The sequence below is a fragment of the Pan paniscus genome, chromosome 21 (genome assembly GCF_029289425.2).
Source record: "Pan paniscus chromosome 21, NHGRI_mPanPan1-v2.0_pri, whole genome shotgun sequence".
NCBI lineage: Eukaryota > Metazoa > Chordata > Mammalia > Primates > Hominidae > Pan > Pan paniscus.
In genome coordinates this window covers 13,892,748-14,102,485 of record NC_073270.2, presented here as the reverse complement: position 1 = coordinate 14,102,485, position 209,738 = coordinate 13,892,748, and the positions used below count along the sequence as shown (strand labels likewise).

The 209,738-nt window shown below is 39.4% G+C and overlaps 1 protein-coding gene across 2 annotated transcripts; it reads right to left on the bottom strand.

Moving 5' to 3' along the window:
- Positions 1-48,870: 48,870 nt before the first annotated feature.
- On the bottom strand, positions 48,871-208,108 carry SPTLC3 (serine palmitoyltransferase long chain base subunit 3). 2 transcript variants are annotated; one of them, XM_034947071.3, is made up of 13 exons: positions 207,969-208,108; positions 207,657-207,840; positions 167,770-167,955; positions 143,353-143,507; positions 141,270-141,418; positions 124,568-124,692; positions 122,199-122,292; positions 105,612-105,717; positions 98,108-98,327; positions 88,957-89,083; positions 61,515-61,650; positions 55,523-55,652; positions 48,871-50,903 (listed from the first exon to the last, which is right to left on the bottom strand). In XM_034947071.3, the coding sequence occupies exons 2-13, from the start codon at positions 207,771-207,773 to the stop codon at positions 50,790-50,792; spliced, it is 1,659 nt and encodes a 552-aa protein (XP_034802962.1). In that variant the 5' UTR covers positions 207,774-207,840; positions 207,969-208,108; the 3' UTR covers positions 48,871-50,789. The 2 variants fall into 2 exon arrangements, with proteins under 2 accessions (XP_034802962.1, XP_003810624.1); XM_003810576.6 differs by having other exon boundaries at positions 207,657-208,108.
- Positions 208,109-209,738: the final 1,630 nt, after the last annotated feature.

The window sequence follows — 209,738 nt, the reverse complement described above, 5'->3', positions numbered from 1 at the left end:
GGTCACCTGGATCGCCAGCAACGTTCCACTTCCCTATGCTCCAACACACACAAAACCTATGAAGACTGGGGTTCACCTGTAGCTCTTTTCACTTCATGCTAAAAGCCCCTAGCTGTACAGAGAATGCAAGAGACCACCAAATACGTGAGTTTCTGAGGAGGTCAAGAAACTATTCCAGAGGGAGTGCTATTCTTCCCCAGAACAAGGCTGGAGCGGTGGTGAAATAGGACCGGCTTCTTGGAAGCATTCCTGATGATTCTCCCTGACATGCCAGACTCCTTTACTGCATTTCTGTGTGATATTAAAACATAATGACCTGCTCCTCCAGTGACCTCTTCTGCAAATAGCCAACCCTTATAGTTCCTATCTGCATTGAAAAGAGACCCCTTTATTGCATTTGCCTTGTTGTTATTATTTCCGTGCAAATTCTGGAAAGCAAAATAGAATCTCAGGCACATGTTATAACTGGGGGAGAAAAGTGCATCATAATTACAAGGTTATGTAATTTCCAGGCAAAAAAGAGAACAAACTATTTGGTCAGAATTAAATCTTGGAGTCTACATGTTGGGAAGGGCCCACAGAGTTCATTTAGCTTCCTTTACAGATGAGGCAACAGGCCCAGAGAATTAAATAGACATTCTCAGTATTGCACAGGGACTTGGTAGCAGCATCAGGACAAGAGCCCAGGTTTCCTAACTTCCAAGACCAACGTGCTTTGTATTTCTCAAAGTAAACTTTCAAAAATTAAAGTATGCTGTACATATAGAAAACAGCATGTATCCTGGGTGCATATCCAAATGGAATTTTTGCTACTCAGATCAAGAAACAGAATGTTACCAGTACCCCAGAAGCCAATTACCTGAAAGTTACCAATATTCTGACTTCTCTCACCATACATTTGATTTGCCTTTGAAAATTAATATAATTGAACTTTACAGTATATACTCTTTTGTGTCTGGCTCCTTGTGCCATCCTCTATTACTTTTTGCTTTAAAATAAATGGAAAGCTATAGAAAAGTTGAAAGCATAATTGAATGAACATCTGTAGTTCCTTGTGGTAGACTGTTTAAAATGACCACAGTTTTCTCCCCATTGTCTCCAGGCTTTTCACAAGCTGGCTTTGTACCTGTGGAATCCTTGTGATTTACTTTCACTAGCAAAACGCAGCAGAGGTGATGTTGTACCAGTTCTGTGGTTAGGTTTCAATAAGCTTTACATGCCTCCTTTCTCTCTTAGTCTCTCTCTCTCTCTCTCTGTGTGTGTGTGTGTGTGCGTGTGTGTGTGTGTGTGCCTCTGTATTGGAACTTTCCCACTGCTATGTTGATAATCCAGGACTAGCCTGCTGGAGTGATCCTAGTCACCACTGTTGCCCCAGCTGACACCTGCCTATTCTCAGAAGCAGAGCCACCTAGTAGACCTACAGTTCATCGCAGACACATAAGAGAACTTAAGAGAACACAGCTGAAACCAGAGAAAGCAACCAGGTAAGCTGAGCCTAAATAGAATAAGGGGTGAAATAAATGGTTGCTCTTGTGAATAAGGTAGTTCATCACACAGGGAAACCTGCTAAATACAACCTTTCACCTCAAATACTACAGTAGGTATTTCTTAAGAGTAAGGAGATTCTCCTACATCATCACAGCATAGTTCTCAGGACGTTTAACATCAACACAATAATATGATCTAACTTATAAACCACATTCAAATGGTTCAAATTGTCCTTACAATATTCTTTACAGCGACTCTTTTCTGTCCAGGATTCAGGTGAGAATCACTCTGCATTTTATTGTCATTGTCATGTCTGTTTATCACCTTCGGTCTCCAACAGTCCACATCTCCCAGTCCTCCTTTTTCTTTTGGTCTTTTGTGCCATTAACATTCTTTGAAAGCCTAGCCCAGCTGATTTTGCAGAATGCCCTTCAGTTTGTATTTGTATGATTGTTTCTCTAGGATTAATTTCGGATTATGTGTTTGGGCTAGGGATACTGCCTGGATAATGTTATGTTCTTCTCAGTGCATCTCATCAGGGAGTCCCTGATGAGATTTTTCCCAATTGTGGGTAAATCTATTTCAAGATACGGAGATGCTAAGTCATTTTTGTGAGGTTAAATGGGAAAAATTCTTGATTGAGAATATGTTGGTGTGTTGGCTATCTTTTTCTTATGTGTGGAGAAAGGGGAAACATGAGTTCATCTAATTTCCTGGGAATTTACTTCACTGTGTTCCAAGTTGTTTGTCAACATCATCCAACTCCCTCAGGGCAGTGGGCTGTGACCATATTAGAGGAGGGCTGTCCTCAGGGTGAACTCTATGAATCAGTAATTTTGTCTGCTGCAATCAAAAGTCATTATCAATCCATTCTTGCTTAGCCTTAAATTCCTTTTTTTGTTCACTTTGTTTTGGGGAGCAAGTCAGGCTTGGTGTAAGGGAGAAATAAATTTGTTGTTAATGAAAATTGTTTTTAGTGATTTAAAAATAATAAATACCTTAGCTTTATGATGCATTTTTTAAAAAGCACAAGGAATATAATTATACCCTAGGGAAGTCAAAAGAGCTCAGTGAAATAAAGAAAAAATCCAATAGGCTAGAAGTTTTAACTCTTTTTTTTTAATAACTAAAGAGTAGTTGAAATAATCTTTCAACAACTTCAGATTATATCTGAAAGAAAGCTAAAACTGATTAATTTGCATTTAGAAGTGGAATTTAATCCAGCCATTCCTCAGCAGAGAAAGATCAAACTGACACCTCTAAGATGCCACATCAGAGATGTCTCCACTTAAAATAGCTTTGCGACTGGCTGGTTCTAACGTCTTTACTAATAAACACAAGATCTCATCATCAATGCTTGTGGCGAGGATTTCACAATGACTCAGGGTGTAGTGCCTCATTTGTGAGCCAGATGTGTCTAAACTGAAATCTGAAGATTCTCACTTGTAAACTCTAAACAGGATGATGAAAGTTAAATGAGAAATAGCTTTGTAGAGGAATAAGCATGAAAGAGCTGTTTACACGTTTTTGGAATGCAAATTTAGCGTGGTTGTTATTTTATAAAGGTTGAGATTTTCCTTTATTTACCTGGGGTCTAACTTGATTCTGAAATTGTAGTTTAGTAAATAACCATCAACTTTTATCCATAATAAGTGATAAACAAAAAGTAGTGTTTTGGAATAAAGCTTTTATTTGTCGGGGCCATGAAAGCCAAATAATGAAAACTTTAAAGGGATGTTTTGGTTACTCACAAAGATTGAAAGATATACTGTTCTCACACTTGTGTGTGTGTGTGTGTTTCTGTGAGTTAACAACGTGATGGTAATATCAGGCATGGTAATATTGAAAAACCAGTTATACTTGTAGTAGTCAGGGAAAGTAACATTGGTTGCTATAACAAACAATCCCTCCAAAGCCCAATGGCTTAGCATAATAAAAGTTTGCTTTTTGTTTATGCTGCAATACTCTTCATACTTTGGTATCCAAAGGGCAGTCTTCCTTTGATGAGGGGACCCAGGCTCCTAATTAGTGGCTGTACATTTTGTAGAACATTCATATAGCACACAAGTGAAGAGAGAAAAAGTATATGGAGGCTCAGCATGCTTTAAGGGCCAGATCACTTGCCATTGACCAAAACTTAGTTACACCGTCCCCACCCAACTGCAAGAACAGTTGGGAAATAAAGAATTCCTATAATGCTTAGGAGGCAAAGGAGATGGGTATGTTGAATGCACAATGCTGTTTCCACATAGAATTATCTCTGCCAAAAACCCCACTCCATTTCATTAGTATGAATGAAGATCATAGTGTCATAGGGGGACTAGAGTGAGGGTCAGCAATTTCTTTCCTATTAAGCACTGGATAGTAACCATTTTCAACTTCGTGCCACAAGAAGAAAAAATCAAGGGCGTTACTTATGTACTTATATAACCATTTAAAATGTGACCATATAAAAATGTAAAAACGATTCTTTGCTCGTGGACCTTACAAAAAGAAACTGTGGGTAGGATTTGGCCTGTTTACTTGACATACTATTTTATTTAACCTGAGCAATATATAAAATCCTGTCTCTTACCATAGTGCCAATGAGTCAGGATTGGTATGGTCAGGCCAAGCCAACAACCTCCTATGTGGCTCTCTCATTATGATTATTATCTAATCGTACAATATCTAGGAAAAGTAACTATTCTAAAACAGAGAGAGAAAGAAGAGTAGGGATAACGGTAACATCTGAGTGCTTAACTGAGATAACAGAAGTACTGAGTGAATTGAATAATGGTATAATTTCAATTTTGCCTATTTTACTAATCCCTAGACTAGAGAAATCCTAGAAGGAAATGTTTAGTGCTGCAGGATTGCCTTGTTCTCAGACTCCTTCCTAAAATGATTTTGATTTTGGTTGAGACTTTCAGATGACCATTTATGGCAAATTAAATTTGAAAATAGAGACTTAATTGAGGTTATGATGATTATGCAGAATAAAACAAGTTATAGTCTCAGAAGATTGCATTTAAAATAAAAATGTTTACTGTAAACTGAAAATAAACAGCAAAAACTAGGTTATGTTTCAAAATGCGATAAACCTATACGTCATTATAGCAGGGTTCATTCCTGCAATATAATACACTGTTAGACCATGCTATTTAATATTTTCTAGGCATCTCATTTGTGATGGCTCTAATTACTGAGATTCGTTCAGTGCTTCTGTTATCTCAATTAAGCACTCAGGTGTTGCCTTTCTCCTTGCTCCTCTTTCTCTCCTTGTTTTACATATTGTATAATTAGATAATAATCTTAATGAGAAACTGGAATTATTAAATGGTCCAGGCAGAGCCACATAGGAGAATGTCAGCTTGGCCTAACTATACCAATCCTGACTCATTGGCTCTGTGGTAAGAGGAGTAGGATTTGATCTATTACTTAGGTTAAATTAAATAGTAAATAAAAGAAAGCATTACAAAAATGTGGTTTGTCATGTAAGATTTTACTGATGAATAGAAGATTTCGGTTACTTTTAATTTTTAAAGTATTTTTATTATTATAAACAATATTTTTCCTCTTGAAAATATGGGGAATTATTTAAAATGAAATTGAATTTATACATATTTATATTACCTAAAGATGATTATTGTTTACCTCTGGTATAGTTCTTTTCTGTTTACACACACACACACACACGTGTGCACATGTAAACACACAACAACCCATTTATCTGCACATGCAAATATACATAGACTGCACTATGTATATAGACATTTGTACATAATTTGGGGATATAACTGAAACCATACGGCCATTAAAAAATCTTCCAAAAGAACACTTTTAATGGCTGCAGCATATGTTCCTGTATGAATATATAATAATTAGCCTAAGCTCTATTTTTGGACATTTGCATTATACAAAATTTCCTTCATTAAAATACCATTAAGAAGTATACAGACAGCCAAATGAGTGCTTATATCAACAAAAAGACATGTACAAATATTCATAGAACCTTAGTCCTAATAGTTCACAGCTGGAAACAATCCAAACATGTATCAATTTTAGAATGGATAAACAAATTTTACTGTATCTATACAAGGGAACACTAATCACCAATGGAAAAGAATTAATGGTTGGCGGCTACATGTAACAATGTGAATGATTCTCAGAGACATAATATTTAATGGAAAAAAATAACTAGATGCAAAACAATACATTCCGTATCATTTCATTTATATGAAATTCAAGAACAGGCACAACTAATCTAAGGTGATGAGAGTTCGGCATATTGCTTATGGGAAGGGTATAGACAGGGATGGGTTGCAAGGAAACTTTCCTTCAGAGTACTGCAAGTGTTCTCCATCTTGATCTGGATGCTTGTGCATGTATGTAAAAGTTAATTGAGCTGTATATTTCAGACTTGTGCACTCTATGTAAACTGTACTTCAATAAACAGAAATAAGCATAATAGTCTGTGATACATCTTTGAATATAGGGTTTGACTATATTTGTTATAAGTGCCTTAGCATAATCTCATACATTCTAAAAAATGCTATTTTGAATCTTCAAAACATCTATGATCTCTTTTCTGTTATAGAACTTTCATAAGCTAGATAAATGGCAGATTTTTTTTAGATAATGTTAGTAATATTTAGATTTGTCGAAGGAGAATAAATCCATGGGGATGTCATGACTAGGACTCTTGCCTTCTTCTTTGGGCTTCAGATAAATTTCAATTTAATCTAGCACTGAATATATTGAATCTGGAATAAGAAGTCAATATAATGGAAGGTCTTTCTCCATTAACTGGGGTTTACAGAAAGAATTCATAAAAGAATTCTTTAATTTGTAAAATTTCCCAGTACAATTCAATTATGATATAATCAATAAACAATTGCATTATGTTTTCAAGGATGCTGCTAGTTTATGAAGCAAGGAAATATGCAACCTACAGTACATTAACTTTACATGTGAAGACTGTATATATTAGCTTGGTTTTTGCTGTGATAATGCTACTTAACAAAAACACCAAAATCTCAGTGGATTATAACAAAAAACATTTTAATTCACACTTACAAATCTGCAGGTCAGCTGTGGTTTGATCGATCTTGGGTGGTCTAGGATGGAGTACAGGTTTCAGGTCAATTTCAAGTTTTCATGTTTGCATTTCAGAGCTCAAGCTGAAAGAACAACAACTTCATGGGGCTTCATAGACAGTGGACACTCCAAGAGGCCTAGCCCACCCACACAAGCACATATAAGGTTTACGTTCACATTGCAGCCTTTTACATGCCATTGGCCAAAGCACCATGGCCATACCCAACATCATTGGTGAGGTAGAAGACTGGGCTGAGTACACTCCATGTGTGTCAGTAACTACCGATGCATAACAACCCCAAAACTTAGTGTCTTAAAAGAGCAAAAAACAATTTATTATTTCTCACAAGTCTATGAGTTCGTTGGGTGGTTTTGCCAATCTGGGCTAATCCCAGTTGTGCATCTGTGTGAGGTGGCCTGTGGCCCAGGACCTGGTTCATCAAGGATAATCTCAGCTGGGACAAAACAGCTCTGTTCCATGTGGTGTCTCATTTACCAGCAGACTAGCTTGGACTTGTTCTCATAATGATGACAAGGTCCAAGAGAGAATGGAAGTTTGTGAGATGCGAGCCTATACTCAGATGTTGTAGGAGGTCACTTATGCTGAATTCTATTGTCTAAAGCAAGTCACAAAACTGGCCTAGACTTAAAGTGTGAGCTAATTCCACCTTCTGATAGGAAGACTTATACAGGTGCATTGCAGAGGGTATAGATAAAGGGAAGAGTAGGGAAGTGTGGCTGGTTTTGTAATCTACCATACTGACTGCAGTATAGTTTGGTAAGCGTGGTGGGAAAGCAACATCTAGATTCTAAAAAGCAGTAAACAAATTTCAACTTAGTTAATTCAATTTCAGCTTAGTTTTCCTATAACAGGGATGCTACTAAAGGAAAAAAGAAAAACTGGGTTGTTTATCTTATATTAGGATCCTACTGTGTGTTTTCTAAAATCATTAAGTCATCACCAGATGATGCTGTTTTGCCTGCTTAATACATTAGTCAGTTTCATCCTGAGACCATAAGGAAGTTGTTTACTAGTGTCGTCTTATGGCATAGGAAGTTGACGCATAATACTTTGTCTAACTTGTCTCTATAATTTTAGTATGCATCATTCAGTTAATTGTAGTGAGAGACTGCATGATCAAAGAAAAATGATACTATAGTCTAAAGTTTTGGTAATGAATAAAACTATATAAATAGGGTATAAGTTTTATTCTCATTTTCCCTGATTTTTTTTTTCCCTTCAAGATTTCTCACTTCTGCCTTGGATATCTTCCAGGAATCCTGTGGTAAATTGGATTGTTTTCCCCAGTGGAGTGTTTCTCTGCCCAACTGATATATCGATATTAGGCTTAGTGATATGTGATGATTGATTTTATGTGTCAACGTGACTGAGATATGGGGTGCCCAGATTAAACATTCATTCTGAATGTGTCTGTGAGGGTGTTTCTCTATGAGATTAGCATTTGAATTGGTGGACTGAGTAAAACAGATTCTTCCCCAATGTAGGTAGGCATCAGCCAATCCCTTGGGGGCCAGAATAGAGCAAAAAACCGAAGGAAGAATTTGCTCTCTCTGCCTGATTGATTGACTTGGGATATCAGTCTTCTCCTACCCTTAACTGGGATGTACACCATCAGCTCTCCAGTTCTCAGAACTGCACCACCAACTTTCCTGGTCTCTGGCTTGCACATGGCAGATTGCAGGACTTCCCAGCCTGCATAATTGCATAAGCCAATTCCTTATAATAAGTTTCACATCTATGTCTGTGTCTGTGACTGTGTCTGTCTATGTCTATCTATCTATACCTATGTCTTATTGGTTCTGTTTCACTGGAGGACCCGATTAATACACCGTGTGACTTACTTTGGCTAGTGGCTTGTGGGTAAAAGCAACAGTATGTCAGTTTTGAGGGAAGGCCTTAAGAGACTTTGTATATTTCTTGTGCTTCTGCCCTGGGGCAGCCACTGTTCTAAGAAAAATGAGAGACATGTGGAGCAGACCTTGACCTGACTTGAAGCCTAAAGCCAAGGCCAGCTGTGCCCAGCTTAGGTCACCAACCCCACCTGCTCTGCAGATATGCCACTAAGTTATAGAGTGATTGTTATGCAGCATTATTGTGTAACTAGTTTACTGATTCCTAAAGTTTCCAGAAAAATGAGCTGAATTGTCTCTCCATGATGCAGGTTCCTATTTACTGACACAAAGCTTGGATAAACAAATTCTATATAAAATCTTGCAGTTGGGAGACCACTCATCTCCTACCTTCACAATTTGCCACATCTATATAACCCCTTCATTATTATTAACCTAATATTTTTCTAATTTCAAATTTGAAAATTCTATGTGTGCATTCACCAACCCCATTTGTTCTTACCCTGGGCACACAGAAGAATTACATTTTCCACCCCGGTGGGGTCATATGGCCGAATTCTGGCTGAGAAATGGTACTGATTCACTCATTTCTAGAACTGATTCCTGAAATCTGCACTATTCTTTCTCTCTTTCCCTTTCTTTCTCTCTCCCCTTGTCTACTGTCTGGATGCAAAGAATATAGTTAAGGACTCCAGAGTTCTAGAAAATGGCAGCCTCAATAGAGGGAAGGAATCTTGGGTTTTGAATGACCTTGTGCATCACAGGCCTTCCTCCCTCCTGTCTCACCAACCTGCACTGGACTCTCCATGAGCAAGAAATTAATGTTATTTTAAAAATTTATCTATTATTTTATTATTTTTAAGATATCAATGTTTATTATGTTAAGCCACTGAGAACTTGGGGGTATTTGTGTCAGCATTTAGTTACCCTGTGTAATAAAAAGCGTAATCCTTAAAATTAAAATATATCCATCCACTTATTACCTGAACTTACCTTTTGTACCACCTGTGATCCATATGCCACACTTAGAAAAAACACTACTGTGATCCAGATCCCTGATATACAGTCAGGGAAACTGAGCATCAGAGAGGGAAGATGCCACCAAGTGTGTGTAGTGAGTTAAAGCAGGAGCTGGCAATACCTCCAGGAATGCTGTCCATGCATCCAGTCCACCAAGAACCACAGGGCCAGCTCCCCTCAGGATTCTGAAGTAGCTTGTTGCAGACACTGCCAATGTCCCGTATCACCTGGGCAATATGGATAGATGCCAAGGACTCCCTGCTCTGATGACTTGTAACTCTGCCTGAGGGTGTGCTCTGACCACAGGAGTGCGTCTCTGTCTGACCTGCACCCGGTGATGGAGGTCCTGAGAGCAGTCCTCAAACAATGACAGACAGGAGGAGAGGGTAAATACTCTGATTTCCTTCCCATGTGGGTGTAACTCGGGGGACTGCTCTATGCAGATCCAGAGGGTCCTCAGAGAGGATGAGCTCCAGTTGCCTGCAGAGCTGACCTGCTCATTGGCACTCTCAGTCCTGGCTCCTTCCCTCTCACTCTCACTTCCCCTACTTGATGACATGGCAGAGAGTGTGTTATGGACTGTCCTTCCAAATTCATGCATTGAAGCCCTAATCCCCAATGTGATGGCGTTCGGAGGTGGGGCTGTTGGGAAGTAGTTGGGTCATGAGGGTGAAGCCCTCATGAATGGGATTAGTGCTCTTACAGGAAGAGGCATGACAGCACTTGCCTCCTCTCTCTGCTGTCCACCACGTGAGGATAGACAAGGAGATGACTGTTCGCAAGTTTGTAAACCACGAAGTGGGCCCACATCAGACACTAAATCAGCTAGGGTCTTGATCTTGAACTCTTCGGTTTTCAGAACTGTAAGAAATAAATGTCAGTAGTTGAAGCCACCCAGTTTGTGGTATTCCTTTATAGAAGCTCAAGTAGAACATGACAGAGTCTGAGGGAGGCCATCTCTGGGGAGGCGACATTTGAACAGACACTTGATTTTGAGAAGGGACACACTAGAAGAGATTTCCGGGCAAAAGATCCACCACTTAAAACAGTCCTGGAGGTGGGAAAGGGCTTGGCATCTCCAAGGCATAGAAATGGGGCTTGTATGGCTACAGTGAGAGGGGAGTGGAGGAAGAAGTGCTTGGAGAGGTGGGCATGGGTCGGATCCCTATGGAGAGACATGGATTTATTCTAAGAATTACGGAAAAACAGCAAAAGGTCCCAAGCAGAGGAGCAATTTGACCTGATTTATGGTTCCAGAGCTCAGTAGCAGACCTTTCCAGAAAATGCAGAAGCCAAGGCAGCCCCTTTTGGTAGGAGGCAACATAGGTACCCCACAAGGTCCTAGGTATCCTCCAAGAGGTCTCTCTTGGAGGGGAGTCTGTGCCTGAGGGGACTCAGTGCTTTCATGCATTGTGCAGAGCCACCAGCCCTCTGCAGACAATTTCCACCATGGTCTGTTGTGTTCCTCCTTCCAGTCAGAAGGGGCTGGTGCACGTGGCCCTAGCTGGATAAAGATACTCTCACTACTTACAAAATATATCTTGGCCCCAATTCTGTCTTAAGACCTTTAAAATTGGCAGTTACTTCATACCAAATCCAAAGTGGGTTCAAATGGGAAGAAAATATAAATCCACTGGTGGCGTGCACCTGTAATCCCATCTACTTGGGAGGCTGAGTCATGAGAGTTGCTTGAACCCAGAAGGCAGATGTTGCAGTGAGCCCAGATCGCGCCACTGCACTCCAGCCTGGGCAACAGGGTGAGACTCCGTCTCAAAAAATATACATATCTATATATATATATGAATATATAAATCCAGGATTAAAAAGATATTTTTCCCACACATCGCCCACATGAAATAAATGTCTTTTTGCACAACACCTTGTTGAAATTATTAAAGGAGGCCTCAGTAATATTTCCATGCCCAGGAGAAGAATTCTATTACAAAGGTGGACACAACTCCAACAAGGGATCCCGGAAATGGCAGAGGAAAATTGTGAGCTCTAGATGTAAAATAATTGAATAAAAGTGGCTCAGACAGGCAGAACAACTCAGCCCTCTGAGGATTCTCAGTCACTGGCTTCCCATCAAAGGTAGGGAATTCTGTTGCAAAAGCAATTAAGTTGTTTCAGCCTTGGAACTAAGACGTCTCAAAATTAAAATAAAAGTATGGAAATCCAAAACCAATCAGTACTCAAAAGACTGATTAAGTCTGTCTTTAAACATATAGATGCTTGAGTAATATTATTGAAGTTATATTCATAGGATTCTGAGAAGTCTTATGACATTACTACGTTTTATGCGAGGTGATTTTAAAGCTGTTTTCGGTGTGAACCAATGTGACAAGCATTTGGACAAACACTTTTGTCCCTCAGAGTCACAAGTTTATTGTAGTTTGAAAACAGATTTAAAGAGTTGGGTCAGACATTATTTTAAAGGGTGAGTTTATCCTTACAGGTTTTGCATTTCTTACTCTGAATCACCCAGCCCCTAATCCCTCCTCCTAAGTTTAAAAAGATGATTTGACAGTACAAATTACCTTCTTTGTTTTCCATTTAGCAGAGCTTGTGGTTTTTATAGGCATATAAACTAGTTTTATAACTTAATTCTCTGCAAGTTGTGGCATGAAGAGAAATAGGCAGTGGCTATAAAAAATGTATGCTAAATCACTGCTAATTAAAAATGCAGCTATTGACCATGTTAACCAAACTAATTAATTGCTTTTCCGAATTGTCATTTAATTAATTAATTTATCCATTACTTTATTTATCCATAAAGGCACATTTTATTAAAATAGACCATAATTTCAAGTGCACTGTGACTGTTGAAACTATAAAATCTTTCAGTAGTTTAAAATCTGAACAAGATCCTAAAGTTTGATCCATGAACTAAATTGAGTGTTTGCATGTGAAATAGATACCTATGTACATGTCTCTTTATGAGACTGCTGAAAGCAGAGATTTTACTTCATTTTAATTTATTTATCCTGACATTAGAGAGTTCAAGTAGTGGCATTATCGAGCTTATAATCTTCTCTGTGCTGCAATTTCCCTCATAACATGGGAATAATAATACTAGCTCCTTATAAAGCTGTTGCATGCATTAATTCACTTATTAAAGAATCTAGAATAGTGACTGGCACACAGTAACATTTAATACATGTTACTTATTTTCCCCAACCCCTAGCACTCAGCTTTTGTGCATGTAGTTAATGCTTAGTAACTGCTTATTAATTATTTTGGTTAAAAAAAACCCTTCTAGAATTTGAATGATAAAACAGATGTTTTCATCAGTTTAGGGAGTCCAGTGAAGCTCATTCCACAAACATTCATTGTGTAAAATTAAGTTTAGCCTAAAGCTGCCTCCTTACATATGTTAAGTTCTGCTTGCAGGCTTCTGTGTACATAGTGAACTATAGCTTAACTGGATGTAGAAGCCGACTATAATCTTCTCATAACAAATAGTTCATTCTCAGCCAATCACAGCAGCCATAATTCAACCACTCACAGGTGGCCAACTGTCCGAACTCTGTTCAAATAAGGCAAATGCCCAGCTGTAACCAACTCAGCTGTTTCCGTACCTCACTTCCGTTTTCTGTACGTCACTTTCCTCTTTCTATCCATAAATCCTCTTTGACTACACGGCAGAGCCAGCCTTGCTCTCAACCTATTCTGGTTTGGGAGGCTACCCTAATGGTGAATTGTTCTTTGTTCAATTAGACTCTGTTAAATTTAATTTGTTTAGAGTTTTTCTTTTAACAATTGGTATCTAGCATGTCTTACAGTGAATCATGAATGGTGTGCTAAAGATGGACATAGTGACTTGTGAGAGCTGAATGTTAAAATTTCAGAAACGTTGTGAACTGCTTTTAATCATGGCCATTATTCAGAATTAAATTACATAAATGTACAATTAAAGATATGATGTTACAAGCAAAAGTAATACTCAAAACTTATTTCCTCTTTACATTTTACAATGACCTTGAATTTACTCACATTTGCTGCATCTGTGTGGTGGATGCACTGTATAACCATGTGCTTCTGTACGTTGCTTTCCAACTCCATTGAATGACATCATGTTGGTAGCTTGAACTCAGCCATGGAGGGAATATTTGTGCCATTGAAATCAGCAAATGTTACCAATCAGGGCTCCCCTAACTTGATTCCTTTCTCCCTGCAAAGCTGGTTGCTAAATATTTATCATCACCCCACTGACTGTGCTAGGCCTGGAGATGGGTAGTGCGTATGGAGGGGTGGATACCTTCAAAAAGTTTACCATCTGCCAGGCGCGGTGGCTCATGCCTGTAATCCCAGCACTGTGGAAGGCCGACACAGGCAGATCATGAGGTCAGGAGTTCGAGACCAGCCTGGCTAGCATGGTGAAACCCCATCTCTACTACAAATATAAAAAATTAGCCGGGCATGGTGGCGCAGGCCTGTAATACCAGCTACTAGGGAGGCTGAGGCAAGAGAATCACTTGAACCCAGGAGGCGGAGGTTGCAGTGAGCCGAGATGGCACCACTGCACTCCAGCCTGGGCAACAGAGCAAGATTCCGTCTCAAAAAAAAAAAAAAAAAAGTTTACCATCTCAGAGCCCACAATTTTTTACTGCTTCATCCCAAATTTTTCTTCATTTTTAAATTTTCACAGGCCATTACATCAGGGAAAACTAAACCTATATTTATGATAGTTCTGATCACCCAGAGTAAAAATCTGGATGTATTTCCTCTTCTTATTGCCTTTTTTTTTTTGCACATTAATATTTAAATAGAAATTCCTATGATACTTAAGTGCTATTTTTCTTTCTTTTTTAGTTGATTGACAATGTATAAAGATTTGTGATAATACAGATAGTTATGATAGGCATAATGCAAAATGGCAGCCAATTAAGTACCATCATCCACCCAGTTATTCAAATTTCTCCCCTCCCTTCCCCTCCACAGCCTATCCAACAGCAAGCCCTGCTGATTTTCTACCACCAAAGCGCATCTGAAATCCACCCACTTCTCATCCTCAGGGCTGGCCCTCTCAGCCAGGTCTCTATCCTCTCTTTTCCAGGGCTCCTTCAACACTCCTGACCTTCTTAATTTTACTCTTGCCTTTCTCCAATCCCATTCTCCCCGCAGTTGTGTGAATGGTCTTTTAAACATGCAAATCAGGCCACATCACTCCCACTTTGAAACCCATTTAGGATTGTGCCGTTTCCTTACTAATCCCACTTTGCAGTATCCCTCCTTCCCTTTGTCCCTTGCAGTCCTCTGTGCCTGTGACTGGCATTGGAGACTGTCATTCAGACTCAGTTTTGTTCACAACTATGCTGCCAGCTGGCTAAATGAGCCTAGTGAAGCCACTTAGCTTCTGAGCACTTCTGTTTACTTTTCTTTACAAAAGACATAATGGTGCTGGGCTACCCAGAGCTTAAATTAATTAATGTTTATAGAGCACTTCAAGCCTCGGCATAATAGCCTCTTTGAAAATGCATGTAATTATCATTATGGCTAATGAAGCTTGGTCTTAACTCCTCCCCCTCACTGGGAAGGCAGGAAGCTGCCTTTGGTAACATAATCCAGATTAGGTGGAAATTTACCTCCAATGTTAGTTTTCTTCTTTGGCCACTCCGTTGGTGTTTTCAATTTTGTTTTATTTCTCTTCATCTTATTTTATTTTGTTTTATTTCATTTTTAAAATTACAAATGGGATTTAGATAAATTAAGTCAAGTGGATTTATGAGAAAATAAACCATATTTTAAAGGCAGTGCTTTTTCCAACCACAGATATCACATTCCCATTGTTTCCTTTGTTGGGAACTGGTATTCAGCCTCAGAGAGAGAGAGAGAAACTTCACTAGAAGGTGAGTTGGAGGTTTATAGTGATGGTTTTAATGCTGTTGAGGTTTATTATGTAGGTTTGGGGTTGACCAGCTTCCAGGATCACAGTCTGAGCTACCTGCAATAGAGATGACACCCTTTGCAGGTTCTCTGCTCTAGCATAATTGCAATTCAAAGGGACAGATCCCTCTCCAAATGGTGAGCACTCAACACCTGATGGTGCTCAAAGGGAGACCCATTCATTTGATGCAGGTGATGGTACAACTGACACTTGGCATTGACAATTTCACATCACTATTTATTAATTACTATGGGTTATGTCTCGGATTGTTGCTAACCTGATTTCTGAGATGATGAAGGAATCAGATGTGGAAAGTCAATGCAGTAGCCATAGTACCTTTGTGAATTTAAAGTGTTCTATTTTTTTGTTTTGGAAAATCAAGTTATATTTATGTGTATTAGGAGAAACTTGTGACTTTATCTATTTGGAATAATTTTAAACAGAGAAACTTTCATTTGAAATGATTTTCCAAGGATAAATCCATGTTTGTTAACTGCTAGATAAAGCTACGTAAGTGGAAAAGTTATTGAGTCAGGCCTTGGCACTAGTGCAAAAGGTGTGAAGTCAACACGGCTGGTTGAAGGAGTGACTCTACAGAATAACTGAAATAAAGTGCAAGCCATGACTTGACCTATAAATCCCTAGATTTGGGCACCATCCTGGCCGCTTCTTGAACACAGGCTTCACCCTCTTCATTTCCTTTGTATCCCCCCAGAAGGGTTTAAGATTCAACTGTTCACGGAAAATCTTAAGAGTCCTAGAAGCAAATACACAGTCAGTTTTGAACATAAATAGAAATAAAGATACAGGGCATTGGTCATGTTAAGAGGCATTCCTGGGAATCTCCCTTGTACCGCAGGATGAAAAGTGGTCCTTTCCTTCAAGGGGCTTGCAAATTAAATGTAAAAACAAGATAAACAGGTTTATGTATGTCTTTTCCACTAGAGGAGCTTTATGAGGGCCGGAGGCGGGTCTCATGTTTCACTCACTGTTGGGTAGTAGAAGCACAGAGTGTATTTTTTGAATGCATGGAGGGAGGGAAGGAGGACGGAAAGAGGGAGAAAGGAAGGAGGGAGAAAGGAAGGGAGGAAGACAGGCAATGAAATAAATGATGCATTTATTATTCAAATATAAGCCAGTTATAAATAATAAGAACAAGGAGAATAATGAGCATGTGGCTTTGGGAAATTAGGTAAAAATTAATGGCAAAACAAAACAAAAAAAAGGAAAACAAGAGGGCCAAATGTGGTGGCTTATGCCTATAATCCCAGAACTTTGGGAGACCGAGGTGGGAGAATGGTTTGAACCCAGAAATTCTAGACCAGCCTGGGCAACGGAGCAAGACCCCAACTGCAAAAAAAAAAAATTTAGCCAGGTATGGTGGCACATGCCTGTGGTCCTAGCTACTTGGGAGGCTGAGAGGGGAGGATTGTTTGAGCCCAGGAGTTGGAGGCTGCAGTGAGCTGTGATCTCGCTACTGCAGTGCAGCCTGGGTGACAGAGCAAGATCTTGTCTCAAAATAAAAAAAGGAAGGAAGGAAGGAGGGAAGGAAGGAAGGAAGGAAGGAAAGAAGGAAAGAAAGAAAAAAAGAAAGAAAGAAAGACAAAGAAAGAAAGAAAAAGAAAAGAAAAAAAGCCCAGAAAAAACAATGAACAGAGCAGTGAGGCCAGTTACAGGCATTTAGACATGAGGCAGAAAAACAAAGTTACCCTTTATCAGATCATGTCCACATAATTAAAAACTGAAAAACATAGTTAATAATCCAGATATTGCCTTGCCTATAGTAACAATATTGTATTGTTCACTTCAAGATTTGTTAAGAGGGTAGATCTCATGTTAAATATTTGCAGTGGACTGAATGTTTGTGTCCCTTCAAAATTTATGCTGAAATCCTAACCCTCAATGTGATGGTATTAGGAGGTGGGGACTTTGCAGGTAATTAGGTCATGAAGATGGAGCCTTCAAGATGAGATTAGTGCCCTCATAAAAGGGACCCTAGAGAACTCCATTGCTCTTTTCCCTACCATGTTGGGATACAACGAGAAGTCAGCCATCTGCAGCCGGGAACTGGGCTCTCATCAGAACCCGACCACATTGGCACCTCAATCTCAGACTTCCAGTCTCCAGAACAGTGAAAAATAAATTCCTAATATTTAGAAGATGAAAAATAATTCCCATTATTTATTTATATGGTACTTTGTGATTATAGCCTAAATTAAGACACATTTCTTATCACAATAAAAAAAATCTAGATATTCCAAAACATTTGTTATATATGAAGAGTAATATTAAAATATTAGGCTAAAATTTTACAGGCTTTTGACAAAGACTGGCGGAAACTTTAGAGAGGTTTCTCTGTTTATATTCAAGATAGATGGTAAGTTTTAAATGTATTCTTACAAGTAATTTCTGTCTTAGGAAAGGCATAATTATTATAGTATATACATAAAAATGACACTCTTCTTTTTTATTCATTTTAACAAAGTATTTTGCAGTGAGGATATCCAAAATCAGGAAACATAAACAGATAAAGGTTAAACCATTATTTAAAGCCTTTTTATAAATCACTAGCCAGGGTAGAATTTGAACTCTAGGCAATCTGGATGTGAGTTCAAAATTCTACACCTTCTCTGTTCCTTGAATATAAAAAATCTAAGATAAGAAAGGAGAAAATGGCAATTTCTCTCATAACTTATAGAGCACTACAGTTGCCCAACCCCTGGCTGCTGGCTTTCTGTACAGGACAGAGTCAATTCAGGGCAAAGTATAAGTAGGTTTTGATTCAGTCTGGACAAAGTCTTTGAGTATTCAGACAGGCAAATCTAAAAGTAATTGTTGTGAGTGAAGAGTGAACTTCCCTATTCATCTTAATGGGGTTGTTAGCTATGAAGCTTAATTATATCACTTATATAACACTGCTAGCCATTTAATGGCAGTTATGGGATTCAGAGGCCAGCAATTAGAGGTGACTTCTAGCCCAGCACAGTCCCTCTAGTTTCTTGATTGCTGTAATGACTCTTGCCTAAGCAGAAGGTCAGCTAGAATCTTTTTGGTCCCAGTCAATCACCTTAGTTACTGAGTCATTAGTTTCCTAATAACCAGCAAATCCTCTCGTGAGCTAGGTCTGTGTTAGGTGGGTTGGTCACTCTTACCAGATGAAACAAATAGTCTTACCTTTCTGATGGTACTATCATAAAGAGAACCACAAAACGTAATTCAGTAATGGCCAGTGTACAAGTTCTGTTTCTTTTGTGTGTTGCACCCCTGCCTCCAGGGGGATGTAGTCTAGCTCATTAACCTGGTGACACTCAAATGAGGTGGAGTTACTATAGACAGGGGAGCTCTCAGGAAAACAGACCTTATAGTCCCTCATTCCTTTATTCCTTCATCTATTTATTTCATCAAGTATGTTTTCAATCTACTATATGCCAGAGTAAACTTGGCTGAAAAGATCCCTGGAACTTACAGTATACAAGTAAACAATTGGTAATTTACTTGTACAATTGCAGTGGTGACAAAGTGCTTTGATGACAAACAGTGCTATGAAGTTGATATGGGGATTATATTAGGTCTACACTGAATAATGGAGATATGATGTGGGCTATAAACATGGGCCATGTATGTATTTTAAAATTTTCTGTGAGTATATTGAGAAAAGTAAAAAGAAATAAGTAAAATTACTTTTAATAATACATGTTTTAACTCAAAGTATACAAAAGATCACTTCAACTTATAATCAATATTAAAATGATTAATAAAATATATTTTTTCATATTAAGCCTTCAAAATCCAGCCTATATTTCACATAGTTGGCACATATGAAGTGCTGAACATCCTTATGTGGCTGGCGGCTACTATGCTGGACAGTGCAGTTTTACATAAAGTTCTTTCTACTACCCAAATAATGAGAAAGAGCCAGCCATGCAGAGATATGCACTCCAGATAGAGGGACCAGCTGGTACAAAGGCCCTGAGGCAGGGTTGTTATTAACCAAATTTGAATTTTATTATAAAATAAGAAAACAAATATAGCTAACAGTTCACTTTTTTAATATTTGTATGCAACACTACTAGATGGTTTAAAACTAAATTATTCTTTCAAAATACTCGCATAATAGGCCATCATTTCTTCTGGGCCTAGATGAAATGGCCAGTTCAGTTTGATGGTTAGTTTAATAGCTTGGTCAGTTTAATAGCTTGAAATGGTCAGTTTAATAGCTTGGTTGCAATAGAAATGAACTCAGTACACAACAAAACTTAGGAAAAAAGATAATGGCTAAGTGAATGCATCTTGAATGTGTTTCTTTTCTTTTGCTTTCAAACCCACAAATTTATCATGGCCTAGTGTGTATTTTACTGATAAATATACTAATTGTAGGTTCTATATTCTAATAGCATAATATATCCTCAGGGCAGGACTTTGTGAAAAATACACTTGGGTATCATTGCGTGTGTTTTATCTTTTCTGGAGGCAGGCCATGCTTGACCCCTCAGTTAGCCTGGCAGCATGATAAATTAACTAGAAACAAAGGTATACTATGCATAGAAAATGAAAACACACAGAAAGAACTTAAAAAGAATCACTGTGTGTGTTTTAAAATAAAATGTCTGAAATATACTTTTCATGTCAAATTAGCATTCTCATAGTCACGTGATTCTAGTTTGTTCTATGTCTTCATTTGGGCTCCTCCAGAAGCTGATCCTGAGACAAGGATATGAGCGCAAGAACTTTATCTGGGAGGTGGTCCCAGTAAACAGGGGTGGGACTAAGACTGGGAGGGAAGGAAGCCAACATAAGATGTGATAGCAAGCCAGTTACCGTAGTGGGCACCCAGAGTTTAATCATGCTGTGCCACTCTGTGATCTGTGAAAAACACGCCAGAATGATCCCATCTCGGAAGCAAGGAATGATTCCTTGATTCTGTCACTCACAGGCTAGCCTGATTGAGGGCTATGGAAAAGGATGCTAATTCCCTCGCCCTTGTGACTTGACTTCCACACGGGCAGAGAGGGCCGGTGCCTAGAGAAAACACTCAGGGCAAAGGGACATAGATGCCTGCCACTGGAAGTTGTATGGTGCAAACAGGAATGGGAAGGCCAAGTAAATCTAGGTAGGTTATGCAGCAGCTGCCCAGTGTGTATAACGGAAATTCATCCAGAAGCTTAAATTTCATTGCCAAAAATTTTAGTTTACAAAGTATCTTTATTTATATTGTTAAGTTGGTGCAAAAGTAATTGTGGTTTTTGCCATTAAAAGTAATAGTAACCTAATATTTAATCCTTTTAAGGGCGCCAAGGCATGGATTGAGTAGGTTTTACCATTCATATGTTATAGAAGAAGAATCCAAGTTTCATGGGGTCCTGTCCTCACAAATGGTAGAGAAGCAATGAAGGAATCTTGATCTAGTAGAAATTGTGGTTGCTGTCAAGGTACCCCAGGCCACCCCCTCTCTCTATGTAGCTATGCATTTTACATTTTAGATGAAATTCATCCCATCACTGGTTACACGGATGAGCCTTAGTTGGTAGAAGCCAGTCAGATCATTGTGCTCTTATTGCCACAGTGATTGATTCCAGGGTAAGCATGTGATCGATCAATGAGGATTCAGTCAGAACAGGGTGAAACATGGTAGCAAACTAAATGGCTGAGATAAGAACAAGATATCTCTTTATCTCTTTGTCAAATTTTAAATGTATACGAGAAAAAGATTAGCTTTGTAATTGTTGGCAGCCATCATGTGAGCATGAGGCACTCTCCAACCTTAGGGTGAAATTGATATAGATGGCAGAAAAGACACATGGAAACACACACACACACACACACACACACATTTCTTGGTGACGTTATTGACTCACTGGATCAACCTCTGCTCAAACTGAGAAACTCCTTTTGTTGCTTAAGGAAGCCATCTGGAGTTGGATATTCAACCATTTGCAATTGAGAATGTTCTACTGGACTCCTGGCTTGGTACTCTACACCAAATGCCCTAAGTCATCCTAGAATGATATAACTTAAACCTCTTGTATGCAAAACCTAGAGGGATTTTGCATGTCTTTTACGTATTCACCTAAATTATGTTTTTTCCCTTGAGCCATATTGTCCTAATCCATGGAAACATATACTCCAGATATAGCTCAGAGAAGGAAAAAAGTAGATCAAGTTTTAAGTGAATTTATGGCTTACCTAGATAATCTTCAATAGAAACATTTTTTGCTGTTTTTTGAGAAATCAAAAACTTAGACAACAAAAGAAGAAAAAACAAAACTAATGATAGCTGGACAATTACATTTTTCTGTTTTCATTTGGATATACAATGGTAGCCACTAAAAGGAAGTTGGTCTACCTTTTTCTGTATCACCTACATAAATTATATAGATTGAAAAAGCAAAATACAAATTTTCCTAGCCTACCTTGCATCTACAAGTGGTTATGTAATATAGTTCTGGCCAATAAGATGTAAACAGAAGTCTTCTGAGGGAATTGCAGGGAAAGCATCTACTTTCCTCTTAAGGTGGGACATATACTATTAGCATGCCGCTTTCCTATTTTCTTGTCTTGAATAAGGACATGAAGTCCAAAACGATGGTGGCCACTTTGGGATAATGAGGCAACAGACATAAGGACAAATGCCAAAGGAAATGGAATGAAAAGAAAGAGGTAGTCTGGCTCCTTGATGACACTGTTGAGCAGCTGAACCCATACAAGAAACTGCCTGTCTCTGGCCTTTCTCTTAGGTGAGAAATCTAAACCCTTATTTGTTTAAACCAGTGTTTATACAGTATTTTCTTACTTGCAACCGAATGCATTTCTAACTAGTATATGCAACTACCTTAACAACTCTTTGAATATCTAGAGCTATTTCATATTTTTGCTCTATGTGTTTTTGTATGTTTTGATGGACGTAGCTTGACTCAGGTCAGTGACTTAGTCCTTTTTTTTCTGTAAAAGAAATGCCCAGTCATTCTATTGTGCCTTTATTGTATATCGAGACCATCTGGAAACCATATCTGGGTGTTTCCACTTACCACATCTTTGATTTTTTTCACCCACACTGATAATCTTTGCTTTTTAGTTGGTGTATTTAGACTATTCTGATTTAAGTGATTATTGATATAATAGTCACATTAACAGCTGTCATGTTTGTAATTGTTTTCTTCTCAGTGTATTTTTCTTTGCTTCTTTGCCTTCTTGCACTTTTGCTTTTTTTGGTTTTAATTAAGCATTTTCTATGATTCCATTTTATCTCCCCACTTAGCATATTAATTATACTGAAAAAATTTTATTAGTGGTTTCCCTAGAGTGTACAATATACATTTTCTGGAAAGCTAATCCCAGTCTGTGTTTAAATAACATTATAATACACTTCATATGAAGTACAGGTGTCATTGAACAGAATATTTCTAATTTTTCTCTCCTGTACCTTGTGACATTGCTGTCATTTATCTTACTTAACCATATGCTATAATCACTCCAATACATTGTTACTTTTGTTACTTCTGAAAAGTTATTATTTAGGCCCTGTGTAGTGGCTCACACCTTTAATTCTAGCAGTTCGGGAGGCTGAGGTGGGAGGACGGCTTGAACCCAGAAGTTTGTGACCAACATAGTGAGACCCTTTCTCTACAAAACAAAAACAAAAACAAAACTTTAAATAAAGTCGTCAAATGAATCAAGCGTGGTGGTGCGTGCCTGTAGTCTTGGCTATGTGGGAGGGTGAGGTGAGTGAATCCCTTGAGCCTAGCAGGTCCAGGCTGCAGTGAGCTGTGATTGCACCACTGAACTCCCAGCATTGTGTGTCATGTGTGCCTGTGTGTGTGTGTTTGTGTGTTTTGAGATAGGGTCTTGCTCTGTTGCCCAACGTAGAGTGCATTGATCAGAGCTCACTGCAGCCTTGATCACTTGGGTTCAAGTGATCCTGCCACCTCAGCCTCCTGAGTAGCTGGGACCACAGGCACCTGCCACCGTACTGGGCTAATGTTTTCTAAAAACACTTTTGACATGGGGTCTTACCACATTGCCCCAGCTGGTCTTGAACTCCTGGGCTCAAGCTATCCACCCTCTCTGGCCTCCCAAATTGCTGGGATTACAGGAATGAGCTGCCATTCCCGGCCCTGTTCTTTATGTACCTCCAAATTTCAGATCCATGTTATTTTCCTTCTGCCTCGAAAACTTTTAACATTTCTTACAGGGCAGATCTGCTGCCAGTGAATTCCCTCAGCTTTTGTCTGCCTGAGAAAGATTTTTCTTTCACTTATGAAATAATTTCTTTGGATACAGAATTCTAGGTTGTTGATTTTTTTCTTTCAACACTTCAGACATTTTACTTCTGTCTTCATGCTGCTATAACAGAATACCACAGACTGGGTAATTGACAAAGAACAGAAACTTATTTCTCACAATTCTGGAGGCTGAGAAATCCAAGACAAAGGTGCCAGTATTTGGTCTTATTAGGCTTCTTTTTAGAAATATAATTAACAATTTTAATTGATACATAATAATTGTACATATTTATGAGGCACAGGTGATATTTCAATACACATATGCAACCTGTGGTGATCAAATCAAGGCAATTCAAATATCCATCACCCCAAACATTTATCATTTCTTTGTATTTGGAACATTCAAATTTCTTTCTTCTGGCTGTTTTGAAATATACAATAAATTGTTGTTAACTGTAGTCACCTAATTGTGCTATAGAACCCCAGAACTTATTCCTCTCATCTAACTGTAATTTTGTACCCATTAACCAAGCTCTGCCTATCTCCTCTCCTCTAGTCCTTATCAGCCTCTGGAAACCAGTATTCTGCTCTCTACTTCTATGTAACCAACTTGTTTAGCTTCCACATATGAATGAGAACATGCAGTATTTGTCTTTCTGTGCTTGATTTATTTCACTTAACATGATATCCTCCGCACTCATGTATGTTACTGCAAAATGCAGAAATTATAATTTTTAATAGATGAATACTATTCTATTGCGTATATATACTACATTTTCCTCATCCATTCATGTGTTAATGGACGCTTAGTTTGTTTCATAGTTTTGCTATTGTGAATAGTGCTGCAATAAACATGGGAATGCAGATACCTCGTCCGAGAGCTGATTTCCTTTCCTTTGGATCTATACTCAGTAATGGTATTGCTGGATCAAATGGTATTTCTATTTTTAGTTTTTTGAGAAAGTTTTATACTGTTTTGTTTTAATGGCTGTACTAACTTATATTCCCGCTAACAGTATATAAGAGTTTGCCTTTCTCCATATCCTTGCAAGCATTTGTTATTTTTTGTAATTTTCATAACTTAACAGGGGCAAAATAATATTTCACTGTGGTTTTAATTTGCTTTTCCTTGATGAACATTTTTCATCCACCTTTTGGCCATTTGTATGTATTTTTTCTTTTTTTTGAGATAAGTCTGTTTGGATCATTTGCTCATTTTAAAATTTGATTATTTGTATTTTTTCTTTTTTAGCTGTTATTTGAGTTCCTTATATATTCTGAATATTAATCCCTTGCAGAAGAGATATATTGCAAGTATTTTCTCCTATTCTGTAGGTTGTAGCTTCACTCTGTTGGTTGGTTCCTTTGCCATGTGGAAGTTTTTTAGTTTGATATAATTCCATTTGTCTATTTTTGCTTTTGTTGCCTATGCTTTTGAGTTCTTACCCAAAACATCTTTCCCCAGACCAGTGTCCTAAAGTGTTTACCCAATGTTTTCTTCTAGTAGTTTTATCATTTTCAGGTCTTACATTTAAGTCTTCAATCCATTTTGAGTTGATTTTTGAATATGGTGAAGATAGCGGTCTAATTTCATTCTTGTGTATATGAAACATTCAGTTTTCCCAGCACCACTCACTGAGGAGACTGTCCCTTCCCTAATGTTTGTTTTTGGTACCTTTGTTGGAAATTGGTTGGCTGTTAATACATGGTTTTATTTATGGGTTATTGATTTGGTTCCATTGGTCTATGTGTCTGTTTTTATGCCAGTACCATGGTATTTTGGTTACTATAGCTTTACAGTATATTTTGAAGTCAGGTGGTCTGTTGCCTTCACCTTTGTTCTTTTCTTTTAGATGCAAGGGATACACATGCAGGTTTATTACATGGATATATTGTGTGATGCTGATTTCTATTAAACCCATCACCCAAATAGTAACCATAGGACCCAATAAGTAGTTTCTCAACCCTTGCTCCCTACCCTCTTTTGGAGTCCCCACTGTGTATCGTTCCTATCTTTATGTCCATGTGCACCTAATGTTTAGCTCCCACTGGTAAGTGAGAATGTGCAGTATTTGGTTTTCTATTTCTGTGTTAATTCATGTAGAATAATGGCCTCCAGCTGCATCCATGTTGTTGCAAAGCACATAATTTTATTCTTATTTATGGCTGCATAGTATTGCATGGTGTATATGTAACACATTTTCTTTATACATTCCACCACTGATGGGCACCTATGTTGATTTTATGTCTTCGCTATTATGAATAGTGCTGTGATAAACATGTGAGTGCAGGTATCTTTTTGGTACAATGATTTATTTTCCTTTGGGTTCCTATCTAATAATGGGATTGCTGGGTTGAATGGTAACTCTATTTTTGGTTCTTTGAGAAATGTCCAAACTTTTCCACAGGGGCTGAACTAATTTACAATCCCATTGACAGTGTATAAGCATTCCCTTTTCTCTACAACCTTGCCAACATCTGCTATTTTTTAATTTAGTAATAGCCATTCTGATTGGTATGAAATGGTATCTCATTGTGGTTTTGTTTAAAGCATTTCTCTGATGATTAGTGATGTTGAGCGTTTTTTCATATGTTTGTTGGCTACTTTGAGATGTCTTCTTTTGAGAAGTGTCTATTTATGTCCTTCGCCCACTTTTTAATGGTGGTGTTTTTCTCTTGTAAATTTGGTTAAGTTCCTTATAGATGCTGGATATTAGCTCTTTGTCAGATGCACAGTTTGCAAATATTTTCTCCTATTCTGTAGGTTGTCTGTTTACTCTGTTGACAGTTTCTTCTGCTATGCAGAAGGTCTTTAGTTTAATTAGGTCCCAATTGTCAATTTTTGTTTTTGTTGCATTTGCTTTTGAGGACTTAGTCATAAATTCTTTGCCTAGATCAATGTTCAGAAGAGTATTTTCTGGATTTTCTTTTAGGATTCTTATAGTTGATAAAAGAAAAACTTCAGCCAAATTAAATTTAAAGGAGTTTGATTGAGCAATGAGCGATTCGCAAATCTGGCAGTCCCCAGAATCCCAGCAGATTTACAGAGACTCCAGGGGTGCCTTGTGGTCAGAACAAATTTATAGACAAAAAACGTAAAGTGACATACAGGAATCAGAAGTGAGGTACAGAAACAGTGAGATTGGTTACAGCCTGGAATTTGCCTTATTTGAATGCAGTGACCATTTAGCAGTCTATGAGTGGTTGAAGTATGGTCGCTGGGATTGGCCAATGCTCAGCTATTGTTACAGGTGCATACTATTAAGTTAGGTTTTCAATTTTTCTGACTGTTAAGCTAGGTTACAGTTCATCCACGAGGACTCAAATGCAGAAGTATGGAGTCTTTCTCAGCCATATTTAGTTTGCTTTAACATAGTTAGCTTTGTTCTTTTTGCTCAGGCTTGCTTTGGGTATTCAGGGTCTTTTGTGGTTCTGTATGAATATTAGGATTATTCTTTCTATTTCTGTGGAGAATGTTACTGGTGGTTATTTGATGGGGATTACATTGAATCTGTAGATTGCTTTGGATAGTATGGTTATTTTAACAACAATAGTCTTTCAATCTATGAACATGAGATATCTTTCCATTTGTTTATGTCCTCTTTGATTTCTTTCATCTGTGTTTTATAGTTTTTATTGTAGAGATATTTCACCTCTTTGGTTAAATTTATTGATAGTATATTTTTGTAGCTATTATAAATGGAATTGCTTTCTTGATTTCTTTTTCAGATTGTTTGCTATTGGGATATAGAAATGCTACTGATTTTTGTATGTTGATTTTGTATCCTGCAACTTTACTCAATTTATTTATTAGTTTAGGAATTTTTTAGTGGACTGTGTTTTTCTAAATATAAGATCATGCCATCAGCAAGCAGGAACAGTTTGACTTCTTCCTTTCAAATTTGGGTGCTTTTAATTTTTCTTACTAATGCTCTGGCTAGGACTTCCAGTGCTGTGTTGAGTAAAGTGGTAAAAGTGGGCATCCTTATCTTCTTCTTAATCTTAGAGGAAAGGCTTTCAATTTTTCCTCCTTTGATATGAAGAGCTTCTTGCTACGTCTTCACATGGCAAAAGGAAATAGGGCAAGCTAGCTGAACCTGAGGGAAGCCTCTTTTAAAAGGACCTTAATCCTATTAACAAGGGAGCAGCCCTCAGTGGCCTAATTACTCTTAATGCCCTCATATATATATATACACACACACATATCTCACACTGGCAACGTATAAATTTTGGAGAGGACATACTCAAATCATAGAAATTTCATTCTCTTTTTGCTTTTATGGTTCTGATGAGAAGTCCACTGTAATCCTTATCCTTGTTCTTCTTTAGGTAAGGTGCTTTTTCTTTTGGTTTCTTTCAAGATTTTCCTTGTCTTTTTTTTTTTTTTTTTTTGAGACGGAGTCTCACTCTGTCGCCAGGCTGGAGTGCAGTGGTCTGCAACCTCCGCCTCCCAGGTTCAAGCGATTCTCCTGCCTCAGCATTCAGAGTAGCTGGGACTACAGGTGTGCGCTACCACGCCCAGCTAATTTTTGTATTTTTAGTAGAGACAGGGTTTTATCATATTGGCCAGGATGGTCTTGATCTCTTGACCTTGTGATCCACCCACCTCGGCCTCCCAAAGTGCTGGGATTATGGGAGTGAGCCACTGCGCCCGGCCTTCTTTGTCTTTTTATACAGTTAGAATGTGATTGGCCTCAGGTTTTTTTTTTAATTGTTGTTGTTTGTATTTATCTTTATAGTGTTCTCTGAGCTTCCTAGATCTATGGTTTAGTGTCTGTAATTAGTTTTGGTAAGTTCTCAGCCATTACTACTTAAAATATTTCTTCTGCTTCATTTCTTTTCTTTTCCTTCTGGTATTCCATTACTCATATGTTCTACCTTTTGAAATTTTTCTTAAGTACTTCTATGTTCTTTTCTGCATTTTTCACTTATTTTTCTGTTTGCATTTCAGTTTGGGAAGTTTCTGTTAACTTATCTCCAAGCTCGCTGATTCTCTTCTCAATCACATCAAATCTCCTGATGAGCCCCATCAAAGGCATTCTTTATTTCTGTTACAGTGTTTTTTATTTCTAAAGTTTCCACTTGATTCTCTTAGAGTTTTATCTCTCTGCTTACATTACCCGTCTCTTCTTGCATGTTACTTTTTACATTTGAGGCTTTAACACATTTATCAGAGTTATTTTAATTTCCTGTCTGATAATTCAAATATCTGTATCACATCTAAGTCTAGTTATGAAGATTGGTTTATTTTTCAGATTGTTTCTTCTTTTGGCATGACTTGTACCTTTTTGTTGAAAGTTGAACACATTGTATTGGGTGAAAATAGGTCTTTAGTGTGAGGATTTTTATTAGTCTGGCTAGAAATATGACTTTGTTTAAGCCTTAGCTATAAGTGCAAGAAGTTTCAAATTCTCCTAGTATCCTTGTTTTTATCTTGATTTTGGGCTTCCCTGCAGATTCCTCTTTAGAAAGACTCTGTCAGCTATAATAGATTGTCATTATAATGGAGCTCTCTTGGTATAAGGTGTTGGGGAAGGGGAGTGTTTTGTAATCTTTCAATTAAATCTCAGTGTTCTATTTAGCCTATGTCTTTGGGCTGTGACCTTCACAACTGTTCTACTGGTAATGTAGCTATTTTTCCCTCTTCCACCTACATTCTTCCCTGGTTTCAGCATTCCCAGTCTATTTCCTTAGAGTCATGTCCACTGTTGACTATGTTTTCTTCCCCTGCAGCCTCTTTAGGTAAAATAAGAAGACTAGAAACTAACGTGAGAGAAATATCCCTTTCCCAGAAAGAATAAGGCTCTGGCAACATTTTTTCCCTCGGGAAAGTAGGTCTTTGTTATGGAAAGTGTTATGTACATATTTAACAGGGATTACTTTTCCTATACCCAGCCAGAACCAGGAGGGAATCTTTCTTGGATCTTCATTGTGAGACCTTGTGGCATTCCTGGAGGTAAGCCTTATGAAAATCTGGCCCCCTTCTAAGACTGGGGATCCCAGGAGTTTCTCACTATCATGCTAGTGTACACTGAGCCTCCACAAATTCACCAAAATTACTATTTGAGAGTTCTTACTACTTAGACTTCAACAGCTTTTGCTCCAGGTAAGAAGATCTTAACTGTGACTTCCTGGATGCCCCTGGATGCCCAGATTTTGGAGTCACAGTTTGCCCTGCCATGTCAGTTTTCTGATGAGCCCAAGAAAAGTGATGGATTTTCAGTTTGTTCAGACATTTCTTGCTATAAGGATGGGAGTGATGACTTCCAAGCTCATTACATGTGAGAGCTGAGATTGGAAGTGTCCTTAACCTCCTCTTTGAGACTTTATTTTTCTATAAAAATGAGTATGTTTATAGTTACTTTGCTATGTTGTTGCCATGACTTTTATGAGACAATAATCTATGAGAAAGTAATGTAAGGCCCTTAGCAGGTCACCAATAAAATGGGATTCTGTACTGAAATTTTAGAGAGAATTCCATTGTCATAAAGTCAATGGAGTCACATGGAATCAAGTACAGGTGTGCAACAAAAATTAAGGATACAGAAAATAAACAATTTCAATAATAGGGACAATTCTGCCATTATTCCATGTAGTGACCATATCTCCTAGGGTAGACATGATATAGTAAAATTATATGCTGTCAACTAGGAGAAAGAGGCAGTGGTGAGCTGGGAAGTGAGGGTGAGAAGGAGGAAGAAGGAATATCTTCAGGAATAATGTATGAGAGGTACCTGAGGAAGGTGGAACCTAAGAACATTTCAGAAAGATGGCAGTGGAGCTGGATTTGGGGAAGGGGTGGGAGATGACATTGGAGTGGGGCTTAGTGATCATTGTGAAGTGCTTGGACTCTGTCTTAAGAGCAGTGGCCTAGTTTCCCCAAAACACAACTTATATTATTCGTATTTTTAATAAGTAGAGCATTGGAAATGGTGCTTTATTATGGATTTACTCTGCATTTTTTATTGCTGTTCAAATTTAACATTTTTCTTTATGTATTTATTATATGAAATTATTGTCTTCTCATGTCTTTTGCTCATTTATTTATTGGTTCTTTTTGATAGTATTGATTTTTAAATAAAGTCATTATATGTTTTTTTTTATCTTCCATATTTGAGGGAAAAAAATCTTCCCTAATATTTTCTTTTAGTTTTTAAGCATTCAGTTATTTAAAATGTATAGATCTTCCTATGTGTTGGTATGATAACTCAGTAGCTTATAACAGTAAGCATTTATTTCTCACTTGTGTCTGTGGGTCAGCTTAGGTTCAACTGACCTAGACTGGGCTTAGTTGGGCTTGATTCCAGCTGTGGATTGTTTACCCCATATGTCTCTTATCCTCCTCAGACCAAAAACTTCTTAAATATGTATTTTTCATGGCAAAAAGCAGAAGTGTGGGAAGACATGGCCAATCATACAAGCAGAATTTAAAGCTCTGCTCCTATTGGCCAAAGCATGTCACATACCCAAGCCCAAAGTCAAAGGAAGGGAAAGAATACTATGCCCATAAGTCCATGACAACAACGTGGATTATCATAATACCACAGTGGCAGAAATAATTAAGACTAACAATTAAGTCTACTACTTGTGCTTGTGATTGTGAAAGATTAAAGGTTTTAATCAGGTCTTGTAAAAACCTGAAGTACAATGTATTAATTCATTCAACCTGAAGGGCTTAGAATAGTATTATTTATAGCTTATGGACAACTGAAGAATGAATATATTATACTACTGATAAGCAATATTAAAAATTAAATTTCTTAAAGTACTTATGTACTATTACAATACAATTAAATCACTTTTCACATCTTCATTGTTTTGGATAGTTCATCATCATGTAAGATTTCATAGCTACCTGGGCTTATTTGTACTCTTCTCTTTTGTTCTATAATCTATTGTTTGATTTATAACCTTTATGAGGTTACTGTCACTTGATCTGTCTTATTTATTGCTGTATCCTAATAGCTAGAACAGTGCTTGGCACCTAGTGAATACTTAATAAATATTTCTTGAATAAATGTTGAATACAAATTTATACAGTACCACACTACCACAATATTTTACTTTCTTTCTTTTTTTTTTTTTGAGACAGAGTCTCACTCTGTCGCCTAGGCTGGAGTGCAGTGGCGCGATCTCGACTCACTGCAAGCTCTGCCTCCCGGGTTCACACCATTCTCCCGCCTCAGCCTCCTGAGTAGCTGCGATTACAGGCATGTGCCACCACGCCCGGCTAATTTTTTGTATTTTTAGTAGAGACAGCGTTTCACCATGTTAGCCAGGCTGGTCTCAATCTCCTGACCTCGTGATCCTCCCACCTCAGCCTCCCAAAGTGCTGGGATTACAGGCGTGAGCCACCACACCCGGTCCACTATTTTACTTTCTTATAAAAGAAAACTCCTTGTGCTATTGCTTGATAATCTGCCATTGTTCATTTTTATTTTTCAAAATAGTTTTGTTTTTATTAAGTTTATAATTTAGAGAGAATTATTTATAAAATTCTCATTTCCTATCTAAGAATATTTTACTCTCAACCTATTACATTTTTTGGTAAAAATTCTTAATATTATATGTTTTTAGTAGATAATCCATGTGTGTTTCTCTTTAATTTCCAAGAAATTTACTTTTTATGTTGCTTTGTAAATGCAAATTTTGACTAGAGACTTATTAAAATATACTTGTATCAGTTAGCTTTTGCTACCTAACAAATCACCCCAAACATTAATAGCTTAAAGCAACAAGCATTTATTCCTTCTTACAATTCTGTAAGTTGGCTGCAGATCTTCTGGTCTTAATATCTCAGCTGAGGATGGATGGTCTAGGATGGATTCACCCACACGTCTGGCAGGCAGTTGGCAGGCTGATTGATCTAGGAAGCCTTAGATGAGTCAGTCCACTTCTGTTTTGTGTGGTCTCTCATTATCCAGACTTCTGGCTTGGATGACTTCACGTGGTGGTCTCAGGGTTGCTAATAGCAAGAGGGCAAACCCTATTGTATAAACATTTTTTAAGCCTCAGCTTGCATCATGTTTGCTATTGTCCTATGGACTGAAGCAAGGGACGTGGCCCAACCCAGATTCAAAGGATGGAGAAATAAACTCCACATCTTGTTAGGAACAGTGGCAAAGTTACAGTCCATATGAACTTGGATACAGGGATCGTGGAGATTTTTAGCTATTTTGCTATGTTCCTCAGATGAAATATTTTGAAAGAAGAATCAAATTCCTTAAATGAACTGTTGTCAATCGATGTCTACTTTATTGTCATGTAAATCACTGATATGAAACACTGAGTGCTAAATGCCTAAGAAAGATAATTCGCTACTTGTTTGAATTATTTATTTGTTCCTTCACTCATTCATTTATTAATTTCTGCTGTGGGTTAGGGACTGTTCTTGGTGCTGTGAATAAAAGGGGAAGAGAATAAGGTCTTTGCCTTTAAGAAGCTCATGGAAGATGTGGAGAGAATCAGGAAGAAATTTTACATGTTTAACAATTGATTGGCATTGGATTTCACCAATCATAATATACAGCGGCTTGGGCAGGAGGAGGATCCTAAGGCTTCTGGATCATGAGGAGGTTGAGGGTATTCCAGGATAGAAATTGGGATGACAGAAGAGTAAAAACAGAGGATGTAGGACAGTGGCTGATTACCCCTCATGGAAATAATCAGGTCAGCTGCAACTGTGCATCTAACACTATATCAGAAAGCAGATAATGAAATATGTGACAGCAGATAACTAAATACAATGATAATAAAATATATGAGAGCAGATAATGAAATGCAATGCATTAATTACTACATGCCAGGTAGGAGCCTGGAGAATGGTGAAATTACTCTTGTAAAGAAAAGTGGAAGCATATCTATATATTTGATTACATGGAAGTGGGGATTTTTAAGATGAATAGGAGTTTGACAGACAATGAAGGAAAGACGGAATATTTTAAGAAGAAGAAACAGCATGTGAAAAGGCAGGGCTTAGTCTGGTTTCCTAACAGAAGTCACAAAGAGGGAAGCCCACAGGTGAGATCTGGCTCATGGGGTATTTTGTTTGGTTGATGTGGGCTTTAAACGTGAACTCTAATGCTTTTGGAAAGAGCTTGAATTCACCTCTTTGCCACAATTTCCACTACAGCCTAATGTAGCACTCAGCTGGCTTCTCTTTTATCCTTACTACTTAGTTTTTTGTGTTTGCAATCTCTGAATTCTATACTACTTCACATTATTGAGCACATACACTATGCCTGGTAATGTGCTTGATATTTTACATTTCTTAACACATTAAGTCATTATAAGGTAAAATTTAAGATCTGATTTTACAGATGAAGGAACTGCATCTCAGAGATATTGAGTAACTCCTCTGAGGCAACTCATCTAAAAAGAGGTGGAGCTGGGGTTTTAATCTAGGTCTACTTGACCTCTGATCTTGCATTTTACCACCACATCAGAGCAAGTGGGTAATATGTCTCATCGTCATCATGTTTAAAAGACACCGGACACTTTCCATATAGTCAGTAGTTTCTTTGTCAAGACATTCCAGTGGAAAGGTCAATATTTGGTTCCTTAGAGAAGGTTATAACTTTATCATAGTTACTGAGCAAGCTCTCGTGACTCCTATAAGACCATAGACCTCAAGATTAGATGTTTGTGGGTGAAAAGAAAAGAGCTGTCTTCTTGCTTGGGCTCACCTAAAATCAGACCCAGGGACAAGGATTTGGGTGCCAGGAGTTTACGTGGGAGGAGATTCCAGAAGCATGATGAGAGAGTGGAAAAGGGGGCCAGGGAAGGAAAGACTGCCGAAAAGCGTTCATTGATGAGCCTGTTGCCCCTGTGGGCAGCTGGAGCACTATCTTGCTAAGGACATTCTGAGATGCTGTGCAGAACATACTTTCAGATTATCACCCCTGGTGGCAAAGAGGCCAAGGTGCTTATCTGCCAGTTCCAATGGCTCATGGGAGAGAGTTGCTCCGGAGACATCCACTCCTGCCTATGTGAACCAGGGACTCCTGAGTCAAGAGAGAATCTTTAACCAGAGGGATGCAGGTGCTTGGGATAGGGAGCTGTCAGAGTGTTTGCTCACTAACCTACAGGTAACCTCCAGGGTGGGCTGAGAGAATATGAGCATCTGCTCTAAGAAGACACCAGCATGCAGAGAATAAAGTAAGCCCAAGGATGTCATGACTCTTTTTATTAAATCTTGCTGTGAACTCAGCTGGCCTTCCATAAACACTTGATCTTTTAACCAGATCATTGGGTTCATTTGCCAGAACATGATCATCTCACAGGTAGGGACAGAAGTGGCTTTTATCTTCCTTCCCTATTATCTCCTGACACATTTGTTACTCATTAAGTATTTGTGTAGGGAGGCAGTTTAGGAGAGTAGGGAGAGCTGAGTCCTTGGGATAGGACAGACTGAACAGTTTCTCATGGCCTGGCGATTTATGCCTTTGTATTCCAATGTTACTTTTCCCTCTTAGTCTACTTCCTCATCTTTAACATTGAAGAGCTATGCCAGACTCAAAAATGATGGTAAGAAGCAAACAAATTAACAAATGTTCAGTGGCTGCTCTAGACTTTCTATATTGGGAGAACTTAGAGGAGACAGCAGTCTGAAGGGAAGGGAAAGCAGAAGCTGGGCAGTATTTTGCCCTTAATTTTTGCCCAGAAGATTAAGAAAATATTAATTTTGCAAGCGCTGGTGGACATGATGGGGAAGCTAAAGAAGACCTCAGAACATGGCTTTTGTGCCGCAACTGTGTTGCTTAGGTATCTAGAATAGGGCTTGGTAGGTTACAGGCATTTAATCAAAGCTAAGTGTTATTGTCTGGCTGGGGTGTATGAAATTACTCCAGTTTCGAAATGTGGTGTTAATAGCATATTGACAGTGTTTGTATCTCATGATATGTAATTGCTTTTGCAATAGAGTGTCATGATTCCTGAAGCAGGAAGCTTACAGTCCAAGGCAGAATTTATTCTTGAAATCATTACTAGATTTTTCTCTTATGAGTGTCCAGGTCCTCATGAATGACTGTTGACCCCTAGAATCAGGATTCAGAATGAGGTGGGGAGGCCAACCTACAGTCTGGATGAGTGATGACTTCAGAGAAGGGCAGGCTGTTTATCCTGAATACAGAATGGCCAACGCTGTGTCCATAGACTACAAACTCTCCAGTATGGGAGGGGCTTGGTGAGTGGGTGGTATTGGGGGAAATCAACAGATTCATCCTACAGAATGACATGGGGTCTAGCTCTCTCATTATCCTCACGGAAGCTGGGTGTCCTAAAAACCGTATCTGGAGACTCTCCAGAGTGGACAGCTCTCTGAGTGGAGCAGACTCTCCAGGGTAAACAGCTGTGGAGGATAAGGCCAGGTGTTTCTGTAAAATCCAGATATTGACCCTGTGTGACGGGCACTCCATATGTGAGATCCAGGTTCACTCTGCATGGGTCAGGAGGACTCTCAAGAGGCCTCTCACACTTTTGTCTTGGAATACAAAGCCACAAACCTCTAAGCAGTCTTGACCATTATCTTCAGGGTCCAGTACCCAGCAGTGGGGACTTCAAATAAAGGCATTAAACAAGAATGAATTATTAATCCAAGAGTGATGTTCTGAGTTATTCCAGTATGTTGGTATTTTTTCTCCAAATTGTTTATTTTCTAATTCTGGAAGATTATACATACACACACGCACACACACACACACACACACAATTCTACTTATCCAAAGAAAATCTAGTATAGTTTTTTTTAACATATTTTCCTATGCATTTATACAAATATGTGTTTTAAATATTTAGGCTTACAAATTTATACTCTCAATGTCAATAGATACATTTTTACAGGTATTTACCTTGAGTTAATTAAACTTGTCAAATAAAAATTATAAAAATACTAAAGTTAAACAAAAATTCTATTTGTAAGTGGTTACATTATTTCCAACATTTAGATTTCAGAAACAATGTTGTTATCCCTGTTGCTCAATCTTTGTAGTATCCTCAATTCATTCTTAAACTCCTTCACAGTTTCCTTGTTTTTAATTTTATTTTTTTAGTTGACAAAAATAATTGTACATATTCATGGGGTACATAGTGATGTTTGGATACATATAATGTATAGTAATCAAATTAGGGTAACTAGCATATTCATCATCTTAAATACATACCATTTCTTTGTGTTGGGGACATTCAGAATCCTCCTTCTAGCTGTTTGAAATGATGTATTATTATTAACTATAGTCATCCTACAGTGGTATAGAACACTAGAACCTATTTCTCCTATCTAGCTATAATTTTGTATCTAGCTGTAATTTTGTATCCTTCAATAAGTCTCTCCCCATTCCTCCCTTTCCCCTACCTTTACAAGCCTCTGGTATCTTTTGTTTTAGTTTTTACTTCTATAAGATCAACTTTTTTTTTTTTTTTTTTTTTTTTTTTTTAGCTTCCATATATGAGTGAGAACATGTGGTGTTTAACTTTCTGTTCCTGGCTTATTTCACTTAACATAATGTCCTTGAGTTCCCTCTATGTTGCCCCAAATGACAGGATTTCATTCTTTTTGATGGTTGAGTAATATTCCATTGTGTATATATACCACATTTTCTTCATTCATCTGTTGTTGGATACCTAGGTAGATCACCTATTTTGGCTATTGCGAATAGTGCTGAAATAAACATGGGAGTGCATATGTCTCTTCCATATAATGATTTACCTTCTTTTGGATATATACCTAGTAGTGGGATTCCTTTTATGTTAGTTCTATTTGAGGTTTTTTGGGGAACCTTCACACTGTTGTTCATAGTGGCTGTACCAGTTTACATTCCCACGAACAGTCTGTAAGAGTTCCCTTTTCTTTATATCCTTGCCAGCATTTGTTATTTTCTGTTTTTTTGATAACAGTCATCTTAACTGGGGTGAGATATTACCTCACTGTGGTTTTTATTTGCATTTCCCTGATGATAAGTGATGCTGAGCATTTTTTTCATATATTTGTTGACCCTTTGTATGTATGTCTTTTGAGAAATGTCTGCTCAGATCATTTGCCCATTTTTACATTGTTTTTGTTGTTGTTGTTGTTGAAATGTTTGAGTTCCTTGTATATTCTGGATATTAATTCTCTGTCAGGTAAGTAGTTTGCAAATATATTCTCCCATTCTATAGGTTGTCCTCTCACTCTGTTGATTGTTTTCTTTGTTGTGTGGAAGCTTTTTAGTTTGATTCAGTCCTATGTTTTCTTTTGTTGCCTGTGCTTTTGAGGACTTATACATAAAATCTTTCCCCAGACCAATGTCCTGAAGCATTTCTGCTATGTTTTCTTCTAGCAGTTTTGTTGTTTCAGGTTTACATTTAGGTATTTCATTAATTCTGAATTGTTTTTTTATACAATGAGAGGTGGGGGTCTAATTTTATTCTTCTGCATATGGATATCCAGTTTTCCCAGCACCATTTATTGAAGAGACAGTCCTTTCCCTAAATAGTGTTCTTGGCATCTTCATCAAAAATCAGTTGGCTGTAGATATATGGATTAATATCTGGGTTCTCCTTTCTATTTCATTGGTGTATGTGTCTGTTTTTATGCCAGCACCATGATGTTTTGGTTACTACAGCTTTGTAGTATATTTTGATGTCTGGCAGTGTGATACTTCTAGCTTTGTTCTTTTTGCTCAGGATTGTTTTCACTATTTGGGATCTTCTATGGTTCCATACAGATTTTAGAATTTTTTTTCTGTTTCTTTGAAAAATGTCTAGTGTTTTGATAGAGATTGCATTGACTCTGTAGATTCCTTTGAGTAGTATGTTCATTTTAACAATATTAATTCTTCCAATCCATGAGCATGGGATGTCTATTTGTATCCCCTTCAATTTCTTTCCTTTTTTTTTTCTTTTTGAGACAGGGTCTCACGCTGTCACCCAGGCTGGAGTGCAGTGGCATGATCTCAGCTCACTTCAATCTCTGCCTCCTGGGTTCAAGCGATTCTCCTGCCTCAGCCTCCCCAGTAGCTGGGATTACAGGTGTGTGCCACCATGCATGGCTAACTTTTTCTATTTTTAGCAGAGATGGGGTTTCACCATGTTGGCCAGCCTGGTCTCAAATTCCTGACCTCAAGTGATTCACCTGCCTCAGCCTCCCAAAGTGCTGGGATTACAGGCATGAGCCATTGTGCCCAGCCCAATTTCTCTCATCATTGTTTTGTAGTTTTCCTTATAGAGGTCCTTTACCTCCTTGGTTAAATTTATTTCTTGGTATTCTATTATTTTTGGTAGCGATTGTACATGGGATAAACTTATTAATTTCTTTTCAGCTAGTTTGTTGTTCATATACAGAAACACTACTGATTTTTGTATATTAATTTTGTATCCTGCAATTTTATTGAATTTGTTTATCAGTTCTAAGAGTTTTCTGGTAGAGCCTAGATTTTTCTATAAAACCCTGATACCAAAATCAGACAAGGACACAACAAAAAAGCTACAGGACAATATCTCTGAACATAGATGCAAAAATCCTTAACATAATACTAGCTAACTGAATCCAACAACAGATCAAAAAAAAATACACCATTATCAAGTGAAATGTATCCCAGGAATGCAAAGATGGTTCAGCATATGCAATTCAATAAACATTGTACATCACATAAATAGACTGAAGGACAAAATCATATGATCACCTTGATAGATGCAGAAAAAGCTTTTGATAAAATTCAACAATCCTTCATGATATACACTCTTAATAAATTAGGTATGGAAACCTCAACATAATAAAGGCCACATATGACAAATCCAGCTAACATCTTACTGAATGGAACTGGAAGAAGACAAAGATGCCCACTCTCACCACTCTTATTCAACACAGTTCTGGAAGTCTTAACCACAGTAATGAGGCCAGAGAAAGAAATAAAGGGCATCCAAATGGGAAAGGAGGAAGTCAAATTTTCCTGTTTGCAGATGACCTGATCTTATGTACAGTTAAACTCTTCTATATATTTCCTATCTCCTTATTTCTTTAGACTGCATTCTCAATAATTTTCTTTTATATGGTTCACTAATTTTCTCTTAAGGTGAGTATAAGTTCCTGTTTAACCCATCTATTGATTTTTACTATTAATTATTATATTTTGACATTTCTAAAAGTTCTGTTTTCCAAACCAGTCTCATCTTTTCCTATATTTTCAGTTCGTTCTTTATATCTTTAATCATTAACACATGATGTTTTCTCATGTCTATCAGAGGATATCTATTGTTATGGTTTCTGGGATCTACTTCTACTACTGTTTCTCATAGTGCATTTGTTCCCCATGCATTTTATAATTTTGGATCTAAGCTCATCTTCTGTAGAATCTCAGTGGGGAACCCAGCGGAAGAATATGACCTTTCAGAGATATTTTCTAATGGCTTCTGCCAGGTACACAATCGATATTACCAGCACAGAACATGTTTAAGTTAATCTCTTCACATGAAAATTCTAGTGTAAATCTAAGTGCCAAACTCGTGAGGTCAGGCCTGTGGTTATGATTTCTCAGAGTACTTCAATTTTTTTTTCATCTAGAGCCTAGACAGAAAAGCTTCTTTGTCATTGCTCTATGCCTTTGGGTGGATTTTTGTAGTCTAACTTCCCACCTCTCACTGGCCTAAGTCTTTATCTTTGTTGCCTAAGTCTTCATCTTTTTTCCCTGTGTGGGAAGGAAACTGGAACAAAGAGGGAAAAACCTCTGTTACTAAGACCAGAAAATACCCATAAGACCTCCAGAATTTCAGCTTAGCTATGACAGCTTATGATTTCAGGTTCCTCTTCATATTTTATCCCTGGGGATTTTCCTTTCTTGTGGGCTCAGTCCTACATTTAAAGAATCTTACATTTTATCCAGTATTTCCACTTGGCAATGAGAGGATTTCTGGTGAGATCATCATGTTGCCAGAAACTAAAGTTCTTAAGTATTTCTCTAGTGTAAATTCTCAGAGGCAGAATTGCAAGTTTAGGAGTGTATTAGTCTGTTCTCACACTTCTAATAAAGACATACCTGAGACTGGGTAATTTATAAAGGAAAGAGTATAATTGACTCACAGTTCCACATGACTGGGGAGGCCTTATAATCATGGCAGAAAGCGAATGAAGAGCAAAGTCACATATTACATGGCGGCAGGCAAGACAGCTTATGCAGGGGAATTTGCATTTATAAAACCATTAGATCTCGTGAGACTTATTCACTACTATGAGAACCATATGGGGGTACTGCCCCCATGATTCAATTATCTCCACCTGACCCTGCCCATGACATGTGGGGATTATTACAGTTTAAGGTGATATTTGGGTAGGGACACAGCCAAACCATATCAAAGAGACATGTACATTTTTAATGCATCTTGTAGATGAAAATTTGAGACGTAATGAAAGAAGTTCATCTTCTATGGAATATCTCTTTTTTTTTTCTTTCGTGACAAGGTTTCACTCTGTCACCCAGGCTGGAGTACAGTGGCTCCATTACGGCTCACTGCAGCTTCGACTTCCCAGGCTCAAGTGATTCTACTGCCTCAGTCTTCTGAGGAACTGAAACTAGAGGCGCATGCCACTATGCCTGGCTAATTTTTTAAATTTTTTGTAGATACGGGGTTTTACCATGTTGCCCAGGCTGGTCTTGAACTCCTGGGCTCAAGCGATCTATCCACCTCAGCCTCCCAAAGTGCTGGAATTACAGGCATGCGCCACCACACCCTGCCTGGAATATCTTAAGAGTATAATTCAAGATCATTATAATGAACCTAAGACAATTTTCAAATTTTTTTAAAGCTTTGGTTAACTAAATGTATGTTCAAGTTGCCTCTCTCTCATTTTGAACTTTTCTTCTTTAATGTATAACATCTATTTAATCATGAACTTCAGAAGTATAAATTTAAAAGACCTGAACATGCCCATGGGATGTGATGAACAATAATTTTCTAAAATCAGACCTGTAAATTCGTACTTCTACAAGGTGAGAACCTACCATATGTAAATTTCATTTTCACATCATTCACATATATACACATTGAAGGCTGGATGTGGAAATGAAGAACGGCACTGGGGATGGGGCAGGAATGAATTGTTGTGCACACTGTTATTTTTAGTGGCTCTCTCTTCTAGTCCTTAAACTGTCACAGAAGAATAGCTTTGAACAAGCTACAAAATTCTGAAAGGTCACAACCCAGGAAGGCATAGACTCCAGGAACATGCATCAGGGAAGATGCAGATGGATAAACAAGCCATAAAGTGCACCATATTTTTTCTTTTCCAGCATTTCACCAAAGAGTTGACTCCAGGCTATTACCCTGTGAAAGTGAAATTTTAAAAGAGGCAATTCCAAACAAACCTACACCAATCCCCAGTTGGCTCACTTTCACCATCACTAATGAAACCCAGGAGGGTCTTGAAGTGAGGTGTGACAATGTGAGAGGCAGAGCAAAGATCACAGAGGTGAGAAACCTATCACCTCTGTTTTCATATCCTGAGGAGCATATGGGCCAGACTTAGCATGCCCATGGTTCTTGTGGCCAGGACAGCAGATGGACAACCACTGCTGTAACGCCCCCTCCTCCAGCCTAGCCCATCCATTTCAAAGGTGCCTTTGCTGAGAGCATTCACATCTTACAGCCACCTTGTACACTGTGAACAGAAGTAAGCATATCTTTCCTGAGGAACTAGGTGAGTGCATCCATACTTGATAAGAATGAGACATGACGCAAGAAGTAACTGGTCTAACCTGCTGACCAACTGGCTGTGTGGTCATGACTCTGGGTTCTGTAGCTGGAGAATGGATGAAGCTTAAAAGATTTCATCTGTCTGATGTGAGTAAATGAAGTTGGTGTTGGAGCAGCTTTGGGATAGGAGGGTTACATCCCTAGGAACTAAGATATTAGGGCATTCTCTGCAGCAATTCTGCTTTTTATAGATCTCTGGATGCTCCCCTGAGATCTTGGAAATAGGGCTTGCCAGCACTCTCAATGTGTCTAAAGAGTCAGAGTTAAGTCAATCATCATACAGGGTAAAGGGAGCCCTCTTCCATGATCACTTTTTCTTTTCCCCAGGCTGAAACCTGGAGCCATAACCACACATGCAATGGCAAAGTCCTAGGGGTTGGTGGAGCCACAGGCTGGAAATAGCCTGGGTCCCTGAAACACCATGTGGAGGAGATTGCTTGGCAACCAGGGACACCCAGTGGGACTTGAGCAAAAAATTACCCATCACCTTTTGATTTAATCTACCTTAATTATCATTCCAAAATTTCTTTTCATTATACTATTATATTAATTTCACTCTTTCCTGGATACTATGTCTTTCTTTTACTTGGAAGTGTTTATTGAAGTATTCATCAAGTAATTTTTTAAAGGAAGGGTATTGAAGTAAACTTTCTGAATCTTTCATTTAAAAAAATCCCCGTTTTACTCTCCCTTTATTAGACAGACTTTTCTGGACATAGGATTTTAGATTCAAAAGTATTTTCCCTATGAATTCTGAAGGCATTGCTTTGTTGTCTTCTAGTATCTGGTATTGCTGATGAGGTATTTACAATAGAAATAGTAGCAGGGGATTCAAACAAATGTGCAAAAGACAAATACAAGCAGCCAATATGTATATGAAAAGAAATCACTATAAATGGACATCATTTATGAAAGAGAACCCCTTTTTATCCTATAAGATTGACAAATGTTATAAAAATAATAATAGTATTGGTGCAGATTGGAGAAATGGATAACTTAAACACTGTTAACAGATGTGAAAATTGGTATGAACTTTCCATGTTTATAATATTCAGTAGTAAAAGCAATTACTTTTACCTTTTTAGGTGAAATTTTTTTTTCTAGCTGAAAACAATTTTAAGTTCTTCCCTTTATCCTTGGGATAGTAAAAATTTTATGAAGGTGTATTTAGATAAAAATCTTTTTATATTCATCCGCTTAGCACTTGCTAGTCCATTTTCATCTTCCATTTTGTTTCAGCCTCAGGGATTATAATGCTTTCTCAAGTTTTTATTAGATGGATATTGTTCCTCCTGTATGTATCCTCTTTGTCGTTTTACATTTTTTCTCATGTTTTCTATTTTTTTTCTGGCCTTTGCTTTATATTCTGAGATTCAAAGATTTTTTTCTTCTTTGCTTTCTATTGATTTTTACCACTTTAATATTACATATTTTTAATTTTTATAAACTCTGGGTTCCTTTACATATCAGCCTATTCTTGTTTTGTGGATGTAATTTCTTTATACAATCAGGTTGACCTACAAAGATCATAATTAGAACTTTTAAAAAGTTAACTTTTCCAGGAATTGTCTGTTTCAGTCAGTAAGATATTTCTCATTTTTTTCTCCTTGGCTATCCACTTTGGTATTGCTGGTTTTCATCAAATAACTGGTAATCTCTGGCTTTCTATTTCTATTCACAATCGAGAGCCATGTTGACTGATGTCAATACCAGTCATCTTCCTCTCTAATTCGCTATTATAAACAATAGATGCTCAAATAATCAGTGTAATTTTTGAAAATGTTAGTTTTCATCTTACTAGAAATGGACCCACTTTAATAAAATATTTTCATTTTTCTATATTATGTACCTGCTACATTGACTGTATATAGCAGTTATAGCCTCATCTATATAGGAAATCTTTAACTTTGATTGGTCCCACTTAGAATTGTCTCATTAATACATTGCTTAAAAATCTATATTTTGAAGTTTTATTTGATAATTTTTTTAGAGTTAAAAACTCTTCATGGATATTTTGTTGAAAATATTTTAGAGGAAACTGAATTACATTTTAAAATATTAACACATTTTTATATATGAAAGAAACCTATTTTGTTACAGGTGCTTATAATTTGTGGCTATGATTAATTGAAGCTTTACATGTATAACGTTTTTTTAAAAGACTGGTATAAATTATATAAAATTGAGATAGACACTATAAAAATAGTTGTATGACAACCACAATTATTTACAAAACAGACACATTAAGGGGAAATCATGTATTGTTGGCAGAGATTATTTTGCCCTTTTAAAAAACTGATAGACTGATTGGCTGCATCAGCCTGTTGAAAAGTTTTTATTCAAATGATGCCAGGAGCATTTTCCATGACCCCACATTGCTACCCATTCACTTTTCACACACTGAGCCTTATTCATGCTGGGGTCATAGTTAAGTTGTAGGGTAGATTGATTTCATCACAGCGAAGCCATTACATGTCCTTTGGTCTTCCTTATGCCTTTAGTCCATGCATGCTTCAGATCTGGGAAAAAACCCCACACATTTGGGCTGGAGAAACAAAGCAGCAGCCATTTCCTTGCCTTAGTTCTTGGCCCATAATGAAGTAAGAGCACGATGTGATGATTGGAGCCAGACCTATCCCTGGCCATGGGCACTGCAGCCAACCCAAACCTAATTAAGAAAGATCTTGAATAAACTTGGGTGAGGGCCAAAACCACTAGCCCCTTCAATCAATATTTTTGATATAAAAATTAGCAGCTGGGCTGAATAAAAGGGAGCGCTGTTATATGCCACAGCAAAACAAAGTCTCCTTTTGCTCCTATTCTGAACTTCTGTTGTTGGATATTTTATTGGTTTGTATCTGTGATAACTTCTCAGAGCAGTTGACTTGCAAATGTCAGAATTCAGCCTCCCATTTGGACCACAGGATGCAATGAAAATTAGAATAACCAGTCCCTACATTAAACCCAAATTGGCATGGGAATCAACCTTTTCCAAATGAAACTGGTTTCACTTGTTCCCTTATTCTTGATTGAATTACTCCTGCTAATATATAACGTTTAGCTAAAATAACTTTTTAAGAAAATTGATTTGATAAGGAAGAGGATAAACATTCTAAGAAAAAACAATCTACCATCAAAGTCTTGGAAGTCCTCTTTATGCACTGCTAATCCCCTCATAACTTGAATATACTTGCCTTCCAAGATGAAGCCATTATTAATCTCTACAAGAGTACTTGGAAGATAATGTTGCAGTTCTTAATATCATGTCTGGCATGTGGTAAGTGTCTAAAAATGATTGCTTTATTGTCCTTCAAGACACCACGTATTGACTTTAGAAATAATTTCTAGTTTTAATCCAGGGAATTTACATGCAGGCTATACAATAGGGAAAGAAAAGGTTAACATTTGACTCCTTTTGATGCCTTTGTTATCCTGAAGACTTATCTTTTAATGAGGTTGAAAAGAAGAATAAATTAAGACACCCCTTCCTTTTAGAGATACTCAGTAAAATGTTTACTGATAATATGATTTCTGGGGTGTGCTTCAAAGCAATCTGGTGAGAGAGGGAGTGAAATGGGTTGGGGAATAGAAGAAAAGACTGGCCATAAATTGGTAATGTTTGAAGCTAGGTAATAGGTGCATGTGGGCTCATTATACTATTCGATTTTACATATGTTTAACATTTTCTGATATAAAACTTTTAAAAAAATGGATCAATTAGAAATCATTTAAAAAATAATAAATCACAGCTGAGTCCCTTCCCAGGCATTGTTGTCAGCTCAACAGACCTGCCCAAGGTAATGCCTGGCCCCACACCTCTACTGATAGCTTGCATCTGGCATCCTTGTCAGTTTGACTTGACCCTAAAGGACCATCTCAGTTGCCCAGTTTCCATGGAATTGGCTGAGGCCTTTGCTATGATAACATCATAGTTCAAATTCTTCCTCTTTCCAATCCTGTTCCCTTACTCTTAAGTTTGTATTGTACCATTGTAGGTGGTCTCAGTGGTGTGCTAGTAAATGTTTAACAGCCAGCTCTCTAGAGCCCTGACTTGTAGTGTCTGCCAATTTCCATGGTGTAAATACTCCCATTGTGGCCAATTTCAAGCTACCAATCTGATGTCACTGAATGAGGAATTAGAAAGAAATGTGCACAATTAGTTCTTATCACAGTGCAAGCCAGCTCCAGCCACCCCTACCAATTTTCCCAGTGGAATTCCTAAATACAAATCTCTACCTCAGTCTTTTTTCAGGGTAACCTAAACTAAATCAACAGAAAACCATCAATTATTTTCATATTATTTTTATTTATTTTAAAACTAACATTTTACAGGCACAATAAAGTGAAATTGGTCGTTTCAAATGTTTCAGTGAAACATACATTTCTCTCTGTCCTTCTCACACACACACAGACACATGCACCCACACACACACATACACATGCCCACCCCACGTACATCAGGACACCATAAGACAATGTCCCGCAATAATTACCTAAAAATATTTAAAATACAGACTCTTTAATTTTCTAAACATTATGCAGCTGAGTAGGGCATTCTAAAGAACAGACTTCAAATTGTTCTTACTGTTTTGAGACCAGGAAACATTGCCAAGAATTCACCAGATGCTGTTCTTAATTGCTGTTGTTACAATTGTTATTATTGCTATAAATCAAAATGTATATTTAAGAGTTAATGTTTCATCATCATCGGAACTTAGGTTTTTAAATCAGAGTAGGCCATTTATAATATTTGCTATCTCTGAAGAAAAATACAAAAGAATATTGTTTGTTTGAAGAACTGTTAAGACTTTTACCCTACTGAAGAGCTGTTGTTGGAATAAATAAATAATCAGAGGTTGAAGGTTGTTTTTTAAAGAGCAGGAAAAGAAAACAGAAGAAAGATACTACATTCAGGCCGGGTGCAGTGGCTCACGCCTGTAATCCCAGCACTTTGGGAGGCCGAGGTGGGAGGATCACCTAAGGTCAGGAGTTCGAGACCAGCCTGACCAACATGGAAAAACGTTGTCTCTACTAAAAATAGAAAATTAGCCGTGCTTGGTGGCACATGCCTGTAAACCCAGCTCCTCAGGAGGCTGAGGCAGGAGAATCGCTTGAACCCAGGAGGTGGAGGTTGCAATGAGCCGAGATCTTGCCATTGCACTATAGCCTGGGCAACAAGAAGAACAAAACTCTGTCTCAAAAAAAAAAAAAAAAAAAGAAAGAAAGAAAAGAAAGATACCATATTCAAAGCAAATGGGCATCTTATAGGGAATGATACAGAAAACTGAAGAAGGCATAATTTTACCCAAATGAATCGCAGATGGTTCTTCAATATTGGATCCATTTTTGTAGAAAGAAAAGTTACTTGGAAAATGGGAACAAAATGTCCCAATGAGAAGAGAAGGTTGACTGTGGAATAAATTAATTTTACCAGTATATATACACTTAATTATGAACAAGAGAATCAGAACAAGGTTCCTGCTATTAGAGTCAATTGGTTTATCAAATTAGAGTTTGAATAATGTTCTTAAATTTTGGCATAGATTAGAATCACGCAGGAAGGCTGGTTAAAAATGTAGATTCCTGGGCACTACAACTATTATGTTTCAGTAAAGGTCTGGTGTAGGGCCTAGGGGTATGGATTTTAGCCAGCTTCCTAGTAAATTCCAAAGCCTGTCGTCTCTGTAAAATCAAAGCATGCTGAAAGGCAATATGGTTAAACGTCCATGACACCATCGTTTCATAATGAGATTAGGAATAAGTCTATGCCATTTCCTTATTATACAGAGATAGCCTCTTTACAAATATCGTCTGGAACCTTTATCTTCTGCTTTCCTGAGGTCATTTTCAAGAACATCTTCCATTTATTTCTCAACCAACCAGATTTTCATACTTGCTTACTCCGTAAAGGAAAAATGCATATGTGTATGTGTGTGTGCATGTGTGTAAATGTGAACAGAAGGGCTGAGGGCGCATAACATTATAGAAAATTCTCTTTTCCAACAGATCTAACCAAAGACACATTTTTGGCTCTGATATAATTATCAAGACTCAATAATCAAATAATTTTAATCATGAATTAAAATCATGAATTAAAATCATGAACTTATTAGCCTAGCATTTGAGAGCTTTTTCTTAAAAAAATTAAAAATCTCATTATTCACAATCACCCTCCTAATTAACCTTATTCTATATGACATATACTCTAATATTATTGGCCCTGTGGAGCTTGGGCACCTTCTAATGCACTGTGGAAGCATTCTACTTGGATTATACCTGTATATCAACAGTTGTTCTCATACCTGTATATTCAACATGGACTCTCTAACAGAAACAGGTCCTTTTGTTTTGTACATTGCAGTGTAATAAATTGCCCCTGCACTCTTGAATCTTGATGAAAAGAGACTAACTTCCTCCCTGCCTTCCATGCTGGGTGGGTAAGTAGTTTCCCACAATGAATTAGACCCAATATCCTCCATGAAAGTAATAATAGTGGACATTCCTGCTCATGAAGACACGCGTCTAGGGGCTTAAAACTTGACGTGTAGATGTGAAGGTGTGTGTAAAGATCACAGACAGATCCAGAAAGGAAGGAAGATGTTTATTGCTTTCCATACCTTGTGGAAGGACTAGATATCTTGCTGTCTTTTTGACCTCCTGTTTCCTTTATAGAACGCAAGGCATTTATGCATTTTGGACAATTAACTAGCAAGAATTTCATTTAAATGCACATATTCAAGATAAGAACAGTATGTCTCCCTTTCTTTGCATATTTATGACACATTTTATTTGCACAAATAATACTGCATCAGTTTCATTGAGAAAAGTTGGAATTTTGTTATCAAAATCATTGGATGGGAAACGGCATTTTCAGAACCCACTTCTTTTCCTCTTTCACTAACGGTATTCCTTACAACTTGTAAACATTCATGAAGAACTCTATCATTGTGATCCATTTTTAAACCAATGCACCCACTTGGAGTTATAATTTCCCCATAAAAAACTTTCCATGCTGATCACTTTTTTTCCTTTAATACGCTTTGAGCATCAGGGCACATTGCTCCATCCATCGCAGGCGCTGCGGGTGGAGTTTCTATCTCAGTGCACAGCATGAAAGCTTGGGTCCATCTGTGCCACACAAAACCAAGCCTCTCTTGAAGTGATTTGTTTACAGTGTCATTTGATGGAGTGGAATGTTCTGCAACTCATTCGAACTGTTACAGAAGCTTTGCTAAAAGGTCACCACTGCTCTCTAGAATTTCCAAATCTGGGCACCATCTGGGAGCTTGTTAAAGATAAGGTTCTCCATGGGCTTTTTCCATACAAACTAGATCAGATTAACAAAAGGCTACTTTTCCATAGCGGTTTGTGTTCATATTGAGAAGAAGAGAGAGCGAGAAAGAGAGAACACAAGTAAATTACAGTTAGTTACCTCAAAGTGTGCAAGCCCACTTTCTCCCAATTCAGAGGGCATGTAACAAGTGATAGGACAATTTAATAGGCCTAAACAAGGGTGTTGGTCTTGAAAAAGTTAGAATTTGCTTTTAAATGTCCTTCTTGAATCAATGCATTCTTCAAATATACTCTTGGGAGTCAATTCTAGAGGACACTGAATTTCACCATTTACTCAAAATTCAATAGGAAAATGACAACTAATTCCTTAAGGTAATAGAGGCTGTGCAGGGTAAGCATTCACCGTGCACTGCACCAACAGGGTTCAAATTGTTGTAACTACCATTTTAGTCTAGACCTAAAAGTGTCCTGTGCTTGCTTTCTGCCCCTTTTCTTATGAAACAAACATCTTGAATTTTCCAAACCTCAAAAGCTCAGCTGTAAAACTGTAGGAGACCAGCAAGAGGAAAAGGAAAATTTCCTTCAAAGACGTCTCTAGTCGCAGTTGATCAGTTCTGCTTTCCCCCTCGAAACATTAACTATGTCTTTTGACACTTGTCTGTGAAAAACGTCCAAATGTGACAAATGGTAGAAACAACATTTCTTTACCCTCCTGCCTGGAACTTCCCATGTTACAGATGAGTTCTAGCTGATGCTTTTTTGAGTGGAACAAGGAAGGTGGCTACTGTCCACCACACTCATTTACATCTGCAGATGGAATAAGTAAACACATAGTGAACTTACTGAATAAAAATTTTAAATTCTCTCATTTGCATTTGGTTGGAATCCCTGAAAGGGTCTGCACAGTAGCAGCTAAAACACAGGCTTATTGCCATTAAAAATATTCTCAGAAGTGTGTGTGTGTGTGTGTGTGTGTATTTCTAGTAGAATACTTGGAAGAAGAGAGACTTAAATCTGGAATCATGTTTTTGTCTCTGCAGTCCAAGCTGGAGACATTAAAAACAACAACGTCTCCCTCAGTTCAATCAAGCTGGTCTGGGAACCAAAATTGTCCTGAGGAAGGGGGAGAAATCCATTTATATTCCTTGTGAGGCAAGGAGGGAGGTCTTTCTCGCAAAGTCTTTATGTGTCATTCAGGACCAGGAAACTTAATCTTCGAGTTCAAAGCTCGTCTCATCATAGAGCTCAGGACGTGCTGACTTCTTGTGCCGGGAATATTTCAGTTGCAGGAGATCACCCATTTCATCAAGAGCTTCTAAAACCTGCAATGAGATTGCTTTCCAATAGCTATCATTGAACACCTAAGTAGCCCTGCTTTGCAGAGCCCAGATTAATAGCAAGCTTCACAAAGACACACAGTCTTATTTTGCTAGCTTCTTTGATTTTAAAGAAAAGAAGCAAGATCCGTACCATTAGGTTGTGGTTTAAGACCCTAGAGGAATGTTAGATGCTAATTAATTTTATTTAGTGGTCTAACTCCATACTATGAATGTTTATTTTATTTTGAGAGTGTGAAGAGAAGAATAAAAACATGTGACCCATGCTTACCCTTAAAAGGTTTTATTTTAAAATGTAGTGACTTATATGTAATCTTGTGGAAGAAAAAGATAAGGTTGCAGAATGCATTTGAAGTTATATCTTCATGACACAGCAAATCACCTGGCCAAGAACAAAGTGGAATGTTGAGGGAGCTGATTAACATCATCCTCTGTCCTCTCATGCTACCCCAGGCCTCCTGCTTTTAAATACTCATCTCTGTGTCCCAGAAAATACTAGAACTTAACTCACAGGGACTGAGAACTTGTCTGTTTCAACTCTCTTACTTTAGGTGGGTACATGTATCCCCCATTTTGCACATGAAACAACTGAGATCCAGAAAGTAAAAAAAGGTCATTTTCTGAGAACACATGGACACAGGAAGGGGAACATCACACACCAGGGACTGTTGTGGGATGGGGGGAGGGGGGAGGGATAGCATTAGGAGATATACCTAATGGTAAATGACGAGTTAATGGGTGCAGCACACCAACATGGCACATGTATACATATGTAACAAACCTGCACGTTGTGCACATGTACCCTAAAACTTAAAGTATAATAATAATAAAATAAAATAAAGGTCATTTTCAATTCTAGTATATCACTAATCCTGTGGTATTGGTCATGCCTTTTTAACCTTTCTGAGCCTGTTTTTCTTAACCTGCCAAATGAGGAGGAAGATAATATTAGTGTCTATTGCTTTGAAAAGGTAAGGTAAGGGTTGTTAATGTTAGAATGGGTGACTAATAGATCTTATGGACTTTCCTCTTTGGGAAATCTTTCAAACTGACATTAATTAAGATTTCCTCCAACTTGTTAACAGTAATTGATTTCTTGGTGGTAGGAGTATGAGTATTTAAAATGTTCTTCCCTGTTTTTCTAAATTTCCTACATCAAATCTCAGTACTAAGAAAAAGTAACCAAAGTTATCTTTAAAATGACACCTCTCTGGGATAGTTTCTATCAATCTTTGCTGAAAGTGGGGGATGGACTAGTTCAGTGGTATCCAAAGTGAAGGATCTGCACATTTGGGGCATCTGTGAGATAATTTATGGAGGATGCAGGAGGAAAACATTAGGATTTCTATTTTTTTTTTTTTTTTTTTGAGACAGCGTCTCACTCTGTTGCCCAGGCTGGAGTGCAGTGGCACGATCTCGGCTCACTGCAACGTCCGCCTCCTGGGTTCAAGTGATTCTCCTGCCTCAGCCATTTGAGTAGCTGGGATTACAGGCACATGCTACTATGCCTGGCTAATTTTTGTATTTTTAGTAGAGATGGGGTTTCACCATGTTGGCCAGGCTGGTCTCGAACTCCTGACCTCAGGTCATCCGCCCACCTCAACCTCCCAAAGTGCTGGGATTATAGGCGTGAGCCACTGCGCCCGACCTCTATTCATTTTTATCTCAACCTTTTAAACTTTTATTTGTGTGTCTCTTATATAATGTACGTAATATATTGGTATTGCATAGATCATTTATAAAGAATTTATGTTAATGTCTGCTGATCCAATACCACCCAGAACACACTCGTGCTCAGAGTTAGGTTTCTTTAGCTTGCTGGGATGGGAGAGGGAGGACACTGCAGAAGAACCATGGGCATCTCAGTGACAGGAAGATGGGAGCGGCTTCTCACTGCATTTGAGCTTGTGCCTGAGATGACTCTAAGGAAGCAGGGACCAGTTCTGGGTTGGATGCTGTTAAGAAGTGGGAGCAGTTCACTGGCTGGCTATATATTTATAATTTCTATCTGAAAGGCGAGAGAATGAAAGCGAGGCTAGAGTTGTTATTGGTGAATGAGCAACTGTCACACATGTCAGTCAGAAGAGGGAGATATTAAGTATTGTGGCCTTGTCTCTATCTTGTCCAAATGTGGTCGCAGAGTGCATTTGTCTAATATTATTTCTAGTCTATGAGCCTTTAGGTTCAATTGCTACCTTAATGTACTGGCTGTTCATCAGGGTCATTTTCCATTTTCTCTTACATGTACATTAAGGAACTGCTCAAAATTTTCTGTTGAGATGGGCACATGATCTCAACAGTTTAGAGGCATTTGTCTAGATGATTGATGTCTCAGTATCCTTTCAAAGCAGGTGTTTTGCAGCAATTAATAAGTTGTGAAGAGAATCACATACATGAATACCTCAGTGCTGCTTGGAGCACAAAATTACAAATTCATCCATGCTGTGTGTCCCTCCTGCCATCTCAGGGAACTTGCTTCCCAGCCATGCTCTCTTCTCTCCCTTCTGTGCAAGGTCCCCTCTTCACTGTCTTCTTCCCTTAATGTGTAAACATGCTCAAGCCTTCTCCATTTTCAAGGGTATTTTCTAAACCTATTTTTCTTTCTACAGTCAGACTTCTTGAAAGTTTTGCCTGTCTTTTCTTAACACCAACTCATTTCATTTAAAAGAAACAATTTGTTAAAATTCACATTCTGGAAATACATACTCATTTTAGAGAATCTGGGAAATATAGAAGAGTGTTAAGAAAACAAAGTTCACTCATCTCAAAATCTGGTTAGCTCAGTTGTTAACATGCTACTCAATAATTTGTACTGTGTACCTACTGTGTACAATTCAATGGTTTATGTTTTGAGGCTATACTGGTGAAGATGAAGGACATGGCAACTCTTGTGTGTGTGTGTGCGTGTGTGTGCACATGTGTACGTGTATAATTTCAAACTCAAGTTATCCTCTTTACTCTTTTATTCTTTTATTATTTCTGTTCCCTTCATTCCCTTAAAATGCCTACTCTACGGAACATCAAGTTCCTACTAATTGCTAATCCAATAGTTTCTTCTCATCGCTCACTGCATTTAAACTTCCTGCAGTTTTGAGGGGCATTTTGACCCTCCTCCTTCTTGAAACTTTCTCCTCTGTATGGAGTTTAATACTACACTGAACACGTCTTTCCTGACTGCTCTAGTTCCATGTAAGTCTGGGTCCCCACCTGCGATTCCTGTATCTACCCTGGAATGTAGGCACTCCCCAGGAGTCTGCCCTGTTCACTCTTGCTCATATCTGGACAATTACATCTTCTACTGTTGGCTGTAAGGATCCCTCAGTTCCCTAAACTATAGCAGTTCCAGCTTTGCATACTCTCCTAAGTTCTAGAACCTTATTTTTCTTCTATAGGTGGACCACGGACACATAGTCTCAACATGTCTAGGACTGAGCTCATTCTATTCCCCCACTCCCATTGAAAATTTGCTGTTCCTTACTGTATACCTTATCTCATTTAAGTGCTTCACCATCCTTCTATTCATCAGGGCTAAAGACCTCAAATTGTCTTTGATTCTCTCTTCCCACATATGCACTGCATCCAATCATTTGTCAAGTCATGGCAGCTCCATTCATTTGTAATATTTGTTCATGGATTAGTTTCTTTTGTTTCCACTACTATTAGCCTTGTCATCTCTTGTTTTGTTTAAATAGCTACATCTTAGATCCTTTCCTTTTGCCCCTTTCCTCTCCAGTTCATTTGTCACGTTTATTTCATAATGACATGATTGTGTCACTCCACTGATTGGAAGTCTTGAATGATGCTCGATAACCTTTATTAAAAAGGCCTGGCTCAAAAGCCACCTCCCCTGTGAATCTTTTCCACTCTAGTAATTCACCCCACCTTCATGATCCCACAGTTTTCTATATTTCTTCTTCAAGATTCATTCATTCTGTCTGGTATTATATGTGTTGCTTGTTTATTAGCATCTTCTCCTAGACTTTTTGCCCCAGGTTTGCACATAGTTGACTCTCAATAGTGTTTGCAAAACTGCATTTATGTTATGTGACTCTTCCCATTAACTCCAAACTGAGTAGATGGCTTAGTTCTCTGATATTACTCATTCACATAACAATGGAAATCGAGGAACAATAAAAGGCAATTTTAAAATCATTTCCACCTCACTTAGGTGCTGCTGTAATGTAGATTTGTTCTTGTTGGTTTTCCAACATGTTGCTTAGTTGGGTCATATTTTATTATGGCAGATTTAGTGGCTATGAAAAATGTCAGGATGCATGTAATTAAGTCTAAAACAGCATTTTAGACCAGCTTTTGCATTTAAGATCAAGTAAATAGAACAACATTTGGCTACTCAGTCAGTCTTCTGTAGGAAACCAAAACACTGACTGAAATCTTCACTAAACTGATTTTCATTTCTGTCTACTGAGTGGTCACAGTGTTGGCTGTTGTTGACGTGCTTTTGTTTTTTGGCAGTGACTTTTGTCAGTATTGTTTTCCTAAATAACCCAAGAGAAACCCAGAGAACCCAAGCTATCTCAACAAAAGGACTTGCTTTGAATCCAAGGTACTGGTACTGAGATCCCGTTGGCCTGTGGTGTACTCACCGTGTCTAACATCTCCCGGGTATGTGCCGCTGAAACACAAAACCGAGCCCGAGCTTCTGCGAGGGGAGTGGCTGGAAATCCCACGACCACCACTCCAATTTTTTTCTCTAGCATATGCCTTGCAAAAGCCCTTAAGGAAAAGCAAAAAAAGAAAAAAAAAGTGGTTAGTTGGGAAAAGACAAAATTATCCTGACAAAAAAGGAATATGGCTAATTGATTTTTTCTTTTTTCTTTTTTTATGATAATAAGTGGAAGATGATTGAAGTTTTTAAACTTCTGTCAAATAAAATTGACAAATAAACAGGCAGTCAGTCACTTGGTGCCACTTGTGATGGTGTGTGTGTGGTATTATGGGTCTGACACACTCATTAGATAATTGTGGATATTGAGTCTTTGACACCAAGCAGAAAATGCTGATGTTTATGACTCTGGTTTAACAAATCTGCAGTGATATAAAATGCATCTGCAGGATCCCTAGGTATAAAAACCAAATAGTTCCTATAATGCAATTCCATAAAGAAAGAATCTATATTAATTGTAAACCTATATGTTTTATAAACTTAATACCAATAATATAATGTGGAGATTTCAATGAGCCTATACTTAATGAGTATAATTTGAAGACCAAGATCAGAGGGTCTGTAGTATCCAACCCCAAGCCAATATTCCCACTGCAGCGCCAAAGATTATATTTTCCATCAAATCAGAGATAAGAAATAGCAAGGTCTCCTGATTGTTTCATATGTGAATGAACATACCCAGGGATGCACAGGGATAATAAACTTAGCGACTGAGTTTAAGAGGAATGGGGCAGAAAGGAGACCAGGAAAGAAGTGTTCACGCAGAGAACCTTACAGCCTATAGGACGTTAAGTCATAGAACTAGAAAGCGGTCTGATGCAGAGTAAAACCTTCATAAGCTATGATTCCTTCCCTTTATCCTTCTAGTCTCTTTCTTTTCCAGAGCTAATTTCTGTAACAATTCTAGAATATCAAGCTCAAAGGCTGTAAATATCTTGTGCTGAGAGCCAAGGTCAGACAAAAAGGCATGTACTCCCAAGTGACTCTTTTTCCCCTTTGGGCTCTGTTAGTCTTTGCAGGAAAACTTAACTACTGAGTGACTTTACCCATAAGTGAGGTAAATGCCTCAGATCTGTTCTTAGCATTAAGAGATTGCTGGTATATTATTTTAGGCTGGAAGCTGACAGCACCAGAGAAACATTCCAATCACAGCTCAGGAAGAATTCTTGAACCAGACGTGGAGAATAAGCGTGCTCTTCCATTCACTTGTTTTGCTGTTGAGCAGTCTGCCTTTTGGTTGTTTCAGATAGAACATAGGTTATCAGATGAAGCAATGGAGACTGCAGGACCCACAAGAGACACAGCCTCTCTGGCTCCCTGGCTTGGGCGAGGCAACATTAGCCCTTTGATTTCAACTAGGAAGGTTAGAAGGAGATGAAGCTTTCTAGCTGAGAAAGCTTGAAAACAGAGGCTGTTCTTTCTCTTTCTTGATCACCCTATGGAAGGCTGCCCACGGAACTGCACAGAATGAGAGCTCATAATTGTCTGAGAAACAAGTCAAGTGCTTTTATTGCTAGAGTACAAACCACCTGACCCGTGATCTCAGGCCAGTTTTCAGGACTCCCAGAAGACCGCTTTCACTGTCTGCATGTTTCTCTTTGTGCCAAAGGAAGCACGTTTTGCCAAAGAATGCAGGGCAAAATATATGACTCTGTTGATTCATTGGCGTCTCCCTGGAGCATTTTTGAATTTAAACCTTACACTACTAAAGCTAGTGTTCTTAAGTTAATATATATGATTGCACTGGAAATTTTATATAATGAGCCTCTGTGTTTGTACTCCCCAAAGCAATTGGCAATAGGCTTAAAGAAACTAAACTTTGTGAAATAATAATAATGATAATAAACATTAGCATTGCATTGTATGCAGAATCACTACCTCTTGTATAACACCATCTTCCAAGTGTATTACATGAACAGGGGAAAAAAATGCAAACCCTTTACCAAGTAACAAATACAATACATTCTTGATTATTTAAGTGTATGTTTTATGGGTAAAACCACATTACACAGCTCTATAGAAGATTCCAGTGGTAGAGTTATAACAAGGCTTTGTTCAAAAGGATAACTGGCTACAGACTATATTTTCATTCTGCATAGTAGGAAATGTGGAGAGATCACCATTCTTTAATAAAATCAAAGGTTTTTAAATGACCAAATGGAAGAAGTGCTTCCACAGTGGCTTATACAATTAACGCCCTATTTCAAAAAATGTCTCTACATATAAACTTCCAACAAATAAATATCACAGAAGGAAACAAAGCCAGACAGCAGGGCAAACTCTTGCCAGCAACTCCTACCTGTAATAGATAATATTACCTTTTGTAACTAACCTGTTCTGTTTCCTTAGGTGACCCAGATTTTTTTTTTCTGTTTGTAGTGATTGTTGCCTTTTGAATCACCAATGATGACATTAAAAATAATTAGACTCTGTGTTGCTTTAATGAGATGTGCATTTTTTCCCTATGGACTCAAGCTTGAGAGGTTGTGCTGTGTGTTCAAAAGAGCTCTAGTTTATGAAGCAAATGGAACTGGCTTTGAATTCTGGGCTCTGCTGCCTACAACCTGTGTGAGTCTTAGAGAGTAGTTTTTTTTTTGACACGGAGTTTCACTCTTGTTGCCCAGGCTGGAGTGCAGTGGTATGATCTCGGCTCACTGCAACCTCCACCTCCCGGGTTCCAGCGATTATCCTGCCTCAATCTCCCAAGTAGCTGAGAGTACAGGTGCCTGCCACCATGCCCAGCTAATTTTTTGTTTTTTTTGTACTTTTAGTAGAAACAGGGTTTCACTATGTTGGCCAGGCTGGTTTCAAACTCCTGACCTCAGGTGATCCATCTGCCTCAGCCTCCTAAAGTGTTGGGATTACAGGCATGAGCTACTGTACCCGGCTTTAGAAAGTAATTTGACCTTTCTAAGTCTTAGCATCTTCATTTATAAACTAGGGCTAAACATCCTACCCTCCGTGGGTAATCGCTGAGGTCTAATAGGCTTACTTAGCATGTATTTAGTACTCTGTGATATTAGCTCTTCTTAAAAAACAATCTTAAGTTGAAAGAAACAAGATTGTTTGACATATTATCCAGCATCTAATATAGCAATATGGAAGCAGAGTGTAGCAGGATCTTTACCTACTATTTTTTCTGGACATTTTATTTTGAGTAATGCAACCAAAAATTGTAATAATTATTTTGGAGAGCCATGCAACCGTGGTGATTCAACCTTGCACTCAGTTGAAACTGATAATGATCATCATTGTTGCAGAGTAGTAGTGAAATGGCTACCACTGATTGAATGCTTATGGCATGCTAACTACTATATTAAGTGCTTTGTACACATTACTAAAAATGACATTATTAATGACTTTATTAATTGATGCTATTAATAATGACAGCTAACACTGAATAGCTCTTATATAAGAGGTAACATGCCAAATGCTGTATGGACATCATTTTGTTTAATCTTCACAGTAACCTTATAAAATAAGATACTATCATATCCCATTTTATAAATGAGAAAACTGGAGCTTCAGAAAGCTGAGTAACTTGTCCAAGAATCCCCACCTAGGAAGAGGAAGAATCAAATTTCTTTTTGATTCCAAAACTTTCATCACACCATAGAGCATAACTTTTATATGAAGCATATCGTTCATAGCATATTGTATGAATTCTTGAAGTTACATGCATTTGTTTTCACTACTTACGGACTCTTCTCATTGGGTTGGTTCATTTTTCCAACCTGTTGGGATTCTACTTCTGGCTTTTATTATTAAAGTTGGAACTATCCAGAACACTCCCTACTGTCACTGTAACACTCCAGAATTATGTGTTTTATACCTTGGACAAGTTTATTTTCAGTGCCTTCTTTTGAGCTAATGATAAAATATTAGATAAACCTGAGCCAAGTTAGGAATATTTCTTCCAACACACATCATTTCCCCAATCATTTTGAATAAATGTATGTGTGTCTGTGTGTGTGTGTGTGTGTGTGTGTTTGCATGTGCCTTCAAAAATCAGATGGTTAAAGATCTTTGAATTGTCTGCTACTTTCAATCACTGTTGCACCCCTCCTTGACATTATCACAGAGCAGTACGATATATAACATTTCCGTAGCACATTATGTCCTCAGACACTTCATGCAATATTTTCCTGACCCAGATCTGTGAACAAAGGGCCAACTGGTGGGAATGATGTGGCATGCTAAAAAACTCTTTTTTTTTTTTTTTTTAGACGGAGTCTTGCTCTGTCGCCCCGGCTAGAGTGCAGTGGTGCAATCTCGGCTCACTGCAAGCTCCACCTCCCAGGTTCACACCACTCTCCTGCCTCAGCCTCCCGAGTAGCTGGGACTACAGGCACCCACCACCACGCCTGGCTAATTTTTTGTATTTTTTGTAGAGACAGGGTTTCACCATGTTGGCCAGGATGGTTTTGATCTCCTGACCTCATGATCTGCCTGCCTGGGCCTCCCAAAGTGATGGGATTACAGGCATGAGCCACCGCGCCCAGCCTTCATGTGTGTTTTAACTGCTTGTGATTTTGCTGTGGTAAAATGACCCAAGAGCATACTCTGAAGAATCTGTCTTTTAGGAACTTATAACTCAGTCTTGCCCTCCGTGAGTTTTCACAAGTAAGACCCAAACCTCTTTTACTGGTACTTTTCTATACTTCAAGTACTCTGCCAATCTAGTCAGGCTATTAGAGAGTCAAACAGAAAGTTCCAGCAACGGGTTACATTGGAGGGGAGTTAGGACCTCTAGAATCTGATGCGTAGTATGTTGAATATGAATTTCTATCATGTGCTTGGTCAGAGATAAAAATAAACATTCTACCTTGAGAAAGGATTTTAGTTAACTTCCTTTTTTTTTTTTTGACAGGGTCTCATTCTGTCACCCAGTCACCTAGGCTGGAGTGCAGTGGCACAATCTCTGCTCATGCAACCTCTGCCTCCTGGTGTCAAGTGATCCTCCTGCCTCGGCCTCCCTAGTAGCTAGGACTACAGGCATGCACCACCATGCCCACCTAATTTTTGTATTTTTAGTAGAGACGGGGTTTCACCATGTTGGCCAGGCTGGTCTCGAACTCCTGACCTCAGGTGATCCACCTGCCTCAGCCTCCCAAAGTCCTGGGATTACAGGCATGAGCCACTGTGCCCTGCCAGTTAACTTCCTTTTAACAACATGTAATTAGTCTAATTACATTAGTCTCCAGCAGGTTGGAGAAGGGCTCATGTATAAAATTGTCCCTGCCAAACTGACAAAAAGTCATGTTTTCCTCTTTATGCAGTTGTTGCTAATGCTGTTTCAAAGTTGCAATCAAGTAAACAACCCCCAAACAGGTTCACAGTAAGGGCATGAGAAACTGAGCATGAGCTTCAATGTGAGCCTCAGTTTGGGTTTTTGCATCTTAGTTTTACTGCTGTTTGACTTGTGTGACTTTGGGCAGGTTGCTTAAGTGCTCTCAGCCTCAGCTTCCCCACGCTTGAAATGAGAATGTCCTCTTCTGAGGACGGCTGCAGAGTTCAATGGGAGAAAGCACAGAGCCTGATCACATTGCTTTTATGGTAATATGGGGAGAGATGATCTTCAGAAGTTCTCCCTGAGAACGATCTTGGGTCAGAAGGAGGCTCAGGATTGTGCTTAATTTACAGGTGAGGCTGAGGGAGATAAGTGATTTCCCTAAATTCACAGAACTTGAATTTAGGGAGAGAGCTCAGTCTCAGCACCTTTGGTTCCCTTTCTGTAAGACCTGTGGGAAGGGTCTAGCTGATAGACTGACAGGTGGCTTCTGAGAAGCCGTACGAGTGAATTCTGAACTCACTCACCCCACTCCAGATGCATAAGCTAACGCCTGTGCCAAAAAGCCATCTTAGGTCACCTTGGGGTTTAGGTGTGATTATGAGATGCCTTGGATACTTACGCTACTTTACCAGGCATATAAAGAAGCAGAGGAACAACAGAAGCATTCTCATTGCCATAGATAATGAATCCCATTTCCTGCAGTCTTTGTCTGAAGTATCTTGTGTTTTTCGCAAGTTGCTGTACTCTCTGCAGCCCTGAAAAGAGACAGGCGTGAAATCCATCAATTCCCACTAGAAAGAGGGAAGTAAAGGTCCGGTCAACTTGGCAAGCATCTTTAAGTCTTTCTGCAGGCCAGCAGCACTAGCTGGGAGGAGGAAGTAGGGAAGGGAGATATCTCCTGGGGAGCAGGTGTGGGCACTGATGCCCAGGTACTACCTTGAGCCTGGAAGGCAGGAAGGGAGGTGGAGGGTGCTACGAGGTGATGCCAGCAACTGAAGCCAGGATACGCTAGAGGGCTGGTGGGAGGCAGGGGAGGTATCTGTTTTGTATAGATTCTGTGCAAAGTACCTTAAAAACATCAACTCAAGAGAAGGGAGTGTGATAAGAAGGAACATAACCACTTCCCCCACCCCGCACACTTCATAGCAGATATTGGTAGATGCTTTTTAGGTAAGCTGAATTGGCTCATTAAATTGTCCCTCATTTAAATCTCTAATCAAAGGATCCTTCATCCAATCTGAATTTGTAGGGATAGCATATTCATAGACAAAGATAAGTCCTGCTGAGATCAGGGCTGTTTTTTGAGGCATTTGGTGGTAGACTAATAGAAGGGAGGAAAGAGGGGGATCCCTGCTTTCCCAAGCCAGAAAAAAGGACAACATTGGCCCAGAACAGAAAGACAAGCAAAGTACATACATGGGTCCATGTCAAGGTTATTGGTGCTTCAGCTCTTATAGCCTGTGTCCTAAGTGTGTGTCCCAGTGCAGAGTTCACGCATGTGAGATGAAAAAGTGATGAAAGAGCAGAAAGTCCCATCCTGAAGATGCCTGTCTACTCGGGTCCTGCTTCAAAACAGGTGGGTAAGTAAGCCAGCCAAAGCTAGATAGTGTTTGCTCAATAAGAATGAATAGGATTAAACATTGAAGTCCCCTAGAAATCAGCCCAAAGTTTGCATTTGATGCAGGATTGCTGTTCGGCAGGAATGTGCCACTACAGTCTTTCGTCTTACTGGTTGTCTTTAGCAGACCTCCATTCTGAGTGGTGAGATGTTCAGACGAACTGGTCAGAGATTCTGCTCTAGAGGTTGTACAATATTTTGAACATCACTCATGGGTGTTTGTAACTCTTCAGATGGAAATAGGGTAAACATTTCAGTAAACATGTCAATCATAGTCATCTGGTCCCTTCTTAGAGAAATGGCCCCAGATTGTGCCTTTTCAAAGGGTTGAACAGGGGGCATCTTGTGCTCAGCATCCTCCTCCAGAGAACCATACTGTTTGAGTAGGGTTGGCCCTGCCCTTCCTCTTTTCTACAAGGTAGTATGAGGGCCAGTCTTAATCAGTTGGAATAATTCATCCCCCTGATTATTGGTTTGATGATGGAGCACAGCTAGGGACTATTTGAGTCTTTCTTTTAGATCCACTGAGGAAGAAGTCTAAGCATGGGATAATTATCAAGCTACATCTCTGTCCTAACCTGGAGGAAGCCTGCTTGAGAATGATACTGACTCACATAGAAGCCACTGCACAGGACACTGAGAGTCCTGATGGTTCATCTGAACCTTTGGGTCCAGCTGTGCCAGACCATTTTTTTGGACTTCCCTGCTGTGTCAGCCAATACATTTCCTCTTCTGCCTCCTATAACTAAATGTGTCATGAGTAATTCAGATGGTGGCTACTAACTGGATCAGGTAGCCTCTAAAGGACAATAGTAATAACAACAATAATTATAGCTCACCCATATGTAATGTCACCACTGTTATAAGCTCTTGACATTTATTGATTTAGTCATCACAACAACCAAATTAGTGTAAGAACTGTAATCCTATGTTATACACAAGGAGAAGCCAAGTAACTTACACAAATTTACATAGTTGGTAGGTGGCCAAGCCAGAATTGGATTCTAGAATCCTAGATTCCAGAATCTGTGTTGTTAGCCCCTCCACTATAATGCTCTACCCAGGTAAGGGATGGTGGTCATTGGTTCTTCTGAAGATCAATAAAACTCTCATTTCTGCCAGCTGTTTGGATTATGATTATATCTTTTTTTTTTAGTAGAGGCAGTTGAGAGTTGAAGGCTGAGCAAGTGTTTGACAGCCTCATGTTGTGAGCGGTTGGGTAAGGTATCACCAGCATAGGATATCGCTAGGTTGGAGTCTAGGGCCCCCTTCACTTTAGGTAGAGGTCCTGAAGGGCTGTGTCCAAGGAGTGAAGGTCAACCAGATGTAGACAAGCACCCAAAGGGCACTTTCTTTACCCAGACATCTAACATTTTTTCACTAGGCTCTATCACTCCCAAAATATTTCAAATATTCCTTTAAGTTTTCCTTTGCTCATCAGGCCTAAATGAACTTCACTTCTGTGCACCTTAATTGTGTTAACAATACGGTATACGCAGAGAAATGGAGATTTAGTTGAGTGGAACACAGACCAAGGAGGAGGATGCTAAATGCCCCAATTGTCCATGCTTGTTTTCTGTTACTTTCTTTTTCCCAACTCCAGTTCTCAAGGATGATCCCTCCCCAACTCTGCCAGCTCCCAGCAGGCAGGTTGTGATAGAGAGAGCATCCGGCTTATTGTTCTTTCTTAGGGATGCTGACATCTCAGCCCCTCTATCCTGACCACAGACAATGAATGGAGCATGCCCTTGACCCAAAGGCAGTCCACTTGGGTGTTAGCAAGGAAGCCATACACTGGTCTATCATAGGAGCTTTGAAAAAGAGACAATAAATATAAATTAAACAAACCAGATCTTCTTGATATTACAGTGTGGATGTGAAAAATTTAGAGAGGATGGTAGTAAACTTTAGTTGGTAGTAAGAGTAGAAATTGAAAGACACAGAAAAAAAGCTTATTAGCAGAATCTGTGAGACAGAGTAAGCCATTGGTTGGTAGAAGCTGTGGCAACCTAGAAAGAAGAGAGGTGGGCAGTGCAAGGTGAGTCAGTAACAATAGGAATAGTAAGATATAAAAACAGAAGAGCTTATAGTCTAGTGAGAGAAACAGACATTAATAAAATAATCACACAAATGGATGTAAAATTGCAACTCTGATGCGCAGTGTAGAGAAATATTATCTGGTGTTATGGGAGCTCATAAGAGGGAGACTGGACCAAATCTGAAAAAAATCAATAAATGATGAATGAACAAAGATCCGAAGGATAAGCAAGTACTAACCACACAAAAAGCTAGAGGAGAGTATTCCAGGCTTAGGAAACAGGTGCAATGGTCTTGTGATTTGTGGAAGAACACAGAAGTTGTGAACAAGGCAAGATGTGGTTGAAGCTGGGACAAGATGAGGCTGGAAAGATGAATGGATTGTCTAAAAAAGAAAAAATGAGGTGAGACTACAGGAATTGAAGAATCCCACATTTAATGACTGGAAGGAGTAGGAGTAGGATGAATCTGAAAGGGAGACAAAACAGCAGCAACCAGAGAGGGAGAAAACAAAGCCGGACATAGAATAGTGTTCCTTGGTTTTATCAACATGACAACTCACTGACAACCTTTACTTTGGAGTCCCTGGATGGAACTCTGGTTTTAAAGAAAGAGATAGGCAGTTCCAAGTATGGTTTCTTAGTTCATATTCCTTTCAAAATCCCCAATTCTAAATCTGCAATGTGAACACAAGTAAGGAATCCAGAGATGTGTAGAAACATCTGTGTATATATATATGCTTAGACACAGTCTCCTTTGTGCTAAAAAAAAAAAAAAGGAATTTTATAACATGCTGATGTGTCCCTTGGAAACTTGTATGTTTACAGAGCCTATTGGAAGTGCAGAACTAGAAATTAAGAAGGAGAATATTTGCCTTACTTAAGAAAAATCACCCATACATTGAAACTGTGTTTAGAGAGTTAAGAACATAAAGAGTAGGGGGAGATTGTGGACAGAAGGAAAGGAAAAGAGGGCTATGGTAAGGATTATTTTAAAGGTGATTGAAATCAAGGCACACAGATACATCTCAGCCACCAAAATGTATTCCATATGGCCTGTCCCCGTGTGCATTCAGCACTTTTGCGGATCATTAGCTACACAATGAACAGATGACTTCATCAGGCTGGTCCTGATGATTCCTACATGTTCCCCCTTGAAGACTAAGAGGATTTCCTGGCCTGGAAGTGCCTGAATGACTTCAATTGCTTTTCCCAACGGCATTATCTTTGCGCTTGCCTATAAAGATTCATCTATCATTGGCTGCCTAGCTACTTAATTGGCCCCGGCTGTCCCTATTTCCTTGATTAACCCAAGAAACTGGATCATCAGCTAATGTCACCATTTCCCTGCTTCCAGATCCTTCAGAGACTTGACCAAACAGATGATATCCAGGGGTATCTGACTCCTAAGAACTAAATGTTTTATTCTTCCCTATCTTTCCTATCTTTAAACCATTTAGCACAGCATGGCTGACAAGCCATTATGACACACTTTGTGGTTGCCACGCTTTCTCATATAGGTTACTACAAATGCCTTTGAGGTCTTTTGCGTTTGCCAAGATACAGCTCCTTTCAATTACTCTATTGCTCATCCTTTAAAATTGAAAACATCCTCATACTCTTGGAAGGCCTGGGGACAGAGGTGGAATTTGTACATATAAAACGCTACTCATCTAAACAGGATGCAAATGATTTTATTAATTATGTTGGGCTTTGAGATTCTTGCTTGAAGAGTGATTTGCAAAAGCAGAAGCAATATTTGGTGCATGTCCTTTTGTACAGGGACAGCCATGCTAGGATGGCAAAGGGAAGCTTTGGAGATTGGGCACTGCGGCCACATCCCCTTCAAGACACTCAGAGTCTCCAATTAAGTAGTTTCTGATCTTTCTTCTACATATTACACAGAAGTCAGGGAAAGTCCCTACTCACATAAATAAGTGAATGAAATAATCTCTTATGTAGCCCTCTGGAGAGTTTCCGTAAGTATTTATTTTGTCACATTTTGGATTCTCTGAGGAGGCTGTTGAGTGGAAAAGGAATAGGCTTTGGAGTTAAGTGGAATGGGAATCAAACTCCACCTGAACAGCCTAAAAAATCTAAAAATCTCAGTTTTAGCTGTAAATTAGAGATAAGCTTATCTTACAGGAAAATTGGGAGAAATCAAGAAATTAATGTGGGAAAAGTGTTTAGTACCGCATCTGGCATTTAGTAGGTCGTTGAAAGGGGAATTGCCATTTTCTGCTGGGCAATAGTTCTCTGCAGCCTCAGTGCCACCTCACAGTCATCTGGAGAGCTTGGCAAACCTTATGTCCAGGCTGCATCCCAGACCCATTAAATCAGGATCTCTGGGGATGGGACCTGGCATAAGTTTTGGTTTTAACAAGGTTCAGCCAAGCAGACTGGGATGTCTCAGAAATAGCTGCCATTTCTGGTCCACCCCTAGGGCCATGCATGGCCTTTTCTGGGTATCTGATTGCAGCCTGGCTGAGCTATGCTCCTTCACTGGGTGTGGCAAATAAAAATCGGCATATGTGGTAGCCTTTTGTTTGGCATGATTACTTCCCAGCAGTTCCTGAGTGCTTAGGTTCCTGAGATACCTTTTTGTGGGGGTGACCTGCTCTCCCGACAGCTACATGCTCTGAAGCTTTCACTCATCTTAAGATCAACCTCCCTGTCGACCCCACCCCTCTCATGAGGGTGGTTAAATCAAGGGTCAACCTATCTTGGCTGATGACCTGTCTGTTCCTGTTCTGTCTCTTCTGATTTCTGGCTTTGCTGGCTTTGAGAGATAGGCTAGGTTAACGGAGGCCACAAATACTTTAACCTCCCCTCCAATGCTGTTAAAACAAAACCAGCTGGGTCAGGGGAAGAAAAACAAATAAAACACAAATCCTCTTACTACAAAGCTTTGCAGTTGCCTAATAAAAACAATGGTCAGTGGCATTTCCAAAAATATGTTTAGGACAACTCAGTCTCCCAGAGGCCCAGAAGGAATCACAGATGGTTGAAACTACCAGAATGACCTGTCTTAAAGAAGGAAAATTTCTTCTCTGTTAAACCATTGGCATACAAAAAAAAGAGAACGCATTTCCCCCGTAATCCTAAGCAAAAGAGATGGGGTTGACGAGTTTGTGAGTTTGTGAGCCAATACCATTGTCATGGTCTATTTTCTGCAGACTTTGCAATCCCGTTTTCTAACAGAAAACATGAATATGCCCAGATACCATGGGGTGACTTATTTTACTATTTCCCTGGCTTGAAAATATATGTTCAGAAATATACCCAGCTCATTCCCTCCTTCCATTATTTAGCATATGACCACTGTCCAGAATACAGACTGCGTGACCTCATACATGCTCCTAGGCGGCATTGCTTGCAAAATGAGGTCCTTGTCTTTAGAGATGGGAAGTCACATTCCATAAAACATTTCTCACATCTCAAGAAGTTGATATTTCTGAAAAATTAACCCAGGGAAAATCAAATTGATATTAAAGAATGCCTGCAGTGGTCTAAGAATGCCTAATTTCCCCTGCCCCTCCCTGCTTCTCTATCTGCCAGTTTACCCTGGACTTTTTCCCCTGGCTTGGCAAGGGGGCAGAGGGTGATGGGGAGAGACCTTGGAGTAAAGTTTCAATGGACAGCAGGAAGCCAGCGTCTGTTATTTTAAGCACTGAACACTAGACAGGACATTTTGTTTCCAACACACTCAGGGGCAGAGAGATCTCGGTAAAGATCAAGAGGCTACAGAGCAGCAAGAATCATAAGAATCACATTAGCACTGACAAGCTTCCCAGTGGGGTGGAGAAAAGAGCATTTGGAGTGGTTTGCTAAGAGGAATGCACATTTTTATCAGGCACTGAAGCTCTCCCTTTTGATGTCGGGATTCCAGGGCTACAGCATGTTTTATAGTCACATACAGATGTTCCAAGGGCTCTCCAGGCTGCTCAGTCTTGCCCCTGTGGAATGCATGCAGGAGCAGGCTGGACATCAGAGGTGCGCAGCCGTCAGCACGGCCTGATTTCGAGGGCCCTGGGAAAACACGCTGCCTCCACCTCCCACCAGCTGCTCACATACACTGTTAGCTATTTAATCCCCAAGCAAGGATGAGAATGGATATTTCTTGTGCACCTACCGTGAGCCAGGAACTGGCTTTTTGGGCCCACTTCACAGATGAGGAAACAGAGGCTTGGAGATCATGAAGGCATTACCCAGCTGACCTGGAAATTGGCAGTGCCTAGGAGATTATCAAAGTTGGCTCTTTGGAAAAACTGGTAAACTCGCTCATGATGAGGCGTGAATTCCATCATTCACGGAGTTATACACTTCACAAATGAAAAGTACTCACTATGTACAGGAGCAAGGCCAGCTGCTGAGGTGGCAATGGAAGATGAAAAATTTCTGACACTGTTTGGAACAAATGATCTAACAGGAGGCAAGGCAGATATCAAATAATATATAACCAAAAATAGGTGCCATGAGACAGATGTAGACATTTGCATAGTATTATTGCTTCCTGAATACTTATAAAATGAATGATAAGATATAATATTACTTTGCATTTAAATAGAGAGTAATATTTTAGCAAGCCAAATTATGTAATTTTACACATTAAATGAGCTAATATGGGAAGCTGAGGGCCTTCTGGGAACCCTTGTAAATCAGTGATTCTTTTTTTTTAATTTTAATTTTAGGTTTCGGGGTACATGTGAAGATTTGTTACATAGGTAAACACATGTCGTGGGGGTTTGTTGTACATATTATCTCATCATCCAGGTGTTAAGCCCAGTACAATAGTTCTCTCTTCTGCTCCTTTCCCTCCTCCCACCCTCCTCCCTCAAGTAGACGCCAGTGTCTGTTGTTTCCTTCTTTGTGTTCATAAGTTCTTATCATTTACCTCCCACCTATAAGTAAGAACATGTGGTATTTGGTCTTCTGTTCCTCTGTTAGTTTGCTAAGGATAATAGCCTCCAGCTCCATCCATATTCCTGCAAAAGACATGATCTTGTTCTTTCTTATGGCTGCATAGTATTCCATGGTGTATATGTACCAAATTTTCTTTATTCAGTCTGTCATTGATAAGGATTTAGGTTGATTCCATGTCTTTGCTATTGTGAATAGTGCTGCAAGGAACATTCGCATGCATGTGGCTTTATGGCAGAATTATTTATATTTGTCCCTATTTAATAAATGATGCTGATTATTTATTAAATAGGGAGTCCTTTCCCCATTACTTGTTTTTGTCAAGTTTGTTGAAGATCAGATGGTTGAAGATATGCAGTCTTATTTCTGAGCACTCTATTCTGTTCCATTGGTCTATGTGCCTGTTTTCTTACCAGTATCATGCTGTTTTGGTTACTGTAGCCTTGTAGTATAGTTTGAAGTTGGGTAACATGATGCCTCCAGCTTTGTTCTTTTTACTTAGGATTGCCTTGGCTATTTGGGCTCTTTTTTGGTTCCATATGAATTTTAAAATCTTTTTTTTTTCTAGTTTTGTAAAGAATGTCATTGGTAGTTTGATGGGAATAGAACTGAATCTGTAAATTGCTTTGGGCAGTATAGCCATTTTAATGATGTTGATTCTTCCTATCCATGAACATGGAATATTTTTCCATTTGTTTGTGTCTTCTCTGGTTTCTTTGAACAATGTTTTGTAATTTTCATTGTAGAGATCTTTCACCTCTCTGGTTAGCTCTATTCCAAGGTATTTTATTCTTTTTGTGGCAATTGTGAATGGGATTCTTTTCTAATTTGGCTCTCAGTTTTGCTGTTGTTGGTGTATAGAAATGCTAGTGATTTTAGTACATTGATTTTGTTTCCTGCAACTTTGCTGAAGTCGTTTATCAGCTGAGGGGCTTTGGGGCCAGTACTATGGGGTTTTCTAGATATAGAATCATGTTGTCTGCAGAGATAGTTTGACTTCCTCTCTTCCTATTTAGATGCCCTTTATTTCCTTCTCTTGCCTCAAAATCAGTGATTCTTAACCAGAGAAACACATCAGGGTCTCTAGAATTTTTTTTTCAAGAATACACATAGTAGGCCAGGTGCGGTGGCTCACACCTGTAATCGCAGCACTTTGGGAGGCTGAGGCAGGTGGATCACAAGGTCAGGAGCTCAAGACCATCCTGGCTAACATGGTGAAACCCTGTGTCTACTAAAAATACAAAAAAATTAGCTGGGCGTGGTGGCGGGTGCCTGTAGTCCCAGCTACTTGGGAGGCTGAGGCAGGAGAATGGTGTGAACCTGGGAGGCGGAGCTTGCAGTGAGCCAAGATTGCGCCACTGCACTCCAGCCTGGGCGACAGAGCGAGACTCCGTCTCAAAAAAATCTATGTATATATATATACACACACACACATAGTAGACCTCCCTCTGCAGACATTCTGCTCCAGAAGGACTAGGTTGGACCTTTCAGAAAAACTCACTGGGTAACTGTGGTGTGTACCTCCAGTTAAGAACCACTTCTGAAAGTAACAAATTATATCGTGTTTGTTGATTCTCTAAAAATAATGATTGATAATAACTGAAGACACCAGAGAATAATTCAGCCTCAAGAAATTTTTGTCCTCAGTCAATAGATTTGTGCGTTAGGTTCTATCTGCCTCTATATCTATAGAGATGAGCAAGTCACTCATCATCTCTAAGCCTCAATTTACTGATCTGTTAAATGGGGATGATAGTAATAGCTACTACATCTATTTCTCAGGACTTTTGGGAGGATGATTGATTCAGCATCTACTTACTTAGTACCTATTATTTGTAAGTGGCTGTTGTGTTCAGTGGAAGATTAAAATATCAGTGTGTCCACTATTTTCAAGGGTCTTATAAACTAGAAAAATTAATCATAACAGAAGATAGAAAATCAAGTGCCCAATAAAAGAAGTGCTCTGAGAGTTTGAAGGAGACCTAGAGATGGTAACTTAACATCTTGTGGACACAAGTTTGGGGATGGGGAGGAAAGGGATGAGTACTTGCCTAGAATGTTTGGATTCCAGTCATGGGAAAGATCAGTAGAGTTAGATCATCATAAGCTAAAAATGCCACCTTGAGAGTCACAATTTTTTGATGGGTATTAGAGAGCCCTGGAAGCATTGTAAGTAAACATGACATGTTCTGAGGGGGTTAGGAAGACAAAGCTCATAGTGTATAGTGCATGGATCAGGATGAGGGAAAAACTGGAGGTAGCAAGACTAGTCAGGAAGCCAAGGTGGCAGCAAATGTCTGAAATGGGCGAGGAGCTGTGTCGACAACCGTTCCAATTTGTGGCAAGAAGACAAAGGAATTGGCAAAAGACAGATACTAGGCTGAGTAATTGTGTTAATGTGGTTCCTTGAAAGGGCTCTGAGAAACCGTGCAAATGAAGGTGGCCACCAGGAAGCCCCATCCAAGGCAGGTGCCTGCAGAATTAAAACCTTTTGGTTTCCAGAGCTTTGCTAGGGTAGGATGCACTGAACAGGCCTCAGGGAGGAGGGTATGGGGAAAAATTGATGGGGAAGCCCCTCAGACTTTTGCCTTGTGCCCAGGACAATGACATCTCAGCCAAGCACTCAAACAGTATGAAGCCAATTTGCTGGGTTCAAAGTAAACTCTACCATCTTGGGCAAGGTACTTCCTCTTTCTGAGACCTGGATTCTTCATTGTAAAATGGGAATCATGACAAGGATAATAATAATAATGCCCACTACATACTGTTATGAGGATTAAATATTAAGCATTTAGTAGGGTGTCTCACATAACTTGAGTGCTACAGAATATATATATACTTTCATACACATTTATTTGAAAAATTCTATGGTTCACAAATATTGAAAACTATTAATTTGAACCAAAGACTGGACTCACTGACTTGGATTTGCTGTCTAAAACTGGGTCCCTCTTGTCTACGTAACTGACCTGCGGCACCTACAGCCAACCTGGCCATCCCGGTCTCCTTCTTGGTCTTTTTGGTGCCCAAGACATGTCCTCCGTATATTCCTATTTTTAAGAATTACATGTTTATCAGAATAATTTCATTCTCAGTGCTCAAGTTGAAGCAGATGATCACAGAGAATTTAACTACATAAAGTCCTCCTATTTTACAAAGGGCACAAAACTTTAGAGATGTTCACCGGTAATGAAGTCCTAATTAAGAGAGCCCTGATTAGGTCTTAGCTATAGGTGAACATCTCTGAAGTTTTAAAAGAGATTCAAAGAGAGAGAGAGAGGCAGGGTATTTGATGTGAGGGAGACTCTCCGTTGCTGGCTTTGAAGATGGAGGGGCCCTCATGAGATGGAAACAGCCACCAGAAGCTGAGAGTGTTCCCATTGACAGCCAGAGAGGAAATGGGATCTCAGTCCTACAGCCCCAAAAGACTGGATTCTGGCACAGCCATGTGAGCTTGGAGGAGGTGCCTGAGCTCCAGATAAAACAGCAGCTGCTGACACCTTGATTTCAGCATTATGAGAACCTGAGCAGAGAATACACTGTGCCCAGACTCCTGACCCAAGGAAACTGATATATTCAATGGTCACTAAGTTTGTGGTAATTCGTAATGTAGAAATAGAAAGCAAATACAATCTCTCTAGCCCAGACCCACACACTGGGATTCCTCAGGCACAAATCCACCTGCCTAATCCTCCCCAGCTGTAGGAAGGAAAAACAAAGGCCAGTGTGGAATACCAGTTCCCCTTTACCCTGGAAGATGCTACAGATGGAATAATGTTCTTTCCTTTCCCACTTGTACTGAACCAACATGGAATTCCATATGTATTACATCACCACTCCCCCATCTCAGAGTCCAACCACACAGAGGAAGCAAATGTGAAGAGGATGCTCCAGTAGGGCTCATGTAAAAGGATATCTTGTTTGTGGGACGGCTGGAAGGAAGTGGCTGCACTATCTTTTGCCCCAGTGCCATCTAAAAGACACACAGATTCTCTTTACATTCTTTCTAGGGAAATTTTTTAAAGACTCAAATCAACTGCAGAATTTACTGAGCTTTCATAAAAGTCTACCCTTGGCTAACTCTTTGGATAAAGTAAATGAAGGGGCAGAAGGTTCTGGAACAGTTTGCTAGCTATTTCTGCACAACCAGGCAAACTTTCCCTCTTAACTAGAGTTCAGTTCGTTGGCTAATTTTGCATTTATTGGACAAACCCAAGTTGTCACACATGTAGGTAAGCAGCAACAGCAAGGCAGAGAGGCAATGTCTGTCACCTTGATTGCTAACCCTGACCTTAGGTCCACACACACAAAAAGACCAGGTAGGACTTGTTTGCCCCCCAGCACAGGTGATTAATCATGGACTGAGGCAGGCCCTCAGTTGAAAGCCAGTGGAGCATAGCACCAACATCTGTTTTGTATTAGCTATTGCTGAAATGCCAGGGGCCTGAAACCATTTAGAAAATGCAGCTCTCCATGCCCTCAGCCTCTTTCGGTCTCTCCAGCTGGCAACCAAGTGGCAAATGTATTTAGAAATCAGAAGCTGGCTCCTCTGTCAACAATGCCAAGGGCCTTGAATGCCGGGGCCCTCAGACAGTACATTTTGGGTGGAATTTTTTGTAGATGCCTCTTGTTTTCATTGAGGGACCTTAGAAAAATGGAGCAAACACCATGTCCTGGCTGAGTTGGATGGAGAGAAAAAAAGCTGTAGGAAACCAGTTTTGTATTCAGTGAACACTCTTCCAAGGTAGACACTGAGAAATGTGAGAAGATTTTTTTTAAACCAAGTGTGAATTATCATGGTTTTATCACCCGCACCGCAGTCCTTTTCCTCTTTGCTTTTCATTCCCTCTTCCCTAGAGAAGAGACAGAATTTGAGTGAAGAGTAAATCTGCAATAACAGCCACAAGATAAGTTTGAGGATGTGAATGGATAGTGTAGCTTGCAGCTCCCAACAGTTTGCACTGAAGACAATCAATGTCTTATGAGAGAAGTTTGTGAATGTATCTCATGTCAAAAATAAACAGTAGGAAAGAGAAAATTCCTCTCTTAAGAGCTAATTTCTATCACCCAGTGTACTCCTTTCTTTCCCCCCTCAATGCCCTAAATCTTCCCACTTAGTCCCTGTTTTTTTTAAACCTATCAAACTCAAGTGTAAAAATATGTGTGCCTTGTTGCAGGGACCAGAGCAAAGGTTGTAGGTCACAGCTGGAAGGGGCTGGTGCCACTTTCTCCCAGTCCACATTGGGTTAGAGGCAGGGTCAGTACCTCACCTGGCAATCTCATGATACAATTTCACAAATAATCAGAGTAAATGAAATAATTCACACAAAGTGATTTAACAAAGAGGCATGGTTGTATTTTCAGTGCACATACATTATAAGTGTCACTCTTTTTTCCTTTATCTTTTCTCTGCAGAAGGTAAATAAAAATGATTGAAATTCAAAAATTAATAGTTACTTAAAAGACCTTGACATTTTAATCAACTTTTTTCTCCTAATAACTGAACAAAAAATAGAAATTTAAGCTTTAGAACTGTTTTTTTAATCCTGTAGATATGCTGTAGAATGAATTATCTGGTGTGAACTTGCCCATCTAGACATAACAGAAGCAAACAGATTTTAGGGCTTTCAAAAGTAGATAAAATGCAAGTGATGTTAATTGGAATCATATTCTAATATTAGCTCCATCCTGATAGGAAGTCTCTAGTTTTATTTCTCTACCTGGGCTCAGAATTCAGTCTCGTGCCTGGTTACCTTAGTTAGTCAAAGGCTGGGTGCTAATGTGATGAACATCACAGGTTTGATGCCTGTTCAAATTTATTAGCTTCCTTTTCGACTATGGTCCCAAAAGTACCCAAGGAGAGCTGAGTGAGTGACTGGGGTGCACTCAAACTCATTCAATTCAAAGAATTAGCCTAATCAGTTCATGTCTTTAAATTGCAATTTTTAATTTTCTGATAATGATGCCATTTTCTGTCTCATCACATCCCCTCTTCAAAGAAAAAAAGTCCTTAATGTCTGTATGCTACTATTTCCAAAATATACATTCTCCCCTCCTCTGGCATGACTTCCAGAGCTACTCCAATTTTATGTCATTTTAATTTCTTCTGAGGAATTATTATCCTCAGGGTCTATTTTCTGCTTCCAGAAAGTACACAGCTTTGGGAACTGAGCAACAGAATCACAGCAATGATAGCAATACCTGCCATGTGCTAGGAATGAGTTCTGTGAAAAAGAAACTAGAAGTAGTTGTGGTAAAAGCCAGACTAGTAGACCCGAGAGTCCCTAAAAAAGGAGGAGAGATCCATCTTCAGTCCTTTAGACTTTATTTTTCTTTTGTTCTTAGATACTTTTATTCTATTCCGGGTCAAGAGTTTATTTATGAAGAAAATAGGAGAGCATTTGGAAAGAATTAGAAAGTCTGAGGAAAGAATGTCCTGGGTGGAGGTTAAGTACTGTGGCAAAGTCTGGTTCTTACGCACCAAACTCATTTCCTCTCCTAGGCACATAGTTAACTCCATTACCCAGGTTCCTTTGTGGTTAGGCAAAGTCATGTGACTGAGTTACAAACAATGGAATGTGGGCAGAAATGCAATGTGCCTTTCCAGCCATGGCCCTTGAAAATGTGCCTGAAAAAGGCACAATCCTTCATGCTCCTTACCCCTTTGTCAGCAACTTTGGAAACCGTATATTGAAGCTGGAGGAGCTACAAAATGGAAGGAGGCTGGGTTCTTGGAAGAGAACTGTCTTGCCCAACAGAAACACCAATTTTGGACTTTATGTTAGGAAAAAATGAATTTCTATTGTGTTAAGCCACAGTTTTGTTGGCATTTGTCTGTTACAACAAGTAACATACCTTAACTAATACCAACCCCACAAAGAAGGATACTATGGAAAATTTTCAAAGACTCAAAATCCCAATACCCCTTTATCTTTCATTGTCTGTAAAAAGAAACCCAATTTTTTCTGTGGGAGTTTTAGTTTCTCAACCTCTTGTTACTAGTCACCAAGTAATATCACAAAAACATAGTTTCTTGATTGAAAAACATCCTAAGTGCAAATCATTATTAAGATGGAGGAGGAGAAGGAGGGAGGATGGAAAATGTCATTTTGGATGCTTAAGAATCACGCTACCCTCCTCTATTTTAGAAATGTACTCAACTTGGATAGAGAGGATTAGCTGTTGCCCAGTGCCTGCTGATTACTGTGTATGAAAAAGTCAAATACACTTTTGAGTTTCAGATTGTGTCTCCTATAGGAAATTTTAAGTGAGAGATTCAACTAACTGCTTGATAATTAAAGGAAAAACTCCATTTTTGCTTCTGCTATTTAAGTAGCATTGGCTTGAATTATCCAGCATGCTCAGCTCACCTCCATATCTGATGGTGTCTAGACAAATCCCTAGTGTACGTTATATAAAACCATGCATTTATCAAAAGAATGGGAAAGAGGCTATAGAGTTTGACCTATGCATGCACCCATCCATGAAGTAGTTATGACAGCAGTATTTGAACTAAAATAATTCTATAAGTAACCTCCAAAGAAATAACATTCTAATTGTTTATAAATGGTGACTAGATCCCAAGCTTGTCAGAAAATCTGCTTAGTCCCAAGTATAGTGTTCGGTGCCCATTCACTCACGTATTTGATGCTTAAGGTGCAATTAAATAACTAATCACTACCTATTTGGAGTGCTGGGTTAGGGGTGTGTGTGACTAACATAATAGAAGTAAAAACCGCAAGGGACTGAAGGAAGGGAGAATAATTTTCTGACTGGGGCCATCAAGATAGGGCTTAGAAGGATGGCCAGGGGCTCAGGAGATAATGAATGGGGGTAGTGTATTATGGGGAGGGATGAGAGCCTTCCAGATAGAGGAAAAGCTGCCTGCAGAATAGTTGAGGAGATGTGGCCAAAGCTGATGCTGAATGGGTCATTTATTCAGCCAACATGTACTACTTCAGTTTGGGGACAGTGTCTCTGCCCTCATGGCACTTGTATTCTCCTGGCAAAAACAGGTATTAACCCAGAAAGAAAATTCATATTCAAGGAGGTAATAAGTGCTATGAAGAAAATGATACTGACTGTGGGGATGGACTGAGTAACTCACAGGAAAGGGGACAATATTTTAGAAAGGATGTTTAGGGAAGGTCTCCCTGGGTTGGTGGCAAGAACTAGAAGGGTCACTCCAGCCTGAATCCCCAAGCTGTTCTGAGTCCAGATTTCCTTTGTCTCAAGTTTTGGCTCTGCACCTGTTCTGGGAGATGAGCTTGAGTAGCAGAAAGCTCAGGGGGACCTATGTTTGGGGTCAGGAGCCAGGAAGGTCTGTGTGGTGAAGGGGCAAATATGAGGGAAATATGAGAGGATTAGCTGTTGCCCAGTCTGCAAGTCTCTGGGAAATCACGGAAGGCCTGGATTGCTTTCTTTAATTTTGTAGAGAGATTCCCTTTGTTTGTGAGGATAAGAACAATTTGATCAGCAACAGCTGTTTACTTATCTATGTTTTTAAACATGATCTGAACTACTTCAACGAACAGAATATATGCTTTCTTTCCCAGGGTATAGAAACCAAATTGTCATCTTTAGCCTCTCCGATGTTCTCAGCAGAAACAGGGACTTCACAATGAAGGAACAGAACACTCAGTTTTAATTTTAGAATAGGGAATATCATCATAAAATATAACACTATATAGCCAAATATATTAATATACATATTATAACACCATAATTTAACCAAATATGAATAAAAAATCCATCACTTCTGCAGTTCAAGAATGGAGAGCCTTCTCCCAGAGGCCAAAACCCAAAGGAAAAGAGGAGCATCCCATTAGCTGAAAGCCTTCATTCCCCAACCCTGCTAAAGGCAGTGTGTAAGGTGCAAGTAGAATTCTACAGCCGAGGCAACAACTTCCCCACAGATGGAAAGCTTTGAGTACTTCCCAACTCATCCAAGAACTAAAACCTCAGAAAGATTTATCGTGAGGAGGCCCTCTGCTAGGGAGCATTTCTATTGAATATTTCCTCCTCAGGTCTTGGTCTGATAGCAATTAGTTTTTAAAGGGTAAAGGAAGCCCAGATTGAAGAGGAACTACTTGTACCAGCACGATGACTGGGGGACTTAGCTCTAATTTGCAGACTCAATTTCCCCATCCTTCTCTTACTGGCTTTCTTAAAAAAGCTCATCAAAACCTGGATTTCCATTCTATGATAGGCTTGTTAAGCTTTTTCTTCCTATGGAAAGTAGAGAATTGAAGTAGTTATCTGGATAGTATCTATTTAATTGATAATATCTAAGATAATTAAAGTAGGATAATAGTAACAGAGTAACTATTTATGACCTTTTTTGCAGCAATAATCCCTGAATACTATATTGAGAAAACATAACATTAAAAAGAGAAAATATTGCATTGTTATTTCTTCCTGCCAAATTCCTCTCTCCCTATATATTATATATATAACTTTTATTTATATATTATATATAAATATATATAACTTTTATTTATATACTATATATAAATATATATAACTTTTATTTATATACTATATAAGTATATAATATATAACTTTTATTTATATATACATGTATATAATTTTTACATGTATATTTTATATATATATGTTTTTAGATGAGGTCTCACTCTGTTGCCCAGGCTGGAGTGCAGTGGTTCGATTTAATCTCACTGCAACTTCTGCCTCCTAGGGTCAAGTGATCCTCCCACCACTTCCTCCCGAGTAGCTGGGACCACAGGTGTGTGCCACCACCTCCATCTAATTTTTTTGTATGTTTTCGTAGAGACAGGGTTTTGCCATGTTGCCCAGGCTGGTCTCGAATTTCTGAGCTCGGGTGATCCACCTGCCTTGGCCTCGCAAAGTGCTGGAATTACAGGTGTGAGCCACCACACCTGGCCAAATTCCTCTATTTCTGAGGATCTTAAATAGCTATTGTTTTCCAGGAAGAACACAAGTCATTATTCCATCTTAATTTTATCTTTAGTTTTCTCCTTCCTTTTCTTCCAGACACATTGTCCCCTCCCCTGCCTTACCACCCAGAAACTCCTTCAGTTTAAGGGCAGAGAGGGACATGTGTGACTTTGAAGAAAAATAGAGAATTTCATTTTCCTAAATTTATCATTTAAGTTTAGGTGTTATTAACAATGATGCAGGTGTATTCTACTGAAATCAGATATTACACATTAGTAATTGAAATTCTGTATACCTTTTCTCTTGTAAGTAAATTTCTATTACTGTTTCCCTTTCAGACATTACTGGTCACTTGATTATAAATGAATCACGTTTTCATCCATGTGATACAAAATGTGGTTTTGTGATTCAGAAAGTTGGTGATTATCCCACCAGCCTGGCACTGAGGTAATAGCTGAGAGAGAATTGATTAAGTCAGAGACATTATGATTTTTCTTATAGCCATTTTGGTGAAATTAGAAATGAACTAGTCAATGGAGTAATCCAAATTTAAGTATTGGCCTGTTCATATAGCTAGAATCGTTCCAACTTTCCTGTCTCTGGTTAAGTGTTGTATTTTGAAAGACTTAATGTTACACAAAAATTCTAAAATATTTAAACATTTAGATCTTCAGATAAGTGGGCCCGTAGATCTAAAAACTACACAGTAGCCAGTAGGCAGAGTAAGTGCTTGGTAAGATATATAGTTGCTGTTTCATGAAACAGCTGACATGAAATTGAAAATATAACAAGAATCTTAATATCTAATATTCGCTAGATGCATCAGGTTAAGCAGATCATCTTTTTTCAAAAAAGTGCCAATTTCATTTCAACACCATGTCATCAAAATTGTAACGATCATGGGAGGAAGATCAGCAGTCAAATGGAGGGTGATGGTTATAGCATGAGTTAAGTAGATCCCATATAATTATAGGAGAGACCATTCTTTCTGAGTTAGGAATATGGAATATTTTGTCATGAGTCATCCCATGATAAATCAACACCTAGCAGTGTTGCCCATTGTGGATTTCCTTTCATCAAATTGATCCTACCCATTGAAGATACACTGAAGAGACAATTTAAATAATTATTATAAATGCTACCCTATTTATCCTAAGGGATAGCAGTTATTGGAGAAATGGCAGTATCTCTGTCAGATGTCTACTATCAAATCAAACAATAAAATGAATGTTGTGACCATGAACTCTTAATGACTTTACATACTTCAAAAAGTTATGTGAAAGCACAGGCTTAGGGAGTGACTGTTGGGAGGCACATGCATTTCATAAGCAAAACTCTCTTTCCTATTCCTGATGCCAAAGTGGTCATGGGGACTGAAGGACAGGCAAGGTGCTAGTAGTAACTGAGAGGGCAGCGTTGATGTTTTGGTTTAAACACAGATTTAAAGAAGTGGATCCAAACACATTTCATGCTTTTCTCTTTCGGGCTTTTCCTTATTCTTCTGCCTGCTCTTCTTCCTCCTTTTTTCTTTTTTTTTGCTAGGTCCTTTACCTTTGTTTGCATCTGCCAGAATTCCATCCTCTGTTCACTTTACTTCTCCCACTGCACAGATCTGTTTCTTTTCTGTTACGTAGAAACATGGTTATCAAATTTGAGCCTGCACCAGAATCTCCTGGAGGAATGGTTAAAACAGCTGATTCAGAAATGCTTTGTTGCAGTTCTAACAAGCCCCAGGTAACATTGCTGCTGGTGGTCCAGGGACCACTCTTTGAGAACCACTGCTGTATGATGACCTTGTAGTCACTCTCTCCCTTCTGTCTGGCACTCCCATCATCATGAAATATGAAATGATGACTGGGGACATGCGGGGGAACTTTCCCCAACATCAGTGACTCTATCATAAGCAGATAGGCGTAATGAGTAAAATTAGACATGCCTGCAGACAAGAGTTATAAGGAAGAAGTTGTCCTTGATGAGCAAGTTTATTTACTCAGATTGCTGATGTTAAGTATTCAGAGATACAATTCTTTTGATGAAAAGATGGCCCTAAACAGATATTTTGTGAGCATCTGCATCATGACATAACTGAGACTTAACACATTTCTTTCCAATTCAACTGGAAAGTATGTATTGAAGGCCTATGATGTGTCAGGAACTGTGTGGATTGTTATATGGTAGATGCACCTGTGCATGGTACGTACACCTGACCGTGACAGTTTAAGCATTTCCTGAGAATGACCCTGTATGGCAGACACACCTGAATGTGTGTTCACAGTTTGGGCGTGGCCAACCTGGAGATTCATTCCTTACCTATGAGGAACATCTGAGTCCCCAGCTTGTCCAGTGGGATGCTTGTCATACAGGGGATTGAGGCCCTTTGAATAAAGGCCGAGTAAAGGTTGAATAAAGGTTGCCAGGTGGGGGTTGTTAGGGAAAGGATGTTAAGTGAAAATGCTACATGAACTACATGCTTTTTACAAGTGGTGGCAGTTCTCCTGTCCAGCCTACAATCACTGGACCATCCCTGTATGTAAGTTCCCCTAAATAAACCCCATATCTTGTCTGCTGGCTCAGGGTCTCTTCTTTGGCCTCTCAGCTCTGGTGCTACCCCTTAACTCAGCTCACTGCAGCCTCCGCCTCCTGGGCTCAAGCGATTCTCTTGCCTCAGTCTCCAGAGTAGCTGGGATTACAGGTTTGCGCCACCATGCCCAGCTAATTTTTGTATTTTTAGTAGAGACGGGGTTTTGCCCTGTTGGCCAGGTTGGTCTCGAACTCCTGACCTCAAGTGATCCACTCACCACAGCTTCCCAAAGTGCTGGGATTACAGGTGTGAGCCACCATGCCCGACCTGTTATGGAGATTTAATGGTTTCTATCTACAAGAAATCCGCAAGCCATTAGTGTCTGATGGGAGGGAAAGAGTGACTACAGGGTCATTATGCAGCAGTGATTCTCAAAGGCTGGTCCCTGGACTAGCAGCAGCACCTGGGGCTTGTTAGAATGCAGCAAGCATGTCATGCAGAAATCTCTGGGGTTAGAGGGTCCGCAAGCTGTTTTGGAAAGGAAACAGGTGAGGGTACTTGTGCAGCAGGAACTATAAAAAGAACAGAGTGTGGGATTAGGGCAAATAGTGATAGGGAAAGAGGCCTGGCAGAAAAGAGAGGAAGAACAAATAGAAAAATAAGAGAAAAACCAGAAGAGAAGAGCATCTCTACAACAAAGACAGTCTTTGAAGGCTGTTTTCAAAGAGAGAGAATGATGCAGAGAGATCAAGTTTAATCTGGCAGAGAAGCAGGGGAGTGTGCTTACAGGAGTGGCTTTAGAGGGAGCAGGATCCATGGAGCAAGGAGGCAGAGGACAGGCGGGGGACAGGCTGCAGGGGCTGGAAACTTCATGAGAAGGGTAGATGGGAAGCCAGCGGAATAGCTCACTCTTTTGAGATCTGCTGCAATGGATGGGTTGAGGCTCGGTGGCTGTTGGAAAAAGAAGGGGAAGGAAAGTCTTTTTAGGATGAGAGAAACCAACAAGTGCAAGTTTGTGAAAAGAGGCTGGTGTCTTTAGAAGATGGAAAGGGAAAGAATCAAGCACAGAGATGTAAAAGAGATCAGAGCTGTTTATTTGCTGAGGTAAGAGGGATAGCGAGAAGAACTCTTTCAATAAATATTTTTGGAAACCTATACTTGCCAGACACTGTTTTCAGTGTAATAAATAAAATAGGCAAAGTGCTTGTTCTCCTGGAGTTTACCTTTTAGTGAGGGCAAACAGATAATAAGCAGATACATATACAATTTGTCAGGTATTCATAAATGCTGTAAAGATTAAAGCGGCTGGGTGCGGTCCTCACGCCTGTAATCCCAGTACTTTGGGAGGCCGAGGTGGGTGGACCACTTGAGGTCGGGAGCTCAAGATCAGCCCGGCCAACATGGTGAAACCCTGTCTCTACTAAAAATACAAAAATTAGCTGGGCGTGGCGGTGGGTGCCTGTAGTCCCAGCTACTCAGGAGGCTGAGGCACAAGAGTCACTTGAGCCCGAGAGGTGGAGGTTGCAGTGAGCCGAGATGGCACCACTGCACTCCAGCCTGGGTGACAGAGTGAGACTCCACGTAAAAAAAAAAAAAAAAAAAAATTAAAGCAAGGTGAGGAGAATTAGAGGGACAGGAGGATTTGCTATTTAGGATAGGGCCAATTCCCTAATAAGGCAGATTTTCAGCAGAAAGGGGATGGCAGGGAGGGAGCAGGCTATGCCGATAGGTCAGAAGAGCAGTTTTAGAGCGACCAGCAAGTGCAAAGACCCTTCTGTGGGAGCTGCTCTCTGTGTTTTAGGAAAAGCAAGGATGCCAGCTGCCTGTAGTAGGCTGAGCGAGGGGAGGGGTGGCAGGGTATATGGAGGACCACATCCTGAGAAGCTGTGAAGACCACAGTCTGGACTCTGCTGAGTAAGCTGAAAAGACGACAGAAAGTTCTCAGTGGGGAAGTGACATGGTATGAGTTAGTTTTTCTTCTCCTTTTTAAAAAAGATAATTTTGGCTTCTGCATGGAGAAGAGGCCATAAAAAGGCAAGAGCAAAAGTGGGGAGAATATTCAGGAGGCTACTCCAGGAATCCAGGTGAGAGGTGATAGAGAGAGTGTTGGCTGTGTGAGAAGTGACCTGATTCTGAATATATGTCAAGTAGAGTGTGTGGGAGTTGCTAATAGAGTAGGAAGATGTGAGTTTGGGGAAAAAGGGAGAACTCCAGGGTGGGTAAATCTATTGGAAAATTTGCAGAAGTAAGGGAATAAAGCAGATGTGTTGAAAGTACTATGACTTTATTGAGTGTTTAGTGTGTATCAAGCATCATGCTAAGTTCCTTATCTGTATCACATCACTTAATTCTTCTGACAACCTTAATTTGCAATGAAGGAACTAAGGCCAAGAGAGGGAAAGTGACTTGCCATTCATGGAGCAGATGTCAGGCCAGGCACCGCTGCACTGTGAATTAGCCACATCATACAAACTCTGTCTTCTCTGAGAAATGGAATTTTACCCAGAGTTGGGGAAAGAAGGTGTAGTAAGGTAAGATCAAGACTGGGAGTTCAACAAATGTTGATTGATTACTTGAAAAATATACATCAAAGATTTAAACATGAGTAATAAGATGATTTTTGACAATGCTTTCTTCAGGGGAGTCGGTGTGGTTTGGGGCTCACCTTCCTGAGGCTATGTGTGCTATGTCTAGATAAGAAAACGACTGAGCTGCGATCTTTCTAGACCTTTCCAAAAGTAACTTCAATCACTGAGTGATCCCTTCCGCTGCCACAACTGGTGTGGAACCAATTCCCAGCTCCCAGTCCTATGAGATAAACATCCTCATAATCTTATTTAGCATAAACATTGACCTGAAATGGAGCAGGCTGGCAAGAGGGAAGTTGAGTCATGACATATTTATTAAGCTGAGCACTGAGTTTGACACTCAGAGGAACACCAGAATAATTCAAGACACATTTCTTGCCCTTAAGGGGCTTACAACATTGGCTTGGCTGGAAGACCACCCAACATCCATTAGGATGGAGAAATAAAATCTCCACTTTTGGGCTCACTGCACTGCTCAGAGTGACAGACCAGGAGATTAAAACGGTCTTGGTGCATATGGAATGCACGCACGGCCTGCAGCCCCTCAGCCTGTGTGCGTTAACTCCACAAGCAGCCTGGCTGCAGAGTGAAGGTGGCTGTTTGTGCATAAACATTGTCATTTCACTGGGACTGCTATTTCATCTTTGAACCTTGGCATCAAAGGAACACTGACCTTATTCCTGTAGCTTGCCTTTCTTTGAAGCGTATGGCTTTGCATTGCAGATTAAAGTGAAGACATTCATCAAGGAACAGATCTGGCCAACTGCTCCCCAAACTCAACCTGAAACAAAGCCTTGAAAGACTCCAATCACAGTTGTAGTGGAGTGGGCTGAAGATGAAGGCTCAGAGCCCGGCTCCTCTTTCTCAGATCCTGTAAGGCAGCTCTTGCATGAAACAGTGCATCCTTTGAGCTCTGGGCAACTTTACCCTGAGAGTGAGTCTATCTCTGAAGAAAGGGGTGAGCTAATGCAATATTCTTAACCTGTCCTGCTCATTTGATTTAAAGCAGCCATTGTTGCAAATGAGGCCAGTGTGATCATTCACTGTGTGACTTTCACTGCTTCAAAAGATGTGTCAGGCAGAACTACCGGAAACTTGGCTGATAATTCTGTCAATTTTCTTTTTCTTCTACTTTCCTTTGTTTCTTTGAAAATAAACTGTCCTATATTTCTCCCTCATTCTCCTATTTTGCCTCTAGAAAAACCAGACCATACACATAGCATTCTCTGTTTTTTTTTTTCTCTCTTAAGATGACAAGAGGAGTAAAGTGAGAAGCTTTAAAACTGAGGTTAAAAAAGTAACCAAAGAATTCTTTAGGTATAAGGCTAAGAGAGAGAAGCAAGGGAAATATCTACTACCTCAGGGGAAGAAAAATTGATGGCAGATGATTACTGAGGAGCAAATGCTCATGTCTTTAATGTAATCTTTCTGCAGATCTTCCACTGTGATCAGATCAATAGAGCAAGTTTTGTCTGTGATGAACCAATCGGAGGAGGGAAGGACATGATTGCAAAGTTGCATACATGTAAAGCAACTGATTCGGATGACATATAGACCAAAGGACCCCGGAAATGAGTGAAAATTTTTGTTGAGACACAAGCTAATTTCTAGAATAACTTTTTCCTAGTCACTTGTCTTTAAAACAAGACCAAAGAATAATTCTAGTCATTCTGAGACAGTTCACTTAACTTGCATTTTTGCTTAAATCTCAAATAATTGATTTTCCATTAAGAAACACTTGAAGTTTAAGAAGAGAATTAATATGGCTTTGTGGGAAGCCAGTAGTTCCAGAACAGTTTTTCATACAGCAGAAAGCTTGTGGAGGAAAAGATGCCACTCTATCTCGCTTCAATGTTAAAAGGTTAAAAGATACCTGTTTAAGACAGGCACAGTGGCTCACGCCTGTAATCCCAGCACTTTAGGAGCCTGGGGTGGGCAAATCACCTGAGGCCAGGTGTTCCCGACCAGCATGGCTAACGTGGTGAAACCCCGTCTCGACTACAAATACAAAAATTGGCCAGGTGTGGTGGCTCGTGCCTGTAATCCCAGTGCTTTGGGAGGCCGAGGCAGGCAGATCACCTGAGGTCAGGAGTTTGAGACCAACCTGGCAAGACCCCATCTCTACTAAAAATACAAAAATAGCCAGGCATGGTGGGGGACACCTGTAATCCCAGCTACTCGGGAGGCTGAGGCAGGAGTATTGCTTGAACCCAGGAGGCGGAGGTTGCAGTGAGCTGAGATCGCACCATTGTACTCCAGCCTGGGTGACAAGAGCGAAACTCTGTCTCCAAAAAAAAAAAAAATTAGCTGGGCATGGTGGTGCATGCCTGTTGGTGCACACCTGTAGTCCTGACTACTCAGGAGGCTAAGGCAGGAGAATCACTTGAGTCTGGGAGGTGAAGGTTGTAGTGAGCCAAGATCACGTCACTGCCCTTCAGCCTGGGTGACAGAGCAAGACTCAGTCTCAAATTTTAAAAAACCCAAAAAACAAAAAAGAACCTCATCCCCCTCCAAAATAAAAGGTACCTGTTTATCCAATGTCTGTATCCCTTAATTTACCCCCACCTCTTTTCAGGGGTGTGGCCATATGACTAGTTTTAGCCAATAATTGTAAGCAAGGTGATAAGAGTCACCTCTAGGCTGACCCTCTCTTTCTTTTTACCTTGGTAACCATGGGGGCCATGTGTTGAGATGATGAACCCTTAAGGTGAAAGCAGCCTGAGTCACTGTCTTCAAGGACAAGCACTGTGTAGAGAGTTGACTGATTGGTATTAGATGTGATGCAAACAAGAAATACCTTGGTTCTGTTAAGCCACTGAGATCTACAGGGTTTATTTGTTATGGTGGCAAAACCTCCCTTATCCTGACTAATCCAGGATCTTAGAGGACATCTAGTCCTACTTCACTTCTGTCATAAGGATGCTTCCCACAGCATCTCTGAGAAATGCTTCAAATACTTGTCGATCACCTCAGAAACAACAGCAAATAACAGTAGCAAGCAATTATGTAATGCTTACTAATACTTGTCTCCAGACACAATGTTAAATATTTTATACAGATTAATTTGCCTACTTCTCACAAAAACCTTGGCTCATAAATATTATTTTTCTCACTTCATAACTGGATGTATTGAAGTACAGAGAAGTTGAGTAAATTGCTCAGGGTTGAATAGATAAGTCACTCATCTAAGGCCACATACGAGTGAATAGTATCACAGGAGCAGATTCAGGCAGCTACCTTCAGTCTCATACCATAAGGGCTTCCTAGACTGGACTGTTGTTTTCTTTTCACAAAGACCAACCAATAAGATGCAGAGTCATAACACCGAAAAGGCAAGCCTGGAAGGGATCCTAGAGATCAGCCAATCACCGCATTTCATATGGAGGAAAAAATATCCTCCTGCAGGCCTTTACCCTGCTTTAGTGAAAAACAAAAAGTCCTGTCTTTCAAACAAGTGTCTTGGGGGGAGCACTAGGGCTCAGTAGAAGGGCCCCAGGGGGTATCAGTATGGGGGTAAGTGAAGACACTACTTTAACTAGATCAGCCTTGTTCTTATCTGTTTTATATAGTAGGCTTCTAGCAAAATTTGTATGTGAATATTCTGCTGCTTTAATAATATTGAAAACTGATGGAGTACCCCATACTTCTATTGAAATAGCAGGCTTGAAGCATTGCATTAAACAATGTAGGACTTCAGGTCAGCTGGGAGGTGGGGTGAGGCACATAGATTGTACAGCCCAGTGGCCAGGATAAATTGCTACTTCCATAAATGTGCTCACCAGTTTGCCTGGCAGCAAGAACTGCCTTATTCAGCACCGTATCCCCTCTGGTGTGTGACATGTGGTAGAATCTCTATAAACCATCTCTGCAAGATGGAGGGAGAGTTCCAAGAGGCTTTTATGAAACAATTTTTCAAAAAGAGGATTAATTTGGGTTGAGCAAAGTAGCACAGTTTAGCTCTGGTCCCACTGACAAAGAAATGGCTGGAAGGTTATTGTGTGTGTTTTGTCTATATATCCTCAATGGCCAGTGGTGGCCTTCCACTGTCCAACCTCTGGCTATAAAAAATAAAAGGATTGAAAAATTGGATATTAAATTGGCTACTTTGGTCTTAGGGAAACACAAGTGACAGCCCCAAGCAAGCGCAGGCAAACATGTGCACGCGCACGTGCACACACACACATACGCACACAAACAATATTTGCTTAATTTCAACATAATTGATCACATAAAATTATCGAAATTTGCTGTTCACAATGAGGTAAATTAGAAAGTTTTCTTTGCTTTAACGAAGGGTTTTTGTATGGTGTGCTAACAGCAGTTTTGTGCATTTATCACATGGCTTGATTTACAAATAGGGTTCTATAAGATAAAGGTGTGTATTTGAGAAGCGGGGAGATTAATGAGGCAGAAGGGAGACAGAGAGGTCCAGGAGCTGTGCTCTCTGCAGATCCTCTTACCTTGAGTGGTCCCATCCAGTCCCATGATAAGTTTTAGTGATCTGATGATTTGCTCTGCTATCGGTGGGCTCATGGATGAAGCATAAACAGCACTATGCGAGTGAACCCGTAAATAATCCACGAGGTCCTTAAATAAAGAGGGGAAACCCAAAAAGAAGGCAAATAAATCTCAACACTGGTGGTGGGAATTACATCTAGTCCCATCCCTATCCTCATAGCAAAAGACATTTGATCTCATGCTCAAAAGATGAATGGGGTCCAACTTTCAATGGTTTTCATCAAACTATTTATTTTTTCTATTTCCTTCATAGTCTCTCCCTCAAAAACCTAGAATCTACAGCAAAGCAGGATGCTGCAGGTTTGGAGTTGAACTTTAAGGCAAAACCAGATGTGTGAAGAAAAAGTGATTCCTGAAGCATTTGTTGAGTACCCACTATGTGTGAGCACTGACTTTGTGTTCAGTGCCCAGAGAATACAGGATGTGGTCCTTGCCCTTGAGAATATTACACATGATTGTGCCCACGAACAAGCATGGTAGAATAAGTCACAGTCCATGCAAACTAGGACATGCAACAGGGCTGCAAGATGCAGAGGAAAGAGAGAGGGTCCTTCTAGCTGAAGTAGTTAGAGAAGGTTCCAATGAGGAGATATGATTAGGCCTTGAAGAATGAAGATAATTAAGGGGGAAAAGAAAACGTGGAGGGAGGGTGGCAGAAGAGAGAAGTTGAACAAAGGAACAGAAGCAAGAAAGCAGAAGGCATGTATAGTAGTGTTTACAAAAATAGCTGTAATTCTCTCACTGTCTGTACCCATGCATCTTTGCAATCCAACTTTGCAGTTGCTTCCGTCAAAAGGCGGATTAAGCTGGGCTGGCCTTGTGATTTTCTTTGTTCGGTAGTATATGGCAGAGGTGATGGTGTGGTGATTCTGGGTCTATGCCTCAAAATGCCTTGAGTGCTTTTGTCCTCTCAGAACTCTCTCCGGCTGCTATGTGAATAAGCCTGAGCTAGCTTGCTGGAGGATGACAACCATGTGGAACAGAGAAGGACCATTCCAGCTGAAGCTACCCCAGGCCAAGCAGTGCCCTGCTGACTCAACAATGGACTGTTGTACAGAAGCAAGCCCAGATGAGACCAAAAGAACTCCTTAGCTGAGCCCAGCCCACATTGTTGATGGGCAGAATTTTAAGCTAAATAAATGGTGGTGTTTTTAGACACCAGATTTGGGGGTGGTTTGTTACACAGCAAAAACGAATGGAGGCAGCGTGTTTGGAGGACAGCAAAGGACAGTTTGAGTAGAGGCTTGTGGGAAATTAAACCAGAATATTAGGACCAGATAAACTCTGGTTATGCCTTTGGCAGCAGAGAACTATTGGAATTTTGTGTTTTGTGTAACACTCTTTGGAATGCTGAGCCACTCCAGAATGCTGGTTTTCAGTGGTAGGAGCCATTTTTCACCTGTATGCCTGACTCCTGAGGCCAAATATGAGGTCCCAAGTAAGCTTGCTGAAAGCCCTAAGAAGCTCCAGTAATCTAATGCCGCAGTGGTGAGGGCCTCAGAGCTGGCATCTGCAGGTGCTCAGTTGGGTGGCAGAGACCCTCCATCATCCCACCTATACAGTGTCTCATAGCCTGGGACTCTCAAAGTGTCCTGCAGAAAAGCTAATGGGCTGATGACAGGCCTCTGCATCAGCAGTGGGGTCTTTAAAGGATCAGATGCCTTCTCTTTAGAATAACGGCACAGCTCAGAATCCCACTTAGGCAGGTGTCTTCGCTATGTCTTCCTTCCTCATGAAGGTGATTTGGAAAGAGCTCTTGGGAATCGAGATCCTCTGCTTTGGGGTAGGTTCCTGTCCTCCTCACCCTCCTTCATTAGTCACATTCATTCCCACTTCCGAGCCTGGGCCTGGTCCCTGCCCATCACTTTTCCATCTCTCTTAGGTATGTGTGGGCATTGTTGCTCACAAGCATTTTCAACATTCACAGTTTCTCTTCCTCAGCACAGTGTGTGGCCTGCCTTACAGTGGTCGGTGAAGGTTAAATTAATGATGTGATGACTCTACCTGGTCCATGAGGGGAACCAAGGGATCTGTTCTGTTCTTCCTGCTGTCTTCAATATGTCTTTCATTCTGAATCCCCCCTTTCACCCATCCTTCTTCTATGACTTCCTTTTTCCATCTTCTCCTTCACTTCAAACTATTCCTTTTGTTTTTTTGTTTCTTCCTTTCCTTCTAGCTTCCTTCCTTCCCCTTCCCTTCTACTCTAGTTCTCTCTCTCTCTTTCTCTCTCTTTTCATTTCAAATTCTTTATTTAAATCTGTTCCTTCTCTGTATTTCAAAGTATTTCCTTCCTCCTTCCTCCCTCCCTTCTTCCCTTCCTCCCTTCCTTCCTTCTTTCCTCTTTTCTTCTCCCCCTCCCCCCTTCCATCTTTCCTTCCAGCAAGTATATACCAATAACTTTCTCTGTCCTAGACGTGTGTGGGAGTCCAGGAGGGGAGGGAGGATAGAAAGGGACCATAAGGCTAGTCCCTGGCATCCATTATCCATTTATATAAATGAAATTAAGTTTCTGATGATTCTTTTATTTGGTGAGCCTCATGAAAAAAGCTGGGTGGGTTTTCCCCATATCTGAAGAGTATGTGCATGATGCTGGCCTGACTGAATTCATCAGCCACAGGGTATCCGGAAAGTTCACTTTGGAGTATCTGAGGCGCCTCAAAGAGACAGCAGCAGTCATTTGCCAGAGTAGCCACAGCCAGGGCTGTCCTTCACAGTGGCATGTTCCGTGCTCCTGAGGAGCAGCAGCAGGGATTGCCTTTCTCTATTGAGAGTGAATATTTCCCTACAGGATGCTGGGGAAGCCAATGAGGAGTGGGTGGGTGGGTCCTGGGAATTGGATGATGGAGGCTTACGTGGACTTGTGTCAGGGACAAGGTGTTTCAAGGGTGTGATCTGGCCATGAGGGATGGGGAGATTTGGATAGATGCAGAGGAGCAAAAAGGCATGGGCCTGTCCTAAAATTAGGAATAAAGATGGCATCTTATGGGCATAGAATGGAGGTGTCAATTGGGAAGAGAGGGAGAAGCCAGTGCTTTTGAGACAAGGTGATGAGGAGCTGTCCCCCATGGAGGGAATATAACCCAGGAGTTACAGTGCAGCCTCTGATGCCCAATAGCTTAGATTCAAATCCTGGCTTTGCCACGTACTGCTGTGGGACCATGGGCCAGTTACTAAATCTCTCTGTGCCTTAGTTGGCTTCTTTGAAAAATTAGATCATAGTAATACTTACCTCGGAGTTTATGAGGATGAAATGGGTGAATACATATACGGGGTGCTTAGAAAAGCATCTGGTACACAGTGAAACAGTGAATACCTGATGCAGTTGGTGACTTTTTTTTTTTTTAGACAGAGTCTTGCTCTGTCGGCCAGGCTGGAGTGCAGTGGCATGACCTTGGCTCACTGCAACCTTCATCTCCTGGGCTCCAGCAATTCTCCTCCTTCAGCCTCCCGAGTAGCTGGGAATACAGGCGTGTGCCACCACTCCTGGCTAATTTTTGTATTTTTAGTAGAGATGGGGTTTCACCATGTTGGCCAGGCTGGTCTCGAACTCCTGACCTCTGGTAATCCGCCGGCCTTGGCCTCCCAAAGTGCTGTGATTACAGGCATGAGCCACCATGCCTGGCCGAGTATTGTTAATCAATGGCCAATTGAAAGATTCTTAGAACTGGGAGCATGGGGCGGGAGGAGGGGACCAAAATATAAAAGCTTCTTGGAGTGTCTCTGTTTCAACTCTCATTTTGCACAGGGTTACATTCTAAGGTTGTGTGACTACACATTGGTAGACCCATACATCAAACCAAGGATTTTCAGCCTAACTCTTCCTCCATCCTTATGGGGAGGGGTGGCAGTAGGAGTGAAAAGAAAGGAAAAGAGAGACATTTTCAATAAGGGAGTACCCAGGCTTGATGACAGGTTGAATGACCCTGAAGAGATAATACGGCTAGAAGCTAACAGCATAGCTGATATTCCCTGGTGGCCTGAGGTTCCATTTTAAGAACTTTGTATGCATTAATACATTTAAATTTCACAATAACTCTTTAAGGTAGGTACTGTTTTAATTCCCATTTTATAGACAGAACAACTGAATCACAGAAAAGTTTACACAATTATTCCCAAAAGGTGGTAGAACAAGGATTTGGACCTAAAGAAGCTGGCTCTAGAGCCCCACCCTTAGGCCACACTCAACTTCTCCAGACTTCTCCCCAGAAGAGTAAGCTTGGTGTGGTGTGAGGGGGTCCAGGAGAACACAGACCCCAATTCCACTCTCCTTACCCTGCGGTGCTTTCCCTAACCCAGAGACTGTTCCTCTTTTTGGAGCGGGTGGGGAGTTCCTGATCTACTCATCTATATGGTACTAAATCACAGATTGAGTCACATTGGTCTCCAAATGTTTCATGTCTATCTCTCTTGTTTCTCCAAAAGGGACTGAAACTTCCTTGAGAGCAGGGATGGAGCTTTACACTTCTTTTAAAATCCATAGTGGTGGATACCTAGTAGTGGCCTGCTAAATATTGACCGTCTGATGGAAAACAGACGGGTTTTAGAGATGGAGGAAAGATGGCCAGGGGCCTCAAAGCATATAGGGTATTACTCAACTGCATTCTCAGGGACAAGTGTAGCAATTGTCTCTTAGCTTGGGGGCCATCACTGACAAAGATCAGACAAGGAAGTAAAACAAAACTTCCTTTGATCTTGAAAAGGGCTCTTCCCAATGTCCCCAACCCTAATTCACAGATTGAGACATTTTTTAAAGTCAAGGTCATCAGCCTTCTTAGTTTGAATAAATACCTCATCGGTGCAGCACTGGTTCTTTTTAATGTTAAGACTATCTTGCCCAAAATTTTATTTTGTTTGTACTGAGTTCGCTTTCTCTCAGGGTCTGAGTTTCTGGATGGAAGTTTATTTGCTTGTGTGGTTCAAAAAATGGAGCTCTTTGAGTAACTTCTGGAGAGTGTCAGGGAGAGCCTTGATTCCTGGCTACTAATTCCCCCTCTCGTTCCCCCATTGGGTGCTATGAGCCATGAGTTAAGAGGTGGCTTTGGTCTTTTGCAAGGCGAGTCTGGGTCGTGTCTTCTTCAGGGTGGGTTAGAGGTCTCCTCATATCGAGGTTTCCACGTCCATCTGGAAGTTCAAAACCCTGATTGTTTTCTCTACACACAGGCCTGAAGTTCAAGGGCAAGGGTGGCCTTTTGGGAGGAAATCAGACAGGAGACTCTTAGAATAAACATCTTAGAGCTCACTCCCTGACCCCTGCTTACTTCAAAGGGATGTTAAATACAGCCAGGGCCTAGCATGCAGGGCAGAGCTCACTTTTTAGAGTGACCTGGCTTTGGCTGGCATGCAGGCTTCTGGGGCTAATGCTCACCCTAAATTTGTCTGCCCTGTCCCAGTTCCCTTCTCCAGAATTCCAGCCCTGCCACCTATCAGTTACAAGGGCTACCATCGCTTCATTCATTTGCAAGTCTCTGGTCAGCCTGTGGAGGCTGTGGGAGCCAGTGTTCGGCACCAGGCATGCAAGTGGACTCAAGATCCTTGCCTGGGGGAAAGTTTGGGGTCTTCGGCATTGACCACATTTCCCAGCAACAGGATCAATACAAATGTGAAAGAATAAAAATAAGAAACCTAGTCCCATCAGCTTAGGCTTTCCTTCAAAGAAGCCATTCATGGCATGGAGCTCTGACAGGTGGAGAGAAGTAGTGATCTGGCATTTCATCAGGAAGGTCTTGAAAGGACAGACTCCTCCATGTTAGGCTGTTCACTGTGCATCTATAGCGGCTCCAAACCCAAAGTGAGCAAAACAGTAAAACTCTGCTGGCTCTGGACAGACTGTTAGCAGTTTCTTTGAGGTGGAAAGTGGGGATCACAGCCTGGCAGCAACCTCCAATTAGCAGAGGGGAATTTGTAGGACACTTTGTGAGGAAAAGGCTCTGAGATAAAAACAAAACCTCTGTTTCCTCTGGTAGTATCGTCATACTAAACCATTTTTTTCTCCTTGTTTTCAAATATGTTTCATTACATGTCTCATCTGGTTGCTAATATATAAAGCTCTGACCTTGACCCATTCCATAAAGATTTCCAGAACCTCCTAGACACTGTTATTGGGAATGCGGCCCCTCTATACCAATATTAACATCATTTAAAAAGAGAGTTAAGAGCCAGATGTTTTTATCTTTTTTTCTAGATTTTTGGAGCTAACTGATTATTTTCAAATTTCAGGGTTTACTGAGAACCCTATGAGAACAGTGAAATTGAAATTATACATAGTTTCAGAAAAACAGCAAGTCTGAATGTGTGTACTTTAACTTTTTTTATGTTCAATTTTGTTGCTTTTGTATACATTGGTTTGGAATCCTAGCTATTTTGCAATAATCCCCGAATTTGAGATATACGGTAAAGGGTCTGGGAGATTATTCATCTGTCTATCAACTATCTATCTACCTATCTATCTGTCTTACAGTACAGTTATCAGAGTTTGAAAACTGTACTCTTAATTATTGAAACATACTAGTAGAAGTAGTTTTTTCAAACAAAAATCTTTAGTATTTGCCGAATCCTAATTTAAAGCATAATTTAAACAGACTCAAGTAAAAATTCTTCACAAAATTATCTTAAGTTCATAGGAATAAAATATATGTTTGACTTGAAATTATACATAATGAAAATTAACATAATTAAAAAGAATTAAAGGTACAAAGGAACAGATACATGAGTTCCATTAAATCATGGGCTCATTAAGCCGAAAGGAAGCCAGTTTACCCAGGTTTATCACAGTCTGACCAAAATCATTCCACACAGGTGTGTATCTGACTGATTTTTAAGTCATCAGGGATACATGCATTTTCTCAAATGCCCTCCTGCTCACCGCCCAGGTCTTGGAAACAGCCCCTATGTTTTCAAGGTTTTGCATCTTGCTGTTTTAGGGCAGTAGATCTCAGCGTAGGCTAACTAATCTCTGCCAGACACGCTCTAATTCTTGCTGCCATCTAGTGGTAAATTTAGACACTGCAGTGTAACATGAAGGGAAGAGAAGACAGAGAAAGGTGGGGAGGAAAAACGAGGGGGTGGGGAGGAAAAACGAGGGGGTGGGGAGGAAAAACGAGGGGGTGGGGAGGAAAAACGAGGGGGTGGGGAGGAAAAAGGAGGGGGTGGGGAGGAAAAACGAGGGGTGGGGAGGAAAAAGGAGGGGGTGGGGAGGAAAAAGGAGGGGGTGGGGAGGGAATGAACAATGCGACCCTCTGTATCCAAATATGCATAAAATGAGCATTTTAAGAGAGAAGAAAATGAACAGATGTACATACTTTTTCTGCATCCCGATGAATGTAAATAATGGTAATTTTCACAATTGCTCAGCATCTATGCCAAATGAATAGAAATTGTGTGGACAAGAACGCCTACATCTTAAAAATACTCTAGCTGACATCAGAATGGAGAGCATGAGAGAGAATCATGGTGAACTGGTCTTTACTTCTGCTAGTCGCGAGCCTTTGTTTAAAGTGGGTATCAAATGAAGCTACTCTAGGGGGAAAAATGTGACATCCACCAAATTTGACAACATTTCAAGAATTGGCTTGCTTCGGTTTATTCAGGTGCCTTTGGTTCAGGAAGTAGAGTTATGCTTCGTTAAAAATTTTGTAGTTCAGAACTGCTGCTAAAGTAATCACAAAACCACAAGCTCACAGAGCAATGTAGCCAGGATCAGGGAGCTCCTAAATTTGAGACCCTCTGCTCCTACTGCTTCGACAGTCTAGGAAGGGACCATTTAACCTTTCACCAGATTTAGCTGAATTTTGTAAGATCCTGGGCTTTCCCAATGGTTTTAGCATTACCCAGCTGATTCCCACAGGCCAGTGAAGAGGGGATGAAAAACAATGCTTTGAGCCCGAAAGAAAGCAGTGCTTATTGAAGGGTAAAGGCCACTTAAAACTCTGAACATTTTAAGCATCTGTGCATTTCATGGCAGGGCCAGTGGCCAGAATTAAATCTGTTGTTTTAAATCATGAGCTTTCAATGAGAGGACTGTTTTCTGCTGCACTTCTTGGTTTGTCTAACTGGTTTACCAGAAGTCTGAACCCTTGTTCCTGTCCGTCACAATAGGTAAGAAAGTGGGGATTTTTGTTGATACCACTTGCATGCACTGGTTTTGGGCCTGGTGTGGCATCCTAGGCTGAGCCAACATCACTGTCACACCTGTTCTTTGGGACAGGTGTAGGTTTGTCTGAGATAGGTGTCAGAATTTGGACAAGGCTATCCTCTCATTGGTCAGATAACTGGCTCCTTTATCTCTCAAACCCAGGTTTGAATATTGGATTTTCTTTGTCCCTTTCCTTTCCCTCCTTTTAAATTTCTCTCAAGTATTTATTGTTTTTTTTTCACAAACCTCTTGGTGATATTGGCACTAGAATGACAGGGCCAACACTCACGTAACAGTCTAATCCCAGCAGATCAGAATTTTTAAGGCATATTGATAAGATATTGGAGAATGGCAGGATTTGACCTATGGTGTATGCAACATTATGGAAAGAATTTTTTTTGCAGAGAATATTTCTTAAAAGTACATTCCTGCCACTGTTTTGATTAAAACTCTTAAAACCCACAACTTGTAGCATAGGGTCAGCCTCCCTAATAACTAACATTGCCTACTGTTGCTATTATCTTCTTTGTGTTTTTTAATGCTTATAGTTTTCAGAACATCCCTTATCACTTCTGGCTTGGTATACATTATTCTCTCTGTGTGTTAAATATGGCCCCCCATTATTTGTCTACCAGATGGATATTCATTCTAAACCATGTCCTAGATACTACTTAACAGAGTTAATTATTCCTCTCCCTGGTACTTTGCATCTTATGTACACGGCCAGTGTTGCCATTTCATTATAGTGTGATCACTCATCACATGCTCCTCTTCACTATTCGAGGGAGAGCTCCTCGATATTCTGGGCCTTATCTGGCTGTGAACCCACTGTAGCCAGGCTGGAGTGATCAGCTGAGGTGTGGTGAACTGAATTGAAGCTTTCATGAAATTCAGAGAAGCCCTACACACGGCATCCCCAGGGCGCTCAGGTTTTAAACAGACACAAGCAGGCCCTCTCTTACCTTCCTTCCAGCTATGTAACCTCCTGAAGCTCCAAAGCTTTTGGTGAATGTGCCCATGAGCACATCAACTTCATGAGGGTCTAGTCCAAAGAACTCCGTGACACCCCGGCCGGTTGGGCCCACGGCCCCAATACTGTGAGCTTCATCTATGTAGAGGTAAGCCTTGTATTTCTTCTTTAGAGCTATGATCTGGGGCAGATGCACGATGGAACCTTCCATGCTAGGGCAGAAGGAGAAATGCTCATAACTAACAAATACCCTCCTGGGAAGCTCTGTCAGTTTCCCCATCAATACATCCTAGACAGTCTTCCCTGACACACGCCATTCCTTTGTTCTGAAGGCATGTTTTATTGGGCTGAGACAACCCTTTCAATCTTGTAAGGCCACTTGGGCATTTCTATGCTACTTGGATAAAATAATTTACATTCAGTGGATTTAAGTGCTTTTGGTTTCAGCTAATTCCCAAGCAAACAATCAGCTCACTGCATTATTGATCCAATTTATTTGTAAAGCCAACTGGTGTAACTAGACTGACCATTCTGGATTCTAGATATTCTGCTAGAATTGATTAAATTACCCTATAGTCATTCCCTTTATCAGCCTGGCATTGCCTTTTTGGCCAGGTCTGTTTGACTTAAATTCGGTGCTTGAATTGCCATAGATTAAAAGAGGGAATTAAAAAGACACAGAACTTTATTTAAGACATCATAGTGTTAATTAAAGTAAAATAGGAAGTCTTTGAGACCTCTTGTTCAATACCCACTTCAAGTCAAAGACTGAGGTGCCTCCTCTTTCTGTTCCTTTAGGGTAGAGGAACAGAAAGTTGAGTGAACATCAGAATCCTCTGAAGGATTTGTTAAAACACAGATTGCTAGACTCCTACCCCAGAGTTTCTGATTCAGTCGGTATTGGGTGGGCTGAGAATGTGCATTTTTGCCAAGCTCCCAGGAGATGCTGCCACCAATGGTTGCGGACCACACATAGAGGGCCACTGCTGTAGATGAACTCTTTTGTTTTAGCCCTGTTTTATTTTTCATGATATTGTAAGTTGCAAAAGCACTTCAAGTCCTGTGATCTGGGGCAGATACACGATAGAACCTTCCATGCTAGGGCAGAGACAGAAATGCTCTAAATTAACAAAGATCCTCCTGGGAAGCTTTGGTACATCCTCCGGCACAAAGGGAAAAAAATGTAGTCTATGAATAAATAAAATTAAAATTTCTATTTACATGGCACCTCTGGGACTCAATGGATTAAAAAAAATCTGACAGTAATCAGTTCTCAGAACACTTTGCAAGCTGTGTCTATGTTGCACACAGTTTTGACTGCATTGACAGGCAAGTTGTACGAAAACACACAGACACACTCACCACACAAAGGAACTTGTCAAACAATTCAAACAACCGTTTAGGTTAGTTCAAGAGCTAATTCATTGAATCAAACAGAGTTGAACGTCTCCTTTTTCCCCTAATTATTTATTAGATTAAATTTAATGTATTAAAAAATAAGCTTAAGTGTTAGGTCGATTCAGTCAAAACAGTCCAGCTGGCTGTGTGCACAGTTACCCAGACCAATGGGTGTTGGTTTGGAGAGAGTATCATGATCACTGGGTGCAGCATTTGTGTGTTCCACGAGGTAGTTTTGGATGGCCGAGTTCAGATTTTAATGAAATAAAGGCCAAATAGAGTTGTCTTTTCTTATGTAAGTTTGTGAGTTAATTCCAACATGTTCTTAAATTAATTGCTTGTTAAAATTGTTTCCATTGAGGGGAAGACAGTCTGGCCATCTGGCTGCCTAAGCTTACTAACTGTGAGCCTGGGCAATTTGCATGATGTTCTCTGCTTCAGTTTCCTCACATGCAATACAAACAGGATGATGGGCCCCTCTTCACAGGGTCTTTATAACAATCACTTGAAATCATGTTTGTAAACTACCTGATCCATGATGGGCATTTAGTGAATCGTTATGGCCCTCAGAAGGAGGAGCTTAGGAGGAAATGGTTGCAACGAGTCCTAACTTGGGAAAGTGGGAGCCCTTGACAATGTTCTGTGTTGAATCTTATAGGAGCGAGGCATGTGGGTGTCATGCTGGATGTCATACATAATAAATGGCTGCAGGTCCTCAGAAATCTAGAATTTTCTTCTCTTTAAAATGTTATAAGTTGGTAACACAAATATGCCAAAAAACCTGACATGCCACAAATAGCCATTTTTTTGTTCTGGAACTGAATTTGACAGAAACCAAAGTTAATGGCCCACAGTGTTTGTAGACACTGCGGGCAGCTAATTAACCATCCTTCCATGGCGCTGGTCTAGCTGATGTTAGGAGTCTGCCCACCTGGTTTATATTTCTTCCTCTAAGATTAATGACTCTACAATACTGCTGACTTTTGGAGTTAATGCAGGGCACACACAGAGTCCTAGGGAGAACTCAGCTTTTATAGAGTTATATTCACCCACACTAAGTTTTCATTTTCACAATGTGATCAAATTTGAATTGAGCCTTTTCCCATAGTGGGATATTGAGTCTAGCGCATGCATAAAAAGGCTATCTATGTTATTCCCATGAATTGCTGTCAAAAAACAGTGCCAAAAATGATACAGAAAACAAGAACAGCAATTTATTCTTTCTTCCTGAATGGAAGGTTGTGTTTTTCTTTTGACTTCAATAGAAGAAAAACAACTAAAACACAACTGTAGGTAAAGATAATTCCACGAGTTAATTTGAAGCTCTGTGCAGGGACTTGAATTATTCTTAAACCAGCAAGCCAGTGAATAATTCCTTTATATCTTTTCTATTACATAATGTCTTAGCTAAGTGACAAGCCTCCTTTTTGAAATCTCCCTCTCACCACTTTTCCCTCCACATATAAACCATATTAGCCACTGGCAGATGGAGAATTAAACCACTGGCTAGCTAACTCACATGGTGGAAAAATCTCCTTGGTGGGCCCAAAGTATAACTCAAAACAAGAAAGCAAGGTGGAAAGAGAGAAAAAGAAAGTTAAGGTCAATTAAAAATAAAGTAACGAATGTTTTCTTATTCTTTTCTTTATTTGTTTAAACCATAGAGATACAGGTGAGAGTTTACCACTGAGGTTCTCAATCCTTAAATTTACATTATTTTGAGCGTAGGAGAATAGCTTACATTCTTAGAGTAAATGGTATTCTGAGACTACAGCATATGTGCATATGTTTATATATGTATTTGTTTTAGAAGAGCTGACTATTATTCCTTGATAAATTTTATTTTGAAAGTTAGTGCTCCAGCTATGCTAGTTTCTGTCCCAGGTTATTTGGGACACCACACCTCAAGGATATTTTTGAATAATTTTGAGATTCTCAACCACTATGAGTTGATAAGGGATCTAGACTTCTCAGAGACATGAAATTAGAAAATGTGATTTTAAAATGATACTTAATGAAAACATACAGATCAGAACACTGAAATAATACTGTTTTAGTTTTAAACCCAAAATCATGCATTCATGAAACTTTGGGTTTTAAGTTTCAATGCCCCTGTGTTACAGATGAAGAAACTGAGGCCTAGTTAGGTTAATGGTAAAGGTCAAATGGGCGATCTTGCATTTTCCATGTTTACTTCATTGGATGTGGACACATGGGCTGACTCTTCTATTTACGTTGAGCCTTTGTCCCATCAGGGCCACCTGGTTTTAATCCCAGCTCTGCCTCATCTCAGTTATCTGTCCTGGGGCAAGTAATCTAAGCCTCTGAGCCTCAATTTCTTCATATTCACAATAACTTCAGGAATACTTGGAGACTTACTCAAGGCTGCACATGGGAAATGTTTAGCAAGGAGTAGACACATGGTCAGTGTGAGTTTCTTTCTCTAACATCTACTTTCTGGATGGAAGAAGAGCAAACAGCCTTGCAACATAGATGACTTATTGTTTTCTGAGTTGCAACTTCTTAGACTGAAAATCAATGTGACAATAAAGACAGCCACTCTTGGTTCTGAGCTTTCTATGGGCTGGGGCTCTGCCAACACTAGTTTATATGACCTCATTGAATATTTATTATTACCAAAGTACCCTATGGAGGCCACACAGATGTAGGTGGTGATGCCAGGATTTGAACCTAGGTCCCAGGCCTGCCTCCAAATCCTGACTCCTCTATATTCTACATATGAATAATAATACCTATGAATGGTGACATTATTATTATTAGTTTTGTGGAGTTGTCTGACTTCTCAGACTGGGTGTCTAGCCTTTTCTATCTTGATATCTCCCTGAAACTTTCTGATTTGGCTGACTACTCTCTTTGGGGGTTATGAAAAAATTGATGTATGTGGGCTCTGTGGTGATGTATGTTGGGGTACTTTACCCATGGTGGCAGACCATAAGCAAGAGAAAAAATCTGGAAGTTAAAATTCAAAGGAGGCTTTGTGTAGGTACCAACAAGATATGCATTCCTAATATACCTCCGAAAAGTAGGAGTGCATTTGTGAACTATTGACTTCACATTCCTAACCTTCCTTTGGAAAATCCTACGGGAAATAATTTGTTGTTGTTGTTGTTGTTGAGACAGAGTCTCTCTCTGTCTCCCAGGCTGGAGTGCAGTGGCATGATCTCGGCTCACTGCAACCTCTGCCTCCCAGGTTCAAGTGATTCTTGTGCCTTAGCCTCCTCAGTAACTGGGATTATGGCAGTGTACCACCACACCTGGCTAATTTTTGTCTTTTTAGTAGAGGTGGGGTTTCACCCTGTTGGCTAGGCTGGTCTCGAACTCCTAACCTCAAGTAATCCACCTGCCTTGGTCTCCCGAAGTGATAGGATTACAGGCATGAGCCACTGCACCTGGCCTTATGGGAAATATCTGGTGATAGTTGCAAATTAGAACACCTGTATAAAGGCTTTTCCTTTGAGGTTTAAGGCTGTAGAACTCAACTCTAGGCTATCTTTATTCTACAGATGAGGAAATTGAAGCCTCCAAGAGCGATTGAGGCTTGTCAAAGAGATGCCCTGTTACCTATCTGTGAATGTGGCCTTTTACGTCTTGGTCTCATTTAAAGTCAACATTCCTGTGTGGGTGAAATGAAAGGAACCTTCTTGTGAAGGAAAATTCATGGAAAGTGGGGACTTCACTCTGTGTCATCACCAGGTTGATTGAGCCACTGTGGTGGATGGCTTCCAAAGATGGCTGCCTACAAAGCTTCCCATCCTTATACATACAAGTGGATCCTCCGTCAGGGGATAGGGTCTATTTCACCTTCTTTTGAATCGGGGCTGGCCTCATGATGTGCTTGAGCCAATGGGTCAGGGCAGAAGTGATAATGTCCCAGTGCCGGCAGCCTTTGCTTTTGCTCTGTTGGAAGCCAGCACCACGTTGTAAGGGAGTTCTGGCTAGACTACAGAATGAGAAGCGACTATCTATAGAGAAAGCCATGTGGAAGAGAGCATGGCACTCCAGGTGAGAGCCAGTACCGAGGGCCAGATGTGCAAGTGGGGTCATTTTGGATGTTCCAGCCCCAGACAAAGTGTCAGCTGAATGAAGTGGCCTCCATGAGTGGCCTCCAACCAATGCCATGTGGAGTAGAAGAACTGCCCAGTTGGTCCACACAACCCACGGTAGCGTGGGAAATAATAAATCATTGCTGTGTAAGCCATTAGCTTTGGGTGGTTTGTTACATGGCAATAGGTAACTGAGCAGTCACTATTGCTAGTGCAACCAAAATTGTGGTTTGGTACCACTCTGGCTTGGAGCTGGAAGTCCACACCTGGCTCCCTTGTCCTTCTGAAGTGGTGGGATGCAGGTGCCTGGCATGGCCACTAAGAAGCCCTGCTGCTGGAGTTGTTTCTCTGTGTAGCTGATGGGAATATTTGCCAGTAAAATGCCAGTGGTCTACTTAATTTCAGCCATGATCAAAGTGGTTAAGACCTAACTTTCATTTACTGGAGCCAAGTTCTGTTTATTTGCAGTTGGGTTTTGTTTACTCTGCTTAAAGGAGATGCCCAGTCTGCTCTCTCTCAGCTGATCTGTGTTCCCACGAATCTAGGCCTGAATGACAGGTGTTTAGATAAGGGCTATTTGCTCCCCTCCCAGGCTGGCAGCAGGCACAAATCACACAGGGAAAAAGATCCATGCTTGAGGTTACGACAGCCCAGAGTCAATATGAGATTATTTCTTAAAATTGTAAGTTAAGGCCTACGAGTTGTCAGTTATACCAGAATAGGTTTTCTCAGCCTTGGCACTATCGACATTTTGAGCTAGATAACTCTGTGTTGTAGGGGCTGTCCCATGCATCGTAGGATGCTTGGCAGCATCCCTGGCCTCTGTCCACCATATGCCAGTCACACACTACTGCAGTTATAATGACTGAAAATCGCCAAATGTGCCTAGGCTGGGGCAAGGACAAGCTCACTCTGGAGAACTACTATGTCTAGAGTGCTCCCAAAGACTTCATCAACAGTACATACTCTCTGGGCTGGCTGGAGGAGGTACTGGTAGGTGATGCAGAAAGTGAGCTAGTAGAAACTGGAAATGCAAACTTTGCATTTCCCACAGTAGGACTGGGAACATCCAGAACCCTAGCCATGGGGGCAGAAGTACTGGAGTTAAAAATGTTAAAAATAAAATGAAACCAAGCTTCTTCTTATTATTTTAGAGTTGGGAGAATTCACTTCTTTTTTCTTAAAAGGAATAAAGGCACACTTCTGCTGCTGCTCATTATCCACTCATGTAGCAGAAAAAATGTGCACTCAGGGACTAATGAGATTAGCGGGCTGAAAGAAATCCTATGTCTATCCTCAAGTCTCCTTTGCAGCCACACTCCTCCTTGTCTTAAAGTTGAACAGCCTTCACTTCCTTCCTTTTAATATTTTTCACTTTTCTATCATTATAGGAGATATCCCCCTCAATTTGCCTAAAGTCAGGATTGTTTGAGAATTGATTCAGGATTGGGCACTCTGAAATAATGTCTCCTTGGCTTATGGACTAGACATCAGCCCACTCCTACCCGCTGGCTCTGGGACAAGAATTGCACTCCAGGTTACTCCTACCTTGAGGAAAACAGGCAGATCTTTTGTATTCTGATGGCAATCACTAACGAAGTTCAGCAAGCAGCTGGGGGTTGGGCGTGCTGTCCAGGTAGGGGCATCCGGGCCACCCATCAACAATTTCTACCAGTCATAAAGGCAAGGAGTGTTTTGGTCTTGAATAACCCAGCTGCAAAACGCCTTTGAAACTCTGGGGCAGTCAAAGGTAGTGGAAAGAATCAACTCAAGTTAGCAATGCCTTGTGAGGATATTTCTGAGGAAGCCTTCACAAGCCGGCCAGCCTCCAAACTGCTGCGCCATATATAGAGTCATCAAAAAGACAGACGACCCACATCTGACAGCTCCCATTGGTGGCTCTGTCTCAGGTCCCTGTGTCATATAACCAATTCTAAGTCATTTCTCTGTTTAGCTAGGAAAGGTCAGCCTTTCCGCACTGGTCAGCTTGCTGCAGGCCTCCGAGTCGTAAAATGTATCCTGTTATTTACATACCTGTAGACACCCTCCACCAGGATGAGAATCTTTTTCCAAGCTCTGCGGGTTCGAGGCTGGCCATAGATGACAGCGTCTCTCAGGAGCTTCTCTAGGCTTTGTGTGTCTTTAAATAATACCAAAAAAGAAATTGAGTCATGAAAGGGTTTACTTTTCCTTTTCCACTTTCTTTTTCCAGATGTTTTATGTTCACACTCAGACCTAAACTTTCAGAGAACAAATTCAGAATCAGAGAACCCTTAGGGAGAGAGAGACAGAGGTCTATTTTTCAGTAGAACTTAACTCTGACAAGACAAATAGTTGGATTTGTACAAGTAGGCAGAGTAAACTCTCACCAGTGGGGCATGGTTTCCTAGGCTCTTAAAGGCTTTCCCCACCTGCCTTAGAGAGATTGAAATTCTACGTTAAATGCATCTCTTAGGTCTAAGCTTTGTTGCAGGCTGAAATGAACTCTGAGAGACATAATTAATACCACTCATCAATCGTGTAGACATGAGCATGTTAGAGTTTAGCTGAGTTTGCACGGATCTCACTTCCTACACTTTGAGCCTTGATTTCTGACATCCCCCAGTCTTAGAAGTTTCAAAACTTTAAAGCAGTGGGACAATTAAGCCTCTTTTTTAAAATATTTGGAGATCTCTGAACACAATAATAGCTCACAGTTACTGAGCCCTATCTGTGTGCCAGGCACCCTTCTAAGCTCAGTTTTTGTCATACCTCATTTAATCCTCATAAGAACCATCTGGAGGAAGTACTAGTAGCATTTCCATTCTGTGGTTCAGGAAACTGAGACACAGAGGAGTTGAGTAAACTGCCTGAGGTCTATCATAAGCAACGGAATCAGGATTTGAACCCATGTAGTCTGTACTGTAATCCACATTTGTAACACTACCCTTTGCTGCCTTATGTGAAAGCCATTGTCCCTTCTTCTCAAATGAAGTGGTGATGTAGAACAAGGGAGGATGAATGTCTGGCAGAATAGTCTTGTTAACTTCTAATGTCAAATATAATCAATAGTGACAATTCATTTATCTGCTATCAGAGGTAGATGACTGGGCTTGGGTTGAGAGGTCATTTAGAAGAACTTGCCTACCAACCTAGCTGTTTGGTATGTATGTACATGTGTGTGTATTATTTTGTTTTTAACTTTTAAGCCTAGCAAGAAAAAAATGGCTGAGGTTTATGGGCATATTTTTTAGACTGATTATATTTGTACTGTGTATTTTTTGCATTTCCTAAGCTTTCCCTTTTTTGAGAAGCTGAAACTGAAATACTTTAGGTCCAGAATCCAATCTTAATTTTAAAAGATGGAGATGCTACTTAACTGCTGGCTTGACTGTTATGCAATGTTCACCAGGCATTAGAAACACCATTTAAAATGCTCACAAAAGGTGACATCTAGCAAAGATAAATCTTTGAGGTCAGGAGTTCGGGACCAACATGGTGAAACCCAGTCTCTACTAAAAATACAAAAAATTAAGTGGGTATGGTGGTAGGCACCTCTAATCCCAGCTACTTGGGAGGCTGAGACAGGAGAATTGCTTGAACCCAGGAGACGGATGTTGCAGTGAGCCGAGATCACACCACTGCACTTCAGCCTGGGTGACAGAACGAGACTCTGTCTCAAAGTGAAAAAAATAGATAAATCTAAAGCTGCATAGTCAGTACTGGTTTTGACCACTACAGACAAAGCTCTCAAGAAGCGTATGTGCATTGGCTTATCACTCACTGGTCTAGGCTCAAATTAGCTGCAGTTCTTGGTCTCAATGGAGAGCCCTTCAACTTTGTCTTTGAGTCTCCAGTCTGTGCTCAGATCTGTTTTAGGGCTTCCGTCAAAGCTGAGTGAATGCATTAGTGGCTGCATTAACTCTTCCACACTGCAACTCTGCCACACTCAATGAGGCCACAAGATAGTTCTTTGAAATAGAGTTGTGAATATATTTGTGTGTGTGTGTTTCTTTTTAATTATCAAGTACATTTAAGCAAACCGCATTTAAATAAAGGTGACTTCCTATGACTTGGAGTGGGATAGGACAAGTCAGAATTTGATAGTGCAATATCAGAACCTCATCTCTGAGAGGCCCCTGTTAGCATGGCACCTTCCAAGCTGTCCTCAGCATCCACCCACTAGAGACTGGATATCGGGTCCTGAAATTCAGAAAAAGCATGTGACATGAATAAGATGCTGCATACTAGCAAGATCTCTTGGAAATCCAAACAGTAGTGTTAATACACTATTTGACTTCCTTTAACGTCCTTAAGAAAACATCACATAAATAATGAAAAAATAAAGGAAATATGTAATGAAATAATGAAGAATTAAGGGAATAATTCTTTATTCAAATATATAAAGCCTTAGGTATTAGATATAGTATGCTATCTGTATGCTACCAATAATATCTGGCATGTTATCAGAACCAACAGATACAAAAAAAAAAAAAAGGTCATTTTCCTTTCCTTTCTTTAATCACTAGCCAGAAACTAACTTTTTAGGTGCTTTGTCAGTTTAAATGTGGAATTAATCAATTTCACCAAGATCGTAAGGACCTGTGAAAGAAGAATTGGAAGAATGGTGGATCTTTGTTTTATTTCATGCCACTTTCCTTTTCTTTGTTTTTTTCTCTTTTTATCTGCAAAACAGGCCTCCTGATATCCTGGCATCACTATTGTGTTCTTTTCACATAATATTACCTAACTGACAAATTTACAGAGCTTTCTTCAGTTCTTGTTCTACTTGACCGTGGGCAGCATTTGACACAATTCAACACACACTTCTCCTTTAAGCTTCTTCCCTCTGCCATCTGGACACCATTTTTCATTAGTTTTTCTTATTCCTTTCCCCACTATTTCTAGTATTCTTCGTGAGCACTATTTCCTCTTTTAACCCATTTTCCTTTTATGTTTTCTCCTTGACTTTTTTTTTTTCTATTTTCTCGTTAATCTTCCAGTGGTTCTCAACCTTCAGGATGAATAGAAATAATCATCTGGGTAACCAGTTAAAATGCAGATTCTCGAAATTTCTACTCAGAGATTTTGAATCAGTTGGTGTGGGTCAGGGCCCAGACGTTTGTATGCTCAGTATACCTGGGGTCTGGAACCCATAACGCAAAGCCAGACCTCTACTTTGATCGATATAATGTTTTTCTAACCATTTTTTAGACAAATATGGGAACCTCAAACCCATTTCCAAGATGGAACTTGCTGCAGACTACATTGCTGGCCCATTTTCCACCTCATCTGAGTTCCTTCTTCTGTGACTTTGCAGTCCTTTCCTCTCACCGGTGGAGAACGTTTCCCTGCCCCTTGGCTTGGGTTCAGCCAAGTGACTTGCTTTGGCTAACGGAATACAGAGAAGAGACAGTTTGCTAGTTCCAAACCTAGATCTGAAGAGGTCTTATGCATTTCTACTCTTTCTCTTGTGCTTCTGCTAGTGACAGAAAAAGAAAATGCCCAGGCTAGCCCCCTGGTCTCAGGTTGGCCCTGGGAGAGGATTAATGGCATGTAGGGCACGGTTACCCCAGCTCACCTGCAGCCTCCAGTGAGAAATACTTGCTGATTATTATTGGCAACTGAGGTTTGTTCCAGTAATAGTTGCCTAATACGATCTCGAATGGCCCTTCCTGATATAGCCTCTGCCTGTCTTTCTGACATAGTCTGTCAACATCCCCCAACACACAGCCTCCTGATTCTCCTCCATGCTTTTTTTCCTCTTGTCTGTCTGGAGAATACTCACTCATCACTGAAGTCTTAACCCAAACTCTTCTCGTCAATAATACAGAACAGAGTTAAGGGCTTCCTCCTTGGTGTCCCTCCCGACTTGTCTATTATTTTTTAAGCACTCATCGCGATGTTCGTTTTTTGCTTTCATGCCTCTCTTCCATGAAGTCAGGGACCTCGTCCTCATCCTTCTCGCCCTAGTCTTAGTACACAGTACTAGGCTCAATCATTACCTAATAATTGCATCAATGTTCTTTTCCTGGAGAAAGAACGTAGACTAGGAGACAGGCAAGGAAATGCCACTTGTGGATAGAAATAAGAATTATTAGAAAAGATAAATATCTCCTACCTGCAATATATTTTCAAAAATTGATGGTATCTTTTGTTTTGTTTTAAACACGAGCAGATAGATATTTTTTGAACGTTCCCAAGAGCGTGTTTTAGCGTACATTATTAACCACTAGATGGCAGCCAAGGAAACAAAAAGCGGCTTTCTTGTTTTGAAATTTTCAGTTAATAAACTTTCACCTATTTGGGTATCTTCTTTTCACTTTTGCTTTAGGCAGAGTTCCTAAAATATTGAAGAAAACCTTGCGACTTGGAGAACCAGTCTTCCTTTCCTATAATCTTTTATTTATTATGTCTATAATATTTTATACTATTATTCATCTTCTATAACCAAATCCTCTGAATGGAATAAAGAGATGGTGAATAAAAGCATTCCTGTTAAAAATGTTTTCCCTTTGGGACTTGGAATTTATAAGTTTTTGTGCAGAAATGATAGATGGTAAATGTGGCTCCGAAGACACTGGAATAAAAACTAAACCCAAGTGAACTAAATTAGTAGTCATTTTAAAATGAATATTCTAAGATTTGGAAAAAATATGTAAATTCAGAGGCCACTGTGTTGTTTTTGCACCAAAAAGGTCACATACACACGATGGATTGATCCAGAATTTTAAAATGAACACCACGAGTCCTAAAGAGAAGCTTTTCTCCATTTTTAAAAATAACACGCAAGACATGAAAACAAGCCTTTCGGTGGCCGCGCTGTGTTTTATACATTTTGCGGAGGGAAGCAAGAGGAATCCCAGTCTTTTCCAAGTCAGGGACTTCGTTGTGTTTGACTTGAATGGAGATTGCCATGGGAGTGGCTTTTGGTGGAGTTCACAGCCCCCCAGGGTCAACACACCAGGATTCTTGAGCAGAAGGAAAATCAATTAGCCATTTTTTTTTCCTCCTGCAAGGGATGAACTCTCCGACCTCTTAGAATCACAGAAGCTACACAAGAAAAGGGAAGACTGTGCTCGGCCTGGATTCTGGCCCCACCTTAGCCCCTGGCATGTTCCTCTCTGGTTCTCTGTCGTTCTACAAGGCTACAGTGCGTGGGTTACAAACCCGCAGATTTAAGGGATTGTGATTTATGTTCTGTAGGCCTTATGGGATTCTACTGTTTCAGCAAGCTGCATGCTTACATCTGCAAGGGATTTTTTAAAAATAATGATGCTTATTAAGGCACTTACACTTGCATTATGTTAATCCCCATGACACCTCTGAGAAGTGGGGAAGGACTGTTAGGTTTTTGTTTTTTGCAGATGAAAAAAACAATGCCAGAAGTTTTGTTAAAAAAAGTTCCCCAAACAAAAGCCCTCCAAACAAACCTGTTCTTGTTGATTTAATAAGAAAATTCTGAGATACGGAAATTAAAATAAAAGTATAAATTTGACACCATCTAGGCACACACACACGGTGCTATGGTACAGTGTGGTTGTCGAGTCATAATGACACACCACGGACTTAAAATGACCACTATTTGAGCATTAATAATGCCTTGGTGTTATTCAGCACAAAATTTGACTCACTAAGGAGGTTTCTTTTGGTTTGTAGAGGACTAAAAGGATTGAGCTGGTTTGGTGGTGTATTAGTCCATTTTCACGCTACTGATAAAGACATACCTGAGACTGGGTAATTTATAAAGAAAATGAGGTTTAATGGACTTACAGCTCCACGTGGCTGGGGAAGCCTCACAATCATGGCGGAAGGGGAAAGGCACATCTTACGTGATGGCAGACGAGAGAGTGGGAGCCAAGCGAAAGGGGAAAACCTTTATAACACCATTAGATCTCGTGAAACTTATTCACTACTACGAGAACAGTATAGGGGGAACCGCCCCCATAATTCAATTATCTCCCACTAGGTCCCTCCCACAACACATGGGAATTATGGGAGCTACAATTCAAGATGAGATTTGGGTGGGGACACAGCCAAACCCTATCAGATGGTTATAAATATCTAGCTATAAGAAATGAAAATGTGGAGACCATGTTCTGATGCCTAGTGCAAAACAGTCCTAGCCTTTCGCCAGCCTAGTTAACTGGATTACTGAATTACTAAATACTTGGAATAATCCAACTATGTGTCCAAAGCTACAATCAGGCTTAGGTGACAAATGCTCTTAGCCAGCCTGAGCCTGTGCCTGTTCTTACATTCAAAACCCTAATAATAGCAAGCCTCCTGGATCTGGAAAAGCTGAAGATGCAGTTTTGTGAAAAGAAAGCACATGGCAGCAAGGGACCCAGAATCTTCCAAGAAGGTAGGGCATAGTTCATAGTGTGTCTTCCGAAAGAAAAAACCCAGACATTTAGCTTTCCTCTTATTTCACTGTCAAGTGGCAACACTGTTGCATACATCAGGGCTTCCTCCTTTCTCTTCTCTTGTGCAGCTGTGGGTTTTCCAAAGGCCTAGATCTAATGTGAGATCTTTGCTCACTGCCCATTTCTCAGTGCCCCTGCTCCCTCTCCTATGGATCCAGGAATGCGAGATTGGGGCTGAAACTCAGCCTCCACTTTCCATATGCTCCTGGTGTGGTTGGTGGTTTATTCTTTGTCATCCAAGACCCCACAAAAACTACTTTCAGCTGCATTTAGAGACACCCTTTGGTTCCCTACTCTCTGGGTTGCTCAGCAAAAATATTTTTGTGTCTGCCTATCAGCGGCACTCATATTTTGTAAATGAAAAGATGGATGGATGATGAATGAATGTTACTTTTTACTGTTCCTAGTCCCTTACCCCCCATCTCTATATCCACTCCTCTTATTCCTTTGGACATGCAGTTTCATCCTTCAAGATTCAGCCCAAATGTGAAATAGTAAGTAGTGGGTATTTAAATAGCTATGAATGATGACAAAGTAATTATTCTTACTTTTAAGATGGTGGCGGGGAGGACTGTCCCCCTTGTTTAGCCTTTCGGCGGAAACAAAATCACAATGACCAATTTTGTCAAGCAAAACAATTATTTTTTGAAAGTCACATTTATGGGGTCTGTTCTCCATGAGATCACAGAGGCCATTTTTGACTGAAAATCTGGTGCCTTTAAGTTTTATAAAGCAGATTGTGCAAGGACTTTGGCTCAGGTTTTCTGGATGGCTCTTTAAACATGTGGATAGATGTCGCACAGCCTTAGGCAGTTGAAAGAAGCAAAGGGATCTTCTTGGAAGAGTGCAAAAGACAGCTGAGAGCAGGTGACCTGGGTTGGGCTTATGGGTGAGGCAGGTGCTAGGGACAGGGCCTGTTTACCCTGCAGGGGGAGGGGGTAATTGCAGCAACTTTTGACTCTGTAGGCATGAGATGAAGGACAGGCAGAACCTAGAAACCAGGGACAGGGTGTCCAATAGGCTTGGGCTCTGGGCTTGATGCAATGCATAGGATTCTGATCTGCAGGAAAGAGATTGTGGAATGAGACAAAGTACTGAGATGGGATCTCTAAATGAGGGGGCTCAATGCACGAAGGTGAGACATGATTCAGGGAACAGTGTAGGAGCCCAGTGGTTAGGATTCTCAGTCAGGTGGGTGCTGGCAGCATCTACCTAACCAAAACTGCCTTGGCCCTGGGAGAGGTGTACGGGAGATGGAGGCTACCAAGTATTACATTCATCACTCTACGATCCAGGGGCAAACAGAGGGTAGAAAAGGCCAGGAAAGGAGGTAGCGTGTCATGCTTAAAAACGGAGACTCTGGAGTCAGACTTCCTAAGTTTACCAGCTCTGACTCTTACTAGCTCTGTGTATCTAAGTCACTTCACCACTTTATAGATGTTTCTTCTTCATCTGTCAAAAAGGAGATAAGAGTAGCAGGTGATTCATTTTGTAGTTATGAGGCTAAAATGAGTTGGTGAATGTAAATGGCTCATTACAACGAAGGCTCAATACAGTTGATTATCATTAAAAGATAGGGAGGCAATTGCTGGCTTTATTAAGCAACCTAGTTTAGAAATCCAAGTTGGACATGGAAATATAAAAGATCATGGCTTGCAAAGTAGTCTAAGCCATGTTTACGGGTTTAACTTTTTACTTAACCTCACGAGCCCTTGTTCTGCAGACTAGGTAGTGCTCAGAGTTTTCTGGCAAACACTGGCCTTCTTTTTCTTCCTCCTCTTGGTCTTTAGTAGGCAGAATTTTGGTTCTTCCTTTCCACTTTTTTTTTAAACTACTCCAAATGCTTGGCCTGCCTGGACCTCTGACCTCATGACAACTCTCTAAGCTGAAGAAACAGCTTTTCTCCGAGGCTAGCTTAAGAAAGTCTTAGTGACTCACTTGAGGACCGAGGTTGCCTGCAGTCTCGCTGCTCTGAGTGTGGTTCTGCATGGCGGCAGCAGCAGCAGTAGCAGCAGCGGCACCCAGGAGCTTGTCAGGATGCAGGATCTCAGGCCCCCACCCAGACCTGCTCAATCAGAGTCTGCATTTTAACAAGAGCCCCCAAGTACCTCGTGTGCATATGAAAGCCTGAGAAATATTGGGGAAAAATAACTTCATCATTTGCTCATTTCCTCAAAATGCACCAGAAACACCATGGAGAACAAATGTGTTGGTTCCTGGTTGCAGCTGACTCTGTAGCTGAGGCCGTGAAATGGCTGGAGAATGGCTGGATAGCACAAGGGCAGCCTGAGGGTTGGCTATGTCCCTGAAGCTGCCCACAGTAGAAAATGCAAAGAGATATTTTTAATACTTAGCCAGCAAGAATGCAGAGGCCAAACTCCAGCATTCTGAATTGAAATTGAGGCTACTAACAGGATAGGGCTCCATTAGCCATCACACTGGACTGAGTTTTACACAAGGGACCATAGCTTTCTGAGTCCTACATATGGCCTGGCAGCAAATAGCTGGACTCAGCTAGTGGTTAAGAGTGTTAACAAGTGCTGTGCACATCCTGCCTATACCCTCTCAGCCCAGCTTCTTCATGCAAACACAGGCCATTCTTTGCCTAAGGGCTCTTTTTCTGGCTGTGGGAACATAGCCTGAGTAGGGAGCAGCCTTCGATCAGTCACAAATGGGAATTTGTGGATAAATACTTCAGCTCCCTCAGCCCACAGGTAGGGATAACAGTGAGTTATCTATCCTGGCACCCAGAGTTTCCTAGTAGAATCAAGGTCCTGTTGTCCCCTCTGGTCACTTGCTTGACAATGCACCATGTTGGCTGCCTTCCTGTGCCCTGCTCACCTACTGGTGCTTCCTGGCATCACTTTCTGAATAAGTGACTTGTGATTACATCCGTGTCTCAGGGTCTGCTGCTGGGGGAAGCAAACCAAGACAAAAGCAACAGACTTGGGTCTGCATTTTGACCCCTGTGATTTATCATTTGCCTGACCTTAGGCAGGTCATGTAATCACTTTGAGGATTAGTTTTCTGTTTAATAAAATGAGGATAATGAAAAGAACTGTGTATCTGGGTTGCTGTTAAATGAACCAGTTAGCTAAGAACTTAATACCAGTGAAAGCTGAATAAATGATAGAGTAGTTATGACTCAGCTATTATCCACATGTACTATTATAGAAGAACTAATCTATGGTGATAAAAGATTCTGGTACTCAGGTGTTTTTCTTTTTTGTTGTTGTTATTGTTTAAGAAATGAGGTCTTGCTATGTTGCCCAGGCTGGTCTTGAACTCCTGGCCTTAAGTGAGCCTTTCATCTTAGCTAACCGAGTAGTTGGGCTTACAGATATGAACCACCAGGCCTGGCTCTAGTACCCAGTTTTGAATTTAGCATCACTAAAAATGCACTTCTGAGTCTTTTCCTGTTTTTTTTAGGAAATAGACTTTGGGTGTTCTGATTTTGCTCCCCTGCAGAACTTTCCTTCTATTTAGTCTTCTCAGGTATTCATTCTGGCTTTGTGGGAAATGGAGAGAGAAGAATAATGAATAGCTTTGGAGTTAATGGTCAAGCCTATTTACACAGGCTTAAAAGTTTATTATGATGGTCTGAGTAGGTTTAAGTATATCTTAGGTATTTTTTCCTACAGAGAATTAAAAAATCCAAGGGCCCAGAATTCTGATTCATTTATAGTTGGCTTAAATAACAAAGGATGTCCACTTCCATTGGTACTGCTGAAAAATAGAACCTCCTCCTCTCCAACAGGCAGAAGAGTATTGTTAAGGTGTAAGGAGAGGGCATGAAGCAGAGGACAGTCCATGAGAGCAGAACAAGTTTAGAGTTGCATGAAATTCCACAATCCCATTGTTTAAGAATGCTCTGGTGCAGGTGGCCATTCTTAAAACCTGTCTCACAAGTTATTAGCTTCTATCTGGACTGGTTGTGTGTGTCATGCACATACAGTTTCTGCAGATCCTAAACAATCCCTGTATTATCAGTCCAATCTGTGTGGATGCATATGAAGGATTAAGACATCACTGCATACTAAAGCAGTTAGTATTATCTTGGGAATAGCAGAGCAAGAAACAGAGCCAGCAGCATCTGATGCTGTACATATTATAACTCCATTCAGTTCTTTCCCTGTCCTTATACTTCTTGCTTCCCTCACCTCTCAAGAAAGAAGTCATTCAGAGGACCCTGGAAATAACTCTGCTCTCAAGGTGTCTGTTTTTGTGATGTAAATACAACAGCAGCAGAATATGCTCGTGTTTCAAAGTTGTATTAAACATGTGGGTGTGTGGGAACAAGGGTTTTGTGCACCTGTGAATGAAAGCCTAGTGGTATCCTATTGCTGCTGTAAGAAGTTAGAATACACTTAGTGACTTTAAGACAACACAAACTTATCTTACAGTTCTAGAGGTCAGAAGTCTGAAATGGGTTCGACTGGGTGAAAATCAAGATATTGGCAGGGCTGTATTTCTGTCTGGAAGCTCTAGGGGAGAATCCATGTCCTTGGTTTTTCCGGCTTCTAGGGAAATGCTTCCTGCATTCCTTAGCTTGTGGTCTTCTTTCATCTTCAAAGCCAGCAAGGGCTCTTTAAGTCTTTCTCACATTGCATTGCCCTGATCCTCACTCTTTTGCCACTCTTTTCCACATTTAACAACCCTATGATTGCACTAGACCTACGTGGATAGTCTCTTTAAGGTTAGCTGTTTTGCGGCCTGAATTCCATCTGCAACCTGAATTCCCTTTGCCAGGCAACATAATGTTTGTAGGTTCTGGGGATGAGGGCATGGACATCTTTGGAGGGTGAGCATTATTTTTCCTACCAAAGAGAGCAGAAGAGCAACAGCAGCTCAGGCATAATAGACTCCCATGGGTTAGAGGACAGACTCTGACCTTAGCTGCACCCAATTCTCAATTAGTTGGGAAGGGCAGTATTTACCCAGATAGCTCCAGGCTTCACTATTAATCAGTTGTATGATCTTGGACAAGTTGCTTAACAACTCTAAGCCTGAATCTTCTCATTTGTAAAGCAGTTCCTACCTCATGGAATTCTTCACAGGGCTAAATAAATTAGAGAAGGCCATTACCTCAGCATCTGGCACAGAGGACTTTCTCAATAAATGTTAGTTGCTAGTCTAAATAACAACAGCTAACATTCATTGTTAGGATAGAGATAGTAACTATTATCTATTTTTCATGAGTACAAAAGGAGGGCATGAAGAATAAGTTACTGAATGTTTTGAGAGCTTTGTAAAATTGGGAGATAAAATTTAACCCTTAAATTGTAATTTCAGCAAAAAGTTAAGAATTTAAGGGAAAATTTTATTGGAAATAATTTGAAATGTAATAGAAAAATTCCAAGAATAAGAGTACTGCAAAGAACACCCACTTACTTTAACCTAGATTCACCTATTAACACTTTATCCCATTTGCTTAATCATCTCATCTATGCATATTTATAGCTATGTCTGTCCACCTGTGTTTAAATGTGTGTGTACACACACACACAATTGTTTCCCTGAATTAAGACAAAGTTGCATATATCATGGTCTTTACCCTAAATAATTCAATGTGTCCTCCCCTTTAAGAATAGGGTATTCTCATACAATTACAGCAGGATTCAGCAAACCTTTTCTATAAAAAAGCCAGATAGTTTTACTTTAGGCTTTGTGGACCACATACAGTCTCTGTTGCGTAGTCTTCTTTTTCTTTATACGACGCTTTAAATATGTAAAAGTGTTCTTAGTTCACAGGTCATAAGTTGTCTACCCCTGGACTATGATGAAACGATCCACTTCAGTATTTTTAATGTTGATACACTATTCTTATCTAATATTATCTAATTTACCATGCATCTTCCAATTTTTCAAACTGGACTAGTAATTTCCTTTATGCATTTTCCTGTCTCTTTTGGAATCTAGTCTAGGATCCGCCATTGCACTTGGCTGATACTGTTCTTTCTTATCCTTTAATCTGGGCCATTTCCTCAGCCTTTCACTGTCTCTTATGGTATTGACATGTTTAGAGAATACAATTCCCTTTTTAAAAATAGAACATTCCTAATTTGGGGTTGTCTGGTGACAGGATTCAGTGCTCTAACCTGCATCCCATATAAATGATGTCAAAGGCTTTTTAGGGTATCATATCTGGAGACACACAGGGTCCATCTGCCCCTCACTGATGACTTCCAGGTAATAGCAAATGGAAAAACAACAACAAAACAAAACAACACAAAAACAGAGAATAGAGAAATTCTAAGAGAACACTGCTGTAGAGACAGACGATCTTCAGAATTATTATTTTTTTTTCATCCAGTGCTGTTCAAAGCTTTAACTTAAAGCTTGTGTCTCTGTTTCCATCTCTACTAGACATATGAGAAGGCAACTAAATGTTTTGAGAAAAACCAGTTTAGCTGGGGAACAGCATGGTAAGAAGCAGAACTCCCAGGTGCCTTTTGTTGCTTTTTGAAGTACATACATTCTTAGCATGATCGTTCAGGTCATGCTGAAAGTCCTGCTGCTCTCTGCATGCTCCAGATTAGTTTTCTGCTTGAAATAATCTTTTCTTCTTCCCTGATTAGAATTATCTTAATCCTTCAGCATCTACTGCAAATGCCATCCATTTTATGCAATTCCCAAGGAGAAATAGACTCTTCATTTTTCCATAATGTTTTCTACTGTCCCTTAGTGACACTGATGACAATGACGAGGGTAATAATAGTAATAACATAGCAGCTACAAATAATTCAGTAGTTCCCATTGCCAGGCATTGTGCTAAGCACTTATATGCCTTTTCCAACCATAGTATTATTTGTGTATCATAATTATCCTCATTTTTGGAATAGGAAAATTGAGATCCAGAAGGTAAAGTAGTGTGTCTAGGACCACAGTTTCGCAGTCTAATAAGCTGTAGGATGAGGACACAAATGCATGGGTCAAAGCCTGTACTTTGTTTTAAAATATTGGAGCAATGGTTTTAATTTTATATATGTTGTATGATTATAATAATATTGTTAGCTTAAATTTACTTACAGGGAAACATACAAATATTAAGTGTACAATTCGATGAATTTAAATAAGAATGTAACCATCACCCCATCAAAAGATTGCCCCAGAAAGTTCTTTTATGCCTCTTCTCACCAATTCCCTCCCTCCAAACCAGAGACAAGCATTGTTATAATTTCTATCATCATAGATTAGTTTTGTCTATTTTTGAATTGACTACAAATGAACTCAGACAGTATGTATACACGTTTGTGTCTGGTTTATTTCACTCAAAATAATTAAAATAATTTTTCTTGAGAGTCATCCATATTATGTGTAGCAGTAGCTTGTTGCTTTTTTTTTTTTTATTGTGGAGTAGTGTTCTATTGTATAAATAAATAATAGTTTTTTCTACTATCCTGTTGGTAGACATTCGGATTGTTTCCAGATTTTGGCTATTATGAATAAAGATGCTATGAACATTCTTGTACAAGACTTTTAATGGACACACACTTTCATTCCTCTTGGGTAAATATCTAGGTATAGAATTTCTGGGTCATAGTAAAGGAGTATGTTTAGCTTTATAAAACCTTGACAAATAACTTTCCAAAGAAGTTGTGCCATTTTATACTCCACAGGCAATGGGTGAGCATTCTAGTGGTGGCTCCATATCCTTGCTAACATTTGGTGTTGTCATCTTTTAAATTTTAGCTATTTTAGTGGGTGTGAGAAAGCACCGTAGCCAAAGCCTATACTCTTAACCACTGCTTGATGTCATCATGGCCCTTTTCACTTTATACAGTAACTTGCATGCATATCTACCTTTCCTACTAGATTCCAAGCCCTCAGATAGCTAAGATATTACTTATCACTTTTATAGTCCTTCAAAGGGCTAACATAGTGCCTGAATCAGAATAGATAATAAACGCTTAATAAATTTTGGCTTGGAACACATTCTCTGCCAACTTTCGATCAAGAGTGTAAAAGAGTAGAGAGGGGAAGAGTGAGGATAATTAATATGGCAGGTGTCTGGTGATATATCCCAGGGCACACTGGCAAGGTCTGGGGACAGCTTAGATTAAAGGAGGTTCAAAAAATAAGATTCTAGGTCTTATATCTCTCAGTATACATTATAATCATCTGGGGAACTCAGAAAAAAATGCAGGTGTTTTGGCCCCAACCCAGTGATGGTCATCTTGGAGGATTTCTACCCTAAAAGCCTTAAGCTGGAGAATAGGGAATGCTTGGTCAATGATTAATGAAGCTTACGTTTAGTCTCCCAGTTGGTCATTTATATATGTATGTATGCTTACCTACCTATCTATCTATATGACAGATATTTGGACTGAGTTGATCTGAGGTGGGCACAGTCATTGATCTTTTATGGATGTTCCCTAGATGCCACTATTGTGCAGCTAGCATTATGAGCACTGACGCAGTAGAATGGAGTGAAGAAACAAGGGGTTTACATTGATGATGATCATGTTGATCTGTTCCAAAGAGATAACACCCCGACTACGTCTCTCTGGAAGTGAGATTATCACGTTTAACCACATACATAGATGGAACTACAGTTGAATGACTGCCTAGCTATCCCCTTTATCCTTTGCCAAGTAGGCAGAGCCTTTGATCAGCAATCATCTGTCATGCTGAAGAATCAAAGGGCACAACACACTTGTGCTAATACCAGAGGCATTCCTTGTAGTCTCTTAATAAACTTACTTGGAGCCTTGAAAGACGTCTACTCCAAACATGAATTCCCAACACTGCCAAAATGATTTGAGTCTAGATGTGACAATCCATGATATTTCAGGCAGAACTGAAAGAATTTAACTTGGCTTATCCAAGTCTAAAGCCGAAATTGAGTGTTTGATGCAAAATGGACAAATGAGGTCAGTGTATTTTGAATGACATTAAGCCAGATGTTATAGCCACCCTATAAGTCTGAGGGGGCCATAGTTTGGCTCTTCTGAAAGGTCTGGTCCTGAACTGCACTCTAACTGTTCATCTTCACATAGCTACTGAAAGCGGCTCAGTAAGGCATAGCCAGACCTCACCCCACTCAGTGAGAGCCATAGATTTTTCATTTGAACAACTCTACGAGTTAGACAAGGGGGTTCACTTGAGAATACTCCCATGCATTTTCTTTCCTCCCCCATGGGACAATTGTTCTTTGGTTTAAGATTGCTGCGAGGTGGGCAGAACAGAATTGAAACAATTCTTCCTCAGTTCTCCATCAGCCTTCTTCTTGTCACTTCAAACTTTGTTACCTCCTTGGAGGATGGAGGGGAGAGCTAGGAAAGAGGAACAGGGAAAAATGAAGGGGAAGGGAAGGCAGGAGAGAAAGGTGGTAAGGAAGAAAGAGAAAACAAATTTGTGTGTGTACACGTGTGTGCATGTGTGTGAGTGCATGTGTGTGCATGCATGTACACATGCACAGAAAGAAGGGAATTTTCCAACGACAATAACAAATTAGAATCAAAACCTTTCAACCAGGAGGATCCTTACCTATCACAGAGTTCGACACCTCATTTTACAGATGAGGAAAATGAATGCAAGGAAGATGAAAGGATTTATACAAAGTGACACAGTAAGTCAGGAGCAGAGCTGGACGAGAGAACTCAGATGTCCACCACCATCCACCTCCTTCAAAGTGTTTCCTGATAATTTCCATGCTGCCTCATCAAGACCCTAAAAGAAGAAATAGCCTTCTGCCTGCTCCTCACCACCCAGCCACGCAAACCAGACCCTGAAAGGACATTTCAATGAAGTCGAATAGATGGTTTCGTTGGGTGGGGATCTGAGCATCTGTGGGTGGGCAAAGTGAAAGGAGGCATCCTTCTAAGGAACAGGCTAATTTTGTACCTGACCTTAACACAAAACTTAAGTCTTCAAACTTTCCCAAGGCAGAGCTGTAGAAAGGGAAGAGTAATAACACTTCTGATAATTAAATGGCAGTCCTGAGAGATCAATCATGTATTTAGAGGCCACATTGCAAAACCACTAACAGTGACATTAATGTGTTTGGGTTACACTTAACAATTTGGATGTTTAATGCATTTCAACCATTTGTTCCAGGTCACCAGAGGTTAACAAGCCAGGAGTGAATGTAAACATAATTGTGTTTCATGAGGCTACGTTGTCACCTTGAAGAACAGAACAAAGCCTCATCAATAATCTTTACTTTCTTCTAGGAGCAATCCAGTACATGTTAAGTAAATACATTGATACTCACTGTTGTGTTTGAAGATTCTTATGGTTGCACCTGAGAGTCGGGCCCCAAGCACAAGCGATGTGTGGTTTAACTCATCACTTAAAATGAGGCATCCCTGTGCAGAAAACAAGCACACAAAACACAAGCCAATAAATAAAACCAAGGAAAAACAACTTGTGGGGACAGGAAGACACTCTAAAACCTATCACACAATTTCTAAAACTCACTTTAATTTTAAAAGGCCAAGAGTTTAACCTGGTGTCTATGTGGACAAAATCATGTATAGCAGTTAGCTGATGGAGATGGAAATTGTTTTAAGAGATTACATGTTCACTGCAACATTTGCATATAGTTTTCAGTAGAGAAGTTCATCCAAGATCCTTGTTAAGCACCAGGTAGAGCCTAAAGTGTTGATCTCTGACAGGAAGATTGGTAGATTTTTGGGTGGGTTATGAACTTGTAGGGGCACTTCCATGAGAGATTATTTGGAACAGTTTTAGTTATTCCTCCTGAAAGGCAAGGGTCTTTTGTGCAGGACAATTCAAGCTCTTACTTCTGATCCTTATTTTCCACTGTATTAACATCCCATGTATGCAAAAACTTCAGTTTTACAGTCAAAAATTTTGAATTTGGAGAAGTATGGATGGCAATTCAGTCGGAGGTATGTGGATAAAGTCAGCCTAACTTACTGCTTGTAAATTACCCTTTGTAAAAGTATTCTTCTTTTTAAACTAAACGTTTCTAAATTGTAAAACTTCTTAAGCATACCAAAAATGCAGGCAAATTATGGTGGACCTTTGTCTTTTGTGGTCTTCCAGAATCTTTGAATACTCCATTATATTTCTGTAGTTTCACACACAGCATGTTTTGAGTTTTTTCGAGGCAAAAGCCACAAAAATTCCCATATATTTGTACTCTAGATATATGCATATTTGTAATTTTTCTGGCGGAACATTTAGGAGTTATTTATAAGCCTCTACCTCACCTTCCCTAAGAACAGGACATTCTCATATAAAAAATCACAATTCAGTGATCACATCCAAGAAGTTCAATGCTTCTACAATACTATCATTTGATAGACAGTTCAAATTTAAATTTCCCCAACTTTTCTAATGATGTCTTAAGCTTTTTATAGACATTATCATTCGTTTGATGTTGTTTGGTGCAAAATCCAGTCTAAGACCATACATTGCATGTAGTTGTGATGAGACACGTTTTCAAAGGCATAAATTTGATTAATGTACTTGCTTACTTGCAATGAACCAGCCAACTTCCCATTTTTTTCTGAGGAACAATTTCAAACACCAGCATGATTGTCATTACATGGCTCATTGCCATTTGTCACCTGCTTTCATCTCTGGTCTTTTCTTTGACCACCATTCTATATTCTAGTTCCTCCAAACCTATGTATTTTACACATGCTGTTCCCTCTTCATGTCCTAAATAATTCAACTTATTTATCTGTTAAAATTCTGTTCTCCTCTCATCATTTTTGCCCAGACATTGCAGACTTTCTCAGGAAGGGTTTTGGGCAGCTCTTTGTCCTTCCTCGTATATGGGCATGCCTTTTCTATGGTATTTGTCCTATTTTATTCAGCATATTGTTTCCCCCATTAGACTGTAAACTACATAAATTTAAAATACATAGGTCTTGTTCATCTTTGTATGTTTTGTATCTTCCCTTATATGAGGACATAGTAGGTTCTCAATAATTGGTTTATTGAATGAAAAAATAAATGGGTAATGTAGGACAAATATTTTGTCCAAATAAATGCTTAATAAATATTAGCTCTGAGAAGTTGCAGATGGGAACTCAGGAGCCCAAAATTATGACTGCTTTGTTAAACTGTCATTGAAGACGAATTCTGACCCATGTCTAGGGCTGCAATTATATAATCAGCAATATCATGACAAGATTTGCTGGACTAAGCTGGCATACTTATTCAAAAATACCAATATCCAATCAGTTTCTCCTACGAAAAGAACCTTCTCAGCCATACTTCTTCTTTTTTTCTTTTTTCTTTTTGAGACAGAGTCTCACTCTGTCACCAGGCTAGAGTGCAGTGGCCCGATCTCGGCTCATTGCAACCTCCACTTCCTGGGTTCAAGCAATTCTCCTGCCTTAGCCTCCCAAGTAGCTGGGACTACAGGTGCGTGCCACCATGCCCAGGTAACTTTTTTATTTTTAGTAGAGACGGGGTTTCACTATGTTGGCCAGGATGATCTAGGTCTCTTGACCTCGTGATCCGCCCGCCTTGGGCTCCCAAAGTGCTAGGATTACAGGCGTGAACCACCGTGCCCATCTCAGCCATACTTCTAACAAGGACCTACTCAGAGTTACAGTTCTTAGGAGTAATACAGTAGAAGACAATTATGTTAACAATTCTCACCTTTCCAACTAATGCTGGGATATTCATTGAGTTAGTTGCGAATCCCATCCCAAAGACCATAGCTGCTTCCACATTCAGGAACTTAGCCACAAGGTCCTCCAACTCCTTGTGCTTATCCAAGGTGCCTGCACATAAAATTACATGAGAAGTGAGCCTTCTCTTTTCAACAAGGCCAAGATTGAAAACTCAAATTCCAGTACGTACACATCACCAAAAGACCTATACAAGAGTGCTTGTAGCAGGAAGATTTGCCATTGCCCTAATCTAGAAACAGCCCAAATAGTCAACTATTGTAGAATGGAAAAATACAATGTGGGGTATTTATACAGTGGAATTCAATACAGCAATGAGAAAGAATGAACTACTGCTCCACACAACATTGTGGATAAATCTCACAAATCTGTTGTTGAGTGAAAAAAGTCAGACATCTAAAAAAGCACAGGCTGTATGATTTCGTTTACATAAAATATGCAACCAGACAAAACAGATCTGCAGTGTTAGAAGTCAGGATAGTAGTTACTTTTGTTAGGAGCATGAGGACGGTTTTTAGATTCTCTGAATGTTCTATTTCTGCATTTGTTACATAGGTATGTTTGCTTTGTGGAGATCCATTGAGCTGTATACTTATGACTGGTGCACTTTTCACCATGCTATAAATGAAAAATAATTTACAAAAAAAACCCCGCAATTCTTCTCTCTTTTTACTCTACATCTCACAAGTAATTAATTAAATTATAACCCCATCAGAGTTTTCCCACACCTAAACGCAAAACAGATCCCATGATTTCCATAGATACAATAAAACTAGTTATAATTTATTGAACCTTTGGAATGTACTAGATACTGTGTTGAGCTCACTGTTTAGGTTCTCTCATTTAATCTTAGAAGCCCAATAATGCAGGTATTTTTACTTCACAGATAAGAAAACTGAGGCTTAAGAGGTTACCAATAAAAAGCAACAGAGATAATCTAGTTTAACTCCAAAGTTTAGTTTTTATCTCTTTACAATCTCTTACATACTTGCCCTTTGATCCCTTCTTAAACATAATCCCCTTATGCTTTGCTACAGCAAATGTTGATGCTGCCCGTATTTTCTGTTTGCTTTCACTTGAACTCCTAGGTCTGCACAGTCCTATATGGTAGCCACCAGCTACATGTGGTTAGTGCAATTGAGAAACTGAATTTCAAATTTTATTTTATTTTAAGTAACTTAAAATGTAAAGCTAAAGCATAGTAAACTGCATTTCACCAACTGCAAATTTATTTTTTGATAGCATTACATTTCATATTAATTATTGGAAATTTAATGTCTTTATGAAGATGTGCTGTAAGTGTAAAATATGTACCATTTTCTGAAGCCATAGTACGATGACAAAAAGAATGTAAAATAGCACTTTTTTTTTTTTTTTTTTTTTTTTTTTGAGATAGAGTCTCGCTCTGTCATCCAGGCTGGAATGCAGTAGTGTGATCTTGACTCACTGCAACCTCAGCCTCCCGGGTTCAATCAATTCTCCTGCCTCAGCCTCCCAAGTAGCTGGGACTGCAGGTGCATGCTCCCATGCCCAGCTAATTTTTTGTATTTTAGTAGAGACGAGGTTTCACCGTGTTGCGCAGGCTGGTCTCGAACTCCTGAGCTCAGTCAATCCACCCGCCGTGGCCTCCCAAAGTGCTGGGATTACAGGCGTGAGCCACTGCACCTGGCCCGATATTTTTTTATAGTGATTACACATTTAAATGGCAATAGTCTGCATATACTGTGTTAAAGAAAATGTATAATTAAATTGATTTTACCTGTTTTATTACTTATTAAATATGGCTATTAGAAAATTTAAATTACACATGTGTCTTGCCTCATGTTTTTATTGAGCAGTGCTTTCTGAATGATATAACAGATAAATGTACAAGTGGAGAGATGCTGTAATTTGCACACATAGAACATAGGAGCTGTTGCGCAGATTTAAGTTACGGAAGTATTGTTAGCATGTTTAGGGCCGCTATAAACATACTTTCTTCTGCCTAAGGATCAACATAGTTTACTATACAAAGTATGATATAAGAATTTATTTAAATCTGTACATTAATTTTCTTACTGTGCTAAAATGGTAAGAAGGTATTGAATGGTCAGTTCTAACATTTATATTGCATTTCATGTTGAAGGGCACTTGGTGATCTGTGGCCTTCATGAGAGGTCACACTGAGGGGCCTTGCTTTTCAAACTGAATTTGTTTATCCCCAAAGTTATTAGAAGGCATAGTAAAACAGGTGTTCTAGGCTGGGCGCGTAGCCCACGCCTGTAATCCCAGCACTTTGGGAGACTGAGGCGGGCAGATTACCTAAGGTCAGGAGTTCAAGACCAGCCTGGCCAACATGGTGAAACCTCATCTCTACTAAAAATACAAAAAAAATATATATATAGCCGGGTGCAGTGGCAGGTGCCTATAATCCCATCTACTTGGGAGGCTGAGGCAGGAGAATTGCTTGAACTCGGGAGGCAGAGGTTGCAGTGAGCTGAGATCGAGCCACTGCACTCTACCCTGGGCGACAGAGAGAGACTTCATCTTAAAACAAAAACAAAGGCCAGGCACCATGGCTCAAGCCTATAATCCCAGCACTTTGGGAGGCCAAGGCAGGCAGATCACGAGGTCAGGAGATTGAGACCATCCTGGCTAACATGGTGAAACTAAAAATACGAAAAATTAGCTGGGCGTGGTGGCGGGCGCCTGTAGTCCCAGCTACTCGGGAGGCTGAGGCAGGAGAATGATGTGAACCTGGGAGGCGGAGCTTGTAGTGAGCTGAGATGGTGCCACTGCACTCCAGCCTGGGCGACAGAGCAAGACTCCATCTCAAAAAACAAAAACAAAGACAAAAAACAACAACAACAACAACAAAAAACAAGTGTTCTAGTAGTCAGTCTGACTCAAGATTTGGTGCAATGTTAAAAGTTTACATTGTAATTTCAAACTTTGTATTATCAAAGATATATTATGGAACAGAAAGAGAAACTGATATTTGGGAATAAAACATGGGCATATCATTTGCCAGATACGCGTTTACCTAAAAGAGGCTTCTTCCCAATGGGAATGGTTCCAAGAACAGATAGTGAAAAGGCCAACAGCCTGGGCATGAGGAGACTAGGTTCTGGCTTTAGGTCTTCTATTACCAGCTGTGTGGACTCTGGCTATCTTTCCTGAAAGTTTGCAGAGGGATTGAGAAAAATGCCATTTTAGGCTTTCCCGATGTTGCACGTACTATTTCCTCCACATAAAACCATTTTTTGCCCTTCATCTTTTCTCTAATGCCTTTCTCAGCTTCCCCAGGGAAAACTGGTCATTTTTCTCTTCCAAGATTGAATAACATTTATCATATGATGATTATAGCACTTATTAAGTTGAACTGAGAATGTTCCCAGGGCAATCTTCTCTAGTACAGAAAGAGTCCTTGGGGTGCAGATACTGTGTGTGAGATGCCATGACTTCCACAGATACTGACAATAGTATCATAGATGGCCATAGTGTCAGACATTCTATGATGGTGTCATAGATGTTTGTCTTGGCAACCACAGTGTCTACCACAGTGCTGACACATAGTAGGTACTTGTAGAGTTATATGGGGCCTTTTGATGAATAATGAAGACAGGGCTGAGCTTAGAGTAGGAGGTGGCACAGGGAAGAAGATCAAATGGCCATTCAATGCCTAGGCAACAAGGTGACTAGCCAGTGAATACCAGCTTGAAGACACTGATTCCTAGAGAAGTCTTCTAGTAAAGACACAGGGTGCCCACACTTTGCCAACTTGATATATTTCCCCTTTCCTGCCCAGAGGGTCAGGAAACTGGCCCAGTCACCCAGAAGTGCATGAGCAGAAGTTCATGATGCATCTCCATGTGTCTTTCTCCACCGTTAATCTTTCCAAAACCTGCTATCTCAGGAGCGTATCTACAACAATTGCATCATTAAAAGTTGTGAGGATGATATGGGATGTGTTGTCATGCAATAAAACAGCCAGCCGACTCATGAGAAGTGGGTATGTCTAAGACCAGTCTGAGAAATTGCTCCCTACAAGATCCTTTCCATTAGACCTGGCTTAAAGACGGGGAGGAGGCTGGGCACAGTGGCTCATGCCTATAATCCCAGCACTTTGGGAGGCCGAGGCAGGAGGATTACTTGAAGTCAGGAGTCTGAGACCAGCCTGGCCAATACAGTGAGAACCCCATCTCTAAAAAATAAATAAAAAGTAAAGTAGCTGGGCATGGTGGTATGCACCTATAGTCCTAGCTATCTGGGAGGCTGAGGTGAGAGGATTGAGCTTAGGAGGTTGAGGCTGAAGTGAGCTATGATCACACCACTGCATGCCAGCCTGGGTGACAAAGCAAGATCTCGTTAGGGGAAAAAAAAAAAGAAAAGAAAAGAAGGAAAAGGAAAAAGAAAACAAGGGAAGAGAGAAGAAAAAGGAAATGTAGGTGTCCATCTGAGGTCTGAAGTCCCCAGACACAGTCCTTTTTCAGGATTTCCAGTGGGCACATGGTTAGCAAAGTGATTTGTAGCTCCTAGATGCAAGACCAATTTCTATGACCAGATGTCTCACAGCTGAGTTACAAGTTAAGAGCAGTTTTGCATCCAGGGGCTTACCTTCATTTATATAGAAAACAATAAGCCCCAAACTCCATTACCATGGAATTTCTCTGTTTGGTGTTCATAGCTCGGATTTTATTAACAAACCTGAAAGATTCCTAGGATGGCTGAGGATCTTTCACCACTTCTACTTCAGGAAGTCATGCCTTTGAAAGTCAGATTGGACTGGTCTAGGGTGAGGTGGATTTTTAAAGGAATAATGAAAAATATTCCTTTTAATCAAGGGCTGCTTTTCTCTTCCTGCTCTTCAAATTCAAAAAATAAAAATGTAGGAAGAGCTTGGGGAAATAAAGTAGTCACTAGAAGCTTTGCTTTCTACAAACATTGATTCAGGCCATACCCTGATTGAGTAAAGATGTCAACTTGCAGTTGGTGGTGCAAATACTTAGGTAATTCTAGAAATCAAGTACAACATTTTGTCTTTGGTATATAAATATTGGCATTTTTTAACTCCTAAGAAAGCGTAGTTATAATGCTAGCTGAAGGTATAAATAAATCCACAATTTTTTTTTCTTTTGTTTCTCTGTGACATTTTAGTCTCTGAAAGTCAATAACAGCCATAGATTGGCTATTGACAGTGGATCTCCAAATTGCTTTGTTATGCATAAAATGAATCTTATTTTTGTCCTGGTGGTCCATTTATCCAGTGTTATGCTCAAAACCTGCCTTATGAATAAGGTAATAAACATAAACTGGAAGTATCCTCTTGTCAGCTCTCTAAGTGGTATTTTCATGTGCCAAGTGCCACATTTGCTGCCATCAGTCAAATCAAAAATTAGATTCAAGATAAAGTACCAATATTCTATCTATGGACTGTATGCATGTCTACTGAATTTTTATTGATACTGACTGGCTCATACTCTTTAGTCAGAGATTACTGGCCTACATATTGACATTTGTTAATAACAAAGAGTGTGGGTGTTATTAACAAGCCTGTTTCACAACTACCAATTCTTCTTTTGTAGCCCACGTGAAGACTATTTTCCAAATTGTAACCGTAGCCACTTTTGGTCCAGAATGTCCTGTTCATAAACTGTTCCTTAGACCTGGCCTAAGAGCAGGCGGTTTATTATGGGGACCTGCCAGCTGTCCCATCTTGCCATTCACACTGTGAGTCAGAGCTATGAGTTCACATCTGTGCCACTTTGCTTGAACTGGTAATTCTTGCATTAAAGCCAGCATTCACATTCTGCTTAAAGAATTCCATCTTGGAGTTCATGCTTCAAAAGCATTTGGGGTACTCTGCTGTCCTCTTTGATCCACTTCCGTCCAGTCTAATGGAGGTTATGGAGCAATATTGCTTTTTGAGTGACTTTGTTTTTCTGGCCAATATTCCGAGATAGTCTGGAAGAAGCCAGATGTAGTATCTGAAATGGGTCTAGGTCATACAGTTACGAAGCATACACCACTGCTGCTGGGTTAAAGACCCTCCATCATGGTGAAGTCTGGAAAAATGGTGGAAGTAACTTTCAACTGCCCACTTACTCAGGCCTTCATTTTAAACAAACCACAAATCAACCTGCTTTTTGGCAGGTTGAAGCATTAGCAAATATTAGATCAGATGTAAATAAAAACCTTAAGTGGGGCACAGATATATAATTATGATGGTCTTTCACATCAAACAATTCTGATGAGAGAAGATTTTCTAAGTAGACAGAATAATAACTTCTCTCTCATCCCCTGGTCTCAATTTCCTTTTTGTAAAGTTTTATTTATTTTTATAAATAATGTGTAATGAGTGTTCAGCAATGTACCATGATTGCTTAATTTAATCCTCATGCTCTATATCCTCTCTAATCCTCACACCTACACATATTCTATAAAGTAAGCAACTGTATCCTTATTTTACTAATGAGGAAACAGGTACCAACGTGATGCTACTTAAAGGAGACAGAACTGATAAATGCAGACCATCTGCTTAACAATGTGCCAACCTAACATACTGAAATATTTTAAACCTTATCTTAATTGTCATCCAAGTTTTTGAGGTTGGTACTATTATTATCTTCATTTTATAGATGAGGGAAAAAAGAACCTTGAGAGTTTAGTTTACCCTCAAGACCCCTTGGAGGTTCCACAGTCACACAGTTAGTAAGTTTAGAGCCAAGATTCAAATTAGCATGTCTGACTCCAGAGATGAAACACTTCATCACAATTCCATGGCTTTTTCCAAAGCAGGAAATTTTGGCAGCTGTTAGCCCAAGGGATGCTAAGCATCTGTATGTTCTTAAATATATAAAGCTTTGTTGTTATAAACATCAGAGGACAATTTATTGAAATATTAATGTATGCACGTTCTCCTTAAAAATTTTTTATTCCCCTCCTTCCATGTTTGGTAAGTAACCAGGTTGGGTTTAGTCTTTTGTTCGTAGAGGGGTTCATGATACAGGGTCCAAAGCAGGAATTATTTCCTGCCAGTCTTTATAGAAGCTTACACAAATTGAAGGGATTCCATTAGGAGTACTCAAAGGAGAGGAATCAAGGTATGCGAAGCAGAGAGGGTAAAGAGGATTTGATCAAGACTGGGGTCAATGGATCCATTCATATCTCTTGATGGTAGCTGCCTGGGGACCGTTGCAAGTTGCATGAACATGGCTTGAACGCTAGATACTGGAGTTTCTATCCTCAACATAGACTCCTCAGCCTCCAACATAGGACAGAGACACTAGGTTGCTGGACCACAGGGCTTGTATTTAAACAGTGGGCCAACAGTGTTGACCAGTGTGGTTGTGGGACCAAGGACCAGGAGACAGCCCTGATGTTGGGAGCTGCATAATAATCTAAAAGCTTTGCTCCATCTTGAAGAATGGGAGCCTCAATATGGACTAAAAATAGAAATCCAGATTGGGAATTGGGGCCAACATTAACTTGGTAATAAAAAAAAGGAACTTGAATAATTCTTGCACTCTCGAGTTTGTGATACACATGGTCTTTCCATTCATTAACTATGTGACCTTGGGAAAGTTATTGAGACTTTCTGGACTTTGGCATGAGCTTTCATAAAAGTAAGTTAGACTAAACTCTAGGGACCTTGCTGAACCTCAGTTCTGTGATTTCATTACTCCTTGTGTATTTTACTTTGACTAAATGGCAGAGAATTAAGTCTGAAAGTAGTATATGATAAGATGAGAGGCTCTATATTGTACCTTTGATGAAGATTAATACATAGGCCCCTATGTGGTCTTTTAGTTCTAGCTCTTCATTAGAAGAGTTTATTCTACTCCTTCTGGGCTCACTAAGATAAACTCAAATTATATAGGGGCTCCAGGCTGGTGAATAGTTCAGAGGAATATACACATCTTTACCCTGAAGGATGATAATAGAAACATAAAATAGGTAGATGAAAAATAGGGAAAGTCTGGATAAACTCCTGGACCCTGCAACTTAAGTCTTTTCAACCCTGCGCTACTTAACACTAGGTGAAAAGTCAGGTCACATATTTAGGTTATGTCCTGTCTATGAGAAGAAACACAGGTGTCAAGATGATCAGAAATGACTTCCATTGTACTACCAGGTCTAACTCTTTTGCATTATCAGGAAGAGTACAGAATAAATGGATTGGTATTACATTTCTGTCACATGGTTCTTTTGCCACCCTCAATGCTCCTCTTCCCAAAGATAATCACCTGGACATGAGAAATTAGGGGCAGACATTGATGATGTCCTTGGTCTTCTTCAAGTTGATATCACTGGCCTTAAAAGATATACACAGGTGCCGATGTCAATGAAGTTTGTAGTCTTAATATATTTGGCTCTAGTGAGAGTTTTTTAGTCTAAAGGAAAGAGCTTGGTGTTTGGCTGATGTGAACTGAGATTTGGAAATGTGGCTCAGTGCTATAAATCTAGAGGATTTATTTTCTCTAAATCATTGTGATGTCAAGTACTTGTCTAGATCAGCAAACTTTTGATAGAGATCTAGAGAATAAATGGTTTGGGCTTTGCAGGCCATATGGTTGTTGTTGCAACTATTCAACTCTGCTATTGTAAAGTGAAAGCAGTCATAGACAATACACAAAATAGTGGGTGTGGCTGTGATCCAACAAAGCTTTATGGACACTGAAATTTGAACTTCATATAATATTCATGTGTCACAAAGTCTCATTCTTATTTTTATTATTCCAATTATTTAAAACTGCACAAAAACAGGGGGCAGCTGTATTGGTTTAGTGACCTCTGATCATGATGGTTTTCAGTTTTTGCTATGAGCAGTATAGGGCAGTACAAATGGCTCTCCAGTGGGATTCAAGAGAACTGATGTCTAGTCTTCTCGACCTACAGACTGTGGAAACATTGATTGGCAAGTCATTAAAAATCTCTGGGGCTTCATGTGTCTCATCTTATGGTATTTATGTGGGAAGATGGAAGGTGGTAGATCTACAAATTCTGAAATTCTATGAGTTTCAACATTGTTTGATCATCCCAGATATCACTTTGCTGGCAAGTATTATACTTATGTAAAATTACTGTCATATCTTGTTGAATTGTGCTTGGCTTTGTTGAACCTATAGGACTGAATTCTACACTTGCAGAAATATGCCTGCTAGTTGAAATTGAGCTGTGCTATAATTTCTATCACGGTCAGGAGAAGGGCAATTACGTTGTCAGAACTCTACTAGGTCTCAGGAAATTGCCAAGAGGCTTTAAGAAACCAAGATACGCTTTCATTTTTCTCCTCCCAAACAATTCCTCCGAGAGTCCCATTCTCCTGAAACATACTTTTAAAAGAAAATTAAGAGGCTTGAGAGAAATGCAATAAAATCTCATTAATTGGAATCTATAATAATTTGGTTTGAGAGGAATTGGCACTATTCATGAAGAAAAGTTTTGTGGTGTCTATTAACCAATTAGAGTGGGGATGTTCATTGCTAATTTAATCAAATCCACTGCTTGAAAATGTGTTTGTTACATTGATTTACATAAAAATATGTTAATTGAAATTTCTTTTTAAAAGAAAGTTAAGCTCTCTACTTGGTAGCAATTTTTTAGAAACTGCTCGTTCTTAAGGCAACTTAAAAGGCCATAAGAATATATTTATTTAAAATATACTTTAGGCGTATTGCATATTTAGGCTGGTCCCTTCTTCAAAAGCTCAGGTTAACAAAACTACATTTCTTAGACCTAGCTACAAATCTTTGAGAAAGAAACACAGGAAGAGCCTTGATAATTTAAATTAAATGATAGCAGATAATTTGTTAGGAAGATAAATGGTTGGGAGGAGGGCTTTACAAATTCTCTAATGATTAAGAACAATATGCTAGGCATCCTATAGTTCATAACCTATAGTTCAGCAATGTATAGCCAATTATTAACCAATGTTATTTCTGTATATCAGTGACAATTGCCATCAGGTAAGTTTGCATCAGCCCACTCCTTGTTCCTCTTTGCCTTTAAAAACCTGCTTGTGGCAAAGGCGGGAGGGAGCACTTCCCAAAGCAACTTGGAAGTGTGTCCTGGGAAGCTGTCCTCAACTTCGGCCCAAATAAACTCTCTATATTAATTTTGCTTCAGTTTCTTTCTTTAGGTCGACAGGAGGAACTAGGATTTGAGTTTAAGCAACTTAATCCCAGAGCTTTTATTCTTGACCATGGTGCTAAAGAATTTCATTATAATTTCAATGGCTAAATAATATTATGCTAAACAGATCCACCAAATATATTTAATCAATTTCTGAATGTTAGAAACATACTTGTTTCCCTAACTTTATCATTATTAGTCTCACTGCAATGATTATTCTTGAACATATTTAAATACTTTATTCAAGTTTAAATACTTATTCATTTTTTAAAGACAAAATTGCTCAAAATAGAGTTACAAAGTTAAATGGCTGCTTTTGATACCTTTTCAAATTGCTCTCTAATTTTCTCTGTCAATGGTATATGAGAGTGCTCTTTTCTTCACTCCTTTGAAACTACGGGGTATTATTTTTTTTTAACTTTTGTCAATTAGGGAAAAAAGATATCTCAATATCTTAATCATTCTTTGGGGTGATGTGATAATGACAAAAGGGTTGAGAAATGTCACACTATCCTGGCTGTGCAGTTTTGCCTGTTTTTTTTTTTTTTTTTTTTGGAGATGGATGGATTTTCACTCGGTCGTGAGGCTGGAGTACAGTGGCGCAATCTCGGCTCACTGCAACCTCTGACTCCCGGGTTCAAGCGATTTTCCTGCCTCAGCCTCCCAAGTAGCTGGGAGTACAGGCGCATGCCACCATATCCAGCTAATTTTTGTATTTTTAGTAGAGACGGGGTTTCACCATGTTGGCCAGGATGGTCTTGATCTCTTGACCTCGTGATCCGCCTGCCTAGGCCTCCCAAAGTGTCTGGATTACAGGCATGAGTCACCGCACCCAGCCAAGTTTTGCCTGTTATGAACCTTATCAAAAACGTATCCTATTGCTTAAATTGGGATATTCTTTTTTTTGGTGGTTTGTGAGAGTCTTTAAGCGTTAAGAATATTAACATGTTGTCATATATATTGGGAATAGCTTTTTCCAATTGTGTTCTTTGACTTTTACCTTTGTTAACCTTGTTTTCTATGTACAGAAGTTTAAATGTTTCACTTTGCCGAATCTTTTCCCTTCAGGTTTCTGTGGGTGTTTTCTCTGGTTCCCTGGGGTATTAGGACAAAATAGACTACTGTCAGAATCAGGCTTGAGAAGCCTGAAGGGCAAACAGCTGTGGCAGGTGGTTGGGTTGGGAGCAGGCTGCCTCACCTCCAACAGGGAAGAGTGCCTGCCCATTTTCCATGACCAGGGTGGCCCCTGTGGCACTGAGTCAGCTTGCAAGACCCCTCCCACACAGAGGGCATTCTGCCAGGATGAGGTGAATTCACCTGGAAAAGATGGGAGGCCAACACAGGTTGTAGAACTGAGCAGGGTTTGGTCATAAGCAACAAACTAGAAAAGAAGCATTGCGCACATCAAGGAAACAACAGTCTGACATTCCTAACATGGTCCTCCCTGGGAACACACACAAGTGCATTTCATATTTGAATTGTCTCAGTAGTTTTATTTTACTCATTTGATATTTTTCATCAATTCATTTATTCATTCACTCATTTATTCTGAAAGTGTTTTTGGTGGTGGTGGTGGTTTTTGTTTTTTCCATGTCAATCTCAAATGTATTTGCAATTTATCTAGGTGTAATTTACCTACACGTAATATGTGAGGTGGGAATATAACTTCTTCTCTTATATGACCAACCAGTTATAACACTAATCATGAAATCATTGATCCTTTTCTCACCTGATCTGAAATACTCTTCTTATCATATACAAATGAGAGTGCAATGTTGCATCTGTTTCCAGGCTTTTAGTTTCTACCCACCCACCTCTACCCTGCCTGTTGAGCTTGTGTTCAATTTACATATTTGTTTGGGGAAGAATTAATATAATTACAATACTGAATTTTCCCCTTCAAGGATATGGTATCTCCGTCTTTTTTTTATAAATGTCTTCTGTTAAGTCTTTTATAAAAGTTTTGTAGTTTTCTTTCAATAGGTTCCAAACATTTTCAAAATAAGTTTATTCCCTAGGTGTTTGCCATTTTTGGTTATATTTAGTAGTAATATTATTTCCCTAATATATCTCTTACCATTTATAGTTGATTATTAACTTTACTGTATGAATTAAAAAATTGTTCTTTATTGAATCTTTTTATGTCTAATAAATTTTTGAGTACTTAAATATGTCAAGTGGAGGAAAATGGACCAAAACTCTGTTTTGAGTGGAGGGATGGGCTCAGTGTCCTACTTGCTCAATTCCCTCTCTCTCTGGTAGCCCCAAGTACAGCCCCTCCACAAGTCTCACTTGCCCTCCATAGGTCACAGCTTGAAACCCAGAAGGTGAACAATAAACTCATCTACAAATAATGGCTATTTTACCTCTTCCTTTGTAATATATATACTTCTTATTCTGTTGTACAATAGTCTTTCAATAAATATTCATTAACTTAGAGAATTAATAATTAATTATATTGTTTAGTACTTGCAAAGCTTGTTAAAAATGATAGTAAAACAGGCATCTTCATCTTTTTCTTGACTTTAAAATAAATACTTCTAGTATTTAACCAAGAATCATAGTACAATCTCTTTGAGGTAGATATTTTTTATTCTATTCAGGAATTTCTTGTTTATGTTCTATTTAAAATTTTAGAGAAATGGATAATGAATTTTATAAATGCTTAGCAGCATCTATGAAGATAATCAGTTTACTTTTTAGCTATTTCAATATTTTAAATTATCTCCTTATTGAACTATTATTTTGATCCCTGAATAGAATTACTTGATTATGTTATTCTGTTATTTGAATGTACTGTTAGTCTCAATGCCAATTTTTATATATAATATGTATAATATTATTACTTATAAAATATTTATATTTATATTTTCTTTTTACATATTTACAAAGTACATATGTTACTTACAAAAATATATAATAGTTTTATAAGTAATAATATTTATATTTTATATATAAAATATATAAAGTAATAGTAATGTATTCTTTTCCCTTTATTAAATGCATGTTTGTTAGATTTGGAAATCAAGGTTATGCTAGCCAATCATTGTCACCTGTGGCTGCTTATCAGAATCACCTCCAGTGACTTATTAAAAATACAGATGTTGGGCTTGGGCTGGTGGCTCCTCCCTATAATCCCAGCATTTTGGGGGCTGAGGCAGGAGGATCACTAGAGGCCAAGAGTTTGAGGTTACAGTGAGCTGTGATTACACCACTGCATTCCAGCTTGGGTAACAGAATGAAACTCTAACTCTTTAAAAAAAAAAAAGTACAGATAGCTTGGCTCAATAGAAATTACTATTTCAAATTCCTAAGTTTCTGTTTTTAACTTTAATAATTCAATACTTTTGCTTTTCTTTTATTCCTTGCTATGTTGGTTGCCCAGTTTACTAGCTTTCATCTTTCCTGCTTAGTAAAGTAAGACTTATATTTTCCTCTATGTACACAACTAGCTGCTTCCCATAATCTCATACTTGTTAGTTTCTTATTAATTTTTAGCTTTATTCACAGGATTCAAGAATGTGACTTATGTAGGTTCTACTTTTTAGAATTTCATGTGGTTTTCTTTGTGGCATAATATATAGTAGATTTTTATGAAAATTCAATGAGGATTTAAAAAGGTGAAGTCTAGTGGTAATGTTTTAAGGTTTAGCATTCAATTGATAACTATTAAATTAACAATCATTAATGATTACATTGTTAATGTCTTCTATGTCATTTATTTATTTTTGGCTTCTTTATTACTTTATAAGTAATAATATTATTTATATTTTATATATAAAATATATAAAGTAATAGTAATTTATAGTTTTCCCTTTATTAAATGCATGTTTGTCAGATTTGGAGATCAAGGTTATGCTGGCTCGATGGTTGTCAACTGTGGGAGACACCTTATTGTCTCCTATTACCATATCATTTTTTTGTTCTTTGCTGCTTCATTTATGTGGAATGTAAATTGACCCATAAAGGAGTCAAAGTCTCCCTTAATTTTGTATTCCACTATTTTCTAGTTGTACTCTAAAATAAGCAGTAGTACATAATTTCACATCTTAAAAATAGCCTTTGCACTTCTGTACAGATGTGTCTGGAAATATATCATTTCCAGCTGTATTTTTGGGCTCAGTTTTAACATTTACAGGTGCAGATTTTGCAAACAATCTTCCCCCAGGAACCTGCCTCCTGGGCTCTTCCTTTGCTACTCCTTCTACTGATATGACCTCCCTTTTGAGCCCCTTTGGTGGTTGCAGCAGGGAGGTGGGCTCTAGGTACCTGGTGGGACCTATCTTTCTATTTTTCACCCTTTGAAATAATTTTAACTTAATATCGTATATTTTTAAATTGCAGCACATAGTTGAACTTAGGTTTTTGGCCAAATCTCAGTCTTTTTCTTTTAATAGACAAATCTGTTCTAGGTACGTTTTTTTTTGTCAAAATAATATCTGTCATCTAAGTTTTAAGTGATTCCTTGTTATTTCGTTTTCTATCTTTCCTCTTTTGTTACATGGATTTTATTTTCCTTTTTCCCCTGGAACATTGAAAACTATTTTTAAAAGCTCTGAGGAGTTATTTTTTAGTGATTAAATATTCATGAACTTGTAGGTTCTCAAGAAGGTATTTTGGTTACTAAGAATTGTTGAACTTCTAGCTTTCCAATTTTCATTGTTAACCCATTTGTACTGTTAAATATTCTCTTAAGACACGTTTTCCAGAAGTTACCTGTGTTCATTAGAATAAATGGCTTTCAGAATCACGCTACTCCTAATTCTTGCATGCCATGTTAAGATTATTGTTAATGTTGCAGAATACTTTAAATATCCTCTCTCTATTTATTCATTTCCTGACTGGCTCCTTATATTCATGTTTCAGTCATTCTATTTGCCTAAAATTAGTGACGGTGGCTTCTCTTTGAGTCTTTCACTATTTACTTGAAAAATGTTAAAGTCCTTTTCTTAGAACTTGACATGGAGAGCTAAATGAAATGGAGAAATATTAAAAACTGGGCAATTCAGAAGGGTGAGTATGTGGAGAAAGAACTTGGGCTGAGTGAAAGTCCCAAATGGGACCTTCATTTCTGCCTAGTTTCTTAGGGTTTGCTAAACCTATGGAGTCGGGGACCCATGTTCCATATCTGGCTTCCCCTGTAAGTGAACCACTGCCTGTATCAAGCAGCTTTCCTTCAGCCTCTACTGCCTGTGTAGGCAGCATTCTGTCTCACTGAGTTGGGGGGTTGTTATCAGGAATGTGTCTTCTGCCTGGTCATTAACAACCCTGGTATTGGGTGTCACCAGCACCAGAGGAAATATCTCAAATGGTTACTGACCCTGTGCTCCTTATGGCTGGGGGTACTCCTCCAGTCTCTGCCCCATCTCCAAATGGGGCATCACAGGTGACCCAGTCCTTCTAAGTGGAGTAAAGCCTCCTGTTTTCATCTCCACCCTGTTAACATCTCCAGCCCTTATGCCTCAAAATGAAGATAAGATGTTTTTCTTAAGAAATCTGTGCACCCACTATTAACTCTAGAGCTTTAGCCAATGAATGTTAGGATTAAAAAGGTACCTACTTTGTTCAATGTGAACTATTTGCTGCACAAGTCTGAATAATTAAATAGTTTCTAAAACTCTCTACTAATTGGTTACCTAAGAGGGACATGTGGTTCATAATTCATTAACATGATAGTAAATCCCTTTTTAATCACATTTGCCTCCAATTCTTAGGCAGACCTAACTGACCTGGTGAACCTTGCATGTGTCACTGGGAGGGAGAAGGGCTGTAGTAGAGAAAGCTGAGCTAGACTGGGAATTAGGTTGGTTATTTAACTTCCTTGAGTACATCACTTAGGTGCCATGATCTCAGATTCTTCCCCCAGAAGATGAGAATAGCACCACCTGTGTTGCCTACACAGGTGTTTTTTTTGTTGTTTTTGGAATAAATGAACGCTCTCCCTCTCTCTATCCTCATGCCAAGAATTGAAAAGCACTCTATAAGAACAAACTTGCATTATTCTTTCTTCCTGAATTGAAGATGAGTGGGTTTCCTTCTCACAGATGTTACTACTTTGAGTAAGAGAAAAACATTTTCACTAAAAGGAAAATAAAGAGGCAGGCTGCTCATCTGCTTCACCTGGTCCATTCATTCATTTATTCAGTGCAACATTCCACAAGTCCAATCCCCCTTCTCACAAAGCTTATGTTTTAGGAGCAGAGACAGGCCATAAACAAATACAAATGCAAGATCATTTTAACTGGTGATGAACGTCGTTAAGAAAAGTGGAAGAAAGGGCAGAAAAGGACCAGGTAGAGGAGGCAGTGTTGCTATTTTAGATAATATGGGCAGGAAAGATCCATTTTTGTCTATTCTGGAGAATTGAAACATGCAATTAATAAACTGCCTGGCAACAGCCTAATGCTTGAAATTTCCCAAAATATCTCTTTTTTTTCTTTCTGCATTTTATAACACCTTTTTAAGGGACACAGTCCAAATATGATCTAGATTTGAGAGACAGACACAGGAATCTGAGACCTAACAGCAAAAAGTTTCAAAACAGTGAATGTACATACCCATTTCATGCCTGGTGCTGGCCACGCCTGTGCCATACACCTCTAAAACATCCTTTATTGTCCTCATAGACTCATCGTACTTGGCTGCAAGACCAAGGAAGTTATAGGAGCCCATGTTGATGACATCTTTAATGACTCTTCCAGTAAACCTGTGGGGAAACATGTAAATGAGCACATAATCCCCTCCCCAGGATTATGCACGATTCAAAAAATCCCTGGTGGAAGACTTGGGTTCCTATGAAGAAAAAGAGGATGAGGTGACCAAGGAGATGGCAGCTCAGATCTGTGAGGTGGAACAGAGCTGGCAGGAGGTGGTTCAGTCTGTCCTAGAGGTTGGTTTCCCTCGGAGGATCCAGAACCCCTCAGCCAGTGCCGGGCACTTTAGTCCCTGGAAGCTGGAAAAGGATGAACAGCCAGGTAGCTTCCAGCTCACAGCAGGCCTCCAACTTGGACCTGCCACAGCTCCAGAGCTTGACTGGATGGAGACAGGACTATCTCTGATATTCATTGGTCATCAGGATATACCAGGAGTTGGTAACATCCACTCAGGTGCCACACCTCCCTGGATGATCCAAGATGAAGAATGCATCTCTGGGAACCAACAAACAGGACCGTCCTATAAAGAATTTATTAAAGAAAAGGAAAAAGAGAAGTTGAAGGAACTTTCCCCAAACTGAGTTGGGGCCAACTTTAATCACAGCTCCAGGACCAGTGCAGGCTGGCTGCCCTCTTTGGACCGTGTCTGGAATAATGGATACTGTTGGCAGTTCAGGCGTCAACTCAGAACTGAAGCTGCAACAATGAACAAGCACATAAGCAGTCACATTAAAAAAAAAAAAGTTAATCATTCCCTGATGCTCTACCAACTACCGTGAGGCTAAAAGCAAAGTCAACAAACTCCTACCCACTATTATTCCTTCCACCAAGTTCATTATCATTGTCTTTCTTAGGAAACAGACATGCCCATTCATTTGATTTAATAAAGTTTTATTTTCCCAAATGTAAAAAAAAAAAATTATCCTAGTGCTGGAGGGGCCTTAGGTCTGGCCCAAATCATATATTTTCTTTCTTATTAACTTGCATTGTTTTCAGCATAAAGAAAGAAAAAGAAAGAAAACCTTGTAATTTGAAGCAATTTGGATGGAACTAGAGGCCTTTATATTAAGTGAAATAAGGCACAGCAGTCAAATATCACATTTCTTTTTCCTATAACGTGGGAGCTAAAAAGGCAGATCTCATGAAGGGAGAGTAGATTGGTTGTTACCAGAGGCTAGAAAAGGTAGGGAGGAGGGGGAGATAAAGAGAAATTGACTAACAGATACAAAGATATGGTGTGATAGAAGAAATAAAACTCAGATCAGTAGGGTGACTGTGGTTTATAAAATAATGTATGGTCTATTTCAAAATAGCTAGAAGAAAATAATTTAAATGATTCTGGCATTAAAAAAGACAAATATTTAAGATGATGGATGCCCCAAGTACACTGATTTGATCTTTACAATTTATATGAATGTATTAAATTATTACATGTACTCCAAAATAATGTACATGTATTATGCATCAACAAAGTTGTTACCAAAAAATGGTTTGCCCTAAGAGAAAGGTAAACCCATGATGAAGTTGGGCAGAGCATTTAAGAAAGACATCTTGACCCATGGATTGTTACTTAGACCTGAATTTCCTTGGGCACTTATTTCTATGACACTCATGCTCTGGTTTAAATTCTAGCAAGAGCCTTCTAGAAGAACAAGAACGATGGTCATCACTGTCTCATTCAGCTGTAAGTAGGAGAGTAGAATTTGTCAATAAAGCTGAAAGGTGTCTTCCTGGCTGGCTTGGTGTGTCCTGCACCTTCTGACACAGGTCTTAGGTTAATTACAATACAAAAAAGCCACTCTGGCAGCTGCTTGATTACTTTACTGTGCCTTCCTCCCCTGGCATCAGGAGGGCTTGCAAAGGCATAAATGATACAAAACCAATGGCTTCCATGCCTTGTTTTTTTGGATTTGTCATCTAGTGGCCATGCTAGGATTTCCTTGAAAGGTTTTTCTTCTCACCAATCCCCTCCAAGAAGTTCTCTCACCTAAACGTCCAGTTATAGTCGTCCGATACCCTCTCCATCACATCAAACAGAGGCCCTGGGGCACTGCAGATGGGCCGGTTCCAGTTGTCTCTGATTCGCATGTAAAGGTTTCTTGTATAAAAATTTTCAAAGTCTTGATACAGTGGCACAAAATCCTGTTAGAACAGAGGTAGAAGGTTATCTCTGGTTCTTTGCTTTCTGGATTTCACTTACAATTGAAGCAGGGAAGAAGACCTGGAAGAGCTGTGGAAATAACACATCTATACATGTATTTTGAGCAAAGGTCAGTAGGTGAGGGAAGTAAATCCGTGAGGCTAAAGAACATGCCTTTTAGTGGGGGAATGAAAACATGTGATGAATAGGGGTAACAAAGATGTCAGTGCAATACAAGCCCGAGAGCAAGTGGAGACGACACGTCCCTGCAGAGTCTCTAAGGGTAACACAGGTGTCTATGTCCAAAGCAGTTTCGCTGGAAAAAAATGGTTGAGATGATCATGTGTTTTCAACTTTTTTGAACGTGAATATATCACTCACTGTGTGTTTAGAAGTGGGGATGAACTTGAACTATTGGACCTGCTGGCAAAACTGCTACTCGAGGGTGGCTGGCTGTTACATGGCCAATGGAAACTAATCAGAGGAACTCGTGGAGGCAGCGGGCCTCTCTCACAGCTGAGGTAAGAACACTGAGTTGCTGTATAAAGTGTAATCCATGACTAAAGGGATCTGCAATCTAGCTGAGGCTTAAAGCAAGACATGTCTAATGTCATCATTTGACTCTTAATAGTTCCCTCTTCCCGTTTAGAAAAAAAAGTATAGCTCATTGCCGGCGCTCATTTGATTTTACGTAAACATGCTCTTTGAGGCTGAAGCAAATCTGACTGATTTTCAATGTGAAAATAAAATATACAAACTGTTCTTGGAGTTAGTTCTAAATAGAACTAACATCAAAATCATCTGCATCAGAATAATCTGTTTAGGAAAAATCAGATTCATCAAATGAATTTTTGGCTAACAACTGTTAAAGAATGATGCTAACATCACGCGTAGGAATGCTACGTTTTCTAGGATTTGACATTTTCCGTGAGCTAGAGAGTTACTATATTATGTAAGTGGAAATACCATTACTAAAACCAGAATGCTGTAAATAGAATGATGTCTTTTGTTTTCAAAGTTGATATACTGGAGCAATGCGAAAATAATACAAGTGAGATATTAATAGTTCATGGCAAGGTTTTCTTAGGACGAATGCTGCAGCCTCAAGATTCTCCTGCGAGTATTCTTGGAGCAAACAGGAAGAAAATTAATCCAAGGCAGAAAATGCAATAATGGTAACTGTCGTCTAAGCCAAGCACTTTGGACATTCGTGGGATTACAGTAGGAGGGAGAGTCCTACCTTGTTGGAGGAATCAGGGAAGCTTTATGTGGGAGAGTCCTTGGAGATGGGCACCAAAGCAGAATGAGATTTTTATGGGCAGGGATGCTTGGGGAGTTCTCAGGGGAGTGGGTTTGTATGCTGGGAATGTGGAGTGCATTTGGGAAGAATTAATAAGAATAAAATATAATGCATACGCTGTCACTCTTTGCTCAGAACTTATAATGGCTCCCACCTCACTCCTGATTAGACATCCTGACTCATATAGCTTCTGGTTACCTCTCTGACCCCATCCCCTAATGACTCCCTACAGCGTGGGTGAGGCTGCAATGTCAGCTGGGCACAGACAGTGGGAACCTTGAGGACCCGAAGCATTTGCAGGAAGAGCTCATCCTTTATCCTGCAGGTAATGAGGGGTCAGTGAGTAATTGGGAGTGAGCCTTCTCATTCTCCCGCCTATGCTTTGGAGCACTTGGCTCTCCTTTCCCTTATTAAATGAAGCTGATTTCCTCAAGGAACAAGGAGACCATGGGGAGTGCCTTTGTGGATGACCGTATGCTACCGCTTTGCCCACTCATTCTCTGCACTGGTTCATTGCAGAATATAATATGGAGAATAGGTAGGTTTTGATGGAAGATGGCTACACCCAAGCCACAGATCGTTCTGTCACTTCATCCTTTGGTCCTTGGTGACAACAGCATCATTTCTTGGGGAAAAAGTATACTTTTTTTTTGTAGGAAAGAATGTTCATAAGCATATATTGTCTGAATTTGAAGGATGGTTGGGCAACTCTACATTTAAAAGTCTCACCTTGAATGCATTTTCTTTAAGTAGCTGTGATGTAGGTTTTGTTATGATTTAAAGCTCCAAGTTTCTGATAATCAATTATACTCTTTATATGTCTTTCTCACAGGGAAAGAGACATATTTTTGAGGCTACAAGATTATATAATTCTAGAAAACTCATTCTCAAACTATTTCTTCTTCGATTCAATACATTTTTTTCAGACTGTTTACTGCTTTGTGAATTATTCTATATCCCCAAATGTTGTGTTTCTCTATTTATAATTTTAAAAGTCTTATTTGAAATAATAATCTATAAACTCATCCTATCATGAGAAAAGAGAGAAGTAGGTGTGTAAGTAATATTTCTGGACTCTGAAGAGAATTACAATTTTAGGTTTTATGAGGAATCTTACCCAAAATAAAGTAGCAGTTGGTTTTGGAGAGGAGACAAGAATCAAAGTATTCTGTCTATAAAATTAAAATTAATTTCAGATTTGGAACTACAAGATGCACAGGGCACCAGGGCTAGAGGGGCCACAACAATCACAGAGCAGGGGTCCCCAAGCCCTGGGCTGCAGACAGGTACCAGTCTGTGGCCTGTTAGGAACCAGGCCACACAGCAGGAGGTGAGCAGTGGGTGAGCGAGCATTACCACCTGGGCTCCGAGCTCCACCTCCTGTCAGATCAGCAGTGGCATGAGATTCTCATAGGAGTGCAAATCCTCTTGTGAACTGCACATGCGAGGGGTCTAGGTTTTGTGATCCTTATGAGAATCTAATGCCTAATGATCTGAGGTGGAACAGTTTCATCCTGAAACTATACCCCTTCACCCCACCTGGCTTTTGGTGGAAAAATTGTCTTCCTCAAAAGCAGTCCCTGGTGCCAAAAAGATCGGGGACTGCTGTTTTAGAGCTCAAACACCCACTCGGCCCATGAGGAGAATCAGGCCCAGAAAGGTGCATGACTTGAACTCTGGTCAGCCTCGGACCTCACCCACTCCCCTAGACAGTGACTTCAGAGTGATTTCGGTCATACCTAGCTTCCCTCCAAAACACCAGTGATGACAAATCCCTGGCCCATGATATGGAAAACTAGGGCCAGCAGGTTGCCAGACTATATATAGAAGGAGTGTCCTTTAGTCATAGGGAACTTGGCGTTGGCTTGAAAAAACAGCCCTTGGCTTCCCAGCCCATGCCACATGAAGAGGCATTGTCATGGCCACCTAAGAGAAGGTCGGAAAATACTTCATCCTGTCTAACCTCTCTGCCTCCTGACTCAGGGATTCAGAATTTGTACCTATGTAGAAATGGACAGCTGGCTCTTCACTGAGATAAATGCTTTGAGGGCAAGATACAGGGATTCTAATATATTCTGCAGGGTCAGAAAAGACTTCCTTCTAGGGAATAATCTTCATGCTTAATGGAAATTGTATAAATTAAGTACTTGCAACCCCCCTGCAAAAAGGAAGGGCTAGTGTTTGTTTTTTTTTTTTTTAAAGTACTCAGAGTTATTTCTTTGTGCATGACATAAACATTAACCCAGATCTGATACACAAGGTCAGTAACCTACATGTTTCTGAGAGGGCCTATTGAGTTTGGAGACCTACTTAGAATTAAAGATCTGATCGGTGAATGAACTGACTTGCTTTTGGGCGTGGCCCTCTTCTCCCCACCTGTGAGGTTTCCTGTCTGTGTGTATTTCCACTCCACCCCATTCCTTTAAACAGCCAGGAGCTTTCTTCAGGAGCAGCCAACGCCTTCCAAAGGTCAATGTCCTCTAGTCCCAGAGAAGCTTCCCACAGCATTTTAACTAAACCAGAAAATGAAGCTGGACTTGATATTTCAAAAACAAAAGCATTGCAATAGGATATATCTTTATTTATCTATAGACTTAATTTGTCATTTGGCTTACCATCTTTATTTTGCTTTCTATACAAATGGCTAGATATGATAGAAAATACCAGGCCACAAGGACACAATCATTTTGGAGAATGGAGTGTAGAAAGAAGTGAGTTAAACCTAAAAAGACCCACAAAAATAGCATTGTTTCTTCTGCAATGTCATAATCTTTATTTTTCAATCTTTATATTTGTACGATAATTTATAATTTTCCAAGTGTTATAGATATTTCTATCAAACTTTTATAGATAAGTTGATGGAAAGTCAGAAAAGTTGATTGGACAAAATGGGAATTATTAATATTTCCAGTTCCCAAACCATGCTCTTTCCAAAAAACCCTGCCACAAGGCTTGATGCTTGTAGGAAAGTGAAAAGAGCATATCCATAGCTCATTGTTAAAACTATTACCAAATTTGGAAGCATATCTCTTGTAGAGTGAGAAAGAATCTTTATCAAACACAATGTTATTCATTTGCGTCTACATTGACACTTCAGTTCTCACCGAATACTGTATTTTATATAATTGTCCTTTTGAGAGCCAGCTGTTTCTAAGGCAGAACTTGGGATAATAACAAAATATGCTTATATTTTCCTTTTTGTTGATAAGGGTAACTGTATTTACAGTAGTTCTTCGAAGTATAAGAACCTAACTTAAAGATGGCTAAATTTAAATTTTATTCTTAAAGAATTAGATAGAGATATTGAATAAAGATGGCAGACTCAGTACTTATATGAATCCTACCACTCTTCTAAAAGTTCCATGGAAAAACAATAACAAATAGATATTTAAGAAACAAAATAAAGTTGTAAATGCCTCGAAAGACCATCAAGAGTGTCATCAATGAATCAGAAATGCAGAAGAATCACAAAGACAGACATAAGTAAGATCTGATCCCTGGGGAAATTAAACCACAGGAAACCATGGGTCCAAATATTTGCAGAGAAGACTGGCATGGATGTAAGCTAATAAAGCCAGCTTCAAGTTGAGAGTGAAGAGCTATAACAAGCTGACATTCAAGGTGAGGGTAGATCCTTTCATCCTCTTTCTATTGGGCTAATAAATAAGAAGTGATAATATTGGCCACAGGACAAAGCTTTGTGGTGGGCAACAGGAAGAAGAGGGAAAAGCAATGCCCCAATGTAGAGAAATGCAGAGCCCACATAACAAGAAGATAATCTACTGGCCCTGGAAACTCATCCTGTTCCACTTCTACAGTCACTCAAGATAGGTGAACATGAATATATATATATATATATATACATATATATATATATATATATGTAGAAGTGACATTTTTATATAAACATAACAGAACAATGCACCCATTTAAAGGATAAACAGTTCAAAAAATAATGACCATGACAAAAAGGCAAATTAATAAGCTAGAATATTATATTGATGATTTTTTTCATAAGACAGTGAAAAGGACAAAGAAAAGAAAATATAAAGGGAAAGTCAAGAGATATATATAGGGCAGATTCAGAAGAACAAACATCTCTCTAATAGACATGGCAAGATTGAAAGAAGGAGATTAAGGAGGAAAGGAAGAGAAGGAGGAGGGAAAGAAGGCAAAGTGTAAGAAGGAAGAGAAGGGAGAAATTTCTAGAGATGAGGAAAGATTTGAATTTTAAGATATAAAGGGTTCATCAGGTACTTATTAAAGCAAATAAAGTTTCACACTTCATAGAAGAAAATAATCAGATTGCTTAAAACTTGAACTTAAAATTCTGTACTCTTCCAAGTCAGCAACCAAATAAAAACAAATACACACATTTTTCAGTATATGCAAGGAGTCATAAGGTTAACACCCACAGGCTTTTTCTGTAATAATTGAGAATGCACTACCTGATTTTGAAATATACTACAAAGGTACAGTAATCAAAACAGCACGGTACTGGCATAGAAACAGACACATAGGCCAATGGAACAGAATAGAGAGCCCAGGAATAAATTCATGCATTCACAGTAATGGATCTTCGACAAAGGAGCCAAAAACACACAATGGGGAAAGGAGACCCTTTTCAATACATGGTGTTGGAAAAATTGGATATACATATGCAGATAATGAAATTGGATTCTTTTCTCATACTGTATATAAAAATGCACTCAAAATGGATTAAATACTTAAATGTAAGACCTGAAACTGTAACACTATTAGAAAGAAACACTACTGCATATGATCTCACTTACATGTGAAATCTAAAAACATTGAAATCATAGGAGCAGAGAGTAGAATGGTGGTTGCCAGGCCTGGGGGCATGGTGAAAATAGGGGGATACTGGTCAAAGGGTACAACGTTTCAATTATATAGTACGCATAAGTTTTGGAGACCTAATGTACAGCATGGTGACTATAGCTAATAATATATTGTATACTTGAAATTAATAAGAAAGTAGATCCTAAATGTTCTCACCAAAAAAAGGAAGGAAGAAAAAGGTAACTATGCGAAACTATTAGAAAGAAACTTAGGGAAAAATCTTGACATTGATCTGGGCAGTGAATTTTTTGCTATGATCTCAAAGCACAGGCAACAAAAACAAAACCAAAAAAAAAAAAAAACAACAAAAAATGGAATTGCATCAAACTAAAAAGTTTCTTCACAACAAAGGAAATAATAAACAGAGTGAAGAGGCAACCTACAGAATGGGAGGAAATATTTGCAAACCATATATCTTATAAGGTGTTATTACTCAGAATACATAAGGAATCCAAACAATTCAGTAGCAAAACAAACAAACAAACAAACAAACAAAAACTTGATTAAAAAATGGGCGAGAGACCCAAACAGATATTTCTCAAAAAAGACATACAAATGACCAACAGGTATATTAAAAATAGGTCAGTGTCACAAATCATCAGGGAAATGCAAATGAAAACCACAATGAGAAATCACCTCTTATCTGTGAGAATGGACGTTATTAAAAAGACAACAGATAACAAGTGTTGGCAAGGATGTGGAGAAAAGAGAACTCTTGTTCACTGATGGTGGGAAGGTAAATTGATGAAGCCGTTATGAAAAACAATATGGAGGTTCCAAAAAAATTTAAAAATGGAACTACCATATGATCTAGCAATCTCACTTCTCGGTGTATATCCAAAGTAAATGATATCACTATCTCCAAGAGATATTTGCACTCCTGTGTTTATTGCAGCATTACTCACAATAGACAAGATATGTAAACAACCCAAGTGTCCATCGTAGATGAATGGAAAAAGAAATATGGTATACATACACAATGGAATACCCTTCAGGCTTAAAAGAGGACACTTGCAACAACATGGATGCACCTGGAGGACTTTGTACTAAGGGAAATAAGAAAGACAAATACCATATGATCTCACTTACGTGTGAAATCTAAAAACATTGAAATCATGGGAGCAGAGAGTAGAATGGTGGTTGCCAGGCCTGGGGGCATGGTGAAAATAGGGGGATACTTGTCAAAGGGTACAACCATTCAATTATGTAGTATGAATAATTTCTGGAGACCTAATGTACAGCATGGTGACTATAGTTAATAATATATTGTACACTTGAAATTAATAAGAAAGTAGATCCTAAATGTTCTCACCAAAAAAAGGAAGGAAGAAAATGGTAACTATGTGAAATGATGGATATGTTATTAGCTTGATAGTTATAATTATTTCACAATGTATATGTATATCAAAGCATCATATTGTACACTATAAATATTTAGAATTTTTAAAAAGCTTGAAGTTTTTAAAAAAGGAGAAGTAAAAAAATGCATATATGTTAAAAGAAAAACAACTGTATTAAGTATAAAAAGGAGAAGTATTTAAAATAAAAAATAAAAATAAAAGAAGATATGAATGTAAAACATAAATATGGCAGGAATCAGTATAAATATGTAATTACAGTATTATAATACATTTAACCATATGGAATTGCCAATGTTTGACCATTTTTAACCTATCAAAACAGCAATTTCATATGGTTTAAATAAGTGTTAATAGAATGCATTATTAAAATACAACTTTTTTTGTATTTCAATCTATTAGTTGCTTATAAGAGACATACATTTTCCGGAAATGCTGAAGATAAAAGAAAGAGATGGCTATTGAAGAAAAAAAGGTACATAAATAATAATAGAAGGTAAACTAGAATATAAGGTAAAAAGCATAATAAAAGGAAAAATTCACCAAGAACTATTAGAGCCAAGGACTTTTATGTATCTGATAGTTACACAGAAACACTTTAGGAAAAAAAAAAAAACTCTAACAAATTTACAATCACAGTGAAAGGCATTAATATACATTTATTTAAAAAAGTTCAGTAGAGAAAAAAGTAAGTTTAGAGGAGTTAAATATGACAATTAATAAGTTTATTGTAATAACAAACCCCAAAGATAATATATGTACAGTTTTTCATGTCACCCATGAAAAATTCCAAGAAATTCCAATGCAACTATCTGAGACACTGTGAAGGAGTGAATTTATTAAGGTGGTAGCATTTGAGGTTAGAATATAAAAATAACAATTGCTTTGCTATATGTTATCAATAGCTAACTAGAAAATGGTATGGGAAAAAGATAATATTCAAATTATGTCATGATTAAAAATTGTGTCCCGTAAGAGAAAATGGTAAGACTTTTATAAAGAAAATTATAAATTCTTACTAAGGAACATAAGAAATACGTAAAGAAATGGAGAGACAGATTTCTGAACAGGAAGACTGCTATGAAGACATCACATTTTCCAAAGATAACCTATAGATTTAATGAAAATGGCCAGTTTTTTCCAAATTCTATACCTCGCAAGCTAATTTTAAAGTATACACAGAAAGAAAATCTTAAAGAATTATCTAAAAACTTGTAGAGTTACCCAAATAATAGGAAAATAGGTCAACATTTCATATAACTGAGTTAAAAATGAACCATTTAGCCGTGCTCTGTGGCTCACACCTGGCCTGTAATCCCAGCACTTGGAGAGGCTGAGGCAGGCGGATCGCTTGAGGTCAGGAGTTTGAGACTAGCCTGGCCAAGACGGTGAAACCTCGTCTATACTAAAATACAAAAATTAGCCGGGCACGGTGGCGCGCATGCCTGTAATTTCAGCTACTCGGGGGGTTGAGGCAGGAGAATCGTTCCAACCTAGGAGACAAGATCGCGCAACTGCACTCCAGCCTGGGCGACAGAGCAAGACACTGTCTAAAAAAAAAAAAAAAAAAACAAAAACAAAAACAAAAAAAAAAAGAAAAGGAAAAAGAAAAAAAGGAACTATTTAATTAATGATACTGGGGAAATTATTAGAAATATCGTTAAAAAAAATTGGCCAGGTGCGGTGGCTCATGCCTGTAATCCCAGCTACTCGGAAGGCTGAGGCAGGAGAATCACTTGAACCCAGAAGGCAGAGGTTGCAGTGAGCCAAAATCACACCACTGCACTCCAGCCTGGGCGAAAGAGCAAGACTCCATCAAAAAAAAAAAAAGAAGAAAAAGAAAAAGAAAAGAAAAGAAAAGAAAAGAACTATTTAATTAATGATACTGGGGAAATTATTAGAAATATCTTTAAAAAAATTGATCAGGTGCGGTGGGTCATGCCTGTAATCCCAGCATTTTGGGAGGCCGAGGCGGGCGGATCACTTGAGGCCAGGAGTTCAAAACCAGCCTGGTCAACATGGAGAAAACTCCATCTCCACTAAACATACACAAATTAAGTGGATGTGGTGGCGGGCGCCTGTAATCCCAGCTACTCTGGTGGCTGAGGCACTAGAATCACTTGAACCTATGGGGAGAAGGTTTGCAGTGAGCTGACACCACGCCACTGCACTCCAGCCTGGGAGACAGAGTGAGACCCTGTCTCAAAAAATAAATAAATAAATAAATAAATAAATAAATAAATAAAAAATAAATAAAATAAAAAAATTTAAAAAAATAGTCCTTTACCTCACACAGCACATAGAAATAAACTAGATGGATGAATAGATTTATGGACCAAATGTTTAAAATAAAAGCCCAAATCACAAAGTTCTGAATGAAACTGTAGGAACATTTTATAAACATGACTAACACCCCTTCCCAAAGAGAAAAAAAGAAAACTAACATCAAAACTAATAACAACAATGAAAACATAAATGTTTCCACATTTATGTGCGGCTAAATATAATGCAAATAAAGTTAAGAGCCAAGAAACAGAATTGGAGAAATATTTAAAACACATTTAATGGAAAAATTATTGATATAAGAGCACATAGAGTTCCTCTAAGTCAATTTTCAAAAAGTTTAATAAAATTATGAGCAAAGGATAGGAACTGCCAGTCTGAGAAGAGTTAAGTGTGAAGAACTAAAAAGTATATTTAAAGAAGTGCAGTCATACTATTAATCAGGAAAATGCAAATTAAGACAAAAATAAATAATGTTCACCCATCAGATTAGCAAAACAATTTTTAAATGTTGATAATAATCAATCTACCAAGTGCTGGCAAGGAAGCATGCATTGTTAGATACTGTTCACTGGAGTCGGTTTAGGCAAGCATTTTTGAAAGGCAAATTGGCGGTATGTGTCAGAAGTTAAAATGTGCATGCCTTGGACTCAGAAAGCCACTTCTAGGAATTATCCTAGAATAAATGCATATACTGATCATGGACAAGTTATTTATGAAAATAAAAATGGGAATAAGTATATTATGGCATACCCATATATGGAGTATCATGGAATATTATGGAATATCGTGCAGCTATTAAAAGGAATGAAGTAGTTCTGTATTGGCATATAAATATCTTCAAAGCCAGAGTTAGGGGAAAAAAACAAGTCACACAAGATGTATGATGTGATCCCATAAAGGACAGAGAAGTACACACGAATGTAAGTGTAGTTAAGTGCACAGAAGAGACAGAAAAAATGCATGCACAAAGATAAAATAATGCTTGCTTTTGTGCACTAATTCCATAATAAAAAGGAAAAAGAAGAAAACATTAGTTTAAGAAGTGGCTTTTCATTCGGGCTTGTCTTAACCCACTCATTCACATACTGGCTTTGTGCAAGTGATATGTGTGTGTGTAAATATATATGTTTCTGTATTATACAAATAAAAATATATATCTTGTACATATATATCTACAAAGAGATGTTGGTCTCCGTTGAGTATTCACTGTGGGAGACTATGATCTGATTTTACCAGTGATCTCATTTAGCAAAATATTTCTCGGCCTTTGGTATTTTGGGGTTGCCTTCTTAGCCTATGGCACATGCTCTGCCAGATACAATTGTGGACAACTTTCACCCCTTCTTGCTTTTTAGCCAGAAGATATTTAGATCCAAGCCTGGTGGGGGAGATGGGGGATTGTGTTGGCCAGTGATTCTGGCTGCATTTAAAGCTATTGGTTTCTTGGTGATAGCTGAGTCAAAGAGTGAGATATGCAGATACCCTAGGGAGGGCCATTCCAGGCAGAGGGCTATGTAAGTGGAAATTACCTGAGGCAGGCATGTGTGGGTAGTGTCTGAGGAAGAGCAAGGGGTCCTAGTGTCTGAAGCAGTGCTTGGGAGTGAAGAGGAGGAGAAGGGATGAAGTTAGAGACATAAGAGAGGCTGTGTTCTGCAGAGTCTCTGGCAGCTCTGCTTGGAAGGAGATGGGAAGATGTTAAAGGGTTCTGGCCAGACATGTGCTGTGACCTGACTTAGGATTTTAAACATCACATTGCTTGTTAGTGGAGAAGAGACTGTTGGGTTCAAGGGTGGAAGCAGGGTACATCTGAGGTGAGAGGAGATGGTGGTTTGGACAAAGCTTGTAGCAGCAGGGGTGGTAAGAAGTAGTCTGATAACAAATACAGTGTATTTGGAACATACAACTGACAGTATTGGCCTACAGATTTGACTTTGGGTACAAAGGAAAGAGCTGAGTCAAAGCTGACTCAGAGGTTTTGTCCAGAGCACCTGGACTGGTGGAGTTGCCATTTACTTACCTGGAGATTGTGAAAAGAACAGGTTTGGAGGGGAAACTCAACCCACAGTTTTGGATGTGTCAAGGCTGAATGACTGCTGATGACTGTGAGCTAGTGCACAGGTGGCCTCGATAGGAACCCAGACACCTGCCCCATGGTGGCAGGTGGAAGGCCAAGTATATGAGCACAATAGCAGGTAGGTGGTGGAGGGGGCAGGTGGATGGGCTGACCTTTTTCTATTTTCTCAATGAAATAGGAAGTGTGAGACAAAGTAACAAATGTTAGAAGCTGTTTTTTCCTCATTTCTGCTTGCCTGCATAATTTCACAAGGCCCCTGACTCTGTGATGATATGCAGCTTTCTAGAAAGATGCTTCGAAGACAAAACAAGGTAGATCATATGCCCCCCCATGTCTCTTCCCTGAGTCACGGTATTCCTCAAAAGATAAATTACTTCAGAATGTCTATTATTAAAAAGCCAAAACAATAACAGATGTTGGCAAGATTGTGGAGAATAAAGGATGTTTATACACTGTTGGTGGGAATTAAATTAGTACAACTTCTATGGAAAACAGTATGGAGATTTCTCAAAGAACTAAAAATAGAATTGCCATTTGATCCAGCAATCCCACTACTGGGTATTTACTCAAAGGAAAAGGAATTATTATATCAGAAAGATATATATTTATTGTAGCACCGTTGAAAACAGCAAAGATGTGAAATCAACCTAACAGTCCATCAACAGACAATTGGATAAAGCAAATGTGGTGTGTGCACACACACACACACACACACAATGGAATACCATTCAGCCACAAAAAAGAATGAAATTATGTCTTTTGCAGCAACAGGGATGCAATGGTAGGCCGTTATCTTAAGTGAAACAACTCAGACACAGAAAGTCAAATCCTACATGTTCTCACTTCTAAGTGGGAGCTAAATAATGCACACACATGGATGTAGAGAGTAAAATAAGAGACACTGGAAAGTTGGAAGGGTGGGAGGGTGGGAGGAGGTAGGGGAATGAGAAATTACTTAATGGGTACAATGCACATTATTCAGGTGATGGTTATACAAAAAGCCCATACTTCACCACTACACAATATATCTATGTAACAAAACTGCATTCTTACCCCTTAAATTCATACAAATAAAAAAAATTAAAAAATAAATAAAGTAGGACAATCCCCCAGATAAATAAATAAATAAATAAATAACTTTAGCTCTTGCCTTCTCCTACACATAAGTTAATGTCTGATGGGGTTAGTGGTTATGCTTCTGTAAACTATAATCAGATGTACTCTTGCACCCAAACTTAGATGCGATTTTGCGTATACTGAATCTTTGCTACCTGTATATAAACTGTGAACTGAAATGCTGCATTGGAGCAGTCTGATAGGATCTGTCTAAAGGGCTACTCTGAGGCTCTAGGCTTCAGTCTACAGTCCTCAGGAAGACTGCTAAATAAAAGTAATTTTAATTCTTTAAAAGCTTATTTTTTTTCTGTAGTTGATAGAAGCAAGATTATTAGCTGAAAGTCAGGAGGTACAAGAAATGTTGCAGGTTTGAGGGGAAAGGGGAAAGTACGAAGTTGCCACTTAGAACAGTCAGTGACTAGAGGCCCTAAGTAACAGAGTGATTGGCAGGCAGCACCAAGGGCTATCTTGAGGCTAGTGGTGCTGAATTTGAAGGGCGACCAGTCAGCATGGGGGTGGGTATCAAGATGAGGTCGTTTCAAAGCCCATGGAATTTAAGATGGTTAGAAGAAAGGAAAAGAGAACCTGAAATATAACAGGAGAATGAAAAGATCTTAAAATCAAGGGATTGAGGGCTCCAAGGGTGGAGTTTGTGGGGGTGGTAAAAGAGACATTGGAGGCAGTACTGGAGACAGAAAGCTAGTAATGATGAATGTGTGGGGCAGAACAGGTACAATGTGCAGCCAAGGTTGTAAAGCATTGATCTGGTATTATCAGCTGTTGATCTGTAACCGTTAATTGCCAAAGTCTACCACAATAAAGCACAGATGGGCTGAGACCATCTTTCCTGTAAGGGATAGTAGGATAGCTGTGCATGTGAAAGGGGATAGACACCTGGAGGTTTCAAGGGATGGCGCTGCCTGCACCTGAATGCAGGTGGTAGCCGAATTGCAAATTGAGAACCTTTAGAATAGCAGTGCTTCTCAAACTTTAATGTGTATCTGTATCACCTGAGGATCATGATAAACTAAAGATGCTGGGCTGGGTCTGAGAGTTCTAGCAAGCTCTCAGGCGATACTAGCGACGTAACAGTGAAACAGCGAAAGAACTAACACAGCAAATTCCATTTTTGTTTAAGCAGCCTTTACCCATTCCTGCACACAGGCTAGGATAATTTTAGGGCACTGAAATAAAACATAAAAACAGCAGTCATGTAGTTTTTTGAATTTAACTCTGGGATTAAAGGGGAGATATGTAAACAACTATGTTTTGTTAAAAATTTATAGGAGCATTGTGACCTGGTCAAGGCCAAAATGTTCCAAACCTCCACAGAAACTTGCTGGTGCCCAGATGTCCATGGTCTTTGGTCACCTCTTGAACAGAGCCCCATTGTCTTCCCTCTGCCCTTAACATAGAGACTGAAATTTGTGTTGACGGTTGGTTCTTTGGGACATTAGTTTACCATCTTCTGGGTTTGCTGGGTCTTCGAAATAAGGTCACCTTCCTTGCTCCAACTCCATGTCTCTCAACTTATTGGGTGTCGTGTGATGAACAGAATGAATCTGGGCTCGGTTACAGAAGGATCAACATGTGGTCTTAGACTAGCAGCATTGGCTTCACCTGGGAGCTTGTTTATAGCTACGGGATCTTGGTCCCACCCAAAACCATTGAAGCAGAATCTGCATTTTAACATGATCCCCAGATAATCTGTGTGCATGATGAAGTTTGAGAAGCATTGCTCTAAAACACTGATTTGCAATTTTGTATGCGGATGAGAATCACTTGGGAAGCTTGTTTGACCAGCCCTCCCCTCTGCCTCACCCTCCACTACCAAGGCTGCATCACAAAGCAATTAAATCAGGATATCTGTGAGAAAAGCCTAGGTATTTGTATCTTTTAAAGGTTCTCAGTGATTCCAATGGGTAGCCAAGTCTGCAAAGCACTGGTCTAATATTTCTATCCCATAAGCTGCATACTTATTAATATATTATGTTCCTAGAGATACCCCAATGAAACTTTGGGTTCGGATCTATGCAGGTCCAAACAGGAAGACCAGTGCCTGGGCTGTCTGTTTTGGACAAGACCATATCTCATACCCAGTCACCTTAATGGACCTCATCCTTCAGAAGAAAGTTTCTCTGGGCTAATACTGTTAATGTATCAGGATGCAAAATGTGGATGCAAAATAACAATTTATAATTTATGCAAACATTTAGATATTTGTCCTAAAATTTTCTACAGCTACAGCTTGCTGAACCCACTTTGTTTTCGGTGGGAGTAAAAATCTCTGAAGATGGGCCAGAAAAGTCTGTGATTTACTTGTATGGGTACTAGGAAATACCTGGATTTAATGTGAACACAGAATTACCATTGGTGCCATGTTATGTCGGATTTTGCAGAACTTGTTTGATATTGGGACCATAGCGACTTGAGAAATGTGGACCTGTAGAATTGTCTGCACTTGAAGTATTTTCTAATCTCTGATGATGCTCGACATTAATTGATTATATTTGCTGACATTCTCTTCTGGATTTTGCAAAGTTGGACTGTTACATCATTGCAAAAATAAATTATCTAGGGACTTTTGAGAACTTGTGGTTCAACTCTAAAGTTGTCTTTTATTAAAACAAAGTGATATTCTTGGCCCAAAACTAAAGAGTCACATTTAAGCAAAATATTAACTTTGCATCTTGTCCTTTTTGTTAAGATCTACTGATTGTTAGTGGAGTCTAACTTGAGCTTTTTAGTGCTGTCTTGGAAGGAGGTTTTGATTTTTCTATTCTTTTCAGTTAATACTCAAGTGATTCAGATAAAGAGGATGATCAGAGCCTTTATGTTTGGGAACCAATTTCAGAATATTTGAGTTAGAAATAAAAAGAAGGAGAAATTAAATAGAGATAAGTTTGGATAACACGTTAATTTGAATGGAAGGCTGTATGAGACAAGTCATCATAGAGAAAGAGAAAATAGTGAAATTGGATTAATAAATTCTTATATTTGATTAAGAAAAGGAAAGAAGAGTAAATGAGTAAAGGTGGATATAAGAACATTCACTTATGATCTTTTAAAAAATCATAATTTTTATTTTCCACCATCACTTCATGAATGCATTCTCTTTTCTGGTGTCATTTTGCCCATGGCTGGCTTGTCATGTGGGGCAGTGTATTCTGCACTCCTAGGAACCAGCTTTTAGAATAGAATAATGCTCATTTCTGCTGAAAAGAATGAAGTGTCACTGGAAATAGGATGTTTCATGTTTTGAGCAAGAGAATTCAAAATGTGCATCAGACAGCTTATTTACAGAAAGCAAGAATACTATCAGATGTAAAGGACTGGGGATAGTATTAAAAGATTAAAGGGAGCCAGGTGTGGTGGCTCATGCCTGTAATCCCAGCACTTTGGGAGGCTGAGGCGGGCAGATAATGAGGTCAGGAGTTCAAGACCAGCCTGGCCAACATAGTGAAACCCTGTCTGTACTAAAAATACAAAAATTAGCCAGGCATGGTGTTGCACGCCTGTAGTCCCATCTACTTGAGAGGCTGAGGCAGGAGAATCACTGGAACCTGGGAGGTGGAGGTTGCAGTGAGCCAAGATTGCACCACTGCACTCCATCCTGTTTGACATGAGTGAGACTCTCTCTTAAAAAAAAAAAAAAAAAAGATTAAGGATGGGCTGGGTGCGGTGGCACTTTGGGAGGCCAAAGTGGATGGATCACTTGAGGTCAGGAGTTTGAGACCAGCCTAGGCAACATGGCAAAACCCTGTCTTTACCAAAAATATAAAAAATTAGCCAGGCGTGGTGGCACATGCCTGTGGTCCCAGCCACTCGGGAAGCTGAGGTGGGAGGATCACTTGAGCCCAGGTGGTGGAGGTTTGCAGTGAGCCGAGATTGCATTACTCTGCCTGGGTGACAGAGTGAGACTCCATCTCAAAAAAAAAAAAAAAAAAAAAAAAAAGTTAAAGCGTCAGTCTATGGACAGGGTTGGGAGATCAAGTCCCATCAGAAAGATAGTGACTGCAGTTAATTAGAACCTGTCACTCTGAAATGCTATAAGTCTCTAACGGGACTCAAATTGAACAAATAATAAAAGGTATGCCATGTGAAAGGCACATTTATCTACACGAGTCTATTGACTATTGCTCTGGACCTCACAGAGATCAGATAGGATGGAAACCATTTATTTTGTAAAGAAAGGTAAATCATTAATTTATTTAATGCAATGCATTTCTCCTGTGGGGCGGTTCGAGCAGTTCTTGTAGCAACAGGGGCAAGTGTTGAAGTGCAGGCTGCCATTTGATGTCCATAGCCCATCATTCAGAACTGATGCATCCATTCCCCTAGTTGCTAGGAGCATTGGAGGCTTACAGCCCCATGAGGATTGCCTGGGTCTGAAGGGATCTTCCTCCACCAAGATCCCTGGTGGCAGCTTCTATCAATGCAGGAGTCAAAAGATCTAGCCCCCTTCCCTCAGCTCAGATGACTCTTGAAAGGTCCTCTCATCTCCGGAACTCCTTGTGGGATTCGTTGAGGCCTTTGCTGGGTCTGCATCATCACAACTCACTCCATCCCCTCTTTCCTCTCCAACTCCCCTCCCTCCTGAGCCATGCCATTTCCTTCTCTGCCTCACAGGTGCTGATCCAAGGAGCACACCCCAATAACCTTCCTGCATTCAGGCCCCCATCCCAGAGTAGGCTTTCTAGGAAACAACTTTTCATGTGTATTTTTTTTCCTGATAAAATGTAAGAAATTGCTTTAGATAAACAAGAAGATTAGACCTGCTAGTTTAATAGAGCAAATACACTGAAAGGTTAGAAAATAGATTGTAGATTTGAAGCCTAAGCCTTTCAAGAAATGCCACACCTGAGAAATTTACATTTGGTTCAGCCTTTGTCCCTGTGCTCTGAAATGTGCTGATTTATTATGCATTAGTTACTTGTACCTGGGGAGCAGGCAGACTGGTGATAAGAGCCTCTAGAACAGTGCAGCTGGTGGGGGTAGGGGCCATGGAGGTCACTGTGAGAATGCCCAAGGAGAATTCCCCTTCAAATCCCATTTTCCCAGTTACATTGTCAGCTCTACTAGGACCAGAGAAACCTGCGTCTCTGGAAGCATGCTGAGTTGTCCCCTGCTTGATTTAACTGTTTCTTTATCCTTTATAACTCAAGAACCTTTATGTCCTCAAAGCTGTCTGTGGCCACCATTTTGCCAACAGAACCATTTCATTGTAATGGATGTGATGTTGCTATCCACGTATCTGCCCAAACTAGAACTTGAGATTCCCCTATTTTCCTCCTTCTATCTTATCTTCTGTACACTCAGCCACCAAGACTTATTGATACCTCCTAAATATTCTCTATAATTAATTTCCTTTTCCTTCCACCTGCCTCTTTCCTAGTTCAAGCACAAATAACCTCGTTTCTAAACTACTGTTAACTTTTTTTCATGTCACTTTGCTTTTCGTCTTGAATTGGGACTCTGTCTCTGAAATCTATTAAATTTTCTGAAGTTCTTCACTTTCTTTTCATCCTTTCTCTTTTTTCTCCGTGAACTTACCCTGGAAGATCTTGTCTACTTCCCTGGCTTTGATTCCTGTCGACATGCTGAAGATAAACTGAAGACGTTACAGTATCCCACTGAGACTTTTTCCAGAAGTCCAGATCTTTAAGTTTAGCTGCCAGTTCTTCAAACTCAACTTGTCAAAAAATGAGTTGACTACTTTCTCCCTCCAACTGGATCTTGCTTCTCTGTTACCCATCTCAGTGAATGACACCACCTTCTGCTACCTGTCATAAACCTGGATGTGGTCTTTGATTTGTCCTTCTCCCTATTTTCCTAGGTCAAATCAACCATCTCTAACTCTACCTCTTAAACATCTCCTGGCCTTTTCTCTTGTCACCAACCCTATTGTCACTACCTTGGTCCCAGGCCAACCATCTCACCTAGATTTTTTTAAACCTGTATATCTGCATCAACCTCTTAATGTCTTTTTTGATCTCTCTGTTGTCTTTCTGCAATCCATTTCTCATAGGGTAGACAGAATTATCTTTCTGTCTACAAATATGCATTCCTTTGCCTGAAGTCCTTCGATACTTTCCCATTGTTCTTATAATACATGTCCATGGCTTATTAAAAGAACCCATTATAGTCTGGCCCCTGCTTGCCTCTCAGCAGTCTTTCTGCCCACATACTCCCACTCTCATTCACAACACTCGGTCATTGGAATTCCGTGGTTTCTTGAATGCACAATGCTTTCTCTAACCTCTGGACCATCTTGCACCATATTCTCTCTTCTTAGAGATTCCTTTTCTCTCTTGATTCACTCTTTGCCTTACTATTTATTCATCAGCGTCTAGATCCCAATTTAACTTTCTCTTTTACCCAGAAGTTTTCATTAAACACCAAATCAGGTTAAACATTTTTCTCCTGGATAATATCCTGAAGAGTGTTTTCCAACTTGGTTCCATTCTCCCTGTCACTTTCAGGTACATCAATCAAATGTAGGTTTGGTCTTTTCACATAGTCCCATATTTCTTGGAGGCTTTGTTCGTTCCTTTTTATTCTTCTTTCCCTAATCTTGTTTTCACGCTTTATTTCATTAAGTTGATCTTCAATCTCTGATATCCTTTCTTCCGCTTGATCAATTTGGCTATTGATATTTGTGTATGCTTCACGAAGTTTTTGTGCTGTGTTTTTCAGCTCCATCAGGTCATTTATGTTCTTCTCTAAGCTGGTTATTCTAGTTAGCAATTCGTCTAACCTTTTTCAAGGTTCTTAGCTTCCTTGCATTGGGTTAGAACATGCTTCTTTAGCTTGGAGGAGTTTGTTATTTCCCACCTTCTGAAGCCTACTTCTGTCAGTTCGTCAAACTCATTCTCCGTCCAGTTTTTTTCCCTTGCTGGCGAGGAGTTGTGATCCTTTGGAGGAGAAGAGGCATTCTGGTTTTCAGGCTTTTTTGTGCTGGTTTTTCCTCATCTTCATGGATTTATCGACCTTTGGTCTTCTATGTTGGTGACCTTCGAATGGGGTTTTTGTGTGGACGTCCTTTTTGTTGATGTTGACGCTATTCCTTTCTGTTTTGTTAGTTTTCCTTCTAACAGTCAGGCCCCTCGCTGCAGGTCTGCTGAAGTTTGCTGGAGGCCCACTCCAGACCCTGTTTGCCTGGGTATCACCAGCGGAGGCTGCAGAACAGGAAATATTCTGCCTGTTCCTTCCTCTGGAAGCTTCATCCCAGAGGGCCACCCACCAGATGCCAGCCGGAGCTCTCCTGTATGAGGTGTCTGTCAACCCCTGCTGGGAGGTGTCTCCCAGTCAGGAGGCCTGGGGGTCAGGGATCCACTTGAGGAGCCAGTCTGTCCTTTAGCAGAGCTCGAGCGCTGTGCTGGGAGATATGCTGCTCTCTTCAGAGCCAGCAGGCAAGAACGTTTAAGTCTGCTGAAGCTGCACCTGCAGCTGCCCCTTCCCCCAGGTGCTCTGTCCCAGGGAGATGGGAATTCCATCTATAAACCCCTGACTGGGGCTGCTGCCTTTCTTTCCCGAGATGCCAGGCCCAGAGAGGAGGAATCTAGAGTGGCAGTCTGGCTACAGCGGCTTTGAGGAGCTGTGGTGTACTCCACCTAATTTGAACTTCCCCACTGCTTTGTTTACACTGTGAGGGGAAAACAGCCTACTCAAGCCTCAGTAATGGTGGATGCCCCTCCTGCTACCGAGCTTGAGTGTCCCAGGTTGACTTCAGACTGCTGTGCTGGCAGCATGAATTTCAAGCCAGTGGATCTTAGCTTGCTGGGCTCCGTGGGGGTGGGATCCGCTGAATTAGACCACTTGGTTCCCTGGCTTCAACCCCCTTTCCAGGGGAGTGAATGGTTCTGTCTCACTGGTGTTCCAGGTGCCACTGGGGTGTGAAAAAAACCAAACAACAACAAAAAAACTCCTGCAGCCAGCTTGGTGTCTGCCTAAACAGCTGCCCAATTTTGTGCTTGAAACCCAGGGTCCTGGTGGTGTAGGCGCCTGAGGGAATCTCCTGGTCTGCGGGTTGTGAAGACTGTGGGAAAAGTGTAGTATCTGGACCAGAATGCACTGTTCCTCGTGGCACAGTCCCTCAGGGCTTCCCTTGGCTAGGGGAGGGAGTTCCCCAACCCCTTGCGCTTCCCAGGTGAGGCAATGCCGCACCCTGCTTTGGCTTGCCCTCTGTGGGCTGCACCAACCGTCTAACCAGTCCCAGTGAGATGAGCCCCGTACCTCAGTTGGAAATGCAGAAATCAAATGCCTTCTACATTGATCTTGCTGGGAGCTGCAGACCACAGCTGTTCCTATTCGGCCATCTTGCCAGCCACACTGGTTATTTCCTTTCTTCTGCTGGGTTTGCGTTTGGTTTGTTCAAGTTTCTCTAGTTCCTTGAGGTGTGGCCTTAGAGTGTCTATTTGTGCTCTTTCAGACATTTTGATGTAGGAGTTTAGGGCTATGAACTTTCTCTTAGCACTGCCTTAGGTTTTGATAAGTTATGTCATTATTGTCAGTCACTTCGAAGAATTTTTTAATTTCCATGTTGATTTCATTTTTGACCCAGTACTCATTCAGGAGCAGGTTATTTAATTTCCATGTATTTGCATGGTTTCGAAGGTTCCTTTTGGAGTTGATTTCCAGTTTTATTCCACTGTGGCCTGAGAGAGTGCTTGATATTATTTCAATTTTCCTAAATTTATTGAATCTAATTTTATGGCCTGTCATATGGTCTATCTTGGAGAAAGTTCCATGTGCCGTTGAATAGAATGTGTATTCTGCGGTTGTTGGATGAAATGTTCTGTATATATCTGTTAAGTCCATTTGTTCCAAGGTATAGTTTAAATCCATTGTTTCTTTGTTGACTTTCTCTCTTGATGACCTGTCTAGTGCTGTCAGTGGAGTACTGAAGTCCCTCACTATTATTGTGTTGCTGTCTATCTCATTTCTTAGGTCTGTTAGTAATCGTTTTATAAATTTAGGATCTCCAGTGTTAGGTGCATATATGTTTAGGATTGTGATATTTTCCTGTTGGACAAGGCCTTTTACCATTACATAATGTCCCTCTTTGTTCCTTTTAACCACTGTTGCTTTACAGTTGTCTGATATTAGAATAGCTACCCCTGCTCTCTTTTGGTGTCTATTTGCATGAAATGCCTCTTTCCACCCCTTTACTTTAAGTTTATGTGAGTCCTTATGTGTTAAGTGAGTCTCCTGAAGGCAGCAGATAGTTGGTTGGTGAGTTCTTACCCATTCTGTGGTTCTGTATCTTTTAAGTGGATCATTTAGGCCACTTACATTCAATGTTAGTATTGAAATGTGAGGTATCATTACATTCGTCATGCTCATTGTTGTCTGTGTACTTTGGGTTTTTTCTTTTTTGTTTTTGCTTTTTAACCTGTGTGTGTGTGTTTTTTAATAGGTCCCATGTGATTTATGCTTTAAAGAAGCTCTGTTTTCCAGGATTTGTTTCAATATTTAGAGCTCCTTTTATCAGTTCTTGTAGTGGTGGCTTGGTGTGAATTATCTCAGCATTTGTTTGTCTGAAGATGACTGTATCTTTCCTTCAAATATGATGCTTAGTTTCGCTGTATACAAAATTCTTGGCTGATAATTGTTTTGTTTGAGGGGGCTGAAGATAGGGCCCCAATTCTGTCTTAGCTTGTAGGGTTTCTGCTGAGAAATCTGCTGTTAATCTGATAGATTTTTCCTTTATAAGTTACCTGGTGCTTCTGTCTCACAGCTCTTAAAATGGTTTCCTTTGGATAACCTGATGACAATGTGCCTAGGTGAAGATCTTTTGGTGATGAATTTCCTGGGTGATCTTTGTGCTTCTTGTATTTGGATGTCTAGGTCTCTAGCAAGGCCGGGGAAGTTTTCCTCGATTATTCCCCCAAATATGTTTTCCAGGCTTTTAGAATATTCTTCTTCCTCAGGAACATTGATTATTCTTAGGTTTGGTTGTTTAACATAATCCCAGACTTCTTGGAGGCTTTGTTCATATTTTCTTATTATTTTTTCTTTGTCTTTGTTGAATTGGGTTAATTCGAAGACCTTGTCTTTAAGCTCTGAATTTTTTTCTTCTACTAGTTCAATTCTATTGCTGAGACTTTCCAGAGCATTTTGCATTTCTAAAAGTGTGTCCAAAGTTTCTTGAATTTTTGATTGTTTTTACTTTAAGCCATCTATTTCCTTGAATATTTCTCTCTTCACTTCTTGTAACATTTTTTGGATTTTCTTGCATTGGGCTTTGCTTTCTCTGGCCTCTCCCTGATTAGCTTAATAACCTCCTGAATTCTTTTTCAGGTAAATCAGGGATTTCTTCTTGGTTTGGATCCATTGCTGGTGAACTAGTATTATATTTTGGGGGGTGTTGAAGAGCCTTGTTTTGTCATATTACCAAGGTTGGTTTTCTGGTTCCTTCTCATTTGGGGAAGTCTAGGGCTGAAGACTGTTGTTCAGATTCTTTTGTCCCTCGGGGTGTTCCCTTGATGTATTACTCTCCCCCTTTTCCTATGGATGTGGCTTCCTGTGAGCTGAACTGCAGTGATTGTTGTCTCTCTTCTGGGTCTCGCCACCCACCGAGTCTACCCGGCTCCAAGTTGGTACTGGGGATTTTCTCCACAGAGTCCTGTGATGTGAACCATCTATGGGTCTCTCAGCAGTGGATACCAGTGCCTGTTCCAGTAGAGGTAGTGGAGGGTGCAGTGACTTCATGAGGGTCCTTAGCTTTAGTGGTTTAATGCTATATTTTTCAGATGCTGTTAAAATTCTTACAATGCCCAAAAAATTGGTTCAAAATATTAATAGTGTCAAAGGTGAGAAATCAGATTTAGATGAAATAAAAATGTCCCAGTTCACTCAAATGCACTTTCCTTTTCAGGATAGAGCATAAATAATACCCAACTTAGAACTAGAAGACCAAAGTACAGTCCCACCCAGGAGCACTTGCTTTTATATTTTGATGTTTTTATCTTCAAAATTATAGTTTAATATCTATATCATGGGGTTGTTACAAAAATTAAATATTACAAGGTATGGGAAAAGCCTTAGTTCGGTATGTGGCAAATAGTAGTTGCCCATGAGATGTTTGTAAAAACAGGTCCATAAGCCCATGGGGAATGGGGTTTAGGAGGTGGAGATGAATGAAATTTGCCCTGAATAGTTCCTGAGCACCTCATACTTTCTAGGATCTGCACCTGCATCACCACTTCTGAGAACACTTTAGAGAGGAGTAGGCATTGACAAAGATCCAGGGAGGTGCACATACGTACTTTTTGTTCTTTTCGTTCCACAGCTGCGTTGCATTTTTCTATTCCCCAGTTTCTTAAAAAGTCTCTGAGATAGCCAAACAGGGTTCCAATTCCATATCCCATGTAAGTGAAAACCATAACATGAAGGGGTGCTTCCTCAAACGATTCAACAATGAGCTTATCATAAAAATGTGGCTTCCCATTTTGCTGAAAACACAAAAGAAAATCCAAGGTTAGCATTCTCCTGTTACAGATATACTATGATACCTAAAATTGTGAACTTTCAACCCTTTGAATTCCAAAGGCCATATTTAAGATTGTAAATAAATTAGAAACTGATCATTGAAGAGGGTAATCAAAAATGCAAACTTTATTTTACAAGCCATAGTAACATAATTGATTCAAGCAAAAGTTCTCAACAGAAACTCAAACCATTGGGTGAAGAGTTAATGAGGAACAGAGTGTTTGCAAGTTGCTAAAGTATGACCCCATAGCTTACTTCCTAATCACAAACTTGGGGTCGTTACTTTAACCAGGTGATCAAATTATATCACAAATGTTGGAATAAGCAGCCACTCTACACTCCTGTTATGTGTAATATTCAATACACATCAAACCTATGAAATATTTAACCTGAACTTAGTCAAGCTCTTATGTTTAACTTCCATTTTACAAGAAATACTAGACTAAAGGAACATGGTAAACGACCTTATGTGGAAACAATCAGATAATCCAGAATGTAGAACTTTCTATAGGACAACTGTCCTGGTCTTTTAAAAAAGTCTGATAAAAGAAAAGAAGGGTGGAAGAGAGGACTAAGGGAAACAAATAAATCCAGTGTGTGTTCCTTCATCAAATTGTTTTCTTTCTTTAATTTTTGTGTGAAAAACCAGGTGAAAGACAAATTTTGAGCAACTGTGGAAATCCAAATGTGGACCATATATATTTGTAGGTCTCAAAGAACTTGCTTTATGCTTTAATCTGGGTGCTCCTGTATTGGGTGCATATATATTTAGGATAGTTAGCTCTTCTTGTTGCACTGATCCCTTTACAATTATGTAATGCCCTTCTTTGTCTTTTTTGATCTTTGTCAGTTAAAGCCTGTTATTCTTATTAAATTCTTATTAAAGAATTATTAATTGTAGTAGGAAAGATAGAGATATTTTTAGTTACATCACATAATGTTTTAATCTTTGTGATGCATGCTGAAGTATTAAGGGGCAAAGCATTATAATAGCTGTAGTTCTCTTTAAGGTGGTTTGTCAAAATTGCATAAAAACATAAAGCAACTTTGAGAAACGTTAACTCTTGAATCTGGATGGAGAGTATTTAGGTGTTCATTATATTATTTTTTTCTACTCTTCTGTATGTCTGAAATTTTTCATAGTAAAAAGTTTAAAAAATTTTCTGTTTTATTTCACTTTTCAGTAGAAAGTAGACTTTTAGCACCAAACCATTCTGATGACTGTTTAATTGATTTGCACAGAGTAGCTCAAACAACATCTGGTCAATTGATTAGTAAATACATATTTCTAATGCTAATATTTAATTGTTTTAGTCCTTAATAAATATTTATACATTCATTTATTATTTCATTCAATAAATATAAATCAATCTGCAGATTTCCCATTTCTTAAAGAGATGACACACAAAAAATGTTTTGAATACTTGGAATACATAACTTTTAGTGATTTACAAAAATTGTCAGATCTCTACTAATATTTAATGTACTAATTTAGCTTATACATATATATGTATTTAGAATGATTTATGATATTAAATCATGTACATTTGAAATACTATTTTGGCGATTCTCCTAGTCTTTGTCATTGTAATCAACACAGTTTTCCAGAGCATATTATCTTCATTCCCTCTACATTATATGAGAAGCAGAATTTTTGGAATCTCTGTGATTTAGTCACTGGAAGTTTTATCCCAAGCCACAAAAATAGATGAAAAGCAAATCAGTCTGGTAGATGAATATTTTAAATCTCTACATTATTATTCTTAAAGAAATTTTAAAAGCCTTTTTATAGTGATATCTAACATTTGAATTCTTAAGTCAAAACATCACAAAATATTATTAAAATGGCTTGCCTCCTTATTTATTTATTATTTCAGGTTACCTCTATAGGTACCCCAAACTAACATAGGTGGATGTTCCTGTCTAGTGTGTCATCCCAAACACTACTTCATGGCATAAGCTAATGAGAATGAAAGAGCATTGGTTAATATGCAGTCTTGAGTAAAAGATAAATGAGAGGTTATACTCTTGGCTTGTATATAGGGCATTTGTTGCATGCCTTCCCTGAGCAAGCAACATGTTCAGCACTGGGGATTCAAAGATGAACAAGACAGACCCCATTCCTATTCCTCCCTCTAACTATGTCCTTACCCCAGTCATGTAGGTCTGAAGGATGGCTGATCTTGCTATGCTATTTTAGTACAAACCTTTGGCTCCTTTCCTTGGCTCTGTTCTGCACTTGAACTTTAGACTACATCGATCTCCACAATTCCAGGTGACTTCCTGGCCCAGTTAAGACCCACCTCCCACATCCTTCTGCATCACAGAGACACAAAATTGGCTTCCTTGCTGGATTTGTCCAGACTCTAGCAAAAGGGACTCAGAGTCTTATGAAGGAAGACATGTTGGAACTTCTACTGATTAGATATGAAGTCAAGGAAGAGGAAAAAGAAAACTATCTGCAAGGAGCAGTATAATATTGTTGATAAGAAGAAAGAAGGACTTGGAAGGAGGGCTGCTTTTTGGAGAGAAGACATGAGTCTGTACAGAACATGCTAATTTGGGGGTGGTGATTACCTGCATAAATTCCCAGAGCACTGAGGAATGTAGGAGAAAAGAAAGACCCTGACTGAGTCAATTACTACGGGCCACAGTTTAAGTCATGGTTGAAGGTGAATGCGATAAGGTACAAATCATAAAGAGGGAAGAGCAGTAGGCTTGGGACAGAATGTGTGGATACAGTGCTTTTTCCGGTACCACAGAAGAAAAAGGGTGAATAAAGGGAACCCAGTGTGGGTGACCTCAGAACCTTAATTTAACCTGCTTGCAAATTAACCCCTTTGGCTGACTTAGAGAATGGCTAAGTTATGTGGGTGTACATAAAGACAGAAAATGTGAGGACATTCAAGTCCAACCCATGGCAATCAGCAGGTTTTCTCTTCTTCCTTTCCTGGCCCCATCTTCATTTCTGAGCTTCACCTGTAACCAAATCAAGTGGTGCTTTTCTCTTGAAATCCATAGGCAGTTTCTGCTTGAATTGGCTCTGAGGCAACCCTGCACTGTACATCACAGATGGTCTACCTAGATGCAAATAAAACCCTCAGTTGGTTGCACAGACTGGGCCTATATGTAACTATTTACTTGCCCCTGTGACTTGTTCTGGAAGCAAGTAATAACACAAAGGAGAAAATTTCAAAAATGTCCATCAGCCCAAACCAGGATCTATTTTCCTCTCATATAAATAGATACATTTTAAATTTAATGTCACTTAATTAATTTTATTTGGCAGAGGAAAAATGAGATATCTTCACAGAGAAAAAAGCTATCTGGAAATGTATTGGTCTCCTTAAGAGATAGCTAGTGACTCACTTACTATATTCTTTTACTTATAATTGAAGTCAGTCACACCTCCCAGGAGGAATTCCTCAATCTGTTGTTGGATAGTTATTTTGAAATATAAAATTTCATCCTATCAAAGTAAATGAAGCATAAAATCTTGCTTAATAAGTTTGCATTTATTAAGCACTTGTTATTACTGCAGATAAGCATTGTTATTTGTAATACACTTTGGCTTGTTCTACCTTTTCTTTCACAGCCTTAAAAATAAACAGACCCTGAGCCACATTGCCTACAGTATGTAGTCGTTTGGGATGCTGTGACATCCTGGGGTTTGTTTACTTCCTGCGCTTCTGTCATATCTGGAAATAAACTGGGTGCTGGAATATGCAGGGAGCCCTTTACAGACAATTACTCTTCTGTTCAATAGGTAGCTCTTTTACTGGCTGTCCTAGGCTAACATTAGAGGAGATATGAAATCAATAAATACAGTATGTTTTCCCCAGAATTGATAGTGCAGTAGGGGGTGTGTGTGTGTGTGTGTGTGTGTGTGTGTGTGTGTGTGTGTGGTGGGGACACAAATGACCACAATGTAGAGCAAAATGTGAATGTCAAAGGATGATGCAAATGAAGGGACCACATCACACTGGGTGATCAGGAGTGATTCTTGAGGAGGTTGAACTGGAGTCTGGTGTTGCTGGGTTGTCGAGCATAACAATAAAGATGATTTGCTCAGGGGTCAGACTTTCCTTTGCTGCCTGTGTGACCTTGTGAAAATCACTTAATTTTTCGAGGCCTCAAATGTCTCCAGTGCTAAGTGGGGCTAGTAAAGGTCATTTCTGAAAATTAAGTGAGATAGTATATGCAGGTTACCTGCTACAATGCAAAAACTCATTAAATGTTACGATTTTTGTTAAATATTCTGAATAGAGATGATAGATGAAAACTATTAGAATGGATAATGCTGCTTTTAGAGATATATTTGAGAAAAAAGAGAAAGACAATATTTTCTCTTGGTCATATATATTGACCAAGGATATATATGGCTTCCTTGCTGGATTTGTCCAGACTCTAGCAAAAGGGACTGAGAGTCTCACGAAGAAAGACATGAGACCAAGGATATACATTGACCTAGGATATATTGATCAAGAATATAATGTATCAGCTGGGCGCTGTGGCTCATGCCTGTAATCTCAGCACTTTGGGAGGCCGAAGTGGGTGGATCACCTGAGGTCAGGAGTTCAAGACCAGCCTGAACCATGGTGAAACTCTGTCTCTACTAAAAAATACAAAAATTAGCCAGGTGTGGTGGCAGGCACCTGTAATCCCAGCTACTCAGGAGGCTGAGGCAGGGGGAATTGCTTGAACCCGGGAGGCAGAGGTTGAAGTGAGCCAAGATTGCATCACTGCGCTCCAGTCTGGGCGACAGAGCAAGACTCCATCTCAAAAAAAAGAAAAAAGAAAAAAAAAAGAAACAAGAAAAAAGAATATAATGTATCAATACCTAGGGAGAAGAGGGAGAATGAGGGTCCTCTAAGGAGACAGCAAGTGGGAGAGGGAGGAAGAGGTGAGGGACTGAAGAGTGACACTAAGTGGAGATACTGAAGTTCAACAAGACCATTGTATATGGGGACTCTCACAAGAAAACTTGAGTAAGTAATCTTATCAACCTGTTATCCCTGCAATTTTATCAGACTGCAGGGACTTAAGGAGAGAGAGAATGTGAAGGCAATGGGACAGGGAGCTGAGACGACTTATTAAAGAAGTATAGTGGTAGGGAAGAGGACAGAGAGAAGGTGGTGACTTCGGTTACTAATTGTGAGGGGAGTTGCTTATTTTGCAATAAAGACTGAGTGTATATAGGAGCTTAGAAAAATATTTAATAGATTAAGCATAATTGTAGAAAAAGGCAAGAGACAGTATAATTCCTGGAACACGACCCCTTGAGGGATACAGGATGAAGAGCACATGTGACTCTCCTGGCCACAGGGACGCAGACTATCTCAGTAGCACCTTGAAAAATGTGTAATGCAGTCACTTCTTGTGCTCTAGCTTTTTAGGGTATGATACAAAAGGATGAGCAAATCTAAAACCAACTTAATGCTGCCAATTCACCATCCATTCACAAACAGACTTTTGTTTTCAGAGTGAGGCAGCCCATGCAACATGACACATTCCATTACACTGCTAGGTTAGTCCTTGAAAAGAAAAGTCAGGGTGAGAATGAGGAGGAAGAGGAGGCTTTCAGGCCTTAGTTGATCTACAAGGGCAGGAAGGTGGGGGATAAGATTGGCTCAGGGAGGATGAAATGGCAAAGGAAATCTAGAGCAGTGGAGCTAACGAAGGGGCCATGTTCCTTTCTGAAATGGAACGTATTTGGGGTTTTCCACATCATGATCAAGATTGGCATAGATCCTTCTCTGAGGGAGAACACAAACTTCCAAGGATACTGGTGTTTAAGTATAAGTCTCTGCCTACATTGTAGCAGTTAGGTTTTGCGTAGGGAAACAGAACCACTGTGAGTGTTATAGAATAAGAGATTTACTTTAAACATTATATGGTGTTCAAACATAGGAGCCTGGTTAAAAATCTATGGAAGGTAGACTATTTCCCTGCTGGTGGCATAAAGAGCCTCAGAGATCATCTTCACAGTAGAAATAAAGCATAACTGGTAAAAATTATAAAAATATAACTTTTTAAAGTATTTGAACATTGTCTTAAGGGCATATAACAAATGAAGAAATATTTATTGAAGGAAATACACTAAATATCAAAAAAGAACACTGAGAGTCTGTGGCATTGAGCCATGACCTATTCTCTCCCTTTATCTCCCAGTTCAGCAAGTAGAAACATTCTACTTTGAGCAGGTGGCCAAGAAGATGAGGCTTCCTGTCCCCTGCTTCAGGCAAGGGTTATGGTATTTCTTTGAGAGGGGCAAGCTACCATCATTTCTTATCACTCTCAGTTCTGTTTTGCAGAGGCTAAATTCTGTGCAAGTGTGGCTGAGAGGTTGAGGGTTTACTTCCTCTAATGAACACCCACTCGTAGGGTAGAGACTCTATATCAGACATGGCATGCTGAGAATACTGGGGCCCCAATTACCCTTACTCCAGCACACTAGCAGGATAGAGGTTCCATGGTGGAAGAGGAAAACCAAGAAAACCAGAAGGTATTGCCCCACCTAGAGCTACTATCCTTTCCCTAGCTCTGAAGCAGTGATTCATTGGCTTTGCCCAGTGGGAGAGAGAGTTCCAGAGCATTCCCCAAGATAACTTATTTTATTTGGTACAAAGAGTAGGGAAGTTCAAGATTAAAGGGTGCTCTGGAAAACAGTGGAGATTCTGGTGGCAAGCACTTTAGAAGAGACTGGTAACTCGGTAAAAGCAACAAGCTAATCTTCATGTAGGTAGTTTAGCCAGAGAAGGGAAGCCAGAGGAAGATAGCTTTACAGAATGATTCGGGAAGGCACAGTCATATAGAAGCTTTCTAAAACCACTGTCACTTCAATGACATGCTGAAGTCTGCACTCTCTAAGGGGCAACCTTAGAGGTTTTACACTGTGAGGTAAATATACTTTATGAAAATAGCTCATCTAAGTCTCTAAAAAAATAAGCAAACACAACAAAGACAATCCTCTAGTGGGGGCAGGGGAGGGCAGTGATTAGTATTCAGAGTTGCTACAATTTATTTAAAATGTTCAGTTTTAAACCAAAAATATGTGTCATGTAAAGAAACAGAAAAATGTGATCTACATAAGAACAACAGATATTGCTTATGAGAAGGACCAAGATGTTGGACTTAGTAAATACAGCCACGTGGCTATTACAAATATATATAAAGAACTAAAGGAAACCATGTTAGAGGAGTAAAAGAAGGTATGATGGCAATGTATTATCAAATAGAAAATATTTATAAAGAATAGAAATTACAATAAAAAGAACCAAGTGGGAATTCTGAAATCGAAAAGTGTAATAACAGAAACAAAAACTTACTAGAGGGGCTCAATAGCAGATTTAAACTGGAAGACCAAAAAATTAGAAAACTTTAAGATAGAGAAGGGGAATTTATGCAATACAAAATACAAACAAACAAAAAAACCAGAGGAAAAAAATAAAGACAAATGAACAAGGCCTCTGAAACATGTGGGATACCGTTGAGTACACCAACATATACACAATATGAGTGTTAGAAAGAGAGGAGAGAAAAAGGAACAGAACAAACATTTCAATAAATATTGGCTGAAAACTCCCTAAATTTGATGAAAAACATTAATCATACCTATGGAAGCTTAATGATATCCATTTGAATAAAGGCAAAGAGATCTGTTATCAGACATATTATAGTAAAAATGTTAAGAGACAAAGAGAAAATCTTAAAAGCAGCAAGAGCCAAACAATTGATCACATAAAAATGAACCCCAATAAGGTGAACAGCTTTCTTTGGAGTAGAAAAAAATGGAAGCCAAAAGGCAGTGGGATGACATATTCAAAATGCAGAAATATTTTAAGAAGTCAACCAATAATCTTATGTTGGCAAAACTAGCCTTCAAAAATGAAGGCAAAATAAAGACATTTCAGGATAAACAAAAACTGAAAGAATCTGTTAATAGCAGACCCGCCTTTCAAGAAGTACTAAAGGGAGGTCTTCAGACTGAAAGCAAGTGACTTCAGACAATAATTCAAATCCAACCAAAAAAACAGGGGGGCACAGGCAAAGGTGATTACGAAATTGTTAAAGTGGCTCATGCCTGTAATCCTAACACTTTGGGAGGCCGAGGCAGGTGGATCACGAGGTCAGGAGATCGAGAGCATCCTGGCCAACATGGTGAAACCCTGTCTCTACTAAAATACGAAAATATTAGCCAGGTGTGGTGGCTTGCGCCTATGGTCCCAGCTACTTGGGAGGCTGAGGCAGGGGAATTGCTTGAACCTGGGAGGTGGAGGTTGTAGTGAGCCGAGATTGCGCCACTGCACTCCAGCTTGGAGACACAGCAAGACTCCGTCAAAAAAAAAAAAAAAGTATAAATACACGTTTCTTCCCTTCCCTTTACTACTATTAAATAATTTTAAAAGAAATTGTGTAAAACAATATGTATAAATTCATTGTTGAACTTACATATATAGACATATATTATGCAATAACAGCACAAAGAAATTGGATGTGAGCAAAACTATATTGAATTAAGGAAATTATACAACATGGCAATTAGAGTCCACAGCAACTAATGAATAAAACCAGAAATGTTAAATAAGAAGATAAATAAGAAAGTTGATGTAACAAACTCTTTCTTTCTCAATATGTATACATACACACACACACACACACACGTACATGCATACACTTATATATTTGGCATCCTTTCCTTTCCAGCTTCTTAAAAAAGACATAAAATTGTACAACATAGTATTTATAAGATTGTACTGTTGATTTTATAAATATATAGATGTCATATTATAACAGTAATAGCATAAAAGGGAAGGTAGGCTATATAGAAGTAACATTTCTATATATCACTGGATTTAAGTTTGTATAAATTTGTGGTTGATTTTGGTACATTAACATATGTATGGTAAGCCATAGAGCAACTAAGAAAACTCAAAAAAAGTGAAAAATTATTAAAATAATGAAAATACGATACTAGACAATATTCACTTAAAACATAGAATAAAGCACTAAACTAAGAATGGATAAACAAAAAGGACATGAGATATACAGAAGGCAAAAAGCAAAAATACATAAATGAAACTATCTCAGCTATAACAGAAGATGTGAATGGATGAAACGACCCAATCAAGTACACATTGTCAAACTGGATGAAAACAAAATCAAATCTAACTCTAAAATGTCTAGAGTAGATACACTTTCAATTCAGAGATGCATACAAGTTAAAAGTAAAAGAATGGAAAAAGATATATCATGAAAACAGCACCCGTAAGAAAGCTGAAATTGCTATAGTAGTATCAGACAAAATAGATTTTAAAACAAAACTGTTGCTGGAGAGATGGATACTTTATAATAATAAAATGATTAATTCATTAGGAAGATGTAACAATAATAAACATATATGCATCTACCATCAAAATCCCAAAAAGTGCAAAGTAAAAACTGATAGAAATAAGGAGAGTAGAAAATTTCATAATAATATTAGAGTCTTTAATATGTTGCTTTCAATAATGAATAAAATAAGTAGGCAGAAGACCAACAAGAAAATAGAAGACTTGAACAATAGTATAAACCAACTAGACTTAAGAGATATCTATAGAACCCATCTCCCCAAAACAGCAAAATACACATTTTTCTAAAGCGCATATGGAACATTCTGCAGCTAGTCATAAAATAAGCCTCAATAAATGTAAAAAGCTTGAAATTATGCAAAGTATGTTCTTTCCAACTGCAATGGAATTAGAAATCAATAACAGAAAAAATGGGAAAATTTACAAATATGTGGAAATTAAACAACATTTTCCTAAATAGTAAATGAGTCAAAGAAGAAATCAAGTGAAATTAGAAGACACTTTGAGATAAATAAAAATGAAGACACATATACCTAAACTTATTAGATATAGCTAAAGCAGTGCTTAACAGGACATTTATAGCTCTAATGCCTCTATTTTAAAAAGAAAGATCTAAATCAATAACTTATCACCTTATCTTAAGACTATAGAAAAAGTAAAACAAACTAAAGCTAAAGCAAACAGAAAACAATCACAAAAATTAGAGTGGAAATTAATGAAATAGATAACAGAAATAAGTTGGCTCTTCAAATAAATCAACAAAATTAACAAAGCTTTGCTTGGATGGATCAAGCAAAAAGAGAAAACAGCCAAATTACTAAAATCAAGAAAGAGGGACATTGCTGCTGTCCTTACAGAAATAACACTGATTATAAGGGAATGCGATGAATAATTATATGTCAACATATTAGAATTAAGATGAAATGGACACTCTAAGAAAGACACATAATACAAAAAACCAACTCAATAAGAAGTGGAAAATCTGAATAGACCCGTAAAAATGAAGACATTGAATTAATAATTTGAAACTTCCCACAGAAAAAGCCCAATCCCAGATGTCTTTGCTGGCGAATTCTGCCAAACATTTAAAGAATTAATGCCTATTCTTTACAAAGTCTTCTAAAATATTCAGAAGGAAAAAACACTTCTGAATGCATTATATGAGGCTTATATTACCTTGGTGACCAAAATTATACGAAGACGTCACAGAAAAAGAAAACTACAGACCAATAATATATCAATGGTGAAAATGATTTTTACACACCATGTGGCAGACAGAATACAGCTAATAATGAAGATATATATATATGTATATATATATATTCATAATTTTCTCTGTATTTCCTAGCCTTTCTTGCAATTGTGGTAGGCCATGTGACTCATTCTGGCTGATGGACTCTGAGTGGAAATGGCATGTGTCACTTCTGGGCTGAGGTAGTCATGAGCTGGTATGCCTCATCCATCTTTCTCTTCCTCTACTGTTGAATCTTGCAAACCACCAGATCCAGACAGAAAAGCTACAAGGTGAAAGTGGTGCCTGATCTTCAATGAACTTTACATGTTTGATGAATAAAACTCATTGTTAAGCTAGTGAGACTTATGGCTTTTCTGTTGCAGCAGTTAGCATTATTTATCCTGATTAATCTGCCCATCTAAAATATTTCCGCATCTCTAAGACTCATTTTATTCTTGATAACCTGAAGGAATGTTCTGTTGTAGGAGATGAGCCTTCAAAGATTGTAAAAGATTCACACTTCATTCATAGTTATATAGGAGCACTTCTCCCTCAGACTCTGAACAAGCCCTGTGGTCCAACTGTCATTACTACAGAAGAAATGAAACATAAAAATGGGGCTCAAATTGGGTTTCATGAGCATAGCACTGAGACTTGAGTGCAAATGTGGCTTTACAAGATCACAAATTCTCCTTTCAAACAGATCATCTGGTGGGGTTTGTTACGTGATGCAGACTGTTGATTGTCTACCTTATGGTCATATTCTTTATTTGTTGCGAGAAGAGCCTTGATGTTCAGTTGAAGGTGACCTTTCTATAGCCTCAGGGGGTAAAGCATAATTAGTCCAAGACAGCCAAAGTAGTCTTCCCAGTGACTGGTTTAGACATGGGCATGAAGACCAGTCTTGGCCAATGGGAAGTGAGGGAAGGTCCATTGGGTGACTTCTGAGAAAGGCTTTATGTAAGAATAAAAATAGTTGGGAAGAAAAAGGAAAATGTCTCTGTTTTTCTCCAGACATTGTTGTGTCTGATTGGGATTTCTGGAATTACAGCAACCTTCCTGTGGCATAAGGGGAAGGCATTTTTTTATGCACGAAAGATGGTAGAATGAAGAGATGGAAAATACTGGTTTTCGATTACACTGTTGAGTTACTGAATCAATAAAGCCAAGGACTACCCAATACTAGACTTGCTATGAGAGAATAACAAAAGCCTCATTTTAATCTACCCACATTTGAGGCTTCCATTACTTGCAGTGGAAAGGATCCATCAGTCAGTTCCCATCAGAGTAACAAAAATTGTAAACTAAATATGGGACTAACTGATGGGTCTCAGTGGAGGGGGCAGGACTGATGGCTATCTAGTACACACTGATATACTCATCTCAGTTGTTTATGTCCCAAATCAACTCTGATTGGTTAATGAATGCCCTAACCTGATTGGTAGTACCATTGACCCTTGAACAACATGGGGGTTAAGGGTGCTGGCCTTCTGTGCAGTCAAAAATCTATGTGTAACTTTAAACTTTCCAAAAACTTAACTGCTAATAGCCTACTGTTGATGGGAAGCCTTACTGATGAATAGCAGATTATCACATATTTTGTATGTTATTTATATTATATACTATATCCTTATAAAGTAAGCTAGAGAAAAATATGTTATTAAGAAAATCATAAGGGAGAGGACATGTATTTTCTTTTCATTAAGTGGAAGCGGATCATCATAAAGTTCTTAATCCTCACTGACTTCACACTAAGTAGGCTGAGGAGGAGGAGGAGGAGGAAGAGAAGAGGTTGGTCTTGCTATCTCAGGGGTGGCAGAGATGAAAGAGGTGGATGAGGTGGAAAGGGAGGAAGGAGAGGCACACCCAGTGTAACTTCTATTGAAAAAAAATCAGTGTATAAATAGACCCTAACAGTTCAAAGTTGTGTTATTCAAGGGTCAACTGTATAGATTATGCACTTTTAGCATGTATTTTTTTTTTAAATCGTCACCTAATGGTTGGTAAAATTCAGTTCTTTCCTCAGTAGAAAACTCTGCTTTTAGTCTAAAACATTTGAATGTCTGATTGATTTCAAAGCTGCCATTTATTTCTCTTCGAAATACTTTGGAATGTCAATTAGATATGACTGAAGTTATGCAAGTGATATAGCACCAAAGATCATGAAAATGGAATGACACAAGAATGATGACAGTACAGTTCTACCTTACTTGGAAGGGCATATAATACAACTTAATTTGCCTTACTTAATTAGGGTGAATTAATTTCTCTAAATTGTCTGGAGATTTTAAGAAATGAGTATTTTAACAATAGCTTTATGACATGTATTTTATAAACACAAATGTTTAGAAATGCTTTATAAAACTCAAGTCTCAGCCCAGATCATTTGTTTACAAATAGGAGAGTTGCTTCTTTTAGAGTGTGTCACTTGATTCTACATGTGTATAGTCATGTATGATAAATCTATTTGCACACAGCACCTTCCTGATAATTGTATTTTTGTTTTGGAAGGCACAAGGGGCAATTAATCATTGACCAGTTAGCAGTTTATTGGTTGATAAATTTATTTGGACACAGCACCTTCCTGATAATTTTATTTTTGTTTCAGAAGGCATCTGGTGTAATTAATCATTGACCTCTTGGCAGTTTATTAGCAGACTCTGTAATAAAACAATGTTTCACATGATAAAATCCAAGCTTCAAGAAAGCTCCTATTTAGCAGAACCAAGTAGGATAGCTGGAGTAGAAGAAATCTAGTTGCTCAGTCAACTCAAGTTGTTCAGGCCACTGAAATCTACCAATATGTAGGACAACTTATAGTAAAATTTACTTTTTCGACAGCATCAAAACTCCAGCACCAAATCTATTTGAAATATTTTGTTATTGTCATTATTTTCTTACCAGTTCAACACTAAACCAAGTCTCATTGAGTGTCCATGTTACCAACTGTTCTGCCAGAAGACAGGAAATGTCCACAGAGAGACTGAAAGCTGACAAATGGTACATAGAGAGATGTTCAGGGAACAGCTGTGAGAACTGGGAGGAACATGAAGCTAACACTGGCTGGAAAAGGCAGGGGAGGTTTCATGAATGAGGGAAGAATTGATCAAAGGTTTGACTGCTGAGGAGTGGAAGGATAGGCACAGTAGCAATGAATAGAGAGAAAGATCCCCAAGATAGAATTGAGAACATCAGGATAGATACCCATCACCTTTCTCCTGGACCACTGCAATTACCTCCTGGGTGGTCTCTTTATTTGATTTTGACTCCTCAACTCTGCAGGTGCTAGACAACTCTTTCTCTAGCTCTAACATCCAACCATCATCTATAACAGCATTTTTTGTTGGTGAATAACAAAAAGTGTGTATTTACATGTAGAACTGACACAAATGATACACTATTTAGTTCTTGATTTGGGGTAGTTTAATTTTATGTGTGATGGTAAAGTTTCTCGTTGGGTTAAATTTTATTGAAGGTCTCTGTACTTCCTATATCTGTGTGTTGGCATCTTTCCCCAGATGTAGATGTTTTCAGCCACTCTCTGCAAATATAATTTCTGGAAAATAAATTTTCCAGTTAGAGGAGAAAAGATAATTAAAAATAATAAAGAAAGACCACAAGAATTATGGGACACCATCAGGAGGTCTAACTCTAATCTGCTCCCTAGAGATGGCCATCAACAAAAAGAGTTTGGGAAAAAAAAGTATGTACCTTTGCCCTGTGCTGGGGATTTTCATGTCAAAAGCTAGGATGTAGCAGTCAGTGGCAATATCTTTCTTATTCCTCACTGTGTCCCCAGTGTCTGCACATGGCCTCACACATGATGTGGGATAAATATTTGCTGATTGAATCAACTTGTTAAGTGCTGTGAGCAATACTGAAGTGAAAAACCATTTAACTTGGGAAACTCAGTACATATATCAAATACATTTTTTTTTCTTTTACCTTTCATACGAATCTACCTATGTCATGAGAAAAACTCTTTGGGAATTGTTGGTTTTCAGTATAGAGCTTAGTTATTTGGTACAGAAGACAATAATCTGCCTGATCTCTGATGTTCCACCTTCCATTTATTGCCTATGCAGTATCAAATGGCTTTCACTTCACACCCTGCTTTTTATTCCTTCCTAAGCTTTCTTCATACCGTCACTTTTTGTAATTTCTTCAGTTTCTTCTGTTTCTTCCCAACTGTTCTCCCCTTTCACCTCTCCCTCACCTCCACCTCACATACAGACACTCTTTGCCTGCCTTAAGACACAGCTCTGGCTTCACTTCCTAAAAAGCTCCAGGCTGGATGTTCTCACTGCATAACACCATCATTACACTCACCACCTTGTATAACAATAATATTTTAAAGATTTTTTAATAGGCAAGTCACTTAATAAATATTTTCTGTTCATTAATGAAAGAACAGAAAATAAAAAGATCACTTGCAAAAATAATAGCTTCCATTATCTCTTATTATCTTTTAAGTATTTCAACACTATTGTCTGGTATGACAAAGACTGGCTATTCACCAAACCCATTTACCTCTCCTCCTCACAGCTAGGCTACATTTCTGACATCCCTTGAAGACAAATGTGGCCATATGACTGAGTTCTGAGCAATGTGAAGTGAGTAGAAGAAAAGTGTGTTACTTCTATGCCTAGCTCATAAAAGCCTCTCTTCACTGTTGCCATCTGAATGTTGATGGCCAAGATGACCTTGGAAGCTACACATTAAAGATTCCAGAACCTTTGTTAGCCTGGTTTTCTGAAGAAATGTGAGGAACAGAGTCCTTACCACCTCCCAACCCTACTTCTTATCACTACCAATTAGATTTATTATGAATAGAAATAAATTTCTGTTGGGTTATGCCATTGGAATTTGGTGGCTTATGTATTATGACACCAAGTATTACCTTAATACATACATACTATAAGAATATTGTTAAATTCTTTCCTTTCTAACCTTTGCTTAGAAGGGTTTGGTAGAAGTCTGAGAACCAAATTACCTCCTCAAGGAAATGTCGGTATTAGGAAACACCTGGTCTGATCAAAATTCAAATCAAGGTCTGAGGAAGTTTAAGTATAAAATTAACTCTGTAGAAGACCCAAGTCTTAGTTCTTGATTGATTGAGCATGCCTTTGTAAGTGTTAGGCTTCACTGACCCCAGAAGTCAAAGAGAGTGATAAGTTACAAATATGGAAACTTTGAGGGGTCAAGTTTTCCTATATTAGCTACTCCAGCCCTTTCTTTCTATTGATTAATCAGGTCAGTTCATAAGAGGTTAATTTAATTTCCCATCATCTTGAGTTTCCCATTCACCACCTGAGAAGTCAGCCAACAAAACAGTGAGGATCTGAGGAGGGCCAAGGCTTCAGCAAGGTGCAGCCAGAGTGGTGAGTGAAGGATGAAGGATTCCCACAAAAGGCAGGATTGCATGGAGGGGTCTAAATTGAGTCCCCAGCAGAGTGTTGAGTGAATATCTGCTGAAGAAATGAGTGAATGAGGGAGAGCCAAGACTGGGAAAGTTAAGAGAGGTGGTAAAGACCTTCCAGGATAGGAGGACCAGTGTGGGCATCCATTGGTGGGTGGAAATGAGGGAACATGGCTTTGCATGGGCCTCTGGCTGGGCCTTGAATGGTATATACTTGGTGATGAGCTGTATAGAGTCCACTGGAATTGAATAATGGAACGCCTTTGATAGCAGGGTAAGCCAGACTTTGTCTTTCAGGTAGTTGTGAAAGAAAGGTGTGCTTTCATTGGGATGTTCCCCTATCAGAACTGCAGAAGAAATGCAGGGCAGAAATATTTGTAAACTGGACCCCACTTGGAATGACAGCTAGGGTGAAGGCTCTAAGTCAATTGGACTTACTTCAGCTTTAGAGCTAAGTGGCTATCCTTCACCATCCTGCAATGGCTGCATTATTCTGATCTTGTTTATAACTGGCTGGCTCACTTGAGGAACACAGAGCTTTTATTAAGTTATTCTGATAAATCAGAGAAAACAATGTACTATTGGTTTAATATCTCTGAGAATAACTACCACCTTCTTGACCAATTATAATATGCCATGTGAGAACAATGTTTATCTCTAAGGTGCTCAAAAGCTTTTATGGACATGCTCTTATTTACTTACATGCTATTCCAAAGAAGTAGGTGGTGGATCACTGCAATGGAATTAGAATCATCTTCACGTAATAAGAGAGACACAAGGACATTAAGCAAACTTGCCTAAGGTTATGAAGCGGGAAAAGACAGGACTAAGTTGATCCTCTCAAATCGACATACCAGGGTTAAAGCCCGAAAGAAACATAAAAGTTAGATCTTTAAGACATGACAAACTGGAACATATTTCAGAAATAGAGTACCCATGGGACTTAGTCTTTTTCCTTCTCAGGTGAATACTAGTAGCTGCAAACACTGTGCAAAGCTTGACTTCCACGTGCGTGTACCTGTGTTGGGCATGGGAAAGATCACTTGGGTAGTGTCTTACAGCACCCAGCCTCATGGAGGTCATAGGCTAGTGGAGAGAAACCATGTGCAAAATAGAACAAAAATAGAACCTTTTAAGACTAGAGAGCAAGAAGTCTAGCCAAGTGCCATAGCAGCGGTGAAAAGGAGACAAGGAGTTTGATAATTTATTTCATACTTATACATCTGTTCATTCATTCATTCCAAAATTATATATTGAGCACCAACTCTGTGCCAGCTAGTGTGCTAGGTTCAGGTGAAATGGTGTGAGCAAGAGGGACAGAGGCCCTGCTCTCACGGTTTAGATCTGTGCTGTTCAATACAATTGTTGCTAGCCATATGTTGTTAGTTACATTTAAATTTCAATAGTTAAAATTAAATTAAGTTTAGAGATTGAGATCTTCAATTGCACTAGCCACATTTCAAGTGCTCAATATTCTCATGTAGTTGGTGGCTACCTTACTGGACAGGACATTTACAGAGCATTTCCATCATCATCATAGGAAATTCTATTGTCCAGAAGTTGGCAAATTATGGCCCGCAGCCTAATTTTGTAATAAAGTTTTATTGAAACCCAGCTATATCCATTTGTTCATGTATTGCCTATGGCTGCATTTCCGGTGCAGTGGCAGAGTTCAGTAGTTGTAACAGAGACTGAATAGCTTACAGAGCTGAAAATATTTACTATCTATCAAAGGCTGCCAACCCTTGGTCTGGAAGGAAATACGGATGAACAATATTTAGAAAAAGGAAAATTATAAGTAATTAAGAGTGCTGTGGAGTGGTTATAGGATGGGATCTGACCTAGTTCAGAAAAAGAGAAGGTCCTCCCCAAAGAAAATGAAGTTTTAAATAAAATCTGAAGAATCAGTAGGAGTTTACCAGGAATAAAAAGTCTTCCAGGCAGAAGGAAGTGCTTGAGGAATGGTAAGGAGGGTGTGCGGTTGGGGTAGCTCATGGATAGGGAGGGGCAGGCATGGCTGAATGTCAGTTCCAGGAGGAGGACCTCCATCCACTTTGTCCATTGCTAGTAGTACCCCAGTTCCTAGAACAGTGTCTGACATGTAACAAGGGTCCAATAAATATTTAATGAATGAAGGAACAAATGTAAGAATGAATAGGCTGAGGAGGTGATGCAGGGCTGGCAAATTGTGTTAAGGATTGCAGCTTTGATCTTAACACAGGAAGCTACTGATGAGTTTAAACAAATGGTAGCCTGATCAGGCATGGTTCTTGAAAGGGCCATTGGAAGATGATGTGGTAAATAGATCTCCAGGGAGCCCCCGTATTCAGTGGTTCACAGTGATTTGTGGTTAGTCATTTTAAAATCTCTTTTATATTCATGGTGGAAGAAAATTTGATGAGTCCAGCTTACTTAGTTGGTTCTGGAATTTCGAGTCTCTGACCAAAATTCAAAAGGCTAGTCTCCTAAATTCCACAGGAATGAACCAACAACAGAGGTGTGTTTTGACATCACAGTGTGGTGTGCCCTGTGGCATTTCTTCACAGTAGGGGCAGCCAGTGACTCATGGATGAGTTATTATGAGGGTGGGGCTCCTGGAGGCACATGCAATGTGGTTCTGACAGTCATTTGGCTGAGCTCCGTGGACTGAACTTGGATTACAAACCACAGTTTTTCTTTTTGAATCAAAATAAACCAATTTCTTCTTGCACCTCCTTGCTGAGCTACTATACCTAGGTCCCACCCAAAATTTCCTGTCCCCTGATGCTAGGCCAAACAGGGACTGCTATTCAGCCACATGTAGAAGCAGAAAGCTCTCTGACCTAGAAAGAGAGAAACTTGCCAAGGATTCAGTGGCTGTTCCCTTCTCTGTGTGTTTATTAGGAATTGGTGTGTGGCTGCACATAGCCTATTACCCCATATAACTTGGTTCATCTTTTGGTTTCCTTTGAAGACAGAATGTATCCTTACAGATTACACTTAGTTGAAATATACGGATTCCCTGGCTGAAATCTTTTGTTTGCACTGAAAGCAGCACATGTTATTTTACTTTTCATGAAAGCCTTTTGCTTCCATGAAGAATAAGTATATTGTCTCCAAACAAGTAATTCGCTAAGAAAATGGCACCACAACAATTTATTAATTTGCTTCCAAAAAGTCTAATAATATCCATGATCATAATTATAATTATCTGATTAATTGTTTTCATCAAGTGCCATATAATATAGGAAAAAATAACCTCTCCCAGAGCAAGGCTAATCTTGACTACCAATACTCCTGAATCAACCAGCTTTGTATAACCAGGCATGTTTTAGCCATCATAGCTCCTGAGCCGAAAGAAATGAATAGGTGAAAAGCATGAGTTATCTGACTGGAATATTAAGATTGACATTATACTTAACAGAAGCAAACTGATGTCTGTGACTTGTTTAATTCAACCATTGAATCATTTTCTCAGGTCACCATGTGGAGCACTTTTATTTCTGAGTACTATACTCAGTCTGTAGGGACGTGATTCAGTTGTCTTGCTAAGAATGAACCAATGGGAAAGGATGGATTCTTAAAGAAAAGGCCAGCCCCTCCTGTCATAAGCTAACAAACTAACCCGAGATGTACTTCAGCTGTGGGATATCTCCAGGTGCCCCAAATCATTTGCATGGGTGGACAAATAGTGTTACTGTCAAGGGCTCCTTCGGAGTTTGTTTCTGGTTTTGTGATGTGTAAGGGAGTACAGTGTTAGAGGCAAAGGGCACAGGCATGTCTTGCCCTGGATTGGCCGTATTGAGATCTTGGGCAAGTGACTATACCTGTTTGAGTCTCTGTTGCTTCCTATTTTAAAATAATAGCCAAATAGCTTCATCAGCAGTAAAGGATACGAGTGTCCCAAGGCTGTGTTCCAGGTCTGAATATCACACTCTTGTGAGAGAACAAAGCATAAATAATTCAGCCTTAAAGGAAGTGGAAGCTAGTTACTATTGTTGGCTTTGATCCTGGTTTTGACAAAATGCAAAACCAGTAGAGAAGAATAGTCCATTCTTATCTTGTATCTACTTGTTGGTTAGTCTAATAGTTCCTAAATACTAGTCTATAACACTTTAAAGACATGTACTAAAATTTTCACTGATGTATGGTACAATTTTAAAATGATATATATGTGTAACATATAAGTATATTATGCTTGCAAGTATATACATATATGGACATCTTCCTAGGGACTGTCTCTTAATCAGACATCATGTCCATAATATCTTTTAGGGTGAATTTATGCACGATAGTGATAGTGGATAAGGGGTTATTAGATCTTTTGAATCATGGCAGAATAAAAACTTTGGTACAATATAATTCACTTAAAAAAAACTCACAGGTCTATGAAATTCTGAAGTCTGATTCCACTGGACTGAATCACCAGACATCAGCCCCCTGAGCTTTCACACTTTGTGAACAGAAACTTCTGGTCCTGTTGAGAAATGTATTACTAAGATCTTAAAAAAAATCATATAACATGGTTCTCTGAGATCTGATATCCGTTCTGCCATTATTATTCTAATATGTAAGAAGTTCTGGAGCCAAGTTTCCTTAGGACTAATTATCAAAGTAGGTGGTTGAAAAGCATGTTATGTTGCAAGAACCCAAGAGTTCCAACCGTGTCATCAATGCCTCTGCCTTGGGCAAACTCAACAAAGGAACCAAGGCGTGAATTGACTCGTGTGCCCTTGCTGGGTCTAGAATTAACCATTCATAATGTCAAGATTTTAAGAATAGAGCTGAGGCTGGTCAAAGACTCCAAAGAAGGTATTCTAAGAAATATACATCATATAAAACATAGAGATGTGATGACAAAGGTAAATAATTGTTTAAGAGAGATTTGTAGAAAATTTTGCTATCTGATATGCCATGTAAAATCACTTTGCTGCCTAGCTATAAAAGTCTTAGGTAGAAATCAGTATTATTCTTTGAGGCTTTTAGAATCACATGGATTTTTAAAATTTTAGTAAGACTGATTCCCAAAGCTGTTCCTCTGGGCAGTTTAATAACTAAATTGACACTTTTGCGTGCATGTGTGTGTGTGTGTGTGTGTGTGTGTGTGTGTGTGTGCTGAAATAAATTACTGAAGAACAGAGGCTCTGATTTTTTTCCTTCCTTCCTGTTCTTATGAGGGGAAGTTGACGGAGTTGTATGCACTGAATAAGGGCTTGACAGGTGTCTGCTGCACCCAGCCCTTGAAGGCATTCCTGAATGTAGAGTCGGCATGTCTGGCATTATAATATTATCCAGCTCTGTCTCTATTATCTATGTGGTTTTGATCTCACTTTTCTGAGCCCCATTTTCTCATCCTAAAACAGGTCAGTAGCATTTGTTCTATCTACTTCACAGCACTGGATCACTTCCTGGATGACTGAGGGTACAATGAGATCCTGGATGTGAAAGGGACGTACAGACGTAAGGATCATTGTAGTTGATGCTGAAGGTTAAAGGGGTAAAAATTGGCCATGTTTTATAAAAATCACTGTCTTAATTTTGGGTTCTCCAGAAGCAAACCTGTATAAAAGATTCAAATACAACCTGTTTATTTGGAAGGTTATCCCAGGAAGCACTGTTAGAGGAGGAGAGATGAGCCAGTCAGAAAAGGGAAGGAAACCAATGAATGGTGTGCTCTTAAGGCAGTTACCAGTGTGGGCAGCTGGAGCTCACTTCCACTGGGGTCTGCAGAAGACAGTGTAGAACACACCTAAGAATTATCTTTCCTGAAGGATGAGGCTGCTGGGGTATTTATCATCCAGCTCCCATCAGTCAAAGGTTGAGCACTGCTTCTAGGGGGTGTTGAATCTCCTGTGCTTTTGGCCTGGTGCCCACTAGGGAAGAACAGGCTCCAGTTCCTAGAACAGTGTCTGACATGTAACAGTTTTTCAGAAAGTTCTCAGAAAAAGGGCATGGGAATTGGCCATTGGAGATGAGGCTGTGCACATGGAAATGGTAACCACCAAGAGCAGAAGTGGACATGGCACCAGCAGGGTCTGCTATGGTCATCCGAGTTTCAACACTGCACTTTGTTCACACCTAACCTTAATTTCTTAATATTATTATACTCTACTATTCAGTTTGTTTTTATTTGAAGATGTATTGATGTTTTATTCAAGTATATTTCTGTCACTGTGTGTTAAAGGATTCTTCAGGCCGAGGACATGAACAGACACTTCTCAAAAGAAGACATACACGTGGCCAAAAAGCATATGAAAAAACCTCAATATCACTGATTAGAGAAATGAAAATCAAAACCACAATGACATACCATCTCACACCAGTCAGAACGGGTATTACTAAAAAGTTGAGAAATAACAAATGCTGGCAAGGTTGCAAAAAAAAGGGAACACTTACACACTGTTGGTGGGAGTGTAAATTAGTTCAACCATTGTGGATGACAGTGCAATGATTCCTCAAAGAGCTAAAAACAGAACTACCACTCAACGCAGCAATCCCATTACCAGGTACGTGCCCAAAGGAATATAAATTGTTCTACCATAAAGAAACATGCACACATATGTTCATTTTAGCACTATTCACAACAGCAAAGACATGGAATCAACCTAAATCCTTATCAGTGACAAACTGGATAAAGAAAATGTGTTACACATACACCATGGAACACTATGAAGCCATAAAAAAGAACGAGAGTATGTCCTTTGCAGGAGCAGGGATGGAGGTGGGGGCCATCATTCTTAGCAAACTAATGCAGGAAGAGAAAACCAAATATCATATGTTCTCAGAAGTGGGAGCTAAATGCCTAGAACACATGGACAGGTATAGAGGAACAACACACACTGGGACCTAATGGAGGGTAGAGGGTGGGAGGAGGGAGAAGATCTGGAAAAATAACTAATGGGTGCTTGACTTAGTACCTGGATGATGAAATGATAAGTACAACAAACTGCTGTGACACAAGTTTACCTATATAGCAGGCCTGTGCATGTACCCCTGAACCTAAAATAAAAGTTTTAAAAAAAGGTTTCTGCAGGTCAACCAATATGCAACCTCTTGTCATATTCTGGCACTGTTTCACCAAAGAAGGGGCAGAGAGGGACATAAGGCAGATTCTTGCAAGGGTCAATATTAGTAATAGTGCACATTTGTAGAGAATTTCCTCTGGTGCCTGCACTGTTCTAAGGCTTTGCATGCATTATCTTATTAATTTCTCACTACCATCCAATAGGGTAGGCACTACTATTCACCTCATTTACCAGGTGAGAAAACTGAGGCGCAGAGAGATTAAACTGCTTATGCAAGGTCACACCACCATGAAGCTGGGATTCGAGCTCAGGAAGTGTGAAAGTCAAACCCTGCTTCCAAGTTTTACATAATGATTCAGGTTACTAGGGTGATAAGGCTGTAGGGTGAGGTTACGTGATATTAGGAGTCAGAAGATCCTGCTTCCACTACCTGCCAGCTGTGTGGGTGATCATCTGATTTCTTCAAATCTTGGTTCCTTATATGTGAAATTTGAAAGTCTATTGTAAGGATTGACAATATTTAAAAAAGGGTGAACATATAGTAGTGTCCTCATGTATGGTAGCAGTTATTACCTCTATAATTATTTTCTCTGACGTGGTGATCTGTGACACGCAGAAAAGGAAGTTTTCTACATGTGGCTCTTATTTTGGGCCATAGGAAAGGAGTGCCTTTGCTTGTAACATGAAACAAATACAAGTTCACAATATCAATTTTGAAATTGATACTAAAGAAATTTGCAATAGCAGACATTATTTTAAGGATCATCAAACTATTATAATTCCTGGTCTTTGCTTTCTTCATGTGTTCAAGAAGACAGGGGATGGAGTGGAATTGTAAAGATTACTGAACTAAGTTCCTTTCCTGCTGGAGAGATTATACTAAAGACAAAGAGGAAAATAGCTGCTGATCGCTGTGGAATTATGAGTGTGTAGCAGGGGAATTTCTCTAGAAGACAGCCTTCTGGTGAGCTCTTCCTTTACGTCATTAGATGATGATTTACACATTAGCCAGTTCTCTTCTCCAGAGATTAAACTCTTAATTTTAAGTGAGCAGTTTTAGTTCATCTTTCCACAGTCAAAACTACATTAGGAAACTTTCTCCAAAAAAGGAATCAAAAGCCAATACAGGTCAAAACTCATTGAATGATATACTTCAGATTTGTGCATTCCACTGTATGTAAATTTTACCTCAAAAGAAAAAAAACTATAGAAAAATATTGAAGTTAATGGTATGCATTCTGAAGGGTTTAGAAGTGAAGTGTATTTATTCTACAACTTCGTTTGAGATGCATAAAACATATGGATGGATAGATAGATAGGTAGATACGTAGTAAACATATAGCAAAATGCTAACTGTAGAATCTAGGTAGTAGATATATGAATATTTATTTAGAATTATATAAGGTTTTCTATAAATTTGCAAATGTTTACAATAAAATGGTGGAGGAAAGGGCATTTCATCTAGTGATAAAAAGACAGGTCCTGTGACTAGATTGCACTGCTAACTATATGTTTTATCTCGGGCAAATTTAGTTAACTTTTGCATGACTAAGTTTAGTCATCTAAAAAATGACGATAGTAACAGTATCAACCTCACGTGGTTGTTGTGAGGGTCAACGGAGTTAGTTTTTGTAAAGTTCTTAGCATGTAGTGCAATGTAAAAGTTTGTTAAATAAAAGTTTTAAAAGTCGTCTCATATATGGGTCATTCATAGGAAAACAGATCGCATTTACTTTCTTGGACACTCGACTCTGAGAATGCAGAATTTTATTAGAAGCTGATGACAGCCCTACACACCTTGGGAGATTAGTCATTTTCCCTCTAATCCAGGCATATTTCATCTCCTGCTAAGATGCAGCAGAAATGATCAAGATGAATTAATAATATTTTATTTCTATTTTCATTCTCTTCAAAAAGTTCCACTGCTTAAAGCATGCTCCCTACCTCCAAGCTTGGAGTATATCATATCTGGATAGCAATACAGAAGCATGTTGCTACCTGGTCACCATAGTAATCTAATGACTTTGTGATTTTTAAAAAGGTGGTAGTAAATAGTAGCCATGCTGTCCAACAAAGCTTAGGAAACCTGTGAATTAATTAATAAGAGGTTATATACTTTGAAATTTACAAAGAAGTCTGTGGATCATATGAGCAGAGCTTTCTTAGTCTTTTAGAGATCTAGGTATGTTAAATGGGAGTTCTTGCAAATAACAGATTTGTAAAAACAGATAGTCTTTATTCATTCCATAAATATTATTGAGCTCCTATTACATATAGGCTCTGGTCTAGGTACTAGAGATTCAGCAGTGAAAAAGATAGAAATTCCTGCCCAGGTGGACCTCACAGTCTAAATGTGGAGGCAGGCAACAGATAGGAAATAAATTAATGTGTGCATGCATGTGTGTTTATGTGTGTAGGTATATGTGTGACTCTGTGTGTGTGTGTGTGCGCACATGTGCAGATGTTTTTAAATGCTAAAGAGAACAATTAAGCAGGAAAGGGGCCAGGAAGTTGGGGGGGGGTTGCAATTTTAGAAAGCATGTGAGCCTGAGTCCCACAGAGAAGGTGCTATGTGAGTGAAGACTTCAAATAGGAGAAGGGTGAGCCCTGTGGATGTCTGGGTAAAGGGTGTTCCAGGACGGGGGATGAGGAGTGCAAATGCAAATGTTGCAAGTGGGAGGACGCCATGGGTGGCTGGCTCCAGGAACAGTGAAGAGGCTGTGCAGCATCTGGGGATAGAGTGAGCTCAGGGAAAGTAGCAGGAGATGAGTCACAGATGATCTGGCCAGGCTGTGGGGCCTTATGGTCGTGGTAAGTATTTTGTTTTTTGCTGTGAGTGAAATGGGAGCCATGGGAAGGATTTGGGCAGAAGAATGACATCTCTGGATTTTATTTCAGCAGCACTGGCTGCTGTATAGAGAAAGTCTAGTGGATTGTGGCAGAGGGGAGGGGAGGGTGGAAACAGGACATGGTGGTTTTTAAAACATGCTCATGAATTCTTTGCTACTCTTCCCATTAAGAGACAGGCTAATCTCCTCCCCTTGAACCTGGTGGGCTTGTTTATGGCTGCATCGATCCAGTTCACAGTCCTGGCTTGTCTCACCCTTCGGCCTTCCCAGCCCAGGTGCCAGGTGTGACACTGAGGAGGCAGTCTGGAAAGTGGACCCTCCTCGCCCAGCTTCTCCAGCCCAGCCAGTTGAGTCATTCTAGCTGAGACCCTAGACACCATGGAGCAGGGGAGAGCTGTCCTCACTGTTCCTTTTCTGAATTCCTGACCAGCAGAATCCACAAGCATAATAAAATCATTTTTTTATGCCACTGTGTGTTGGGCTGCATTGTTATGCAGCAATAGACAGTGGAACACAGATAAAAGAGTTGGAGCTCTGTAATACTTTAGGTGAGAGATGAAGGGGGCTAAGACCAGGGAGTTGCTGAGGGAAAGGTGAGAAGTGGTCAGATTCTAGATGTGCTGTGAAGGTCAGCTCATGTTTTACTGAGAGATAGAATGCAGAATAGAATGAAGGAGAAAAGTCACGAATGGCACCAGGGTTTATGGCTTGAGCCACAAGAAGGATAGAGTTGCCATTTATTGAGATGGGGAAGACTGTAAGGGAAATAGTTTTAGAGAGCAGGAGGAGGAAACATGAGGAGCACAGTTTGGTACATATTAAGTTTGAGATGACTTTTGATTATCCAAGTGGAAAGATCAAGTAGGCAGTCAGAAATGCCTATTTATGCATATACATTTACATATCTCTATACATCAAGTAGTCAGTTGGAAATGCCTATTTTATACATCTATTTACTTATCTATATCTATCTATCATCCATCTAATCTATCTATCATGATGTGTTAGAAATAAAGCTTGAAGTCGCAAAGGAAATGACACTCTGATAGTTGATTTCTCAGCAAGGCAAAGTTTACTTCTGCAGAAGGGTGCTGCTCGTTAGTTTGGTCACCACGAGAGCACATCAAACAAAGGAAAGCAGCAGATTTATCCCTAACACACTGGGCTCCTACTGCTGTGTGCAGTCTCCATTGGTTAGAGTTGGACCACACAATCTAAGCTGAACCCAGTTGGCTAACTTGAGACGTGCAGGGATGCAGTTACACTGACAAGAAAACAGTTTTGGTGGAGGTGGGGATGGTGGTGGGGGATTGGTCGGGGGGGCTGTTGTGGTGGGGGGAGGTGATTTACAGAGTGAGTAGCAGATGTGGAATGTAGGCTCTATAGATAAGACTGAGAGGAAGGTTGTTTCCCAGGGCAAGGGAACACAGAGAGTAAGGGAGTCTGGCCTTGAAAGCAGGGAAAAAAGGGCAAGCAAACTTAAACAAGTTAACCCTTTGAAGAAGAATGTCTTACTGTATTTAACATGATGAAACAAGATCAGATCTTCATGAGAGATATGCAGTTAGAAAAGAATAGAGGGGCATAGACTAAGCCTTGGGTCATTCCATTGTTTAAAGGTCAAAGAGAGGAGGAGGAACCAAGAATAGAAAATGCATAGGAAAAGCTAGTGATGAAGAGGAAAATCAAGAGTGTAATACCCTGGAAGTCAAGAGAAGAATGTGCTTTGAGAAAGAGAGAGTGATTATTTTTCACTAATGCTGCAGACAGGTCAAGTAAAATGAAGATTGAGAAGTCATCATGGGATGAAGGATTTCAAGGGTTTATGGCTGTCATTTATTGAACATCTACTATATGCTGGGCATCGTACTGATTAGTCTTATGATAGCAGTAGAGAAGAAAGAGGTGACTGCAGGCTAATGTTAATAGATAATAATCATTTATTGAGTATCTACTGTATGCCTGATAGTTATTGGGAGTCTTACATATGCTATCTCATTTATTCTTTACCATAGCCTCATAAAGAATGGATCAGAGACATAAAGTTACCTTCCTAATATGGCCCAATTAGTAAGTGGCAGAACCGAGATTCAAACCCAGTTACATCTGATATCAAAGCTAGTGGTCTTTCTACTATCATTCCTCCTTAAGGAGTTCACATTTTCCTGGGACATCCTAAGGGGTGCGGGAGTGCGAAAAGCTACCACATAAACATCTTTCTGCGGAGTTCAGTTTTCTTCAAAGTTTTAAAAGAGTATATAAAAATAGTTTTACAGCAAAATAAATATTAATATATTATGTAATAAAATGCAAACTTCTAATATAAATGGCAAAATATAGAGAAAGGGTCTCACTCTGTTGCCTAGGCTGGAGTGCAGTGGAGCAATCACAGCTCACTGTAACCTTGAATTACTGGGCTCAAGTGGTCCTCCCACTTCAACCTCCTGGGATAGCTAAGGCTACAGATGCATGCCACCACGTCCAGCTAATTAATTTTCTTTTTTTTCTTTTTTTCTTTTTCTTTTAAGAAATGGGGTCTTGCCATGTTTCCCAGACTGGTTTCAAACTCCTAGTCTCAACTGACCCTCCTTCCTTGTCCTCCAAAAGCTTTAGAACTATAGGCACGAGCCACCACACCCACCCTCTAATCCAATTTTTAAATAAATGTCTAACACACATGGGGCTTGCTGCCTGAATCACTTTGTGTTATGTGTGATATTCTCTTTTTTGGTGGATCAATTTGTGAATCCTTTACCCTGTCTTCTCTGGAACAGTTGATTTGCTGTTTTTTTCTAGTTGGATTGTAAGTGCAGAAATAGCCTAGTTTTATACAAAATTTCAGAGCCAAAGTTTCTAATCTGGGGATCTGAGGAAGTCAGGGAATACACACATTCTCTATGTAAAAAATTTTGCAGTTATGGACATATTAATTTTCATTAGAAAGTATATAACAGCTTCTCAAAGGAATCCTTGAACTCCAAAAGACTCACAACCACAAGACAGACAAATAAGAGCTGTGTATAACCCATAGGTAAGAGAATAATTAAGACTTGCACATAGCCTTTTGCTTGGGAAACTTTTGAAGGTCCAGTTAGATCAGATTTAGAGAACAATCTTGGTGACTAGACTTCATGAATACATCACCTGACGAAGGTTTGTGCACCACTGCCTATGAAATCTGAGAGATGTGGTTTGGTCAATAAATATCACCAGGTCTCTAACACTTTGATGAACACTTTGGGACTTAATATTTTAGATTTGGGTTAGTCAAGGAAATCTAGTGTATGTAGCTGGTCATAAGAGTTCCTCAGACCTGCAGAGTCTAGGGTAATTGTTAATATATCAACTCAGGAAAGTGAAGGTGGAAGACTCATCTATCACTTTTTGAAATATAAAGTAAATTAAATCGAGGCGAGCCAAATTCTCTGAGCCATTTTTCCTAAACAAATGAGAAAATAGCACTCTACTTAGGACTTTTTAGCCTATTTCCTACACTCTGTTTGCCTATAGTTTAGAGGTTACAAATTGGTGTTTGTTAGCAGTGTTTTCTTTAAATCCACAGGATTTGAATTTTTAAAAATTAGATGCCAACATTTAGAAATCATGAGACCTCCTTTCCTCAATTTGGATTTCCAGCTTCTTTTAAAAGTTGGAAAAACTATCAAGATGGAGCCTGTTCTGTCTCATGGAAACACCAGGCCTTGTACATTTAAATCCATTCTTACCATCTCCTACTGTCCTACACAAGGCCCTGCTAGCTCCTCTACGCGTTTGCAATCTGAAACTCCGCTGGGCTCAGATGATCTTCAATGTGTCAAAACTCTTCAGGAGAGCAGGATTCAGATGGCACTGTGATAGATAGATGAAGTAGATTGTGGAGGATAATTTTGAGTATTTCTCTGAGCTATGCTTGTAGTGTTTTTCTCCCAAAATAGTTAATTTGAACTCCAAATCACCGGAAAATATTTCTAATATGGTGGCAGTAGATCTTTCTGTCGTAAATTTATAGATTGTAATACCTTAGAATTCCAGTAAAACTACATTAGTACAGGCCAACTGAGACAAAGGTAGCCATATTTACTAAAAACATTAAATATATTTCAAAATCAGCATAGTTGACTTCTTGCAATTAATTAGGTTAATATCAATTTACCTCAACAGTGAGAGAAAATTTTTCCAGGAAGCTTTAACCAATAGATAAAATTAATTTGTAATTGGCAGATATTAAAAATACTTAAAATATGTTAATTAAGCCAATGAAACACCTGAGCACACACACTTTATTGAGTCAACTATTTCTTCATAGACAATGTAATAAATTACAGACCTCCTAAGGGTTAATAATTACACTTCAGATTTGGCAATTTTCAAATGGGTGTGCTTTTGCATTGGTTTAGGTTCATTGTGTTTGGCTTTTACAGCCGGACACTCATCTCTGGTTAAGGGCTTAAGCATACAGTCCTTATGCCAAACAAAACACAAATTTATAACTTATGAAAATGTGTCTTTGCCAATGATTAATAGCAAATTCATGGTCAAAGCAAACTCTTTAAATGTAAATATAAATGCAAGCATTGAAAATGGTTCTGAGATTGCACAATGACTTTTCTAGTCATTTTAAGGAAATATAATATCCATGTATTCAGTTTTTATTGCTGCTTAATAAGCCACCAGCAAACTTAAAACAGCAATTATTTATTTGCTCAAGAATTTTTAATATGGGCAGAGCCCAACAGGGACAGCTGGTCTATGATCCATGAAGTATCAATTGGAGCAAACACACCCTGGGGCTGGAGGATTCACTTCCAAGATACATCACTCACACAGTTTAGAAGTTGGTAGGGCCGGGCGCGGTGGCTCACGCCTGTAATCCCAGCACTTTGGGAGGCCGAGGCGGGTGGATCACGAGGTCAGGAGATCGAGACCATCCTGGCTAACACGGTGAAACCCCGTCTCTACTAAAAATACAAAAAATTAGCCGGGCGTGGTAGCGGGCGCCTGTAGTCCCAGCTACTCGGGAGGCTGAGGCAGGAGAATGGCGTGAACCCGGGAGGCGGAGCTTGCAGTGAGCCGGGATCGTGCCACTGCACTCCAGCCTGGGCGACAGAGCGAGACTCCGTCTCAAAAAAAAAAAAAAAAAAAAAAAAAAAAAAGAAGTTGGTAGTGCATCTCAGCTAGAAACAGAGCAAGGATACTTGGTTTCTCTCCTTGAACTTCTTCTTGGGCTGCTTGGGCTTCCTTAAAGCATGGTGGCTGGATTCCAAGAATGGGCACTCTACAAGGACTGGGTTCAAGCTGCAAGTCTTCTTGTAACTGACTCTCAGGAGTCCCAGATTGTCCCTTCCATCACGTTTTTGGTCAAGTAAGTCATTAGGTCTAGCCCAGGTTCAAGTGGATTAGAATTAGATTCTACCTCTCAATGGGAAATACTCCAAAGAATTTGTAACTATCTTTCATCGGCTGCAGGAGTGTCCAATCTTTTGGCTTTCCAGGGCCACATTGGAAGAAGAATTGTCTTGAGCCACACATAAAATACACTAACACTAATGATAGCTGATAAGCTAAAAAAAATCACAAAAAAGATCTCATAATGTTTTAAGAAAGTTTATGAATCTGTGTTGGTCTGCATTCAAAGATGTCCTGGGCCAAATGCAGCCTGCAGGCCACATGTCGACAAGCTTGATCTATTGCATCATGTCTAAGATATCAGTATTGCCAGAAAATATTGTACTAAGTGAAGTTTCTATTCAGGGAGGCCATGTACTCTTGAAAAAAGCTCCTGAAAGCCAGACTATCTCTCAAGCTCTGACTGGGGCTAAGTGTGAGTCCACATGACTCAGAGTCACATGAGGTCAATTTTCTTTAGCTTAGAGTTGTTCAAAGTGAGGCATGGAGGTGACAGGTTCACTAATGTGGTATGTCTCTGAGTGAATAACATTGCCTATTGAAAGCACAGATATATGACAGTTTGGTGTCATTTGTGATAAGCTAAAATTTTTATTAAGAATGAAAAATCAGGAAAACAAAACCACTCACCATTCTTTTAACTCACACTGACTCTGCCCTTTAAGGCTGTGTCCGCTGGCCCCTTCTCTCTGGAAGTGGGTATGAATCCCATGCCTAACATTATCTTGTGTTTACAGGGGAAGCGTGGACTAAAGGATAAGAACTTAGGTTCTAGGATTGAACAAACTTGGTTTCCATACCTGGTTTTGATACTTATAAGTTGGTGACCTTGGTTGAGTTACTAAAGCTTTCTGTTTCCTCACCTATAAAATGAGTCCAAAAATAATACCTCATAGGAATGTTGTGAGATGATGAACATAAAGCACTGGGAATGCCTAGCACTTTGAAGAACTCAAGACACATTAAAGATTATTATAATTATTATGTTCTTGATTACCTCCCAAAGATTTAACTATAGGCCAACGTGCATTAGCTATTGGAGCTTGATGTCTTTCAATATCTTTAGTCACAGTGAAAGCATAAGCACCTTTCTTTTTAAAAGTATATTATTGATACCTTAGACAACTGGTATTATGTTCAGTTGTTAAATAAATGTCTCTAAGCCTATTATCATAGAAAGTAGATAATATCATGGGTTCTTCGACAATTGTTGAAGTAAGAAGTTAGGATAAGGTAGATAGCCTAGAGTTTATGTCCCAGTTTTGCTCTAGCTGTGTGACCTTGGGGTAAGTTATTTATGTTTTCAGAGCATCAGTTTCCTCATCTGTATGAATGTGGCTAATAATATCCACTTTGCATTACTGCTATAAGAATTCAATGAGGCAAATTACATAGAAGGACCTGGCATGTAGCACCCACCAATAATTGATTTATTAGCTTTACCATTATCATTATTAAACTGATCAAAATAATTAGATTATTCAAACTAAGTTTCAATTTGACTTTGCACTTAATGCACACAAACTGAGAAAATGGACTTTTCTTTCTTTTCTCATGGAAACTGATTCTAGCATATTCCTTTCCTTCCCTTTCCTGACTTCTCTTCCCTTCTTTCTCTTCCTTTCCTTACCTTTTGTATTTCAAATTGTATTTCCCTCATCATAGCTTTTGTCCATTCTTTTCTTTCTGGTGTTTGGCCTCTTTTTGTATTCATTTCTAAAAGTTGTTTATATAATCAGAAAATTGCATTTTATTATATAAATTGTAAACATTTTCCTGGTCTGTAATTTGCCTTTTGGTTATTTCACCGTGTTATTCTTGTTTTGTTTTTGCCATGCAGAAATAAATATTTGATTTTTATGTAGTCAGATTGTTGACCTCCTGTTTTATGGCTCCTGGGTATTATATCATAGTTATAAAGACTTTTCCCATGTAAATATTATTTTAAAATTGATATTTTCTTATACTTTAATAGATTAACAATTACCTATAATATTTATCTATCTGTTCATGTACTAATAGGAAACCATTCTAATTCTTTTGGTGCACAACATGATTTACTAGTTGGTAGTGCTAGTCACCCTCATTATTATTATTTATCATAGTCTTTCCAATTATTCTTGCTTATTAATTTTCCACATAAACTTCAATGTCATTTGTCTGGCTCAAAAATATGTTGATTTATTTACTGGATTTACACAGAAACTGATAGGTTAACTTAGGCAGAATTAATGCATTTTTCATCCTGAGTCTTCCTCTACATGTGTTGTATGCCTTTCCACTTATTTTCAGTTGCCTTTCATGTCCCTCAGTAGCATTTTCATACTCCCTTCCAATTGATTTTCATTTTATTTAAATCTATTTCCAGGTCCTTCATGTTTCTGGTGCTATTGTAAAGGAGTTTTTACTTCAGTCATGCTTTCCAATTGATTTTTATGCATTACCCTTTATGATGCTTCTTGCCATATTAAGTTTTAGTTTTTTTATATAGTTAAAATTTGCTAAGCTGTTCATGGTTTCTGGTTTTTCATCTTGCTTGAGTGCAAAGGGAACAAATTATGGCAATAATATTTACCCTTGATATATCCCTTTCCTCCTTTGCCAAACACAGTGGGTAAGCTCTGTTTATGTTGCTTAACAGCATAATCCTGTCTTGCATGATGATTAGCCCATTAGATCAGGGCTAATTCATAAACCATGCTCTAAGAGTCACCATAAATAAAGCTTACACAGTTTGGGAGAAACCGTATCTGATCATGCTAATTCCCTTCTCAAACCTCCATCACTTGCACATATAAATGGTTATAAAAGACACTCTTGGTGCATCCAGACCTTCTTCCATTCTGGTGATTTCTTACTGCAAGCACCTGTAGCTCAGCTTGAGGGCTTTCTCTGCCATAGGAGTGTGCTCAGCCCATGTGTGGAAAGTCTACAAGTGCTGAGCATCCCTCAACTGATTATGGACCGGAATTGGTTGACATTTATCTTTTTTTTTTTTTAATTTAGACAGCTTTGAGATGTGTTGTACGCCATCTCCCAGATGTCCCCGACAAGTCTCAGTCCCAGTTGCCAACAATGGTAACTTGTTCATGAGCGTATCGGCTTTCTTCCTTTCTGTGCTTCACTTCACTATTTTTCCTCTGTGCTTCCTGGGTTCACCTCCCTAATAAATTTCTTGCACTCAAATCTTTATCTCTGGGTCTGTTTCTTGGGGAATGTAAACTAAGACAAAGGCATTTTACAATCTTTTCCCACCTGGTTCTCTCCATTAAGCATCCTGAACCTCCTACCATGAACTCATCTTTCATTGGCCAAAGGCATAATGCTCTGATATTTTATATCCTTCTAACAGCCTTTCCCTCTGCTGGAATGCCTTTCTATGCCTGTACAACTGGCTACTCTGCTTTCAAGACTTGGGTCAAATGCCTGTCTGAAGCAAGTTGTCTTCCCAGCCTAGGTCAGATACACATTCTTCTGTGTTCCCATGCAAGGTCCATATATTTCTATTGTGGTGGACTATTTCCAAAGATGGTCACAATAATCTCTCCAATCCCTTACAACCTTTTTCAATGTGACTTTGCAGCTTCTCTCATGAAAAAAGCAGCATCTGTTTCTCCTCCCCTTGCATCTCAGCTGGACTATGACTGGCTTTGTCTACAGAATGTAGCAGAAATGTCCCTAGGACATAAAAGAGGTCTTGTAGTTTCTATTTTTACTCTCTTAGAAGCCAGTCATCCTGTAAAAAAGCCTGGGCTACTCTGCAGAATAATGAGACCACATGCAGAGGGTGTCCTGGTGAAGTAGACACAAGGTGCTTTGGACAACAGCTGGTACCAAGGTCTGGGACATGTGAATGGGGTCATCTTGGATGCTCAGGCAAGTTGATCTGTAGCAAACACCATGTGGAGCAGAGAAGGGCAATCCCTAGCAGCCCCTGCCTGAATCATGAACAATCCAATAGTTGTTGTTTCAAGCTATTGGGTTTTGGACTGGCTGTTACATAGGAATAGATAACTGTAACATTTGCTATAGTACTTACCATTAAATATTATAATTGCTTGTCTTTCTCATTTATACTGTGAGCTATTTATAAATGGAGGGAGAATATTTTCATCTTAATGACTGCAGCACCTGACACACAAGAATGCTTTATAAATGATGAGCTCATGAAAAACTGCGGATTCCTTAAGGAGTTCATGGAGAAGCCTTGCCACATTGGGGATTGTTTTAAGGAAATAGGAGCCAAGAAACAAAGGCATTAGAAAATGAACACCAAAGACAAGACTAAGATGAAGATTCAGAGCAGTTGAAAGGGATTTCCAAAACTTTTAGTTTATGAATTCTCCTAGTAATTGGCGAGAATATTGACCTCTATTTCAATCAGGGGGTAGCCTAGGTGAGCCCCACAGACACAGGTACTTACCACGGCTGTCAGGCAGCTACCACTGTTTGCAATTAAACTATCAATCAGTCATTGCTCTTATTCTCTAGAAGAAGTTTATACAACAGCAAAGAGTAGCTCTACCAGGATATTGCAGACTTCAAGAGGATATAGAAAGGTGGGGAGAATAGAAGTTCAGCTTAAATGGTTCTAAAACTGGAAATGATTTCCATAATAATGTGGCTTAATCCTTTCTCTTCTTCCAGCATCTGCTGAGCACCACCTCAGCCACAGCACTGCTTCTCACTGTCTGCGATGAAGGCTCACTGAATTGAGAAAAGTCTCTCAAAAGTCACATGACCTATTGTGCCTCACAGCTTCCTGGAATGCTTCATCACCTTTCTTATGCCCTTTACTAGCAACTCCTACATTCATCTCTGGAGTTCCTTTCCTGTCTTTTCCTCATTTGCCCCTCAGGAATAAGCTCCCTATTTTTTCTGCAATTATAATGTCTCAAGGTTCAATTTGAGTCTTCCCTGCTCTGAGAAGCTGTCACTGACCACCCCAACTTGTGATTTCCTAGAACATACTGAAAAAGGAACTGGCTTTGGAGCAACTTGGATTTGGGCTCAAATCCTGGCCATGCTGATTGTGATTCTTCAGAAGTTCCTTAGTGATTTATCTTTCCCCATCTGTATAATGGACAGTATACTACCACTTCATGGGGCTGTTTTGAAGGTACAGGAGATGCCTGCCTGAAGTGCTTAGCCCTTCCTGATACATAGCAGAATATTGATATTTATTATTATTTTTGCTCTTCTCCAACTTCTAGTACTAGTATCTATACCACTCATTTGTACTCAAGTTATGTCTGCTTTATGGCAGCTCTTGTCCTTGCACTAGCATTTAACTTTGATGTGATTATTTTAATGTTGATATAAGCTTTCTCCTAACAGATAAATTGTAAACTTCTTATTTATCTTTATAGGTCCTAAGAATAACAGATGCTTAATAAGTATTGGTGAAAAAAAAGCAACCACCTGTTAGGGCTCATAACCTATACCTGGTAATATTACAACATTCAGGTCAAGAACTCAATAAACCTTGAATTAGAGTAACTCTAATCCCCAAACATTTTTGTTTTCCAGGAAAGGGATGATTAGGAAAACTTTACAATTTTTTTTTCATCCTGCAGGTTTAGTTTAAGAGAAGAAAATTCAGACTCTATCCTCTTAAGAAACTACTTCTGGGAAAATGCAATGGAGACACAAGGTCCACCTTCCTAGGTTTTGGTTTTCCAAATAAAAGTTTATGGTCAGGTCAAAAATAATTGCTGGGAATTAAAAAGCAATTATGTGGATAATAGTTGCAAAGTAATTATATAGAATTAAGTAAGGAATAGGAAATTCCTATTCATTAGGAAGAATTTTAATTCAATAAAAATTATAAGAAATATCAAGTTTATAGATTAAGACTTTAAGCACCCATCTGTCTGTAGTGTGGATATGCTCATGAAGAGGGAGAACAAATCCTCTAGTATGATAGTGTCCTGTTACAAGTAAAAGGTAGGAGGCCATGTTGGGAATAAACAAATAAATGGACTTAGTCAGTGATGAAAACCAGTTTTTGTGCATTCTCAGGACATATGAGGTTTAAGGAAAAAAAAAAAAAAAAACAGGAAAAATAGGCTCCATAAAAGCTCCAGAAAGGAACTCTAGAAGGTTTCTAAGAATGGAAAGGCTCTGGTCCTTGCCAGCCTTGAGACTGGGGCAGCAAGCCTGCTGCAAGCTGGAGCAGGGATGGCAGCCTACGCTGGACCAGGGGGAAGGAGGACTCATGAGCACCGCCTAATAGTAATTTTCATATGTTTGTTATGCCAGGGAACCCTTTGTCAACAGAATCTTGTAGGGTCCCCTAATGTATAAAAGAGATAACTGTGTTGCTGTGTGGTTGCAAATAAGTGGGAAGAGAAAGGGTGGGAGGATCGTTGGAGGGGCTGGTAGGATCTTAGATGCTGCAGCAGAAGACGTTAGGCCAGGCAGAACATGTTTGGGAGACCAGCAGCCTAGGATTCTGTAAGCCTTTGCAGACTGCTTCTATCCACAGGCAAGGCTTTTGGTCTAGGCCTAGTTTGTTAAAGGGTCCCAAGGATCAAAACTGGTGGCAAAGGAACTTGAGAGTAAAGACAACTTCGTTCCCATCATGGAGGGGACAATAAGCCCTCGTTTGCCCTATTACACTATGATCTCAGCCGGGTTTTTTTTGTTCGTTTGTTTTTCTGAAAAATATTTTTTAAGCCATAATTGAGGCTCTCAATGAAAGCCAATTGTAGCTTAGTGACACCTAAATATGTCTGAGACAAGAGGCTCTGGATGGCCCTTCAGGAAGGCAACAGCAGCCCTGATGTTTTCGACCATTCTTAGGGAAGCCTCAGTGTCCAAGGATATTTACAGTCTTGCAGCTGCACTTCATAATGAACCTTTAGAATCCTGGGTTTTATCCTTACTTAGGAGTGGTTGTAACTGTTTAAGTTTCTAATCTCATACCTCGAATGTGATTATAAAACCAAGATAAAATAAATAAAAGGGAGAAAAGTTAAGAAGGAATCTCTTCCCAGATGAGATCCCTCAGGGTCAGAATAATCACAAGGGTAAGTAGATGAATAGCTTGTGAGTTACAGGCATTCCAGAGGCAAGGATCGTCTTGAGTAGTGGCCTGAATTGATATTTAGTGATGCATAAGTGGTGGATATTACTGCAATTTCCTTCATACAACTGACAGGAGTTGAGCACCTTCTCTTCACATTGCTCCAGGTTTCAGATCCTCAGGTGGGACAGGCCAGTTCTGAGGTTTCTGATAGACACCTCCCAGGGTTGGACAGTGCCTTTTGTTAAGAGGGGAATGCTTTTGGGGACCACAGCCTGTTTACACACAACTCAGGCTCCAGAGCTCCTTTGGCCTCTTCCAATTGCACACACGAATGTAATTCACTGAGAGGAGGACTGGCCCCAGCCAGACCCACCTGTCCTGTGATCTTAGAACAATCTGCCTTTCCTGTGGGTGGATACTTGCTCTCTGGATGATCAAATGATGGAAGATTGCATGGGGCTCCCTGTGCCACTTCTCTTTCCAAACAGGAGGCTACCTGTTTGACTACTTGGGCTTGCTCCTCAGGCAGATGAGCTCACTTCTGCTGCTCAGAGCAGAGTGACACGGGGTGTCCTGTGGGGAGTGGGGAACTGCCTTACATAAGGACCTCACAGACCCAGGCTCTCTCTTAAAACAAGCTGACAACTTTCCTCGAGTTCCTCCTGCCTAGTACATTCTGCAAACATCCCGGTGCAATAACAGTAAAAAAAAAAAAAGTGTCAAGTTGGAAAATACAAGTTTGTTTTAAAGAAGCTGTTCTGTTTTCTGAGTGCAGTGTGTCACAATGAGCCCTGCTTTCTGAAGTGTTTTGGAAAAGAATGTCTGTGACGTCACATTTCAAAGAAATACTGTGGCCTCAAATCAAGTAGTGAGCTAAAACAATGCTCCACTACACACCAATAATAACTCGCCTTTCAAACAGAGATGCATTTCTCATGGACCTGGGAAGAATGCCATCTCCACCACATAATGTCAGCAAAATGTACTTTCACTTCCTCTTTTTCTTCTGAAGCATGACGGTTGTAGCAGGTCTCTTGGACGAAAATATATGCAAAGAGTTGGAACTTTCTTAATTCTTCCCTCCCCACAAAATGCTTGAGACAAAAGTCTAGTAGGTACATTTGTATTTTAGGGAGCCTAAAGCTGTGTGAGTCTGTGTGTATCCTCTTTTGCATACAGAAGACATTTTCTCCTTAATCCACACCTAAACTTTTTGGTAGCCAAGCACTTTCTATTAACAGAATCAACAGTCAAAACATGTAAAAACACTTCAGAAGATGAACTCTAAGTTAGGACAGCCTCAAATATCTTCACAGAGAAATATTGAAACGTTCAGGTAATTCAGAGAAGAGTAGGGGAGAGTGCCTCTTACCTGGGCTTCCTTCACTATTCCATTCTTTGTGCAGTTTCTGCTTTGTGAGCCATTGCTCTGTTTCTTGTGATTGTGAAGTTTCCCATTGCAAACAGCACCACCTCCAGGGTTAGCCATGGGTGTGAAGTGACAGAGCCCGGGACAGGTTTTCCTTCAGAGGTCTCTGCAGGCTTTAGTTTTCAGTCTGTGAGGGGATGGGATAAAGCTCTTTGGGGCTGAGCCCTTAAAGGAATCTTACCAATCAGGCTTTTCCAGAAGAAGAGCAACAGCCTATCTTTTTGTCAGATCGTTGAAACTATAACAAATGGTTACCTTTATACTTCTCAACTCCAGTCAAAATGTGAACTCCATGGCAACAAACCTGCTTCCAAAACTGTAAAGGAGATTGTCCATGCTGGCTCCTTCTGGGGACTGAGGGAACCTGGGGACTGAACAACCCAGTGGCAAAGTGTGAGGAGGCGGGCTGGGAGGTGGAGAGTCTTTTAAAGACACACACACACAGCACACTCACAGTGTCTTCTAAGTAACTGAGTTCTGAGTTAACCTCTTTTTCCCACCCCCTCTCTCCTGCATGTAATTGTGGTTTTTGGTTGTAAACCAAGCACAAAAGTTAATATTTCTTTTTGCTATAAAATAACATTCAGAGGTGGTTGCCACGGGCTGGAGGGATGAGGCAAAGGGAAGTTATTGTTTAATGGGTACAGAGTTTGAGCTGGAGCAGATGAAAAAGGTATAGTGATGGATCAGTGCACAACAATGTGAATGTACTTAAACTAAACTGTACACTTAAAAATGATTAGAATGGTAAGTTTCATGTGATGTATACATTTCCATAATTTACAAATGATTTGAAAAGATTTTTAAAAACCCAATATTCAAAACCAACCTATGTTAAAATCAGTACTATAATAAGGGGGTACCAATCCATCAAGAATTCCAGTAAGACAGATGTTGAGGAGACAGAATATTTGATGACTGCGTTATCTTTATCTCGTGACCTTTGGGGAGGTATTTACCCACTTTATGCCTCAGTTTTTCCATCTATAAAATATCTGCTGAGGTAGAACAAAAATCATGCTGTAGCTTGGGTTTGTTACTGACGCAGGTGTGAGGTGGTTGATGACTGCAGGGTCCCAGTCCAGAAACACATCTGGTTTACTCACTAACTCTTATTCTCTCAATGCATGAATGTTCAAGGCTTTGTTTCTTCCTACCATCATCAAATGGCATGGTGACATGATTTGCTGGAGAGTCATTACAACCTGTTGAGTCTTCCCAAGTCCACCCTTGTGGTTTTCCTGAGTCGAGACTTCTTTAGCATCAGACTCTAAGAAAAGAAACCAATTTATTGGGGCAGTAGACAAAAACAAACAATCAAACACACACACACAAACAAAAAGACAGAAATGGCCCCTGTTTCCAGAGCCTCATGTCCTGTAACTCAGCTCCCTTGGACAGGGTTCAGTTCTACTCCAGATTAATGTAGCTTTTGGAGGTGGACATGCTAATGCTTCTCCTAACTATGACTTGCATATGAGGGTACCTGCCTTTACCATCCCAAGGAATGCTGGAGGAATAAGATAAGGCCTGAGGCCAAGGGAAAAGACGGAGTTAATACCAAGTGTGTTCAGCCCAGTTTGTGTCTCAAGTTCAAAAATTTTATCGCATTTCTCTCAACCTTTATCATCAAAGTAGAAGTAGATTTTCACTGGTCTCTCCCTTCCATGGCTGTTTCACTGGGATTTGGGGGCTAAACTCTTGTAGGTTTATTTTCTTCTAAGATTTAGGAAATGGAGAGATGAAGAGGTAGAGGGGAGCACTATTGTTGGCCCAACTGCCTCACATTGCTTAGAAGACAAGTTGAAGAGAGGGCATTATTTTCCCTGAGCTCTATTGCTCTGTGCAAAGCATTGTTTAATAAAGATTTTGAGATAAAACTTTTTAAACATTAGATGTCTCTTTTCTTTCTTCTTTTCTTCTTCTCCATCTCTTTCCTCTTTTCACATTTGTCCTTTTCCCTTTCCTCCCCCACCCTCCTCTTCTTTTTCTTCTTCTTTTTCAAATTTTCTTTTTACAAGGGAC

Bases quoted from the DNA above. Each gene is read 5' to 3' on its own strand.
- SPTLC3 (XM_003810576.6), bottom strand. From the start codon at position 207,773: ATGGCTAACCCTGGAGGTGGTGCTGTTTGCAATGGGAAACTTCACAAT. The intron at 141,419-143,352 runs GTGAGAGAACTT...GTTTCCCCACAG, and splicing joins GACTATAACTGGACGTTTAG to GTTTACTGGAAGAGTCATTA. The intron at 50,904-55,522 runs GTGAGTACACCA...ATCTCATTGCAG, and splicing joins CCCGGGAGATGTTAGACACG to GTTTTAGAAGCTCTTGATGA.